General features: G+C 35.9%; 6 protein-coding genes and 1 long non-coding RNA gene across 30 annotated transcripts; 5 read left to right on the forward strand and 2 right to left on the reverse strand.

Moving 5' to 3' along the window:
* The first annotated feature begins 546 nt into the window (after window positions 1-546).
* LOC5569975 (GPI ethanolamine phosphate transferase 1) lies at window positions 547-45546 on the forward strand. The gene is made up of 15 exons (XM_001658809.2): window positions 547-631; window positions 791-821; window positions 19718-19884; window positions 26221-26578; window positions 26640-26870; window positions 28433-28580; window positions 28645-28836; window positions 28904-29129; window positions 29197-29348; window positions 32435-32622; window positions 32682-32875; window positions 35005-35195; window positions 35255-35335; window positions 35396-35587; window positions 45254-45546. The coding sequence occupies exons 4-15, from the start codon at window positions 26355-26357 to the stop codon at window positions 45515-45517; spliced, it is 2283 nt and encodes a 760-aa protein (XP_001658859.2). The 5' UTR covers window positions 547-631; window positions 791-821; window positions 19718-19884; window positions 26221-26354; the 3' UTR covers window positions 45518-45546.
* Window positions 45547-55434: 9888 nt separating this feature from the next.
* On the reverse strand, window positions 55435-90179 carry LOC5569974 (cartilage oligomeric matrix protein). 2 transcript variants are annotated; one of them, XM_021844350.1, is made up of 18 exons: window positions 90002-90179; window positions 73804-73888; window positions 73684-73747; window positions 73517-73620; window positions 73242-73453; window positions 73001-73154; window positions 72253-72399; window positions 72014-72193; window positions 68511-68628; window positions 64202-64323; window positions 63130-63230; window positions 62692-63053; window positions 62412-62631; window positions 62061-62348; window positions 61764-61998; window positions 56266-56494; window positions 55701-56209; window positions 55435-55639 (listed from the first exon to the last, which is right to left on the reverse strand). In XM_021844350.1, exons 2-18 carry the CDS (start codon window positions 73874-73876, stop codon window positions 55563-55565), a joined length of 3195 nt encoding a protein of 1064 aa, XP_021700042.1. In that variant the 5' UTR covers window positions 73877-73888; window positions 90002-90179; the 3' UTR covers window positions 55435-55562. The 2 variants fall into 2 exon arrangements, with proteins under 2 accessions (XP_021700042.1, XP_021700043.1); XM_021844351.1 differs by lacking the exon at window positions 90002-90179 and adding an exon at window positions 89699-89830.
* Window positions 90180-111200: 21021 nt separating this feature from the next.
* Window positions 111201-146339, forward strand: LOC5574685 (gonadotropin-releasing hormone II receptor). Of its 11 annotated transcripts, none has more exons than XM_021844355.1 (11): window positions 111201-111517; window positions 125972-126291; window positions 126351-126474; window positions 133173-133321; window positions 133375-133474; window positions 140052-140259; window positions 140327-140450; window positions 140521-140662; window positions 142766-142831; window positions 142988-143075; window positions 146145-146339. In XM_021844355.1, the coding sequence occupies exons 2-11, from the start codon at window positions 126053-126055 to the stop codon at window positions 146168-146170; spliced, it is 1266 nt and encodes a 421-aa protein (XP_021700047.1). In that variant the 5' UTR covers window positions 111201-111517; window positions 125972-126052; the 3' UTR covers window positions 146171-146339. The 11 variants fall into 11 exon arrangements, with proteins under 11 accessions (XP_021700047.1, XP_021700048.1, XP_021700049.1 ...); XM_021844356.1 differs by having other exon boundaries at window positions 146155-146339; XM_021844357.1 differs by having other exon boundaries at window positions 146166-146339.
* Window positions 146340-153812: 7473 nt separating this feature from the next.
* Window positions 153813-210966, reverse strand: LOC5574683 (hepatocyte nuclear factor 4-gamma). Of its 5 annotated transcripts, none has more exons than XM_021844373.1 (8): window positions 210874-210966; window positions 210741-210801; window positions 173314-173551; window positions 173153-173247; window positions 169917-170456; window positions 154775-154874; window positions 154524-154660; window positions 153813-154460 (listed from the first exon to the last, which is right to left on the reverse strand). In XM_021844373.1, the coding sequence occupies exons 2-8, from the start codon at window positions 210757-210759 to the stop codon at window positions 153973-153975; spliced, it is 1617 nt and encodes a 538-aa protein (XP_021700065.1). In that variant the 5' UTR covers window positions 210760-210801; window positions 210874-210966; the 3' UTR covers window positions 153813-153972. The 5 variants fall into 5 exon arrangements, with proteins under 5 accessions (XP_021700065.1, XP_021700062.1, XP_021700066.1 ...); XM_021844370.1 differs by lacking the exons at window positions 210741-210801; window positions 210874-210966 and adding exons at window positions 193542-193702; window positions 194327-194477; XM_021844374.1 differs by having other exon boundaries at window positions 154527-154660; window positions 210741-210959.
* Window positions 210967-211111: 145 nt separating this feature from the next.
* LOC5564083 lies at window positions 211112-236980 on the forward strand. Of its 6 annotated transcripts, none has more exons than XM_021844365.1 (10): window positions 211112-211130; window positions 212926-213189; window positions 216070-216176; window positions 216384-216513; window positions 216586-216820; window positions 218741-218955; window positions 219016-219180; window positions 220116-220495; window positions 224461-225146; window positions 236325-236980. In XM_021844365.1, the coding sequence occupies exons 2-10, from the start codon at window positions 213071-213073 to the stop codon at window positions 236463-236465; spliced, it is 2178 nt and encodes a 725-aa protein (XP_021700057.1). In that variant the 5' UTR covers window positions 211112-211130; window positions 212926-213070; the 3' UTR covers window positions 236466-236980. The 6 variants fall into 6 exon arrangements, with proteins under 6 accessions (XP_021700057.1, XP_021700060.1, XP_021700058.1 ...); XM_021844366.1 differs by lacking the exon at window positions 211112-211130 and adding an exon at window positions 212168-212451; XM_021844367.1 differs by lacking the exon at window positions 211112-211130 and adding an exon at window positions 212505-212639 and having other exon boundaries at window positions 216070-216325.
* A 10822-nt stretch (window positions 236981-247802) lies between these two features.
* LOC5564084 (putative fatty acyl-CoA reductase CG5065) lies at window positions 247803-286015 on the forward strand. Of its 4 annotated transcripts, none has more exons than XM_001648359.2 (8): window positions 247803-247933; window positions 273051-273134; window positions 273196-273312; window positions 273831-274121; window positions 274194-274407; window positions 284976-285174; window positions 285240-285479; window positions 285536-286015. In XM_001648359.2, exons 2-8 carry the CDS (start codon window positions 273057-273059, stop codon window positions 285903-285905), a joined length of 1509 nt encoding a protein of 502 aa, XP_001648409.2. In that variant the 5' UTR covers window positions 247803-247933; window positions 273051-273056; the 3' UTR covers window positions 285906-286015. The 4 variants fall into 4 exon arrangements, with proteins under 4 accessions (XP_001648409.2, XP_021700067.1, XP_021700068.1 ...); XM_021844375.1 differs by lacking the exon at window positions 247803-247933 and adding an exon at window positions 263688-263756; XM_021844376.1 differs by lacking the exon at window positions 247803-247933 and adding an exon at window positions 272136-272213.
* LOC5579523 lies at window positions 269468-270447 on the forward strand. The gene is made up of 2 exons (XR_002500402.1): window positions 269468-269934; window positions 270005-270447. It is a non-coding gene; the product is annotated as an uncharacterized LOC5579523 (long non-coding RNA).
* Window positions 286016-288358: the final 2343 nt, after the last annotated feature.

Genomic DNA, 288358 nt, shown 5'->3' on the forward strand with positions numbered 1-288358 from the left:
TCTCATACAAACATTTTGAAAATACAATACGATATATTGTTCATGTAAGCAATTCGTGTATTGTTGTACAATACAAAAACAATTCAACGAACTGTATCATGGTTGCATTCATCGTTGCAGCTAATGTCAAGTGACTTCTAAAAAACTACTTATTTTTACTTTTTGAATATTTTTCACCCAACATTTCTTGCTTTCTGAACTTGTTTTGTTTATTTCTTTCAGCAAAGCTACATAGAAAAAAGCAACAGTTGTTTTACGCGGAAATAGGAATTTGACCAAAATTGTAAGGTATAAAACCAATTAAAAACAATATTTACAAAGTTCTGTTACAATATATTATATTGTTTTTGAATTGTATATCCAAACAAGAATAATATTGCTTCGACATTCAATTACAATACGCAGTATTGTGTCCAATACGTTATATTGTACATTATTGGGTTATTCCATTCACTGAATGATACGTTTTTATCCGGGTGGGACCGACTTGCCACTCACGTGCTTTTCTGTGTTAACTATCTAGTAGCCTGGCAGCACTGAGAGCGTCACGATAAGTGCGGCCCTGGCAGAAAATTGACAATTGAAGTTCAACTGATAAACAACAAAGCAAATGAGCGTAATTTTGAACCGGGTAGACACTGTGAATACGATTTAAAATAACAGTGTTCTTAGTTTCTAGATAAAAATATGCTACGTTTTATCGTAATTGCAGTTTTTATTCATGTGCTATTTCTGCTTTCAATTTTTTACATCTATTTCCAATCGCCAATCCTACACAACCTTCCAATAGGAACCGACTCCGACAATGCACCGGCTGATAGGTAAGTAAAAGCAAAATATGTTTTCGTTTTTCTAACAAATTTTGTTGGAATGTGCAGCTACATTGTTGGACAAAAATGAATAATATTTATTGGATCATTGGATTGGGGACATGAAGGACATATTAAGCGAATGTTCAAGTTAGGACCATTAAATGGTAATACCTAGAGTGCCTGTAAACAAGAGTGACGTCATGTTCCAGTTTTGACAGGTCTCCTGCTCGATTGGAACGCGGATTTGTATGGAAATGACAGTTCGCCGCTGTTCCAATTTTGACATTGACGCCACTCTTATCTAGATCCACTCTGGTAATACCTTTCAATTAGGTACTCTCGCCTAGTTTTCAAGATTTATGTACAGTGACTCAAACTAATATTTGAACAACGCACTGTTCTCACATTAACCCGTATAGGCCTGATTGAAAGCAAAAATACTAAAACCCTCACAACTCAGCGAGTACTAAACGGATTTGAATTATTTTTATCGGTATACTGGCACACATATCAGAATGGCAACGGTCTAGTATCCAAAAATCGATAGCTCTATAGGGCATTAGGTCCGAGTGGCCACATACAGTACATTTTAAACGGTATTAACCTCTTCATTTATGATATTTAATATCAGATCTTTATGATTAATGCAAATTAAAATGATTTCCATTGCAAATAAATGAAGATAACTTGGCGTGTCCCAAAAAATAGCTCTTTCATACCCGACCTGACCCAATAACCCACCTGAACAATTCCGGACACAGGAACATTTCCGAGATCCTTTGGCTACTTTTGGACACTAGATATGTGTGCCAGTATACTAACAAAAAATAATTCAAATCCGTTTAGTACTCCCAGAGCGGTGAAAGATTTTTATTTTTCTAACACTCAGGCCTGTACGGGTTAAGTTGGTAAACTACCATTACATGATATATAAACTTCGATACACTTATCCATAATGAAACTCATATGTGTCTTCTATTGTTCGACAATCATAAACTATTATCATTTACTCCCATCTATACAATTGTAAAGTATTGAATTTATGTGTAAAATTGAACAAATTCTTACATGTTCGTACATTCGTACACTTATCAAAAATTCAAACATACAACTTTCAAAAGGACCTTTACTGTGCTATATGATTGCTGAAATTATTCATTGTGCTGTTCAAATTTAGAAGAGTACATTTGGTCAATTTACAAGCGAATATATTCGAAGGCTGAGAAAATTTAGAGAAAAATTCCGCTTTTTTTCAATATATTTTGGTATAAAAACCAGTTATTCAATCAGTAATGTACATTTTTTAACTATGTATCACTTCGTTAAGAATAATAACTGCAAATACTAAATAAGCTAGGAGCGGATTATTATTTATAACAATTCTTAACCAAAAATTTCAGTCAGTTTCATTTAGTTTGATTTTTGAATGGCATATATAACCAGGTAACCACAGACAAACAGACGTAAAACTTAGAACAAATTTCTTCAAAATCCATCGCCCAGTTTACACTATCATCATCTGGTGAACATGTTGCACGAAAAGGTGTTTCGTGCAACAAGATCGGCAGATGGCGGTAGTGTGAAACGTCAAACGCGAAGAAAAACGATGCGCGCGCCTCTGATTGTCAGATATGTAATATAGCGAATTTGAAATGATCGTTAAATGAGTGGTCGATGGAAATTTCGTCAGTGTTACGTCTGTTTGTCTGTGAGGTAACATTGGTAGCCGAAAAACAGTTTTTTTAAATTAAAAAAAGGCAGTTTGTTTAGAACAAACAGTTGGTTTACATTGATTTAAAATAACATTCGAGAAGATTTTTAAAGTTATGACAAACATTTTCGTTGAAAGCATTGAATGCAATTTGTTGAAGTTCGGAGATACTGTTTGTGCTGTTATTATTTTATGGAAATTTCTAAAGAAATCCTCGGAGAAATTATTTGCAGGAATTCCAAAATAGCCTTTGAAATGAATTCATTTTGAAATATCCATTGGCAAGGGTAATTGAATTGAATCCTGCAGATTTTTTTTTGACAGATTTATCGGAATATCATAAGAAAAACCGCTGCGTACAATCTAGAATAGATCTCCGTGTTAATTATTCCATGAATAGATGGAATCTAGTTGAAATTGATGCAGAATATTAGAGTTCAGCTGGACAGTTTATAAATGCCTGTTACTAGAACATAAACATGTACAAAAAAACCTTTTTTTGTTATGTTTGCTATAAACTCCAAGAACTGTAAGAATAACATCTAGGTATATATTGAAGATTATATTCAAATTTGCAATAATTTGAAGCAGTAGCGCAACCAGGATTTGGCTCTAGAAGGGGGTGGTTGTGAATTTGAAGACAATTTGTTTTTGGGAAAGTAAAACGGGTGTAAAGCATTTCGAGCAGAAAAATTAAAAAACATTGCTAGATTAACATTAAAGGAAAAGCATGATACCATATGCAAACTTAAGTTTTTTTCGTCCACCCTGGGCATGCATTTTCATATAAGATTACAGCTCTACTCAAAGGAAATCTTTTGTACCTGGTGAAATTTTCCAAATGTACGTTTGTAGGGTATGAAAAAACCTGCGGGTTTTAAAAAACATTTTATTATTTACAAGCATTGTCTTAAGGCCCAAACGCAATGATAGCGGAACGGCAACGGAATGCGGAACCGGTTCGCCAGCATGAACTACAACAAGCTTGTCAACTCAGTATTGGTTCAATTTCATTCGTTGTCAGCTCAGTCAGATGGTGTGATTCATGCTGGCGAACCGGTTCCGCATTCCGTTGCCGTTCCGCTATCATTGCGTTTGGGCCTTTAGATTCTACGTTTTAAATATGAATGGTTAAACGGGATTACAATATTCTGATATCGTTGAAATCTACATTTAAACATTTCGTAGTTTGTTCGAAAGTTTATCCAAGTTACATTTGAATGTAAATTTCTGCGGGGGGTAAAGGGGGGGAGGGGTGTTTGACCCCTAAAACCCCCCCTTGGTTGCGCCACTGGTTTGAGGTGATATTGTGAAGGACTGCAATTACGACCATGGCTACACATTACATAAGGGTAGTCAGGGTAAAACCGATCACACGGATTACAATTACAATTGGGTAAAACCGATCACACGGATTACAAATTACAATTGGCGCTACCAATAAACTACCAAAATAAACAAATAAATCATGTTGGACAACATAGAAGACTGCCATTCTTTAACTATTTCATCTGTAATTTTTTTCAAGTGTCATTATTTGTTGTGCGTTAGCTCATCATTTATCGTAGTTTTGTAGATACAACTTGAATGAGACAGTAGTTTTTGGCAGAGACGAAAATACTCAATCTACCCTCGCCTATAGTGACACTTGCTTCGTTGTTTTTTATTTGTTTTATCCTTACCTTTACAACACAACAAGATTGCAAAGCACTTTCCGCAAGATTGTCAGTTTTAACGTACTGATACCACAGAGAACAGACATGGAGGCTCGAACAAAATTTCATTTAAATCATGTGTAAAGTTCGAATCAACCATCAGCGCCGCCAACGCAGACAGCCCGACATACAAACTCGTTTCGACAACACGATGTCACTAGTGAACATCAAAATGCATTAGTACACAAAGCAACGCTAGCGACAAGTGGCAATTTTTGATATCGACACTAGCGCCAAAGCGTAAAAAGCGGCAAATTTGTAGCGTTCTCAATATGACGACAGCGCCGCGTAACAGGAGCATAACGACAAACTTTGAAATGACCAGTACAATGGTTTACACACGCTGACAAGAAAAGATGAACGTCTGTTCTCTGTGCTGATACTCAACCGCTTTGTGATAATCGGAAACAAAATATGATATTCAGTGCGCATCGTACCTTCGTGCTGTGCGTACACGAATTCTCTCTGCTCTTGGAAGTTTTCTTGAAAACTACCTAAAGCAATAAATCAGTACTTTTCAGTGCTACATAAACAGTACTTTTCAGTGCTAAAATTAAAAACGGTACTTTTCAGTGCTACTAAAACAGTACTTTTCAGTACCGTAAAACGGGGTAACTTTGATAGTTTTTTCGAAGAAAACTTCAATATTTATGCATGCTGTTTCAAAGAATTACCATTCATATTTTTAAAACAAGTACTGACATTCCTGCTATCGATTGCGCTTGATAGATTGCCAAAAGATTTTTTCTAAATGGAGATATTATTTTTCATATAATCGAAAGTCGGTTTTCTGTTTTGGGGTAACTTTGATAATGGAGTATAATTCGAACAAAATAGAATGAAATACGGAACATTTATAGGGCGTTGCATACCTTAAGGCGTTTAACGCTATATGGAAATTTCTGACTTAGATTACAAAAATGGTCCCAGTTTGTAAAAATGGTTTTCGCTAAAAGATTTGAGACCAAATTCATGTTCTACTATAACTAGGCTGTCAAGGATAAGTGACGAACTCATTATGTTTTTATTAAATAGTGATCGTAGAACAGATTGTTTGTAAGCGTTGCATAATTACTAAAATCTTGTTTTTTTTACTATTTGCATAAACATCCTCAAATGCACTTGATTTCAACGAAAATAGCTTTGACATGAAGTGTCACAGTAATACTCTTTACTTTTGCATTCGTTTTGCTTAACTGATTAACAGAAACTTCGTTATTTCGTTTGACATGTTGTGGGTCTCACACTATCAAAGTTACCCGCATTATCAAAGTTACCCCGTTTTACGGTACTATTTTTTCTACTATTGATCCCTTTACGATCCTTGTTTGGACCCGTGCCTTCGATTTTTTGTTGGACCCGTTGGCGAAAGCTAGCGGTGGTAATCCTTCTTGGACACCGTCTTGGGAAAAAAACCTCTCGAAGGTCACGTTTCCTTTCGTTTATTAACTAAACATGGTATCAACAACCAACAAAAGGAAGGGTGAATCTCTGAATTCACTACTTCCTTCCAAAAAAGTGGGTTTTAAAACTGTCACTACAAGTGGCAAGAATGGAAGAAAGGACGCTTCCCCGGAATGCGAAGTTTCTTCCAAGGGTGAAATGAATAATTGTATCGAAATGAGCAATCAGTTCGATGCTTTAGACAAATTTTCCGAACACCAAATCGAAGCAGCCTCTTGCCCAGGCTCTTTGATTCAAGTGAGGAAGCAAAGAGTGTCGCCTATCGTGGTCAGTTGTTCCGAATTTGGGGGATTTAGGTAGGAGATCTTGAACTCCATTAGGGGAATCAAGGTTTCCTTCCAAATCGCAAAGAAAGGAGACTGTCGCGTTTTGCCGGAAACTCTTAAAGATCGTGAACTTCTTCTCAGACATCTTGAAGAGAAGAAGCACAAATTTTTTACTTATGACGACAAAACTGAACGTTTGTTCAAAGTTGTCTTGAAAGGTCTCTCAAGTGACTATAAGTCACCTGAAGAGATCAAAAATGGAATAAATGATTTACTTGGATTTTCCCCAGTCCAAGTAATCATTATGAAAAAGAGAACCCAATCTGGCATTGTTCGGAAAGGGCTTTCTCAAGAATATTATTTAGTTCACTTTAACAAAAAAGAACTAAATAATATTAAAACTTTAGAAAAAGCAAAACTTATGTTCGATGTCCGTGTGACATGGGAACATTTCCAGAAACCTGGAGGAAATTACCAGAACCCCACTCAGTGCCGTCGGTGCCAAAAGTGGGGTCATGGTACAAAAAATTGTCGCATGGATGCTAAATGCATGATTTGCGGAGGTTCTTCTCACGCTAAGGACGTCTGTCCTGTGAAAGAAGATACCAGAAAGTTTGAATGCACCAATTGCAAGGGCCCTCATAAAGCTATCTTTTGGGAATGCCCTTCACGCAAAAGGGTCATTGAGGCTCGTGCCAGGCAGATGAAAGATAATATCCGTTACGATAACGGTCGTTTCCGCAATTTGCCTGGTAGAGTATCGAACAATGCTCATTTTTCAGTTAACGATCGCTTGATCATGAATCATACCCACCAGGAAGATCATAATCATGCCCATTCACAAACTAATTTTAATCCGTCGGGTAGCCGTTCGAATCTTTCAATTTCGAATGTATCTACCCACGGTAAATCCTTTGCCGATATCGTAGCAGGAAATTTGAACTCCTCCCCTGTTCGATCCATGGGTACCCCTTCTACTTGTTTCAAATCAAATGGAAAAAACCCTACCGCCTCAGGTAATTCCGCTTCTTCGTCTACCGGAAATTCTAATGGGAAATCACATGACATGTCTGCCTCTGATTTTAATTTTCTAACTGATTGATTGAATCTAATGATTGATGCAATGTTCAAAGCCACCACTATGACTGAAGCAGTCCAAGTAGGTGTAAAATTTACAAATCAAATTGTTATTGGATTACGTTTTTCTAATGGATCCAAATAATAATTTAAATATTTTAAATTGGAATGCTCGTTCTCTGAATGGTAAAGAGGACGAGCTGTTTAATTTTCTTACGGTTTTTTTTTTTTTTTTACTTTCTTTATTAGTATTATTCCAAACATTACATTCATTTCTTATATCTAGGTGTTCTGTGTTATTAGAAAACACTATCATCCTAATTTGGTAAAACAAATTTAAGATTTAATTAACATTTTGTTAACAACATATTACATTGCATTTGCCGTAGCAGTTCAGATTTTTTACAGGTGAGTTGATTTCACCTGTTTATAAGAGAAAAAAAAAACGCTTTGAATATACTTAACCTAAACATATAATGCATTAATCGCGGCAATAGAAGATTGCAACGATTTTTGCCTGAAATTATTTATTATTTTATTTGACATTTGTTCCAATGTTTCAACATTGGATATTCTATGTAACTCATTGGTACTATACCAGGGAGGAAGTCTCAGAACCATTTTCAAAATTTTATTTTGAATTCTCTGCAGAGCTTCCTTCCTGGTACTACAACAGCTAGTCCATATTGGTACAGCATACAACATGGCTGGCCTGAAAATTTGTTTGAATATCAAAAGCTTGTTCTTAAGACAAAGTTTTGATTTTCTATTAATAAGGGGATAGAGACATTTTACATATTTATTACATTTGGCTTGAATGCCCTCAATGTGATTTTTGAAAGTTAAATTCTTATCTAGCATGAGCCCTAGATACTTAACTTCATCTGACCAATTTATTGGAACCCCTCTCATCGTGACAACATGTCTACTTGAAGGTTTCAAATAAAGAGCTTTTGGTTTATGTGAGAATATTATTAGTTGAGTTTTGGAAGCATTAGGAGAAATCTTCCATTTTTGCAAGTATGAAGAAAAAATATCCAAACTTTTTTGCAATCGACTACAGATGACACGCAGGCTTCGTCCTTTGGCGGAGAGGCCTGTGTCATCCGCAAACAAGGATTTTTGACATCCCTGAGGTAACTCAGGTAAGTCAGATGTGAAAATATTGTATAATATTGGTCCCAAAATGCTGCCTTGAGGAACACCAGCTCTTACAGGAAGTCTTTCAGATCTGGAGTTCTGATAATTAACCTGAAGTGTACGTTTTGACAGATAACTTTGAATTATTCTAACAATGTATGTTGGAAAATTAAAGTTTTTCAATTTTACAATTACAAACCTTCATGCCAAACACTGTCGAATGCTTTTTCTATGTCTAGAAGAGCAAGACCAGTAGAGTAGCCTTCAGATTTGTTGGAACGGATCAAATTTGTTACACGTAAAAGTTGATGAGTGGTCGAATGTCCATGGCGGAATCCGAACTGTTCATTGGCAAAAATTGAATTTTCGTTGATGTGGGCCATCATTCTGTTCAAAATAACCTTTTCAAAAAGTTTACTGATGGAGGAAAGCAAACTGATTGGACGATAGCTAGAAGCTTCTGCAGGATTTTTGTCTGGTTTTAAAATTGGAACAACCTTAGCATTTTTCCATTTGTCAGGAAAATATGCTAATTGAAAACATTTGTTAAATATATCAACTAAAAATGATAAGCTACTTTCTGGAAGTTTCTTGATGAGGATGTAGAAAATTCCATCATCGCCAGGAGCTTTCATGTTTTTGAATTTTTTAATAATAGTTCTCACTTCTTCCAAATCAGTCTCCCAGGCATTTTCGAAAACGTTCTCTTGATTGAGAATATTTTCGAACTCCTGAGTGACTTGATTTTCAATTGGACTAGTGAGTCCTAAATTAAAATTGTGCGCACTTTCAAACTGCATAGCAAGTTTTTGAGCTTTTTCGCAATTAGTTAGTAATAATTTGTTTTCCTCTTTCAATGCCGGTATTGGCTTCTGAGGTTTTTTCAAGATTTTAGATAATTTCCAAAAAGGCTTAGAGCCAGGGTCCAATTGAGAAATTTTATTTTCAAAATTTTTGTTTCTTAATTGAGCAAAACGTTTCTTGATTTCTTTCTGCAAATCCTGCCATATAATTTTCATAGCAGGATCGCGAGTGCGTTGAAATTGCCTTCTCCTCACGTTTTTAAGACGGATCAAGAGTTTAAGATCATCGTCTATAATCACGGATTCAAATTTTACTTCACATTTTGGAATTGCAATGCTTCTGGCTTCAACAATGGAATTTGTTAAAGTTTCAAGAGCATTGTCAATATCAAGTTTAGTTTCTAAAGAAATGTTAACATCAAGATTAGAGTCAACATACGTTTTATATATATATATTCCAGTCGGCTCGTAAATAATTGAAAGTGGAGCTGATAGGATTTAGAATCGCTTCTTGGGATATTTGAAATGTAACAGGGACATGATCAGAATCAAAATCAGCATGAGTAATCAGTTGGCTACAAAGATGACTAGAGTCGGTTAAGACCAAATCAATCGTAGATGGATTTCTAGAAGAGGAAAAACATGTGGGGCTATCAGGGTATTTAATTGAGAAATATCCTGAAGAGCACTCATCAAATAAAATTCTGCCGTTGGAATTACTTTGAGAATTATTCCATGACCGATGTTTGGCATTAAAGTCACCAATGACAAAAAATTTTGACTTATTGCGAGTCAATTTACGCAAGTCAGTTTGGAGCAAATTAACTTGCTGTCCAGAACATTGAAAAGGCAAATAGGCAGTTATGAAAGTATATTTACCAAATTGTGTTTCAACAGAAACACCTAAAGTTTCAAAAACTTTAGTTTCAAATGACGAAAACAGTTGATGTTTGATACGCCTATGAATGATGATTGCAACTCCCCCACATGCCCCATCAAGTCGATCGTTACGATAAACAAAAAAGTTAGGATCTCTTTTGAGTTTAGATCCAGGTTTTAAATACGTTTCGGTAATAACTGCTATATGCACGTTATTAACCGTAAGAAAATTAAACAGCTCCTCCTCTGTACCATTCAGAGAACGAGCATTCCAATTTAAAATATTTAAATTATTATTTGGATCCATTAGAAAAACGTAATCCAATATCAATTTGATTTGTAAATTTTACACCTACTTGGACTGCTTCAGTCATAGTGGTGGCTTTGAACATTGCATCAATCATTAGATTCAATTGTTCAGTTAGAAAATTAAAATCAGAGGCAGACATGTCATGTGATTTCCCATTAGAATTTCCGGTAGACGAAGATGCGGAGTTACCTGTGGCGGTAGGGTTTTTTCCATTTGATTTGAAACAAGTAGAATGGGTACCCATGGATCGAACAGGGGAGGAGTTCGAATTTCCTGCTACGATATCGGCAAAGGATTTACCGTGGGTAGATACATTCGAAATTGAAAGATTCGAACGGCTACCCGACGGATTAAAATTAGTTTGTGAATGAGCATGATTATGATCTTCCTGGTGGGTATGATTCATGATCAAGCGATCGTTAACTGAAAAATGAGCATTGTTCGATACTCTACCAGGCAAATTCCGGAAACGACCGTTATCGTAACGGATATTATCTTTCATCTGCCTGGCACGAGCCTCAATGACCCTTTTGCGTGAAGGACAATTCCAAAAATTGGACTTATGGTTAGCCCCGCAATTACTGCATATGAATTTGGTGGTATCTTCCTTCACTGGACATACGTCTTTGGCGTGAGAAGAACCTCCGCAAATCATGCATTTAGCATCCATGCGACAATTTTTTGTACCATGACCCCACTTTTGGCACCGACGGCACTGAGTGGGGTTCTGGTAATTTCCTCCAGGTTTCTGGAAATGTTCCCATGTCACACGGACATCGAACATAAGTTTTGCTTTTTCTAAAGTTTTAATATTATTTAGTTCTTTTTTGTTAAAGTGAACTAAATAATATTCTTGAGAAAGCCCTTTCCGAACAATGCCAGATTGGGTTCTCTTTTTCATAATGATTACTTGAACTGGGGAAAATCCAAGTAAATCATTTATTCCATTTTTGATCTCTTCAGGTGACTTATAGTCACTTGAGAGACCTTTCAAGACAACTTTGAACAAACGTTCAGTTTTGTCGTCATAAGTAAAAAATTTGTGCTTCTTCTCTTCAAGATGTTTGAGAAGAAGTTCGCGATCTTTAAGAGTTTCCGGCAAAACGCGACAGTCTCCTTTCTTTGCGATTTGGAAGGAAACCTTGATTCCCCTAATGGAGTTCAAGATCTCCTGCCTAAATCCCGCAAATTCGGAACAACTGACCACGATAGGCGGCACTCTTTGCTTCCTCACTTGAATCAAAGAGCCTGGGCTAGAGGCTGCTTCGATTTGGTGTTCGGAAAATTTGTCTAGTGCATCGAACTGATTGCTCATTTCAATACAATTATTCATTTCACCCTTGGAAGAAAGTTCGCATTCCGGAGAAACGTCCTTTCTTCCATTCTTGCCACGTTTAGTGACAATTTTAAATCCCACTTTTTTGGAAGGAAGTTGTGAATTCAGAGATTCACCCTTCCTTTTATTTGTTGTTGCAACCATGTTTAGTGAATAAGAAGACGTGACCTTCGAGAGGTTTTTTCCCAAGACGGTGTCCAAGAAGGATTACCACCGTTAGCTTTCGCCAACGGGTCCAACGAAAAATCGAAGGCACGGGTCCAAACAAGGATCGTAAAGGGATCAATAGTAGAAAAATAGTACTGAAAAGTACTGTTTTAGTAGCACTGAAAAGTACTGTTTTGAATTTTAGCACTGAAAAGTACTGTTTTTGTAGCACTGAAAAGTACTGTTTTATTGTTTTAGGTAGTTTTTAAGAAAACTTCCAAGAGCAGAGAGAATTCGTGTACGCACAGCACGAAGGTACGATGCGCACTGATTCTTACGGTTAATAACGTGCATATAGCAGTTATTACCGAAACGTATTTAAAACCTGGATCTAAACTCAAAAGAGATCCTAACTTTTTTGTTTATCGTAATGATCGACTTGATGGGGCATGTGGAGGAGTTGCAATCATCATTCATAGGCGTATAAAACATCAACTGTTTTCATCATTTGAAACTAAAGTTTTTGAAACTTTAGGTGTTTCTGTTGAAACACAGTTTAGTAAATATACTTTCATAGCTGCCTATTTGCCTTTTCAATTCTCTGGACAGCAAGTTAATTTGCTCCAAACTGACTTGCGAAAATTGACTCGCAATAAGTCAAATTTTTTTTGTCATTGGTGACTTTAATGCCAAACATCGGTCATGGAATAATTCTCAAAGTAATTCCAACGGCAGAATTTTATTTGATGAGTGCTCTTCAGGATATTTCTCAATTCAATACCCTGATAGCCCTACATGTTTTTCCTCTTCTAGAAATCCATCTACGATTGACTTGGTCTTAACCGACTCAGTCATCTTTGTAGCCAATTAGTTACTCATGCTGATTTTGATTCTGATCATGTCCCTGTTACATTTCAAATATCCCAAGAAGCGATTCTAAATCCTATCAGCTCCACTTTCAATTATTTACGAGCCGACTGGAATATATATATATAAAACGTATGTTGACTCTAATCTTGATGTTAACATTTCTTTAGAAACTAAACTTGATATTGACAATGCTCTTGAAACTTTAACAAATTCCATTGTTGAAGCCAGAAGCATTGCAATTCCAAAATGTGAAGTAAAATTTGAATCCGTGATTATAGACGATGATCTTAAACTCTTGATCCGTCTTAAAAACGTGAGGAGAAGGCAATTTCAACGCACTCGCGATCCTGCTATGAAAATTATATGGCAGGATTTGCAAAAAGAAATCAAAAAACGTTTTGCTCAATTAAGAAACAAAAATTTTGAAAATAAAATTTCTCAATTGGACCCTGGCTCTAAGCCCTTTTGGAAATTATCTAAAATCTTGAAAAAACCTCAGAAGCCTATTCCGGCATTGAAAGAGGAAAACAAATTATTACTAACTAATTGCGAAAAAGCTCAAAAACTTGCTATGCAGTTTGAAAGTGCGCACAATTTAAATTTAGGACTTACTAGTCCAATTGAAAATGAAGTTACTCAGGAGTTCGAAAATATTCTTAATCAAGAGAACGTTTTCGAAAATGTCTGGGAGACTGATTTGGAAGAAGTGAGAACTATTATTAAAAAATTCAAAAATATGAAAGCTCCTGGCGATGATGGAATTTTCTACATCCTCATCAAGAAACTTCCAGAAAGTAGCTTATCATTTCTAGTTGATATATTTAACAAATGTTTTCAATTAGCATATTTTCCCGACAAATGGAAAAATGCAAAGGTTGTGATAAATATGTAAAATGTCTTTATCCCCTTATTAATAGAAAATCAAAACTTTGTCTTAAGAACAAGCTTTTGATATTCAAACAAATTTTTAGGCCAGCCATGTTGTATGCTGTACCAATATGGACTAGCTGTTGTAATACCAGGAAGAAAGCTCTGCAGAGAATTCAAAATAAAATTTTGAAAATGATTCTGAGGCTTCCTCCCTGGTATAGTACCAATGAGTTACATAGAATATCCAATGTTGAAACATTGGAACAAATGTCAAATAAAATAATAAATAATTTCAGGCAAAAATCGTTACAGTCTTCTATTGCCACGATTAATGCGTTATATGTTTAGGTTAAGTTAGGTTAAGTATATTTAAAGCGTTTTTTTTTTCTCTTATAAGCAGGTGAAATCAAATCACCTGTAAAAAATCTGAACTGCTACGGCAAATGAAATGTTATATGTTGTTAACAAAATGTTAATAAAATCTTAAATTTGTTTTACCAAATTAGGATGATAGTGTTGTCTAATAACACAGAACACCTAGATATAAGAAATGAATGTAATGTTTAGAATAATACTAATAAAGAAACAAAAAAAAAAATATGATATTCATTCGAATCAGCTTGACTTTTTTACATTTCGCTTCAGGAAGTTCTAATTTTTCCACGAAGCACGCTAAAGACGCGTCAATATCATGGATTCCGTTCATCAGATCGTTCATTACCCGTACAGCAGCTCATTTTTTAATTATTGTGAACCTCAATCAAAAACACCAACGACATACGGGCATCATTGTTTGTTTTCTTCAGCTACTTTTGTGCCATCTTCATTGGTACAACAGGGTACAACCATATTGGCGGTGGTGCGGTTACTTTGATGGTGGCATAAATGTCAGTGAATTGAGTATAGTGAGCACACAGAGAAATATGTTTACCTAATTTTTGAGTTTACTTTACCCAAAATTAAGTATATCGATTATAGTTTCAACCCAAAATCTCTCGGTTTTCTCTTTCTCCCACACGAATGTTGTCAAAAATAGAGAGAGCTGCATCTACCCAATGGGGGTACTTTGGCCCAATAAGCCAAATTTGGGTAAATGCAACTTTTCTTATGTTTGGGTCGAAAGAACTCAATTTTGCGTTAAATCAACCCAAAATTGAGTATATTTTTCTAATGGAATTAAAGCCAAACTACCTAGTGGGGACCTTGGAAATTTAGCCAAAATTGAGTTATTGGGCTCAACTACGGAATTGCGTTGAAACAACCCAAAATTGAGTTGAATTCCGTCTCCGTGCATGATTATTTTTCGTCCCTGGTTTCTGGCTTTTCGACAGCTGAAAACGCTATTGAAAAAATCTGGACGAACATTTCGAAAGGGCACATCGACATTGGTAAACATTGGCTTTGCAAGACGCTGTTGAGCCCAATTCAAGTCTAACACGCTCACCAATACCACTCTCAGGAAGAGCTAACACTAATCTTTCTGATAGTGGTGTTAGTTTGCGTGGGCGGGCTAAAAGGGCTCAACAGCAATGTTTCTAAAAAAAGGCTCAAGACCTCTTGGGCCCTTTTCAAATGTAAGATCTCATGGTAAGATCAAATCTCATCTCATGGTAAGATCGACACTTTCATTTTGGGTAAAATCGCCAGCCTTCTTTGCTTCATAGAGTAAAGTGGGGCAAAAGTTGGAGTGGGGTAAGAGTTTCTAAGATTTCTAGCTCAATACAAAGCTAATGATATGAATGTCATAGTGGTTTGAATGCTATTCAAGTAAGAGAGTTTTACTGGTGTAAGACGTGAAAATTGTAATTTTCGATTAAACTTCCGTAGCATGGAGAAAAAAATAAATCAAATTTTATTTATTTTCTATGTAAGGGCGTACCTAGGTACAGTCGACTCTCTACATCTCGATATCTCTCCCTGTGTCGATGATTTTTTCGGTCTCTTCAATCTGCATACATTTTCATTCTCCATATCTCAATATCCTCCTTATCTCGATGTGATTCTCATTTCGATCTCCGTTTGTCGATATGCCCCTACCTCAAAGGTTACTAGACTAGATTTTAGTGGTACAAAACAATTTTCAAGCACGAAATGAGGTCTGTTTGTTTTTAATTTCCTTGGTATTCATGGTGTTCATTAAAAAAAAAGTTCTTTGTCTCGATCTCACTCTATCTCGATGGTCCCTTCGATATCGAGATGTGGACAGTCGACTGTCCTTGGCAAAACGTCTCGTAGAACAGGGGTTAAATAGCAAAGTTGCCCGGAAGCGCCCATTTATCAGCAAGGCAAACAAAGCCAAAAGGCTTAAGTTTGCTAAGGAGCATGCTGATAAGCCCCTTGAGTTCTGGAAAACGGTTCTCTGGACGGACGAGTCAAAATTCGAGCTGTTTAACCGAAAGCGGTGGGCTCGTGTGTGGTGCGGATCGGGTGAGGAGCTTCAGGAGCGACACATCCAAGGAACGGTGAAGCATGGAGGAGGAAATGTGATGGTCTGGGGGTGTTTTTCATGAGGTGGAATAGGATGCCTCGTGAAAATCGACGGGATAATGACGGCAGATTCCTACATCAACATCTTGCGGGAAAATCTGGAGGTTTCGCTGATCCAGGCGGGCCTTGAAGAGAACCTCATATTTAAGCAGGACAACCAACCGAAGCATACTGCCAAGAAGACCAAGTCTTTTTTCCGGTCTTGTCGGATTAAACCGCTGGAATGGCCTCCACAAAGTCCAGACCTCAACCCCATCGAGAATTTGTGGGCGATTCTCGATGCCAGGGTTGACAAAACTGGTGTTACCAACAAAAATAATTATTTTGAAGCCTTAGAGCGCGCTTGGGATGAACTAGATCCACAGCACCTACAAAACCTGGTGAAAAGCATGCCAAAGCGCCTTCAGTTAGGCCTTAAGGCCAAAGGAGGACACATTAACTATTAAATTGCTTTTTATTTTTCTTTAATTCATCTTTTCTGGGGCCAAGGAGGAAGTGGCACTTTTTTGTCACTATTTTTTTTTTTTCAATACAAATTGATTTTCTTTTTCTTTGAGTAAAACTTTTTTTTCATCAAAATTTCGTGAGTGCAATTTTAAAAGAATAATCAAAAATAAAATATCAAAAAAGACTTGAGACTTTGAACCAAATCAATGAGAGAAATTCGAAAACTGGCACTTTATTTTGCCTTATCAGTGTAAATGTCAGTGAATTGAGTATAGTGAGCATGTTTTTCTTCGTCCCTGGTTTCTGGCTTTTCGACAGCTGAAAACGCTATTGAAAAAATGTTGCCCACTCATGGTAAAATCGACAGCCTTCTTTGCTTCATAGAGTAAAGTGGGGCAAAAGTTCGCGTGGGGTAAGAGTTTCTAAGATTTTCGGCTCAATACAAAGCTAATGGTATGAATGTTATAGTGGTTTGGATGCTATTCAAGTAAGATAGTTTCACTCTTGTAAAACGTGAAAATTGTAATTTCCTTTTAAACTTCCATAACATGGAGAAAAAAATAAATCAAATTTTATTTATTTTCTATGTAAGGGCGTACCTAGGTACAGTCGACTCTCTACATCTCGATAATTCTCCCTATGTCGATGATTTTTTCAATCCCTTCAATTTGCATACATTTTCATTCTCCATATCTCGATGTGATTTCATTCATCTCCGTTTGTCGATATGCCCCTTTATCATAGGTTACTAGACTAGATTTTAGTGGTTCAAAACAAATTTCAAACACGAAATAAGGTCTGTTTGTTTTTAATTTTCTTGGAGTTCATTAAAAAATTGTTCTTTGTCTCGATTTTACTCTATCTCGATGGTCCCTTCGATATCGAGATGAGGACAGTCGACTGTATATCGTAAATATGCCTGGAGGTGTATTAGTTTTTGTATAAATGCTTCGAAACCATTTTTTGCCCATATTGGGACAAACGTTTGAATCAGCGGGGCATAATTTCGAGCCATATATTATATTGCGGAGACAATAGAAAATTGCTTAAAATCCATATATTTTTTACTTTTAGTTTTAGCGAAATATGTCTGTAATTATTATATTTCTGTTTTTTTTTTTTTTTTTTTTTTTTTTTTTTTTTTTTTTATGAGGTTTCCAGCTGGAGCTGTATGACAGCTTCTTTGTCTGTGCTGGACCTCGTAGTGCAAATTTTACCTCTACTTTTGCCAATATTTAGACGGAATAGGCTATGTTGCCCGCTTTAACACTATTTTGTTTGAATATTGTGCAGAAGTAGTTTTATTAAATTGTTTTTGCTTCAGTTTCCCTCCCGTAGTCATGTTTGTATAGTCAGCCTTTAGTCCTGGGCAATTTGGATTCTTGTTTACGCATGGATAAGCGACATGAAAATATATGTTATTAATTAATGCATTTCTTGGAAATAACATACAGAGCTATGTTGTAGTAGTCTATGTTGACAAATTATAGCACAGATGTCATCTCCAAGCATCTTTTGACAATGATAGACACAAAATGTTAATTATACAGAATGCGGTCTTATATCAAACGATAGCGATAGGGAGATCTTTTTTCCGAATGAAGGTTATTGAAGTAAAAAACATGAAATGTGCTTCCATCTGTACGCGAACAAAAACTATCTGAAGTGCCTCGTCATTGTACGTCATGTATTATCTAGTATTTTAGTCGTTTATGCTACTAGTCTGAAACGTGATGTGTTATACTATATGAATAAATTTCAAAATATGAATCAAGTGTTTGGTTTTAAATAGTCATACAAATCTAATGTATTGTAAATGTGTTTGGTTTGGTCATCGATGTGCTTTATGTTCGTCTTATTGTCATTGTTCTGAGGTCTTCTCAAAATGAGAATTCAGTTGAATAATGTCTCAAGTTAGTTTACAGTTTGGATAGACATAGCTATTGGTACGGTATTATCGGGCGGGTGAATATGTAGGGGGCTGAAATGGTATACAATATGCGTTCGCTAAAAGTTAAAAATGTTACTTACCCCTTTCTTAGTATACCCACCAACGCTTATGGATCGTTTTTACCTCAGTTCGATGTTAATTCCAGGGAGAGGTATACGCAACGAGGTGCGCCTACCGTTCATGTTTTGTGGAAGTGTTCGTGTGGCTCACAAGGCTGCTAGACATCCTGCTGTTTGAGTGTTGAGAAGCATCAGCATTTGCTGCCTGGCGTGGCCCGCGTTTTCGACCTGTGCTGTTTGGGTCGGCCCGCGTGAGAGATGATGCTGTTTGGGTCGGCCCGCGTTAGAGATGATTGTTAGGCGAGCTTTGTTTGTAGTTGACAGCCGTACACCCACCCTGATTAATTCGATCCGTGTCCGTGCTGATCTATGTGGTTCGGCTCCAAACACGACGTTTTATACATACGACAGACCACTTGCTCCCTCGTGATGGTGTTGTTGTTAGTTGTTATACATGAAAAGAAAGAAAGAAAGAAAGAAAGCTATTAGTATTAGGAATAAACAGGATTTAGTGAGTTTTCATTGAATTACGTTTGACTACATCGCTGATTATAGTCAACGACATCGGAAACTATATGTGTTGACTGTTGATCTAGTTTTTCCTCAGTCCCGTTGGTCAGTATTGCTAAAGATCCATTTTAACATGTTTATTAGTACTTGGACAAGTTGAATATTTTAAGTTCACTACTTTTGTCATGTTGGTCAATAATGATTTTGATCAGTTTGTTTTATACATCTATTCATATTCAAATCTGGTCTCGTCTGTTTTGATTTAGAATCGTCGTAAATACTTTTCTATGTGTCAGAAACTATACTAGAAATAATAAAGAAATAGAAAGTAATTTTTTTATTGTCCGGATCCACTTTTCGGTGACAAAATAAAGCTTCATCGCGCCTAAGCCCTATCTATTTATTAAAATTTTGCGAGAATGAAGTTGTTGTAGTTTTATGATACCAACATAATAAATGTGGTTTTTTATTATGATTCTAATGAGAGAAGCATAACAAATTAACATTTGTGTCACATTCTACTCGATGGATCCTTAGTCATTCTCCTCATTAGTCAATATTATAACCATTTAAACAAAATCTAACCTATCTGCATCAAAGCGTGGCTACGGCTCCTGTTACCCCGATGCCTGGTAACAGGATAACCGTTGGATCACATCCGTAAGATTGATGCATCTATGCCAGATGATTGATGACGCGGCATTAAACAAATATTTCCTGATGTGATACCACCACGACTGGACATGTCTTTGGTTCCCATATAAGTGCTAATGGGGTAAGCCCACCCATCGCGGCAAGATTACACGTCCTAGGGGAGGGTATTATTATATTTCTGTTTTCTTTTCATGATTCAATATTTTCAGGGTTGTTGTATTTATTGCCGATGGATTAAGAGCGGAATCATTTCTTCAGCATGAAGCAAACAGGACAGGCTATTTGCAAAAAACCATCGTTTCGAACGGTGCATTTGGAATATCGCACACCCGAGTTCCAACGGAGTCCAGACCAGGACATGTAGCGTTATTTGCAGGTTTGTGTGAGCAAAATAAAAAGCTTGAATTAAATGTTCATGGCACGTCAATTCTGAACCATCAGATTATAAAAATAGTATATTTTCTTGCAAATTTGATGTCCAGGGAAGTCAAGGAAGTTTCCATTATAAAAAGGACCGCGGATCGAACCCTGACATTTTCAGCATATGTTTGCTTTGCAGCCGCGAATATTACCACTAGGCTAAGAAAGGCCCTTACTTTACACACCAGAAAACTCTTAGGTTTCAACATTTTTCTTGAAATAAATGCTAAGAACGCTTAGCCCTTGAAAAAAATCGTCGAAGAAATTTGTACAATATTGGAGATATACAACCAAATAACAAATCTCAGCAACTTATGGAAATATTCTCGTAAAAAATTTAGAAGAAATTCTCACATAATTATTAAACAGAAGGAATTAATAGAGTAGGAAATATTTTAAGAAATTTCTTGAGGATTTTTTCAAAATTTTATAACTTTCTGGGAAGAAAAAATCATGGAAGAAATTGGAAAAATCCTTGCTAGAAAATTTGAAGGAATACTCCCAGAAATTAGTACAGAATTCCTGAATGTATTTGTGAAAAAAAATCGTTCAGCTTCTATGGAGAAATTTAAGAATATATGGAGAAATCTCCACAAGAATTGAGGTACCTAATTCCAAAGATTTTCGAAAACTCATGGGTAACTCTTGTAATAAATACTGGAAGTTTATCTAAAGGAGTCCTGGAATGACTTCTAAGAGCTAGCATTAGAAAAAAAATGGTATTGTAGGAGATTTTGTTTTTGTTTTTGAAAAATTCTTGGAGGAACGCATAGAGTAATTTCTGTATGAGTTCCTGGAGAAACCCCTTAACAAATATACCAGGGGAAGTGATTGGAGAAATGCGCATAGAATGAAAAAAAAAAAACTTCGAGTAGTTCCTAAATATGTATGAGTAATAATGTAAATGAGTAATTCCTGAACCTCTCAAGCGAATTGTGGTCAGCTCTGGGTATTTTTTTTCTATTGAAAAGCATTGACGATACTTTTCTAATGCATTTGGAAAGTGATGGTATGCCTGACGAAATTGATGGAGGGATCCTAAAAATATCTTGTGGAGCCCTACGAGGGATTCCCATAAGAATTCATAGTTGAATCTTTAACCCGTATAGGCCTGAGTGAAAGCAAAAATACTAGAACCTTCACCGCTCAGCGAATTCTTAACGGATTCAAATGATTATTTGTCAGTTTACTGGCCCACATACATCCATTCCATGAAAAAACGATCTAGTTGGTCACCGAATTCCGTGAAAATTTGCTATTTTGTTCCTTACCCAAAATAAGGATACACGTGTTTTTGGATTTTTTGATTAGGGTGACCATTTCCGAAATAGGGTGACCCGAAAAAACGCAATTTTGCTTAATTTTTAATTTAAAAAAAAAAATATAACTTTTGAACCGTTCGACCGATTTTCAATCTTTTTGGACGAAAAGAAAGCTAAAGATTTTAACTTTTCAGAAAAAATATGAAACTTCACAAAAAATATTTTTTTACATGAAAAAAAATCAATATTTTCCGTTTTTTTGTGTTTTGAAGGCCTTGGGACCAAAGGGGCTATTGCTGTTCTCATTTTTTCTTGAAAGTTCAGAAAATTTTACGTTTACTGTCAAATTTTCAGCGATGTATATTTTTTAGTTTTTGAGATATATTTTTTTGAAAATAATAAATCAGTCATTTTTCATCGGCACACACTGTAGGTCTCAGCGCATTAGATTTTATTATTTTTCAAAAAATCATAACTTTTGAACTGGTAAGCCGATTTTCAATATTTTTTTTCTATTAGCTTAAGATTTCAACTTTTCAGACAAAATTTAAAAAACTAAAATATCTGAAAAAAATGTTTACATGAAAAAATATAAAAATTTCAAGTTCTTTTAGAAATTTTCATTTTTTTTTATGTTTAAAATTTTTTTTTTCAAAGTTTTATATGTTTTCCTAAAAATCTTGAGCTTTCATTCCATAAGAAAAGATTGGAAATCGGTTGAACTGTTCAAAAGTTATGATTACTTAAAAAATAAAAAATCTAATGCGCTGAGACCTACAGTATGTGCCGATGAAAAATGACTGATTTTTTATTTTCAAAAAAATATATCTCAAAAACTAAAAAATATACATCGCTGAAAATTTGACAGTAAACGTAAAATTTCCTGAACTTTCAAGAAAAAATGAGAACAGCAATAGCCCCTTTGGTCCCGAGGCCTTCAAAACACGAAAAAACGGAAATTTTTTATTGTTTTTTCATGTAAAAAAATAATTTTTGTGAAGTTTCATATTTTTTCTGAAAAGTTAAAATCTTTAGCTTTCATTTCGTCTTAAAAGATTGAAAATCGGTCGAACGGTTCAAAAGTTATTATATTTTTAAAAATAAAAATTATGCAAAATCGCGATTTTTCTGGTCATCCTATTTCGGAAATGTATCCTTATTTCGGGTAAGGAACAAAATAGCAAATTTCCACGGAATTCGGTGACCCACTAGATCGTTTTTTCATGGAATGGCTGCATATCTAGTTTCTAGAAGTGGACAGAGGAACGCGGTAATATTCCTGTGGCCGGAGTTATTCCGGTGGGTCACTGGGTCAGGTCGGGTGAACAGGCACTGTGCGTTTGTGCCCCTGGAAGTAGGCAAATTTCAAGTCACAGATAATTTCCAGAATCGGCTATAATGTGGCCACTATATGACGGAATTTTAAGAAAATTACATCATTGTAAACCTTTTGAGAAACGATTGAATTTGATAACTATGAGTTTTGCATTTGATTGATGCTACAAATGACCATTTTCGGGTCCCGGGACGCCTCAAACTTACGATAAAGTGCCCAATTTGTATCTGAACATCTGTGCCAAGCTTATGGGAACGCATTTTAGTGCACAATTATGGTTGAGATCCACTTTTCGAGAATTGAAACGGTTTAGTATCCAACAAATTTATAGCCGGTTCTTCCGGGCATTACATCCGAATTGCCACATCCGGTTTATTTTAAACTATGCAAAACTCTTCATTTATAATGCTGAATATCAAATCCTAATGATTTATGCAAATTAAAATGATTCTCATTGCAAATAAATAAAGGTAACTAGGCATGTCCCAAAAAATAGCCTTTTTTACCCGACTTGACCCAGTGACCCACCGGAATAACTCCGACCACAGGAATATTTCCGAGTTCCTCTGTCCACTTCTAGAAACTAGATATGTGGGCCAATAAACTGACAAAAAATCATTTGAATCCGTTAAGAATTCGTTGAGCGGTGAGGGTTTTAGTATTTTTGCTTTCACTCAGGCCTATACGGGTTAAAAATCTGATAATTGTCTTTTCAAAAAATTCCAGCATAAATTTCTGGGAAAATATTCAAACGTATTTTTAAGGGAATTCACGAAAAACCTAAAACTTCGAAGAATAGAAAACAAACCTGAAATTCCTGAATACCTAATTGTTTGTAAAATAAAATAAAATTGTATTGGGTGGGATTGTAAAATAATGCTTCTGTATAAGTACTCTACGAATTTCTTGATGGAAACAATTAGGAAATTTTAAACATTCCTGGAAAAATCCTGGAAGAATCCGGCAAAAGATAACTTTTTGAAGAAATATGTACCTACTCCAGTAGATTAACGCCATTGTCCCCTCTACCGACAGCTTCATTTTTCACCACAAAAATATTCAAATCCCGGTAACCTTTCTGTTTCACAATATTTTTACACCTTATTTTTTACAGATTTTCTCAAGAACTTCTCCTATTGTTAGCATCTCTATTAGTTTTGATCATTGAATTCGAAGGTATTCCAAAATTCGTAGGGAAACCGACTCTTCGTCATAACCCTCGTAATTATATCAGGTTTCAGATTTCCTCTCATATTCGGTTCGGTTATTTCGCTTTTGGTTTTGGTACCACTCCGAGCGTAACAAGATCTTGAGAACTGAAAAAAAAACATATTTTAATTTTGAGATTTCCTGGAGAAAACTTAACCGATTTGCATTTTTTCAGAGAAACTCCTTATTACTTGATATTATATGGCCCACATTTTATTTTTCGGATAAATTGAGTAAAAACAAAATGGCGACCAAAGAAATTTTATATGGAAAGTGTTGGTTCCCCAAGGAATACCGGAATATCTTCAAAACCAGATGACTAATGGTCAATACTAGAAGAATTAGTTTCTGGAGAATTTGTGAAAAAAATGGTACAAGCATATTGAGAAACAGAAAAGTTATTATGATTTGAAGACTTTTTTGTGGTGAAAAAATGAAACTGCCGGTAAAAGGGTTAAGCGTGCGTTCAGTTCGCGCTCTAGTAGGAAGAAACTTAAATTTCTTCATTGAATTACTGGGTTTTTCGTGTTTATATTTGAAGATAAATCCTTGATTTTTTTTCTTTCATCATAAAATACTTAAAAAATTAAGTTGAGTCTGCAATAACTAGCATGAATGTAAGGAGAAAATTCCGCAGATGTCTTTGTAGGAATTTCTGGATGAGACTCCCGCTAGAAGCTCTGAAAGAAAACCTAGGGAAACTTTTGACACAGTAAATGAAGGTAAAAGCATCCAAGGAAGGATTCCTATAAGAAACTTTTGGAATAATTCTTACTAGAACGTATGGGAGAATCTTTGAAAGAGTTCTTTGAGTTGGTCAAGAGTAAACCAAAGAGAAATTCCTGCAAAAAAAACTAAACAATTTTTTTATAATTTCTGAAGCTTTCAAGAACAATTTTTGGTTTGGTATAGTTGGTCAAGAGTAAACCAAAGAGAAATTCCTGCTAAGACCGCTGGAATATTAATGAAAAAACCTTGGAATAGTTCAGGAAGTGATCTCTGAAAAAAACTTTCGCAGGAATCCCTGAATCAATGCCTTGAATAAAAAGGAGAATCCTTTTAACATTGAGGATCGTCCTTTTTCCTAAATTATCATCGAAGGATCAGAGGAATTCTAAGCTATATTTGTGAAGAAATCGCGCGATATAAAAAAGGGAAATCTATGAAGATAATTCCTTATAACAGTTCCTTGGTATTAACTGGCGTGATTTCTTTAGGAAACCGATTTGACAATACTTGAATTTGATACAAATGAAGTTCCTATGGGTATTCATGAGGAAATCTGGAGGATTTTTTTAAGGCTAGATAGCCCGTCATTCGTTTTGGCAACAATGATGACTTTTGAGCTTGCATTTCAAAGTGATAAAACTCAGTCTTGATAGTTTATATTGACTTGAAAAAGTATCACTGTACGCGCTAACATGCATAAAGAACGCTGATACTTTTTCAGCTGAGCCAGTGCAAAACCAACTGAATTTCTTTGATTCGAAATCGTAAGATTAATTAACAACAATCATCAACGACGCGTACAAATCTCAATGACGGCCTACTTCGCCTTAAAGAATTAATGAAAAAATCTTAAAAAAAATCCTATTGAATCTCTGAAATCATTTATGAAAGAATTCTTAGAAGTTTGTTCTAGCTGAAATTCTAGAATTATATCTAATACGTCGTTACTGGATTTTCTGGAGGGGACCTTAAAAAAATTTTTCATTGATTACCTTGGTCGAATACTTAGAGGTATTGCTTGAAAGAATGCCTGGAGCAACCAATGAAGGAATTCTTATGCAATTTCTGAAATAATTTTAGCAGGAAACTCTGGAGATGTTCTCAGAGGAACATTTGTAGGAATTTCAAGATAAATATCCTAGTAGAAAATATCTAAAAAAGCCCCGTAGAAATTTCAAGAGGCATCAGCGGATGAATCTTTGGACGGATTCTCGGTGGAATCATTAATCGATCAAAAAAAAAATCGCGTCTAAAGGTCAAGGACATGATTTATTAGGTGGTAATTTTCAACTCGACAAATGCATGATAATTCCATGAAATGCATCATAATTCCATGAAATCAGACAAACAATTTGTTCCCCCATGAGGGAAAAAAATAATTTGACTAATCCCACATTTGCTTCCCAATTCAGCTTTCAGATTTCAATTCAAATGGCATGTTCAATCGATTTTTGATACTTTTGAGGTTTTCTCTACCTTCGCATATTAATCACTGTGCGATTCAGTTTTAAGCTCAACAATTTTCATTTTATATAAGCGAATATAAAAATATTTATCCACATTTTCATGCTTAAAAGATAATCTTTAATTCAAACGTGATGTTGTCATTATCATAACACATATTTCCATTTTCATTTTAACTCCTACACATTTAAATCTATCGATAATAATCATCTAACCTAACCTAAACTAACCCCAGGATTGGCAGAAAGAAATGTAAAAATGTTCATTCGTAGTACGATATTATGAATTACAGGTCTTTATGAAGATCCAAGCGCCATATTCAAAGGATGGAAGGAAAACCCCGTTGAATTTGATTCTGTTTTCAACCGAAGCCAAACAACATATAGTTGGGGGAGTCCCGATATTTTGTCAATTTTCTCAAACGAAATGAACTCCGAAAAAATTTTTGCTGACAGTTATCCAGCTGAAGTAGAACAATTTTCGAAAAGTTCAAATACCAGTGTCCTTGATATGTGGGTATTTGAGAAAGTGAAACATTTTTTTGAGAAAACTGAAAATATCGAAATCCTCACATCGAAGAAAAAAGTAATACTTTTCCTACATTTATTGGGAATGGACACATCAGGTCATGTACATAAACCATATTCAAGGTGAGGCATCCAAAGAATTATTTTCCAATGTCAACAAATTCAATGTGCAGTTCCAATGAAGTCTTTTCACAGATAACCTTATCATCGTCGACCATGGTATTGAGACGATTGTCCAGTTAATTGATCGTGTAACTAACCATGATCAAAAAACAACATACATCTTCACATCAGATCATGGAATGACAGATAAAGGATCACATGGATCTGGACATCCGGTTGAAACTGAAACACCATTCGTGGCTTGGGGAGCGGGTATTCGACATTGGAAGAATGCTTGGATTGAAGATACTGCGTAAGTATTTACAAGAGAAAAAATATAGACCACAATCTTGAGTTTCAAATAGTTTTCAAAATCAGTTATGTTATTGCGCATTTGTCAACAAATGAAAATTATGGGTTAGGAAAAGGGTTGCTCAGTGTCATTTTTCAGCATTCTTCACATTTGTTCATGACATGCATAATTTTATCAGGTGAGGAGCATGTAGCTGAGATTTTTACGTCACTAGCCTGACCTATAGGCGCAAAAGTCATAAGCCTTAATGACACAAGTCTGAAATTGTCATAAGCCTCAAGCTTTCTTTCTTAAATATTTTGTTTTTCATTGAATTTCCTTGTTTGATCATCGAATCAATTGTATATTTATAAAATATGTCTTTCCTTTTTTGAAAACAAACTGTTCTTTCATGTTATTTTAACGCTGGCTATTGTTTCTGCTTCCAAAATTGTTCTAAACACGTTTTGGACAATGAGGCATTTATATTCACTAATTTATGAATTTTGGTTTTTGATTTTTATATATTTTGTTTACCTTTCCTATCCTTTTACATTTTTTAACCCTTCTGATTACTGATTTTTAGCAATAATAAAAATTCAAGCTTTTCCAATAATTTAGAAAATATAAGTTTTTTTTTTTTGCTGTAGATTTTTTATTTGTTTTATGTTCCGGAAAAACAGGTTTGAAATTATTTTAATACCACCGGTTTTTCTTCTGTGATAGGTTGATTATAGAAAAATATAAAAGGTACACATAAAAAACTGTGCTAAAAACCACCATTTTAGCTGATTACGCCCATTCTTAAAACTACCATGGAATTTCAGAACAAATTATTATGTTTATGGGACCATCCACCACCATTTTCATCAATTTGATTTCATCTAAAGACATAATAAAATCAAGTGCATATCTGGTCTGCTGAAAATTGCCGGTGCGAGCGCTTAAGTGAACCCCTTAAGGTGATTATGAAACGAAGCCAAACTTTAAATTTTCAAGAGCACAAGACTGGAGAATCTGACAACAGTTCGCGTTGAAAATCAATCAAATTACTTGCTTGCTGGTGGTGACCAATGGGATAAATTTTCAACGCGGAATGCTGTTTGCTTCTCCAGTCTTGTGCTCTTGAAAATTTGAATTGTGGCTTCGTTCTATAATCACCTTAAAATGGTAGTTTTAACCGCACAATTGTTTTGCTTGTGCGATTTTTTATATGACAAATTAACTGAAAAGATATTGCGGTTATTTTGAAAATTTTCAGTGCTGCGGTAACCGCCAAGTTCTACCGCAGCTGTCAAAGTTCTACCGCAGGTTTAAAAATCATTATATCATTGAACGAAACCATCTAATCAAAGTATGTTAGTACAGTCCAAAGCATTGAAAAATAGCCTATCGATAATGCTTTGTGAAAAACAGTACTGTGATAGCTGCGGTAGCTTTCTGTTCAACCATAGAACGAAAAGTTATCTTTAAAATTTCAACACACAAAATTCCAAAGTGTACCCCGTCTAAAGTCGGGGTTGGGTATTAGAGGGTTAAAACAAAATACTACTATTTATTAAACATATGATTTTTATTAACAGCAAAAACGCGATCATTGACGGTGTAATCGTTCCAAGGTGGGATATGAATCAAGCCGATGTTGCGCCCTTGTTATCGTCTCTTCTTGGCCAAGCTATTCCTAAGAACAGTTGTGGTAAACTACCTAAGCAGTATTTGAATGCTAGTGATGTAAATATTCGATTATTTTGATAATTTCATTCCAACCAAATAGAAATATATGACAAATTTTCAGATGTACGTAGCAGAGTTCATGCGGAAAAATTTTGAGCAACTTTATCAACAGTATGATCATTACAAATATCAATCTAGTCAGAAACTATTTCAGTGGAATATTCCCAAAAAAGAGTCGGATTATGCTACGATAATCAGCAAATTGAAAAATGACATGGAATCAGTTTATCGGGCAAAAAACTTCAAACAAGTGGTATAATTTGTGAATATAGTAAATTTATTTTGCATTGAATTTCTATAACAGTTTTGTATATTTACAGATAGCACTATGCGATGTCCTCATAGATGTTACATTGGAAGCGATTGAGTTCTATCAAACATATTATAAACACGAACTACTGTTAATGCTAACGATCGCAATGATTGGTTGGATTTTGATAGTACTGAGCAAAGTTTTCGTTTTTGAACCGGTGTTTTCTAAGATCAGTCGTAAACTGATTTGGGGAGGATTTGTTTGTGTTATTTTAATAATTGGGTATAATATTCGTGAGTATTCTTTTTTTTTTGTCGTATATTTGGGAACCTCATTTAAAACATTTTTTTTTCATTTTAGTGCAAAGAACTCCAAAAACAGTTATATTCTACTTTGTGCTACCAGTATTTCTTTGGATTCCTGTGCTGGCTTCGTGGAAAACCTACATCAGAGTCATCAACATGAAAGTAATTGGACAATCTGTGATATTTGTTGGATGTGCAGAAATATGTGTAAGTATTTCAAGATTGAGTCAATATACTACCATCAGTGCACCAGTACCCGCTCATATTCCAGTAGCCCGCTCACACTGATGAAAGATAAGTTTAAACAAAGTAAATTTGAAAACTACTTACTAGACGATCGACAAATTGAATCATATTGTGGACAATTTTTTATGTACGTATTTAAATTACCTTACTTTTTAAACGTGTGAGCGGGCTAAAGACACGAACACGTTAATGCTTCCAGTGGGCTACTGGAACATGAGCGGGTACTGGTACGTTGACGGTATGTACTGTTGCATCTTTCATGATTATTCAACGTCTTTCATAATTATTTAACATTAAACAAATTTTCTTTTTTAACACAACAATTACACACCCAAAAACTCTGAAATGTACACGACACGTAAACTTTCCAAATTAAGCTTATAATCTTGAGTGAAACTGAAAGTAGAGATGTACCGAACTGCCCATAAATGCATGTCAGTCCCATGTTTGCTGGGTTTCCTATGTACATGGGACAATTATGCGTTTATGGGCAGCGAATATTTGGCCGATTATGTCGATTTTTACAAATATTCGCTCGAATAAACGAAATAGTAACCGAATAATAACAAAATACCGTAATGTGCCGTAATTCAGCACACCCTGAATCCGCGCGTTTTTATATATTTCTTAAAATTTGGAAATAATTGTTAATGATACTTTAAAGTGTAATTGTGATATACAGTTATGTTCAGAATAATAGTAGTGAAAGCCGATTTTCATACAAAATGCTCAACTTTGGCATGCTGTAACTTTGTTTCCATATGAGCAATCGGCATGAAATTTTGGCAGTGAACTACAAATATACTCAATTTTATTATCACAAGATTTGAAAATTGTCACACTACCGGCTAAAAAGTTAAGCACCAGGTGAAATCGCTCAAAAAATAGTAGTTATAATAATTTAAATATCTGCTGTATTTTGAGTTTTTGAATTTTCCTTTAGTCACCATTTCAACCATTTCCACCCAAGCTATGAATGTATAAACGAGCCAATTTTTTACAAAATTGTTGCTGAACAAAAATTTACAAAAAAAAAACTACTATTATTTTGAGCGATTTCACCTGATGCTTAACTTTTTAGCCGGTAGTGTGAAAATTTTCAAATCTTGTAATAATAAAATTGAGTATATTTGTAGTTCACTGCCAAAATTTCATGCCGATTGCTCATATGGAAACAAAGTTACAGCATGCTAAAGTTGAGCATTTTGTATGAAAATCGGCTTTCACTACTATTATTCTGAACACAACTGTACCTTCACTACCCATAACTGCATATTTGTAACATCCGACAAAAGTAGGCATTGAGTAAATGAAATACCAAGTGTGCATTTTTGGCAGTATGGGAAGAAACTAGAATTTAAATTAAGTCACGCTAAATTTCAACTTTTTTGACCAATGGTAAATTAAAAAAATCAAATGATGTATTGAAGTGATGATGCATTTATTTATATGGAGTTTGATACCAAATATGTAAAAAAAAGTGAGCATTTCTCCGTTCTACGACATCGGCTGCTTAAAACACGAGCGATTTTGTGCAAATCATACCTTTCATTAATCTTGCAGAGGCAGAAATGTATCGCTTGACTAGTTTGAAGCGTTTGGAAGTTAGAAGTGGACTTTCCATTTCATTCGATATTGCGATACATGCGATTCAGCGGTCTGCGGTATATTTGCTCCAACTTTTTAAGCTCCCTAACTTCAAATAATAGAAGTCATCAGAACTTACGATTTTTGTAATTTGCTCAATCGGTTCCAAAATTGCAAACGAGGATGCTCTATTTATATGATTATACGTTGAAAAATCTGTGATGCAGCTCAGTCTGAACACGGGTGAGAATTTTTAGTGTTAAAGCATGTAAATGGAGTCGTTTCGCTTGCAATATTCTATATATGTTATGTTCAATTGTAAGGATTTTGTTTGCTGTGTTGGAGATGGCATTGTTTGTACGATTTATCATTGAATAATACTTTACATAATGAATTTACATTCGTTTTGGCAGCCATAGTGACATTGCAGTTCACAATTTAAGGCGAAGTAGACCGTCATTGAAATGTGTACGCATCGTTGATGATTGTTGGTATATCATGTCACAATTTAGAATTAATGAAAATCAGTTGGTAACGCAACTGAAAAAATATCAGCATACTTTCTGCTTGTCAACGCATATGGTGATACTTTTTCGGATCAATATAAACTATGAGGACTGAATTACTTAGAGCGCCACTGACGATTCCAGGATTCCAGTATAATTTTGTTATTTGAACGACAAAAAACGAATGCTTTAAAAAAAATTTCCACGCGGGTATCTTGATGAGGGTTAGATCAAACGCCCTATAGATATGAAATCATATGTTTGCAATCATTCGCTGAATAACGTAGTTCAGAGGTTCCCAAACTTTTAAAGATTGTATTTTTTCTGGGTATAACGCGGCGCACTGGAACAAAAACTGAAGGAAGCTGTCTCATGCATATTTTTTAGTATTTTTCTATGCTTTATTCTAACAAGCACAATGTTTCCAACCGTTAACTTGGAGATTCGTGTAACTAGGAACGAAAAATTTTATACAATGCTGTCTTTCTTGGCAGAACACAACTTTATGGGTTCCGACACATAATTTAGAAAAAATGTTATATTTTTCGCTGCATTTCTCGCATTTACAGCCTGCAATGACACTAGTGATTTAAAAATATCATGCACCCAAAATTGACTACTTGATGAGATTCATGTTTTTGAACTACTGTAGAGAGGAGTGCCACGTGAGTTTTGCGAAATTCAGGCCTACTTCCAGTTCCATTCCCAGCCCTGGTTTTAACTTGTTTTAACACCAAGTAACTTTCATTACTTCGCATAAATCGTGAGTTGAATAAGGAACAGTCATCGATAAACTTCAATGAAGGCCTACTTCGCCTTAGAATAGACGGATTAATATTGAATCAGCAATATTTTCAACCTCATCAACATTGCCAAGAGTGTAGTTAATTTAACACTAACATGTGTATTTATTGTAAACAACATGATTTTACTTTAATATGATTCTCATTTCAGGTTATAGCGTTTTTCCAACGCAGCGTTCTCAGCTTGTTTTTGTTAGGCAATACAATATATCTCAGCTACCATCTAAAGCGGAACAACTCAGGCAGTTTACTTTTATCGATTATTGCTAGTAATATTGCGTTGGCAATTTTCCCCATTTTACCAGTCGTGGAAAAAGATTCAAATCATCCTTGGTTATTGTAAGTCTTATCATTGGTTCAAAATTTTAATGGATTAATTCATATATTCTTTTTTATAGAGTTTTTGGCGTTTTATTGTGGTCTGTCGCTAACACAATGGTAAACATCAAATATACGGAAAACTATATGTTCCGTTGTATGCAGTGCGTTGTATGTTGGAGTTTCGCTGTAAATTTGTTGATATCAATTTACATGATTGAGACAGGAATCGACTTAAGTTGGATGAATCGAACATTATCGTGGCTATTTTTAGGCAAGTAAAATATGTGTAAAAATATCAGTGATATAATTGATCACAAACATATTCTCATCTATTGAGAAAAACCGATTCGGAGAAATAGCCAACAGTATTGCTCAAAAGCTCATCTCGTGATAGTTGTTTGTTTGAGAGTTGGTTGAATACCATGCTGGATCGAAATCCGTACACCTCAGAAATGAATCTGAATCCGTCCACTACAAACAAAACGCCTACTATTTGTATGAAGTGTACGGATATTCTTCTCAAGCAACGCGGAGTCTAGATTAACCCTTTCTTTCCCACAGCTTTGTTCGACAATTTAGCTATCAAAATGGCGTTTCTAAAAAAAGTGCTTGAACAAAAGTTGTTCCAAATAAGCTATATTATTCAAAACCAAAATAAAAAAAAAGATTGTTTTTCAATAGTTAGTTGATTGTTTTTCAATAGTTTGACCCTTAGGTCGCTTATTTCGATGTTTGATAAGACAAATGAGCGTATAAATTTATTTCAATTATTATTGAGCTACTCGTACCAATTCGGTTTAGTCCGCGTTCGTTGAAAATCGGTGGATCACCTGTGCTACCATGGGAAAGAGAGGGTTAACCTTTGTGTTTCTTCAGTATTCAGTGATATAAAAGTTTTGTGTAATAATAGATAATTTATTTGATAATAAATCTTCGAGCTGTTTAGTGGAATACCTATAAATAAATAGGTGAGAGACCGACTAGGTATTAGGTATAAGGTATACAATGTAATTCCAGTAGTTTGACAGATACGCGTATTTCGACCTAAGAGTCATATGACACTGAAGACGGCCTTACGATTACGTTTAAATACGCGTATCTGCCTATAAACTCTAGCGGAATTAAATGGTATAGTACTGAATTCCGTTTTCAATTCTGTTTTAATTACCTACTTTATTTTAGTTGACGCCAAATGCCACACGAATGCCGGCCTTTAACCTATACTCTATAAGCCAACCTTGGCCAAATAAATTTTACTGTTTTAATTTCTGAGAATCTTCGAGGACAACCAAGAATTTAATGGAAGCTTGAAATAGCACATCTTTGTGTAGATGCATAGAGCATATAGATTAACTAGCGAGATTGGTCATGCCTTTAAATTCATTGGCTTATTATAACAAACTAAAAAAAAAACAAGCAAACTAAAAAATCCAAGAGTCTCAAATTCCCTTGAAAATTGGAAGTTCAAAACATGAACGTAGAAAGAACCATTGTTCTTGTTTACATTTCCTACACGGGAAAAAAATCTGTGGTAAAAATAACTATTTTAGCAGACTACGCCCATTCTTAAAACTACCATGGAATTTCAGACCAATTTACTATGTTTACGATAAACTCCACCGCATTACTGGTACATTTGACAGAAATAATTTACAACAATCTGATTCCAACTACAGACATGGTAAAATCAAGCGCATTTCTGGTCTGCTGAAAATTGCCGGTGCGAGCGCTTAAGTTAACCCCCTAAAATGGTAGTTTCTACCGAACAATTTTTTTGCGTGTATAAGCAACCTAAATAGAAATAGTACGAACGAAACGTATTTGGTTGACAATAATAAACACATTTGCACGGATTCCGAAAACAGCACGGTTTTTGCCTGCTGCTGAGCTTAGTGTTCTTATGACACTTCCACAGTTATTAACTGAGAGCTTTCTTTGCCAAAGTTGCCATTTTCGCATTCGTATATCGTGTGGCAGATACGATAATACTCTATGCCCAGGGAGGTCAAGGAAATTTCCTTTACGAAATGATCCTGGACCGACCGGGAATCGAACCCAGACACCTTCAGCATGGCTGTGCTTTGTAGCCGCGTACTCTAACCACTCGGCTAAGGAAGGCCACACCTTACTCTACCTGTCAAATGATACAAACTCTAGTGGAAATAAATGGTATATATAGCACAAAAATCGATTATCATTTATTTATAGATATTCCTCTAAATAGCTTAAAGATTTATTGAATTATTGGGTTCCCGGAATTAAAAAAAAAACCTAGCAATGATATTGAGATAAAGCTTTTGGGCATTTCTGTAATCGCTGTTTTCAAAAAAAAAAATAGTATTAGATTCAGTAAAAATTTAATTTCTTAAGATTTATTTTATCTTATTTTATACATTCCAGTTATATCTTTCGTAATTCCATTTACCACATCCACCACCATCGTAATTCGACTTATGGCCATTACTATTAATTATGCTGTGCCATTCATGATCTTGTCACTGTCCTACGAGCCATTATTTTTGTTTGCATTTTCCGTAAGTATGTTCAGCTGGCTGCTGGCAGAAAATGAGATTGCTACATATAGCCAAAAGGTAACATTAAACATAAATAGACAGCCTCAATGTATATCAAACACCAATTTATTTTTTAGATAACGAAGCTGTCCTTTCTTTATGAAATAACACAGAACAAACCAGTTGATTTCGGAGATTTTCGCCGCGCATTAACCTTTGTATGTATAATCTCGTACTTCCACATTTTTTTTCTTTTTAATAACTAGCATCTATTCTAGGTACTTTACATTCTTGTTTCGTTTTTTGGAACTGGAAATATGGCCACTGTTAGTTCTTTCGATCCAAACTGGGTGAGGCTGCTGGTATCGACATTCTCTCCTTTTTTAATGGCCAGTCTCATTATCATGAAGCTGCTGATACCGATATTGGTGGCCGTTTGCTGTTTAAAGTCTTTGCAGATCATTACGAAGGTAATTTATGAACGTATTGAGTTTATGTTTATTATTGGTATTTAAAACCGAGGAAATCGGGGTCCACACACGGTAACACTTTACCGAAAACCATTACCCCGATGCAACATTTATTCGAATGAAACATCACTTCGTGCCATTATCCCGAATAAAATTACCCCGAAAACCAGTTCCCAGAATGCCACACTTCCTTGAAAGTCAGTGGTGCACTATAAAAAATATTGCATCAAGCATTCACAATTTTATGCTTACCGTGTACGCACCAAACTTTGCGCAGTTAAGAAATTATCATCCTATTTTTGCTTCAAATAAGGCTAAAATATGTATTTTTTTATTCAAACTACTTCCAACGATAGACTTTTAACCCTTCAGTAGAACACATGATTTAAAAAGAATAAAAATAATTCATAAAAAAATAAAAAATGCAAAAGGTGATACAATGATACACAAAGCCTAACATTGCGCACAAAATCTGAATTGTTCCTAACTTTGCGCATGCTTTAAAATGCTCGTTAGCTCCAAATAATGTTACTTTTTTACTGGTTTTGTATTAAATAAAAAGGGTACAACTAATATGAGTTTCATCAGTTTTTCCGCGAATTTCAATATAATTTGTTTATCCACCCCAAACATAGAGTGGCCACGAATAGTGATTTACTCTGTGCTTCATTTTTTATTAGAGTCTTTAGCAGTGATGTGCTTCAACTGAAGCTCAGGCGAGCTATGCTCGATAGTTTTCTCGTTTGCAGTACTGTCCATTAGGCGGCATCCACAAATTACGTAACGCTCTAGGGAGAGGGGGGGAGTAGGCCCAAGCGTTACGGCTCATACGAAAATTTGAAATTTTTCATACAAAAAGCGTTACGGAGGGGGGGGGGGTAGGGTGTAAAAAAATTCAAATTTTAGCGTTACGTAATAAATGGATGCTGCCTTAGTATTTCATGCTGCAGGTTGCTTAGGGGCTGTCTCTTAATGGACGGACCCTTTTTTTCCACTCGAATCCATAGGGAGCATCAATTAGTTCGGGAGATGTATCGTTGATCATTAGCCATTCATTATTTTATATTGCCATACGTACCGGATATTCCATAATTGAACGGGCTCATTGTTCGTCGTGAATCATTGTTCGTCAACTGGGAAGCCAACCGCTATCCATGTTCCATGTTTACAGTAAAAGTCTCCTTCTGCGTCAATACAGTGGGTTTTCCGAGATTTTTCGATGCACACCTTGCCTTCAGCTTCATACAAAAGGTGCTTTAAGGAATATTATATATAGCCGCTGCCTTATAGATTGAGTGACCATTCCTGGTAAGATCGACAGTTTTTATCATTTGCAATAACGTACATGTATTTACGTGTCATTTTGAATTGCTAGAAGTGCGCAAAAATTAAGACCCTCATGTAAAAAATGGGTCCTAACATTGCGCATCGCTTTTTTTTTCAAATAAAAATTCGACATATTGTATGGAAAATTAATGAAATTACTAGAATATTACCTTTTTCGCAAATACACCGCAAATATACTTCTCACAACACAGTTTTGTTCAGAAAAATGTTGATTTTTGGCAGAGCCACTCCTTAGCGCTTGTGTTAAGACGGTGTAAAAGTTTAGGTTTATACGTGTGACGATAAGATTTTTTGGTTATTTACTAACATTAACAAGGGTTTCTTAGTAAACAAATGTATGTCAAATACTTATTTCACATAAACGAACATGTTGCTGAAACAGAATTGTTGAAAAAATCATTGATTAATTATTATTTCTTCATGCTTGTTAAAAATGCGCAAAGTTTGGAGCTGCGCAAAGTTAGGTGCGTACACGGTAGTTACGGCTGCAGTCACTAAATTAATAGTCTCACTAATGGAAAATCCCAAGAACTGGCAATGTAAAAGCACATTAAACTCGCTAGAAACACTCAGGAAAATGGATTATAGAAGTATATAGAAACCCCTTATAAAAATTCGCCACAATAAATCAGGTTGAAACGTATAAATATGAAACCAAAATTTGGAAACAAAAATAACATTCGGGGAAACCTGGATTCAAACCAAGGACCTTGCTATCGATAGGCCCTGTGCACATAACATAAGTGGAACTCGAGCTCAAAAAGTGGCACCCACTTTAATATTTGCATGCTGGTATAAGGACATCGAAATGTCAAAACAGTTACACCACCAATACATAAATCGGCGTAGTATTGAAGCGAACCAAAGATAACATATATCCAGAGCGGCAACAAAGGAAATGGAAATAAGTATTTTTGAACCAAATTTGGAATTAAATTCATGCCACCCGACATAGTTGGGTCAATGTATCTATGTTTTTACTAGCATAAGTTTATTTTTATGTGAATGGAAGGATTTTGGAAAATATAATCTTTTTCACGTAATGAAAGAGGAACTTTCAAAATAGGAAATACGATTTTCGAAAAATCACATTCTGTGGTTATGTAACATGAATATTGGAAAGGATGACAGAAAACATTTACATTTTATGAAAAAAATAAATGAGTTTTGTTTTCAGACATTGATTCTCAACGTTGTCGAAGTTCACCGATCTCAATGTCTGCAATCTTTGCAGCAACTGGTCTACTCCTCGAGTCATACGGTTTTTGTTTACCATTGGCAATGACAGTTCGGTGTCTTTTATACTGGATATACCACTTGCCGGCAGCTGGAAGTGGGTACAGTATTTCACTCGCTTTCACTTGTAAGTTCCACATATGTTATGTGCCCTGTGTATACCATATACGCCTGCCTTGAAATGGGCACAGTAAAAAATCAGCACGTTCGATTGAATAGATTGATCACTTGACTCAATTCAAAACACCAATCACCATGATTTGAAGAGTTTCAACTTTGGATTTGCTCTACTATCTCTAGAACTAGACTCTGAAGTGAAAAGTCGTTGATTTTGAACATCATGTCTTTTGTATGAGAGCAATCATTGACAGCTCGTTGTAGAAAGTGATTGAGATCAATTCAATCCCTTTCAACAGATGCAAGTTGGTGTCGAGGTAAGACACTAGATTTGCACTCCGAAGGTTGGTGGTTCAAATCTGGGTCAGGCGGAAATGTTTATTTTAACTTTTTTTTATTTCAAATCAAAACATGCAACGTTGAATTCAAGTGCTGTTACTTTGATTTTGTCAAGATTCAACAGTAGTGCAAATCCAAGTGCAGAACTATGCATAGCATGGTGCCTATTTTTTACCGTGGGGTGATGCTAAAACGATACGTTTTTTGAAATCAGTTTTATGTGTGGCGATTCTGCATTCTTACGATGTTTATGAACACAGCGCACTATTCAAATATTAGTAGCGACACTTGGATATTAAAAAAAAATGTAAAAGATGTTTGTCTTTATTTCTGCCGTATCCATAATACTTGGGGGTCACTTGACATTAACATTCAATCCGTTCACGGGCCGCACAAAATGCTCTCGAAGGCCGCATGCGGCCCGCGGGCCGCAGTTTGGTGATCACTGCTATAATCGATCCATCGTTCATAAGGCAAAAATATATGAACTTCGATAGCCCATTTCGCTGTGTGAATACAGTCAAATCTCAATGAGTCAATGTTCTATGACTCGATATCGACTCAAGTAACTAACAAAAATCAAAATTTCATGGTTACTATGATTACCTCTTCAAACTGCTTTCCAAGACATTTCTGTTCCATTACTCGATATTGGTCCATTCAGATATCGACTCATGGAAGTTTGACTGTATAGCAAAAAGCTCCATCCAAAAATATAACAAAAAGTTCCATTCCAAAAGTACTCTTATTTTTTGCACAATGAAAAATATCATTTTTTTCTCAAATAATAAACAAAATTTCAATAAGTCCAAACTTCGTCGTATATTTTTGAACTACAATTCATCAATTTTAATAGCAATAGATTTTGGTTGATTTTTCCTATATATTTTCCGTAGGGCAAGTGGGTAGAGAAAATCGTGTAGTTGAGGTTCTTCAAATTCTAAAGTGGTGCTGAAATTATTTTTTAACTGAAGCAAGAAATACAGAAAAAGATTTTGAAAATATACATCATGGAACAGCAATTGCATTTCTGTGTTGTATAATTCCTACCACTCGTAATTTGTTGTCAAAAAAGTCGTATAAATCCCAGGGGTGAAATGAGCCAATTATTAGCTACCCAACATTGATTAAACATGGCGTCCAGTGTCTTTGTTTTGATTCTCTTTGGGCTGCAAAAACATATGATTTTTTTGGATAGAAGACATCAATGATAATCACTGATGCGTAAAACATTCAACGAAATGTTGAAAAGAGGAAAAGCGTCATCAAATACGACGATTTAGACGGATTTCACGCCAACTCGACAAAGGGATTGGCAGCACCCCTTCAGAATTCAATGAAACTTTCTGGGTGTGAAGACTATGTGAAACTAAGATACTTTACATACTTTGTTTTTTCAAAATCGATCTAGACTAACATTTGGAAAGGATCAAAGTTTTTTTTACTTTTTTTTATAAACCCGTATAACTCGAAAACGGTAAGACCTACAAAAAAGTGTTGTATGGGGGACTGTCGTGCTATTTCCTGAAGTTTTAGAGAAAAATATTGAAAAAATAAAAACACATTTTCTACACTGAAAAAAAATTATTGAAAACTTTAAAGTCGATTTAAAAAAAACGGCCACTTCAGATTTTGATCATCCTTAAGCAAAAAGTTTCGTAATTAAATTTACTAAAAGTCGTCCATACATTGCAAATTGGGCATATTTTAGGGAAAAAAGTTTTTCTAACATGGAATTTTTTAAGTGTCAAAGTTTTATTTTTACTTTTTTTATAATCCCGTATAACTCGAAAACGGTAAGACCTAAAAAAAAGTGTTGTATGGGGGACTGTCGTGAAATTTCCTGAAGTTTTAGAAAAAAAATATTGAAAAAATAAAAACACATTTTCTACACTAAAAAAAAAATATTCAAGACTTTAAAGTCGACTTTAAAAAATCGGCCATTTCAGATTTTGATCATCCTTAAGCAAAAAGTTTGGTAATTAAATTTACTAAAAGTCGTCCATACATTGCAAATTGGGCATATTTTAGAGAAAAAAGTTTTTCTAACTTCGAATTTTTTAAGTCCAAAAAGATTTTTTATTTTATTTTTATTTCGCTTTAAATAGTCTAGTATGATCATATTTTCAAGTGATAAATGAGTTTTAATCACAAAATAGATTTTATTTGTTTTATTGGGAGTAGTTAAAAGAAATAAAACGGAATTATACAGTTTTTTTTTAAATTCAATTCAATTGATCTTAAATCGACTTTAAAGTTTTGAATATTTTTTTTCAGTGTAGAAAATGTGTTTTTATTTTTTAAATATTTTTTTCTAAAACTTCAGGAAATTTCACGATAGCCCCCCATACAACACTTTTTTGTAGGTCTTACCCTTTTTTTGAATTCTTCTTCTTCTTTCTGGCGTTACGTCCCAACTGGGACAAAGCCTGCTTCTCAGAGTCAGTGTTCTTATGAGCACTTCCACAGTTATTAACTGAGAGCTTTCTTTGCCGATTGACCATTTTTGCATGTGTATATCGTGTGGCAGGTACGATGATACTCTATGCCCTTGGAATCGAGAAAATTTCCTTTACGAAAAGATCCTCGACCAGCGGGATTCGAACCCACGACCCTCAGCATGGTCATGCTGAATAGCTGCGCGTTTACCGCTACGGCTATCTGGGCCCCTCTTTTTTTTTGAGTTATACGGGTTTATAAAAAAGTAAAAAAAAAACTTTGGGACTTAAAAAAATCGATGTTAGAAAAACTTTTTTCTCTAAAATATGCCCAATTTGCAATGTATGGACGACTTTTAGTAAATTTAATTACCAAACTTTTTGCTTAAGGATGATCAAAATCTGAAATGGCCGTTTTTTTTAAATCGACTTTAAAGTTTTGAATATTTTTTTTTTTTTCAGTGTAGAAAATGTGTTTTTATTTTTTCAATATTTTTCTCTAAAACTTCATGAAATTTCACGACAGTTCCCCATACAACACTTTTTTGTAGGTCTTACCGTTTTCGAGTTATTCGGGTCTATAAAAAAAGTAAAAAAAAACTTTGGGACTTAAAAAATTCGATGTTAGAAAAACTTTTTTCTCTAAAATATGCCCAATTTGCAATGTATGGACGACTTTTAGTAAATTTAACTACTCCCAATAAAACAAATAAAATCTATTTTGTGATTAAAACTCATTTATCACTTGAAAATATGATCATACTAGACTATTTAAAGCGAAATAAAAATAAAATAAAAAAACTTTGGGACTTAAAAAATTCGATGTTAGAAAAACTTTTTTCTCTAAAATATGCCCAATTTGCAATGTATGGACGACTTTTAGTAAATTTAATTACCAAACTTTTTGCTTAAGGATGATCAAAATCTGAAGTGGCCGTTTTTTTTAAATCGACTTTAAAGTTTTGAATAATTTTTTTTTTCAGTGTAGAAAATGTGTTTTTATTTTTTCAATATTTTTCTCTAAAACTTCAGGAAATTTCACGACAGTTCCCCATACAACACTTTTTTGTAGGTTTTCGAGTTATACAGGTTTATAAAAAAAAGTAAAAAAAACTTTGACCCTTTCCAAATGTTAGTCTAGATCGATTTTGAAAAAACAAAATATGCAAAGTATCTTAGTTTTACATACTTTTGACATCCAGAAAGTTTTATTGAATTCTGAAGGGGTGCTGCCAATCGCGTGTCGAGTTGGCGTGAAATCCGTCTTTAACGTAATATATTTAATTGCCAGAAACTAGCACTAGCAGCACATGAGCCGACTACTCGAAAATCAGGAGCAGGTTAGGGCAAATCGGCCAGAAAGTGGGTACCAAAACGCAAAGCACCAAAAACGATGTGAGGAAGAGCCGAAATGAATGCAGGATGACAGTCGTGTCAGTCCTCTGATTAATCCTCATGGGAACGGAGGCTTCAATAAAGTATTTAAGATCCTTCCTGGGGTGGACAGACCTATACCTCATTTTTTATGTTCAAAACTAGCTTTACATCGACATTCCACGGGAATTCCGTGCGCTTTTTTGTATTGAAACTTTTCAACCCACGTCTTTCGGGTGGTCCATTAATTACGTAAGGGGTTATAGGAGGAGGGGGTATTGAGATTTCTTACGCGTCATACAGAACATATTAATTTTTCATACAAAAAATCTTATCGTGGGGGGCGGGGGGATCTGAAAATTGCCAAAATTGTCTTACGTGATTAATGGATCGCCCCTTTCTTTAAATCGGACGTTCGAAATAGACACAACCGCAATGCTCTTTCATCAAAAATATCAAAATAGGATTGCACGCCATCAAATGGTTACGGAGTAATAGTTGACAGGCTAACAATCTTTCGCTCTATTATGCAATATGGTTTTAAAATCTCAGGACTTTGTTACCTATCGAAATGTCCTAAACGGCCTCAAAGGTTTAAGCGTGGGTTTGAAAAGCCCATTCACAAATTTCATAACGCTAAAGAAGGTGGATGAGTGTCCAGATGTTACAGCTCAAGCGTACAAAAAGTGTTACGAGGGCCATGGCCATTTTTAGCGTTATGAAATTTTTGACTAATAAAGGCTAACTTGCACATTCAGTAAAAAATAGGGTAAATTTTCCAATAGTGGAGGTACTAAGCACGATGCAACTTCATTTCTTGCATAACTTGTGTTCTCGCCCTAAAAGCCATTGGCAACCAAGCGTGTAGCTTGTTGTTGTTGAACAAACGATATGTTATTCAACAACTTCACGATGAAGAGAAGGTCCTCCTCTATCTCTAAGTGATAATAGTTTTGGTCTTGGTCCATTCATTTGCTTAGAAACAAAGAGCTACACAGAGCTGATTACCAATTACTTTTAGGACAAAACCACAAGGTTTGCGAGATTTCATCGCTAAAAACTCAAGAAAGGCAATTGATGTAAATATTTTGATGTTTCGGGAGGTAACGGCCATTTACTTAAAGAGGAAAATAATTTCATCGCGGTAACCATCAGCATGGCAGTGAAAAATAATACCTCCACTATTGGTACATTGTTCCTTTAGTTGTGCTACTTTTTTAATTTGTTCCTATAGTTGCCATTGTTTTCTTATGTGATCCTCTATTATAGGAACACTTTAGGGATGGTACGCAAATTATGTCACGCTAAACTTTGACTTTTTCGACAAACCTAGCCTCCCCCCGGGGGCTTTTTGTATGAGTCCTCTAAAAATGTGTAAGGCTTGTTAAGCTATACCTAACCCACTTCCCACAGTATGTATGAGTCCTTTAAAAAATGTGTAAGGCTTGTTAAGCTATACCTAACCCACTTCCCACAGCTTGGAGCGTGGCATAATTTGTGTATGACCCCTAACCGCAGCTATTGCTACAAATGAGAAGAGTTTTAGCAGTTTTGGTTATATTTCGTCAATTTTCAAGCAATTTAAACCATGTTTTCAAATATTTCATGTATAAACTACGTCGGTTAGCAGTGTCGGCTCTGTAGCTAATTCAATGAATTCAGTATAAATGACACTAACGCAACTATAGGAACACTCACAATTAACGGATCACTTATCCTACAAGTTATTTTCACTCATTCCATTTCTCACTTGCCCTGCGGTACCTTAATGCGATTTATTTCTAATTTTTCGTTGATTTTAATATCGCTACGACTATAATACCGATCCATTCAAGCACTCTCAAACTGTTTTGTTCGATTGGCAGAAACAAAATGTACAAATGATGTAGTGTTTTATGCATACATCAAATGATTTTATCAACCGTGTAGTACGGAAGTGATGCAATTTGTGTAAATAAACTACTTTTAACGTAAATTGTTATGTGACATCTGATTGTCTGGTTCGGACACGTGGCATTCGGGTAATGGTGCATTCGAGCTACTTTTATTCGGGATAGTACCATCAGCGCACCAGATTCCGCTCATTTAAGGGAAGTTATGTGTTCACATGTTTAGTATAAAATAACTATTGTGTCGATCAATACTATTTTTATGCCACAATGTAGCTCCAAGTATAGGTAATCAGCGGCAAAATAAAAAGAATATGAAAAACTTATATAAAAAAATGATTTAATTGTATTTGTTACTGCTTCTAAGTGTTCCTATTTCCGCTCACGGTAAACAGATTTCATGACGAACTTACTAAAAAATCCATTATTTTGAATTTTGTTATTTATCCTGATATTTTTATGGTCAAACCATAGCTACTACTGCAATAAAGAAGGCTGTATACTAAAATCGACATTTCTTTAAAATTTTGTTTATTTTTTTGCATGAGCGGTTATTGGAACACACAAAAACACCTAGTGATCCAATAAACGCCCATTAGGTCTTGTGTTCTTAATATAAAGAATTATTTTATCACATGAAAGTGATGTCAGACGACTTCATTTGAAAGTTGTTAATATTGTTAGAATATATCCGTGCGAAAAATATTGGTTTTTGACACGAAAAATCAATGTTTACACAAGTGAGCGGAAATAGGGGCATGAGCGGATACTGGTGCACTGATGGTAATATAGATTCACTTTGTTCAGCTTTTTTTATAATACTCATTTTTTTTGATTATTTTTGTTTTATTTAACTATAAACTAATTCAATACTTAAAAAAAAACAGTCTTAGGTCGAAGTACTCATATATCATTATTTTTTTCAGGTGAAGGCGCAAACACTTTTCCTGCTTATATTCGTCGTATGTGACTTGATGTGTCTGCATTTCTTCTATTTGATCAAAAACAAAGGTTCATGGCTTGAAATAGGTTCTTCAATTTCACATTTTGTTATCATGGAATGTACAACGATTGTGCTGATAATTTTATATGGATGTGCGACGCTCATGACAGAATTTTCATTTGTCGGAAACAAGAACAACCAAAAATACGCTACTTATGAATTACCATATGACAGCAAAAACCAATAAAGACTGAGAAATGATGTTCAACTAATAAACATTTTGCTTTGCACCATAGATTTGAAGATTTTGCTCAGTATTTTGAAACTAATAGTTTTGATTTGTAACAAATCTATTGTAGCCTCAACTTTTCCTTTTCATCCTCCGCAGGACACATTTCAACGATCAGCCACGTCATGATCACATACAACCCTACTCCGAATATTTAACTACATCCAATAACTTATTACCAAAAATAGGTAATCAACCCTACTTTTATTTGATGAGTGCTCTTCAGTTTATTTCTCAATTCAATATCCTGATAGACCAAATAGGCTTATGAACTTTTTTACATCCACCGAAAATTACATTCTTCAAAGAAAAAATATAAAAGTTGATTTATATTTTTATTTGTGTTTTGCCTATGCCGTGAAACTAGTCCTACTTAAAACAGAAATTAGAAACAGTGCTATCATAGGTCCACATATTCCTTACTGGCAAAAGCACATAAAATATTGATATTTCATAGTTTTCATATTTTCCCCAAAAAACACGCTCAAAAGCGTGAATGACGAAAAAATAGTGCCGCTGGCTTCATTGTTGGAGTTTAAACGAATATTTATTCGAAGTTGTGAGACTATTGATACACCGACCTTAGATAAATGTACAATTGATACTGGTCCAGAAAAAAAAACATTTTGGTTGTTTGTAATCTTTAGTTATATCATAATTGTGCGTAAGAAAAAGGTTTTATGCATGGGCGCAAATAGCCATCAAATTTAGAGGAGCCCACTAGAGTGATGCAAATTTTGAAATTTTGGCTCCCCTATGCTTAAACAACTTATATTATGGTAAATAGCATCCACCGAAAGTTTGAAATGAATCGGAAGAAATTTGACTGTGCACAGGCCATTTGAAGTTTATATGGAGATTACTATGGAAAACGCCATCCTTTTGTGTTCAGCCCTCTATCTTTTTGTCATAATATTTTATGGTAAAGTGAACACAATCTTCTCATGTGGAATCCTTTCAGCTACAGCTTTGCCGAAGACCCCATTTTGATTGGACGTCAGGATAAATTGCTATTCATAATCATAAACTGGGAATGCATTTTACATGCTTAACCAACTGCCCGGCAGGCAACAATGCTGCTCCTGTAGGGTAGAATAGATCGATCAAAGTAGTCCAGGCTACTATGTTCTACAGCAAAAAAGCAGTGTTGCTCTGAAAGTAATTGAATGATCATCTCAGCATGGTTTAGACTTTGTTATCAATAATAACAAATTATCCTTACGTCCCACCAGAACATGGTCTTCGGCAGAGTTGTAGCTGGGAAGATTTCACATGAAAGGGTATGTTCACTTCACCATAGATTGTTAATACGAGCAGTTAGAGGACTGAACACAAAAGGTTTGCCTTTTTCATAGTAATTTCCATGTAAACTTCAAATGGCGTGTGCACAAGCAAATTTGTTCCAAATCGCTTCAAATTTTGGGAGAATGATTTTTAGTATATTTGACATCGTTTAAGCATAGGGGAGCACAAATTTCAAAATTTGCATCTGTCTAGTGCCCACGGCCCTTTCGCATTGCATTAGGTTAATCGTTCAGGATTTGCATAGCTTTTCGATGCTTGTGTCGATAATTATAATGTTAATTGCTTTGTTATTAATGTTGGATGTTCTTTTCAGTACGTTGGCTTTACATACTCAGCTTACTATTTAATGCTGATGAAGTTTTTATTTTTGCTGTCGGGACGTCAAATTTACTTATTTTTCTACTAGAAATCGACAATCAAAATAATACATCGTATTTCCTTCGATGAAAACAGCTTTGTACGGCTAACAAGCGGCATTCGCTCACTAAAATGTTGCCTTAGCTACAGTGGCCCAATTTCATATTCGTACAGGATACTGTTTTCACATCAAGTTACTAAAAAACTATTAAATGATGTATTGAGTTTAAAATACTTTATCCACATTGAAGGTAATAGGTGTCATCTATTATTTGCCAATCACAAAATGTTTCCATTTACATTTATCTTTGGTTTCATGGAAAAGTATTGAATGTATGTCTAAAATTCACCCAATTCCATTTTCGTACACCTACCAAAATTCAAACGTACAACATTCAAAACTAAATTTAAAAGCTCTGTTTGATTGCTGAAGTGCTTTATTATGATGTTCAGATGTAGTGAAGTACATTTGGATAATTTTTTAGCTGACATATTTGAAATTTAGGTAAAATTATGAGAAATGGCAGTTTTCCAATGATTTTCGATATAAAATCTAATAATTCGAACAATAACGTTCATTTTTGTCATTGGATCCAATCTATTATTTATATTCGTGAGCTCTGATACAAATTTAGTTGAAATGTATTCAGTTTACAGAAATCATAAACAGATTATATCCCTTTTGGGTTCAGAAAATTGTTGTACTATAACTTCAAAACTCTTCTAAAATGATATGTTTAATCAATGTGAACCAAATTTTCATTCTAAACAACAGATAAAGGTTAATTTTGACCTTTTCTGTAAAAATAATTTGAACTACAAACTTCGTTTTATAGAAAAGTACCCTAAACTACGCTGTACATACCTCCACATAATTGATGTTATCGCAATTTTCAATTAACTTTGAATTAATATTTTAATTATATTGAAAATAGGACCCTATTTTACAATTTATTGATTTTTATGAAAAATACAAAATAACTTGAATGAGCAGAGAGCATTTTTATATATTTTACTAGAAAATATCCTGTTGTTTTCATCATTTTTAAAAACGTTAGTGTTGCGGTTACGGCAATAATATTTATTCTATAAATCTCTATAATAATGTTTGGTAGTAAAATGTAAATTAAAAATAATAATTACGCAATATTTTGATAGGAACATTAACTATAGATTCTGTATATCGATTTAGAAGAAAAACTGAGAGAAATTGGCTAAAACTTTTGGTCTTGGATTTGTTATAAACGTTATATTACCTAAGATCCAAAAGTATAAGTTGTCGATATTCACTCTTAGCTACTCTAAAGCTGATTAAAATTTTTTGAAACTTGTGCGATATTTGCAGCAATCATTCTTAAGGAAGTGATGTTGAAAAATATATAAGTAATTGTTCGACTTACCGAATATTTTAGCAAATAAAACATGGGAAAAGTGGTATTTTTCCTAAATTTACTTAAGTTTCAAATATGTCCGCTTATAAATTTTCAAAATGTACTCTACTGACACATTCCACGCACATCTACGCCAAGATATCAAAAAATCAAACTCTGAAATATTTCCAAAGCTATGCAGAACATGAAAGACAATGTATTGAATTGTATAAAAAACATAAATTTGATTGAAAATACAGTGAAAAACATACCTGAAAAGTTATATAAAGTTTATACAATTTATTGGTGAGAAATTGAGACATTAAACAACTTTTTTATAAAAGCCCTGTATCATAGTTTATCAAGTGTAATATGATTGTCATATCCGTGAACTAGAAGGGTATTAGATGACATTGTTATGTGCGGGTTTAATTTTTTCAAACGAATTATTGGTTCTTTGAAAACATATTTTTTCAAATAGTCACATTATTATGGTGTCGCGTTACGAAAATTGCCTTATTTTTGACATTGAAAAATAAATACTTCTTATAGAACTCTTATATTTTGGATTCTCTTCCTACTCGGCAAGATACGTGTTTCCATAAAAAAAGATTTAAAATCGGACCATTCTTCGAAAAGTTACACTAGGTGCAAAGTTTTGGTGTCGCGTTACGTTAATTTTAACCGTAAATTTTCAGGATGAAACTACAAATTTCAAAATGCTCGTTCTCAGCAATGCTACAACCGATTTTCGAAATTTTTGATTTTTAGTAGATAGAAATAGTTATACTAGCTTTCAGCGTTGGTGCCACCCCACTAAAACCCTCCCCGTTTTTGTAAAATGCGGGTATGTCTGTTTTCTCTTGTTTTTCACTCAAATCTGATCAAGTAGCTCTGGTTTTTAAGGAACTCGTTGGCTAGTGACCCAAATCTTATCAGACAGGTGCCGTTTAGTGCAGGAATAGTCTCTTACATGTTTTGGAATACTTGGCTTCGATAGTAAACAACGTGGCTCTCCAGCGAATAATCCGGAATATCCGTAAAAATGGTCAATTCATGAAAATAATCCTAGACAGTTTTTTTTGCAAACTCATCAGAACTTCTTATAATAAAACGCAATAGATTATTTCAACTGTTCATGGTCCTATTTGGTCACAATAATGGCCTCTGGAAGGCCTTTTTTTCAAAACATATCAGAAATCAATTACTAAACATAACGGATGATTAGGATTGTTCTTGGATATAGGTGGCCACTATAAAGCTCTTAAGCAACCGTAAAAAAATGGCCATCTCGTAAAAATCAACTTAGACACGTAGTTTTTTTTTTAATCTTCTGGATGTCTTGTCAAGACATTTATCTATGTTGACATCTATTCCTTTACGTTGTATAATAATGAATTTGATTAATTTTGCAATAAACTTCGATGATCAATACTTCTTCTTCTTTTTCCTGGCGTTACGTCCTCACTGGGACAAAACCTGCTTCTCAGTTTAGTGTTCTTATTGTGGCAGGTACGATTATAGTCTATGCCCGGGGAAGTCAAGGAAATTTCCTTTACGAAAAGATCCTGGACCGATCGGGAATCGAACCCAGACACCTTCAGCATGACTTTGCTTTGTAGCCGCGGACTCTAACCACTCGGCTAAGAAAGGCCCTCAATTATACGTGTATTACAAATTTTATATGTTCTATAATTATGATTTTTACGTGTTCAAAAAACGCACAGTGGTCTAGGATGATTTTTACGACCAGTTTTGCGGATCTTCCAAAGGAAGTTGTAGTGCTCCATGGGCAGTCCTGATTGGATGATTTTATAAATTGATAATTTTTATGAATATTGCGGATTTTCCAGCGATCCAGGTTGTTTACCATTGAAGCCAAGCAGTCCCCAACATGTGTGAGGCTATCTTTTCACTGACTGGCACCTTTCTGATAAGATTTGGGTCGCTTCTTAAAACCACATCTGAAACCAGAGCTATTTGATTAGCTTTGTGCAAAAAAGAAAAATAGAAACATAGGGAAAGTGTACTAGTTATGGCCATAGTGGTTCCCTATTTGGCCATATGTAAAATTTGAATAACTTTCACATTTTTAATCTTTTTGAATGTTTTTACATCAACATATATGTTGAATCTAACTACTACTACACACAAACATTTTCAAAATTTGAAGACATTAAAGTAATCACGTATGGCGAAATAGGGAACCACTATGTCCATAACCCTTTTTATCTCTCACAAAAACGTGGAAGGTTTCAGAAGAATTGCGTCAACGCTTAAATCTGGTACAACTATTTCCTTTCAATGAAAGCTCAAACAATCGGTTGAATAACACTGTTCGACAAAAAAAGTCGATCTGAATGCACAGAGACCGGACACCCCGGGCTTGAAAGTATAAAAATAAACAATAATAATGGCGTTTTCAGAATGTTCGTGTCTGCCCCAGGTCATTTTTAAAATATACTTGAATTTTTTGCATTTTTTATTTAAAAATCTAATCCAATCAATAAACCGACACAGTGTTTTATATTCAGGACAGCGGAATTCAAGTGCCATATAATGTTTTCAACTTTAAATACAATATGAAGAGTTGTAATAAGATTTGTAGGGAGCCCTCCCCCTTTTTTGTACCCTCCCCATTTTTAAAGTATCGCAAATGATGGAATATTTGATATACAGGGGGTTGTCAAAATAAGTGGGACTTGCAAAAATTGGGCCAACTTTGGAATGCTGTAACTTTGACAAAAATTGACGGATTTCAAATCTTTAAGAAGTAGTGGACGGGTCAACTAATCTTGTTTTGAGGTGCATCCACGGAGATGAACTATGACCACCGGATACCGGTGATTATCCGGATTTCTGGAAGCATGTCTTATGCAGTAAAATTATGACGTGTTTTTAGCAAAGGTCTCGGCTAAAAAATCGAAATTTTACTACACATGAAGATAGAATATCAAATTCTGAGGCGATTGGTGCGCCAAGTATCAAGATCGGTCCAGAAACAACCAAGATATAGCCATTTATTTAAATTAACTGTTTTTAGCCGGAATCGGTGCCGGTAGTGGATCCGAATTGGGATCAAACAATTTATTCACTCAAAATATGTCGCGTAATATTGTTTTCTCCCTAGCTTAACATAAAATACCATATTACAAATTGAAAATGAGTCTTGTACAGATTTGGCCACTCATGGCGCCGCCAAGTGCCCTGGGGGAACCTTGCATAGGGGACATTTCGATTTTGACACCAAAGCATATCATGCGACGGCTCATTCTTCATGTCTTGTCGTAAATAGGGCAACTGTAGACTCAAAATGGATAGTTGACTACAGTGACTACTTCCGGGACCACCGGATGTTCCAGAGGGAACCGATAATTAGGGACAATTGAAATTGAACTCCAATACATATCGTGCGACGGTTCATTTTTCATGTCTCGTGCTAAATAGGGCTATTGTAGACCTAAAGTGGATATTTGACTACAGTGGCCACTTTTGTGACCACCGGATATCCCTGAGGGAGGCTGTGATGTCCCCAATGACAGATTCCTCCGGGAAATTCCGGTGGTCCGAAAAGTGGCCACTGTAGTCAAATATCCACTCAAGGTCTACAATAGCCCTATTTAGCACGAGACATGAAAAATTAACTGAGCCGTTGCACGATGAGTATTGGAGCTCAATTCCAATTGTCCCCAATCATAGGTTCCCTAGGGGACACCCGGTGGTCCCAAAAGTGACCAATTCAATTAAATTCCCATTTTGAGTCTACAGTTACTTTATTTACGACAAGGCATGAAGAAAGAGCCGTCGCATGATATGTTTTGGTGTAAAAACAGAAATGTCTCCAACGACAGGTTCCTCCGGGAAATTCTGGTGGTCCCAAAAGTGGCCACTGTAGTCAATTATCCATTTTAGGTCTACAATAGCCTTATTTAGCACGAGACATGAAAAATGAGCCATCGCACGATATGTATTGGAGTTCAATTTCAATTGTCCCTAATTATCGGTTCCCTCTGGAACATCCGGTGGTCCCGGAAGTAGTCACTGTAGTCAACTATCCATTTTGAGTCTACAGTTGCCCTATTTACGACAAGACATGAAGAATGAGCCGTCGCATGATATGCTTTGGTGTCAAAATCGAAATGTCCCCTATGCAAGGTTCCCCCGGGGCACTTGGCGGCGCCATGATAGCCAAATCTGTACAAGACTCATTTTCAATTTGTAATAGGGTATTTTATGTTAAGCTAGGGAGAAAACAATATTGTGCGACATATTTTGAGTGAATAAATTGTTTGATCCCAATTCGGATCCACTACCGGCACCGATTCCGGGGAAATGGCCATATCTTGGTTGTTCCTGGACCGATCCTAATACTTGGCGTATTAATCGCTTCAGAATTTGATCTTCTATCTTCATGTGTAGTAAAATTTCGATTTTTTAGCCGAGACCTTTGCTAAAAACACGTCATAATTTTACTGCATAAGACATGCTTCCAGAAATCCGGATAATCACCGGTATCCGGTGGTCATAGTTCATCTCCGTGGATGCACCTCAAAACAAGATTAGTTGACCCATCCATTACTTCTTAAAGATTTGAAATCGGTCAATTTTTGTCAAAGTTACAGCATTCCAAAGTTGGCCCAATTTTTGCAAGTCCCACTTATTTTGACAACCCCCTGTATATCAAATATTCCATCATTTGCGATACTTTAAAAATGGGGAGGGTACAAAAAAGGGGGGAGGGCTCCCTACAAATCTTATTACAACTCTTCATATTGTATTTAAAGTTGAAAACATTATATGGCACATGAATTCCGCTGTCCTGAATATAAAACACTGTGTCGGTTAATTGATTAGATTAGATTTTGAAATAAAAAAATGCAAAAAGTTCATGTATATTTTAAAAATGACCTGGGGCAGACACGAACATTCTGAAAACGCCATTATTTTTGTTTATTTTTATACTTTCAAGCCCGGGGTGTCCGGTCTCTGTGCATTCAGATCGACTTTTTTTGTCGAACAGTGTAATTGAGGAACTGAATTTTATGAGTTAAAATGTATTCACAGTTTCGCCTAATAATCTGATTTAATAACTCTTCTGTGCGGCAGAATTCCATGATATTCAGATCACAATTTTGAGACCATAAACGTCCTTAACAATTTTTCTAAAACATGATCCTGAAAATAATCCATGGCTACGTTAAAATTTTATTGGCCCAATATCTGGTTCAATTACACCCCTGTGCCACAAAATTCTGTATCCTTCAGACCACCATTAGTAAATCATAAACACCTGCACACGCTATGTCTTAACCAGCAGATTATAAAAATCGATTATACATCGGATATTTTCATCATCTTCAAAAAAGATCACAGGAACGGTTAAAAAATTAACCCAATTAATTCGTCCTATCATTAGGAAGCTTTTATGGTCGTCTATTTCTGAAACAATATTCTTAAAATAATTTATTGAATCTTTTTAATAATTTTACCCATTTATCAGATCCATTAACTCCACTGTGTTATTGAATTTCGGGTAGTTCCGACAACCATAAACGTCTGCTTGTCGACTTTGCCGAAAGCATACTTTTAAAAGTACATCGTTGAAAGGTTTACATAATTTTATTTTACAATCAAATTCAATCATTCTAACATGTATCAAAGCTCATGATTATTCGTACCGCCATCCGAAAGCACTGTATCGGAAACATTCTTAAAAAATCACAGAAATATCTAAATATTATTGCAAAGAATTTAGTCAAATTTATATGGTGACCACAAGCGCCATCTACGCTTTTACAAACCACGATATTCTCAAAAGGTTTCACAGAAACATTAAATTGATTTTAACCAGTGTCGGATCAAATTACCCCACTGTGAGGCAGAATGTCGAATGTATTAAACAAATAACAATACTAGATATACATTTTTTCTGAAACCTGAATGCAACATTACCGATTTTATCAATAAAAATAAAAAATGCTTTTTGCGTAACGCGACACCATTTGCAGAACCCTGTTGGAAGATAAACGTAACGCGGCGCTCATAAAATGAAATCAATGATTTCTGCAATTATTCAATATTTCCTTCCAGTTTGAAGTCACACTCTGATTCTTATCAATATATAGAAGGATTGCCTAGAACAAACCCGGATTGTAAAAATTATAGCAGAGCAGATATAGGCGATTATAGAGTGATGTTTAAAAAAGTGCATTTCAGCGATGGTGTCGCGTTACGAAATGCAACTGCTTTTAGTTACCATATATACAGTGTTATGTTTCAAAATGAATATCACAACATCAAGTACATTTAATATGCAAGATATAAAACCTGTTTAATCACATAGTCACAAGGCATATTTCCGAGAACAGGCCTAATTTGATAATGAAAGTCGGTTCCTCGTGGTGTCGCGTTACGCTGGAATGTGTCTACTACATCTTAACAACACAACGAAGAACTCGAGCAGTTATCTAGTTCAATAAAAAATAGTTTTGTGTGATGTATATTTCTTTTTTGTTAGGTGTACGAATATGGAATTGGGTCAATAACAGACACAAACTCAATACATTTTCATTATTCCAAAGACTTAAGCAAATGAACACAGTTTGTCATTGCCAAACAATAGATGACACCTATGCCCTTCGTTATTGATAAAGTATACCGAAGTCCAATCACCATTTAATTGTTTTATACCAACTTGATATGAAAACAGTGTCCCGTACGAATATGAAATTGAGCCACTGTACGTTATCGAGCGAAAGCCCTATTCACACTCGCAAACATTACCTTCTCGTAGCAATCGTTCTCCTGAGCCCCATTACAATATAATACAAATAAAAAACAATATTCAATCAAAGGTATGAACATTTATTAACGGCACATTCATTATTCTCTCTAGCTTATCTTTTTTATCGTAAGATTAATTATTGATTTGAATTATGCAAATTCTTATTCATTATCTATCAATTATCCTATCACGTTTTGTAGTCAATCTGAACTTCTTTCTGGAGACGTGGAGGCAATTCTCTGTAAATCGCTTCAGGAACATTATCTAGAATGAAAGAAAAAATATAGTTACATTTCAGTTTTTTACAATTAAACCAATATCATACCATTGCACCTATACACCAAATCAGACCAAATGATCATTTCTTGAGAGAAACAAAACACTCCTAGACGGCCACCTTTCAACGTTGAATCATAGATGTTACCAGAGTCAGCCACCATTTTTTCGCCATCAAACACTCTTAGGCGAATCAAACCTATTTTTGGACGATGTAGCAGTAACCAACGGTAAGCTGTGCGTTCTTTCCAGCCAACATTCCGCGGATCTTTCCATAATAGTTTTACTTGATCCTTAGTATCACCCGTGTGCCACAAACTATTTCTTAACATTTGACCGGGACCTGTATTGCTATCTATCAGCTTCAATTGGATTCCAGGTTCAGCAGAAGCACGGAAAGGTGTCGCTTGCCAATAGGTTTGTATATTTTTCTTCCACATAACAGCGTAAAATTTATGATTGTCTTGATAACTGAATATAAATCCAACGTAATCATCATCTATTTCCGTATCAATGAAAAATGTGCCCTCGAAATCAACACCGCCAAAAGCATCATAACTATAAACGAGAGTTTGATGTAAAATGAGTCCAAACATGATATAATAGGCACTTACCCCACTGCTAATCCTGGATCGCTGTTCTGCGTTTGTACTATTTCGGCTCCTTTATTATAAATCACCCAGTTGGGATCGATCTGTGAATCGCCTTCTGGATCGAGTACAACGGTCTGATAGGTTCTGAAGTCAGTTGAAAAAATTTTCGAGTTGTTCGGACAGTTGTCTAAATAGTTTGGTATTTTGTCCAAGTCAAAATCTTCCTCGCAGATATCACCCACGCCATCATCTGAAAAAGTATAGGAGTTTGTTGTTTATAGTACCCACAATTAACGTTTAAATGAAGTCCAGTGAAATATGAAACATGTTTGTGGATTTTATTATTTTTTTCACGTATCATGTCAACTTTAAATTTCTATCGAATAATTAAAGATTAATAATTGACATTAACATTTTGGTGAGTGATGATTAAAATACTCTTCATGACTTTTAATGAATGCCAAACAATATTATACTTTATATGTATATAATTCAAGAGTATGATTATTGATAAAAATTAAAATTGATTAGAAATGATTAATAATATATCAACCATCATATTAGAGATGAATCCGCCCAGGGATCAAAGTCGTTCAAATGAAGACAACAATATTAACAATCCGAAAATAAATTATCGATTGAAACAAAAATGAGTGGGAATTTTATATATTTTAGCATTACATATATATCATATCCTAATTCCATTGTTGTTAGTTTCATCATTGGTTTTCATTCTGATTTTATTGGTTTCGATAGCATGATTTTAACTGTTGTGGCCAACCTTTAAATAAGGGAAGATGCAAATATGACGTCCACCGTTTTTCAGGATTTTTAGAACCCCTCCCATCATCTGTCTCGCTTTTTCCAATAGCTAATGCATGCACTGTTACATTTTTGTAGACCCCCTCTCCAAAATGGTGGACGCCATTTTTGAATGACTCCTAACCGGTACCTTCCTAATTCGATGGTCCCTTCAACATCAAGTAGGGGAAGGGGTGGTAAAATGAACACCTTAAGGAAATCCTCTTGATTCTGATAGAAAAACGAGGAATTTGTATAGTTCTATCGCACAACATCAAAAATAGGGATGTAATCTATAGCAGCGACTTGAATTCAGATTAAAATAACTAAATATTCACATATATTCATCGCTGTCTAAAAACGATGCAAATGTTCATTTTACCTGCACTATGTGGGTAAAATGAACAGCTGTTGGTGGTAAAATGAACATCATGCAAAAAACGTGAGCAAAACAAATATTTCTGATTTTTTTTATTGCCTTACCGAAAATGCATCTATTAATGATTGTAGCCCATTCAAAAAGAATTCTAATGATATCAGGTTTGACATCATATCATAACGATATTTACCTCACTGAAAAACCTCAAGTCTTCCTAGCTAAAAGTTACGTCAGATCTAACGTTTAAACGTGATTTTCTAAAATATTAATTTTCGTTGATGTTTTCACTTCAATTGACCTACGTATCGACTCGAACACTCCGCTTTATGCTCTAAATCGTCCGTGCATGATAAAAATTCATCGAAATTTGTTTTTTTCTCGGTAAAAGGCACGGTGTTCATTTTACCACTCCTGTTCATTTTACCACCACTTCCCCAAGTATATACTTCCAAAAAAAATGATCTATTATCAGCTCAATGGCCCATAATTATGAAACTGCAAACAAAAATTTACCTTACACTTGATCACTAGGGCTTAAGGTGAAACATCTCGGAATCCAAAGATGGCCGTCACAATGGCCGACTTGTGCCCCTACTCACGTTTTAAAGGCACTAAACTGGAGAAATAGTTAGCAAACGTTACTGATCTTCTTACATTAAGCTTTCTACTAGTGCACAAAGCCAAAATCCTGTTGTTGGATGCGTTCTTCGCGAGATTTGTGCCTTCGAAGTTTCAGTGCATTCTTTGAAGTTGTTTCACCTTAAATATCACCCCAGAAGCTATAGTGCGGTCGCGGATTCCAATCCTGGTCGCGGGTTCAAAATATTTGGAAATATTCGTAACTGCAGACTAACAGTCTAAACAATAAACTACACCCGAAATCCGAAAATTGACACAGAATTATTGTGGCTCAAAATATAGTGCTTTACCCCTAGTTTAGCTAGCAGTTTTGCCGCTACGTGATACCAGAGAATGTCTGAAAACTCAGTGCAGTGCCAAAAACATGCGTGCCACTCAGAAATTGATTGTGCGTCTCCCATTATTTGCGAGTAAACTCAAAGCAAGGCGCAGGAGACAAATTGTTTTTGTGCGAGACAATGCAAAGCTCAATCTCTACTCTTTCAGTCTCTTTCTTGAAAGCCCAAAATCCACTCTAGAATATTTTCAACAAAGTATGCTTTGAAAGCGGGCAAGCTTAATATGTGCTTTGCAAAAATTTATAGTTGTGGATCTTGACATATTTGGCAAAGTCAGAAACATAATGTGGTGACGAATTATGTACAACGTGTTTAAGGGTTTTGACAGGCACATATTCATTAAATGAATTCAAGTGAATTTGTTTACGCGTGTAGGGAACGCAAAGAGTGAAAATGAGACAACTCGATACCATGCATCCCAAAACACATTGCGAGTCAGCACTGCCAGGGTGCAGTCCAGAAAAAAATACTCCAGCACGTCTCTTTCGAATTTTGGGTGCTATCTCGCAGCAGCGCGTGTATCACCGAAAGAGATTTGAGTAGCACCCCATCCCTGCGTGATACTAATGTGTATGTACGTTTAGTCATATTCCAGTAGACTCTAGCTCATGATCCCGACCAATTTTTGTAAATTTTTTATTGCTTTTCAAGCTGCTTTTTTATTATGATCCTTACCACCTAGACTAAAGTGACCAGACGTCCCGCGTTTCGCGGGACAGCGCAATTTTCAAATTAATATTACAACGTCAAATCTATTAATTTGACTGAGAAAAGCATTGAGATCATGTTTTAGACCTATAATGATTGTACAATACATATCAAACACGGAAAATGTTTGATTGGGAACGAGATCTGACAGGGCGTGATACTAATGTGTATGTACGTTTAGTCATATTCCAGTAGACTCTAGCTCATGATCCCGACCAATTTTTGTAAATTTTTTATTGCTTTTCAAGCTGCTTTTTTATTATGATCCTTACCACCTAGACTAAAGTGACCAGACGTCCCGCGTTTCGCGGGACAGCGCAATTTTCAAATTAATATTACAACGTCAAATCTATTAATTTGACTGAGAAAAGCATTGAGATCATGTTTTAGACCTATAATGATTGTACAATACATATCAAACACGGAAAATGTTTGATTGGGAACGAGATCTGACAGGGCGTCCCGCGTTTCGCGGGACATATATGGTCACTTTAACCTAGACCTACACAATAGTGTCTGCATCATGATTGCTCAGAATACCGATAGAAAACCAAAGTTGCTCGATTGGTTTTAAAATTACATTACTGGCAAGAATAAAGTAACCTATAGCTGATTTCCGTACAAAACTGTCAAGTTTGGAGACATGTATCACAGCTTCTTGATTTATAGTTTTAGCTGCATGTCAAAGATTACTAGAAGTTTAATCTATGAAAAACTGATGAAATCCTATTCAACAATTTTTAAGTTGTTGAAAAATATAATTTTAAGAGAAAATATTAAAAATATTCGAACAGAAATATTTTTGAAGTACGAATATTTAGAAGGTATGTTTCTACAAACTTGAACACTCAGAAAAAAAATCAAACTTTGATGGAATACAATATACAGTCAACTCTCCCTTACACGATGGCCATCGAGTGAGGGAGGTATCGAGATACAGAACACATATTTTTCAAATTTTAAAGTTTTCATTACTTTGACGAAATACTTTCAAAAAAGTAATTTTACCATGAAAAGTAATTCAAAGAGCCTGCTAAAATATGACCAAATTTACACAAACACACACTAGCGTAACGTAGCAATCAAACTGATAATCGAACAGTGCTGCCTCAAATTGATTTCAAATTTCTGAACAACTTTGCTGGAGACACGAACTTTCAAGGTGGCTTTGACCATGACTCAGAGTTTGCTGGAATATGACCAAATTATAGCAGCAAAATCGCTAAGCAAACAACTGCCTCAAATTGTTTCCAAGCTTTTGAACATCTTTGCTGAAGACACCAATTTTCTGAGCTAGAGTCTGCTAGAACATGACCTTGTTCCATTTTATCATGGCAAAAGTTCCGCGGATCGTTTTTTCGTATTTGTCGATTACGGAATGTGTACCAAACATTTCATTTCGGAATTCATTTTAATTCAGTTTACGCGTTTTGGCTGGACGGTTAGAAAAAATTCGGCGGTGGGTAGTGTCATTCGATTATGTTGCTTGCTCTTACGGGAAGGCGAGAGCCGGAATCGTGATCAATCGTGGTCGTTTTTTTTATCGCGTTGTACGGTTACGAAAAAGCATCACGAAGTGTGTTGTAATGTTTTTCATTTGATTCTGTTGCTTGCTCCTACGGGGACGGGAGACGGAATCAATCAGTAGTTTTTGTCGCAAAATGCCACTAGGTTTTTTTTTGTATTGCTTGGTATATGCGTTATGGACAGCCGCTCGTTTCGTGTGATTTAGACAATTTTTTTTTATTTGTAAGTATCAATCCGATGACCTTGGAGGGATCGGTTCTGTTTTTTTTTTCTGAGCAGAATGACACTTCCGTCGAACCGTCGGGTAACAATATTGTTCATATAGTAAATAAAGCATTGTTTCTCTCTTTTGCTTGCCGGCATTCAAAAGATTAAATTTAAAACAATTAAACATCAAATGCTCTGCGTCTATCGCCAGCTTTTCAGGCGAATCCTGATCTAATACCTTTCCCAACCCCGAACTCCGTAGCACTTATGAGGGCGTCGCTGAGTCGGTGGCCTCTCATTAAGTAAGTGCTACATCAACATTTCCTCTCCCTTTCCCAAGTTACGGTAAAGATGGGCGTGGCCGGGAATAGCGACATTCATGGTTTTGGTATTCTTGTTAAGGATTGGATCAAGGTTCACTCCCTAGCCCTGCTCCTAAAAGCAATCTAGATGAGATTATCAAAATAAAAAAAAGAATGTTGCTAGTATCCAATCTACGAAGTATACCGTAACTACACTAACGCTAGAGTCTGCTAGAACATGACCAAATTACATGCATGCTATCGCCACGTAGCGGCAAAATTACGCAATAATAATTTCACTTAATGAACGCCATAAGGCTTCTGAACAACTTTGCTGAAGAGCGCAACTTTGTAGAAAGCAAGGATTCTGAGATATTACATCATCAATATTATAGTTTTAGGTAATGTTAAACTTTCTATGGGGTGCTGCAATATTCAACTGGGATGTTGCAATACTAGATGATGCGATTCCATACTTATTTTGGTATTGTATATATTTTATGAACATCAATAATTATAAATTTAGAAAATTATGATAAGGCAAAACAAAATGATCAAATAAATATTCTTATTCGAAGATAAGAGAAAAAAAGTAGTTTTTTATGTAATAATACATACTATTAGCATCCATTTGATCGGGATTGTAAACAATTGGGCAGTTATCTTCGGCATTGAGGATCCCATCATTGTCAGCATCTGGATCGCACAAATCTCCCCTTCCATCACCATCGGTATCTAATTGATCCGAATTTGCCAACTTTGGGCAATTATCCCTACTGTCTTGTACACCGTCTCGATCTCTGTCAATATCGCTGTCACACGCATCGCCTATTAAATCGTTGTCAGAGTCCATCTATATAATCAAAATTAAAAATTAACATTTTACTATATTGTGTCATAGTAATCCGGATATACCTGGTTAACGTTAGAAACTGCAGGACAGTTATCACAGACATCACCTATTCCATCACCATCGCTGTCTAACTGGTTAGAGTTTGCCTTTTTCGGACAGTTATCCCGTTCGTTCAGAATTCCATCATTATCGATATCTGGATCGCATGCATCACCAATTCCATCTCCATCTACGTCGTGTTGATCGATATTTGCAATGGTTGGGCAGTTATCACAAGCATCACCCTGCTTATCTCCTCCATCTTTATCAGTATCCAGTTGATCCGGGTTATGTACTAATGGACAATTATCCTACAGATTGCATAAGACATTAATGAATTTTAAACAACGATTTACGTGAAGTCTGAACCATACAGGACTATTCATCACACCATCGTTGTCGGCGTCTTGATCACAGGCATCTCCTATACCATCCTTATCGGCATCTTCTTGGCCTGAATTCGGAACATACACACAATTGTCCTGCCGACATCTACTGTCAGCACATCCTAGATCGAAATCTGCCCATCCGTCTAAATCTCTATCTGGACCACAGTGAAATCCATCACCTGCCCATCCAACCTTACATTTACATCTAGTAAATATATGAAACGCTATTAGTTTTAAATTGTATATACTTGGCAAACAAACTCACTTATATGTGTTGCTACCGGCATGACGGCATACGGCATTTTTGTCGCAAACTGTACCATCTAAACACATTCCTTCTACAGCGAAACAACCGTAGGTAGAGTTACGAACGTAACCCCTATTGCACTGACATTCGAATGCACCTTCAGTATTAATACATACTGAGTTTGGACCACAACGCGCGGATCCGTCGGCGCATTCATCAATATCGTTGCATCTTTGTCTTTGGAGAGCGTATTCAAAAGTTGCCGCGTGTAAACCACCGCTGTGTAATCCAGTAAAACCCGGTGGGCAAGGTTCACATCGGAAGCCTGGAACTAAGTTTGTACAGCGTACCCGCACATCGCATGGTTCAATAAGATCGCACTATAATAGGAAAAATGAATAATATATTGATCAATATTCGCATATGGCTCTAATATATTTCCTTGAACGACGTTACCTCATCGATATCATGACACACAGTTCCATTTCCTTTGAATCCAACAGGGCACGCTCCACACTTGTAATATGGTGCATGTTCAATCATAGTGCATTGTACACCTATAATAAAGTATGGTCAGTTGAAACCAATTTCCAAAATGCATTTTAAATAAATAAGTTGAGAATTTTATTTAAATAAATGATTTAAATACACAAATATCGAAAATGATGTAAATAAATAATACAAATCAATCAGTTGGTTCATGTAGGTAAATTTCATATTTTGAAAGTCCCTATCACAGAATTTAGCAATTATGCAGAACACATTTTACCTACATGAACCATATATATTTGCTGCTGCTGTATCACAATCAGTTATAATCTGTTTAAGTATATCTATATCTATATTCCGGTTCGTAGAAAACGTAATGTCTACCATATTCCTAGAAGCGTTTATTCATAACTTGGGGCATACCACAATTACAGGATTGGACAAAGCATTTGCAACTTTTTGATTTTCCATACAGAACGGTCAACTTTGGAACCTTGGAATTTAAATTTTCATTGAATAACTGAAATCTAGCTTACCAAAGTTGATAATTTTGTATGGAAAATCGGAAAAGTTGCAAATGTATTGTCCAATATTGTATGAATCAAAGATAAGACAATTCCGCAAGTATGCTTCCACTTTATTGTCCACATAAATTGATTAATAATAAGGATCCTTTTATCCCACTGGTCCACACCTATAGGATGGATAATGTTTGAAATTTCTATAGAAACTGATTCTTTTTTCGTTAATGATCGCGAATGTTTAGGTGTATTCTCGAAAACAATGATATTTTGCAGTGCCAGAGAAATAATTTTGCTTTTTGTAAAGCGTAACCATGATTTTTAATCATATTTCATTCTGAAAAATGACCCTTAATTGATCCATAACTGTAAAGTGACTGTACATGATATAATGCATACCTTGCACAGTTTTCCACAGTTTGCACAGTTATGTTTGTGTATCATAAGTTAGAGTTATTATCAAAGATTCCCATAATCTGATGTAAAACATACTTAAGTAATAATATTTCATTGATTACCTGCAGCACAGAGATGATCGTCACAAGGGTTTCTCATTCGACAGGTTTTGCCATCTCCTTCAAAACGATCTGGACAGGGTCCACATTGTGCGCCTTCAGTAGTATCGTAACACTGGACTCCGCTGAAATAAAGTATTATTTTATTAGTTTTTTCATGGTCCAAACCCTATACCGGCAGCATCATTTTTTGTCACAAAAAAAAGGTGATAGCTTTTTCGTTTTTTGATATTTTTGCACTATTTTTTTTTACAAACTACCAAAAAAAAAAATCTATGTTAAGCGTCGATTCAAATATGACGTCCATCGTTTTTTGCGGAATTTCTGGAACCCTCTTCTGTCACGCTTTTTCCAATACCTTATACACGTAATGTCACAATTTCGTATACTCCTCCCTAAATGATGGATGTCATTTTTTAATTACCCCTAAGAATCTGTGTTGATTTTGATCGTTGGTCACCTGATTTTGAAAATATTCCGATGTTCCTTGAGGGACCGACACTTCTCATATAAAATGGATGTAAAACATAAATGCTCATCAGTCAAAAATATTGCAACAAATGGCTTCAGTTTACCATAGTAGATTTCTATCAAAGTATCGCTTTGAAAAGCGAAAAATCGAAAATGAGAAAAATTCTTTAGGCCGAGATATTTAATTGCGCCATGGCTACGTGTCGGCCCCCAAAGAAATTTCGGAAAAATTCCGGACCTAGATGACCAATTAGCACTCTCAGGCACCACTCAGGCAAACGGACTCGAAATACATAGAAACTTCACCACAAGAAATCGGGTTGAAAAGCATAGATTTGCTTTATGAAACCAAAATATGATAACGAAAAAAAATCGCGGCAACCTGGAATTGAACTAAGAACCTCGCGATCAATAGTCCTGTGCGCCCATCACTCGCCTATCGACGCCTTGATGTGTCCTGATACTAAAACGATAGATAAAGCGAGCGTATTATAATCGTTCCATTTTTCATAAGGCAAAATGTATGATTTTCGATAGTCCAGTTCGCTGCGTGAATGATTAATGTAATGACCAATTATAAAATCAAAAATAAATGAGATTTAGAAAACTCTTAAAAAATATTCAAAAATATCTAACGAAAAAGCTAAGACTTTTTGAGGAAAAAAATGCTGTTGGTAGATGTGTTATTTTTTATCAATGTTCGTATATTAAAGTACAAATGTGTCATAATCAATAAATTGAATCCAACTTTCTCTCAAAGATGTTTTCTACTGGTTTCCACCCGATCAATGGATCAACTATATGGTAATGATTTTCGACCGTTCAATTTTATACAGGTCTGAATAATTTTATAATTGATAATATGCAAACAAATCTCTTTAATGTAGGATTATTTATGAACAACGAGGGAATATGACTTCAACTTTTTTATCATGAACTTTATATGGATCATATTCAAATATTACATATACAAGAGCTAAATTTGCTACGGGCTAAAGTGTTGTGGGCCTCGTTAAAGGTTTGTTTGAATATTATTTGATGCAAACACTTAGTTCTATGGTAACGTCCTCAGTTACGGAACAAAGCCATGCTAAATATTTTTGGATTAAATTCTTGATCGATCCATGATGCACTTAGGGTTTATTTGGAGAACAAAGGTGACGAAATGGCAACCCTTACAATATTTTCATGGCCCCAAAACAAAAACTAGCATAGTTGAGTAGGGTGTTGGAATGTGTTTTACATTTTTTTATGCTAATTTCAAAATCTTGCCATTATTCATTAATATATGTCGAAAACTTCGACTGACAGAGACGTATCGAGTGGTTTTTTGGTGGACTCGACTTATAAAATAGGTTCGTTTGTTATTTAACCAACATTTCTGCCAAAAAATCTCAAAACTAATAAAGAAAAACCCCAAAAGTTTGATAGAAGAAATAACTGTTATTTAAAAACATATTCAAAGCCCCTAGCGGCGATTAGGGATTTTTGATATATTCTCTTCGAGAAACTTCTTAATAGGTAAAGCAATAACACGCATGTCAGAAGCATTGTGATAACTATCGATGAAATGCTTTATTTTTTAAAATTTTATTGAAAAATTAAGTCTTTCATAGTGTGAAACGAAAATTTATACGAATATTAAGTTTTCCCCACCAACGTATCGCTGAAGATGAGTCAGCCTGGTGGTATTTTTTAAAATATTGGAAGAGCGTTAATAAACTTATAAAGACACAACACAAGAAAAATCGAAACTGAATCATTTAGTGGACTTACTCTTAAAATGCAAGCCTCATTTATCCCTTTTGAGTATAATATATTTTGTTATGGAATGTTTGTAAATATTTACAAAAAAAAAAGTTTATCATTGAACAATATGATCCTTCGATGGAAACGCTAATTAAATAATCAATTATTAATTTTTACTTGAAATTTCTATTTAATTTTTTAGATTTTATATCATATTTGTTTTCCAATCAGCTGTCATTTTTTTTCTCTTTGGCTACCTCTATATTGGATGAATTGACATTTACGTTCTTTGTAGATATATTATTAATGATTATTATGATACAAATGGTTCAATATAACACTCGGCATTTTAAATTGTAATTGTCTCAATAGGCAGTCAATTGCGTAATAAAATTGGTCAACTAAATATGAAGAATTATTGCAAACGGGATGATTGTATTAAGATGTAGAAGCTGAATGCCATGCACGGTACTTACCATTTACATTCACGAGCCATTGGTTAATTTACATTCACGAGCCGCCCTTGTTCACTTGGGTTTACTTTGCACAAGTCTAGTTTTGTATAGTTTGTGAGCTCGCTTGATTACTCTCGATTATCATGCTGAAGTAGCGATCAGTCCAGTTTGAGCACATTTCTTTCATGTCTGAAACTTTAATCTTTCCTACAGGGTATTTTTAGATATCTTGAGCTAGTAGCATGCGAATTTCCAACATGATAAGCAGCAATAGTTAATGTGAATCTCGATTGATTATAATTTTATTAACTAGGACAAGTTATGTTGTCAGTTACACATCAGTTTATCTAAGATTAATAGGACAATTTAGGTAGTGTTAGGAACATAGCACATGAAGATTACTGTAAGGATTAGTTGGAGCTGATTAATTATTGAACCGTTATTACATTTTAAAATGTAAATTTGAATTTTGGATGAAACGAACTTACAAGCACCTTCAAGCCAAAGAACCTTTCAAGACATTTTTGTTACTATCATTGGATTACAAGAAAGTGTCTGATTCATTCAAAGTGTTCTTATTCTTGTAGATACAAAAAATTCGAAAATTTTATAAGTTTTAATGTATCAAACCTAACAACAATATTTGTATCTATAAAACAGAATACGCAAAAAAAAAGCAATTTGGAATAGAAAAAAAAACAAATGTTTCATTACCCGAAAACAATTTGAATACATTTTGCAGGTGCATACGGCGCGACTGATAGACGATATAGTCTTAAAATAATATTGCTAATCTGCTCTTTTCATGAACTTGCATAAGGCTTCAATATATTAGAATTGCGCGTTAAATCGCTCTCCTCTACTATTTTGGATTTCATAAATTCTATGCCCAACGAGCCTCAATTTAAATTGTCTCCTTGCAGGTAAAGTAGTTTTTTCACGCTATTGGTTTGCCATGACACCATTATATACAGGATAAATCAATCGAATTTATTCAGATGTTCAACGATGTGAATTATAATCACCAACATCAAATTTGTTCAGACAAATTACTGTATAACATTGTCTGAAAGAATAGGATATCAACCTGAGAAACTTCATTAATAGTAATAAACACAGCCACCACACATAAAAAGTATTTCCGCAACTGAGAATCAAATTATTGAGAATTTTGCGCGTTAAATTATAAATTATATTAGAGAACAAGAAGATGTTAACATTCACTTTGTCTACTATACTGATAGGTACAGCTCCGTTGTTAGATTTTTTTTCTACATTTATATGAACTATGATATTTGTGTGGCTGTATAAAACAAAAGTCTTATGTGTAAAATATTGTTTTATTAAATTCATGTTTTAATATTTGCAATTACCTTTGTGCCTCCAAAATGTGCATATTACATAATATAGGTCATGTGTATAAATATTTTAATACTTAATTACCTTGGGTCACAAATCGAAATCCCCAAATCAAAAAAATCTCATAAATGACTTTGCTAACCATTCGAAACTGTTTGGCTAGCGATTATTTTCGTTGTTTAAAAATACTTAGCAATTTCACAGGCATATTAATGTTGTAGTCCATTGAATTTTTAATATCTGACATTGGCAAGTAATAAGAATTGATGGATAATTACGAGAAACAAGGTCTTTCAGCACAAGTTACTCCCGGTTTGCAGGTAATGCCATCTCCTACATATCCTCGAGGACAGTGTCCACACCTCATACCGGATTGAGTATCGTAGCAATGTACACCTGTAGAACAGAAAAGTTATTAAAATGTTTACCTTGAATATAGTTCATTTCACACTAGCTTACCAAAAAACTACAAACGCGTAATTTACTATCACGGATTCTGACCAAATTTTGGCCAAACTTCAATTTACATGATATATGCGAAAGACCTATTTTTATGCCAATCGGACTACTTCTCGGCCCATGGTATCACTCTTCCTAATGACTTTTCCGAAAACCGTTTTCGAAAAGAAAAGAGTGAAAAAAATTTGGATGTAGTATTGTTACTTTTAAGTTCAAAAACATGAAACCTGAAATTATAAAAAAATGCGAACAAAAAGACAACTTTTTTTCGTACTGTGCTGCCATTTTCTATTTAAAAAAAATTAAACTTAAACTTCATCCAACAAGATTTATTTTGGCTTTAATATTTTTATTGATCAGACATTTCCCTATAAAAAATACTTGACTTTCCAAGGACCTGAAAAATTGCATTTTATCGTTGAAAAGTCAAAATTTTTAATATTGCCTTCTGACGAAAACTTTATGACTCAATTCAAAGTTAAAGTATTCTGGGCTGTTTAGGAGCTTAACAAGTATAGACATTAAGTCAGCATTATTTTGTAATCGACTTATTATTAAAATAGCCAAATAATCTAAATTAACTTGAGACAGCAGTGTTTTCTGATATGATAGTTTTAATAAAGTATGATATGTATCAATAATTGAATCGTGTCTAAAAATTAATATTATTTGTTTCATTGTACCGTAAGGACGCCATTCACCGCTCATTTAACAGCATTTCAACACATTAAATGCTGTCAAAAATTGGTTTTTCGATATTTTTTGCAACTTTTTGCGCTTGACGCAAGATAAAACATTTGTTTTTGTAGGAAAGAAGTTGTAATGTGAACAACGTATAATGGTACCGATTAACTTGTATGCCAATGATACATGTGTAGGGCGCCATTCACCGCTCATCCTAAGTATGAGGCTCTATGTACACAACTAGTTGGAATTAATTTACTTTCATTAGCTGGTTGTTATCTTTGTACTATAGTACAACAACATATTAAAGCGTGGCAGCTTAGAAGCATTTTTCGATCTGCCATAATAAAATCATTGTTCAACTCATGTTTACCGCCTTAAACAGCCTAAAATTTTGTTTTATTAATAGTATATAAAATTAAATCATATGAATTTCATTCTGATACAATCCTTTCTGGTATACTAATACATGTTGATGACTTTTATTGCGAAAATTTGTTCAGATTTTTCAAAATAATACAATGAGCGGTGAATGGAGCATGAGCGGTGAATGGCGTCCTTACGGTATAGTCGTATTTCGCGTTTTTTTTTTGTAATAGTGGATCTCAAAACTTAATCCATTCAAACCAGGGGGGGTATACGCAACGAGGTACGCCTACTGTTCATGTTTTATGAGTGTATTAGTGTAGGTCATAACGCTGTTAGACATCCCATTTGTTGAGAGTTGAAAAGCATCAGCGTTCGTTGCCTAGCTTGGCCCGTGAGAGATGTTTGTTAGGCGAACTTTGTTCGCAATTGACACCCGTACACTAGGGTGCGGCTTATTTTTCAAAAGTTCTCAAAACCAAACATTCGTGTGCTCCACTGAATTCAAATCACATTAAAAGAGAAACCTCAAAATCTGAGCCAAAAATATTAACATTTAGAGGTGGCGCAAGCGTGTTGAAGGTGAATTTTCAAGTTATAAAAAATGACCTGCAGTGAAGTAAACATAACTTTGTTATTTTTCAACCGATTTCAAAAGTTTTAGCGCCATTTTCTTTCAAATTAAATTTATAAAAATTTTGTAGAACATCGAATTTGTCTAAAATCTAATCTTGTCTTAATTAAAAATACTTTTATCCAAATTTTCCCTCATTTCACTAAAAAAATCATTTTTGTTTGACCATAACTTCATTAAAACTCAATCGATTCCGATTCTTTTTACATGCTTTTGAAGCAAATTTAGTTGTTTTCAAACTGTACATACAACACTTTTTTCTAAAAAATAATTTTGACTTAGGTATTCAACAAAAACTACCCAAAAACATGATTTTTCAATGAAAAAATCAAATTTCTTTGGATTATTTAAGTTTTTTTGCCGGAAATAGCATTTTTTCTATAAAACCTAAATATATAAAGCATTTTGCCTTAATTACGAGTTGAATAGTGCATATATTTTTTAACATATGCAAACATAATTTTGTTTCAAAATTATTTAAAAATTGTTGCAAAGTCCTTCCCAAAGGTTTACCAAATGAGAAAAATCAGTTTCAGCTCAAGAGACAATATTTAACTGCCAAAGATTTGACAAAACTGGCATTTTTCGTTGAAAAATCATGTTTTTGTGCAGTTTTTACTGAATAACTTGGTCAAGACATTTTTTTAGTGAAATGTGATGTATGAAAAGTTTGAAAATAATTGAATTTGCTTCAAAAGCATGTAAAAAGATTTGGAATCGGTTGAGTAATCAAGAAGTTATGGTCAAACAAAGTTGAAATTTTTAGTAAAATGAGGAAAAATTTGGAATAAATTACTTTTAACTAAAACTTGTTTTGATTTTAGACAAAATTGGTGTTCAACAAAGTTTTTACAAATTTAATTTTGAAGGTATTGATGCTAAAAGTTTTAAAATCGGTTGAAAAATAACAAAGTTATGTGTACTTCACTGAAGGTCATTTTTTATAACCTGAAAATTCAACTGCAAGACGCTTGCGCCACCTCTAAATGTTAATATTTTTGGCTCAGCTTTTGAGGTTTCTTTTTTAATGTGATTTGAATTCAGTAGAGCACACGAATTTTTGGTTTTGAGAACTTTTGAAAAATAAGCCGCACCCTACCGTACACCCACCCTGATTCAAACACATGTTAAAGTTACAGTCGCTCTTAATTTGACTTGAAGTTTTCTAAGTTTATTATTTTCTTAATATTGATAAAAATGGTAAATTGGCACCACTGTGAAATGCTTGGTACTGTTTGTTTATAAAATAATACAAAAGCAGTTCTAAAAATACGATTGAATTTTCATTTCTGAGATAAATAATTACTCATGTGATGAAAAATCTGATTAAATTGGAATTGAAGTAAATCTATCGACAACACTGTATCCATACAGTTATATGTGTTTCTGATTTTCCCAAACGATTTTCTTCAAAAATGCTGAAGGGCACTTTTCTATACGTTGATTTGTTTCGCAGATATAAATTTAAGGAAGTAGACAAAATTATGGATTGCCAAATTTTCAATCATGTGTGATAATTGTATGGGCCGAGGGGTAGTCCGATTGGCATAAAAATTGGCCTTTAACCATGATGGCCGATTACACGTGCTATAGACAGTTGGCATGAAATGACTCACATTTTTATTCAATTGATAATACCTGGGAAACATGGATTGTTGTGTTGGCAACTTTCTCGCATAGGTTCTGGAGCTTTTTGGCAACTCGCGCAGTTCTCAATCAAACTTCTAAGCTGCTGAATTTCTTCCCGTTGTCTTCTGACCTCCTCACGCAGTTCCCGGACCATTTGAATTAGTTCATTGAGTGACCTGGCAAGATTTTCTGTGGAGAAACCATTAAGATCCTGCAATGTCATTGTCTATCTGTATCACTATACGTACCATCACAGTCGCCATGCATGATCGGTATGTCTCCTCTTGTATTGGTATTTCTTACATCGAAGCGTTCCTCTCGATATTTGTCATTTCCCCGATACCAATTTCGCACATCTCGTTTTTTATTCCGTTCATAGGATACGCCGTCTTCCACTAAAATTAAAATTATGCTGTTATGAGAATATTGGTAGGTAGATAACAGTTAACCGACAACATTTATTAGTTGATTTGCGTAGTACAAATTGCATAGAAATTGAGGAACAATCTCATAGTTAGTATATTCCAGAATATTGAATAATATGTTCCGCAATATTTAAATTGCAAGACGAAAAAAGGAATATTAGAAGAAAAAAAAAATAAAGTAGAGCGATTATTAGAACACAAGAAGAATAGTACTATGTGATTTTTTTCAAAATGCTTTTTTAAGCATAACTGTCCCATTTATAGAAATTTGGATTTTCTATATAACAGCCTAAAATTTGTAAAATGGTTCAAATAGCTTGGCTCATATGCCGTTTTCATTGCAATATTTCGAATATATTATTGTTCATTATTACAATATATATTTCACTGTTTATTAGTGATAAATTGATTAGATTTTGTTTTTTTTTTCCAAATAATAGACGATAAATCTTGCAATTTGTTTTTAGAAGAGTCATTCCGTCTGAATTACATACAGACAGAATGACTAATAGTCACGATTATTGCTAATAGTGACCCATGAACACGACATGAGTCATCATAAATAGCTTACCTTGTTCGTAGACCGATTTCTTGTTTTTAAGAAGTTTTTCAGCAGATCCGGTTTTTTTGGTATGCTTTCGTTTAAGCAAATTCTGACAACTTGTCCTAGAGAGTGCATTTTCAACAGATGAATCCAAATGTAGTGGGTATTTGCGTTCCCTAAACTGTATAAGCGTAGAATTAATTCAACATTGTTATACAAATGAGAATGTAAATTTCGTTTATTCGTAGCGTCACGATGTAGCACTTACTAGTTTCACATTAGGATCATCCTGGTTCAGGTACAGTTTCGATATATCGATGTCTAAATCTAATCTCGCTCCTTCTTTGCAGTCTATGAAGAGTACCAACGAGTTGTGACTAAACAAGATAGCCAATGATCGAATAGTAGTTGTCTCATTCATTCCAGGAATTTCAAGGTACTTAGAATATGTATTGGCATTTGAGTTAATATCCACAGTTACTGTATCGAATTATAAAGCATGAGTATTTTTTTTACATAGACGATTGAACTGAAATAATTTACCTCGTTTGCCTTTGCGGTCTAAATAGAATGAAAACTTGTTCTTTGCTGTGGGGAAATCGATCATAAACAGTGCCTCTATCGATAAACGAAACTTTCTTCGAGGCCTTCAAAAACAAATTCCAATAAATTATATTCTAATTATTATGTAGTTTTCATTAATTAGTTACCTGATATGCCTGAGAGAAATGATGAAATCATTTTTTATATGCGTTTCAAGTTCGTTGGAAGCAACTAGAAAATATAAAATCACTTAGTGTAAAACAATTTATATCTACATTCATGCTTACCTGGATCGAGTGATAATGATAATCCTTCATTTGAAAACCATGCTATGCAAAACAATAGTAAAATTTTCCTCATGTTGTTCGATTGCTGAAATTACAAAGCAGAAAGCCAACTTATTATAGATATAGTATCCAAAGGTATTTTATTCTATATCAACAAAACTCTCACTGATCAATATAATTAAAAAATATTGGCTATTGGTAATAAAGATTTCGCTTATTTTACATTTAGTACAATATTAATTCACCCCAAATTGGACAATCACGCAAGTTGTAGAGTGCAGGAAAAATGTGATAAAAGTGCACGTTTTCGTCGGATCATCTCGACGTATTCGGTGGCCTTGTTCCTTGAACTAAGGCAGTGTTCCTCAACCTAACTAACTAGGCGGGCCACTCCAATGCATTCAAATCACGATGCGGGGCGCAAGTTATGTGTTGATATATTTTAACGACTTAAAAAATATAAACACGATAAAAGATGAATGTTGAAGTTACTGCGAAGTGGAGAAATATTTAGAAATGAGAAGAAATTACGAAGCTCGTAGCCTGCTGCCTTTTTGGAAAAGTTACAAGATTTAATGAACCTTGAAATGTTAGAAAGAGTTCGAACTATTTCTGAGCTGATAAATATAGTCGATGCCGCATTATTTCATGATACATTGAATGTGAATGTTGTAAATGTAGATAAGCAAACAAATAGGACGTGATTTTCATAATCGTTTTCAGGAACGGAATCTCTTAGAAAAAAATACACAAAATCGGGCTTTTCTGGACCACCACATACGTGAGTAAGTTTCGATTTTGTGCATTTTTATGCTTCATTTTAACAAATTATGCTTGTCACATTGAGATACCTCATATTGCGAATAAGGGATGGTACACAAATTATGTCACGCTAAATTTCAACTTTTTAGACCCCCTCCCCCCCCCCTTTGTCACGTTTTTTGTATGAGCCCTCTGAAATTTTTGTAAGGCTTGTCACGCTTGGGTTGACCCCCTCCCCCCCTTGGAGCGTGACGTAATTTGTGCATGACCCCTAATCTTCCTGTGTCATATACTTTGCGGAAAAGCAAAATAAATTAACAAAGGAGAAGGTTTTTTTCAGAATTTTTTGATTTACACACATGATGTGTAATTGAGAAAAGCTCAATTTTGTGCGAATCGTACTTAATTTTGTGTAACTTCGTTCAAGCGTGGAAAAATTAAAATAGTGTCATCAAGAATTTACTATTGTCGCGCCACCACCGAACCGGATCGTGCCAGTGTGACTCGCGTCGCGCCTCACCCGCCGTTTTTTGAAATCAGTTTTATGTGTGGCGATTCTGCATTCTTACGATGTTTAAGAACACAGCGCACTATTCAAATATTAGTAGCGACACTTGGATATTAAAAAAAAAATGTAAAAGATGTTTGTCTTTATTTCTGCCGTATCCATAATACTTGGGGGTCACTTGACATTAACATTCGATCCGTTCACGGGCCGCACAAAATGCTCTCGAGGGCCGCAGTTTGGTGACCACTGAACTAAGGACTGTTCATTTTATAAAGTGGACACTTTGTTTATGCTATATCTTTTTTATTTTTATTGATAAAATCGAAATCGGTTTTCTGTGCATCGTTCAACTATTATTCTACAATGCTATAAAAATATAAGATTTTAGAAAATGCTTTTGGTTGAAGAGCTAAATAGTTTTTCCAAAAACTCCTAAGAAAAGCTGTTTGTCAAAGTTTAACATTATTTTTCGCAATACAAAAATCCTAATTTTTATGAACAGATTGTATATTTGTATTCTTTACTATTATACTGAAGGCATAGCTTAAAAAAAAAAAAATCAATTATATTCCACCATTTTCTGACATTAGGTAACTTTAGTGATTTACCCATTTATGACCAAATTTGCTGATACACCATCCTTTTACTCCCAGCAAAAAAAAAGTAAAAAGCGTATTCAAAACTGGTTTGGTTTACTAAAGAAACTGTATTTGTGTATTTGTACAAACGAGAGCTAAATCGTGCGTTTAACCATAGTCTTAAGCGCAAATTTTACTGTGTATGTTAGTTAAAAAGTCTCATACTTTAAAAATCGTGTACGCATATATATATATATATATATATATATATATATATATATATATATATATATATATATATATATATATACATATATATATGGATCTACAGCAAATAAAATCGATTTTATTACAGCAGTGTTGCCAATTTTGCGCTTTAAATGTCACCTGGGGATTTAATAAGTAACTCTATGAAGGCGTAAGTTATTTTTCATATCAATACTATATTATCACTTCCGTCAGGACGTACTTTCAATCAAAAAATTCTGCTCATATCAGTTCCCTTCAAATTTTAAACAGTTTTCTCTAAAAAATACAGGGGAAAATTATTTTATCATATTTGTAAAACTGTTGTTCCAAAAACAATTTGATTTTTTCCATCAGGCTTCTGATTGATGACGCTTTCGAAAAACAAGCCTTTTTTGAAAATAAAAAATATAAATTGTAGAATTTTCCAGCCAATTTCTAACAATTATTGATTTTGATAACCTCCAAAAATCGACCGTTCTATTCGTTGTTCCATATTCGTGTGAAATTTAATTATTTGGGAGAATTTTTATTATCACAAAAATGTACAATACTATTCGAATGATGTACAGAAAACCGATTGAAATTTCATTGATAAATTAAAAAGATACAGCATGCACAAAGTGTCCACTTTATAAAATGAACAGTCCTTACAAGGAATAAGTGCACCGAAGATACCAGCATAATTCGCTCTGAGCTCCTATCACACTTTGAACGAGCTTGCACACTTTCGTGACGGCCCAACTTTGGGTGAAAACAGCAATATGTCATCTACTTTTTTTGTGTTTGTCGTATAATTGATAATGCGAGTAATTTTGATAGTGGCAGACTCACAACATACTAAACAAAATAACATAATTTCTGGAAATCAGTTAAGAAAAACGAGTAATAGTATGGCATTTCTTGTCATAATTTACAAATAACCAAATAAGCAAACTTTGAATAAAACATTAATGGTATATTTCCTCTGATAATCACGGCAAATAAAAACCTGTTTAAATAGCCCAGAATTCCTTTGATTTTTTGGACTTAAACAATCAAAAGGGCGTAACTTCAAAACGGGCCCTACGATTTTTTGAAATTTTGCCCAGACATGCAGCATAGCTATAAAAAACGACTGGTGAGCACAGATTTGATGGAGATTTTTTTCTGATAATAACGGTCAGGGGAGCACCGTGGGTCCAATTTTGCGGATCATTCGGAAGGAACTGTAGTGGCTACTTAAGTCCATGCTAGGAACGAGCGTTTTAAAAATTGTAGGATCATCCTGACATTTTATGGGTCAAAACGTATTCACAGTTTCCCCTAATAATCTGATCTAATAACTCACCTGTGCGACACAATTTCATGATATTTAGATCACTATTTTGAGACCATAAACGTCCTTAACAATTTTGCTAAAACATAATCTTCAAAATACTATTGGGTTAATTCTACGAGTGGCGTGAGGTGACAATTGTCGGTGTCGTATAGCGAGGTGACAATTCTCGACTCGAGTGAAGTGACTCGGCGTGTAAATCAAATGAAGAGTCACTTCACTCGAGTCGAGAATTGTCACCTCGCTATACGACACCGACAATGGTCACCTCACGCCACTCGTAGAATAAGCACAACCATATGTATACGTTGAAATATTATTGCCCTAATATCAGGTTCGATAACACCCCAGTGCGACATCCTTCAGTCCGTATCCTTCAGAGCACCATTAGTAAATCCTAAACACCTACACCCTAAACGCAACCCTAAATTGAATTTCGGCTAGTTCTGACAACCATAAACGTCTGCTTATCTACTTCGCTGAGAGCATACTTTTCAAAGAACATCGTTGAAAGGTTTACATAATTTTATTTAACATACAAATTCAATCACTCTACCATGTGTGAGAATTCAAGATTATTCGCTCTGCTATTCGAAGGTATTGTACGGGAAACATTTTAAAAAAAAACACAGAAACATCTAAATAGTATTTCAAAGAATGAAGTCAAATTTACATGGTGATCCCAAGTGCCATCCACGCTTTTACTAAGCATGACATCCTCAAAAAGCTTCACAGAAACAGTTAAATAATTTTGGCCGATATCGGATCAAATTACTCCACTTCTTCTTCTTTCTTGGCATTACGTCCCCACTGGGACAGAGCCTGCTTCTCAGCTTAGTGTTCTTATAAGCACTTCCACAGTTATTAACTGAGAGCTTTCTTTGCCAAAGTTGCCATTTTCGCATTTCGAATTGAATAAGAAAATTATTTTCAGAAAAATCATGCAGAACGCATTATGCCCAAAATATAGTGTTAACTTTGAAAATGAATGTAACAACATCAAGTACATTTAGTATGCAAAATATAACACATTTCCGAGAACAGGCCTCATTTGTTAATGAAAGTCGGCTTCTCGTGGTGTCGCGTTACGCTGGAATGTGTTCTTTACCCATTATGTGCTGTTGAAGTGCTGATTGCACTCCACACATTCCTGCCTGAAAAACGGTGCAGTGTGTACCAAGTGAATGAAACTGATTCAGCCTTAGCTCACGAGCATCAACTCTTCCTTCAAGAAGGGAGCTATTAGTGTAACATATTATATTGTTTGACAAACTTCTTTCCAAATAGCCAGGCGTCAACTCTTCCCGTGAAGGTAATTGTGTGGTAAATGTCCAGTAAGGAAAGTGACAAGCAATTAAGAGATTAAGAGCAAGGACAGTTTTGTCCCAATTCACCAAAAGTGGAAACAACGAAATGTATGTAGATCTATGACTCACTGAATTTTACCCCCGTAGTTCCAGTACCCATAAACGGTAAGAGCAAGAAAATGCTTCTTGTTTAAGATGTATGTGTAGTGGCTCAAAGACAAAAAGAGCCTCGAGCGCTGCTGTGGGAGTCGTAGAGAACACACATGACATCGCCGTCAAGCACATCCTTTGGAGATGGCCCAATTTTAGTTGGATTGTTCACACTTCGGCTTTTTGTCACCACACAAGACATCCATACGCCAATATCGGTCAAACAACTGTTGTGTAAATCTATTTGAAATAATGAATACGACTACCTGAAAGCACTTTGTATCAGGTCGAATAGGGTGCCTATTCCGGGACAAAAAGCGCCGCCTGGAAGAAGCGGAATGTAAAGAAATGGAACAGCTGCATCGTTCACAAGAAACGCGAAAGTTCTACGAGAAGCTTAACGCATCCCGAAAAGGCTTCGTGCCGCGAGCCGAAATGTGTAGGGATAAGGACGGAAGCATCTTGACGGACGGACGTGAGGTGATTGAAAGGTGGAAGCAGCACTACGATGAACACCTGAATGGCACGGAGAACACAGGCGCCGACGGTCACGACAGCGGAGGAAGTGACTACGTCAGCACGGCGGATGAAGGAAACCAACCTGCCCCCACATTGAGGGAAGTTAAGGATGTCATCAACCAGCTCAAGAATAACAAGGCCGCTGGTAAGGATGGTATTGGAGCTGAACTCATCAAAATGGGCCCGGAGAGGTTGGCCGCCTGTCTGCACCGGCTGATTGCCAGAATCTGGGAAACGGAACAGCTGCCGGAGGAGTGGAAGCAAGGGGTCATATACCCCATCTACAAGAAGGGCGACAAACTGGAATGTGAAAACTATCGTGCGATCACTATCCTGAATGCCGCCTACAAAGTGCTATCCCAGATTATCTTCCGTCGTCTATCACCAATAACAAATGAGTTTGTGGGAAGTTATCAAGCTGGTTTCATCAACGGCCGCTCGACAACGGACCAAATCTTCACTGTACGGCAAATCCTTCAGAAATGCCGTGAATACCAAGTCCCAACGCATCACCTGTTCATCGATTTCAAGGCGGCTTATAGCATCGACCGCGAAGAGCTATGGAAAATCATGGACGAGTACAGTTTTCCCGGGAAGCTCACAAGACTAATAAGAGCAACGATGGACGGTGTGCAGAATAGCGTGAAGATTTCGGGCGAACATTCCAGTTCGTTCGAATCCCGCCGGGGACTTCGACAGGGTGATGGACTTTCGTGCCTGCTGTTCAACATCGCGCTAGAAGGTGTCATGCGAAGACCCGGGTTCAATAACCGAGGTACGATTTTCGCAATATCCAGCCAATTTGTTTGCTTCGCGGATGATATGGATATTGTCGGCAGAACATTTGAAACGGTGGCAGACCTGTACACCCGCCTGAAACGTGAAGCGACAAAAGTCGGCCTGGTGGTGAATGCGTCAAAAACAAAGTACATGCTGATAGGCGGAACCGAGCGTGACAGAGCCCGCCTGGGAAGCATTGTTACGATAGACGGGGATACTTTTGAGGTGGTTGATGATTTCGTCTACCTCGGATCCTTGTTAACGGCTGATAACAACGTTAGTCGTGAAATACGGAGACGCATCATCAGTGGAAGTCGCGCCTACAATGGGCTCCAGAAGAAGCTGCGGTCGAGAAAGATTCACCCCCGCACCAAATGTACCATGTACAAAACGCTTATAAGACCGGTGGTCCTCTATGGACATGAAGCATGGACTATGCTGGAAGAGGACCTGCAAGCACTTGGAGTGTTCGAACGAAGGGTGCTTAGGACGATCTTTGGCGGAGAGCAGGAGAACGGTGTGTGGCGGCGGAGAATGAACCACGAGCTCGCTAGACTCTACGGCGAACCCAGTATCCAGAAGGTTGCGAAAGCCGGAAGGGTGCGCTGGGCAGAGCATGTTGCAAGACTACCGGACAACAATCCTGCAAAGATGGTGTTCGCGTCGAATCCGGTTGGCACAAGAAGGCGGGGAGCACAGCGAGCGAGGTGGCTTGATCAGGTGCAACAAGATCTGGAGAACGTGGGCCAAAATCGAAGTTGGAGAGACACAGCCACGGACCGAGTAAATTGGCGTAACATCGTTAACGAGGTTTTATCAAATTAATTGATGTAACACCAACTAAATAAATAATAGGGTGCTTCTGTACATACCAACTATCAAAGCTAGATAGTCGTCGGCAAATCCATAAGTTGGAAAACCGCAATTATTGAGTTGCCTCAATAGCGTATCTGGTACGAGATTCCACAAAAGTGGTGATAAGATTTCCCTTGGGGCATCCGAAAATACCCAATTTTTGAATCGCAGGTCGACAACTCGTTTGAAATCATCATGTGGTAAATAAACCGAACTATAGACGTATTTCCCATTGATGTTACCAACAGAAACATCAATTGTGACAGCACATACATCTCTGATTTTTAACTCAGAAATGAGTGCAGCAACAATTGCTTTATTACGAGCACGCATGCACGAGAGTTCCCCATTTCATGTTTACTGGAAGTAGCAAAAACAAAAATTACGAGAGTAAGGTTTTTGAACTAGCGCCACTTGGACTGTACCATTTTGCATGAGTCTGCAAAGATTGATCGTTGCTGTTCTGTTATGCTGAAAATAGATCTGAGCTATCCTAACCGTAGTCACAGTGTAAAACGCATAATGCGAATCCATATAGGTGATAATTTAAACTAAATAACAACATATTCATAATCCCACCCTAGCCTCAGTGGTTCTTTTTACAACAATTCTAAGTTTTTTTTTCAATAAAATACTACAGACATTCTTAAAATGTGCTCAGAAATAGTTTACTGACTACATTTAACATTTATTTCTACACATTTTTTAACAACAAAATACAATGGTTCCTATTAACAGTTGACTGAAAAAAAATAACAATGGTCAAAGGTGTTGAATACAGGGATGTGTATCATCTGACTAGATACCGTGTGCCAAAAATTTGGTTTGATCTGATATTCTCAATTATGAAAGTATTAAAAATTATAATGGTGCCATAAAGTTCAATTAATGAGAAGATCTTCCGAGAAAAGACGCGTGATTGCTGAAATGAGATTTGTGATTGCGGCGGAGTTGGGAAAAGTCATTAGATTCAAACTACAGTAGCCAAGCGAAGCAAATCACTGTCATCAAATCCAGTGAAACTCATGCCTATTCACTATGGGCATTTTCCATATAGTCTGGCTTCCAAAAATATGTTTGCCAACTCATGTCATATTCCTGAGTTTTGTGATAAAAATTTGATGTTTTGTTTCCAAAACACAGGTTTTTGAGACAAACTTTCGAGTAGGACCTTTTAGCGAAATAATGAGTTTTGATACAAATGATGCATTAAGGCCAACTTTGCGATTTACGTTGCGAAAATCATAAAATATTAGAACTAACATAATAATGATCTTAGACAGAGACTCGACAACACGTATCTGAAAGTAGGGCCAAGTCGTACCAGTCTCTGATTGGTCCGCCGACCAGCGTTGTCGAAACGGATTATTGTATGGTTACATCAACTTCTTCTGTGCTTCTTTATTCTCTCTTCTTTTCAATTTTCAGCGATGTGCTTAAGATTTCTGCCAACATAAAGATTAGAAGAAGAAGAAGAGGAGGAGCCAGTTCACATTGGTCCACGGAACGAAATTAAGTGGAATAAATTAATAACTTGAAAAATATAAGAGATAGGGTTTTGGTGTCTTCTGAACATTTGTTTGTCTGGTCAAGGCGCGTTATATGCAAAAGTGTCCTAAGCGCCAAATTTCATAGCTTTCAAAATTCGCTCTCAAACTTTTTTATTTCAAAATATAGCGCAACAAAATGTTCTACAATATTGAAGATTATAGAAAATATGAAAACTTTGTAGAACATCATTTTTTTCTATATCTGATAGTTTTAGAGATATAGGTAACTTTAGTACTTTATGGTCAAAAATCGGTTTTTCCCCAATACTAACGAAAATATCAATTTTTCAGGCCTACTATGTTCTGAAGAGTTTTAGATATGAGTAAAATACACATTTTCTCTGAAGACGTCATACCTCTAAAATTTTCATATGAAAAGATATAAGCGTTTTTGTAGTTTTTTCACCCACTTTTCCAAGCGTAACATTTCAAAATGGCGCAAGTGAAATCAAAAACTTTTCCCGTTACTTGAATAAGCATATCTTAAAGTGCATTTTAAGAAAATTTGGTGATAGGTTTTTTTGATTTTCTCTAATGAATGTGTTTTGAATTATCCCTTAATTTTACTTAGAAAACATTTTTTTTTTCGACGTCTGGAGATACTTATGCAATTACAGTCGAATATTTTATTATATATTCATAAAAAATGAATGATTTTTAGCGTGAACAAGAATATTGTAGATGTTTATCATGCCAATTTTTTATAAATATCGGTAATAATTTAACTTTACAAAAAAGTTCGGCCTTTTAATTACCTTGACTTTTCATTAAAGAATTCTGTTTACACTAAGTTTCATGGTAACGCCACAAATGCGGTCCAAATTATACATATTGCATATGCACGCTCCTTCAAAGTGTGATAGCATAAGGGTCATCCAAAAATGACGTCCATCAATTGCGGTATTGAAAAAAGTGTGTCAGAGGAGGGAGGGTGGTCCGGAAATCCCGAAAAACGATGGACGTCATATTTAAATCGTCCCATACCGTGTGTGTCATCTAACCCTTATGGTGTATTCGGTGCATCTGATGCGGACGTGTAAATTAATGATCTGATGCGGACGTGTAATTTTATCATTTGTATATAAAATTAAAAATTTAATAAATAATTTGTACATTCACGATCATTTATCAATAAATTACTGATTCGATTTTGGCTGAATGGTGTAAAAATTGTATATATGAGAAAATACATTGCTATTTTGATCCTGTCCCACTTCTCTAATACATATGAGTGGAACTATAAATAAAATTGCTTCTTTTAATGTCGGTTAAATACAGTTTATACAATAAACGACATTATCCCGCACTTAAATTCGCAAACATGCACTTCAACCACACTTATGATGTCACGTTTTATAAATTATTTATTAGTAATGAAAAGTGAGTTTTGAAAATTTCATTGCACTTTTTGATCATATAAGCTCAAAAATATTCAAACTCTATCATTATTTGCTTGTAACGGTCATATTAGAAAGAAATATTGAAAATGATAATAAATATTCGAACTGTTCAGTGGAATACCTATAAATAGATAGAAAACCAAATTTAGTACTGCTCCATTTAATTCGACTAGTCGAGTCTAGTACACGACACTGAAGACGGCAGTTGAGGTCAAAATATGTGTATCTGTCAAAGGATACAAACGCTAGTGGAATACTATAGTACAATACCATTTAACTCAATTTGGTTTTTTATCTACTTATTAAAAATGAGTTCAAAGCTACAAAAAATATATATGTATGCCCCGCTTAAGGTGATTATAAAACGAAACCAAACTTCGAATTTTCAAGAGCACAAGACAGGAGAATCTGACAACAGTTCGCGTTGAAAATCAATCAAATTACTTCCTTGCTGATGGTGACCAGCAATGGGATACATTTTCAACGTGGAGCGCTGTTTGGCTCTCAACTCTTGTGCTCTTGAAAATTTGAGGTGTGGCTTCGTTCTATAATCACCTTAAATGAGGGATTAGTAAAGGTTATATTTAAACGTAAAATTAATAAGAAATTAAATAAGTAATTTTTAATATGTTTGAGATTTTGATCAAAGGTTTATTTTCCAATGTTCTATTCATACGGAGGCCGAGTGTATGTAATTGACATAAATAAGTATTGTCTAGTTCAAAAAAACACTTATACAAACTTAAAAAGGGAATGTAACTGCATTTGCATTGTCCAATCTAGTGAAAGCTTCAGCTTATATTGGCAGGACTTCATTTAAATTTGTCGATTTTTCCTTCCATTGACGATATTTTATGGCAAAGAACGAATATTTCTGTAACTATTAACGATATGAATAAAAATAGGCATGATAAACATCTACAAACTTCTTGTTCATGCTAAGAATGATTCAGTATTTATGAATGTATTACAAAATATTCGACTGTAATTGAATAAGAATCTCAAGAAGTTGAAAAAATCTGTTTTCTAAGTAAAATTAAGGGATAATTCAAAACACATTTATTAGAGAAAATTAAAAAAACCTATCACCAAATTTTCTTAAAATGCACTTTAAGATATGCTTATTCAAGTAACGGGAAAAGTTTTTGATTTCACTTGCGCCATTTTGAAATGTTACGCTTGGAAAAGTGGGTGAAAAAACTACAAAAACGCTTATATCTTTTCATATGAAAATTTTAGAGGTATGACGTCTTCAGAGAAAATGTGTATTTTGCTCATATCTAAAACTCTTCAGAACATAGTAGGCCTGATATTTTCGTTAGTATTAAGGAAAAACCGATTTTTGACCATAAAGTTCTAAAGTTACCTATATCTCTAAAACTATCAGATACAGAAAAAAATGATGTTCTACAAAGTTTTCATATTTTCTATAATCTTCAATATTGTAGAATATTTTGTTGCGTTATCTTTTGAAATAAAAAAGTTTGAGAGCGAATTTCGAAAGCTATGAAATTTGGCGCTTAGGACACTTTTGCATATAACGCGCCTTGACCAGACAAACAAATGTTCAGAAGACACCAAAACCCTATCTCTTATATTTTTCAAGTTATTAATTTATTCCACTTAATTTCGTTCCGTGGACCAATGTGCAGTGGTCACATCTCGTCTCAGGTAATGATGTTATGAACTATTTTGCGATAATTAATTATTAAAGGGATTTGATAAATATAGCATAGCATAGACTGACTGTACATGTCAATGGTTGTTACTCCGTGATTGATCGGAACTGGTAAGAATTGCACTGGGATCCAAATGAATAAGAGATGGGAGTTTCCGCTTACTCTCGAAGTGCAATTTTAGCAGATCTAATATTATTGATCAATAATGGCGCCGGCCAAGTCCTTACAGTCAGTTGGGATGGGGATGGAATGTTAGGGTGTAATGATTGTTGCTTCTAGAGACCGAGAATACCTCTGCATCTCCACAATCACCACGGGAAGGGTGTTTATTAGTGAGGGAGGAAAAGATCTGGGAGTCACCTCTGGTCGGTGATGCGATCCATGGACAAGGGGAGAATATACGACTTATATTTAAAGCTAGTTTTGTATATTCGTCTCGAGAAGTTTTTGATAAAAAATACGTCAACATCCACAATGTCGAACAATTCAAAAGACTAGTTTATCAATGACGAAAACTGAAAATTACATGCATATATTTTAAATTATATGAAACAGGAATAATACCGACATTTGTAGTGACGAACCATACATAGTTTGTTTGAAAATTACATATGATTATTACTGTGCATTTTGTCTCGATATGGTAGAAGTTTTAAAAAATACGTCAACATTCACAATGTCGAACAATTCAAAAGATAATTTTTAATAATGTCAAAAAGAGAAAAATATGTGTATATTGAAATTGTATAAGAAAAAAGCATAATGCCGACACTTATAGTGACGAACCATACAAAGTTTGTTACGCTTTCAAGAAAAAATGTGTTATCATAAGCATGAAACGAACTCACCAGTTGGTAATCCATACTCGACTGAACACAAAACTGACACTGACAGCAAAACTTCTTGGCGTCTCGAAAACAAACCGTCTTGCTTGGGCCTTCCCAAACACCTACCCAGCAAGACGCTCCAAAACAGGAAAAAGAAAAAAAGAAGATCGGCGACGAAACCACGCGCGAAACCGTGAGCAAAATCTATCGGACGACGCAAAACCGAACTGTCCTGCTTGGGCTTCACGAAGCACTACCCAGCAAGACGCTCCAAAACCGGAAAAAAAATCTCCGGCGACGAAAACACGCGCGAAACCGTGAGCAAAATCTATTGGACGACGCAAAACCGAACTGTCCTGCTTGGGCTTCGCGAAGCACTACCCAGCAAGACCCTCCAAAACTGGAAAGAAAAAAAATCTACGGCGACGAAAACACGCGCGAACCCGGGAGCAAAATCTATCGGACGACGCAAAACCGAACTGTCCTGCTTGGGCTTCGTGAAGCACTACCCAGCAAGACGCTCCAAAACAGGAAAAAAAAATTCTCCGGCGACGAAAACACGCGCGAAACCGTGAGCAAAATCTATCGGACGACGCCACATTAAAGGGATTTGATAAATATATTAAAAAAAATCAAAAAGGCCCAAAGGAAAAAGGTGCGAATATGTGTAGCTACATTCTTTACGATCCTTTAGTTCACATACCTACATAAATACTCTTGTTGTTGTTTTGTTAGCCTGTGAGGAAAAAAATATGGGATGTGTAAAGTTTCGGCAAAAATTGAATATCGTAATCGAATTTTTTTTTACAGTGTAGTCCTCACATTTATTCGAAATAAAATATGAATTTGTATTTCATTTTTTTTCTTAGACAACTTTTTGAGCAAGCTTTCGAACTGTGCATGAAAATCTACGATTAATACGATTATGCAGTATATTTCATTCAAAGTATACCTTGCGTGTGCACTGAATTCTTTGTTTTATGTACTTAAAAAATATATATATATTTAACATATCAGTGGAACTACAAAAGATCTTGTTTTTTTTTTATTCAGGAATACTTGTATAGTAGTGTTTATCTTGGAATGATGCACAAAAACATCTATCAGAATAAATCATTTCTACTATTACAGTAAACTCTCTATAACTCAATATTGAAGCGATAATCGAGTTTAAAATATTCTAATATAGAACACAAAACCAGTGCAGCTGTGATCCAAGGGACCATAGAGGTAGCCATTAAAAGCAACTTTTACTATGGTTCTCTAACTCGATATTGAGTGTTGACTATATATAGACAATGGGTTAATATTGGCTATCGCTGCTATAGGCAAAATGACTTGAACATTGCTAAGGGCAACCCAAAATTACTGTGGGAAAATGCTCTATTCTCCTTTGAACATCCCCCATTTACAGCCCACGCTATATCTGAACCAGCAGATTATAAAAATTGAATATAGGTACATCGGATTTTTTCTCGTTAGATAACAGTATTCGGTCCATATTTTCACAATCGGAAGGTTTTAAAATATTCTATCGGTGAATTTTGCATGAGCAGAAAATCGTCACAAAACCCGATCTCCATATATTTTGATATAAAAACTAACTAAAAGTGGAAAAAATCAAAATTTTATCGATAGAATATTTTGAAACCTTCGGATTGTGAAAATATGGACCGAATACTGATTTCTAACGAGAAAAAATCCGATGTAGGGTAACGGTCGTATTTTGGACCCCCTAAGGAAGTGATTTTAGTTTTTTGTCCCAATTAATTAATTGCACAGCGAGAAAAAATCCGATGTATATTCAATTTTTATAATCTGCTGGTTCAGACGTAGAGTGCGCCTCGATTCATATAATCTGCAGATTTTTATAATCTTCTGGTTAAAATACAGCGTGCAGCCTGTGATGACACAACTGATTTAGACAATTCATGCACCCAACATATTTGATTGATTTTCGCGCTTTCAAACTACTGTAGTGGGGAGAGCCACCATTCCCAGTCCTGGATTGCGGTTAGGGGAGCCCAGCTAGCCGTAGCGGTAAATGCGCAGCTATTTAGCAAGATCAAGCTGAGGGTCGTGGGTTCGAGTTGAGAATCTTCTCGTAAAACGAACTCCCAGGGCATAGAGTATCTTCGTACCTAACACGATTTACACATGAAAAAAATGAACAATTGGTTAAGAAAGCTCTCAGTTAATAACTGTGGAAGTGCTCATATCAACAATAAGCTGAGAAGAATGCTCTGTCCCAGTTGGAAAAGAAAGTTTATTTAGCAATGCTCTATTAACTTTTTTGGGTTTAGTCTAAGACTCTAAGAAAATAAAATTCAAATTTATCTGTTTTCAGTTTTCGTTTAAAAAACTATTTGTAATTATTTTTCTCATTTAGGTACGATAAAAAAAAGTTAAACAATATGAGATTGATTATAATTTGTAGATCGTTAGCCGAATGGTTATCGTCCACGGCTGCTGAAGGTTCCCGGTCGGTTCAAGATCTTTTCGTAAATTTTCTTGACTTCGCTGGGCATAGTGTATCATCGTACTTGCCACACGATATGCGAATGCGAAAATGGCAACTTTGACAAAAAAAACTCTTAGTTAATAATAATTGTGGAAGTGCTCTGCTAAGCGGAGAAGCAAGCTTTGTCCCAGTGAGGACGTAATGCCAAGAAAAAGAATATACATGTTAAATTGAAAACTTTACAAAACTTGAAGAAAAAATATGTTTGATATGAGTTGATGCAATAATGTGAGATTTGAGCACTTCATGCCTCTCTTCGGCGCAAATAAAGTCTGATCGTATGATTTTGAATCGGAAATATATTGGGGTCCCAAACAAACGATCGAAGTTTCCCTGTAACATATCAAAAGGTTCGCTCCTGACAAAGCAAAACATTTAAAAAAGATTTTCATCCCAACTATTCACGGAAACCTCTTGGATCGTTATGCTTTCCGGACGATCGACAAATTTACCGCGGCGCGGCATAATTTTATAATTTTGTCAGACGACGCCGTATATCACAATGGATAACCCTGAACATGTTTTTAAGCACTAAGCGCCCGACGATACATAAAACTCGAAAAGAAACTCCAGTTTTATCTCTGTATATTTCCCACATACTGAACCAAATAAAAGAAACCCACCGTTGGTATCACAATATTGAAGAAAGAAGTCGTACAGGTACGAAACGCGTGGGCGCTTAGTTATTTATGTGGGTATTAAAGAATCACGTTGAAAACGGTTTTGATTTTGTTCTCCTTATCCCTCTACTCTTAGGGCTTAGCGCGTATGCAGCCGTTTGAACATCTGAAACTTTTTACGTGTTATACTCACAGACTTTATGGTATTTTCAAATGAAAGCTTCGGTTTTGTAAAAAGACACTGTTTAATAATCCAATTATTACCATATACATACCAAAAACACAATAGTTTAGTTACAACAGTACTGTTGTCATATAGCACTGGCAGATGTTACTCTAGTTCACACCGTTCATGTCACTCACATAAACATATTACCGGAGCAAATAGCCTAAGTAGCTTAATGCTAGAAATGCGCGCATTTATGATCAGGATAACGTTTTATTAATTTCCTATAAGCATAATGTAGAATACTCTATATATACTCCAGTTTTCCAATCCAAAATTGATTTATTTTCAACTATAGTTTACTTCTTCTGCATGCTTTTTGATTACACATATAATATTTCTCGTCACTTACTTTCAACACTTGACAATCGAACTATGCCCTCTCAACTTTCCACCAACAACGTTGAATAGGTATCAAATATTCGGTTTCGCAACTTTTAAATTTGTTCAAACTTCCGTTCGAGCAGCATGAATCAATTAGACCTGACTTAACGCTTTGAAACACAACGGCGCACTGAAATCTCATTCATTTTTTCTCATCTCTTTTCATCTTGGCTTCATCCGTGGGTTGCGTCCATATAAAAGAACGTGTCGCGCGGTCGGAAATGTGTGGTTGTGCCTTAGTTTGAATTTTTACGATAGGCTAAGACAGCAGCATATCGATATTGGTTGATGTGCATAATTTTGCTAATATCTATAATAGTTGACATGGAACACATCAGTTTCTACTTATTCGAATATGTTAAATTTGAATGAAACAACCTGAATCATTTAGGTTTAGCAAAAGAACTTCCATAGTAGGTAATCATAATAATTATTATTTAGAAGGATCTTCCAAATTAAGCAAGATGATTTTAAATATTAAAAAAAAAACTAGATTCAATAAGGAGATATTGATAGATTTGGCTTCTTATTTTTTCTTCATTAGCATAATTTTTAACATAACATTCATTTCATATACCTAGGTGTTATTTGTTTGGAAATACTATGATCCTTATGTGATATAACTGAAGGAAGCTATTTCAACATTTAAACATGTTACATTCCATTTTTGCAGCAGTTTAATATTTTTACAGCGGGTGGAAATCACCTGCTTGTAGGCCAAAAAATATTCTATATATACTTAACATAGCTTACTAACTAATAAAACATAGGGTAAGTCGTCAAATATTGAACTGCCCATGTTTTTCTTTTGATGTGATTAACCTTACGACTTACCGTGAGAATAGAAAATTGCAACGATTTTTGTCTCAAATTTTTGGTTTGACACTGGCTCTTATGTTCATTGCAATTTCCTCATATTCTTCTGCATTAGGTCCTCACTGCGACAGAGCCTGCTTCTCAGCTCCTTATCCAAAGTAGCTATTTTCGCAATCGTATATAGGGTAAAAGCACCGGTTTTAGCTAGCCTAAGAGAGAATGTCAATAAAAAATATGTGGGATGCCGTATTTATACTACAAATATGTCAAAGGCAAGCTTCCAATCAACTGAGGCAAACCCATGTTTTTGCTTTGAAAATCTCGTTGGTCAATATAGGCCACCAGAACCAGTTTTGGCCAGAGATTTAAATTCGGTTCCTAAATTGGCCAATCACATTGATTTCTTATGAGAGTGGCCTAAATTGGAGTATGGGAGTTAAAATTATAAGGAAAATGAATTGCTTTCCTTATGTTTTGAATCCATTTGGACGTGTAAATGATTATAGCTTACTTACTTTACTTTTGCTGGCTCTACGTCCTTCAAGACATGACCTGCGCCACAATGTTACGCCAACTAACTCGGTCCATGGCTGCTATCCTCCAATTTCTTGATCGCCCCAACATTCCAAAATCCTGCTCCACTTGGTCAAACCACCTAGCTCGTTGCGCTCCCCTTCGTCTTGTACCGGCCGGATTTGAGGTGAACACCATTTTTGCGGGATTATTGTCCGGCATTCTCACAACGTGTCCCGCCCATCGTACCCTTCCAGCTTTGGTGACTTTCTGGATACTGGGTTCATCGTAGAGTTGCGCAAGCTCGTGGTTCATTCTTCTCCTTCATACGCCGTTCTCACATACTCCGCCGAAGATCGTCCTAAGCACACGTCGTTCAAAAACTCCTAGCGCTTGCAGGTTCTCTTCGAGCATTGTCCACGTTTCATGCCCGTAGAGGACTACCGGTCTTATCAGCGTCTTGTACATGGTACACTTAGTACGGAAGTGAAGTTTAGAAGACCGCAAGGTCTTGTGGAGTCCGTAGTAAGCACGACTTCCGGAAATGATACGTCTTCGAATTTCCTTGCTGCAGTTGTTATCCGACGTTATCAATGATCCGAGGTAGACAAATTCGTCCACCACCTCGAACTTATCCCCGTCGATCATCACGCGTCTGCCAATGCGAGCTCTATCGCGCTCGGTTCCTCCAGCCAGCAGATATTTCGTCTTCGACGTATTTACCTTCAATCCAACCCGATCTGCTTCACGTTTCAGCCTGGTATACTGTTCAGAAACCACCTGGAACGTTCTTCCGAAAATGTCCACGTCGTCAGCAAAGCAGATGAACTGGCTGGATTTATTGAAGATCGTGCCCCGCATGTTGAAGCCCGCCCGTTTCATAACACCTTCTAGCGCAATATTGAATAGGAGGCAGGAAAGACCATTGCCTTGTCGAAGCCCTTTGCGTGTTTCAAACGGGTCCGATAATGCACCCGATATCTTCGCACAGCACTGTACACTACCTATCCATCGTTGCTTTGATCAGTCTACTCAGTTTCCATGGAAAATCATTCTCGTCCATAATCTTCCATAGCTCTTCGCGGTCGATGGTATCATAGGCCGCTTTGAAATCGATGAATAGGTGGTGCGTAGGGACTTGATATTCGCGACACTTTTGGAGGATCTGCCGCAACATAAAGATTTGTTCTGTCGTCGATCGCCCGTCCACAAAACCGGCTTGATAACTTCCCTCAAATCTGCTTGCCAGTGGCGATAGACGGCGGAAGATGATCTGGGAATGCTCTTTATGGGCTGCGTTAAGAATGGTGATCGCTCTATAATGTGAATGAGATCTACTGAACACAAAAGGTTTCATGTTTATTGGCTACGTAAACCGGTGTATAATCCACTACGGCTACAACTGGCGTATGGCCAAAACCGGTGCTTCTACCCTACTGCTTCGCGACTAAAAATGGGTGAACCATCGTGCGAAGTTTGAGTTTTGACCATCTTTGCTGCGTCGCGCATCTTTTCACTATGGTGCGCATCTATGCTCTCCGCCATGTGCATTATACGCACTATTGAGAATTGAGTTGCGACGTGGCGAAGTTGGTCAAAAATCGAATTTTGCACGTTGGTTAACCCATTTTTCAACGCGAAACAGTATATCGTGTGTCAAGTGATTGTGCGATATTTGCCAGAAAACCATTCGCCAGAATGTACTTTTCGCCAGAAAACCATTCCCCAGAATGGGTTAGCCTCTAGATTTTTTAATTTTTTTTAGAAAAATAAAGTTTGCAGTTGTAGGAGGAATAGTCAAGTCTGAGCGTTAACAAATTTGCGAGATTATGGTCTCTCGGAGACTATCTCCAGTTGGCTTAGTAAGCAAGCTTCGAATATCAGTTTTGGGTAGTGTAGTTCTAGAATTATAATTCTTGGACTAGGTGCAAATGACTTCCATGGGGTTAAAAAAAATCGACTTCTCGGACATTCAATGCTAAACATCTACCTTTGTATTTTTATCAATATGAATTGAACAGACAGTGGAGGGAGCGTAGAACTAGAAGGAAAAAAGTACACAATAGAATAGCAATTTCCTTCATTAAAAGCTGCTCCACTATGTATGAGAGATACTGTTTACTGATGTAAAGATGTGATATTCAGCATGACGGATAAAAAATGTTTTTAATATAAGTTGTACAGGGAAATATGAAAAAATGGGGCCCAGATAGCCGTAGCGGTAAACGCGCAGCTATTCAGCATTGAACAAGCTGAGGGTCGTGGGTTCGAATCCCACCGATCGAGGATCTTTTCGGGTTGGAAATTTTCTCGACTTCCCAGGGCATAAGAGTATCTTCGTACCTGCCACACGATGTCCACGTGCAAAAATGGTCATTGGCATAGTAAGCTCTCAGTGAATAACTATGGAAGTGCTCATAAGAACACTAAGCTGAGAAGCAGGCTCTGTCCCAGTGGGGACGTAACGCCAGAAAGAAGAAGAAGAAGAAGGGAAATATGGTTTGGAAGACTTCACAATAGATTCTCCCTTCATTTCATCATGAACTGTTCTTTGAAATTTTGTTGCTTCTCAAGGACTAGATCATGAGATATTTACGGAAAGGAATAATCCTGAGGGTGCCCGTGGAAACGTACAACTTTATTTTTCTCCCAAACTAAGCTGGGCCAGTTTAATACCTAATATATAATCTCATGCTATAATATCTTATCAATAATAATTGCAACGTATATTTGATTATTACACAGCGTAACAAAAATGACATTTTTGCGTGTCTCAAGGATCAAATTATGTGTCTCTAGTAGATTTGGGGTTGCTGAATCTGGTGCCATGCTCAGAAATGTTCCAGCACGTCACAATTTTTAGCTACAGGTCGTCAAAGTTGTATAAAATACTGGTTTTATTATTGTTTACATGAAATTTAAAGTACAATTTATTAAACTTTTTTGTAATCTAATCCACCAAACATGCAAAATAGAATTTGAACCTTCATTTTAGACATAATTTGATTGAAATTGCGCGATTAAATTTCGATTAAACCGATTTTTCTAACCTGCTTGCAGTCTCCATACAAAATTCTTCGTTTCTTCTATATGGCAAAATACAACAATTCTGTAAACCATCAAAAAATAACTTTTCCGCATCGAAAGTATTACAATATTTGATGATAAGTATTGTTGTACACATAAAGTTTGAATTCTGTGGCAAATTAAGCCAATATATTACCTTACAAGCTGGCAAACTTGCATGCAAGTTGGCTAAAATAGTCATGTTTTGCATTTTCAACAGCAAATATCTAAAAAACTAGACGTGCTAAGATATTTCTGAAAACAGCAATGGATTCAGCAACCCTTAATTAAGTGAATAGCGGTATTTTGGTGCTGGAGACAAAAACGTGTTCCGCAGTGTTATTGATAATCTAAAAAATTGAGTTCATTTGGTCGTTCCATGAGCTGGCGCATTTGAATTGCAGTTGATATAGAATTTTCAGCTCAAACATATGAAAAACAGCACATCATCTACTGTTTGGTTCAGAAAAATTGTTGATCGCGTTCAATTGGACCCAGAATGTTAAAATCACTGCTTGTTACCATAGCGAACAGTATTGTAGAAGGTTGTATCATGATTAAAATTCAGAAAGTTAATGTTTTAACTATCTGAAGTAGATCATGCAATACTGCTTTGTATTTGTTCGACATAGCTTGGTGGTAGCAACTCAGCGCATCATAGCCACCTATGACACAGGGCTGCTGTCCAAGGCGCATGCATACGCAGGCTTGATAATTCTCCTCAACATCATCAGAGTTCGGTGACATACTCTAGAGCAGCGTGCTGCCTTTGCCTCTTTGCGAGGGAGCGAAAAAATGGTAAGCAGAGAGGCAAAGAAAAATGAGCGAGAAAAATGCAGCACAAAACACAACAGAGTAAAATTCCATCAAAAAAGGGTGCTCTCACAACTCCCCGAGGACTGTCTGTTAGGGCGGCAGACTCAAGAGTTCGTTTTGAAGTGTGAGTGATGGTGAGCATCGCAACAAGGGAGAGCGAGTACCTGAAAAAATCCTCGCATTTTTTTGCACTCTCACTCGAACCGCTTGAGGATCTGTGTTGAAAATTTTGAGTTTATTTTTTTCTCCTCAGAAAAACGGCAAAATCACCTCCTCTATGCATCGCAGAGGAGTTTCTATCAAGCCTGCATACAAGTGATTGTACGGTAGAGCTGATCTAACAAGGGAAGGTCACGATGGTGTTACACGGGGTTTTCAACCGGACTATTTTTGTTAGATTCTACATGTCGAAATATGAAAAACCCCAAAGCCTTTCGGGTGATGGACCAGTGTTGTAGCCAGGAGGGGCTCTGAAAGGGTCGATTTTGTACGAATATAATATTATTGAGCTAATTGATTTTTTTTTTTCAGTATTTATTGTGATAGTAGAGAACAGAATTGACATTAATGTATGTTTGAGATGTATTTTTTCCATGCCATAGGCGCAATCGGGATGGGTTTCTTCTTAGTATACTATTCTTATAAAACCCAATTTGTTTTGGAGTCCATATTCCATGCTAGTTACGCCTATGGCATAAAAATACATTTTGAACATATGTTAATGTCAATTATGTTCATTAGTATCATAATAAATACTCAAAAAATCTTTTTTTCAAATTTTCAAATTACTCAATAATATTATATTCGTACAAAATCGACCCTTTCAGAGCCCCTTCTGGCTACAGCACTGGTCCATCACCCGAAAGGCTTTGGGGTTTTTCATATTTCGACATGTAGATTCTAACAAGGAGATATTTACGAAATTTTGATATACGTTGCAACTATTTGCGCCATCTGTTCAATAAAGTCATTAATGCCTCCACGTTTAAGGCAAACAAGACAGTTGTAGAATTTATAAGAATATAACTTTTTTTGAATACTTTTCCATGTACCTTAAAATAGGGTAACTTTGATAATGCGAATAACTTTCATAGTAGGGGACTCACAACGTACTAAACGAAACAACATAATTTCTGCTAATCAGTTAAGCAAAACGAATGCAAAAGTAAAGAGCATAAATAAATATAAAAAATCAGCATTTTTGAAACCCCTACAAACAATCTGTTCTACGATCACTATTTGATGAAATTTAATAGAATTCGTCGACTTTTTCTGACATCCCAGTTATAGTAGAACAAGAATACAGTCTCAAATCTCTTAGCGATAATCATTTCTTCAAATTAGGGCCATTTTTGCAATCGAAGTCAGAGATTTCCATAAAATGTTAAACGCCTAGATGTATGCAACGTCCTATTTGCTCTAAGCAATTCTTTTGGTTTTGTTCGAAATATACATTTTTATATTCCAAAAACGTTTGCTTTATGTTGAATTCAATGTCAAAACGTAAACATCAATCAATATTTTTTCAAAAAATATATACCAATTCATACATACTTATAATGGTATTTTGGTGTAAATTATCCTATAAATTCAGTTATTTTACGAACGAAATCTAATCCACGTTCTCTATTTACATTCCCCAATCAAGTTCTAACTGCAATGGCGCCAAACAGTAGTTTGGTTGTCGATTTTTATGTGTTTCCATAACCATTATCAAAGTTATTCCAAAACCGAAAATAGACTTTTGATTATATGAAAAATTGTCGGTTCATTCAAAATTAATCGTTCTGCAATCTTTCACCTGCAATTGATAACTGAAATACCAGTACTTGTTTTAAAAGTATAAAATAAAAATCTTTAAGACAGAATGCAGAAATATTCAAATATCCAAAAACCTATCAAAGTTACCCTGTTTTACGGTACCGTAAAACGGGGTAACTTTGATAGTTTTTTCAAAGAAAACTTGAATATTTTTGCATGCTGTTTCAAAGATTTACAATTTATATTTTTTAAAACAAGTACTGGCATCTTAGCTATCGATTGTAGTCGATAAATTGGCAAAAGATTTATTTTGAATGGATACATAATTTTTCATATAATCGAAAGTTGGTTTTCTGTTTTGGGGTAACTTTGATAATGGAGTATGATTCGAACAAAATTGAATGAATAACGAACATTTCTCGCATAACTTATGATCTCGCCCTAAAAGCCATTGGTAACCATGTGTGTAGCTCGTTATTTCTGAGTATTTGAATGGATTTATACGTTATTTAACAACTCTATGATGAAGAAAGGATAATTCTCTACCTGCCAGTGGTGTTGGTTTGGATGCTTATTCATTCATTTACTCAGAAACAACGAGCTACACAGGTGGTTACCAATGGCTTTTAGGGCGTTATCTCAGATTATGCGAGTTTTGTAGGGCATTGCATACCTCTAGGCGTTTAACGTTATATGGAAATTTCTGACTTAGATTACAAAAATGGTCCCAGTTTGTGAAAATGCTTTTCGCTAAGAGATTTGAGACCGTATTCAAGTTCTATGATAATTAGGTTGTCAAAGATAAGTGGCCAACTATTCAAAACTACATCACATAGTGATCGTAGAACAGATTGTTTGTAAACGTTTCGAAAATGCTAAAATTGGGTAAATTTTTTAAATTCGTATAAAAAGCCTAAAATGTTCTTGATTCAAATGAAAACCGCTCTTACATGAAGTGTCATACTGATATTCTTTAGTTTTGCATTCGTTTTGCTTAACTGATTAACAGAAATTATGATATTTCGTTTAGTATGTGGTGGGTTACGCACTATCAAAGTTACCCGCATTATCAAAGTTACCCAGTTTTACGGTACTACAATTTAAGTAACTCAAATATGTAAAAACTGATTGTGCTACTTTTATCCAAATGTCGCTCCTTCAAATGTAATTTCCACGAACGCCAGCTACCCGAATGACACTTTTCCCCGCAATCCATTCCCCAGAATGACCCGTACGGGTCGTAGTCTTTGGACAGAAACATCCCCCCCTCTATCCCTTCAATCGACCACGTGGTTAATGGACGGCCTCAAAATAGATGCAGTTCAAAATGGATAAAATACAATCTTCAGTGACAGAGTGGTGAACTAGAAAGAACAATAAAGAAAACAAAAATGCTGAGTTCGGTGAATCTTTAAAGAACAGCTGATGAAAAACGAAGGGTGCATATCATATGAATCATCATAAAGTTATGACAATTATGAGTACCAAAAACTTTTCGGGGAAATAAACCCCCTGCGAAAACGGGATAATCAGTGCCCTGGCATTCGCAGAATTGGTGTTTGGGGAATGGTACTTTCTGGCGAATGGAATAGTTTTCTGGAAAACTACACAATGGTGTCACAATGGAAAAATCGCACAATGGTGTCAAGTACAATGATACTCTTATGCCCTGTGAAGGAATATTCTGGACCGACCTGAAATCGAACCCAGACACCTTCAGCATGGCTTTGCTTTGTAGCCGCGAACTATAACCACTCGGCTAAGGAAGGCCCCCAAAATCCTCATATTATTTCCTCATATGTTGAAGACGGATTAAAAGTTTACTATTATCGCCTATAACAAGAGATTCGAATTTTGCTACACTTTTACATATTGCAATTTCTGTGGTTTCTATGTCTTCAAATTGACTAAAGTCAAAAAAATGAAAAATATCACATTGGATTAAAGTACATTATTCTCTACTCACGCAAGTGCGGTTGAACACATTGCGAACATCTCGTCCAAAACGGATATCATTCTTTCGCTTGGTGACTTCAACCTCCTCAATCTGCGTTGGAAATTGGATGACGCTATGAACAGGTACATTTCATCAAACATTTCCTCTGAACCTGGGACTGGCCATGTTTGCAATCGGTCTTCAACAAGTTAACAATCTCGTAAACATCAACGACAGGTTGCTAGACTTGGCATTTGTTAGTCTGCCGGAATATCTTGACCTCATTCCTCCACCTATCCCACTTTTAACCATTGACAACCATCATATGCCCTTTTTTTTAATCTATGACGAATGTGAGGAGTTGATATCTGAACCTGAAGACTTTATTTGGAATTTCCATTTTAATGCTTGTGATTACGACCAGCTGAACGAAGCACTTGCCGCCATTGACTGGAATGCTGTTTTACAGTGCGGCAGTGTGGATGAAACCCTAATCAGCTTCTACGTCAAACTGTATGGGATTTTCAACGACCACGTTCCCCGAAAATGGCGAAAATTCACTTCAACATTCAGCAAGCGCTGGTGGAGTGCTGAATTGAGGAATCTGCGAAACATCTTAAGAAAGGCACAAAAACGGTTCTTCTTGACAAAATTCGAAGGTGAAGCATGATGTGGAGATTGCATACAAAGAACTCTTACTATCTTCTTACGAAAACTATGTCAACACGATCCAGAATAACGTGAAACAAAATCCTTCATTATTCTCGGACTTTGTGAATAAACAAAAAGGCACTACTCGCATCATCAGTACGCTAGTACGCCAGAAGCCGCTGATTTGTTCGCGTCACTTTGAAAGTGTATTCAGCAGAGCAGCACCTGTTCCCCGTCGTGATTGTTTCGCTCACATCCTAACAATCGACATCTCGCTTCCTGTTATCCAGTTTTCCTGCAACGAAGTATTAGAAGCTATCAACGAACTCGATGTTTCGAAAGGCCAAGGCACAGACGCCCCCTCTCTGTTAAGGAATTACTCTACTACGTTAGCTGAGCCTATCACCAAAATATTCAATCGTTCTCTCAGTGAGACGACAATTCCAGCATTGTAGAAACAGGCTTGGATTGTCCCTATTCACAAATCTGGGAATTGTAGTTCTGTCTCTAACTATCGTGGCGTTTCTATTCTGTGCTGCATGAGCAACATATTTTAAAAAATGGTGCATAGCATATTGTACAATGTAGCAGTTCCGATCGTCCCCAACACTCAACATGGCTTCATTAGGCGCAGGTCCACAAATCACATGTCCTACGTTACCACACTATCTCGTGAATAGGAGCAAGCAAGTTGATTCCGTTTATATCGATTTCGCAAAGGCTTTTGACACCGTTCCACATGTTACAATCATCAATAAAATGAAGCATATCGGATTTCCGGATTGGATCATAGAGTGGCTACGTTCGTATTTATCAGACCAATCCGCATACGTGGTGATCAACGCTGCGAGATCTCGATCGTTTGCCATCACATTGGTCGTACCTCAGGATAGCGTTCTTGAACCGTTGCTATTCAACATATTTGTAAACGACTTAAGTCTTCTACTGTCGTCGTTCGTTCTCTCATTTGCTGAAGATGTACCGTACAATATTTTCACAGCAGGACTGTGTAGCACTTTAAGAGGATGTTAATACGCTGCTGACATGGTGCGGTGATAATGGAATGCGCGTCAACGGTACCAGGTGTGAGGTTATTTCCTTCAGTAGGTGCAGCGGCAAAACCGTTTTTGGTTCTTCTGCAAAGGGTGACGTCTATCTGCGACTTGGGCGTTATCATCAACGAAAAGCTTAAATTCAACGAACAAATAGGGGTTATCGCGGCCAACGCCTTATCCGCTCTTGGATTTATTCGTCGGCGAACGAATGATTTCAATGTGTCAAAAAATGTTTTTGTTAATAGGATAAGAAATAGAATTTAAGTAAAGTACATAATATTAAGTTTTCAGTCTGTGTGACGTGTAGTCAAAGACGGTGAATAAATAAATTAATAAAGGTATTAGAATTGAAATATTTCCCTGAACCATCTGAACTTTTATCGAGCATATCTTAAACTACTATTATTTTGAGCGATTTCACCTGGTGCTTAACTTTTTAGCCGGAGTGTGGAAATATTCAAATTTTGTAATAATGAAATTGAGCATATTTGTAGTTCTCTGTCAAAATTTCATGCCGATTGCTCATAGGGTATCAAAGTTACAGCATGCCAAAGTTGAGCATTTTGTATGAAAATCGGCTTTCGCTACTATTATTCTGAACACAACCGTAGGTACTCCTGGGAACTCTTCGATAACCATTGATAACCTCTGGGAACCGCTTAAGAACAACTGACAAACCTCTTGGTGTCTGTTAAAAACGTTCTGTCAAGCCCCAAAAAATCTCAGAAACTCCCCTCAACCTTTTTTGGGTATCGTTGAAAACCGTAAGGAACCAGAGATTTATATTGTTTGTAGAAATCCTTTGAGATACCTTGTGGAATAAAAAACACTAAGAACACTTGGGAGGCAATGACCATGGTTTTCTTTTTTAGGTTTTCTGAAATTTTTAAATTCTGCAGACTCGTGTCAATATTATCACAACACTTTGTTTGCACATGCATAACATTAGTTACAGTTATAAAACAGTTGTACGAAAATTAAAAGTAGGTTACAGGGCGTGGTAATTTTTATATCCTTGAAAGAAAGATTAAAACAATGTGTTAATAAGTCTACAGTCAGAGAAATTTTCCTGTCTGAACCTAGACCATGCAGTATTTATAGCACTGAAAGTGTAATAGGTGCAATCTACTTCAATGCACCAAAATAGGTGAAGATGTATAATACACAATACCAAAAAATATTACAATAATTGCTCAAGAAAGTGAGATTTCATAAAAGTAGATCATAGTTTATTACAAAAGTTTATATTTAAAATCTCCGCATGGTTCTTCTTCTTCTTTCTGGCGTTACGTCCCCACTGGGACAGAGCCTGCTTCTCAGCTTAGTGTTTTTATGAGCACTTCCACAATTATTAACTGAGAGCTTACTATGCCAATGACCATTTTTGCAGGCGTATATCGTGTTGCAGGTACGATGATACTTTATGCCCTGGGAGGTCGAGAAAATTTCCAACCCGAAAAGATCCTCGACCGGTGCCATTCGAACCCACGACCCTCAGCTTGGTCTTGCTGAATAGCTGCGCGTTTACCGCTACGGTTATCTGGGGTCCACTTGGTTCACAGACCCTTATTACTAAGCCAGGACTCACTGCAGAACGGTGGGTTGGGACCGGTTCCACTGAGGTCGATAATGAACTAAAAAAAAATCAAAAGACCATAGCTGGCCCAACTGCCAAATTTAGTTCTCACATAACATTCTTATTTGAAACTATTGAGTTGAGTTGGTGTCAGATTTTCACCAATTAGGTGGGTAAATTCTGATAAAATAGAAGATCGGGTCATTTTTATCCGATCTGACCCAGTGACCTACCGGAATAATTACGAACCGGTAGACATTTGCAACTTGTAAACTTCTAAAGGTTTTCGAAAAACTAGACATCTCAATGATTGAATTGCTACTGTTCTGTTCGAGATGAACCACTGTGACCAGTTTGTGGTATAAATAACTACTAAATTGGAACTAAAACGAAACCAACCCTTCAAAAATGGTCGAAATTGCAGTATTTTGAACTATTTTTCCATTTGCTGGGCAGATACGGGTTAATGCAGTTCAATAATGTCATTACCATGAATTAATACTCAGCATTATATTATATATTGAAAATTCATTACTTAAAGTGTGCGGAAGTCAATATGTCATCAATGTCTATACATACACACTTGGATGTTTCCATACATGCGATGCGGAATCAATGAAACAAAATCTGTTGAAACGATTTAGCAAACAGATGTACGTAGGAATAAATTGAATTGTTCGCAAGATGGGGAAGACTTCAATGCTGCAGATTTAATTATATGTCGAAAATTTGGGGGAGAAATAAACAATGAGAGCCGAAATGCCATGACTCTTGTTCAAGGATATCCAATCATTCGAAATCAAACTCATTATTACCATTCGAATTTGGATTTCATTTGGAACATATCATAGCAAATATAAATACAGATAAGGTTAACGATGATAGTGAAAGAAATGAACATGTTTCAATTGTCGAACCAGAATAAGCTGCATTAATTGGGGCAAAATAGGAATGTTTATATGTACGTAACAAATGGGCCATATTTTGCGGTGAATCTATCAAGAAAAAAATGAATGAGACCTAAGCCGCTAAATTAATAATAAACACATATTGATTTTATGCGATCTTGTAACCCAAACTTGTAAACTGACCAATCCTGCAAGTTGGTCTCCAATACCGGACACAATCTTAAATGTCTCAATTTATGTAAATTTGAAAATCAATGAATGTTTTTATTTTATTGCTAATTCAAAGCATTTGCAACATTTACAAGAGTGGCTAGAGTTATACTTAGTGTGTAAGACGTCCATCAAAAACCTCTTTCATATATAATAACAAATAACACATTTTACGATAATGTTCTGAACGTTCAAAATTCGTATTTTTTATTGCACGTTCGATATCATGAGCAATGTAATGCATGGGAAATAAATATGTTTTGAAACCCTCGTGGCAAAATTACAAATATCAAGCTCTTCGAAACTGAAGGACATGAGGCACTAGAACAAAATTGTTGTTTGTTCTCATTCAGTTCAAATATGGTGCAAAATACATTCATGCTTTCAAATTATGATTGTTTTAGATCATACTTGCGTGATCCAAATTATTTTTGCATATTCAAAATCATTATTATTTAAGTTCCAATTGAAGACGATACGTCATATTTTAATCTTTTTTCAATTCTTTATTAGTATCATTCCAAATATTACATTCATTTCTTATATCTAGGTTTTGTGTGTTAGACAACACTTTTATCCTAATTTGGTAAAACAAATTTATTGCTGTATCAGTTCAGATTTTTAACAGATGACTTGATTTTATCTGCTTATAAGACAAAACCCATTTTCAATTTACTTAACCTCAATTAACCTAAATATATACTGCTTCGCGTTAGAAAATGGGTTAACCAACGTGCGAAGTTAAATTTTTGACCAACTTCGCCGCGTCGCAACTTAATTCTCAATAGTGCGCATAATGAACACAGCGGAGGGCATAGCCCAAGAAACAATTGTAGGCGATTAATAAACTTGCCTGCCTAACTGAAGCTTTACAGCAGCCGTGGTAGTTGAACAAAAGTATAAGTTGTATAAAGTGATGATCAAATGTTGCATATATTCTTAGCAGTGCTTTTGTTCCTCACTTTCATGGCATTTTAATAACAAATAGAACCAAAGATGAAGCAACGTTGGTTGATAATTTAGTTTGGTTGTCTAAGAGCCCCTCTATAATAATTGAAGATGAGCTGTTTCTCTTGATCCAGACTCTGTTGTTCCATATGCGACGCACAATTTAATAACAAGCTTTTACAATTTTTAGCAACACTTGTTTCGTCACTTTTTCAACAATGCTTAAATGGGTCAAAACGGCAATGAAGATATGTTTGCTTTGGAAGCGTTGGATTCAATCAATTCGTAATATAAAAGCGCTTTAACATAGTTGTAGATTGCAGAAGTGTGGTAGTAACCATTATTACCGATTAAGAGTAAAATTCTCAATCACAAGAATTGTTCAACTTCCCAAGAAACAATTACTCCCTTGAGAAATGTTTCTGAGAGCTGTTTTATTCAGCTATTGGTTGGAAAGAAAAACTATTATTTAAGCTTTATTCGCCCAGAAATGGAGAATCTATTCAATAATAAACCATTTGATCAACGTAATATAATACATGTTTATTCAATGACTTCACCTTGACTGTTAAACATTAATAACATTATGAATAAACTCAACAATGTGTATTCAACAAATGAACCACCAGTTATCCATCAAACATTCAAAAATGTTTGTTCAGCGTTTGTCTAACAGGGACTTATAATGAGTAATAACTAAATTGTGGAAGAAAAGTTGAAGAAATCCTTATTACTTATGATCACTGTCATTCCAAAAATAGCTTTTGTACAGTGTTAATTCAACAACATGTTTTCATCATCTATAATTAAACTGTAATAAAGCTGATAGCTTGAATAAGTCTTGCGTTAGAGACCTTTTCACAAGCAATGTTCAACAATGATGCTTACATACACCGCAGACAAGCAAAATACTTAGACAATGTTTAAACAACATATGTACGATAATGTGTTCGATTATTTTATTATATCTTTAAATACTTCTTTTTATCTGCTGATCTATATAACTTTGGTCCGGGTAGGATCCTGGTAGGATCCTGGTAGGATCCGGGTAGGATCCTGGTAGGATCCGGGTAGGATCCTGGTAGGATCCGGGTAGGATCCTGGTAGGATCCGGGTAGGATCCTGGTAGGATCCGGGTAGGATCCTGGTAGGATCCGGGTAGGATCCTGGTAGGATCCGGGTAGGATCCTGGTAGGATCCGGGTAGGATCCTGGTAGGATCCGGGTAGGATCCTGGTAGGATCCGGTAGGATCCTGGTAGGATCCGGGTAGGATCCTGGTAGGATCCGGGTAGGATCCTGGTAGGATCCGGGTAGGATCCTGGTAGGATCCGGTTAGGATCCTGGTAGGATCCGGTAGGATCCTGGTAGGATCCGGGAGGATCCTGGTAGGATCCGGGTAGGATCCTGGTAGGATCCGGGTAGGATCCTGGTAGGATCCGGGTAGGGATCCCTGGTAGGGATCCGGGTAGGATGCCTGGTAGGATCCGGGTAGGATGCCTGGTGAGGATCGCGGGTAGGATCCTGGTAGGGATCCGGGTAGGCGATGCCTGGTAGGATCCGGATAGGATCCTGGTAGGATCCGGGTTAGGATCCTGGTAGGATCCGGGTAGGATCCTGGTAGGATCCCGGGTAGGATCCTGGTAGGATCCGGGTAGGATCCTGGTAGGAATCCGGGTAGGATCCCGAGTAGGATCCGGGTAGGATCCTGGTAGGATCCGGGTAGGATCCTGGTAGGATCCGGGTAGGATCCTGGTAGGATCCGGGTAGGATCCTGGTAGGATCCGGGTAGGATCCTGGTAGGATCCGGGTAGGATCCTGGTAGGATCCGGGTAGGATCTGGTAGGATCCGGGTAGGATCCTGGTAGGATCCGGGTAGGATCCTGGTAGGATCCGGGTAGGATCCTGGTAGGATCCGGGTAGGATCCTGGTAGGATCCGGGTAGGATCCTGGTAGGATCGGGTAGGATCCGGGTAGGATCCTGGTAGGATCCGGGTAGGATCCTGGTAGGATCCGGGTAGGATCCTGGTAGGATCCGGGTAGGATCCTGGTAGGATCCGGGTAGGATCCTGGTAGGATCCGGGTAGGATCCTGGTAGGATCCGGGTAGGATCCTGGTAGGATCCGGGTAGGATCCTGGTAGGATCCGGGTAGGATCCTGGTAGGATCCGGGTAGGATCCTGGTAGGATCCGGGTAGGATCCTGGTAGGATCCGGGTAGATCCTGGTAGGATCCGGGTAGGATCCTGGTAGGATCCGGGTAGGATCCTGGTAGGATCCGGGTAGGATCCTGGTAGGATCCGGGTAGGATCCTGGTAGGATCCGGGTAGGATCCTGGTAGGATCCGGGTAGGATCCTGGTAGGATCCGGGTAGGATCCTGGTAGGATCCGGGTAGGATCCTGGTAGGATCCGGGTAGGATCCTGGTAGGATCCAGGTAATGTTTAAGAAACATCGAACAAACCTCTTTTTGTACGTTTATATAGTTAATTCTATAAATAAATGTGATGTCTACTGCAGTTGAACAAAACACTAGAAAATTAGAACTGCCGTAACTTTTAGCTCGGAAGACTTGAGGTTTTTCAGTGAGGTGAATATCGTTATGATATGAGGTCAAATCTGATACCTTTAGAATTCTCTTTGAATGGGTTACAATCATTAATGGATATATTTTCGGTAAGGCAATAAAAATGTTCAGAAATATTTGTTTTGCTCACGTTTTTTGCATGATGTTCATTTTACCACCAACAGCTGTTTATTTTACCAACATAGTGCAGGTAAAATGAACATTTACATCTTTTTTTGCTAGCGACAAAAATATGTGAAAATTCAGTTATTTTAGTCTGAATTCGTGTCATTGCTATAGATAACATTCCTGTTTTTAATGTTGCGGGATAGAACTATACAAATTCCTCGTTTTTCTATCAGAAACAAGATGAATTCCTTATGGTGTTCATTCTACCACCCCTTCCCCTACCAGGGAGGAAGCTTCAGAATCATTTTATTTTGAATCCTCTGCAGAGCTTTCTTTCTGGTATTACAACGGCTAGTCCGGGTAGGATCCTGTTAGGATCCTGGTAGGATCCGGGTAGGATCCGGGTAGGATCCTGGTAGAATCCGGGTAGGATCCTGGTAGGATCCGGGTAGGATCCTGGTAGGATCCGGGTAGGATCCTGGTAGGATCCGGGTAGGATCCTGGTAGGATCCGGGTAGGATCCTGGTAGGATCCGGGTAGGATCCTGGTAGGATCCGGGTAGGATCCTGGTAGGATCCGGGTAGGATCCTGGTAGGATCCGGGTAGGATCCTGGTAGGATCCGGGTAGGATCCTGGTAGGATCCGGGTAGGATCCTGGTAGGATCCGGGTAGGATCCTGGTAGGATCCGGGTAGGATCCTGGTAGGATCCGGGTAGGATCCTGGTAGGATCCGGGTAGGATCCTGGTAGGATCCGGGTAGGATCCTGGTAGGATCCGGGTAGGATCCTGTAGGATCCGGGTAGGATCCTGGTAGGATCCGGGTAGGATCCTGGTAGGATCCGGGTAGGATCCTGGTAGGATCCGGGTAGGATCCTGGTAGGATCCGGGTAGGATCCTGGTAGGATCCGGGTAGGATCCTGGTAGGATCCGGGTAGGATCCTGGTAGGATCCGGGTAGGATCCTGGTAGGATCCGGGTAGGATCCTGGTAGGATCCGGGTAGGATCCTGGTAGGATCCGGGTAGGATCCTGGTAGGATCCGGGTAGGATCCTGGTAGGATCCGGGTAGGATCCTGGTAGGATCCGGGTAGGATCCTGGTAGGATCCGGGTAGGATCCTGGTAGGATCCGGGTAGGATCCTGGTAGGATCCGGGTAGGATCCTGGTAGGATCCGGGTAGGATCCTGGTAGGATCCGGGTAGGATCCTGGTAGGATCCGGGTAGGATCCTGGTAGGATCCGGGTAGGATCCTGGTAGGATCCGGGTAGGATCCTGGTAGGATCCGGGTAGGATCCTGGTAGGATCCGGGTAGGATCCTGGTAGGATCCGGGTAGGATCCTGGTAGGATCCGGGTAGGATCCTGGTAGGATCCGGGTAGGATCCTGGTAGGATCCGGGTAGGATCCTGGTAGGATCCGGGTAGGATCCTGGTAGGATCCGGGTAGGATCCTGGTAGGATCCGGGTAGGATCCTGGTAGGATCCGGGTAGGATCCTGGTAGGATCCGGGTAGGATCCTGGTAGGATCCGGGTAGGATCCTGGTAGGATCCGGGTAGGATCCTGGTAGGATCCGGGTAGGATCCTGGTAGGATCCGGGTAGGATCCTGGTAGGATCCGGGTAGGATCCGGGTAGGATCCTGGTAGGATCCGGGATCCAGGTAGGATCCTGGTAGGATCCAGGTAATGTTTGGGTTTATTCACAAATTTCATAACGCCAAAAATGGCTATTTTGGACACCCACTCACCCCCTCGTAACGCTTTTTGTAAGAATATTTTACTAATTTTGCATGAGCTGTAACATCATGGGGACACCCACCCACCCCCTACAGCGTTATGAAATTTGTGAATGGGCCCTTTAAGAAACATCGAACAAACCTCTTTTTGTACGTTTATATAGTTAATTCTATAAATAAATGTGATGTCTACTGCAGTTGAACAAAACACTAGAAAATTAGAACTGCCGTAACTTTTAGCTCGGAAGACTTGAGGTTTTTCAGTGAGGTGAATATCGTTATGATATGAGGTCAAATCTGATACCTTTAGAATTCTCTTTGAATGGGTTACAATCATTAATGGATATATTTTCGGTAAGGCAATAAAAATGTTCAGAAATATTTGTTTTGCTCACGTTTTTTGCATGATGTTCATTTTACCACCAACAGCTGTTTATTTTACCAACATAGTGCAGGTAAAATGAACATTTACATCGTTTTTTGCTAGCGACAAAAATATGTGAAAATTCAGTTATTTTAGTCTGAATTCGTGTCATTGCTATAGATAACATTCCTGTTTTTAATGTTGCGGGATAGAACTATACAAATTCCTCGTTTTTCTATCAGAAACAAGATGAATTCCTTATGGTGTTCATTCTACCACCCCTTCCCCTACCAGGGAGGAAGCTTCAGAATCATTTTATTTTGAATCCTCTGCAGAGCTTTCTTTCTGGTATTACAACGGCTAGTCCGGGTAGGATCCTGTTAGGATCCGGGTAGGATCCTGGTAGGATCCGGGTAGGATCCTGGTAGGATCCGGGTAGGATCCTGGTAGGATCCGGGTAGGATCCTGGTAGGATCTGGGTAGGATCCTGGTAGGATCCGGGTAGGATCCTGGTAGGATCCGGGTAGGATCCTGGTAGGATCCGGGTAGGATCCTGGTAGGATCCGGGTAGGATCCTGGTAGGATCCGGGTAGGATCCTGGTAGGATCCGGGTAGGATCCTGGTAGGATCCGGGTAGGATCCTGGTAGGATCCGGGTAGGATCCTGGTAGGATCCGGGTAGGATCCTGGTAGGATCCGGGTAGGATCCTGGTAGGATCCGGGTAGGATCCTGGTAGGATCCGGGTAGGATCCTGGTAGGATCCGGGTAGGATCCTGGTAGGATCCGGGTAGGATCCTGGTAGGATCCGGGTAGGATCCTGGTAGGATCCGGGTAGGATCCTGGTAGGATCCGGGTAGGATCCTGGTAGGATCCGGGTAGGATCCTGGTAGGATCCGGGTAGGATCCTGGTAGGATCCGGGTAGGATCCTGGTAGGATCCGGGTAGGATCCTGGTAGGATCCGGGTAGGATCCTGGTAGGATCCGGGTAGGATCCTGGTAGGATCCGGGTAGGATCCTGGTAGGATCCGGGTAGGATCCTGGTAGGATCCGGGTAGGATCCTGGTAGGATCCGGGTAGGATCCGGGTAGGATTGGTTCTGAAAATATCTCAGGAGTCTGACCACTTAGAAAGATGATGTCTTCGGCAAAATTGTTCAGTCGCTCAAGGGCTACTTGTATTTCAGACAAGAAATTCAAGAATTTGCCACTAGGCGGCGCTAGTGAGCATAAAACTTGTGTTTCTCATATCTCAGGATCCTGACCATTTAGAAAGATGGCGTCTTCGGCAAAGCTGCAAGCCATACATCATTTTGCGAATGATAACAGTTCTAATGATTCATTAATTGCCAATTTTGGTCAATCCAATGCTGTGAAAATTACCCATGTTTTCTAGTGTATTTTTTGAAAAAATTCAAAAAAATACCTCATTGTCTTTCGAATGCGCCATAGAGAGCCTCAATTAGATGTGTAATCACAGAGCTATAGACGAAACACTTTTGTATGTTTTTGAGGGGGTGAATCCAAACTTTTGCACGAGAGTGTATATCATGGCCTGCTATAATTGTGATATGATTGCAGGAATGTTTCTTAGTATTTTTGTTCTTTTATCACCTAAGCAGCTAATACCTATAACATATTCTGTTATTTTAATGTTGATATTCCGTTCTCATAGGCCAATGTGCGCATCGAATGCAACTAAGGATATTCAGCTATATCTTTGCATCCATGCTGTTCGTGTACGTGTCATAATTTAATTAGGGGTCTTCTGATTTCACATGTTTATTTCAGAAGTATTCTTACATCTCAGACATCACCAACGATTTCTTACAACGAAGAGTTGTTACATTCTTACACTATAATCCTACGAACATTGGTAACCCGCTTCTAAATGATTGATTTTCTTAGTAACGGATTCTTGAAATGCATCCGAAAATGTCATTCGTGATTAACATCACTCGGAATCGAACTCTTTCCGTTATATATAGAATCAATAAATATTGTTTTCGCTACATATGGACTACGTTAAGAAACATTATATTCCTGTTACATTTACTAGACCAACAATGTGTGCGTGATAATGGAAGCTTTATCAATGTTTTGAACAGTGTGAAACTCACCGGGTCCAGGCGTTCATGCTCGCTTATTTATATTCCAGCCATCATCAAATCAACAGCTTGCTTCTAGGCTTTGATTTATACGAAAGCATCTCGAAAATCCATGTGATGAAACCAATAATAGTGATAACAGTGAATGTGAACTGAAATTATCAAATCATGCAGTGCCCTAATGTACGGAGATCAAAGTGGTGTGAAACTTGAAAAAATGTCGGATTCTAGCATGCAAATCGCGTACAAGGATGAACACGCAACAGGATACTGATACTGCTTGATAAGTTAAATTGAAGGAGTTCAAAAAAACATATTTCAAAGCTTCCAACAAACAATTAGGTGAGAATATCTTGGTGAAGTGCCCTATGTATTTTGATGGTGATATAATAAGTTTGATTGGTTTGATGTCCACAGTTCGAAATATTTATAAGATATTTAAAGGAAACTAGCGTTCATATGATAAATTTTCATTCCCATACTTGGTAACGATTTGGTTTGACGAGTATTATTTTTTCATAACAATCAAACAAGGAATCAGTGTATTGAAGATTTGTGTGTATAAGCTTGCACAACATGCACAGAAAAAAAAAAACAAAATAGTGTCAATTCACTGCTTTTTCGGGGGAAATTCATAGGTGTTCAATGGGCTTCCCTGAACTGATTTAAATTCCATAATATTCATCGCACACAAGAATGTAAATGTATAGAAATGTTCATTGCAATTGGGTACAATTATTTTCGTTTCAATACTTTTCTCCGTTCCATGGAAGCTGTAATCGATTCAATTTTATTATTATTAGCACCCAAACTACAGTACTGAAAATGTGTCAAGTGTATTTGATTGTCACCAGTGATGTATATTATTAACACCTCGTAGAGTGCATAGTGACCACGTTAGTCCCCATTTTTTTTTTTCAATTAACCTGAAGATACATTCAAAGATTTCACTTACGAGTGAAGCTCTACTGATATTTAGGAAATAATACATGGAAGCTGAAGTCGTAATTGGCTGGAGTGTTCAGTTAAGAGTGTTACAAAATCGATTTTTATTGATGTTCGGTTTCTTAGCCCGATTTTGAGTTTTATTTTTAAACTTATTTGTGGTACCGGTATACTGCCCATGCTTGCAAGGTTGACGTTATTTCAGTATTCTAACTACACTATTCAGCGTATGATTGTAAATAATATGATTTGATATCTATAGGGCGTTTGTTCCATACCTCATTTAGCCACCTACATGGAAAAATCATGTCAAAATTTTGTCGTGTTAAAAAATAGCGAAAACGTCAATGGCGCTTACGTAATCCTTGCGAACATGGGTAGTATACCGATACTAAGATTATCCTTAGTACTAAGTGTTTAAGTACTGGAAGTTTCAGTACTAAAGAATTCCACTTTAACCTCGCATTTTATTGAGGGTTCTATTTTATAAGTCGAGTCGAGCAAAATGACTCGACTGAAGTCACTGTCGACCAAAAAATTTCGCTCGACGCGGTTGTGTCACTCGAGTTTTTCGACAGTTGTCACTATGGACCTATGCACGCGTTTACGAATTTGACGTTCACTCGTTGCCATGGTCACATAAATAATACGGCATCGCTAAAACGCTAAACGAGTCCATATGTGACTGGACTACTATGGAAGTCGACGGGTGACATCAATAGAATTATTAGTAGTAGAACGCTAATGGCGTAGTTGTCACAAAACTGATTTCAATTTTTATTACCTTGAATTATGGTTTTTCATTGTTTGTTCTATACCATGATGTTGTTTTGGTTCTTAAAATTAATCTGACACTTTGAGGCCCGGTACTCACGCTGTCAGTTCGTGGCAAACTAGATGTTGGTAACACGAACAGCAGCGACATTAGCATTCTTAGGTTAATGCTTCTACTGTGACATCTGAAATATGCATGCTTATTTTGATCGACAGTGAATACAGACGAGTCACATGAATGTGCTCGATTTGCAAAATAGACCCCTAAGTTATGATAATGCTCTATTAACGTATGTGGAACGAAAGCCCATTTCTTTACAAAAAGTATTACAATTTAAAAAGTATGAAATGTATGAATTAGTAGATGAAAAAACCGAATTTAGTACTATACCATTTAATTCCACTAGAATTTGTATCTTTTGACAGATACGCGTATTTCGACCTCAACTGTAAGGCCGTCTTCAGTGTCGTGTACTAGACTCGACTTATGATGTATGAATTAGTTTTTTGCATCTTGCATCTAATATACCGTTTTGACTCATATTCCGAACACTTAATGCCAAGAGTAATTTCAAATGCATCTGATAAGCATAAATTAGCAAATATTTGTGAAAATTTTAATTTCTTCGCAAAACCTAACTGTAAGCTGTTGGGTGTGTCGATAAAAATATTTATTTAAGCCTGTTTAGTATTGTTTTTGCCTAAAAGTTTGGAACAACATTTTGATTCAAATGCTGAACACTGTGTTCATTCTGTCTCATATTCCGAACACCTTGATTCAAATTCCGAACAGCACGAATAATTCGTATTCAAATAAAGAATTCCGCAAATAAATAGATCTGAGCTAGTTTTACTCATGTCGAACTAGAGAATCATCACTACTGCAGAGGTATAAAAAAGATTTTATGACGATACAATTGAATTGCAAATGACTGTCATTTCCTTGTAATTTGGTGACATATTTCAGCAAAATCTTTCAACCAAACCGCCATACAAAAACCGAGTATTCGGAATATGAGTCTGTTCGGAATTTGAGACAAAACGATATTCAACTTCACAGTAGCTTTGTAAACAGCGGAGAATGTTGAAAGTTTGTAATATCTTGACAGTCAATGGAGACTCAATTTTCTATGCTTTTGGCAAAGAAGGTAATATAGCAAAATTTCTGGTGAATTTTTTTGGCTGGGTACAAAATCAACATTATTGTCTCTGTACCAATCCAAACAATTTAAACAAAAATTCTTATGCAGGTTCTTAAATAAGTACAATGTACTTGAGCTCATCACATCGGAGGATTAAAAAAAACATTCTTTACTAGTTAAGTACAAACAAAACACAAAAGTAGGGTCTGTGCAAGCTAGATATGAATTAATTTTCTAAAATTAAAAATTTCAATGTAAAAGTTTATTTATTCAAACAAAATTTTCACAGGCCAAACACCCCAAAAAAAAAACATACAAAAATATAAGAATATTTATTTTTTTTTAAATATTCTAATTCTCGTTATCAAAGTCGTGCCCATACGTTCTAAGACACTCTATATGGGAAAGAATTCACATTTAGCCACTCAAAAGCTCTTACTTTGGAGGTTCGTTTTATTGAGAATTTTCCATAGACATCTATAAAAATTTATAATGCCCAACTGCCTCAGACGTTTTTTAGTGGTTTGATGATTTCAATTGATGATTTCCCGACCAGTGGATTACAACAAAATTATATCAAGATTTGTTACGAATAACAAATTTTGTTTCATTTTTGTCAGAAGCACTTTGAATTTATGATGGAAGGTACAACACAATCAAAACAACATCAGTAATACAGTAATACTCCCTTACTAAATATTTCGTATCTCGATATCGAGTTAGAGAACCATCGTAAAAGTTGGTTTTCATGGCTAACTCGATGGTCCCTTCGATCGCAGTTGCACTGGTTTTGTGTTCTGTAACTCGATACCTCCCTAACTCGTTGGTCCCTTCAATATCGAATTATGGAGAATTGACTGTAATAACAAAAGCTGTTTCAAATTTGTTTCAATTTAAAACTAAATTATAACACAATTTGTTATAAAAATATCTAAAAACAAAGAAAATAACAAATATTGTTAAAATTTAGTTTTAGAAAATAACAAAATAGGTTATATTTTTGTTTGAATTATCATATATTTCGTTTAAATTTTGTTTAATGTAGAAGAAATTGTGTTATAATTTTTGTTATTTTAACTACTAATCATCCAAAATTATAACATATTTTGGTAGAGAAAATGCGCTGACTGAGTAACAAAATCTGTTACAACTCTGTTGTAATCCACTGGTCGGGTTGACTCTTTTATGTATGATTTTATTGAGCTATCCGAAGTTCAAAGTGTCTGGAATTTGAGGTAAAATTAAAGACGCTTCAAGAATCATGAAAAGTCCACACATTTCTATATATTTGAAATAATTCATGTTGCTGAATCAAAATCTTTACTCATCATTCGAATATTAAGTGTTTAGAAGGCTTGATAAAGCGGAGGAATCATGCAGAATTATTTATTTTATATGCTTTTTGACGACTTGTACTTCACTGAGGCCTTAAGTGTCCGTAATATGAATCAGAACAACAAAAAAGCGTATAAACTTATTCCAATATTTTTCGTGCAAATTGTGCAAATTCGTTTAAGATAGAGTTCCTGTACCTGTACTATCATGGGAAAGTAAAGGTTAAATGTGAATTGCCTAGCAATTCAATATAGCGTGGCTCTCTTACATTTGTAATTTAGGAACAATTGAAGGTCATCGCTAGTCCTAGTAATTTCCATGCCCACTTTTGCCAAATTAAGCCTGGTACACAAAAAAAGCTCTTGCTGCCGGTTCCATGACTAGAGAACGTAAACCTCTTATACATCTTTACCAGATGGAAGCAGAAGTCACATGCTGCGAATGAAACTAACCAAGTGTATAGAAAAACCGTTTAGCGGCTTTCTCTTCGACACCAAAGTCAATGCTATCCTTAGTACAGACAAATGCGAGGAAAGTGGAAAAACAGTCTATTACATGTTATCCTGTTGTCACATAAAGCACGTTGGATGATTGTACTTTAAAAGCGTCCGGTATATAAAGATGTAGAGGTGTAAGTGTGGATAGACGCTTCATTATCAATGTTTTGTGCTGCGCAAAACATCACCGTAATCCAAAACTTATGTGTTCGCTTATTTATAAATCAACCGCCTTCAAATTCACATCTCACCGCCAAACAAGATTGATGTGAGAAAAGTGAGCCATTCCTTGTAATCGGAAACCACGAGTGATAACGTAAAGGTGAAAATATAATAGTTAAACGTTTGATCAGCACCCAAACATAATCCACCAAAGCGAGTGGGCCATGGATTGGATATTGAATTGAAGTATCGTCAAGAACCGTATATCATAGTGCTTGGTTATAGAATGCAGATTTCATAAAGTGTTCAGAAATTCGCATTATGCAACAGTGGTTATGTGAAAAATATCGTTACATTAGTAAGAAATCATTCAATTAGGAATAACACATTGGAACTATCTGTTAAATTTAATGAATTGGGATACTTTAGATGTGAGTGCAAATAGTTTGGGGGCACATATGTATATATCATTTCATCTAAGCAGTGAAGCTGTTGATCGTAAGTAGCTTAAAGTGATGTGAATAGTTAACTTGAAAGTGTGTTCAAAATTAAAACCTTAATACAAAAAACTATCTTTATTCTTTGGTCGCAACCTAGAGACTAGCAAAAATGTATGTATCACCAATAGAGGTTAGTAATTTTCATTTGAATATAAATACAATTTTGAATATTTAAGTTTTCAAAATGAAAATGAATGTCGACTAGTAGTTGACCGTTGTAGATCAATTTTCTGCTTTTAGTCTTCGTGTTTTGAAAATGTATTGTTAAAGTTTGATGTAAAAAAAAAACATAATTGTTACATTTGCAAATTTTTCCTACCATTTGCATTTCAAAAGAGCCAATAATGTTTTATAGAATTTGAATGGATATCATAAGTTGAAAATGAGGAAATTCATACCTATTATAATTTCATAAAAACAGCCGTAATCAAATACGATTATGTCATTCTGAGGCTGCTTCGAATATACAAGGGCTCAAATCTAGAGAACTATAAAGGTCTTTGCACTGAAATTATAATCGATTGGATACTGGGGCGATTCAAAATGTAAAAATGTAACTCCAACCTCCCAGGTCTTTATTACCATCTTTACCATAAAAATAGTGTCTGTGAAATGTTCAGCTTTTTCGGTGGTGATTTAAAGGAGGCCCAGAGACAAAATTGGTTTATATAGAAATCGCAATGAAGAAATTTTGAAAAATGTTCCAAACACAAACTTACTATCTCATATTGAAAACTCATTCTCCAAACCATGAAGTATGTTGCTGAAGGAACAAATCCAGCTATATTTGTTTGAGATTTTTGCAGAGGCATAATACTGTGCATTGCGCGATTATTTATCGCGACGGTGATCTTGAAAACTTCTAAAAATGCGTGTAGATCACCACAGGTACATGTGTATTTCAAATCGTGTTGATGTATTCTGCGCGATTATTCATGATTGTCCAAGGCATGATCGCGCAGAAGACACCAACACGATTTGAAGTACCTGCGGCGATCTACAAGCGTTTTTTAAGATAGTCGGCGCGAGAATTTTTCGCGCCACGCATAATACCATATGCTAAATAATGACAAACAAATTCATGAATATCTCTCCCTCTCATTGATATGATTTTTTCTCTTCAGTGATTTCTTTATTAAGGGTGGAAGCAGGGCTGGGAACGGTAATAGTAGTAGGTCTGAATTTCGCGAAAATCATCAACAGTATGCGAAGCCGACATCTTTTCGATTCCAACATGTTCTGAGCAACCATTGGACCATTTTTGTTCTCTCACTACAGTAGTTTAATATCGTGAATCTCATCAAGTAGCCTATGGACCAATGCACGAGTTTACTATTTGACGTTTGAGCGGTGCGGTGTTATTTATGCGATCATGGTAACTGGCGAATTTGGCACCGCTCAAACGTCAAATTCGTGAACTCGTGCATTGGTCCATGTTGGCTACATGATTTTTCTAAATCAGTAGTGTCATTGAAGGCTGTAAATGCGGGAATTGCAGCGGGAAATAGAGCACTTTTATACAGTAGTTTTGGGTTTCCCTTAGCAACGAGTGTTGTGCTATTTTCAAAGCATTTTGCCTACAGCAGCGATATTCGTGAGTTTGCTACGCTTGCCTACTGTAGTGTGAATCAGAGAATATAATTAATATATAATTATACTATTATAATCACGTATATGGCAACCTCAATCCCACCTATTGGATTTGACAGTAGCCAAGATCAATTGAGTATCCGCATCACAATGCATTTGAGTATCCAATGGTTGCTTAGAACATGTTGGAATCGAAAAGATGTCGGCTTCGCATACTGTTGATTATAATATATAAATTTTAACATATTATAAACAAATTCTCTAATTTTAATAATATAAACAAATTCTCTGGTGTGAATCTCTGATTTTTTCTCTGGTTATAAGAATGATGTTTTGCTATGAGATGATAAGTTTGTACCGTCGATGGGGGTGACAATGGGTCTAGAGGGTGAGATTGGGTCAAAACGGAAAATTATGATTTATAAAATATTTCAGCTAATAACGCTGATATTACTAAAATTAATAATTCATATGTTAGGGAACATAGTATTACACGTAATTCATCACAATATACATTTTTAGAAATAGTAGTTTTCGTTTACTTTACCAATAAACTTGTATGTTGAAACTAGATGAAATTTACCACATTAAATTTCTCCTGTGCAAAGTATCACGCATGTACTTTAACCCCTATCGTTATTTTAGTAGAAGGTTGAAAGTCTTTTCATTGCACTTCATACGTATTTTCAGGAATCTATTTGATTTTTCCACAAAAATTATTTTTTTTCGGTACGGTGTCTTAAACATCAAAAATGGGGGTGACATTGGGTCAAGCAAGAACGATAGTAAATGAAATTGCAAGTCCACTTTTTTTACATTTTACGGTGCCGGGGGTTCTCTTTTTTCATTAAGAAGTGTTTATTCTTTCTAAATACAGCATCTCTGAAACATCAAACAAGTCTACATGAGTATTCCGTGCGTTGAATAACAATGCAACGCATTTTGACAACTTCTCAAACCAGCAACTGTGTTTCGTGCGCAGCAACATCGTAAAATTTTATCAAGTGGATTTTTTTTCGAAATTTAATTATTTATCAGTGTTTTCATATTATAGAAACATCTCACGGAAGTACAAATGAGTTGGATCGCTGAAATACTGGGATAATGACGTCAACATCTGCCTGAAATGCATTGATCGTGGAATGTCGCACCGAAATTTAACTATTTGTGATGGTTTAAAATAATAACAATAGTACACCTTTGGGGAAACTGAATAGGCTTTATGGTAATGGGGAAGAGACTTTGAAGAAAATTTGAGGGAAAAAACAAGAAAATTTATGTAAACTTGACGATAAATGTTAGATTTACATATTTTTCTCATAGCTCTGCAATTTTTTGGTATAATCGTTCTTTTAAGTGGGTTTATCATATCTGTGAAACATATTAGATATCTTCTCGTCTTGTTTGCATCGTATTTCATCAATACCTTTCAGCTGTGAACGGTTTTGCAATAATATTCTCAAAAACAAGTTATTTCAATTACAGTGACCCAATGTCACCCCCATCTATGGGGTGAGATTGGGTCATTTTTCATTCACTTGTGGTGCCGCTGTGAATAAATATTATTCTTTAATATTTTGAACAGTTGTTAATGTACCATCAAAGTATATACACACCAAATTTGAAGTTTATTGGAGTTAAATTGCGATAGTTATTCAATAAATAAATCGTACATATCCCTTTTTGACCCATTGTCACCCCCAACGACGGTACTTACATTCCAGTAGTAACGTGTTTGGGACATTTTTCAAAAAGGACAGAAACTGGGTCATGTAGAAGTTTACTGCTTCATGGTTTCTTTTAAGATACTCCGGGCAAGTGGGACCTAAAAATAAATATAGTTCAATAGAACTATTTTTTTTAGGTTCCACTTGCCCCCGGAAAAAATGTTCGATATAATTTCCAAATGTTAATATTTTGCAAGTCTAAAAACACGATCACATCGTTGCTAGTGTGTGCATGAATTTGATCAAATAATTATGAATTTATGAAAACCATAGAAGAAAATTGTAAAATGAGCCATTAGACGCAATTACCACGCTAAACGGAGCAAGTGAGACCCATCCAGTTTCATGCGGTAATCAGTAAGTCAACCATTGGAATAAAAGGATTGATAAATCATAGATTTTCAATTTTGAGTACATGATTGATGTACATAAGGGATCAACCATAAAATACGTAAAGCTTTAGCAAGAAAACTTTCATTTAATGGTATGTCCCATCGTACTTATTATTAACTGAAAATTACCAACTAAAAGCGTAAAGAGAAATAAAACAAATTCAAAACATATGATTTATAAGTAATTAATTTATAAGTAGCACGTAAACTTTCAAAAATTGGCGAAATTGTAAATATGTTCTGTTATTATTGTTATGCATGGCAAAAATTCGCTTAATAGGATAGAATGGTTTTTCACAGCTACTTAATTTGATATAAATAACAAATAAAATTGAATAAAAATAGAAAAGTTATCGTTCTTACGATGCATTTTAAATTTCATCTATTTTTGTTCAATTTTGAATTCGTATTTCAAAAATAAAAGAAATAAAAAATATATATAAAAGGATTAGAATGACGGATTTAAGATTTTTATTGTCCAAGTTTCGATTTTATTGACCTGGGTGTGAAGATATTTTAAGGTAAGTTAGACCATTGAAATTTTTATTTGAAATTAAAACAAAATATCGGTTTATCGTAAGCAGCTTGTTATAGTACATAAAATTGTAGCTTACTAGAATTATAACACAATTAATTGTTGAGATCCGATGCAAGACGTGAAACGTGTCACATTTTAACATGCAGGTTGAATATCGCGATTAATTGACAACTGTTACATGGAGCACATGGTATTCAACTTTTTAGAAGAATACCCTCTTAAAGAACTTTTTCTAGATGAGCTATGACGGAATGTCCCACTTCTCATTTGCCTCTGGAGTACCTTATACCAATCTGACACATTTGGTTATAGGCGATGGGTCCATCTACCTTTAGTGGAGTTATCCTTCTGTCAAGCGTTGTCTCTTTACACGCTCTACGGATCCCTCTTAGGTTGAAGCATTGAGCATCTTCCTTGATAATAAGCCCGATATGCGTCAACCCTGCTATGATGCACAAGTCCTCTTTAAAAATCTTTAGGTATGCACTTGCAACTCAACCGCTTTAGGTTTCTGCTCGTTCTAAGCACTTTGTTAAAGGCGATACCTGATAGGGTTATTTGTATAATGCGCCCCAACCGGGCAATACACCCCAATTCATTTTCAAGGGATTGAGGCTTCTTTAACACATAAATATGATTACATATCTTAAATATCCCCGGAAAAATGATGTTGCGCATATAAGATCTTCGGGAAGTATAAACAACCAATAGAAAAATATCGAAAATCAGCTTTTGGCGTAAAATTTTGGATCCGATAGGCAAGCCTCGTTGTAAATGAAGCCCATCCTTTACTATTGTACTTATTACAAAAACTTTTACCGGAAGACGACTGCTAATGGACCCCTAATACGCCCCCCCCCCCCCTAAGGAAAAACTGCTTTATCGCAGTGGCATGCATTTGCTATATAGTTTTTGATGTCAAAGTGTTATTTACTCAGTTAATCATGCTCTGCATGCAACTTTCTCTTGTCAGGTAGCTTCTAAAGCGAGTGCAAGACGTTTTCTGCAAACGGTCCTAATCTTGACGTTTCAAAACAAACCGGGCAATAAGCCCCACTTGTAGAAAAAGTTCCGCAGCGTTGCAGAAATGCTTCCAAGGAGAATTCCACCACTTGCTAAGCTTAAAAGGGTCCATTAGCAGTCGTCTTCCGGTAAAAGTTTTTGTTATAAGTAAAATAATAGATGATGGGCTTTATTTACAACGAGGCTTGCCCATCGGACCCAAAATTTTTGGCATTTCTATTGATTGTTTATACTTCTCAAAGATCTTATATGCGCAACTTCTTTTTTTGCGGATATTTAGGATATGTAATCATATTTACGTGTTAAAGAAGCCTCAATCCCTAGAAAATGAAGTGGGCGTATTACCCGGTTGGGGCGCATTATACCTATTTACCCTAGGTATCATTCCAAACGTTACATTCATTTCTTATTTCTAGGTGTTCTGTGTTAGACAACACTTCTTCTTCTTGGCATTAGGTCCCCACTGGGACAGAGCCTGCTTCTCAGATTAGTCTTATGAGCACTTCCACAGTTATTAACTGAGAGCTTACTTTGCCAAAGTTGCCATTTTCGCATTCGTATATCGTGTGGCAGGTACAATGATACTCTATGCCCAGGGAAGTCAAGGAAATTTCTAATACGAAAACATCCTGGACCGACCGGGAATCGAACCCAGACACCTTCAGCATGGCTTTGCTTGGTAGCCGCGGACTCTAACCACACGGCTAAGGAAGGCCCCTTAGACAACACTATCATAGCTATTTGGTATAACAATATTAAACTTTTATTAACATTTTGTTAACAACATATTATTTTTCATTTGACGTAGCAGTTACGATTTTTTACAGGTGAGTTGATTTCACCTGCTTATAAGAAAATAAAACGCTTTCAATTTACTTAACCTAACTTAACCTAAATGCTGTTTACATCGGTGTAAAGTACAGACCACAACCTTTCGAACAGTCAGTTTCTCTCACTTGCCGCCGATCGGCGACACTGATGTTTGTATTCCACTAATTGATTGTGCTCCCTCGGTTCTCAAATTTCTCAAACTTCCAACACAAACTTATTGACGAGTAGTAGTCGAGTACTGTCAAAACATATGGAAAATAATTAAAAACTCAAATAATTTGCAATTATCGAAAAAAAGTGATTAGAAATCGAGCGAAATGTATAATATAACTTTTTGTGAATAGTTAACTTTCCACGCTTCTTTGCTTCAGGATTTCGTTTTTACTACCTGTGAAAAAGAGCCATCCCTATATATTTCAGTTTTGAATATCGCCGTGTTTTGATAAGATGTAAAGATTAGATTTAACAAATAGTAGTACGCCAGGTGGCTTCTTAATACTAAGAATATACTTACGATAAGTTTTCATTCATCTTGAAAAGAGCTCGTTGAATTATAGGAGTATTGTCGTTGATGTGGAATCGCGATTGGCATGAAATGGCCAATTCAATAATTTTAAAAATATATTTGCTTAAACTTTAAATAATAATATTATAAGCCACTTTTAGAGAAATAATCATGATCACTATTAGGGCTGAGGATATTTTCAAAATTCATATTTTATTATCTAAACGATTTCATCGAAAACCAACAAACTTTTTAAAAGTCACTCTTGAGTTAAAATGATCGCTTCTTTTTCTTTCTGGCGTTACGTCCTCACTGGGACAGAGCCTGCTTCTTAGCTTAGTGTTCTCATGAGACAGTGGAGAACTGTCAAAACGTATGGAAAATAATGAATAACGTAAATTACTAGCAATTAGAAAACTGAATCAAAAAGTAGTGATTAGAAATCAAGCGCAGTGTAAATATATAACTTTTTGTGTTTAGTTCATCTTCCGTGGTGCTTTCTTTGCTTCAGTATTTCGTTTTTACTACCACTGAAAAAGAGCTTTCTATTGCTTTTTTAGTTTTGAATATCGCTCTATTAGTTATTGATTTATATCCAATCGGAAATTCTTCAACAGTGCTCATTTCTTTTCTGAATAGCCAACATTACTGTATCCGGCGCAAAAGACAGCACACATAAATCATGGCTATACTATGTTTTACTGCATATTTTAAGTGAAGCCTGCCTCATTTATTATAGCCAGGGATGAGAAATGTACTGTAGCAAACATTTATTGCAATTTTAGGGAAAACTTTCCGTCTTACGGTTCAACGAAAAGCTACCGCAAATGTCACATCACTGATATGCACTGGTAATCATCAGTAGGCTTTAATGATACCTTGGATACCGTCTTGTTGATTGCTGTTTGTTGCTATTTTTCATAGCGTTTTCTCTTTCAAGCATACTATGATTCATTTGATTGCTTCAATGATTAAATGATTTCAAAGGCTGCGGTAGAACTTTGACAGCTGCGGTAGAACTCTGCGGCTACCGCAAACGGGAAAATTTTCTTAACAACCGTAATACCACCACGACATTCACATTTTTCTACACGACCATCAAAATTCAAAGCAATCCATGACCGTTCAAAACAAAAAAAAATGTCGCGGCTCTTCAAAACTGTAATCTTCTTCTTCGCAACGTTTTTTCAAACTTGAATGCGAAATGACTCGAGCACAGTGGATGACGCGATTTTTCCGGTTTTCGGGGTTTTGCATTTTTGCTCGATAAAGGCAGCATGAAATTGAACTTGTTTATATGTATCGCAACGGAATGATTGTGCTCTTGCTGTTGAAGCTAATAGATTTCAATTAGTTGAAAACACAAGCGAAATATTAGCGATTGAATTATTTAACATTTTTTTCAATCATTCACCTCGAGATGGCTGCCCGAAAACGGTCATAGTTGAGAGACAAAAACAGTCAAGCAGTGTGTGAACCGTTGGCAGCGCAACACTTGATGGTATTGATGCTGCTGATGCTTTGTGTTTTGGTTGACTGGCAGAATCGATGAACTGTGGCAAATTGTGATCACAGTTCTCAAGCCTGATTATAGCCAAGATGTTCAACTCATACATAAACAAACAATAACTAAATACTGAGACGTCCGATATGAAAATCGCATTCGGTAAAGTTTAAGCTGATGAATGTAGCCAACAGTATCAGTATAGGTCTAACCCTTAAGAGCACATGGGCAAGCACTATGAACAATTGAATGAATTGATTGCTTTGCCCATACTTATTCCCATACAAATATTGTAGGACTTATGCAGTCTCAGTTTTCATCCAAATTAGCTCAAATTTTGAGAGCAGTCTCATAATTTGATCTAGAATCGAATAAGCGTCATTTATTTAGTTAACATCTAAACAAATAACACTGAATCAACAATTTCACGTCACCATACTCGGTTCGTAGCCTCATCTATCCATCCTCGGTTCTGCCCACCTAGCTCGCTGCGCTCCATGCCTTCTTGTACCAACCGGATCCGAAGCGAACACTATCTTTGCAGGGTTGCTGTCCGGCATTCTTGCAACATGCCCCACCCAACGCATTCTTCCAGCTTTGGCCACCTTTTGGATACTGGGTTTGCCGTAGAGTTGGGCGAGCTCGTGGTTCATCCTTCGCCGCCACACACCGTTTTCCTGCACACTGCCAAAGATCGTCCTAAGCACCCGACGTTCGAACACTCCAAGTGCTTGCAAGTCCTCCTCGAGCATCGTCCACGTTTCATGCCCGTAGAGGACTACCGGTTTTATGAGCGTTTCGTACATGGTACATTTGGGGCGGGTGTGAATCTTTTTTGACCGCAGCTTCTTGTGGAGGCCATAGCAGGCCCGACTTCCTCTGATGATGCATCTCCGTACTTCACGGCTAACGTTATTGTCAGCCGTCAGCAAGGATCCAAGGTAGACGAACTCGTCGACCACCTCGAACGTATCCCCGTCTATCGTAACACTGCTACCTAGGTGAGCCCAGTCGCGCTCGGCGCCACCAGCTAGCATGTACTTTGTCGCATTCACCACCAGTCCAACTTTTGCTGCTCCGCGTTTCAGGCGGGTGTATAAATTTGCCACCTTTTTAAATGTTCGGCCGACAATGTACATATCATCCGCGAAGCATACAAATTAATCGAATAAGCAGTGTGGAGCAAAAACGGTTTTCTGAACCACCCTAAAGCTTACTCCACAATTTTGTTAATTTATATTAAAAACAACTATGATCTGATAAATCAATGCAAGGTCAAACACTACATGTACTAATGGCAATCTAATTTTCATTTCAAATTTTCTTTCAAGGTAACAACAGCTGAAAACACCTAAGATTCAAATTCGATTTCCACGGAACCATCCACTTTGGCTTTTTAACTTTGAACTAAAATGTCAAATGCAATTTTGAAAACAGAACGCGGCGAAGTGTTGAATTATAGTCACAGCTATGGAGAGAATTACAATAACGATGTGAACACTATGCCATACGTACTTTCGAGCTCTACGAGTAAAACCGGAGTTTTTGATAATGAAACATGGTACGGTACTAATAGTAGTAATTGGAATGAACCCTTGCCCATTGATATGCAATTCAACGATGGACACAAGTTGCAGATTGTTGTTTACAGGTACATATTTTACGGAATTTGCAAAAATGGATAATGATGGTGTTGAACTCAACTTACAGCGTACTGATGGTCATTTCTGCCATAGGAAACATAACAGTGTTGGCACTTCTTATCAAACGGCGGCTCAAATCTCATTCCCGAATAGATATGATGTTAACCCATTTAGCTATAGCGGATTTATTGGTAAGTAATAAGTCAATCCATGCAATCCCCTTTATTCTCAATCATTTCAATTATCATGCTTATCCACCTACTAATTCATTGTCAAAATCCTTTTTGTTTAATTGAAATTAACTTATTTTTACAAAGAACTAAATATATAAAAAAATGAAACAATCTCACGCGTCTGTGGGTAGATTGAGTCAAAGGAGCTAAAATTATTTTATTTCTAATCTCTTTATTGGTATCATTTTAAAATATATAGGTGCTCTGTGTTGTGCAATATAATATTGTCCTTCTATTAAAATAAAACTAAATAAAGCTATTTTCTGTCCATTTTTTAAAACATATTATATTTAATTTGCCGTAGCAGTTCAGATTTTAATCAGGCGAATTGTATTTAGCTGCTTGTAAAATAAGACATGTATTTAATGGCCTTAACCAAATTCAATCAAACAAAAATTTTATCGTGGCAATACAGGATTGCAAAGGCTATGTAACTTTGAGTGAAGAACTTTTATTTATTTGTTAATATTCACATAATGCTAAAAAAAGGTAATGATTTTTTCATGCGTGTGATATTTGAGTATGTGAATGAAGCTTGGAATTTTATTCAAACATTTCAATCTACACGTTTCGGCAGAGGCTTCGCGTCCACATGTGCAACATGTGCACTGCACAGGTGGCAACTTGTTCATCCTAACCACCTACAATATGTACTTCCTTTGAAGTACAATTCTCTTAATAATATTGAATTTTGCCCATTTCGTTATCTCTATTATTGATATTATTGAATTTTCATCTGGCAAAATATATGTTGGTAATTTTTTGCTATGCAAATTAAATTCAAAAGCTGTTTGGTGCGACGCGCGATTTGTGACCACATTTTCTCTACGTGCTTAGCATGCTGCATCCTACCCAACAATTTGATCTACGCTACACTTCGCTGCTGTGACGATGAAGACCAACGCGTGCACTCTCATCGGGAAACGCGCTGCCTTGTATCGTACACGCCATTCTGTATATGTGGTAGAAAGCTTTCTGAACTACAAATGCGAGTGTGTTAGTAGCCAAAGCGTCAACTCTGGCCGGTGCACAGTTTTGCTACATTACCAATAGGCTAGGAGAAGTGGATGAACAAGGATGAATATGTCATTCAAATACTTGCCAAATTCCATACAAAATCTACTTTTTCTCAGCGATAAGTTCATCCCTCATTCATGCTAGGTGAACCACTTCCTATTCGATCGGTGCTAGCGTGCGAATGGGAGAGATAAGAGAGAAATCAGTCTACGGGAGAGATCTATTTTGCTTGCTCTCTTTTGACATTGGCGCCTTCAGCATCACCAAGCTTGTGGTGTGAAGTCAGGTGGATTTTTCGGGCGGCTGACGGTAGGAACTTCCTACTAGGATGTTTCTTCTCGTTTGGCACTCGCGCAGCTGTTTTTTGAACAATAATGGTTCAAAATCTCGCTTTTCACATACAGCGCGGGGGTACTTGCAATGATCAGTTAGATGAAAATAAACACAAGAGCGGTCGGGTCCTCCGTCATTGTCAACATTTTGACGCTTGTAGTGTATTTCAAAAGCGGACCTTTTTTCAAAGGTGTGCAGTACACAATTCTATCGATCTTGAATTAATTATATGTAAAGAAGCTAATATTGCAATACTACACAATATTAGCTAGAATCCAGTGTTTTATAAATCGTCACTGATGACCCACATAATTATAATATTCAATTTTACAATTTGCCCATAATAATGACTAATCATTAAAATTGAGAAAGTGTTGGTTGAGTTGATAAATCAAACTAAATAACCCGATTAGCATATAAAATCTTGAATATTTTGAATCTTCTGAGAGATCGGAAGAAAATTATATTTGAAAACGAAGGTTAGTAGCCAATGGATACACATTTTTATTAACTTAAAAAAAAATGGTTTGAACCCAATAATGCAAAAAAATAATATGACACTAAATTTTAAGTGCACAGGTTGATAATTAGACCACGCGACGCCTCTGCGTTTCGGCAACTAATTAAGTTATTTACTAGGGCTGTTAAATTTTTGTTGCTACTAGAAATCAAGGTTACCCCGGCATCTTTTTTTTTTACTCATGCATCTGTACAAAGTCATACGTACATAGATTGCCTCCGTTGTGATTTAGCAGGACATGTCCTGATTTCGGAATTGATTTGAAGCGTTCTGGTTGGTTTTAGATACTTTAGGATATTTAGGATATCCTGATTTTCGTTATATTTTCTTCTAACACTATGTCTCAATAAACTTTTTTTTTCTTAACTTCTTGCAGTTATGAATATTATTCATATTCAGCAGAACATTTAGCTGAACATATCTTTAATTTAAATTTCATGATGCTTCCTATAACAAGATGCTACATGGCAATATTATCATGTTTAATAATTTCTTCTATTTTTATTATAACGAAGCGCTAAACTCGTCACCCAATAGAACTCAAGAACATGTTTTGATTTCCCTCGGAAAGGAAATTTCTACATAGATTTCCTATGTAGAAATTTCCTTTCCGAAGGAAATCAAAACATGTTCTTGACAAACCAAAAGTAGGGAAAGTATACCAGTTATGGCAATATTGGTTCCCTATTTGACCATATGTGTTTTCTCGAAAACTTTCACGTTTTGAATTATGTTGAATGTTTTAACATCAAGATTCATTTGATATCAAACTACTAAAACTCACAGAATGATTAAAAATTTAAAAATAATGAAATAGTAACGTATGGCGAAATAAGGAATTAAGGCCGTTTTCATTCGTAAGCTGGAGAGCACTTAACTGCCCTATAATAATCTGACTTCCTCCTCCTGGCCAACCTGAGCGTTGAGATTTCCAATAGCGATTTTAACGTCATGACTTGGGCAGCTGTCGTATTCACGTTTCTTGTGCACTTTAATTAAGCTGATATTGAAGAAATTACCTTTGATCCTCAACTTTCACATTCTGTTGTCAATTCGCCACCACCCAATCACGCTCTTCTGCATTTCGCCCATCTCGATAAAAGCTGTACCCAACTCAATTCTGGTAGATGATATAACCACATATGACAGACGTTAAAGTCTGATTGCAAAACTGTGTTAGACAATTAACGATCATTTTAAATGGCAACACAAAAACCAACATCGCGGTGGCGCTGTTATCGTTAAGCTTCCATGACGATGCCAACCGCGAATTTGAAATATTTCAAGATACTGATATTCACCACTGATTGACGCAATACGCTGTGTGCTGGTGCGAACTTACATTACATGCTTCCTGTAGGCGAATTCCGGCGCGTATTTTCTTCTAAGAAAAGAAAATTTTCTTGCTGGTGCGTAATGGAAGAAAATTTCTTCTCTTCGAAGAAATTGTTCGCCGGAATTCACCTACTGTACTGATGATTTTCACGGCTGGCTTGTAAGGCCTGCACCAAACTTCTGTCTCGTCGAAGGACCATTGCATAGCACTGTTTAGAGTTTCACGTTGGCACTAAGACGATGAACAGTCGATGCTAACAAGGAGAACAGACGCTCTGATGAACTACACCATTAGAAGAGAGTAGCTCCCTTCCCTATCGGTATACGACCCGATCTTTACTATGGTTACTCGTACTCCAGGCAGCACTGCGGGGAGGTAGGGATAGAAGGGGATTTTTTTTTATTATCGTACAAATTGGGCCGAAGGGTCTCAGATTTTCATGAAACTTTTTTCACAGGCAGGGCTCATGGATATATGAATAAAAAAAATTGAGAAAAATTCAGGGTCGCCTATTTTTCCGGAAAACTCAGGTGGAAATTTTTTGTTTTCCCTTGATACTACTTACTTTGAAAAATCATAACTCAAGAACGAAGCATCGTAGAAACAAAGTTTTTATATGAAAATTTAAGCAAATATGAACTGGAAAAAGTTTTCCACAAAATTTTCCACCGTTGGGAAAATTCGTAAAGAAAAGCCGGAAAAACTATGCCCGAACTCGTGGAAAATTTTCAAAAAAATATTTTCGAGAAGGTAATTTTATAAGCTTTAATCACTGAAATTTTTGGAATGCACTTTTTTTCGTTTTTGAGTTATGGCCAAGTATGTGAAAAATGTCCAGATGTGCCATATAAGACTTTTCTTTGAAAAATCATAACTCAAGAACGAAACATTGTAGAAACAAAGTTTTTATATGAAAATTTAAGCAAATTTTCTCAGAAATCCAAAAAAAATATGAACTGGAAAAAGTTTTCCACAAAATTTTCCATCGTTAGGGAAATTCATAAAGAAAAGCTGGAAAATCTATGCCCGAACTCGCGGAAAATTTGTATTAAAATATTTTTGAGAAGGAAACTTTATAAACTTCAATTCTAGTTACTTTTAGGATGTACTTTTTTTGTTCCTGAGTTATGGTCAATTTTGTGAAAAATGCAAAGATTTGCCATACATGCCTTTTCGTTTAAAAATCATGACTCAAGACTCATCATGACTTGTCGAACCGGATTCAAATTATCTCAAAAATATGAAATTTTTGAAATGGAATCAGTTTTCCAGGACGTTTTTCACTGTTTATGAAAACAAATAATGAAAACCCGATTAGCTATTCCAGCTTTCAAACAAAGTATTTTTGAAAAGAGCGATCAATAAGATCCAATCCAACAATATTTTTTAATACGCTCATTTTTCGTTCCTAAAACATGATCAAATATTGCTAGGATGAGCTGTTTGAACCATATATTTACTCACCGCATCAAAACAAAGGCGCCACTGTATATGGGATTTAACATTGTGACAGCATTGCTGTTCTGTCAAACACACGCTACGGTGGCGCTATCTATACTTTCCATAGCGGCCGTTTTGGTTATTTCAATGATCCATTGGGTTCGAAATCCATCGTAAAGCCTGATTTGCTACTGAAAAGGAATCGCTAAAGAAATTTCTCGCCTATTCCTTGCAGAAATTTTCTACAGCGATTCCAATTTGAACTGACATTTCTTTGAACTGCGTACTGCGTTTAGAAAAAAGCGCATTCTTGATCGATTTCTTGCAGAAATTTTCAATGCATAAAGATAGGCAGAGAAATTACTTGTCAGCAGCGAATCAGGCTTAAACATGAAAATAAATGTGTCAAGGAGCATGTTAGCAAAGTAAGCGAGTCCCAAGTAATGGGACTGATACGCGGGTATATTTGTGTTAAACGAATGAAATACTTGGATAACGAGTCCTATTTGCAAGTATCTTGGGCATAAAAAAACCACCGCTTCAACTTTATTTCAGTAGTTAAGGATTTATGTGTACTACGGTCATAATGTGTTGAGTAATTCTACCAGGATTTACTACTACCAACATTGGCGAAACGAAAAAATTTTCAATTATGTTTAGACGCATTTTTTTTTCGACATGATGATTTACCTAATGTGACTGTATTGCGAGTATGGGCAGTGTAGGTCTCAGCGCATTAGATTTTTTATTTTTAAAAAATCATAACTTTTGAACAGCTCAACCGATTTCCAATCTTTGTTTATGGAATGAAAGCTTAAGATTTCAACTTTTCAGAAAAAATACAAAACTCTGAAAAAAAAAATTACTTGAAAAATTAAAAAAAAATCTAGTTTTTTAGTTTTTTGTTTTTTTTTTGGTTCTGAGCCCAAAGAGGGCATTTTGTCTAGAATTTTCAGCGATGTATGTTTTTTAGTTTTTGAGATATATATTTTTGAAATTCAAAAATCAGGTATCCCGCAGTCAGACAGTAAAATTTTCTGAACTTTCAAAAAAATGAGAACAACAATAGTCCCTTTGATCCCGAGGCCTTCAAAACACAACAAAACGTATTTTTCTATTATTTTTCACGTAAAAAAAAACAATTTCTGTGATTTTTTATATTTTTCTTGAAAAGTCAAAATCTTTAGCTTTCATTTAGTCCAAGAAAATTTAAAATCGGCCAAGCGGTTCAAAAGTTATAATTAAAATAAATAAAAATTTTGCAAAGTCGCGATTTTTCTGGTCATTCTATTTCGGAAATGGTCACTCTAATCAAAAAATCCAATCTTTATTTCGGATAAGGAACAAAATAGCAAATTTTCACGGAATTCGGTGACCCACTAGATCGGTTTTTCATGGAATAGCTGCAATGCAAGCTAACATTATTTAAACTCAACTATTTTGCAGGGAATGAAATTTATTTATTTGTTCGGATTTTCAGGTCAAACTTTTTTAAGTCTGGTAAACAATGGCATAGATAGATATTTCTTATTAAATTTGATTCATGGAAAAACAACTTAAATAGATCTACATTTAGAACTTTTGCTTCTTTACAATAGTAATATTTATTTTTAATAGATATGCAAAACTAATAACTAAATTTTATATGGTATGGTAATAGGACTAAGATGAAACTCATAATTTCCTGCTCAGCTAGCAGAAGATGTCAAAAACCAAACAAATTAAAACCGCATTTATTTAATTCGAAATAATTACGTTGAAATATCACATATCCAAATTTATGAAGATTTACCAATAGCATGAACTTCAAACACATGCTTTAATATCAGCCTTGATTTTGTACTTTCGTTAGCATGAAAAGAATCCCGTTATCCCTGATATCATCCATCAATCAAGAGTAAATCCTTTCAATGTCACGTTGTTTGTTCAACTGTCGCTTTCATATTTCCTGCTCTTGTGCTACGCGTTTTACGACAGTTTTCTCACCCCATTCTTTGGAATCACCAATAGGTAACATTTCTAATGATGCCACTAGAGATTGGGTGGGCGGCAACTGTCCAATGGAGGGCGGGCGATATCATGTGTCGTGTGATGGCATTCTTCCGCACATTTGGATTACATCTATCAAGCTTCGTACTGGTCTGCATATCCGTAGATAGGTAAATAAATTTGTTGTATGTATCACATGTTATAAGATGTTTTCTTGAAACAGGTATTATGCTGTATTGCAGCCACTAAATCTTTCCAAAAGCAGAGGCAAAATAATGATATTGATTGCATGGGCAATGGCCACTCTCTGCAGTGCACCACAGGTAAGATTTTTCTTATGTCTTGATAAGTTTCCAATCAAATTTATTCCACACATTGAAATACAATTCATCTGTTGTCCACATGTCAAAAATTATCAGAACATGATTGTAAGATAATATTCTAGATTAGAATATCTTAAACTTTGAATCCCTCGTAACATTGCGCAATGTTGTCTATAAGTTTGATTCTCTTCAGTAACTTCGATGGAAATTAATTCAGACACTTGTCCAAAACAACTCTTCAGTTATTACTCCGAAACTAGCTTAAGGAATTCTTTGATTGTATTCTCTACGAATTTCTCTTTTGCTTAAGATATTCACCAGGCCTTTTCTAAGGATATCTTCAGAAACATTGTAGAGATTCTTCCAATGACCTCCGATTTCCTAAGGTTTTTTTCAATATTTCTTCAATCTACAAGGTTTGATTTTGATGTTGCTTCAAGGATTTTGTTGAGGGATTCTTCGGTTTCTTTCAGAAATTCCTCTCGAATTTTCTTGGCGAATCCTCCTCGGTTGTTTTCCTCAATCTACATAAATTCCGTCAGATTCTTTCACTACAAGTTCCTAGCAATTCTCTAGGAATTAATTCAGGGAATTGTCAAGTATCATACATTGTAAAGAAATTAAATGAGAAATTTACACAAGAAACTTTGCTGTAGTATTGAAATTCTAGGGGAAATCATTAAAAGAGTTTCTGGAAAATAATTCTGGAGAAACTTTATGAGGACTCTCTGAAAGAATGTTGAGAAATTCCTTAAGGAATCCAAGGAGTACTAACGTAATTAATGGCTGCAGAAATTCCCTGGGAGAATTTCTGGAGGATTTACATGTATAAACCCTGATGGAACTTCTAGAGTAATTCCTGGAAAAATCCGTTGAAAATTTACGAAAAACTCCCTGCGTAGTGTGAAATGTGGACATTTTTTTTTTAATTTGCTATTGCTGCACGATTTTCATTGGGGATTTCTGTAGGTAATAGACCGTGGAAGATTTACCGGAAGAATCATTAAGTTCAGAGTCCTGGAGGAATTCTCGGAGCAGTTCTTGTGTAAAATTTTTGATGCAGAAGCGATAGACTACTAAGGGTATGAACCGTTTCACCGATTTGTTTAACTTTTAGTAAAAATTTGACAGCTCGATAGTTATTTCCCCTCCGGTTAAAAATAACTCAGCTCTGGAGCATGGTTAAACTTGACAGTTCGGAATTTATTTTCTGCTCCCGTGAATTTGAGAATAACTAAACATCTGTCAACTCTGTTCTGAAATAACTACTCGACTGTCAAAGCTGAAATGGGTCGACCGCGATGTTCAGTTTAACCATTCGAGGGGAAAATAACTATCGAAATGTCAAATTTTAACTGATAGTTAAACGAATTGGTGAAACGGTTCACAGCCTAAGGGTTGCCCAGAACGAAATTTCAAACATTTCACACTAAAAAAAACTTATATTACATGTGACGCGATTTTCATGGCAAGCAAAATACTCGATGTAAAAAATGAAATTACGTAAATTTGTTGATATTTGAATTTAAAAATATGTCATTCTTGCAAGTTACGTACAATGTGACTGATTTTTTTTCTGCTCCGAACAATATTCAGTTCAATGTGATGGATCATGGACATCATGTTTCACTTAAAATTATATCATTTAACTTGATTAATGTGTAGGGCGCATGTGACTTAAGGTGAAACATCTCGGAATCCAAAGATGGCCGTCACAATGGCCGACTTGTACCCCTACTCACGTTTTCAAAGGCACAAAACTGGAGAACTAGTTGGCAAACGTTTCTGATCTTCTTATTTTAAGCTTTCTGCTAGTGCACAAAGCCAAAATAAAAAGCTCACTGTTGTTGAATGCTTTCTTCGCGTGATCCATGCCTTTGAAGTTTCAGTGTAATCTTAGAAGTTGATTCCAAACTGTTTCACCTTAAATTTCAATTATTTCATCTAAGTGTGTTGCTCTCAGCATGTTTGTTTCTAATTGCCATAAACAAACTTCTAAAAGAATATTGCGAAAATGCTTTATTAGCTGAGTCCTAAAATGTTTAATGAATTCTTGTTTTTATTTAATAATATGAAAGAGAATGTCCTTGCAATCTTGCAACTGCTTTAGCATTTTTTCAAGCTCAAACAACGGCTATAACATATTCAAACTTTAATTTTAAAAATGGTTCCAAATATGAACCTTGACACTTTTGATCATGTTTGACGTTCACTTTGTCGACAAAAATGCCACAGTAAAAGCCCTGTTTGAACACTGGGGTTGTTCCTATCTGACATTTCGGAAGGGACACGGGAAACAAAATATACCCAAAATTTGAGTTTAAGCCAAGTGGTGTGAAAAAATCTCAAAAACCGTAAAAAAAATGTTTTCGGACTTATACCAACGGAATCCCGGGAAACAGGAAACTAGAATCCCGGGAAATTCTGCCCGGGATTGGAAGCTCTAGTGTCAAATGTAGAAATTGAAATTGAAACTGCGAGAAGAAACCACGTGCTCCGGTGGGAATCGAACCCTCGACTCCCTATTCGCCAGATGAGCGCTTCAACCTACAGACTGCGGACCCCGACGCTCGGAGGCGAACTGAACTTGCTAACCCCAAAGCACATGGTATCATCATTTCGCAGTCTAAACCTCCTTCGGATGTATGAGATGTACATTTGGCACATAGGGGGACATGGGGCAAGAAGGACACCCGGGGCAATAGTGCCACCTCTAATTTCACGTAGTTCAAATCATTTTTTTTATGTTTAACGCAGGATAAGAATAAATTGAGTACTAATTGAGGGTTGTGTAAATATTACATTTAAAAATGTTTAGTACAAAAAAATTAGAAAAATGTATTTAACTCACCAACGCAAAAAATGCGAAATATTATAAGAATGTAAGACTAAAAAACAAGGTTTGACTCCCAATAAATACAAAACATATTCATTTTCCCGCACAGTATTGATGATTTTCAATTGTTTAATATAGCTGTGAGGAATTTTTTTTGAAAAAGTTCTTTTAAGATTAAGTTTTACATATATAAAAACAGTATGTCTTATGGGGCAAGAGGGACACCGCAATTTTCTCATATAAAATCAAATGAACTTTTATTTTTCTTGTTTAATATTGCATTAAATCAATGTTTCCTACTAAATAAAATCAAAACAAAACCATCTTGGACATTCAAAATGGTTTCTGAATTTTTTTACTATTATTGTTACAGTCATATAAGATGAGAACTAAATTAATTTCGTAAAATTACTTTTTAACTATAAGTCAACTTTTATCCCTCAGTTTTTATCTTTACTTACTCTAGAATTTATCGTTTAGGCAGGGAAATAATAATATACAAAATTTGTGGCATTTTGCTCTGGTGGTCTTCTTGCCCCATACGTGTGGCACTCTTGCCCCGTGCCTCGTTGAAAAACCTCATAAGAAGGGACATTTTCAAAAATCTCAAATCATCATGTGTTTCTTATATTTTTGAAATCTATCGATAACATCATTTAGAACAAGAGGTGAGCTTGCCCCTACACTGGAATAATCTTCAAAAATTGTGATAATCAACCATGATTTGAACCTATATATCATAAGGTGTCCTTCTTGCCCCCAGCCCCCCTACTTCATCGAGCGTTCGATCCCCACCGGAGCACGTGGTTTCTTTTCGCAATCTCAATTTCAATTTGTACATTTGACACATGTAAACTTCAAAACCTTACAACAGCAAAATTATTTAGGCTGGAGTTGCCTAGAACTTGACAACTTAACTGTGCAATTTACACGGTGTGTTTCGTAGAGCAATTTCAAAACAAAAAATTCGGCATGTCTGAAATTTTCACACAAGAAAGCCATGATTGTCCCCTTTCATTTGCAACTAAAACGAAAATAATCGGTCGGGGGGTCTGGAGCAATTTTTTTTTTTTTCAATATTTTTTACGGAGTTTGGGTTATAAGTTTACCTTAGTAAGCACCTAGGGTCTTTTTCGACGCATTTAAAAATTCAAATCATTGTAACTTTTGATTGAAACAACTTATTATTTTTTGTGGGATTTTATTTTTGCGGATACAAAAGTTTTGAATGACCCCTAGGGAAGCTTCTATAAAAAAGTACAAACTGTGACTTAGGGTCGTTTTCGACACGGAAATTTAAACAGCTTGAAAAAATCAGTGTTTTGACCGAATTTAGTTCGGTTGAGCTAATATGAAAGGTACACATGTCTAGTTTCAGAAACCCTTCCAGAGATCCGGAAATGGGTCGCTTTGGCCACCGGAAACCTGATACATCTGAAAAAAGTCCCTTAAGAAACCCTTACTTTGACGACCTGTAGTTTCGTAACTAAAGAAGTAATCTGAACCGTCCCCATATTGTTGAATAGGTATTCACGTGAACTATGATTAAAGATTCTCAAATCATTTACTTATTCATACCCGGTTCTGGAAACCCGGAACATCCGAAAAGTAAGTTTCCATCTCAGTTTTGTATATGTAATTCATATCTGTACTATTCGGTTGATGGACATTTTGGCATAAAATAAGGAATTAATTACCGGCACACATCCCTTGAAAATTTCGGTCCCGTCTGGTTCATGCGGAACCGGTTCCTGGAGTCCCGGAAGGTAGTAAATCTGGACAATTCGATGAAATTACTCGCACTAAAACCAAATAAATTGTGTCCAATTCATAACGATTTATTATGTTTGGATGTATTTTGCCAAAAGAATGAATGGATGGTTATTCCTTTTGCTCCTTTTGGAGCACTGGAATGACCACCGGAAACTCCGTAATATGCAACCACTAAGTTTTAGCACCAAAACTGCATGCGACGGCTCAAACTTCATGATTTTGAATTCTGTGACTCTTCTACTTCAATTATAGCACCAACTCGAACGTCTTTTGATGGAACATTAGCATCAAAAGTCGTTCGAGTTGGCGCTTTCATTAGTTTTGTACACAACATATATACGAAACATAGTACTTGAGATCTGCTGGATATAAATGGCAAACAAGTTTGTATGCACTAAAGATCACGGTTTTTGGCTCGTTTTTGGAGTAATCGGATAGCGGATCCTATTCTTGGTACTTTTGATTCACTTGGACAGTGGGGTTTTGAAAGCTACAGAGCTCATATTTGGTCACCACATGCGTTGTACTGAAGCGCTTCTTACTGCAAAGTTTCAGACAATTCGGCCGAAAAAAACCCCCATGCCAAAGTGAATCATGGAAGTGCCCAAATGGTTCTGCACCCTACTTTTATGATTTGCCTGAGATTTTTGTTAAAGCTTCGTATGATTTCGTTATTAAGCTAGCAAAATCGTAAAGTTACTAAGTAACATTTTCAAAGCTGATTGAATTTATTTGTTATATGTATTACTATAGAATTCCGTACAACTCTAATAAAACAATGCTAAAACTGAACATTACAGCATCTTATTGAGATCTCTATGCAAAATGCCACGAACACACCATCAATTTTTCACAGGTAGATTTGTTATGAATTAAACCTATCGATGTTTGTTTGAATTCATTAGCACTTTTCTACCATCAATTTAACAAGGAAGTGTATATTTGCCAGCATTATTATTAATATTCTTATCTTTATTTAACAGATTTTCAGCCCTAGACTGGCTAATCTTTAAATATTTGTCAGCAATCCTGTTTGTTTTTCCATCGCAAACAAAAGAAATGTTCTGTCAATCATCATAACCAGCACATGGACAATAGTGTCAACATTGTACTGCTATTGCATTTGGGTTGGAATATTGGAGTTATTCAGTGTTATATTACGTCTGTCATTGGCACAAATGTGAACTTGTCAATATTCTGGAATCTAAGGTCGAAAGGGCAAAAGATCGAAGAGGAATAAAGAGGGGATAAAAGGTCGAAGATCTTCATTCAAAGATGATTTAATTTTGCATTATGCAAATCACTTTCAACTTTTTGTCCTTTTGAGCTTTTGCGTTTTCGACCTTGTCTTCCAACCTTTTGTTTTTCGACTTTTTGTCCTTTCGACCTTTTGTCTTTCGATCGTTTGTTCCTAAAACAAGTCAGAAAGATGAATATTGCTCTTGAGTTACAAATTAAAATTGAAAAAAGGTTGTTTGTCATACTTAGTTGAAAAAGCAATGCAAATTTCAACAATGAATGAAGCAAAGAAGAGGAAACTCGGACCCATGCCTGTAAATGTTTAGGTGTAGAGCTGTCTAGAATATAATCTACAAGATATTGATACTAGATTTTTGCACCATTTTCATCTAAATCCGTTACAACAGTTCACCTCATCAAAATTTATTAATTTACGGTGTAAAATGATATTACAAACAACAAAACTTCAAAAAAAAAAAAAGGTGCACTAGACCCCCCGATGGATTATTTTGATTTTAGCAGCAAATGAAAGAGGAAGGTCTTGCCTTTCATCGGTCCAAATTTGAGACATGCCGATTTTTTTGTTATAAAGTTACATGAAAAAGACACCGTGATTTAATTTTGGACCTATTGTTGGCATTACTTCGACTTTAGAGTGCAACTTCCTGATTTTAAGATTGCCTAACATAATGTATTGTAATTTTTATTTGCTTTTATAATTTCATACAGCCCTTCATCTTCCATGTCGAAATACACCCGAACCACACCTGGTATGAGCAATGTGTGACGTATAATACTTTCTCGAATGACAACTACCATACGGTCTACAATATACTAGTAATGATGTTTATGTATGCATTGCCTTTGTTGACTATCATTTGTTCGTATGCGTCAATCTACATGGAAATCTTCAGACATAGTCGGATGCCAAACTCAGGTGTAAAAGTGAATTAGAATTATTGCGTGAAATTTTAACCATCAATACACTCCATTGGTTATTCCAGAGGGCTTTCGACGATCAAGCATTGATGTCCTAGGTCGCGCAAAGCGAAGAACATTGAAGATGACCATCACCATAGTTATGGCGTTTGTCATATGTTGGACCCCATATTATGTCATGTCTGTATGGTAAGTTCACTGTTTGAGACCAGAACAAAAAAGTTAGTCTGCTGTGTTTAACACTTTATTTTTTTTTCAGGTATTGGCTGGATCAAAAATCAGCGGAAAACGTTGATCAACGTGTGCAAAAGGGTTTGTTTCTTTTTGCCTGTACCAACAGCTGCATGAACCCAATAGTGTACGGCATCTATAATGTGAAGCTTCGGAAAAAGAAAAAACCTGTAAGTTTGACAAATTTCATAGAAGAATTTTGATATAAGAAAGGCTTGAATTATCTATCTTGAAAAGAAACTTTATTTTCTGTTCTAAAAGGTAAACCATCCACTACATAGTTAGTTTTTCTTCCGAGCTCGACTGTGAAAACCTCGGATTTTTTTTAGAATTTTTACCTGGGTTCAGCTAACAAACTGTCAGGTTGCTTAGCAACTAAGCACAGTTTATTGATACCGTAAAACGGGGTAACTTTGAAAGTTATTTTGTAAGAAAATCTGAATATTTCTGCATTTAATTTAAATCATTCTTATTTTATATTTTTAAAACAAGTACTGCTATCTCAGTTATCGATTGCAGTTGAACGATTGCATAACGATGCATTTTGAATGGACCGATAATTTTGCATATAATTAAAAGTCAATTTTCGATTTTTGGGTAACTTTTATAATGGGTATGAAAACACATGAAAATCGACAACCAAACTACTAGTTCAAACATGCATGGAAAACACCATTACAAGTCTGTATGAAATGGTATAAAAAATATTTCTGAAAAGATGTATCGATCGACATCTTTTCAGAAATATTTAGCTCTGCATCTCCTCTGCACATTTAATGCCGATACTCACAGTGACGGACCATTCACAGTTTTTTGAATAATCATAGTAAAATTACCCCGCGGTACTTTATGTTTCACATTATGACATTGAATTAGAGATGAATCAAACGTTTTTGGAATATTTTAGAGTATATTTCTAACAAAACCGAATGAATTACTAAACGCCTACATTATATGGAAATTTCTGACTTCGATCACAAAAAAAAGCAAAATTACAAAATGGCCTTAATTTATAAAAAAAATATTTTCGTTAAAAAGATTTAAGACCGGTTTCATGCTCTACTATAACTAAACTATCAGGGAAAAGTGAGGAATTTTACAAATCTCCTAGAATAATAAATTTTGTAAGAATTTCAAAAATGCTAAAATTAACAGATTATCAGAAACTATTTTATGGGTCCCTTACTATCAAAGTTACCCGCATTATCAAAGATACCCTGTTTCACGGTACTCGGCTTTTGTTTACTGAGATTTCGTAAAATTTATCTGCCGAATACTCGGTTGTGCAAATATCGGTTAAAATAATCTGAGATTCGGCATTCTAAATTTTATTGTGTAGTTTAGGTTTTAACTATAGCTGATTAAGCAGGACATATGCTGAATTTGTAATGAGTTTCGCATATTTTTCCGAAAATACATTAATATTCTTGATATTCTCAACTGATCAGATCTCTAAGCTGCAATTTTAAGTGTGTAGGGGAAAGCTTCATAGCTATGCGATTAGTGTCAACAGGCAAATGGGCGTATTGTTTTATGAAGTGTACGCCGTGAGGATTCTCTTATGATATATTTCAAGCGTGTGCTAGAATAAAAGCGAATGTAAAGATGGAGATTCTCTCTTCTGCAAATAAAAGTGACAAGATGCAAATTTCTTAGCACTTTTTCACTTCAGAACGCTAGTCAGCGAAGCGATTTTGCATGCTGAGTTGGAAAAACGCCAGCAAGGTATTTGTCACCTTTATTAATCGATCATATTACATTCGTCCTAATTCTAACATACACTTGAACTGGGCGTTGCATGAATTGTCCAGTGTGGTGCTTATTTCAAAACGCGGAACGTGTACTGGAAGCATTAATGTATCGATATGTTTTTGTATGAAGAAATGTTTGACATAGCTTCACAAAAGTGTCATTTTCAGCCTTTTTGTTGACAATCTGAGATCGAAGAGGTCGAACTCCTATACCAAAGTGTATCATGGTTCTGCACCCTATCGTTTATCTTCTTTTATGGAAATAAGATATAACATAAACTTGGGTTAAAGCCTGTTGCCCATTTTTATATCAGGATGCATTTGCAAACGCGGTAGAATTTTTTAATAGACTTTATAATTTGCTGAATTTTATGTTTTGGTTGTAAGACAAGTAATTTTCTCAGTAGAAAAAATAAGCCATTATTAACATGGAGAATTTTTTAAAAAGTTACTGTGCTTATTAATTTGTACAAATCATCTGCAATTCGTTGGAACTCATATATTATTTAATTCTCCATTCAGCATTCACGCATTCAAATGGTCAAGCTAGAGATCATTCACAGAAGAAACAGCTGCATCCAGAGCATGGTAAACAGGGTTGTAGTAGAATCTAAGTAAATAGTTTAGTAACAGTTTGAGACTGTAAATAGTGCATTAAAATATGTTTTGAAAAATAAACGAATGTTTGAAACATGACGCAATATATTTCCTTGTATAAATTGATGTTGTATTTTTCGTTTTCAGGACGGTGTTAAGTCAGGCCAATCTTCCGTTATTCTAAGAAACTCTGCAAAATATACCAGGCACTCAGAATCCATCCGATCTTCATCAGGTAAAATCCGTGGCTACAGAGATCTTGATATACCGTCATGTGCAATCAAACCAGTCTGAAACCAAAGTTGAAATGTTGAAGCTGCTTACAAAATCGTAGTAGATAAACATGTGTAATGAAGTATATATTAAGAATCAAGTGTTGGTATTTCAATAAAATTGCTTTTGCAATATTACGCATAACTCATTTGTAATACACCTTTTGACTTGAAGCTTCGCATTGTTTGCTATCTTTGACAATCTTCACCTCTTCTTCAACTTCCTGGCCTTACGTCTTCACTGGAGCAGAGCCTGTTTCTCAGCTTTGTGTTCGTATGAGCACCTCCTCAGTTATTAACTCAGAGCTTATCGTGTGGCAGGTACGACGATACTCTATGCCTCTAAAGAAGTCGAGTAAATTTCCAACCCAATTTTTGAACGGTGGGTTCAAACCCATGACCATCAGCTTTGTCTGAAAAAAAAAAAATACATAATTTGAAGAAGAGGCTTATTTTTTGGCTCCCACACAATTTGTATGGGATGAAAAATTACTGAAAAAAAAAAACTCAAAGTCGATGCTGTCGCAAAGTCGCATACAGCCCCTCATGATTTTTATTTCGGACAATTCCTCATTATTGCTTCATATTGCAAACACTTTGTATCGAATTCAAAGCAGCGAAAAGAATAGTAAAATCATTAAGTTTCCCTAGCCATGAGAGTGTCGCCTTAGCTAGTTAGGCATTCTTAATTATCATATATATGCTGGGGTCTCCCTTAGCCGAGTGGTTATAGCTTAGAGTCCGCGGCTAGCAAAACCATGCTGAAGGTGTCTGGGTTCGATTCCCGGTCGGCCCAGGCTCTTTTCGTAATGGCAATTTCTTTTACTTCCCTGGGCATAGAGTATCATCGTACCTGCCACACGATGTGCGAATGCGAAAATGGCAATTTTGGCAAAAAAAAAACTCTCAGATAAAAACTACAAATACAATACAATACAATACAATACTAAGCTGAGAAGCAGGCTCTGTCCCAGTGAGGACAAAATGCCAAAAATAAGAAGATTTGCTTGGAAAATGCTTATTAAAGCGAGCTTCTAATGTAAGATCATTTGTGAACGATAATTTTCAAAATATATCAGAACGGTAATCAACTTCGTTATTTATAATTTGATGAAAGCTATGAAAAAATCTCATATTTTGTCTTTATTCACATTATTTGTTATAGATCTTTAACTTTATTAGTAAATTGTTTCTAATATTATTTGTTAGATTATGCTGGATCCGAAAGGATGTTGGAATTCCTAAAACTAGCCAATTATGTCATTTTATTGCATACGAATCGTATACATATTCAATATGCAAATATCAAAAAATCGTAACGGATCTCATCGCTAAGTAACATGAAGTCTAATATAGTCCAACCAATGCAAGGTTAGAATGTGGAAACAACAATGAGAGTGCAAACTGTATCGTATTAGTAATATTGATATCGTTGAGAGTAACAATACCGAGAAGCTGTAGTTCACTCCATGGTTGATTAATTTTCAGTTCATAAGCCAAGGCTTGCCTTCTTCTCTTTGGCATTACGTCCCAACTGAGACAGACCCTACTTCTCAGCTTACTGTTCTTAAGCATGAGTACCTCTACAATTATTAACTGAGAGCTTCTTTTGCCAATGCTGCCATTTTCGCATTCATATATCGTGTGGCAGATACAAAGACACTTTATGCCCTGAGAAGACAAGGAAATTTCCATTACGAATAGATCTTGGACCGACCGGGAATCGAATCCAGACAGCATGGCTTTGCTTTGTACCTGCCACACCATATACGAATGCAAAAATGGCAACTTTGGCAAAGAAAATTCTCTATTCTATTCTATTCTATTTCAAGTACTTGCAAAGCCAATATTGGAATGCATTCTGAAAATACTTAAATTTCTTCCAGTTTATTCTTGTCAGCATTAATATTTGCAGCATATCAATGATTTGATAAAAACTAAATAGGCCAGGCCCACTGTGCAGACTTGGGGTTTTGAAGTAATTCTAAAATTTCCGGCGATCAGATTATTCACGATTGAATAACATGATAGACAGAAAATTTTGAAATTTTGTGAGGGGAGAAACTGGGTCAACCGTTCCATTTAGGGAGATAGGCAAAATCGTTAGGAGTGGCGTTTCTAAGAAAGTTAATGCGCTCTCCATTGTAGTTTGTCCTTTTCCTAGGATGGGACACAGGTATTTCTCAGGTATGTTATGGTTCTAAAGCCTGGGCTTAAGCGCCCTTGCTCGCTCTCTGAAACGAAAAGAAAAGCTACTCTGATTCTTCTCCCGTAAAACAGCAATTTATGTATGTAAATTGGAAGTGAATCACAACGAACACACGCGAAAATGCCACAAATCCTGAAAGTGGCATTTTGGACCACTTTCCCCTTTTTGTTTTCATATGTAAATTAAACTTGTAATAATAATAATCAGGACAATCTCACTTAGTTAATCGAAGGCCAAGGTGGAGCTGTCAACGTCATGTAAGCTTCCATCCTCTCTTTCACTCATGTCAGAAAACGCTCACGACCGATCACACGCCAGGTGCACATTTATGCCACTTTTGCCGATTCATATTTTTTTCACTAATTTAGCTTTTTAACTACTGATTTTTATTTCTTCAAATTTTACTACGCAAAGCTTCGTTTCGGAAAGAATTGTTTCAAGCCACAAGCAGAATTCCGAAAAATTCCATAACGCGGGACCGAGGTGAACGTGACAGAAAATTTAAAACGCAGCCGCCCGCGCGCATGGCTTGCTGCGATTCGCAACTTTGGCAAAGAAAACTCTCAGTTAAAAACTGTGAAAGTGCTCGTTGAACTCTAAGTTGAGAAGCAGGCTTAATGCCAAGAATTCAACGGTGATATCAATCGACGGTGATTAAACCCAAAAAAATTAATGCCAAAAAGAAGAAGAACATTTTTCAACAACGAAGATTTCATGACTGTTATACTGATTGCACTCCTAAAACTTTTGTTGAATCTTTATAAACATATCAAGATCTCTATGCAACGATGTGGCATTTTAGAAAACAATATAATGAAAGCAGATGTTTCAAGTGTGGTTTTAGATTAGTTTGGATGGTGGAAGCTGTGGTTATAAATTTTGTCAAGGATGGATCGTGCATTTTGTGGGAAATTGAAAGAAAAACCTCAACTAGCTGTGCGAAAAATTGTTTGTGAAAAACGTATTGAAAAATAGAACTGCAACATGTATTCCTCTCAATAAAAGATGAAGAAGCTCAGCTCATAAATTATTTTAAGCTATCACAAACCCTTCCAAAGTTTCAAGACGGTAGTGTAAGTACAACATGTAACTTTGGTATTCCTGGCATAACATGTGCGTAACGTACACAAATAGAATTTGGGTGGAAGACCAAACATTTCTCTTTGGCATGCTTATGAAACACTTGTATAATTATTAGTGAGGAATTACTGATATTTTTTTTCGTTCGAGTTAGCCTCGGAATAATCGTGTTGTTAATTTTTATCAAGATTTATATACCATGCAATCCAAGCTATCAAAAACAATTGGAAACTTGCGAGTTAAATTCGCGTTATTTAAAAAAACGACGTAAAAACATCTTGTCAGACGACATTCATTTCACAGTTTTTGTGTTTATTGTCGTTCATTCTACCGCTTATGCTGTGTGTAGCAGACGAATGCAAAAATGTCAAAATGACTGTTGAACATCACGCGAAATGTTGAATGTTTACAACACTGCCAGTAACATAGGCCCCGTCCATAAATCACGTCTGATGGAGGGAAATCCATGTATGATGAAAGGAAGGGGGGGGGGGTCTGACCATGGTCCATGCAATTTTTTTTTGAGGACAAATAAATCATGAGAAGAAAGGGGAGAGGAAACTGACTGACTAAGTGATTTATGGAACCCACACGGTGTCAAAATTTCGATTATTATTTTAGTTGTATGTACCTCTGATTTATTTCGACAAAGACAAGCATCCTGTCAAAACATTCATGAAAATTCAAAAATATTCTTCTCTCTTTTCAGGCATATTGTTACCCCAACTTAAATTGGCTAACATATGGTCGGCGTTAAGTCAGAGGGAAACTGCGCGAGATATGTAACAAATTTACTTTGGATGATCAATAAAAATCGATAAAAGTGTGCAGTCAGAGTGGACCAAGTGCTTATTACCATAATAGCGAAATTGATCAGCACGCTGAGGAATGCGACGAAATGAGAAACATTTCAAGAAATTTGTCAAATTTTTCGACATCGAATGATTCTTCTACTTATTCATCAATAGAAATTTATGAATATTACCTAATTCGATGCATTTGATTTTGATTTTTGACCATTTACCATATTTGGATGGGTGGTCAGAAAATGCAACAATTTCTGTGCAGACAGAGCGAACCAAGTGTTGAAAAGCAATAAACTGATTGATTATTGCATTTTTTGAGTCAATTTCAGAGTCCAATAGAAGTTTATGGTAGTTCTATGGTGTATGTATGGAATGTGCTAGAACCCGCTTATTGGACCAGTGTATTTTGGTCTGTACTCAAGATTTTCACTTGGTCCACTCTGACTGAACACATATTTGAATATTCCTGGTCTTCAATGTGCTTACCCTGCAAAACCATAAGTTTCAAGCCATCGTAATGCCACTGATTTAGGTATTGACGAATGGATTATTGAAGAATTTACGATATTGGTGTCGAAGGGTCTTGATAATCTACTTATCTTAGAGATATGCACCAAGGTTGACCATGCAAGCATTAAATTGTTATTTTCCTAGAAATTGTTCAGTCAGAGTAAACCAACTCACTGAACGGTGGTTTTTAGTTCAGTCAGAGTGGACCAAGTACACATAGTCCACCAAAAAATCATTCTATCAGAGGTTTGGGTTATGATTTTTCATGATTATCACTTCACATTATATTGTTCGGAGTTAACACAAAGATGTGTAGAAATATAGAACCAAAATTCAAACGACATAAAAACTTACAGAGCGTTTGACTTAAAACCCATTTTTCTCAAAATATGAAAAATGTCACATGGTCCACTCTGACTTAACGCCGACCATATATGTATCTGCCGATATTGATTAAAAATTTAAAAATATTCTGTCGGAGAAAATTGGATTTCTTCATCTCTATGGGCTATTTCCTACACTAAATTCAAAAGAAGCTACTAAAACTATCCCATAGAAAATGTATGAGAAAATATTCGACGATAGATTTTTTTTATCCTTCGAATTACGAAATCTTAGCACAAATGCTGAATCATTATCGTAAAAATCTCCGAGGTACATTAAAGTTCAATAAGAGCACGTTACCTCTACGCCACGAGAGGGCCCATGAACTTAGAAGATAACCTGAATGCGATTTCTACTATTCTTTCGGATGAATTAGATGATCATCCATACACAACGCTTTCTATTGTAAGGTACCGTGATGCAATTTCCATTTCGATTTCCATTACTCAAGCGTATAGTTGAGATTTTTCAAATTCTGAAGGTTTTAAATTGAAATAAATGAGGCCGTGTATATTTTTAAATTTACTCCCACTAAATATAAGCAGTATGCTGAAATTGATTTTTATGTAAAATCGAAGAAAATAATGCAGAAAAAGTTTTTGAAAAATATATCCCAACATGCCCTTCTAACGGTTATATTTACAATTTCTAATAACTTTAACATTTGTTAAGGCATCCCAATGGACTATAACATAAATAATATGTAAAAAAGAAAATGCTTGTCAATTCATTGTTTTCTGTTCAGTTATGATTTTTTTTTCAAATGATACGACAACACCATAACTTTGTAAAACGTTGTAAAATCAACTATGGCTACAACTGGCGTATGGCCAAAATCGGTGCTTCTAGGCTATATAGTTTTCAAACTAACTAATTTTGTATAGCTCACTAAATTTCAGTAACATTTCAACTATGAATCGGATTTATATATTTCTACTGGAGCCTTCCTTAGTCGAGTGGTTAGAGTTCGCGGCTACAATACAAAGCCATGCTGAAGGTGTCTGGGTGCAATTCCCGGTCGGCCCAGGATCTTTTCGTAATGGAAATTTCTTCGACTTCCCAGGGCATAGAGTATCGTCGTACCTGCCACACGATATACGAATGCGAAAATGACATGTTTGAAAAATAAAGTACTCATAAGAACACTAAGCTGAGAAGCAGGCTCTGTCACAGTAGGGATGTCAATGCCAATAAGAAGAAGAAGATATTTCTACTGATGGAGGGAGATTACTAACATTACCGTTACATTACATGTAACAAGTAGAAGGCTCATTCACAAATCATAGGCCCTAAAGAGCAATTATTTCGTTGCATCATTTTTAGGAGCAATGGAAATTCGCGGCAAAATTCTTGAAATTTCGCGGATGTCTCAGGCGATAAAACGAAGATTTCGCGGCTTTGTCGCGGTCTCAAACTTTTGATCAAATTTCATACTAAAATGCATGTTTCAGTGAAAGTATTTTTTTAATATGTAGACTTAGCTGTGCTTTAGTAATTTTAATTTTACAGATTAAGATAATAAGTTTATTATCAGAGTGACAATTTAGAAAAAAAAAACAAGCAAACCTGAAGAAGTCCAAGTTAAAGCCATGCATGATTTTCTTCCTTGCTGCACATATTTACCGTGTACCATCTTTGCCATGAAACTTCTCTGCTCAATGCATCCCCAAAATCTCATTAGGAATAAACTTTAAATTCCTTCCAACTGCTAAAGCGATATTTGAAGGCACGAAACCATAGCTTCGGCTCTCCTTGTAAGCATTCATATACTGCTTCAATTCGTTCATCATCGTTCAGCTCTCGTTTCTCGCCAAGCAGGTGATCGAAGCGTTTCAAAAATTCAGCAGCAGTGAAATACACACAACGACCATCGAACCGTGGTTTTGTGACGTTATTTGTTTGAGGACCAGTTGGATTAGTCTCGACCACCATGGGCTGTGGCTATGTAGCACAACGTTCATCTCTGTTGCTTGGTTGTTTTCGTTGTAGGCTTTTGCCTCCAATTGTTTTTTCTGCTCGTTGCTAGTCTGAGCAATATTAGCTGCAGTCGGTATCGTTTTTTGCTCTTTTGTTTCCTCCATAAGGTTGCTGTTGAAGATAGCGGTGAAAATGCGTTCTAATCTCTTGATGCTACTTTCGATGTCCAGTAAACGACGTTCTATGGTTGAATAGTCCATTCCGAGTATAAAAGGATCGGCTAATCCCGGTTGAGCCCCCACGTTGTAACAAACTGAGTTACTTAATATTTGTTTATTAAGCAAAAGAGTACAAATTATATTTGATTTTTATCTAATATGCTTATAAAAAGGTGATCGGACAAGCGACGGTTCAGACCCACACTGAATCATTGTTGAGCCAATGATCGTGCGGTCCATCCTACTTGCGATGATCAAGTCATTCTGCTACAATATAGTTATTTGTAATTTCTGGGAAGAATTTTGAATGAGAAGATAGACGAAATTTGGAGTTACGTCCTTTTGGAAGCGTAACCATTGAAATCACTTATTTCCAATAGATTAATTAGGCATTCTTATACCTTTGAGCATATTCAAATGTTTTCAATGGCACATTGCACTTATATGCCGCCAAAGTATTTCACAATCAACTGATTTTCCATAGGCTCAAGTGTTTTAAGGCATTACGGAGCTAATTTCATCATGAAACCAAATTAGTTCTTGTAGCACAATATTCTGGCTAGCTTAGTGAACCCATGTACTCACGATTCAGTTTATTTTACATGCAATTGATTGTTACCTGTTGTACATCGAAGCGAATTATACATCAAGGAATACATTACGAGTTAAGTTTTCGGTTATGGATAGCAGTGTATGGAATAAAATAAAATTAACAACTTGGAAAGCAGCGATACAAAATGGAAGGAAACAATGCAAAGTTTAGAACATCCGTTGTTATTTTGTTTAATGGAGTTCAAAAATGTAGCATTTACAGAGCTTAATTTTGCATGTTTGTATTTGTCAATTTAGAAAACTTTGTGAGGCTCCCAAAGTATGATTTTTTTTCGTTTGTGATGAGTCATAGCAGCTGGTGAGTCTTTACTTCACAAGCACAGTCTGCGATCGAAAACAAATAAAAGTTTACATGGAAATCTTCAGATTGTGTAGGATTGAAACCATATTCTGGTATGTAGACCAGCAGGTTATCAACAGGGCCACAGAACAATTTACGATTTTCCGGTAATCAAAACTGGAATTTACGTAAAACCCATGAACAACTCTGTTTTATGCATATTTTATATATTTTCAAAATTATAGCCCTTGACTTTGAATTCTATTACCCTGAATACCCGAAGACCATCTCCGCAAGTTCCAGTTTCTAGAATGGCATTACTTCGAATTCCATTATCACGGGACAATGTCATACAAGGTAATTATATATTCGGGACAATAGCATTCAGTGTAATAGTGCGTTCAGGGTGATGACACTCGGGTTAATGAAATTCGGTATTAAGGTATAGAATCTTCTCAAGAGAGTTTGATTTTCAAGGGAAACATGTAACATAAAGCTCTGAAAGTGTTATGATTTTAAATTCAATGAAACCAAATAATAACGAATGTTTCTTACTTTTCTTAAGGCTAAGTAGCCCATCATTCGTTTTGGCAACAATGATGACTTTTCAGCTTGCATTTCAAAGTGATAAAACTCAGTGTTGATAGTTTATATTGACTTGAAAAAGTATCACTGTACGCGCTTACATGCATAAAGTGCGCTGATACTTTTACAGCTGTGTCAGTGCAAAACCAACTGATTTTCTTTGATTCGAAATCGTGAGATGAATTAGCAACAATCATCAACGACACGTACAAATCCCAATGACTGCCTACTTCGCCTTAAGCATATTTCAAGTACTGAGGCTTTCTCTTCACGAGTTACCATGAGAATGGATTGATTGATCTATACAATTCTTTCACTATTGTATTTATACAGAGCTCTTACGTGTTTGTGTAATCGAAAAGACCGAGAAACCCAATGGTAAAATTGTAGATTTTTGAATAACACTACGGAACACGTTTTTGTCTCAAGCATCAAAATACCACTATTTACTCAATTATGGTTTACTGAATCCATTGCCGTTTTCAAAAATATCATAGTACGTCTAGTTTTTGAGATAATGACTATAAAAATACTAAATTTGGCGATTTCAGCCAACTTGCATACAAGTTTTCCAACTTATATGGCAATTTTGCTCAATTTGTCACAAAATTCAAACTTCACGTGTTGAACAATACTTTTCAACAAAGTTCATAATTCTTCCGCTGGTAAAATGTTATTCTTTGGTGGTTCTGAAAAGTATTGTCTTGTGCCATATAAGAGAAAAGAAGAATTTTATATGGAGACTGCAAACATGTTGAAAAAATCGATTCAAACTGAATATAATGGTAAAATTTACAATCAAATTATATCTAAATTGAAAGTTCAAGTCCTATTTTGCATGATTAGTTGATTTAATCACAAAAAAGTTTGTTAAATTATACCTTGAATTTTATGTAAACATTAATAAAACCTGCGTTTTGTACAACTTTGGCGACCTGTAGCTGAAAATTGTGACGTGCTGGAACATTTCTGAGAACGGCATCAAATTCAGCGACCCAAAATCTACTAGAGACACATAATTTGATCCTTGAGACACGCAAAAATGTCATTTTTGTTACGCTGTGTAATATAAATGTAGTAATGTATGCTACAAATGATCACAAAAGTATTTACAGTGGTCTAGAGTTCTATAGTTTGGCCAATTGTGCATTACTCAGCATTTGAAGTTTATGTTCTGAGGCAGTACAAAATTAGCCGCAATAACCGGTAGATTCTGCTTCTTCCTATTGGGATTACGGCCCAACTGGGACAGAGCCTGCTTATCTACTTAGTGTTCAATGAGCACTTCCACAATTATTAACTGAGAGCTTTCTTTGTCAAAGTTGTCATTGTTGCATCGTATATCGTGTGGCAGGTACGAACATACTCTATGCCCAGGGAAGTCAAGGAAATTGTCATTACGAAAATATCCTGGACCGACCGGGAATTGAACCCAATTACCTCCAGTATGGCTTTGCTTTGTGGCCACGGACTCTAACCATTCGGCTAAGGAAGGCCCAAGGTAGCCTTAACAAAATTTTATGAATAATAATAATGACATGAAAATTGCTCCGTAATGCCTTACAGCGCTTGAGTCTTTGAAAAAAATAATCAATTGTGAAAGACTTTGGCGACATATAAGTGCAATGTGTCTTTGAAAACATTTGAACATGCTTAACGGAATGCCTGCTTAAAAGAATGCCTAATTAATCTTTTGGAAATCAGTGTTTTCAATGGATACCTTCCAAAAGGACGTAACTCCAAATTTCGTCTATCTTCTCATTCAAAACTCCTCCTAGAAGTTACAAATAACTATTTAAACCAACTTTGATTCAAATTTTAATATTAATATCTATTCTGATAATCACGGCCAATGAAAACTCGTTTGAATATCTAAGATTTCCTTAGAATTAGTGGACTTACACATTCAAAAAGGCGTAACTTCAAAACGGGCCCTACGATTTTTTTTTTAATTTTGCACAGGCATGCAGCTTAGCTATAGAAATCGACTGGTGAGCACAGATTTGATGGAGATTTTTTTCTGATAATAACGGTCAGGGGAGCACCGTGTTTTGCTTTGTTCTGGATATATTTATATAATTGAATTAAACAACAATAAATTGGATAAAAATAACAACTATTTTATTGCGCAAGCCACCTCTGAAAAGAGATTTTACTAAATTCCAACATGTCCATTACCTTAATCCTAATAACAACAATTAATGTGCATCCTTCGCTTCTTATTAATTTGGAAAGAAAAATCACAAAATATTTAACAGTTCAATATCCGTTTGCTTCAGGTTCACGTTTAAGTTCACGCTCAAGCTTTAGGTAATCTTCGCGACTTAACTGATTAACAGGTAATAAAACATTTGTTTGTTGATGCCGATTGGCCGATGCATGTACAGGGTGCATTCCGGAAGACGCTGGTGAAATGTATTGATTGCTGTAGACATCATCATTTGATGGATGTATATAATTTTGAACATTTTCATCTCGTTGAAAGCTATTCGTTGTTTGCGGTATATTGTAGTTACTAATGTCTTCAATTATTGCTGGAGCCATCATATCATTTGCTCCATCGATGCTTTCTGAATCGATTGCGTCACAATTTGAGGAAGTTGTTGTAGGATTACTTCGCGATATCTCCATTGCATTAGATGGTCGTTGGGTCGTATCGCAGGACATCATGTGTGGCGGACTGTTACTGCTATTTGGGAAGCTATTCAACGGAGGTGTTGGAGGTGCTGTATTTTCGATCGTTTCGCCTGAAAAAAAAAACGGGAAATAATCAAAATTTCTATATCTATGTGAACTTAGTTTCATCATACCACCTAGTAGCATTTCTTGTAGCAAACTATCGATATGTGCCACCCCGAACATTTTGGCTAACTCTATTTGCTGGATCATTTGCCAGGTAATTGACTGTAGCACTGGTAATAAAAGTAAAATTTCTCCAAATCGACCTCTGCGAAAGAAAAACAAATCAAAAGAGCTATCATAAAAAATGCAACTTTTTGTTTGATATTACAATTATGAAATGTATCATATTATATGGAACTTTTTAAGGAAAATAACCCACCTTGAATCATACTGTTTGTCGGATACATAATCTTCCAAATTATTCAAAACTTGATGTCGAAGCGCTTTTATTTTTTGTGGTTGATTGAGGCCCCTGACAGCTGAAAAGAAAACAAGAAATCAATAAAAACAAATAAATGGACTTCGAAGAGCTTTGAAGTTTAAATTGAAAATTACGGAATATGTGATTTTTGAAAATCCCTATAAATTGTAAGTAAATATGAGATTATTTCGAACCCAAAACGTCTGAGGATTGTAAGTGTTTGTTATGAAATACAAATCTGAGTTATTTATTAGAAAAATAGTATGATTACACAATACAATTAAAGAACGATCAAAGCCGAAACTCAATTTATTTAAATATTTGAATCACTGACTAACAGACGTGACACTCGATTTATTTTCATAGTACAGCAAAATAGCGCTCATTTCCAAGTTTTGGTGATTGGTTGACGGCTCACTCGTGGGGTTCGCTTCGCTTTTGTTCATTTTTGAAGTTTGCGCACTACCGATACCTAGTTACCGGTTGGCCAAACACAGCATTTTTGGCACTGGGCGTTAAAATAAGCTTCTGTATGTGTCATAAATTCTTTTGACTTTTACTGTGACACGGCGCAGGTGCTCTCTCTAACGGGTAACTTGGAAATAAGGCGTACAGTAAAATTCAATTCTTCAGTGCTTCCCAAACTTTTTTCAACTTTCGCCCCCTTGAGGCCAACATTTATCTGGAATCGCCCCCCTGATATATGATTTCAATATTTTATGTAATTAAGTGCTGTACGTCAAAAAATGTCTTTGACTCGCATATCCACTGAATCATGATACAATAACTATTAATGGTGATTACATACTGATTTATATTTTATTTATAAAAGTACTGCAATAATTTTCAGAAATTGTGAATAATAAATGTTTGAAGATTCTCGGAACGATTTTTTTTTTTCAACCCAAAGACACTGAACAGACGTATGAAAATCAAGAATGTTTTTTAACTCATATATCAATGCAATATATTAAAAGGGTATTTTTTCTAAAACCAAGAAAAAAAAATGTCTTTAAAATAATTTTTATCATAAGAAATGATAAGAAAGAGTGCAACCGATTTTTTTTCTATAAAAAAGCTGGATGCAAACGAAAGAAATTTTAGCTTCCTAACCTCAAAGTTCCCACATAAAAAATCCTTACATAGAATATTGGGCATTTGAAAAAAGTTCTAAAAATTCTCAGATACATGTTTTGTACATCCAAAATATGTTGTGTGTTAAATGTTATTTGTGACTAATCATCCAACCTTGTGAAAATCTCCAATACCGATCATTCTTAAAACTCACATCATATTAAAAAACCTGAATACATGTGTTTGACGATCATAAAGTGTAGTCGATCATAATTTTAAAATGACCCTGATTGAAGATATATCGATCCAAGATAAAATATTCCTGGAATTAGTTAAGTTTGGAATTGATTAACCTTCAGATGTGTGTCCTAAAAAAATATGAGTAACTATTTTCAAATGCTCCCTTGTTAGCCTTTTCGCCCCCTTTCTGAATTTTTCGCCCCCCAAATTCTATTTTACAAATTTTCGCCCCCTTGAGCCTGAAAATCGCCCACAGGGGGGCGAATTTGCCCACTTTGGGAATCACTGATTTATAGCATGCATAGACCTATTCGCGTGGCTATGTTTTGAATGCTGATATTTTAGCTGTTACGACTATTTGTCTGTGCTTGAATGTAATTTCACAGAATTTGTGTAATATCAGTACTTTTGTGGAATCTCTTAGTAGATCTGATACGCTCTTGGAGTAGGTAACTCGAAAAGAGCGGTTTACCATCTCATGCACACGATGATGACAGAGGATAGGCAAAATGCTTATAACTTTATGAAAAATGGATAAATTTAAATACATCCCGAAACAATCGACGGCAAACAGTTTCAGTAACTTGTTTGGTCTTGCATATTGGCCACCGGACACCGAATTTTCCGAGGTCATGTCCATTTTTTTTTCTCTCGCTTATATTTTTGTGCGATGTCAAACTTTAAAATGATGCTTCCAGCAGCACATTCAGAACCATTAGATAACCTACCCTGGGGAATGTGGCCAATTAGGAACATGTCCGGAACCATTTCAATATAGCTATCAAACTTCAAGATTTTCGAAGGTGATGCTCCCGGGAGCATTTCCAAAACCACCGGCTGCCAGACCACTGTATAGCAGGTTCCAAGTGCCCCAGAAGTTATGGTCATGTTCCGAATTGGCCACTTCTCTAGAATCTACTATAGAGTGGATATCTTATGATACATCTTATGATTCTGCAAATGCCCCACAACCTCCAAGGCACATGGAACTGAAACTGCTTCCGGAAGCATGAATTTTAAAAATAATTAAGTCCGTTATCCATATTGACATGATTTCCTACATGTGTGAAAATGACCAGTTCCATCGGGGTACCTCGAACCTACTATACAGTGGTAATGGCAGCCCGTGGTTCTGGAAGTGCTTTCGGAAGCATCACCTTCTAAAATCTATGAAAATTTGATACACATATTGATGTTTTTCCGATCCTGTTTTCAATTGGCCACATCCCCTGGGGCACCTGGAACCAACTATAGAGTGACCATGGCAGTTGGTTCTGGAAATGCTTCCGGAATTATCACCTTCAAGAATCTTGAAGTTTGATGTCCATATTGATATGGTTCCGAATATGGTCCTAATTGGCCACTTCTCCCACCTAGAATCTACTATAGTGGTCAGTGCGTCTAATAGTTCTGAATATGCTGCAGGAAGCATCATCTTGAAGTTTGATGCTCACTTGGATATAGCTCCTGATAATACAGTAATTTCTCGATTATATCACGGATCCAATTTTGTTTGGCGTGATATACCGAAGCGTGATTAAATGAAAATGTATTTTTCTGCTGTATACTGCCGTGAATCGCAAGTCAGTCCCATCTGCATTTTCGTCAAAATTGAGTAGAGTTCAGTTTTCAACATATCTTTCAATGTTCTTTCAGCTGCCCTAATGAGATAATAAGATTTGTTCGGAAAAAGTAGGAAAAAAACAGCAAGTCAAATTGACCCATCATGAAAAGTAACCGCAAATCAGTACCACTACAGATTTCCGCACCATGTAACACAAAAATGAACAGTTTTTTGATTATTTTTATATTTTTCTCAGAAAGATATCGTAGTGAAAAGCATATGGTGAAAGTTTCATTAAGTTTTGAACATGTTCCAATCCTCTGGATTTTTTTTGAATATTCGTATATAAAACGAGTTTGGAAACTTCACACTCCATTTTCTCAAAGCCTACTTTTTACAGATGGGACTGACTTGCGATTCACGGCAGTATAATTTCCGTCAAATTTTGAGATGTATGTTGCAGAAATTGATCAGATAAAATGAAAAGCACGTAGGAGGAGGGTCAAATGGATATATGTTAATTGTTTAGGGTTATTTTTCAATGTAAAATGTATGAACTTCATACAATTTTTGTGGCGTGATTAAATCGAACAGAAAACCGTGCTAAAATCGAGAGTGATATAATGAAGTGATATTAAAAGAGCAGTGATAAAATCGAGAAACTACTGTATACACATGATTAGAAACATGACTGACCATATATTCTGAAATTTGTTTTACGGAAATTTTCATATTTATAAAGATTATCAACGAATCTCAATGTGTCCGCCGGTATTCAACTTCTTATTAGTTCTAGTTTTTAGGAAAATTGTAAAGATCTATGCAACTCCGCACAAAAATTCAAGCGACAAAAAAAAATGCCATTTGGGCATGACCTCGAAAACTCCGAAACATCTCCGATGTCCGGTGGCCAATCCGTTTATATGTATAAATTGAAGCTTGAGCAGTAGTTGGCATGTGCATAAGCACCCTGTTCGACGTGATTCAAAGTGGTTTTCAGGTATGTATCCGAGGAATGATGTTGCCCATTAAACAACTGGGGAGTTAGACATTTGCGTTTGTTTGACTCTTAGAACAATGCGACTGATCAGATAAAGGCTTATGAGGCCTTTAGTCAATGACAACGAACCTTTGGTAAAACTTGAGGACAAAAGCTTACACAGCCAATTCAGATTACCGACCCCAGTAAATTTTTACTGGGTTTTGGAACTACGGATTTTTCGGTAATTTGTGCGATTACCGAATAAACTCAGTAAATCAAAATAAGTTTTGATTGATGGAGTCAGTAATGACTTAGTCAGTAAAATTGTAAGGCGTTTTTACTGGCTTTTCAGTTTCCCATGCTTCACGCTTTGCTCCTCTGGATTCTGTTTTTCTTTTTCTTCAAAAATCAATACAAATAAAAACCAACATGGAAATGTCCCTTACTAAGCATTTTTCTTGAATAAACATCTGCAGTACGTTCATATTTCAATGGAAGTAATCGAAAAATGTGTGACAAAATCAATATTATTTGGTTTGCATACAAGAGGCAAACTCAATGATGAGATGAATTATCCTTTTGTATGGAAACCAACCGAATTTACCAACGTTAGCAGTTAAAATCTGCTAAAAAAATCAAAATAAAATCAAATAGAAGCAAAGATGATGTAAATAATTCAACAGAAGTTTTCTACAACTGTTTGTTCAATATAATATTAGAAGAAGTACCAATCATTAAAAGAAGGTGTAATGGTTTTTCAAAACATCCTGTTTGCTTCAATAAATAAATAATAAATTTGAAGAATCGTAAACAGAAACTACATTAAATTTACAAAAAGCATAAAAGTCAAGAGAATTTACAAGTATATTTGAATATGAGCATACAGCTCAACTCAGCAATGCGATTGGCATATGAAAGCTACAACTCCAAAACTGAGCAAGAAATCAAAAACTGTCCAAAGAATTTCTTCAACTATGTTAAATCTAAACTAAAATCCAATAACTTTCCTTTTACAATGTATTTTAATGAAAAGGTTGGCCATACCTCACAAGATACATGAAACTTATTTTCAATTTTTTTTTCAAGAAGTATACACAACATACTCTGAAGCTGATCGTGATTATGAATATTTCGATTTCCATCCTGAATTTCCTAACGATGTTGGTATCAGTAATATAAATGTGCATGAAATATTGAATGGTTTGAAAAACTTGGATGCAACCAAAGGAAATGGACCGGATGGAGTTCCACCAATCTTCATGAAGACTTTAGCAATTGAATTAACTACTCCCTTATTTTGTCTCTTTAATATGTCACTGGAGTCTGGAGTATTTCCAAAGATGTGGAAAAGCTCATACCTTGTTCCCATTTTCAAATCTGGCAAAAAATCTGATATTATTAACTATTGTGACATTGCCCTTATTTCGTGCATCCCGAAGCTCTTTGAGGCCATCATAAATGAAAAAGTATTCATCCAAATCAAAAACAGAATAACTACAGCGCAGCACGGCTTTTTTAAAGGGCGATCGACAGCCACTAATTTGCTCGAATTTGTAAACTATTCATTGAGTGCTATGGAAAATGGAAGTCATGTAGAAGCTTTATACACATATTTTAGTAAAGCATTTGACCGTGTTGATATACCCATGCTTATATTTAAACTGCAAAAAATTGGTATTGAAGCCAAATTGCTGAAATGGATTGAATCATATTTAACCACTCGCGAGCTAATAGTGAAATTCAAAGGAAAAAAGTCAACTCCAATACATGCCACTTCAGGGGTTCCACAAGGCTCTCATTTAGGTCCGCTTTTGTTTATACTGTTTGTGAACGATTTGCCCTTTATTCTTGACAAAATAAAAGTATTAATCTATGCTGACGATATGAAACTTTATTTGGAAATAAAAACTGCACAGGACATACATAGGGGAAGTGGTGGTAAAATGAACAGGGGTGGTAAAATGAACCGCCTTTTACCGAGAAAAAAAAACTAATTTCGATGATTTTTTATCACGCACAGACTATTTAGAGCATAAATCTGAGTGTTCGAGTTGATACGTAGGTCAATTGAAGTGAAAATATCAACGAAAACTAAGATTTTAGAAAACCACGTTTGAAAATTAGAACTGACGTAACTTTTAGCTCGGAAGACTTGAGGTTTTTCAGTGATGTGAGTATCGTTATGATATGATGTCAAATCTGATACCTTTAGAATTCTCTTTGAATGGGTTACAATCATTGATGGATGTATTTTCGGTGGGGCAATGGAAATTTTCAGAAATATTTGTTTTGCTCACGTTTTTTGCATGGTGTTCGTTTTACCACCAACCGCTGTTCATTTTACCCACATAGTGCAGGTAAAATGAACATTTGCATCGCTTTTTGATAGCGATGAAAATATGTAAAAATGTATCTATTTTAGTCTGAATCCATGTCGCTGCTATAGATTACAACCCTATTTTGGATGTTGTGCGATAGAACTTTACAAATTTCTCGTTTTTCTATCAGAAACAAGATGATTTCCTTAAGGTGTTCATTTTACCACCCCTTCCCCTACTTTTAAACACGAAGTACAAATCTTCCACACGTGGTGTCAGAAAAGCCTACTACAACTGAATGTAAAAAAATGTAACCTGATATCTTTTAACAGGAAAAGAGACATTCCTAATGTAACAATAACTTTAGGCAATCAAAATGTTGAAAAATGTAATAGAATCAGAGACTTAGGCATAATTTTAGACTCAAAACTTACTTTCATTGATCACTATAACACCATGATAAATAAAGCTAATAATATGTTAGGCTTCATTAAACGCTTCGCTTATAACTTCAATGATCCATACACAATAAAAACATTGTTCATTGCCTATGTTAGATCAATACTTGAATATTGCAGCATAATTTGGTCACCTTTTTCAACAGTACATGATGAAAGGATAGAGTCGGTGCAAAAACAATTTTTATTATATGCTCTTCGCAAATTAGGTTGGACAGAATTTCCATCACCATCTTACAAAGCTAGATGTATGTTGATTAATATTCAAACACTAAGACAGCGTCGTGAATATGCAATGATTTCATTTATAAACGATACACCATAAAGTTGATTCACCAGAATTATTATCTAAATTAAACTTTTATGTACCATCCAGACGTTTACGCCATCGAGAGCTATTTGCAATCAACTATCACCGTACTAATTATGCAAAATTTGGGCCAATGAACCAAATGATGACTACTTATAATAAACATTACAATTACAATCGACTTAACTTGGTCCAAAGCGAAGCTAAAACAATACTTCCGCACATTATCTTAAGAAGAAAAATTAGGTAATTGAATGTAGAAGTGTAACTAGCGCATAAGAAACTCTCTGTAACGGTCTACAAACATGATTGACGACAATAAATAAATAAAATCGTGCTGAGCCTTTTTGGTTGCTTAAAATAGTTGAGTTTGTCACTAAATTTCGACTACTTGCCACGAGAAAGCGCAAAATAGGTGCAGGAAACGACGTGTCTCCTGGCGCTGAATGATTCTACAATCTACAGCATCAGGAGATTCTCATTTGACACATTCCCGCAGTTTGTTTTGATTTGATTTTGACGACAGGTCTGTAAAAAACATCAACTACTGAATAGTCGGAAACTGTTTTTACTGACCTTTCGACCTGTTCGGTAAAGTTGCAAATTTGGGTCTGACAGCTACCGTAGTTCATTAAAAAGTAAAAATTATTACTGAACCTCAGATGTTTTCAATCAAAAAGCTGAAAGTTCGGTAATTTCTTATTCGTATCCGGTATAAAAATTACCGAACTAGCAGATCGTGTTTGAGTGTGTAAGCATAGCTTATTTTCGCAATTGTTGTTCGACCGATACTGGTATAAATGAGGGGCTTAAATGCAAAGGTTCGTTAGAAACATGTTTGTCAGTTTTGAGATGAATATACTAAAAATGTACTGTTTTCAAGCTTTGCAACAGTATTTCGGACTATTTTTAGGTCAAATAGGAAAAATATCATAATTTGTTGATGATTTGCTTCTTTTTTATGGCTCCCATATATCTAATTTATGTGGAGTAAAAGATTGATTCATAGACAAATAAAAAAAAATTGAGACGTCTTTCTGAAAAGTAGTTATTTGTCTTTTACACCCCTTTGCCTCGACCACTATGTTGCATATTTTCTTATCCCATCAGGTGATAGCACAAAACTTTCTTTTGGATGAGAAGTGGTATTTCGAAACCTGATATATGTACTACTTCTCTAAAGACCACACCACACTTTTCTTAGGGTCAACATTAGAAATATTAGTAGTAGAACGCTAGTGGCGCTGTTCTCACAAAATTGATTTAACTAATTATTACCTTTAATTGTTATTTTTCATTAATTGATCGATCCCACGCAACAGAGAATGTTTTGTTTTGGCCTTTAACACTTTGAGGCCCGGTACTCATGCTGTCACATCGCAGCAAACTAGAGCTGTGATGTTAAAGTCACCAAAATAGCTTTGGTGAGCGAATTTGACGGATAGCGCCGACAATTTTTGTCGCATAGCATTCATCGAATGTAGCGCGGTTGTTGCACCATGGCCAGATTCATTTCCCGAGCGCGTGCACGGAAAGAAATAACAATTGTGATTTAAAAAAAACAGTAGTGGAAAATCAACTGATGATCATTGTCGTTCTACTATTATCAAACATTTTAATAAAAATAAAATGCTTTTAGAAGTGCGCAGCAATGCTAAATCGGTCTGATGTATTCTGCGCAGTTCATATGTATTTTCCACACGTTCTCCTATAATTGTTTTTAATTCACTTCGATACCGTCAATCCGCCCCCAAACTGGATGACGTACACTCAGCTTAAGGTGATTATAAAACGAAGCCAAACAAGGGCACAAGACTGGAGAATCTGACAACAGTTTGCGTTGAAAACCAATCAATCTGCTTGCTTGCTGGTGGTGACTAATGGGATAAATTTTCAACGGTGAGAGCTGTTTGGTTTTCAAGTCTTGTGCTTTTGAAAATTTGAGGTGTGGCTTTGTTCTATAATCACCTTAACGCAATTTATAATTAAGTATTGAGTTGTAAATATTAGTATATATTAGTTGTGTTGCTAGAGGACATCTTGAAAATTCACTGAGATTCTTTCAGAAACCCTTCTGAAATTATTATATGTAGTTATTTCTTTGATCGCTCTGATTTTTCCAATAACCTCCTTGGGACTTCCTATTGGACTATCCCAGAAACCCATCTTGGGTTATTATGGAAATCCTTTCAGGATTCTGCTGTAAAATTCTGGAATTCTGCCGTAAAATTCTGGAATTCTGCCGAAAATGATTTAATGATTGCTTTCCAGTGTAATGGAATCTATTTTAAAAATCTGGGTTCGGGGATTCTCACAAAATTTCTCAGGATTTCTTCTGGAAATCCAATCGAAATTATTATTTAAATTCTGATATTTTCCTCGTAATTCTTCAGTATTTCTTCCGTGAAACTCTTTGAAAGTTCTTCAAAATCCCTTTGAGATTCTTTCCGAAAAATGTCTTAGATTATACCTATTATTCTAGAATACTCTCGGAAAGACGCCTGAGACTATAATCAAAAAAATCTATTATTTCACTTCACTTTCTTCCGTGCAAATTCTTGGGATTCTTTCGGAAATTCCTCTGGAATTCTTTTGTAAATCCCAATGGAATTCTCCCAGAAATCCCTGTGGAATACTTCCGAAAATCCTGCTAAGAATCTTCCAGATGACGGGGATTTTTTTAAATCTCTATTTATGGAAATCATCCGAAAATTCCTCTGTAATTGTTTGTAAATCCTCCTTATATTCTTACAGAAATCCTTCTTATATTCTTACAGATTTATTGCTATTGATTTTATTGTTTCTGCCTGAGATAATTTTGTATATCCAGAATTATTCCGAAAATTCCTTCGTGATTCTTTAGAATTTTTTTCTAAGATTTTTTGAGAAAAAAAAACTCTGTGATTCTTCTGGAAATTCATAAGGAAGTGTTTTTGATTTTTTTTCGTGATTCATCATTGATTTTCCTTGAAAAAGAATCCTTGGCAGAATTTTCTGAAAATCCCTCTTGACTTCAAATGGAAATCCTCCAAAAAAACTACCGGACAGTCACTGGGACTTTAAAAAAATACCTATGAGATTCTTTGATTACTGTTTTCTTTTTCTGAGCATCTTTTGAAAGTGACTTTTAAATGGTTCTGGAAATTCCATTTGAAATTATTCCGTAAATCTTTCTGGAGCTCTTCTGGACATCGTAATTATTCTGGAAAGTATTCATGAAATCGTCTGGATGTCTGTGACCTTTCATTGAATCTTCAGGGGTTCTTGCGAAATAACTTCTGGGATTCTTTTGGATATCACTGTAAAAAAACATTCAAAATCCATTCGAAATTCTCCTGAGATTGTTTCAGGAATTTACGAGAATCCTTAAAATAATTCTTTTAGAAATCTCCCTGATAATATTTTAGTGATTTCTCTGTGGTTCTTCTGTAAATCGACCTGGGATTCTTCCGGAAATCCTCCTTTAATTCCAAAGCAATTTCCAGAAGAATTTTCAGAAGGATATTTTTAAGAATCCTGTATATTTTTCCCTAAGAATCTCAATGTATTTAAACAAAATACCAGGACAATTTACGGTTGAATCCCACAAAAACTTCCGGTGGAATTCTTGAATGCTTATCATTCAAGCAGAATTCCAGTCGTATTTCCGGATGAATTTCGGCAGGTTTTACGGAAGAATCCCAGCAGAATTTCTTGAAAAATTCCAGTAATATTTCTGGAAGAATCTTTGAAAGATGTTTTGAAGTCCTCCAGCAGGATAACAGAAAGAAATCTGGGCGTATTGTAGAATAATTTCCGAAAGAATCCTAGAGAGATAGTCGAAATAATAACAGTTTTCTTGAAAAATTCAGGAAACTCCCAGAGTCTAGAGGTAATTCGGGAAGAATTTCTGCAAGAATCCTTAACAGAAGGATTTGAAGGATCCTCAGAAAGATTTTCGAAAGAATCCCAGAAGGCTTCCCGAAAGAATGCTAGAAAGATATCTGGAAGATTTCCTACAGGATTTTTGGAAGAGTCCCAATTTCAAGAATATGGACGTAAAAATCTCAGTGGCATTTCTAGAATAATTTCAGAAACATTTTCGGAAGCATCCTCGAAAGTATTCTAAAGGGATTCCGAAAGCATCTTAGGTGATTTCCGGAAGAATACCAGAGGCATTCTCATAATAATCCCAGAAGTATTTCCGGAAAAAGGCCAGAGTTATTTTCGGAGGAATTCTCGACGAATTTGTAGTAGAGTCGTAGTACATTTTTTAGCAAAATCCTCTAAAAATATCCAGAAGAATTGCATCAGGATTTTTGTTAGAATCTTCCATTGAATTTCCGAAAGAATCTTCGAGAATTTCGATTCGAATTTGATTTCCAGGATTTCAAAAGTAATCCTTAAGGAGATAAACGCAAACTCACATACAGATTTATGCAAATATTCCAATAAGATTCTTCTATAGGGTTTAAGTCACCGTCGATTGTTATATTTGAAGATTGTTGATATTTTTCGGTGATTACTACACACTGAAACACGATTATAACGTTTCGGCTTACTGATTTTCAGCCATCATCAGATTTGTTCAAATCGATCGTTCACCACCAGTGTGGTTTTATTATTAGTAATAAAACCACGCTGGTGGTGAACGATCGATTTGAACAAATCTGATGATGGCTGAAAATCAGTAAGCCGAAACGTTATAATCGTGTTTCAGTGTGTAGTAATCACCGAAAAATATCAACAATCTTCAAATATATTCCAATAAGATGTCCAGAAGAATCACAAAGGATATCCGAAAGAATCTCAGATATAGTACCGGAATGCTAAAGATGTTTTTTAGATGAGTTCAAAAGCGATATCTGTAAGTATTCTGTGATTTCCAGAAAAACTTAGAGAAAAATCAGAAATAATCTTTAGTTTTCCAGAACAATCCCAGAGAGGTTTTGAAGGATTCATAAGTGATTTAAGGAAGAATCTCAGGAGGGAAATTCCATAGAATTCTGGAGTAATTTCTGGACCAATGTCTTTTTATATGCTGTATCAATATTTACAAGTAATTATAATAAACAAGTATTTATGGAACAATAACAATTTTAATTTATCGCCATAATTGAACGACAATTTTAATTAGAACCACATCATCCCTCTCAGAAGGATTGTGATTCTAAATATTTTTTTTTGCGGTGATTCAGAATTGCAATCACATACTAGTTTAATTGTATGTGGTGTCATTCAATATTTAAAATAAGATTCGTTAAGCCGAACATGTTGATCCTTCGACATGAACCAACGAGCATTGCTTGAAATAATGAGATTTTTTCGATTACTTTGATTACTGATTTCTTTTTCTGAGGATCTTCTAAAAGTTACTTTCAAATGATTCCGAAAATCCCGTTTGAAATTATTCCGTGAATCTTTCTGCAGTTCATCTGGACATCGGAATTATTCTGGAAAATATTCATGAAATCTTCTGGATGTCTGTGAATATCCTTTAAATCTTTCAGGGATTCTGGCGAAATAACTTCTGGGATTCTTTTGAATATCACTGTAATTTGGATTTTGAATTCTCATGGGATTATTTCAGATATTAACGATAATCCTTCATACAGAAGTGATGTTTCTGTGAATCGCCTTGGAATTCTTCTGGAAATCCTTCTATAATCCCAAAACAATTCTCAGAAAATTTTTCAGAAGGATATTTTTAAGAATCTCAATGGAATTTCTGAAAAATACCAGAACGATTTACGGTTGAATCTCACGAAAACTTCCGGTGTAATTCTTGAATGATATCCGGAAGAATGACAGTCGTATTTTTGGATGAATCTTAGCAGGTTTTACAGCACAATCCCAGCAAAATTTATTGAAAAATTTAGAATAGAAAGATATCCGAAAAAAAAACTCCAACAGGATTTTTGTAAGAGTCCCAGGAGTATATCAAAGATATTGGCGTAAAAATCTCAGTGGAATTTCTTGAAGAATTTCAGAAAGATTTCCGAAAGCATCTCAAGTCATTTTTGGAAGAATACCAGAGGCATTCTCATAAGAATACCAGAAGTATTTCCGGATAAAAATCTAGAGTTATTTTCGGAGGAATTCTCGAAGAATTTCTAGTAGAGTCGTACATTTTTTGATAAAATCCTCTTTAAATATCCATATGGATTGCATCAGGATTTATGGTAAAATCTTCCATAGTATTTCGAAAACAATTTTCAAGAATTTCAAAGAATTTAATTTCCTGGATTTCAAAAGTAATCCTTAAGGAGATACACGCAAAATCACATACAGAGTTCTGCAAAAAAATCCAAAAAGATGTCCAGAAGAATCGCAATGGGATATCCGAAAGAATCTCAGAAGTAATACCGGAATGGTAACGTTTTTTTTGGATGAATCCCAAAGCGATATCTGGAAGAAAATTCAGAAATAATCTCAAGATTTTCAGCAGAACAATCCCAGAGAGGATTTGAAGGATTCATGAATGATTTAAGGAAGAATCCCGGGAGACGCTCCCAAAGAATTCTAGAGTACTTTCTGGAACATTTTTTTTCATATGATTTATATATAAAAATACTTTGATTCAAATATATTTCTTGTGTAGCATTAAGTTTAACTACAGACATAGCTCGTAACATCAATAATGAATTAAATTTATAAATCTTTCAAACACATCCAAATTAAATAACAGTTCAAAGAGTAAAATACCATTCTCATGAGTTTTTGAGAATCATATGGTCGGTGTTTAGACAGACCAGACTAGATGAATTTTGGAGCTCTAAGGATACGTAAAGAACTCCATCAATTTTAAATCTTCCATGTTATTTTGATACAAATGTATCATCAAATAGATAAGTTCCATTATTACAGTAATGTATAATATTTTGATGTTTCACATGTTTGGGGTACATTTTTCTTACTCGATTGAAAAAAAAACACTTGGTTTAGTCTGTCTGAACACCGACCATATCTATGTTTGCTATTTGATATTTAAATACTTGAATTGTGCTGTATCAATATTTACAGGTAATTATAATAAATAAGTATGTATAGAACAATAACAATTTTAATTTATCCCCATAATTGAACGACAATATTAATTAGAATGAGCCTCCCCCACATCATCCCTCTCAGGAGAATTTTGATTCCCAATATTTTTTTTTTGCGTAGGTTCAGAATTGAAAATATCAAAAGTCTATTGCAATCACATCCTTTTTGTTCAATTGCATGTGGTGTTATTCGATATTTAAAATAAGATTCGTTAAGCCGAACATGTTGATCCTTCCACAAGAACCAACAACAAGCATTGCTTATGTTAAGAGTTTTTATCGTAATGCACAACCAGCCTAAACGTTCTTCCCCTTTTGTATATGTACTAATTATAATTTCAAATTATTTTAATTAAATTAGTTGTGTTGTCTACTATTGTACACGGCAATATGTTTCAAAATAAGTGGAGCTGCTTTTAAAACAAACTTTAACATCGATCAACCAAACCATAGAATATCCAATAGCGAAAAAATAATAATAATAACCGATCATTGCAAATCGAGCCGAACTGGCGCTCTTTCCGTGCGCACGCGCTCTGTCCGTGCGCACGCGCTTTCTGCAGAGCTGTCAAACAGACTTTTGTGCCTTCCTTCTTTCGCTCTCCTTCAACTCAACAACTCAGCACGATCCACCTCGCGGTGGATTGGTGAGCTGTCTGGTTGTTGCAGATGAACACTTATCGTGTAGCGTGACATCATCATTGACAGTAAGCGTGCAACTCACCAGACAAACGATAGGTGTAATTAACAACTGGACTTAGATGTTAGTCACACGAACAGCAGCGACATTAGCATTCTTAGGTTAATGCTTCTACTGGGTCAACCCTAAGTATAAACTTTTATATTTAAGCAAAACTCAAATGATGAGTAACATCAATAGTGTCTTCAGAAAAACTTCTATAAACAACATTTTACACGTTTTCTGAATCAATGCAACTTCAAACAAAACAGTGCTATAAAAAATAGGCTTATATAAGGACTACACATCCAACTTCCTAATAGAATAATGCAGAATTCAATTACGAACAACTTTTTCCATGGCATCATACGAGAAAAAAAATATTCGCACAATTAAAGCAACTTGTCTTATTAACACATTCTAATCCAAAATTAAGAACTGAATACTTACTTGGGTCGAAGAACACTAAAGCTTTGATACAAGCCAGCTCTGAGTCGTCAAGTTTTATATCTTTTATGGCACTAACGAGTTCATCTATGATTCTTGCCCCTATTCTAGATATGTCGAGATTCGGTGCCATCTTTGAATCCGGACTCTGCTTTGTTATAATGCAATTGTTCCCAAGCAATAGCATTTCTTCCAGGTGCATTGATCGTCTCGATAATCCTAGCAGCAGATGTTCTCCTGCGTGGGCTCTCAGTAGGGCAACTTGATCGTCTAGCTGTAACTCGGCGAATGCGGGAATTGATTTGGCCCATTCAACCAAGATTAATAACTGTTGCTTCATAGAATCACAAACATCGTTAATGCTTGCAAATCGCTTATTCGATAAATCGCCATCACCATCATATGCATCGTCAAGCGCAGCACCAAAATGACGACTACGGTTTTCAGCAAGAAGTAAAAATTTCACCGACAATCCATTTGACGTATCAATATCCTCCATGCTGGGACGTCTACAGCTGATTCGGTCCCTTTCATTTTGAACAGCTGCAACAATAAAATAAATTCATTAAAATACATTTAGCATAAACTTCTTCTTCTTCTTCTTTCTGGCGCTACGTCCCAACTGGGACAGAGCCTGCTTCTCAGCAGTTATTAACTGAGAGCTTACTATGCCAATTGACCATTTTTGCATTCGTATATCGTGTGGCAGGTACGAAGATACTCTATGCCCTGGGAAGTCGAGAAAACTTCAAACCCGAAAAGATCCTCGACCGGTGGGATTCGAACCCACGACCCTCAGCTTGGTCTTGCTGAATAGCTGCGCGTTTACCGCTACGGCTATCTGGGCCCCATAAACAGTACTTAAAAAAATGAATTAGGGTCGATTTCTTTACCTTCGCTTAAGCCGTAAAGCTTGTTTACCCATACGATTAAACCAGGTTTAAGGCCTCAGCGGTGGTGAAGAAACCACTTATTAGAGATATAAGCTTAAAATATCTAAGCCTCGAGCGACTACTTCAACCTATTTAAGCTGAAAATGTTGGAAATGTTTAGAAATATATAAAATTAACTTAATATCACTTTAAAACGAGATTCATGATTCAATACAACTTTTTCTTTTGATGGCGTATTACACAGCGTCCATTGCTGCCGTAATTTAACGGGGTGACGTAAGCGCTATTTCAATGTTCGGCTTATTGTGCAATTTATCTACAGAAGAAAACATTTGGGTATTTATCATTCTAGAAATACTCGCTTTGCAAAAGAGGATCACGCCATTATTGAGTTGAAGTCGAATTCAGCTAAACTTCTGCTTCCATGGCGTGGCATCCTCTTGTGGCGTGGCGTTCGCCCTATCTAGCGAACATGGAGTCGTGAATTCGATTCTCACCGAGAAAACATGTGACTTTTTTGCAAATTTCACTTCAATTTGTCCATATAATTTTCGCGTTTAGTATCATACAGGCACAGGCGTATCTACAAAGATCAATTTCTCTTCGTTGATTTTCTTTTTCGTTCGATACACTATATTTAATAGATTTTCATAACTTTTTCGGTGCAGTATTACGAGAGACATAGTAGTTAAAAACAGTCACCCGGACAAGTATTTAACTTAAGAGAATGTTGAGAAATCGATCACTGCAGACATGCCCTTATGAGACTAAACTCGAGAATTACAAAGTATATGTGATGATTACTTTTTCGGTTATGTGACGATAATTATCACCTAAAGGAATAACTATAATAGAAAAATTTGCACATTATAAAAATTAAACGACTGGCGCTCCGATCGAGCTGAAATTTTGCACAAATGTTATGCGAACAAAATGAGACTTGAAAACGACCAAAAATGAGTCTTAAAACGGGACTGGGGAAACGGAACTGCATTTTGTCGCACATATATACAGTTGACCCTTCACATACTGTTAGGGGTCATGCACAAATTACGTCACTCTCCAAGGGGGGGAGGGGGTCAAGTTAAGTGTGACAAGCCTTACAAAAATTTCGGACGACTCATACAAAAAAATGTAACAAAGGGGGGAGGGGGTCAAATAAGGTGAAATTTTGCGTGACATAATGTGTGTACCATCCCTTACTGAAGCGATCATCGAGATCAAGAAATAGAACATGAACATAAATCAGATCGTTTTCAGCCATTTTAAGTCGTCTCTACTCATTTTATGCCGTTTGTAGCCGTTTCAAGTAGTTTTAAGCCATTTTAGGCCGTTTCAAGCCGTTTCTAGCCATTTTAATCCGTTTCTAGCCATTTTAAGCCTTTTTAGTTGTTTTAAGCCGTTTTCAGTCGTTTTCAGCCGTATTAAGCCGTTTTCAGCCGTTAAGCCTTTTTAAGCCGTTTAAGCCATTTTAAGCCGTATATAGCCATTTTCAGCCGTTTTTAGCTGTTTTAAGCCGTTTTAAGCCATTTTAAGTCGTTAATAGCTGTTTTAAACCGTTTTAATCCGCTTTAAGCCGTTTAAAGCCGTTTAAAGCCGTTTTTTGCCATTTTAAGCCTTTTATTTTTGCAATTCGAGCCGTTTTTAGCCGTTTGAAGCCATTTAAGTCGTATAAGCCATTTTAATCCATTTTAAGCTGTTTTAGCCGTTTTTAGCAGTTTCAAGCCATTTTAAGCCTTCTTAATCTGTTTTAGCTATTTTAAGCCGTTTTTAGCCATTTTAAGCCGTTTTTAGCCATTTTAAGCCGTTTCAAGCCGTTGTTAGCTGTTTTAAGCCGTTTGAAGCAATTTTAAGCCGTTTTAAGCCATTTTAAGCCGTCTTTAGCCGTTTTAAAACGTTTTTAGCCAATTTAAGCAGTTTTAGGTCGTTTTAGCCATTTTAAGCCGTTTGATGCATTTTTTAACCGTTTTAAGCCGTTTTAGGCCATTTTTAGCCATTTTAAGCCGTTTGAAGCCTTTTTAAGCCGTTTTAAGCCATTTTAGGCCGTCTTTAGCCGTTTTAAAACGTTTTTAGCCGTTATAAGCCGTATTTAGCCAATTTAAGCAGTTTTAAGTCGTTTTAGCCATTTTAAGCCGTTTGAAGCATTTTTTAACCGTATTAAGCCGTTTTCAGCCGTTTAAGCCATTTTTAGCCATTTGAAACCGTTTGAAGCCGTTTTAAGTTGTTGAAAAAACTCATAAAGTTAATGGAAACCAACTTTTACAATTGTACTAACCATGCCGACTTGTCGAGGTTTTGAATATCGGGATGTAAAAATATTGAACATGTTATTAAATTTTCACTTACCTTCCTTTTTCATACCAGCTTTGAAGCACTTCCTTAACCTACAATATCTACACTGATTACGTTTGTCTTTATCCACAACACATTGGCGGGAAAATCTAAAAGCAAAAGAAGAAGAACAATCTATCCGAAGCAACATCCGAATTAAACTTCCATATAATTACCTGCATGTGTATGAATGGTTTTTTCGCACGCTGCGCCGAAAGAAACCTTTACAGCCATCACAAGACGCAGCACCATAATGTTTGCCTGTGGCCCTATCGCTACATATGGTACACAGGTTATTTGCACTACTTTGGCAATTGTCTAAAGTATAGTTCTTATTACTATCCACGGACTGCTCCGGGGTGAATCTGGATTCACTTGTATGGGTAGGGGATAAGGAGTCGTTTGCGTCATGATCTGAAAAAAATAAAAAAAATACTTGCGGTTAAATTAAATACGGCATAAAACACTACTACTAAATCGCACTTAAAAGTATACTGTATTGTACTGAAATACTGGATTTTTATAAGAAAATCTAAAGAGCTTTTTCATATTGTACACGCAAACCAGAAACAGAGTCAACTTTCATGACCATAATTTGATGTTGAAGTAGCTTTCAAGCTGTACAAAATATGCTTTTAGACAATAGAAGTAATAAACCATAGAAGAAGAATGTCGCTGCACTATGGGCGGTTTCCATACAGACTGGCGGCCAAAAATATTTTTTCCATCTCATGTCGTATTAATGAGTTTTGTGCTACAAATTTGATGTTTTATTTTCAAAAACAAGTTTTCGAGACTAACTTTTGAATAGGGCCTATAGCGAAATAATAAGTTTTGTTACTAATGATGCATATAAGCCATTTATGCGATTAACGTTGTGCAAACCATTATGAATGTTAGAACTTACATAGAAATGATTATATGAATGATTTAGCGATGTTCATTTATTCTCTGAATTGTTTTTTGTCTGTTTTTATTAGGAAATGGTTAAAAATATTGAAAAAAATTCAAAAAGCCATAAAATAAAAAAGTGCAAATTTGTGCAGCTAAATTCTTCACTATCCTTTAGTTAACATCTCAAAGTATCCTTGGAAATAAATTTTAGCCTGGGACAACTTGGGACAAAAAAGTATGGGATGTGTAAAGTTTATATATAAAATCAAATATATTTTTTTCAGTGCATTCCCCCCATTTTTTCGACCTAAAGTACGAATTTTTATTTCATTTTATTTTTCTTAGATAGCTTTTTGAATAAGCTTTCGGATAGTGTATAAAGATCTGTATAACATATTGTGATTATGCAGTATATTGTATTCAACGTGTACCTTGTATTTGTACTGAATTCTTCATTTTTCTTGAAAACTCTAACTTTGACATACTGTATCAATTAAAATATAAAAGATCTTGCCCTGATATTCCAGGAATAACTTAATAGAAATGTTTACTATGTAATGATGTACAACAAAAACCTATCAGAACAAGTCAATTTTTCGATTATTGGCCACCTGATTGCCCATAGTGCGCTGTCGTCGCTGTCGGAACATCTTTTGCTGGGGGAGATAGGCGGGGCTATAAATGTCAACGCGAAAATGTATGCAGTTTGACAGTTATGTACCCAACATGTTTCTGAGCGAGAACAAAGGGAACAGCAGCGACATTATTCTTCTATGGTTTATTATTTCTATTTTTTAGACATACTCAAGATCCGTCAAACAGGTTAAGGCTGTTAACCATTTCACCACACACTCAATAACGATTTGCTTGTTCGGTAATTTTTTATACTGGGTACGAATTGTAAATCATAAAAAATACCGAACTTTCAGCTTTTTGATTCAAAACTTCTGATGTTCAGTAATAATTTTTACTTTTTACTGAACTACGGTAGCTGTCAGACCCAATTTTGCAACATTACCGAACAGGCCGAAAAGTCAGTAAAAACAATTACCGACTATTCAGTAGTTGATGTTTTTTACTGACTTGTCGTCAAAACCAAATCAAAACAAACCGATGCGCATGCGGGAATGTGTCAAATGAGAATCTCCTGCTGTAGAATCGTCCGGCCGGCGCCAGGAGCAACCAAACTTTTTCTGCACCTATTTTGCGCTTTCTCGTGGTAAGTAATCGACATTTAGTGACAAACTCAACTATTTGAAGCAACGGCGCAGCATGATTTAAACTGCTCTTACGTTGGTAAATTCGGTTGGTTTCCATGAAAGAGGTAAATTCATCTGCATCATTGAGTTTGCCTCTTGTATGCAAACCAACCAAATAATAATGATTTTGTCACACATTTTTTGATTACTTCCACTGAGATACGAGCGTACCGTAGATGTTTATTCACACGAAAAATGCTTAATAAGGGACATGTCTATGTCGCTTGGGTTTTAATTTGTATTGTTTTTGGAGAAAAAGAAACGGAATCCGGGGAGCAAAGCGTGAAGCATGGCAAACTGGAAAGCCAGTAAAAACGCTCTACAATTTTACTGACTAGGTCAGTAATTTCCATCAATCAAAACATGTTTTAGTTTACTGGGTTTTTTCGGTAATCGTAAAAATTACCGAAAAATCCGTAGTTCCAAAACCCAGTAAAATCTTACTGGGGTCGGTAATCTGAATTGGTTGTGCAATTCGTTTAACTATCAGTTACAATTTAACATTTCGAAAGTTATTTTCCCCTCGCTTTGATGTCTACATGTACACGACTACCCGACCAGACGGAAGAAACAAGATTATAACAGAATGTGTTCCCCTGATATGATTTTTTTGTATCACCAGTTGTTATAAAACATGTACCGTTAGTAGTTAAAATAACAAAAATTCTAACAAAATTTGCATCAAATTAAACAAAAATATAACAAACCCTGTTATAACTATACCAAAATTATTACAGAATGTGTTACAAGGATGTTACAAACTAACAAAATTTCTTCAAACTATGTTACTGTTTATGACATCGGATGTTATTGGCAAAAAACTTATAAATACGATGTCAAAAATATAACAAATGTTGTTATAAATGTGTTATTTAAAATATAACAAGTTGAGAACAAAGCCATCTTGATAACAAAATTATATCAACTTCTGTTTATTATAACTGCTGCTGATAGGAATGTGTTATAATCTTGTTATGTGGTTCTGGTCGGGTATGCATGTGTCAAATGTACATCTCATATATCCGAAGGAAATTTAGACTGCGAAATGATGATACCGTAATCCGGGGTAACATTGATCATTTTTTTGAATATTTCTTAAATATTTCGTTTGAAAATGCAAATGCTGCCAATTTTAAATTTAAAAAAACAAGTACTGCCATCTATAGCTCGTGACTGTATAGTGTATTTTGTTTTTTTTTTTTGAAAGATTAGGCATGTTTAAAAAATGTTTTGAGTGGCTTTTTGATTTAGCTGATAAGGGGTAACATTGATCACCTATGTAAACAACGTTCGGTAATATCGAAAATGTCGTAACTTACTGAAATCATGGCCTCTGAAGCCGGATATGAAGGCCAAACGCTTACAAGTCATTTAATTTTTGAATTATTTTAAAATTAAAACACCCCGAACTACGAGATACGCCTAAATGTAGGCAATTTCCTAAGGGAATTCTACATTCTTAACAGTAATTCGTTAATGTGGCTTAATACAGTGGGCTAGTATAAGTGCAACATCATTTCCTCCCCCTTCCCCACATTGGTCTGCATTCTGACGTGGCAGGCGCCATTGTTGCCTAAAAATAGAAGATCACCAGCACTAATACACTGAGGGTGTCTGTTAATCCCAAGCAGTCATTCGGTTGGTTCCTTGTGTAAGTGCAGCTGATCTGGCGATACTGGAGTAGCATCCACGGGCGGCCAATCAAGCTCAAGCTCAAGCAATGTGGCTTAATTGAGCATACCTATGAAAGTTTTGACAAAGGAATCGTTTTTGGCGATGCCATTTTTAGAGAACCACATTTTTCTTGTTCTTATCATTTGCAGAATTTATGTGAGACATGAATCTTCGGTAGTGTCATCCTTAACGCTTGAAATCATTGTTTCGAAAAGTTGACAAATTTACGCATAAGGTAAACGCAATTTTTGCGAAAATCTTCACTTTCATGAATATGAGAAAGCGAAGCACCATTAATGATTTGGAAATGTTCTACCAATAAATGATAATATGAACTTTTTACGAGATGAGTCATTCCGATCAATGTTACCCCGCTGATCAATGATACTTCGGATTACGGTACTTTTGCTTTGAAGTAATCGAGTTCAGTTCGCCTCCGAGCGCCTGGGTCACTCAAGGTGCTCCACAGCTTGTAGGTTGAAGTGCCTATCTAGCGAATGGGGAGTCGTGGGTTCGATCCCCACCGGAACACGTGATTTATTTTCGCAGGTTCAAATTCAATTTGTACATTTGACACGTATTTCGTCGTGTACATGTAAACTTCAAAACCTTACAACAGCAATTCATTGTTTCATGAAGGGTGCAACTTTATTTTTGGGTCTATTCTACGAGTGGCGTGATTTGCCAATTGTCGGTCTTGTTCTATATCCAAAGTTCTGTCCTGGCGTTTGCAAGACATAACTGAAAGATTTTTTCTAGATAGTATAGTCATCATCATTATCATCATCACAAGAATTAATTTACCTCACAACTCTTGATCCTAAGTTCAATATTCACTAAAGATACTTTTTTTTTTCTTATTATTCATTGTTATTAAGTATTTCAAATGTACTAAAACTTTGAATTCAATGTCATGCTGACAATACTAACTAAAAACTAGTTTTATTTTATTTTAGTGAACTCTTTATAATGTTGATACCGTCGTTGGTAGTGTAGACTCACACTCAAATCTCAACCAGTAAGTTCTCCTGGTAGAGCAAACTCATTTGAGATCTGCTTCACAAAACTTACGCATGAGGTTTTGATGCAAGTTCACTTGCTCACGCTTATGCCGTCAATAATGATTCAATCATAAACCCATCGGAAATTTGTCAAAACTCAATGTTATTGTTTACTAGCAGAAAAACAAAGAACAAGAGCTATTTGCGTCTGCGAAGGTAATTACCACAGTTGACCCTATGCGTGAAGCTCCGATTATTTTACATGGCAAAGCAAAGGAAGTCAATTTTAAAATGCTTTAAAAAAATTCAAAACACTTTTTAATTAAATTCTGTTAAGTGTACGGGGTTAGACTATTGATCAACTATAGAATCAGCAGCATATTGAGAAAAAATATAAAACTCAAAATTATATGCCTATAATGTAGTCCATCAAAAGTATACCAACATATACCGAAAAGATTTTGAATAACTATTGTAATTAATTTTATATGAGCATTTGAAATTTCGCTTCCTATACCTTGCCGGGTAAAATTTTTGACGCTTCACGCATCGAGCAAACTTTTCCCAGATGGCAGCACCGTACCTTCGTACACGCAAATGCGTGGAAAAAATGTGAGAATACTAGCCAATGAATCATACGAATGACTTAACTCATACATGATGTTTTGGGTAATGAGTTGTGTTAGCTACAATTCAAACGTGAAGAATTTGAGCATGTGATATAAGAATTCGAGATTATCACAACGCTTGTCCATACAGAGTATATATACAGAGAGTTGCACGAAGAGAAAGAATTTTCTTCTTCGTCTTCGAAAATAGTCCCAAACTGTTTTGCTGGTCTACTCGAGGTGGACGGTTTGACAGTGTTATATGTAGATTTGGTTTCACTCTTTATAGACTCTGCGCTGGTCGTCGGAAGTAATAATGGGTGAAAAACGCGTATGTGCAAGTTGATTGTTGGATAACTATCGTAATTTGGTTTGAAATAGGAGGCGGTATTGGATCAAAGAAACTGAAATTAGCTCATAATAAGAACAAATCAGAAGAATCATTCTCCATTCATTTCCATACGTATTAGAACCTTCTGAGCACAACCTCAATAAAGAGAATCAATAATAAGAAAGATTTGAGTATTGCTTGTTTCGCCCAAATTGCTAATCTTTTGACAGATACGCCTGGTTCCTTTTTTAAGGCCCAAACGCAATGATAGCGGAACGGTAACTGAAATGAAACCGATTCGTCCGTATGGACTATCACATGCTTGTCGACTCAGTGTTGGTTTATTTTCATTCCTTATCAGCCCATTCGTGATGGTGTAATTCATTTTGGCCGAACAGGTTCTGTTTCCATTCTGCATTCATTGCGTTCGGGCCTTTACTGCACATCGTATTTTTGAGCATGTTTTGTCATACGTGATTTAATTTTACTTCAAAATTTTATTTTTAGTTCATTTTACTTCAAAAATTATTTTTTAGATGGAGTGCTGATTTTTTAAATACTATATAGAAATTCTTAAGGTCCAAACTCAATGGTGGTATTAACGGGATCGATTTGACCAGAATGAATCACACCTTCTCGACTGAGCTATAAACGAATGAAAGTGAACAAACACTAAGTCGACACGCATGTTCCCAGACAACCAGAAATCGCATGAAAGTTCACGTTACAACTCGTTTATTCATACTAATTACATCAAACTCGCAAAACACTGTGAATAAACTCGTCAGATTGATGAGTTTCCTCGCATAAAACACTTCTTTTCTGAGTTCATTTGTACATTTTGTTTCGTTTCGTACACTCGTACAAAGTAAGTCGAATCAATCCGTAGCAGCTGTCAAATCAACATTTGTTATCATAAGTTAAGTCGCATAAGATCACACGTTAGTTCGGTAGAATATTTATAAACTCGCATTGTATGTTATTATTTATCACATAATATATGTACGCATATCGCCTCCACTTTTGTACGTAGAAGGCCTTTTCGCAACATCTTATAAGTGAAATGTTGCACATACAAAGCCTCCAGGTGATTTCTTTATACGTACATTTTGGTTGTCTGGGTTAAGGACTGTTCATTTTATAAAGTGGACACTTTGTTTATGCTATATCTTTTTTATTTATTGATAAAATCGTAATTTTTTTTTTCTATCTTTATTAACGAGATTTTTAGCCCTGGGCTAGTTCATCTCGGGACCAACGGCTTTACTTCCCTTCCGACGGAAGTCGTCACTATAACTTTTTTGTCATAAGTGACTATCTCGGGGATGGGATTCGATCCCAGGTCCTCGGCGTGAGAGTCGTGCGTTCTAACCACTACACCAGGTCCGTCCCCACAAATCGTAATTGATTTTCTGTGTATCGTTGACCTATTATTGTAAAATGCTATGAAAAAATAAAATCTTTGAAAATGCTTTTGGTTGAAGAGCTAAAAACTTTTTCTAAAGACTCCTAAAAAAAAGCTGTCCGTCAAAGTTTAACATTATTTTTCGCATAACAAAAATCCTTATTTTTATGAACAAATTGTATGTTTGTATCCTTTACTATTCTACTAAAGATAAAGCTTTAAAAAAAATCAATTATATTCCACCATTCTCTGACATTAGGTAACTTTAGTGATTTACCCATTTATGGCCAAATTTGCTGATACACCATCCTTTCACTCCCAGCAAAAGAGAAAAGTAAAAAGCGTGTTCAAAACTAGTTTGGATTACTAAAGAACTAAATTAGTATAAACGAAAGCTAAATCGTGAGATTAAACCACAGTCTTAAGTATAAATTTTACTGTTTATGGTAGTTTTACTAAAAAGTCTCATACTTTTAAAATCATGTACGCATATTTATCGATCTACAGCAAATTGTAAACAGTTCTCTCCGAATTTTTCAATTGGTAATCTCAGAATAACATATTATGAAAATAATATGTGGAAAATAAAATCGATTTTATTACAGCAGTGTTGCCAATTTTGATGATTGTCAATGTACTTTGATAGGTCTTCTAAGAATAAAGCAATTGTGTTTCTGTTGTGCTTTGAATGTGACGTGGGGACTAACTAAGTAACTCTATGAAGGCGTAAGTTATTTTTCATATTAATACTATATTAGGACTTCCGTCAGGACGTACTTTTACACAAAAAATTCTACTCATATCAATTCCCATCAAATTAAAAAAAAAATCTTTAAAAATATACGGGAAAATTGATTTTATTTTATCTGTAAAATTGTTGCTCCAAAAATAACTTGATTTTTTCCATTAGGCTTCTGATTGATGATGCTTTCGAAGAACAAGCCTTTTTTGAAAATAGAAAATATAAATTATCGAATTTTCCAGCCAATTTCTTACAATCATTGATTTTGATAACCTCAAAAAATCGACCGTTCTAATCGGTGTTCCATATTCGTGTGAAATTTAATTATTTTTATTATCACAACATTGTACAATACTAGTCGAACGATGTGCAAAAAACCGATTGAAATTTAATTGATTAATAAGAAAGATACAGCATGCACAAGGTGTCCACTTTATAAAATGAACAGTCCTTACTGTTCATGCTGGCGAACCAGTTCCGCTTTTCGTTGTGGTTGCGGCATCATTGCGTTTGAGCCTTTAAGAATAATAGACCAAGACGTTGTATTTTTTTTATCAATTTAACGTACACATTGTAAACATCGTAATTATAATAAACATTTCAAAGATTTTTATTTTTTTTTACTGAAATTATTTTGGCATATGCATATAAATATTAACCCTAACCGTGATTAGTTATCAACTCAGCCAATACTTGAAAAAATGGGTGGGGGTCTTATAATGCGATAATAAGCGAGTATTTTGCAAAGAGTCATAAATCTCGCAGAAGTAAACAGTCGAATCAGTTCGCACACTTGATAAGACCAATCTGAGCAAGGTGTAAATTAAAAGAAAAATAAATAAAATAAAACATCGCCACGTCGTCTGAGTGGATGAGCTTGCAGATTTTTTTTACCTTCACCGCATGTGCATGCCTTAAGAGGAATTGATACGAATGAGGCAGAAGCACTTCGATGGGAATGATCATAATGCTGAACGAAAATAGATTTGAATGCGGCGAGGTGACAAAACCGGTAATATGTACAAATGCAGCGAAGCCTTTTGCAGGTTTTATTGGTCTCATTATCTACCCAAGCAGTAAATACTTTTTAATCTACTAGCATTGCAGCAGAGAGGGAATGAAGCGGCAGAATAATCCACATAGATTATTTGATACCTGAAGATCGTGTAAAGCGTATCATTCAGCGAACTTGAAAATAAACTAAAGAAATCGAAAATTGCACTACATCCCTGAGGCAACAGGAAAAATAATGTCATGCCCTAAGAAAAACATGACCATCACTAGTTTATCAAAAAGTAATAAATATAATATAATAAAATTGGGTGATAATGACGTTTACAATAGCAATTAAAAAATCCAGGATAGCTTCTTCTTCTTCTTTCTGGCGTTACGTCCCCACTGGGACAGAGCCTGCTCCTCAGCTTATTGTTCTTATGAGCACTTCCACAGTTATTAACTGAGAGCTTACTTTGCCAATGACCATTTTTGCATGCGTATATCGTGTGGCAGGTACGAAGATACTCTATGCCCTGGGAATCGAGAAAATTTCCTTTACGAAAAGATCCTCGACCAGCGGGATTCGAACCCACGACCCTCCAGGATAGCATTAAAACATATTTTTCACCGATAAAAATAGGAGTAAAAGTGAAATTTTTAATTTAGGAACTATATATTTTGGGAAAAAAATGAGCACTATTAGCACATATAAGAAATTTCCTGAATAACAATAAAAAATAACACGATAATAATAAATTTATTTTTTAAATCATCTTCTTTTGGTATCACATATATTATCTAGCCAGCAAACACACAATAGTATATTTAAGGATATAAAAGTACAAAGATGGAGGCGATATACGCACATTTTGCAGGTAGCCTTATGGTGCATGAAGGTAGCCTTATGGTGCATATTGCCTCCACTTTTGTACTCATATGGGCTATCGTTTACGAGTTTGTGTTCACTTTGCTGTGCTTAGTTTTTATTACCGTTTTTTCTTTTTAAGTGCCGCTGTAATTTTTCGTCCACATTGAATTGTTTTTTATTAGTGCTTATTAAAATTGTTTGAATTTTTTATAGTAAATTATGTTTAAACTATTGCTTGTTCCTAATTATTATATTGGCTACTTAAAAAAAAATAACGCAAAATATTTGTCTAAGTTTGTTAATTTGGCTGCCCTGAGACAACCCGGTGCAGAAGAGGTCGATGATTTGGACGCTCTCCATACGGTATGGGAATAGGTGTCCCTACTCATTAGAGCGATAGACCCTTAAAATGAATTACCTAAAAAAATGAATTACTTAAAATCAAATGAATTATTAAACATGAAGTAAAAATGAAAAAAATGTAGCGTATATTGTTGTGAAAAGGTTACCACAATAGATAAGAAAAGGTTTTATTTTTAAGCAACAATGGCGCCTGTCATGTCAGAATGCGAACCAACATGCTGAAGGGGGTGGAATTGATGTTACATTATAAATGGCCCACTGTAGACTTGGAGTCCGCTGCATCTACGCCAGTTCATGCGAAGTGTATTGGTTGGGGGTAGGGTGGCAGACTTGCTTTGGGCATAGTGGCTATGTATCAGGCTTAAGCAAAGGCATGCTATAATGATGGGAGAATTGAAGCTCAGGGAAACCAAGGTGTGTGCATTTTATTCTGTAGCCAGAGTAAGGTGTAATCACTTGGCGAAGGTAGCTAGGAGGCCATCTTTAACATGCTGGCCGTTTTGTTTACAACCATTACTGTCAGGCCTGGATGATGCTGAAACTGAAACTAACTGTGCTGCCATCATTGTGGACGAAATTGTCAAAAAAGAAAGAAATGAGTAGAGCACACAAGGAGCAGGGGCGACCAGATTAGAATAATTCTTGACAACACTGTTTCTCCAACCAATCAGGAGTCAGTCTCTCGTCTGTCAGTCTCAGATGTTTGTAAACAAAACGGCCAGCCCTTCCTCACCTACCCTGTCTGGTTTTCTCCACAAAGTGAACATAATGGAACACCTTAGAGAAATGAACCCGCCTTGAGGGAAACGGGGTATTTTGTCCGTCACTGGTTCTAGCTAATGCGATGAACAAATACATCAGGTGAGATAGGATTAAGAGTGGAAGCTAGAAGCAAGTGAAATATACAACTGCAAACTACGAGGAAAGGAACGGAACTGGGATTGAACACATAACCATCTGCTTATGAAGCAGAAGCGATAGTATTCGGACCACCAATCCGGTCAGATTGCTTGTAAGCGTTTCGAAAATGCTAAGTATGTGGTGGGTAACGCACTATTAAAGTTACCCGCATTATCAAAGATACTCCGTTTTACAGTAGCTCTTTCCGTTTGGGAGTTGTTTTTCCTTGCAAAACCACGTCTACTTCGTTTTGAATATCTCTGATTAACCCGTATAGGCCGCTGTAGGTAGGCAAATTTCAAGTCACAGATAGTTTTCGGAATCGGCTCTAATGTGGCCACTTTATCAAAGAAGTTTAAGAAATACGTATCAAGGTGTTTCGAAATGAATTTGATAATCATGTTTCCTGTATTTAATTGATTCTACAAATACTTATTTTCGGGTTCTACGGGACACTTCAAATTCACTATAAGTGAATTTTTTTTTAGTGCTGGTTAATATTTTTGTATCTAAATATCTGTACCAACCTTATGGGAATACTTCTCGAGAATTAAAACGGTTTAGTTTCCAATAAATCTATAGCCGGTTCATTCGGGCATTAAGTCCATAAACGGTCCTTAGCTCTTCATTTAAAATGTTGAATATAAGAGCTTTCCCGGGAAGCTCAGAAGATTGATCAGAGCAACGATGGACGGTGTGCAAAACTGCGTGAAGATCTCGGGCGAACACTCCAGTTCGTTCGAGTCTCGGCGGGGACTACGACAGGGCGCCGGACTTTCGTGCCTGTTGTTCAATATTGCGCTTGAAGGTGTCATGCGGAGAGCCGGACTTAACAGTCGAGGCACGATTTTCACGAGATCCGGACAATTTGTTTGCTTCGCGGTCGACATGGATATTATTGGGAGAAAATTTGAAACGGTGGCTGATTTGTTCACCCGCCTGAAACGCGAAGCAACAAGAGTCGGGCTAATGGTGAATGCGTCGAAAACAAAGTACATGCTGGTTGGCGGAACTGAGCGTGACAGGGTCCGCCTAGGAAGCTGTGTTAGGATAGACGGGGATACCTTCGAGGTGGTGGACGAGTACGTCTACCTCGGATCCTTGTTGACGGCTGACAACAATGTTAGTCGGGAAATACGAAGGCGCATCATCAGCGGAAGTCGTGCCTACTATGGGCTCCAGAAGAAACTGCGGTCAAGAAAGATTCACCCCCGCACCAAATGCACGATGTACAAAACGCTCATAAGACCGGTAGTCCTCTATGGGCATGAGGCGTGGACTATGCTCGAGGAGGACTTACAAGCTCTTGGGGTTTTCGAACGCCGAGTGCTAAGGACGATCTTCGGCGGCGTGCAGGAGAACGGCATGTGGCGGTGAAGGATGGACCATGAGCTCGCTCAACTCTACGGCGAACCCAGTATCGTGAAGATAGCTAAAGCTGGAAGGATACGCTGGGCAGGGCATGTTGCAAGAATGCCGGACAACAACCCTGTAAAGATGGTGTTCGCTACGAATCCGGTCGGAACAAGAAGGCGTGGGGCGCAGCGAGGACCTGGAGAGCGTGGGTCACAGTCGAGGATGGAGAGAAGCGGCCATGAACCGAGTGAATTGGCGAAATATTGTTAGCGAGGCTTTATCAAGATAATTGATGTAAAGCTAAATAAGTAAGTAAGTAAGATCTTAAATTTATGCATATTGAAATGATTTTCATAGCAAATAAATGAAGAATACTTGGCATGTCCCAAAAAATATCCTAAAATTTTGCGACCGTCACGAAATTATGTTAGGTTTTGAACGCTAATAACTCACCCATCTATCGATAGATTTTCAATATTTTCCCACCAAGCGGTCGGAAATATATACATTTTTTTCAAATGGAGAAAACTATTGATTATCGACAATAAACTGTTGAAAATTGTGAAAATTTCGACCCCTTTCTAACGCAACCAATCACGTTCAAGCAGTTTTTCATCCTTCTTTTGCGTTCCGCTTCTCACTATTGCTGCTTCTTCGCTCATTCTTCTTTTTACCGTCGGACTGTGAACACGGTCGGTGAGTAAGACTCGAGTGCTTTTTGCATTCTTAGCTCAGTTTTCAATGGGACGCGAATGGAACAACACGCATATCGGAGCCGCCACGATTAAAGCCGCTTCACACAACGCGAGTAAAGCCACTTGTTGAAGCGCCCATTGTCATCGCCACCGCAAAGCTCATCGGGCGAGGAGGATTTCAACCTGTGCGCCGTCAAAATGTGTCCGTGTTACTCGAATCTCACAGTTCTATCGGCCCTTTTCAGGGCAACAAATGTGTACTAAAGAGTTGATTGTGTCATATTTCCTAATGTGTATACCACACACTTGCTATAATCACCTAATTCTTCTCGTAGCATCATACAATATGTGATTCGTTATGAATAATAGATAATTGCCAATAGGGGCCTTCCTTAGCCGAGTGGTTAGAGTCCGCGGCTACAAAGCAAAGCCATGCTGAAGGTGTCTGGGTTCAATTCCCGGTCGGTCCAGGATCTTTTCGTAATGGAAATTTCCTTGACTTCCCTGGGCATAAAGTCTCATCGTACCTGTCACACGATGTACGAATGCGAAAATGGCAGCTTTGACAAAGAAAGCTCTCAGTTAATAACTGTGGAAGGACTCATTTAACATTAAGCTGAGAAGCAGGCTCTGTGCGTTATTGCAAGAAGAAGAAGAAGAATTGACAATACGGCAAATTTAAATTTACGGTGGCGATGACGATATCGATGACTGGGACACTTCTCAGAACAGAGAGCACCTCACTGTTCCTTAATTCACAAACCATTACATTCTGAATTATAACTAAAGGAAGGTTGCAATTATGTCATGCGGCCGTGCCTGGTACACAACCACCACTAATTTTTGACCCAACCTGGCTCATTAGAATAACTCCAGCCAGAGGAACTTTCCAGAGTTCCTGTGACCACTTTTAGAAACTATATATATGTACCAGTATACTAACAAAATATTATTGGAATAGGTTTAGGATGCGCTGAGCGATGAGAATTTTAGTATTGTTTTGCTTTCACTCAGACTTATACGGGTCAAGGCAAACATAAAAATATCTTTTGGCGGCAACCATATTTTTAAATTGTATCAAAAAATTACAGATGTTTCATATTTTAATTATAGTGAAATGCATTGAAAAACTGCAATTTCATCACTTCATACACTTTTTAATTAAAGTAAATACCAAAGATCTTTGTTTCGGCCAGGATGTCTTTCCTACGTTGTGTCTTACTTAATCAAACGAACGAAGAATCAAACGATCGACTTTCACACGCTACTGATTTATTGCCACCGAGAGGCAGCGTGCCTACTCGGTGGGGAAACGATATAAACTACAATCTTACAGGCTAAATGGGTGCGCCTTATATAGGCGCACAGTACGTTCAGATACAATCATTTATTTGGCGCGCACGCTGCCTTCAATAGATTGGCGCCCGTATGGATTGGCGCCAACTAGTGAAGCTGCACGCTGTATGGTAGTAAAATCTTCCACTATTGTGAATGGCACAATAGGTAGCGTTGTCCTTCTCTGCATACGCTTCAATTGAGCGGCAACTAGCAATGCCGCGTCTGATATGAGCGCGAACATACTCCCGCCCGAAAACGAATGTTTTCAAATTTGTTGCTGAGCGGCTTGCTGTTGGTTGGGCAGGGGAGAATGATGATGATGGTAACGACGATCGATGCTCACTGTAGGTAGTGTTCTGGATGGTGTGCAGTTTGGTTTTGGTTTGCTTGCTTGGCGATGATGCGATGCTTGCTTTGATGGTTGGCTGTATTTCGTAGGTACAGCAGGATGGAAACGATGCTATCGCCGATCGGTGCTGGCAATTCTAGGTAGTCCACGGAGTGCTTGGTTCGATCGCTCGCTTCAATGGATTGATGGCTTGCTCTGATTGATCATCGTCGCCCGGTTGAATGGATGATCGGTTTGACCGTTGTTTGCCTTGATTCGATGCGGTTTGCTTGGATGATGCGATTTGATGATTCGAGGATGCACTTTTCTACGGATGGGCGCTACGGCCCGGACGATGGACGCTTTGGTCCGACGGGTGGACGCTTCGGTCCGGATGGACGGCGAGGTCCGGCAGGTGGACGCTAGGGTCTTACAATTGGACGCTGGGGTCCTACAATTGGACGCTGGGGTCCGGTTGGACGGCAGTGGTCCGGGATTGGACGCTATGGTCCCTCGGGTGGACGCTACGGTCCGGATAGACGCCAATGGTCTGACAGGTGGACGCAGGGGTCCGGTTGGACGGCAGGGGTCCGGGGCATGGACGGCAATGGTCCGGCGGGTGGACGCTGGGTCCCACAGGTGGACGGCGAGGTCCGGCAAATGGACGCAGGGGTCCGACGGGTGAACGCTACGGTTCGGATGGACGGCTTGGTCCGACGGGTGGACGGCGGGGGTCCGGAAACGGTATTGGCATCCTCTCTCCTCTTCTGATTCGATGTATCCTGGTCACGGCACCAATGTTTCGGCCAGGATGTCTTTCCTACGTTGTGTCTTACTTAATCAAACGAACGAAGAATCAAACGATCGACTTTCACACGCTACTGATTTATTGCCACCGAGAGGCAGCGTGCCTACTCGGTGGGGAAACGATATAAACTACAATCTTACAGGCTAAATGGGTGCGCCTTATATAGGCGCACAGTACGTTCAGATACAATCACGCTGCCTTCAATAGATTGGCGCCCGTATGGATTGGCGCCAACTAGTGAAGCTGCACGCTGTATGGTAGTAAAATCTTCCACTATTGTGAATGGCACAATAGGTAGCGTTGTCCTTCTCTGCATACGCTTCAATTGAGCGGCAACTAGCAATGCCGCGTCTGATATGAGCGCGAACAATCTTTTTATATGCAAAATAGTCTATGAACGACTTTTAGAACTCAAATATAGGCAAATTTCCATTCTGACAAAAATTTGATTTTTTTTCCAATGCATTTTGTAAGAGCAACCAAAATTTATAATTTGTAATTGCAATTTATTGCTATATACCGTAATTTCGGGTGAAATCGATCATTTTTCATGGTTTTTCTAGTCTGTTAAATGTTGAAAATGCCAAACAACTGAATGCAGGAAAACAAGTACGACGACCAGCCTCTTTCTAACAAATGTGTTTTTAATGTTAAAAATCATTCCTTAAATAAAAAATCGGGGAATCCCATTTCAGGGTGAAATTGTTCACTTGTCAATGGCGATTATTGTTATTTTTTGAAACGACTCTGCATAATGAATATGAGCTCCTTGAATCCGAATGCTAAATGGTTAATAATGCAATATTTAAAGAAATAATGAATAGTTAATTTTAAGAATTTCAATGAAAACGCCTAAATGTAGGCAATTTCCTAAGAATATCTAACAGAAATTCATATCTGATATCTGATATCTAACATAAATTTAATTATTCCAACCGTATGCGCTAATTGGTACGAGTTTAGAAGATGAAATCTTTCAGGTTGATACCATGATTAAATCCTTGTTTAGAACTAGAAGTTTTTGGATGTTTGTCAATGTCAACTACACCGTACTTGATATTCAAATTACACATTATTTTCATAGAAATAAACATTCTTTAACACAAAAAAACTTCATAACACAAAATTCGACAATGGTTACAACAAACACCGTTGATTTCCTGCAGGTTGCATAAATATTTGTGCTCCATTAGGAAGAATCGTATGACATGGTGATCAATTTCACCCTACTGATCAATTTCACCCGAATTTACGGTACCTATTGTGTACTTTTTTTTAATATATTATGTAATATGCTATAATGTTCACCTCTCGAATACGTTCAAAAGATATTTTTTTACGTTTGCTACAATCAGAGATATTCACAATCGAAGTAGGTGTGTTTTTGCAGGAAAAACAATAATAATTCCAAACGGAGAGAGATATTGAATTCCTGCACTCACTAAATAATTAGTTTTTTTTTTATGTTCCAAAAGTAATTCATAGATTACTTTGATGAGATAATAGAGTTGAAAATGCTGAAGAAAAAAAAAACAGTTCTTTATGGACTATGTCAACAAAAGAAAACCCGTTCTAGATCGTTCAGTTTAAGAGTCACAAAATAGTAGTTTACGCAACAAGTTCCAGAATGAAGATTTTTACAGCACGAGTAATTATTTGAATGATTACGACGAGTGCTGTAAAAATCGAGTTCTGTAACGAGTTGTGTGCAATATTTTTTGTAATTTCGTAGAAGACCACTCGAGGGTATCAGGAACCATATCGGCATGCCTTTTATCACACAGAAATTCAGTGCAGAAAAGTAGGCTGTTTCATGACAGATTGGCGTGATAAAAAACAGCCTTTTACAACGAGAAATTGTAAATAAAAACTTATTTTTGACAGAATTGATAGAAATCGAAACTTTCATGAAGCGTCTATACTAAAATTTCCACAAATAAGAAAGATGGCTATTTAATTTCTATGGTGGTCCTAATTTTGAATAACAAATTTTGTTTTAACAAAGGGCCAATACGAATAACTTCGTAGAAAACAGTAACAGTAATACAAAAACGAAGTTTCTTATTAATTTTTGAATTTTCCCTGCTGAGCATCGATTTAAAGCTTTCGCTTAATGTATTGACAGTAATCTAAGGTATTTTGATTTATGCACAAACAATATTTTTCCTTAAGTTGGCCAAAACTGGTACACCTCCCCTATAACGCTGAAAAATAGAAAAAAATCTGTCCGCTACCTTACTTTATACGGAGCAATACATCTAGTTGTTTGAACCAAGTCATAAAATTAAGCAAGTTTTTAAATATTATTTATATATATATTATAAGCTTAACAAATGAAAACCGAATCAAGTTCTTCTCCTTTTAATACCACGAGAGTTTGTATTCTTTTGCAGATACTCGTATTTCAGCTGTCTCGAATCTAGTGCAATACAATGAAGACGGCCTTACAGTTAAGGTAGAAACTCGTGAATCTGTCAAAGGATACAAATTCTAGTGGGATTAAATGTTTTTTTTTAGCTCGAAGCTTTATTATCTTAAGTATACCTTTTTTTTAAATGGAAAAAATATTATCATGTCCATGGATAGGGGAACCTGGTCCAATTCCAACCCTGTTCTTATTCGGACCATCAAGCATTTCTCAACACTGACGCTACTGTAAAAATCTTGTGTAAGGTACTCCGGGGCAAGTGAGAATCCGGGGTTTGAGACTTTCCGTCATAGCTCACTTGGGAAAAAAAAAATTACAAGTGGGTACTCTTCTTGAAAGTTGAAGTACAATGATACAAGATGTATTTAGTTGTTCGGCGGTATACTTAATACTTAATACGAAACTGACGAACGGCCGGCGGATTTTTTTCTGAAGATGACCGAAATAAAAAAGTAGGTTGAAACGTAAAATTTCTATATCGAAAATCATTAACCGTCACCGAAAAATACCAATAAATTTGAAACAACCATACCATTAAATGTACGTTTTCTTCCTAAAGCGTTACATATGTTATAATTGATCCCTTATGTACATCAAATATGTACTCAAAATTAAAATTCTATGATTTATTATCGTATTATCACAAAGGTTGAGAAGCACTCAAAAAAAAAAAAGAAATTTTGGCGACGACGGATAAAACGAACTTTCGGCTAGGGTTTTAACGAAAAACTACCCAGCAGAACATGTGCAAACTGAAAAAAGGCTACTACGCGAGAAAATCAGCTTTCTGTTTGGGCTTCAACGAAGGCACTGCCCAGCAGAACACGTACAAACTCTTTTAGTCTTGCATTTACAAAAAAATATGTCAATAAATATGATACCAAACAAATCCGAGTTATATTTTATTACTAGCATAGCAAAAACGAGTAATAAAATATGGGGTGGTCCGAATTGGAACAGGATCGGTCCTATTCCGACGTTCTCAAGAATTTAGTTCAAACATGTCTAATCATGTTCCGGTAAGAGATAGAAATAAACTCTCTGAGAAAAAAATGTTCGCGGTAAATCAGGCTTTCACGAAATCATAGAACTTTTCATGTCGTTTATCGTGTTTCAAAGATATGAGCTAATAGCTGTTACTAGGTCCAAATTGGACCGTGTTTCTCTAACCTTTACTAGTTTAAAAACAGCCAGTAAAAGAATTCGAAACAATCAATAATTAGGTATAAATTAGTAATTAAATGGGTCAAAAAAGAATAATGCAAGATAATATTCGCCAAAATATCGCAAATTCCAAAAAAAGAAATACAAAATTGAGAATTGGCATTCCCAAGAATAAAAAAGAAAGTAAACGCTACAATATAAGAAATTTTCCAAATAAAAATCTAAAATTGCGCCTAAAAATTATAAAATTCTACATCAATAGTTTTGGCATTTTTAGTGCCTATTTCTATTACCGTTTTTCTAATTTGAACTCTTAAGTGTTTAGATTCAATTTTTCATTGGCAATATCTTGGATTTAGTCAATTATTTTTATTATCATTATTTTTTTGGAATATTTTGTTTTTCACTGGTTATTTCAAACTGTTCAATGCTAAGTTTTGATTTTATTCTATTGCTCATTATATTCAAACTATTGCAAAAGTCAATTTTTTTGGCTACTTTTTGATAAAATACATAGTTTTCCTCTTTTCAAAACTCTAGGTAATGTCTGGTTGATAATATCAAAAATTCTAATCATGAAGATGAACTAGCCGTGGGCTGAAAATCTCCCTAATAAAGATAATAATAACAGTAATTATTGTTAATGTGATAGCCATTTTTAAATATTTCGCTTCAAGTCCGAACTAATCGAATTTTACCCATGCCTAAAATGCTCAAATAATATGATTTACTTTTAGAATTATTGCCACTGCTTAGCTTCATGAACATAAGGTTACATAAAGCTAGCTACACAGAGTTCAAATTTGAAGACTGCTACTTGACCTCTTATTTACTGTTGTGGATGTGAACGGAAAATATATTAGCATCCAAAATTAATATATGAAACTGAAAAGAAATCGAATGTTTGACCTGTGCAAAACCCTTTTCGGGCTTGTTGCGCGTATGTTCGCCATAAAGGCACCCGGTTCTGCGACAAACAATTCCATGCACACACCACATAGGTATGTGAATAAAAAAAAAGCTTAAGCGGAGGCAATTCTAACAAAACGTTGGAAATCATACACCAACTATAGAGCTCAGCATCTGATCCACATTTATTTTTCAATTTATTCGTAATGATGGATAATATGGTGTTGATGAAAATTTTATGAGGTCTGAAACATGGAACATAAGAAGTGTCTTAACTAGATGCGGGATGGCACATAATAGTATTATTTATGATTTTTTGTGACAAACGTAAACGTACCTAGGATGTGTTGGAATAACGTATCTTCTATATTCAAAGAGGTCCCCAACGAAAAATCACTCCTATCATAATCACAAAAAACTTCCACAATACTCTTCATATTCCAGGTAACACCGATTCAGGGCTGTGTATACTGATTAGCGATTGCTTTGGTACTGCATCTGAGGACATTAGTGATGTATTGTATTGCCGTATTGAGCGAGCGAAACTGCGCGAGGATTAGCGTATCGGGAATATTAAATGATAGCTTTTATCAAGGAGCATGTTTTGACCGAATCACAGAAATATACACATGCTCTGTAGCTATTTGAGACGCCATGATAAGATATAATTGTGTTCGCGAAGGTATGTAGCCACAGATTTTGACAAATGAAATAAGTTGAACAAGATAACCGCTCTAGATGCTCAACAGTCGACAATGTACCGTTTAAATTTAAATTGTTTGACTAATTTTCGCTGTATGGTCACATTGGTGTTGACTTTTTTGTCTCTGACAAACATGTGTTATGCCTTTGTTAGCTACAGATCCATTTATGATCCAAATATTCACATTGAATGGTTGCAGAAATATTGTAGAAGACTATCACTGATGTAAATATTAGAGCGACGGCTGCTCAGTCCTTCAACAATTTACAACACTATATTGAAAAGCATCTGTAGCACTCGAAACAAGTTCAACTTAATTACTGCACTTTGAACGATCGGTAGCAATTAATATGAGTCACATCGTAATACAAGTTCGCTCCAGAGAACCAAAGAGAACACGGCGAAAGCAGAACACTCACTGATTTTTCCACAATGAAAATTCGTTTAACAACAGCACATCAGTTCTGTATGGTGCAATGGCTAGTAATGATTTTTTTTTCGCGTCCAGTTATCAACAGATTATTACCCCACCCTGCATGGAACCGTAGAACACGGCGCCCGGGTGAAGTGTTATCAATGTACTGCCTTTACAATTGATAGCAGTGAGTAGCCGTCTTGCTCATGCATACTTCTTGTAGAACTAAGTTCCGTGAGTAAGCAGTTTTAAACAAATACAAAATAGTGTTTCCGCAAACAAATAGATGTCAATGATTAAATCAAATCCGGTTGTTTTGTTTTTGCCCCCGCACAACAAAATTTAACGGTAACACCGGTACTGGTTTTATGTTTACTCTCTTTGTTACCGATTTTTTCTTGTTTTTTCTGGCGTTACGCTCCAACTGTGACAAAACCTACTACTCAGCTTAATGTTCTTATGTGGTTCCACATCGGGTTACCAAATGTACTCTTTTTAGAGTAAATGTACTCTTTTTTGGCCAAACAAATTGTGTACTATTCTTTTTGCTGAATGGGATCAAGTGTACTCTTGTTCAGCATATCATTCATAATTTCTGATCAAATCAGAAATTTTTGAGAGCAGATAAACTTACAAAATTTAGTTAAACAGCTTTCATCTGTTATACTTTTTTTTCGGAATCTATGACAAAAGGTCGAAAGGACAAAAGGTCGAAAGGACAAAAGGTCGAAGAACAAAAAAGAAGGGACAAAAGGTCGAAAATCTTTTTTCAAAGAAGGAAAAAATTCCCACCATGCAAATCGTTTTCGACCTTTTGTCCTTTCGACCTTTTGTCTTTCGACCTTTTGTCCATAAACCGGAACAAAACTCATGTGCATTTTTAGTCGAATACACTGGATGATATTCTTATCAGAAACAAGATTTTAAATAGGAGTCTCTTCTCAACCTCCTTAGTTTTTCTGTATTCTTTTACAAACGCATATTTTTATACATGCATGCTACATGATAAAACTTTTGTTTTGAAAATTAATTGAATTTTAGGGGCCTATTTTGTAAATCGAACAGATTAATGTGACTCGTCAGTATTCATTGTCGATCAAAGCAAGCATGCATATTTCAGATGTCACCCGTCAACTCCCATAGTAATCCAGTCACATAGAGTGACCACTGTCGATAAACTCGAGTGACAGAGCTGAGTCGAGCGATTTTTTCGATCGATAGTGACTCCAGTCGAGTCATTTTGATCGACTCGACTTATAAAATAGACCCCTTAATTTTAGAAATTTATTCACCTCGAGTCAATTTTGGCTGCAGTAGGAAGGAAAATTGCAAAATTTCCATGAATCGGTGTCAGTTAGACAAGCGTCTAAAATAAATATTTAAATGTAAAATTGGTTATGGTTATAAGTTTGACGAAATTTCGCATAATTTGGCCGATTGCATTTCTAGATTAGCTTATTTATTTAACCCGTAGGCTACGGGGCTGACATACAAAATTCAAATTGCTCGTATTTGGGCAAAACTCCATATTTTTTAATGGAATTTTGAGGATTGCTTCACTATTAGTTGTAGTTTCATAAGTGATGGTATGGTATAGCTCCGGAGTATAGTGGACAAAGTTATTCCAGAACATCTCTGGGCCAGGTAGGGCAAAAATCACATAAACTTCCTTTTAGAACTCATTCATCATTTGCAAACGAAATGTTTTCGTAAAAAATGTGTACAGACCCGTTATTTGTAATAAGTTACGACGGCTCAAGATATTTTAAGGTGAAGATGCATCGATGCCAAACCTCAAAATTTCAAGAGCACAAATCTAGAGAACCAGAACCCCAGCATGTGACCAATCGATTAAGTTTTCAGCTCAAACCGCTGTCTGGTTCTCTAGATTTGTGCTCTTGAAAATTTGAGGTTTGGCTTCGATGCATCTTCACGCTAAAAATTTATAATTAACCTTGAGTAAGACTAAGGTCTCCAAAATGTTCTGAAATTTTACCACAATCAACACAGGTTCATAAATTAGTTAATTTTTAGCGATTGATGTCTACGTTTGTTGGTTTACAGCACTCACTAAGCCTTAACAGACGTGTCCAAAAATTTTGACAAGAAATTGGATATTGGAAGTCATCCAAATCGTCCTGGAATATAGGTCCTTATGATCTACCATATTTACCACAGTCTATACTAACCCCAATCTCTTGAATCATTCTCGTTCCTATCCATAAAGTTTCATATGGCTCGAAAAGTGTAATAAAAATATCGAAAAGTGTAATAAAATATCTTGATGCGTCGTAACTTATTACAAATAACGGGTCTGTTCACATTTTGTATGAAAACATTTCGTTTCCAAATGATACATGAGTTCTAAAAGGAATTTTATGTGATAGGGTAACCTGACCCAGAGATGTTCTGGAATAACTTTGTCCACAATACTCCGGAGCTATACCTTCCCATCACTTATGAAACTACAACTAATAATGAAGCAATCCTCAAAGTTTCATAAAAAATATTAAGTTATGCACAAATAAGAGAAATTTGAATTTTATGTGTCAGCCCCGTAGCCTATGGGTTAAATTGAATTAAAATTTCAGCACAGAATTAAAACTTAAAAAGCGTTAATATGATTAGCAATTTGATGAAAAAAAAAATGTGCGGCTGTTTATGTGGCAAATTAATCCTGCCGATTTGTCGTATATTTTTGAATTTTACATGAGTATCAAAAAAACGAATTTAGTACTATACCATTTAATTCCACTAAATAGAGTTTGTATCCTTCAGTGTGCATCGTACCTTCGTGCTGTGCGTACACGAACTCTCTCTGCTCTTGGAAGTTTTCTTAAAAACTACCTAAAGCAATAAAACAGTACTTTTCAGTGCTACAAAAACAGTACTTTTCAGTGCTAAAATTCAAAACAGTACTTTTCAGTACTATTTTTTCTACTATTGATCCCTTTACGATCCTTGTTTGGACCCGTGCCTTCGATTTTTCGTTGGACCCGTTGGCGAAAGCTAGCGGTGGTAATCCTTCTTGGACACCGTCTTGGGAAAAAACCTTTCGAAGGTCACGTCTTCTTTCGTTTATTAATTAAACATGGTATCAACAACTAACAAAAGGAAGGGTGAATCTCTGAATTCACTACTTCCTTCCAAAAAAGTGGGTTTTAAAACTGTCACTACACGTGGCAAGAATGGAAGAAAGGACGTTTCCCCGGAATGCGAACTTTCTTCCAAGGGTGAAATGAATAATTGTATCGAAATGAGCAATCAGTTCGATGCTCTAGACAAATTTTCCGAACACCAAATCGAAGCAGCCTCTAGCCCAGGCTCTTTGATTCAAGTGAGGAAGCAAAGAGTGCCGCCAATCGTGGTCAGTTGTTCCGAATTTGGGGGATTTAGGCAAGAGATCTTGAACTCCATTAGGGGAATCAAGGTTTCCTTCCAAATCGCAAAGAAAGGAGACTGTCGCGTTTTGCCGGAAACTCTTAAAGATCGTGAGCTTCTTCTCAAACATCTTGAAGAGAAGAAGCACAAATTTTTTACTTATGACGACAAAACTGAACGTTTGTTCAAGGTTGTCTTGAAAGGTCTCTCAAGTGACTATAAATCACCTGAAGAGATCAAAAATGGAATAAATGATATACTTGGATTTTCCCCAGTCCAAGTAATCATTATGAAAAAGAGAACCCAATCTGGCATTGTTCGGAAAGGGCTTTCTCAAGAATTTTATTTAGTTCACTTTAACAAAAAAGAACTAAATAACACTAAAGCTTTAGAAAAAGCAAAACTTTTGTTTGATGTCCGTGTGACATGGGAACATTTCCAGAAACCTGGAGGAAATTACCAGAACCCCACTCAGTGCCGTCGGTGCCAAAAGTGGGGTCATGGTACAAAAAATTGTCGCATGGATGCTAAATGCATGATTTGCGGAGGTTCTTCTCACGCCAAAGACGTCTGTCCAGTGAAGGAAGATACCACCAAATTCATATGTTGTAATTGCGGGGCCAACCATAAGTCCAATTTTTGGAATTGTCCTTCACGCAAAAAGGTCATTGAGGCTCGTGCCAGGCAGATGAAAGATAATATCCGTTACGATAACGGTCGTTTCCGGAATTTGCCTGGTAGAGTATCGAACAATGCTCATTTTTCAGTTAACGATCGCTTGATCATGAATCATACCCATCAGGAAGATCATAATCATGCTCATTCACAAACTAATTTTAATCCGTCGAGTAGCCGTTCGAATCTTTCTATTTCGAATGTATCTACCCACGGTAAATCCTTTGCCGATATCGTAGCAGGAAATTCGAACTCCTCCCCTGTTCGATCCATGGGTACCCATTCTACTTGTTTCAAATCAAATGGAAAAAACCCTACCGCCACAGGTAACTCCGCTTCTTCGTCTACCGGAAATTCCAATGGGAAATCACATGACATGTCTGCCTCTGATTTTAATTTTCTAACTGAACAATTGAATCTAATGATTGATGCAATGTTCAAAGCCACCACTATGACTGAAGCAGTCCAAGTAGGTGTAAAATTTACAAATCAAATTGTTATTGGATTACGTTTTTCTAATGGATCCAAATAATAATTTAAATATATTAAATTGGAATGCTCGTTCTCTGAATGGTAAAGAGGACGAGCTGTTTAATTTTCTTACGGTTAATAACGTGCATATAGCAGTTATTACCGAAACGTATTTGAAACCTGGATCTAAACTCAAAAGAGATCCTAACTTTTTTGTTTATCGTAATGATCGACTTGATGGGGCATGTGGGGGAGTTGCAATCATCATTCATAGGCGTATAAAACATCAACTGTTTTCATCATTTGAAACTAAAGTTTTTGAAACTTTAGGTGTTTCTGTTGAAACACAGCTTGGTAAATATACTTTCATAGCTGCCTATTTGCCTTTTCAATGCTCTGGGCAGCAAGTTAATTTGCTCCAAACTGACTTGCGTAAATTGACTCGCAATAAGTCAAAATTTTTTGTCATTGGTGACTTTAATGCCAAACATCGGTCATGGAATAATTCTCAAAGTAATTCCAACGGCAGAATTTTATTTGATGAGTGCTCTTCAGGATATTTCTCAATTCAATACCCTGATAGCCCCACATGTTTTTCCTCTTCTAGAAATCCATCTACGATTGATTTGGTCTTAACCGACTCTAGTCATCTTTGTAGCCAATTAGTTACTCATGCTGATTTTGATTCTGATCATGTCCCTGTTACATTTCAAATATCCCAAGAAGCGATTCTCAATCCTATCAGCTCCACTTTCAATTATTTACGAGCCGACTGGAATATATATAAAACGTATGTTGACTCCAATCTTGATGTTAACATTTCTTTAGAAACTAAACTTGATATTGACAATGCTCTTGAAACTTTAACAAATTCTATTGTTGAAGCCCGGAGCATTGCAATTCCAAAATGTGAAGTTAAATTTGAATCCGTGATTATAGACGATGATCTTAAACTCTTGATCCGTCTTAAAAACGTGAGGAGAAGGCAATTTCAACGCACTCGCGATCCTGTTATGAAAATTATATGGCAGGATTTGCAGAAAGAAATCAAGAAACGTTTTGCTCAATTAAGAAACAAAAATTTTGAAAATAAAATTTCTCAATTGGACCCTGGCTCTAAGCCCTTTTGGAAATTATCGAAAATCTTGAAAAAACCTCAGAAGCCAATACCGGCATTGAAAGAGGAAAACAAATTATTACTAACTAATTGCGAAAAAGCTCAAAAACTTGTTATGCAGTTTGAAAGTGCGCACAATTTTAATTTAGGACTTACTAGTCCAATTGAAAATCAAGTTACTCAGGAGTTCGAAAATATTCTCAATCAAGAGAACGTTTTCGAAAATGCCTGGGAGACTGATTTGGAAGAAGTGAGAACTATTATTAAAAAATTCAAAAATATGAAAGCTCCTGGCGATGATGGAATTTTCTACATCCTCATCAAGAAACTTCCAGAAAGTAGCTTATCATTTTTAGTTGATATATTTAACAAATGTTTTCAATTAGCATATTTTCCTGACAAATGGAAAAATGCTAAGGTTGTTCCAATTTTAAAACCAGACAAAAATCCTGCAGAAGCTTCTAGCTATCGTCCAATCAGTTTGCTTTCCTCCATCAGTAAACTTTTTGAAAAGGTTATTTTGAACAGAATGATGGCCCACATCAACGAAAATTCAATTTTTGCCAATGAACAGTTCGGATTCCGCCATGGACATTCGACCACTCATCAACTTTTACGTGTAACAAATTTGATCCGTTCCAACAAATCTGAAGGCTATTCTACTGGTCTTGCTCTTCTAGACATAGAAAAAGCATTCGACAGTGTTTGGCATGAAGGTTTGATTGTAAAATTAAAAAACTTTAATTTCCCAACATACATTGTTAGAATAATTCAAAGTTATCTGTCAAATCGTACAATTCAGGTTAATTATCTGAACTCCAGATCTGAAAGACTTCCTGTAAGAGCTGGTGTTCCTCAAGGCAGCATTTTGGGACCAATATTATACAATATTTTCACATCTGACTTACCTGAGCTACCTCAGGGATGTCAAAAATCTTTGTTTGCGGATGACACAGGCCTCTCCGCCAAAGGACGAAGCCTGCGTGTCATCTGTAGTCGATTGCAAAAAAGTTTGGACATTTTTTCTTCATACTTGCAAAAATGGAAGATTTCTCCTAATGCTTCCAAAACTCAACTAATAATATTCCCACATAAACCAAAAGCTCTTTATTTGAAACCTTCAAGTAGACATGTTGTCACGATGAGAGGGGTTCCAATAAATTGGTCAGATGAAGTTAAGTATCTAGGGCTCATGCTAGATAAGAATTTAACTTTCAAAAATCACATTGAGGGCATTCAAGCCAAATGTAATAAATATGTAAAATGTCTCTATCCCCTTATTAATAGAAAATCAAAACTTTGTCTTAAGAACAAGCTGTTGATATTCAAACAAATTTTCAGGCCAGCCATGTTGTATGCTGTACCAATATGGACTAGCTGTTGTAATACCAGGAAGAAAGCTCTGCAGAGAATTCAAAATAAAATTTTGAAAATGATTCTGAGGCTTCCTCCCTGGTATAGTACCAATGAGTTGCATAGAATATCCAATGTAGAAACATTGGAACAAATGTCAAATACAATCATTAATAATTTCAGGCAAAAATCGTTACAATCTTCTATTGCCACGATTAATGCGTTATATGTTTAGGTTAAGTTAGGTTAAGTATATTAAAAACGTTTTTTTTTCTCTTATAAGCAGGTGAAATCAACTCACCTGTAAAAAAACTGAACTGCTACGGCAAATGAAATGTAATATGTTGTTAACAAAATGTTAATTAAATCTTCAATTTGTTTTACCAAATTAGGATGATAGTGTTGTCTAATAACACAGAACACCTAGATATAAGAAATGAATGTAATGTTTGGAATGATACTAATAAAGAATTTAAAAAAAAAAAAAAAAAAAAAAAAAAAAAAAAAAAAAAAAAAAAAAAAAAAAAAAAAAAAAAAGAGTTTGTATCCTTTGACTCTAATGGAATTAAATGGTATAGTACTAAATTCGGTTTTTTCATCTACTTATAGGTATTCTACTAAACAGCTCGAAGATTTATTATGAGTATCAAATTTTTAAGTTTTCCGAAGCATGGTCTACATTTCACCAAAATTAAATCCGATCAAATGTAAGAACGTAAGATGCAATTTCTTCAGCAATATTCGACAAATCGACACACAGGACTTCCTAATTATTCAAATAAACAGCTCTACATTTTGTCTAGTTAAATACCTATAAATAAATAAAAAACGAATTCAGTACTATACCATTTAATTCCACAAGATTTCGTATCCTTTATTTCAACATTTTTATATTCAACAACGGTTTGAAAATGTTTAAGAAAAAACTGAAAATGGTAAACATAACAAAAAATAAAATTTTACGGATTTTTGAGGATAGGCTTAATTTACCCGTTTGTACTTTTCTAGAAAGTTGACAAAAATGTACTCGTTTTGGTTAGAGAAAATATTATTCCAATACAGTCCATTGGAAATAAGTTGAAAACATATTTAAGGAAAAGTCCCAAAAAAGTTGATTTAATCTTAATGCAGCTTATTGATTTCAAGTGTGCACAATGACTTTAGGATATTTGGTCGAATGACTTTCGGTCGAAAGTATATTTGGTCGATAGGACATTTGGTCAAATGGCTTTAGAACATTTCATTCAAAAAGTATTTTGTAATGGTTGATTCCAAAATCGTTAGGCTCAACAGATATAAAACCGAGCTAGAATTTTTGCACTACGAATGAATATTAGATCTTTATTTTGAGCAAACCGACATTTTATCTAAAAGTAATAACAAATCTATCCACATGATAATTGGTGGGCCTAAACGCCCCAGTGACATTTTAGTCAATTTTGAGTTAAACACACTGAAAAATTCTGCAGTTTTCAAGCTTTGCAATGGTATTTTTAGGTGTTTTTTTCAGTCCAACTACAAAAACATAATTCGTAGAACATTGGTCTGTTCTTCTGCCTCCCATACAATTTGAATGGAATGAAAAATCTCCAGAAGTTATTTTCTCAAAACTAGTTTTTTTTGTCATTTACAAACCTTTGCTTCTAACCCCCTCAATTATTACCTACGCTTTACATCGCGTTTAGTATATATACTAGATAGGATAAAGTATGTCTATTCTTCACCGGTTTTAGATTGGAATATGAGCATTTATTTAACCTAATTTAGATAATTATGCCAAATACTGTATAATTATTTATTCCATGTTTATCGTAATATTTGGGCATTTCGAGTGTTCTGCGAAATAGTATTCAATTTATTGCTTAACGTTGGAAACATAATGATCTGTTGAATCTATCATTTTTTTTTTCAAAGGATCATCATTCTTTGGAATAATGCCTATTAAATATTTTCGTTGCTCAGTTATTGAAAGAACAAGCATTGTTGAATTTATTATTCTTTCAAAATGTCATCGTTCTTTGTATTTATCTGCTGATCATCATTCAAGTATCAAGTTTTACAACGTATGATCGTGGTTAAAAATTTAGAGTGCAAGAACCAGCCTAATATGGTTGTTCATAGAGCTACTTGGTCAAATAGGAATGCAGACAAAAAAAGGCATAGTAATAGTAAATTGTGACATGAGTATCTAAATCATCTAACTTGAATAACATTTGTATTTGATATTAAGCTAATAATAAGTTGACAATTGGCTTGTTTAGGGATATCCTGTTTTTTACATATTCTGATTCTACGTAAAAAACTGAGTCAGAATCCAAATTTTCGTAATTTTCTGTGCCCTGGAACTATTTTTAAAACACGTTTGAATTTAGTATGGAAATCGCGTTTGAATCACCCCTCGGCAAATTTGACTTCGGGGCGAGCTGTCATTATGCAAATTGAAATGTCATCAGTCGCCGGAATTAAATCTTATTTAATCATTTACTATATCAAAATTAGTATATCAAAGCGCAATAAAATCGTGTTACACTTAGAAAAATGTACTCTTTTGATCAAGCTACAAAAAACTGTAAATTTTTCATCACTACACAACCCAATTATTTCAATCGAGAATAAACAAACAACAAAAATTGTGTTTATATGCATGTTGTCAGAGCAAATATCCTTTACATGTGTAATATAATATTGTCAATTGAAACTTTAAAGCAATACCAGCAAGTCAAAAAGACCAACTTGAAACAAAACTATTAACCGTCCAGTCGTCGCGTGGTTGACCACCGTCAGAACCACCAGGCTGGTGTTGTGAACGAAAAGCGAAACTTTTTCATCAGTGTTGTATAAAATACAACAGCGCGACGGCTAAAGTGTTAAAATATTTATGATGGTACTTCGACTCAAAAGTAAATAAACCATTTCCATAAGAATAAAAAACCCAAAATTTACTATGATTGTCATATAAATCCTTCAAATTTAACTGATTTCTGTGAGTGATATGCTATAAAGTTCGCATTGAATGCCAAATTTCACGAATTTCGGTTGTCCCTAGACATAATATCAACCAAACACAAAAAGGGCTCTTTTATATTGACTACCAATTAAAAAAATTGTTTTTTTTTTCAGTGTATCTGTTTAGTAGTTTTATTCAAAAATTTAGACAATCATCTACAAATCAATAAAACAACATTTTTTGTACGAGTTTTCATTTTTGATTACAACGCACACATATGTAGTTGCTAAAAGTGGCCAAAGAACCTCGGGAATGTTCCTGCGACCTGAGTTATTCCGGGGTCACGGGGTCAGGTCGGCTGAAAATGGTGCAGCACTTCTGTGCCCCTGTTGGTAGGCAAATTTCATGTCACAGATAATTTTCCAAATCGGCTATAATGTGGCCACAATATCACGGAATTTTAACCTTTTGAGAAACGATTGAATTGAAAAACCATGTGATTTATCCTACAAATGACCAATTTCGGGTACCTGGAATACTTTCAAATTTTCGATAAAGTGGCCAATGTATATCTAAACAGCTGTACCAAGCTCATGGCATTTAGTGAATTATTATGTTTGATATCTACTTTTCGAGAATACTTGACCCAGTGACCCACCAAAATAACTCCGGCCACTGGAGTATACTTTAGTTCCTTTGGTCACTTATAGAAACTTTATATGTGTACCAGTATACTAACAATAAATATTTGAATCCGTAAAGTATTTGCTGAGCAGTGAGGGTTTTAGTAGTTTTGCTTTCACTCAGGACTATACGGGTTAACATTGTCGTTGTGTGGCATCCGATTATTTTTTTTTTTGCGATTACAAAGTAATGCATCCTGATACCTGCCATCAAAAGCAAACTATATTTTGTTTACCAATCAAATCGAAACGTAAACTGTTTACAAATAAGCATCTTGAAATATTAAGCATGATTTTGTTGATCGCTCATGATCACTCCTGATAATTCAAATTTTTGTATATCATGGAGAACTGAAAATCCATTTTTTCCAATATCTTCTTCTTCTACTTCTTGGTATTACGTTCCCACAGGGACATAACCGGCTCCTCAGCTTAGTGTTCTTATGAGCACTTTCTAGTTATTAACTGAGAGCTTTCTTTACCAATGTTGCCATTTTTACATTCGTATATCATGTGGCAGGTACGATGATACTATATGCCCAGCGAACTCAAAGCAATTTCCATCACGAAAAGATCCTGGATCGACCAGGAATCGAACCCAGACTCTGCATGACTTTACTTTGGCAGCATCCATTTATTACGTAACGCTAAAATTTTAAATTTTCGTCCACCTCCCCCGCTCGTAACGCTTCTTGAATGAACAATTTTGAATATTTGTATGAGCCGTAACGCTTGAGCCTACTCCCCCTCCCCCTAGAGCGTTACGTAATTTGTGGATGCCGCCTTTGTAGCCGCGGACTCTAACCACTCGGCTAAGGAAGGCCCCTTTCTTCCAATATACGGATGTCAATTATGTTTATTATTAGGGACAATAGAAATTCGCGATTTTGCGGAAGTCACGAAGTATAGAAAATCCCGCGAAATTAGTTGAATTTAGAGAATTTATATGACCATCGCAGTAAATTTCAGATTTTTTTTTTAAGAAAATTGTTTATTCAAGTGGAATTGAGGTTCCATCGAAAATGTTCTAATCGTTCAATTCCAAGTTGGACGTTTTTCTGGCCTGCATTTTTTAAATTTTGCATTGACAATATAATATGAAACGTAACATTTCAATTGGTAGAATAAATGGAAATATTTAATTAAATTCTGTACAAAGCGCATCGTGTCAAGGGGTGTGGGTTCGATTCCCGCTTCAGCCGTTGAAACTTTTCGTCAGAAATGTTTCGCGGCTAAGCCACTGGTGCATGCTTGTCCGTTGTCTAGTGTTTAGTTACAGTCTGTGCAGCTAAATTGCTGAAGACGGTGTCCGTGTCTTTTTTTTACAATTTACACATTCACTCCCGTGCAAAAGTTTGGATTCACCTTCTAAAAAACATACAAAGGTGTTTTGTCCATATCTCTGTGATTACACGTACAATTGTAACTCTCTGTGGCGCATTCGTAAGGCAATGAGTTATTCTTAGTTCGTAGGTATTTTTCAAAAACATTTTTGATTTTTGTATACCAATGTTTTACATAAAGTTGAGACATTAAAAAAATACTGGAAAACATGACTAGTTTCCTCAGCATTGGATCAACCGAAATAAAAAAATCAATGTGTCATTAGCCGAGCTGGGAATGGTAATACTGTTTTGATTCATATTCCGAACACTTAAGCCCAACATTGACGTAAAACCCATCTGATGACTATAAATAAGCCGATATTTGTGAAAAATTTTGCTTTCTACGCGAAGTACACTGTTAGCTGTTGGGAGTATTGATAAAAATGTTCAAAATGTTTATGGAAAATATGGAACAACTTTTAATTCAAATGCCGAACTGAATCGTATTGGAATGAAAAATTCCACAAATAACTTTATCTGAGCTAGTTTTACTGCTCTCGAACTAGGGAATCATTCCAACTCCCAAAGTATTAAATAGATTAAAAGACATTAAAATTTAAATCCAAATTACTCATATCTTGGTAATTTTATGACATATTAAATTTGAAATTATGAAATTTTCAGCGAAACTTTTCAACCAAGTCGAACAGAGATATTATGACATGAGATTTTTATCTACATTTTTCAATTTCTATGAACAGTAACTTTCCAGAAAGCTGTGACAGTTTGATGTATATTAACCCGAGAAGTTTTTTTAAAGTTTTTGAATTAACCTTGATCATTTTCTTTAGTACATAGAAGGGTTAATTACTAGATAAAATGATCAAGGTTATATCAAAAACTTTAAAAATCTTCTCGGATTAATCGACAACAAACTGTCCCAGCTTTCTGAAGCGAGTTACTGTCATTGGCGTAAATCCCCCCGGCTAGGAAGGGTCTTAGCCCCTTTTAGAAAAGTTCAGTTTGGGATATATCCAAAAAATTTCATTTGAAAACGCAAATTTCGTAAGTTTTATATTTTTAAAACAAGTACTGGCACCCACCGATCGTGACAATATACTGTATTTTGGTTTTCAAAAGATTTGTATATTTGAAAAAATGTTTTAAGTGATTTAGCTGATACGGGGTAACATTGATCACCCATGTGAAAAACGATCGGTAGTATTGAAAATGTTGTTGCTTACTTAAATCATGGCCCCTGAAGCCGAAAATGAAGACCAAACTCTTTAAGGAAATTCTTCATTACTAATAGTAGTTCGCTATTGTTACATAATTTAATAAACTTATGGAAGATTTGACGACAGAATCGTTTTTGGTGATGCCATTTTGAGTAACAACCGCATTTTCCTTTCTTATACCTTTTACAGAACACATGTGAGACATGAATCTTTGGTAGTGTCATCAATAATGATAAAAATCATTGATTCCAAAAGTTGAGCAATTTTCGCAAAAACCTCAAGTTTTATTAGGTTACATTCATAATGTAAGAAAGAGAGGCACCATTCATACTTTGAAAGTTTTCCATCGATAAATGATTATTTGAACTTTTTATGAGAAGGGTCATCCATGTTACCCCGGATTACGGTACATGAATTTTCTAAATCAGTAGTGTCATTGAAGGCTGTAAATGCGAGAAATACAGTAATGTCCCGATTTTGTCAGCCCCATGCTGCATTTAGGGTTGACAAAATCGGGAAAGAACTAAAATCGGGAAAAAATTTAGTTTTATGATTTTTTTTTTTTAATAAACAATGTTTTTCTACTTCCATTCTCTATGTACCGTAATCCATGGTAACATTGATGAGTTTCTTGGGTAATTTATGCACCCAATACTGCCAATACAGACGTTTTTACTCGGATTAAAATTAATATAAATTTTAGGCTGACAAAATCGGGAAAAAAGGATGCTAAAATCGGGGGTATATAAAATCGGGGGCTGACAAAATCGGGTCATTACTGTAGAACATTTTTCTACAGTAGTTTTGGGTTGCCCTTAGCAACGGGTTTTGCTATTTTCAAGGCATTTTGCCTACAGCAGCGTTACGCATAAGTTTCACTGGCTCCGCTGACTGTGATTTGCTCCACATGCCTACTGCTATGTGAATTTCAGAAGTCTTTTGGCTGTGGCTAGTCCATATCGTTACAGCATACAACATGGACTTGGAGTTCTGATAATTTACCTGAAGTAGATTTGACATATATCTTTGAATTATTCTAAGCTGTTGTAATACCAGAAAGAGAGCTTTTCAGAGGATTCAAAATAAAATTTTGTAAATGATTCTGAAGCTTCCTCCCTGGTTAGTACTATAAGCTATGGCTAAGGGACGATTCAAATATGACGTCCATCGTTTTTTGAGATTTCTAGACCCCCCTCCCCCCTCTGTCACGCTTTTCCCAATACCTTATACACGTACTGTCACACTTTCGTAGAGCCCCCCTCCCCCTAATGATGGACGTCATTTTTGGATGACCCCTAAGTAGCCCGTCATTCGTTTTGACAGCCATGTTGATTTTGCAGCTTGCAATTTCAAAGTGATAAAACTCAGTCATCATAAGTCACATTGATTCAGAAAAGTATCACTACATGCAATTACATGCAGAAATTATGCTAATACTTTTACTCAGTTATGTCAGTGCAAAACCACGTGTTTTTCTTCAATATGCAATCGTTAGACGAATGCATCCCCAATAATCGATGCCCAGTACAAATTTCAATGACGGCCTACTTCACCTTATGTAGAATATCTAATGTTGAACCATTGGAATAAACGCCGAATAAATTTATAAGTAATTATAGACAAAAACCGTTCTTTTTTCTATTGTCATGATTAATGCGTTATATATATATATGTAGGTTAAGTTAGATTAAGTTTATTGAAACCTTTTCTTTATTATCTCATAAGCAGGTCAAATCAACCTGTAAAATTCTACCGTAAACGAAATGTCAATAAAAGCTTGATTTAGATTTACCAAATTAGGATGATAGTGTCTTACACAGTACACCTAGATATAAGAAATAAATGTAATGTAATGAAGGAATTAACAGAAACAACAATTATCGTACGTTACCGATGATTAATTACATAAAATTTTCTCCAATTCACGCTTTTAAAAATTATGTTTTTATAATGCTTTTCATATTTAAATTTGTTAAACTGAAGACAGAAAATAAATTTGAATCGAATTGAAGAATTTCAGATGATGAAGATTGTACTGCATCTTTCTTCCTTCCTTCTGATGTAACGTTCCTACTGGGGCAGAGCCCCTGCTTCTCAACTTAATGTTCTTATGAGCACATTAACCGAGAGCTTTTCCAACATCACAAACATCTGAATAATATACGAACTTACATTATCAATGCATCGTATTCCGCAGACAAAGTTCTACACATTCCACTTTGAACCTGCTAGGATTTTACTATTTCATTTCCGGATTTACGACCTATGTCGGATTTTCAATTTTCGAAACCGACTCACTACTTTCATCGCTCTGTTATGTGGAAAGACCAAGAGTCTTAACTACGAATCAATACAAAACACTACTTGAATCAATCTTATAAAAACGATGTAAGTAATTGATTGAAACGGCGATGTATACGGCAAAACAAATTTAAAAAGGAGATTGATTTTAAAACTGCTTTAGAACAAAGGTTTTGATTCTTCGCATTTAAATTTCTCAAAACCGAAAGTTACTCACGATTTGAAAAAGTAATCGAGGATTGACCATTTTTGCATGTGTATATCGTGCGACATGAATGAAGATACTCTATGCCCTAGGAGTTCGAGAATATTTTCTTTACACAAGGATCTTCGACTGGCAGGACTCAAACCTACGACCTTCCGTTTGCTCATGGTGATTAGCTGCGCGTTTACCGCAACGGCTAACTGGGTTCCATTACTGCATCTAAAAAATCGATAGTTTAACAAAATATAAAATTTTGTTCCCTTGATATGTTTTGTATTATCAGGGAGCAATCCTCACTCAACTGGAAGGCTCATTTGAGGATATTTTGGAAAGTGCATAACGACAATATGCAAATATATTTGGACTCTTCCATTTGATTTTGCTGTAAATATCCTGATGTAAAACACTGTCTAAAATACTCTAGTTCCGTCCATAACATTCTTCTAACACTCAATGATGTTTAAAAAGAGTTTTCCGTTTTGCATCCTTGCATTAATCGTCATATATATTCTGATTGCCATTTTTGCTTTAACTTACGAATCACATTCCGTGCAGATTAAATTACAGTTTCAATGAACAACAAACAATTAATACGCCTTGTTGATGTAATGTGTCATTTTAGTCATTATATTATGCACAATCAGTAGAATCGGCTCTTTGTTTCAATTAACGTAGACCACTGTAAAGCCACTTACGTTGGCGTTTAAAACGCTAATACTCACTGTTCTGATTGATATCCATCACTACACATTCCAAAAATCAATCACTCCATTGTCAGGATATCTACCAACGTAAACATATTTTGAAAAATACGATTAAAATGAAAACATTTTCAAAACTGAAACATCACGCAACTCCTTTGCCCACTTTCAGAGAAATCCACATACTCGCAAAGACGGATTTGTGAAAAACACATCGAATCGAAGAAGGACGGCATGATAAGCTACATCATTTCTCTTTCGCACTAACCGGTGATGACCGCATATATTCTATATAATGATATCAGTCCAAAAACACTTTAATAGATTTCACTTCTCTAGCCACGTTAAGGCAGATCGTCTTGTCAGACATGCGCAGAAAGAAACAATCAACAAGTCATATAAGTGCGGCAGGTACGTATTAAATTAGCGGTACAATTTTTGAAGATGTTTTCCTAAAAATTTGATTACCTTTATTCAATTTTAAACACCGCTTTTATTTCTTAAAATATACTTATGTGAGATAGTGAAAGAATCCGATATATAAAATCAAAGCAATGTTATTTTAAATTTTAAACTTTGTAACCGCTCTTTTGTAGCTTCTTTTTATATTTTGTACTTATTTTTATAATAAAATTCTTCATTATATGGCTCTTTTTCCGCACCGAAAAATGCTTTATTGTATAAGCTTATAAATGACAAAAAGACGCATTAAACAACGTTTGATTCATACAGTATGCTTGCAGAATTTGATAATTATGACAAATGCTGCAATAATAGAGTTCAAATGAATATATTTTTTTCGCAATTCATGAAAACTTCGCGAAATCGTGAAAATTACGGTGATAAAGCACAATTCGAAATAAATAATAGATCGATTCTGAAACCATTTTTTTAACATCGATTTCAAAATTACTATATGAATAATAATAACATTTCACTTTGAATATAGTCAATTTTCAACTTTCTGCTTTTAAAAGAAATGGTGAATTGTTGTAGCAATATTCTATAAAACACGCTGCTGTCCATTGATGGCAATAAGGTATTACAACAATCCCCAATTTTTCATTATTAAATTAAATTATTAATATTTAGTATGTTATTATTATCTATAAATTTCAACCGATGGATGGTTCGACTCCATCGTTGGGTTTATTAATTATTTGTTAATTATTTTCGTCTATGCAGCAAAAGATGATATACATGAAATATATTTAATTGAAATACATGGCAATCCTGCTGAACTGTCACATTTGCTTTTCGTTTTCTCAATCATTATTACGTTTGACATACAATCTTCGGATTTGGTTGTCTCCATGTATTAAGTGACGTATGGTGTGCCAATCTATACATGTATACTACGCAAAACAGAGGTAGAACATACACACTGGCAGTTTTCGATTCTATGTTCATTAATGTGAGTCAGCAGTCAGCACGTGGATGTTCAATATGGAAAGAACAAAAATCAATGTAGTGGTCATGTTCTGATGAGTTCATTCATATTCTACGTTTACTATATGAAACTGTTTCTTACGTCTTGCAAGCAGTTCCTATAAGATCAAATTCGAAGTGAAAGACATTTTTGCGTTCTTCCTCTGTTAATATCTTCACTGCTGGTGTGAAAGGCGAGATAATTACATCGTATTTCGATATGCTTAAACGATCTTAACTTATTTCCAAATCTTATTAATCACAAATCTATTGTGAGCTAGCACCACAACATTTGAGCTCATGTGTAAGTACGACATTACCCTGATCACGGAATATTTTGGAGCAACCGTAAACGACACATATCAGAAAGTTTATTTACGATGATGACGACGAACCTATAGCAATGGGCAATATAGTAGCTGTGCTTTGCGTGATACTCGTCTGAAAAGTGTATACAACTGTGAGAAATGATTTCATTAATGTGATTGAAGTGTAAGGATTTAAAATAGCTATTAGAAATGCAAAAGCGTTGTTGGATAAATGTTTGAATTTTATTGATTTATTTTACCTTCTACCGGTCATTGACACAATCACACAATGTTCAATTCTGAAGCAGCTGCATATGGTATACCCCCAGCTTGTTAAAAAAAACAATCATAGCATTAGAAGTGCTGTTTAATTTCGTCGCATAGTCAAAAACTCGCCATTAGATTATATCCTTTTGAAGCATTTAAATAATATCAGACAATATACAAAAAGTTTTTTGTTTTGTTTTTAGGTCCTGCATAAGGAAAGAGCCAGAGCGTTGAGCATTACCACATCTTCAATATGTTTTTCCTTTTATTACAATCGGAGGAGGTATACAATGTTTTTCTGGTGTCTACAGGATAAAGAAAAACTCATGAGCAGAAATCCTGGATGGAATGTATGTTTATACCATCGTAATATTATTCCTGCATCTAACGAATCCCGCTGCGATGAGGCCCAGTACACTGAATTTGCAACATCAACACAATCATGACGTATCCAAAAACATATTAAGGTACGTTTGGACCAATCGATATTCGAAAATAAGTGATTCGTCACAGTACAGTTAAATCGATAAACAAACGACCCCGTAAACGGGGTAACATTTTTCGATGAACCATTTTCAACATATGAATCGTGCTTCTCTACTCTATAAAGGTTTGATTATTTGAATTGCTTGGGTGTTCCTACAATCTTTGAAAAGCTTGTGCAATATCCGTTTTCATCTAAATGAACATTCAGAAACTGTTTTTTATCGAATGAGCGATGTGCAGTAATAACGATATTTTGAACTTGCCTGATTAAGATGACTTAATCATGTCGTTCCATTATTGCTACATCTAGATAACTCGAAAATCAAAATTTTGAAATGTGCAACTTTGAAAGTATGACCGTTTTACAAGGTGATGGTTAATTGCAGAGAATATGATTGAAAAATACACTTAAACTTGTGTATTTTGAATCATACGCTTATGAGCTGTGGATATTTTTCAGATTTAATTAAGAATAATGGTTTAACATCTTCTTCTTCTTTCTTCCTGGCGTTACGTCCCAACTTGGACAAAGCCTGCTTCTCAGCTAAGTGTTCTAATGAGCACTTCCACAGTTATTAACTGAGAGCTTTCTTTCACAATTGACCAATTTTGCATTTGTATATCGTTTGGCAAGGGGCCCAGATAGACGTAGCGGTAAACGCGCAGCTATTCAGCATAACCATGCTGAGGTTCGTGGGCTCGAATCCCGCTGGTCGAGGATCTTTTCGTAAAGGAAATTTTCTCGATGCCCAGGGCATAGAGTATCTTCGTACCTGCCGCGCGAAAAATGAATCGGACAGCTTGGGTCTTCGCAAAGCACTGGGCAAACACTCCGAGCGCGCGAAAATGAATCGAACTGCTTGGGTCTTCGCAAAGCACTGGGCAAGCGAACGAAGCCAGCGAAAAACACTCCGAGCGCGCGAAAATGAATCGAACTGCTTGGGTCTTCGCAAAGCACTCATGCTTCCTGAAGCTGAATATGGAGAACAAACTCTTACAAGTCATATACTTTTTGAGTTATTTCAAAATAAAAAACCCTTGAATTGTGGACTACGCTTAGAGGTAGGCAATTTCCTAAGGAAAATCAGCATTCTATAATTTGTGAATGATACTCAACTGAACATATTTATAAAATTTTTGACAACCGAATCGTTTTCTGCGTTGTCATTTTTGATAACAAACGCATTTCTCTTGCTCATATCGTATTCAGAACTCATGACATGATTTCTTTGATCGTGCCATCCATAATCATGAAAATCATTGTTTCTAAAAGTTTAAATATTTGTGCATGAACACAACTCAATTTACGCAAAAACCTTAATGTTTATTGGCTCATGAATAGTAAGGAAGAGAAACGTCATTTATGCATTGAAAATATTCTATCGATAAATGTTGAATCGAACTTTTTACGAGGCGAGTCATTGCGATCAAGGTTACCCCGGATTACGGTATCCAGTTGTAGCATCAAGGGGACGATGTGTTGCTCATATGTTCGACGTTTCGGTTTTTTTTTTATTAAATCTTCATCACAGGGATAGGATTTTGTGTTTTTGTTACTGTGTTTAATGTCTTCCATCATCATATAACGACTATTAGTATTACACTTGCTCCATTTTTATGAGAATTTGTTTCTTTCTTTTGATAATAGGCTGTACTTTCAATAGCAAAGTTTTTCTTATCATTCCAATTAAGTATTATAATATGTTCATCAAGGGAAAGCATAATTGGTTTAGCTGCATCCGATCGATAAGGTGAACACTCACATCAAAGAAGCTCCCTGTTTCTATGTTGTGAAAAGAAGAAGCCTGAACTTCGTGTTAGCAAAAGCTGCATGTGATTGCTAGAACTATGAAATAATTTACGTACTACAATTCTTGAGGGATCGAAGCAAACCAATTTTGCAGAAGGACGAATAAATCGTAAAACATTACTGTCAAAACAAAGATGAAATAAAGATCTCCATGGCGCATGCACTTTCCCAAAATTTTATGGCACATAAGGTAATAGAGCAAAATGTAGAATGCCGTGAAAAGTGTACTGCTGTCTGGGTTCGATTCCCGGTCGATCCAGGATGACTTCACTAGGCATAAAGTATTATCGTACCTGCGACACGATTTACGAATGCGAAAATGATAACTTTGACAAAGAAAGATCTCAGTTGACAGCTGTGGAAGTGCTCATTGAACACTAAGCTGATCGAGATTGGCTAACATAATAATAGTCATTGAAGCTCCTGAAATATCTTCAAAACAAAGGATTCATGTTCACTAGCGCCACCTAGTGGCAACATCTTGAATTAACTGGCTCGAACAATGATAATCCTTGAGTTACTGAATAACATTGCCGAAGATGCCTTCTTTCTAAATGGATAGGCACTTGATATATCTACAAAACAAAAGTAGAAGTTTCATGCCCATTAGTGCCACCTAGCGGTCAAATTCCTAACGAAATGATGCAGATAGCGCTCTATCTCCAGGACAATTTTACCGAAGACCCAAGTTTATAAATTATGTGGATTTTGAGATATACCGATTTCAAAATGTGGTCTACATTTGATGATTTTACCGCATTTTAAATGGTCATACTGGAAACAAACATTGTCGAGTGTTTCTTAAGAAGATTCTTGAGGAATATTTTGGTTTGGTGTAGATAGATATCTCTGTTACCAAATGATACTATACAAATCACAACGGTTGTACAAAGTACAACAGTGCGACAACTCGAAGGTTTACTTACAGTGCACATCAAAATGATATGCCTAATTAATTGTTCAACCAATTTATCATTAAACTCATCGAAATATGTTTTCAGCAATACACTCTATCAATTTATAAACAAATTATTGTTATTATTTCTTACAGGGAAGCTTACAGCTCTTGGAATCAACGATCTGATAATTGTATTGTACCAGAACCTAATATTCAACCACTTTTTCGTGATTTTAAACTGTTTCCAACTTCTGAACAAGGTGTGTACTTTTTGCAATAAATAATTGATAATTTCAAGCTTCATTTGACATTCAACGGTAAAAGGTGACCTGACAGCTAGACGACAAGACGCCATTTTGCATATGACATATTACGACCTCATGGATACACTAGTCATTTTGATTACATTGTTTGATTACTGATTCCCAATGATTGAATTTAACTTGTTAACTCATGGATCTTTTTAGTGCATGACATGTTAAGAACTGCTAGGTTCATTGTGCGTGGTTGCAACAAATGTAATAAGGCGTCCAAACATAAAAATGGATTAACATTCGGAGAATTCTCAGTGCTGTTAACAGATATACGTAAAATAAGGTACGTTAAGAGTGAATCTCAAAAATTTATCTGATTTATAAAGGAATAAATTACCATTGATTTTATTTTCAGGCATACATCCATACTAAATAGTCATGACAATACACAGTCATCTGGGTATAATGTTACAGATTCCTCGCAATCTGTCAAAGCAAGCAATTCGGAGCTCGATGACCAATCTACAGCAAACAATGAAACCACATCAGGACCAGAGGTTTTTTTAGGAGGCTCGTGTAATCCAACAACTTGGAGAGCTGATGTGGCAATACCCACTCTGAAGAAATTAGGAATTACTTTCTACAATCCGGTAACTTGAAAATTATTCGATTCAATAACTTAAAAAAATAACATTTATTTTCTGAAATCAAACAAAAAAAAAAGTAGCAAAAAGTAGTAGCAATAGTACTTTTCCTAAGGAATTCGCAAAACAGAGGAAATCTGAAAACCTCTCGCGTTTAGTATCATAACGGAGTATCCTATTTCTCTTTCGCTACTTGGCAAGGCGAATATGTCTGACAGTCTTTACGGTTTTATTTACTCAAGTATAATACGATATGAAACGTTCTTCTTCGCATCGCTTTGTAAAGTCTAACGAAAAGCGACTGATGTTACAACCTAATAAATCTAATAAAGCGAACATAATTTCATCTAAGCTTAGTTGATATTGAACGAAAAAACTGCTTTGAAAATTTCAGAATTAATTACGGATTCTCCCCCCTTAAATATAGGACATACAAAATTCAAGTTCGAATTTTGTATTCAAGGTCCCCTACTTATCTAATGTACACCGAAATGAAGTCCATGTTGACGCATGGTAGTTCACATTTTAACGAAAGAACATTTGCAAAATATGCATATTTTTACATTTTGGCGCAGTTTAAATGTTACTCGAGGTGCCAGGATTAGGCAGCTAATGCTTTTATTGTTGATATTCGGCTTTCCAATATAACCGATCAAATTAATTTTTAAAGCTCTAAAATAGGAAGAAAAAATGTGTGTTTTCCTGAATTATCAAAATATATAAACTTTTTACGCTAGGATGCAACGAAATAGAAGTTGTAAAATTTGTTGAATTTGCATATATTTCTTTCAAGTTTTGGAATGAATGAATAAGCATGTTCAGGAGCATCAAACATCTATCCAAAATTTCTGAAATGTATATCAACAGTTTCTGAAATATCAAATGATCTAAAATGAGCGAATCTTTATTAGGACCAAGTAAACGATATACAGATACGCTTTGTTGAGTGAAAACTGATTGAAAATCCAGTAATGAACACTAGATAATTTTACTTTTGCAATTGAGGGACCTAAATGCAAATGGTGCAAGTGACATTTGGTGAGTTTTAACTTGAAAATACAAAAACTTCTACTGTTTTTTAAGCTTTCCAAAATCCAAACAATAGAAGTGCTATCACATATGAAATACTCCACCAGTATATTTGATAGTTTGATTAAATTTTGGTATACTAATGATAAGATGTATATCAGAATTAAAATACAGTATTGCGGTTAATTAATACAAAAAATATCAGGGGTACGATTCCAAAGTATAGACTTCAAGAGGGCGAAATCAAAAAAGTTTGAGAAACACTGCTCTTAAAATATTAGCTAAAATCCCATACGCGATTTTTGTCCTACATGGGTAACCATCCAGACAGTACTGAATTGTATATGTTAGGTATATTTGCGGAAAGGGGCTTATTTAATGACAAATTCAACATTAAATTGAAGTACAGGTCGGACTCGATTATCCGGAGTACCGATTTTTTTTTCATTCCGGATAATCAAATCCTCCCGATAATCGAATCACTAAGTAAAAAAATTATATCTTTGATAAAAGAACTTTAACATTATTTTTTCTCGTTATTTTATTTATATGATGCGGTGGCGTAGCCAGATTTTTTTTTCTATGAACATTAGGGCTATTTACAAAAAAAAAAAAATACCAGCATACACAAAAAACCACTTTTTTAAACCCCCATTTTCTTGAATACGTTCTAAACTGCAAAACCATTCATATTGTATATTGCAATGCCAAATTATCTCAGATTTATGCATAAAAATTAAAAAATAAAAACACCAAAAAACAAATTCCGGATAATTGAGTCTAAAATTCCGGATAATCGAATCCCGGATAATCGAGTCCCCGGATAATCGAGTCTCCGAATAATCGAGTCCGACCTGTATACGTTTTGACTATTTATTTTTGTTTTTATAATTGCAGCAAGTTTCAGAATGGACTCCAGATCTGCTAGAATTAGAGCATCGGGCGAAAGAGAAGGCAAAAGTGTTATTTTTTGTCATGGATCCACAAACAAGATCAGCCGCTGGTGCAATTGAAGTGGCTAATATAGCAGGACGTAATTCTAAGCACCTTGTTCTAGTTCTTTTACCATACGCACAACAGCAGAAGATATTAAATGAAACATTGACATTAGAGTAAGTATTCTTATAAATGTATTTTAATAGAGGCTGGGTTAATTTTTTTTTCATCAACAGCGAATACAAGGATCTTTCTCGAAATCAGCAATTATTGAAACAGCTTGTGCGACGAAGAGGATTGCCAGTACTCGATAAAGTGGCTTTGGCCTTGGAACACATAAAAAATATACTGTCTGGAGGACCGTGTCGAGATCAACCGCACAACATTGCAACAAGATTGATGTAAGCGCTCACTGCTACTTTCTAATCCTTGTGTTAAATGAATCTTAAGAGTCAAAGGCGAAGGCAAAGAATAGAGCTATCGTGCGATAGTTCTATTTTTATGGTTGTTATTCACAAAAGGAAAGATGCTCTTTTGAAATGGCTTCAGAATCAGTGAGCACTGATTTACTGGAAAGGCATATTTTGAACTTTGGTACACGCACAAATGTGCTGTATACGATCTGTCCCATAATTATCAAATACTTGCTACAGTATTTTAAAACTTCCTGCGATAAAAGCCTTAAGATGACAGATATTGTTAAACTTATTGATAAACGAAAAAATCAGTTTTTCTCTAATATCTGATTGATTGTTTATTTAAAATAAAAAAAAACTTTTTTCACTAAATTTGAGTAACCAGAAACTAAACGATTGACACCTCTTTTAGTTTTAGTTTATCTAAACTTTTAAAACAAGTAAAATGTGCCATTAAATTGCTTAATACGCATAAAGCGTCACGAAACATCATAAGATAGGCAACTTGCTTTGAAAAAGCACGTTTTCTGGAATAAATGGTTTTATGATAAGAAAAAACAAAGACTAAGTTTTGCACCTCTGTTAACAACTTGTTTGTCAACATTGTTGGTTATACCTGAATAGAGTTATGCAATTTAACCTTCTTGGAAAACAAAAAAAGGTTAACAATCATCATTAGATATCTTCATACTAGAAAACATTGTAAGTTTGTGCTGCGAACCAAGCGTGTATGATCAAAAGTTCACTAACTGATTATAACCAATAGACCAATTCTTCAACTTGAACCACACTTTGATTCTGTTAATTTGTGCTTCTGAAATTTTGAGGTGTGACTTCGATTCATCTTCACCTTAAATTTACCCCAGCCATCAATTTGCCCCCTGAATACAGTACTAATCTGATTGTTCTTCTATTTCTAGATCTGTTCGACGAACTTTTGATAGAGTGGTGAATAATAGTAGTGAAGTAATAAATTTAATCCAATGTCAAACAGCATTGGCCGCACTTGGCTATCCGTCTGGCATAGTTTCGATCAGCGTAATAAAACAAATTTTAGCATATTTTGAAGAAATACGACAACAACGGCCTGCAAGTAGTACACAACCTGGATCAAATTCAACATCAACTAAAACTACCAATGGTTATGCGGACGATAATATCTCGATAACATTCGATAGCTTCTGTGTACTAGAATCATATCTGTCCGTCCTCCAGCAGGAGATTCTGGAAACAAGTTGTGTTTCGCCCATTAAAGGGACTAATTTACAGCAGCCACCAATATATCTCACAGACTTTCAAGGTAAATATAAATCATCTTCTTAAGAGCCAGTTCGCGAGAACCGCAACCCCCTTTCCAAGGGAAGTTGTATTGATGTTCTCCGATCAGGCTGAAATTTTCAGGGATTGTTCTTCTATATAAAAGATGATGTTTTGCAAAATATTAGATTTTTATATTTGGGGGAAGTGGGACAAAATGACCCCCAATGATTTCATGTCACTAAACATGCAAAATCACAAAAACTGATATAACTATAGTAAAAGTGCACGGATTATGTTGAAATTTGGCATGAATACTCTACGTTATATAAAATTTGAGATTGGCATGGTATATGGATTTTGAAAGTACTTCAAATCGAGAAAAATGAGTTTTTCATAAAAAATTTAGTGATTTTCAAATCGATTTTTTTCTTACCAACCGAACTAGGTCAAAAAACTAAATATGACGTTTTGTAGGGTAGCTCATGGGCTTTCATTTGAAGTGTAATCCAGATATGCCGTTTCAAAAATTTACGAAAAAAAATTTTTTTTCGGGGTAGTGTTTGGATTTGAGCCATTTTGCGAGTACCGCAACGGCCTTGTCTAGAGAGGTTGTATTGATGTTCTCCGATCGAGCTGAAATTTACAGGAGTTGTTTTCCTATATAAAAGAAGATATTTTGCAAAATTTCAGATTTTTATATTAGGGAGAAGTGGTACAAAATAACCACTAACGATTTAATATATAAAAAATACAAAATAAATTAAACTGCTATAATAGCGATAGTAGGGGCCCAGATAGCCGTAGCGGTAAACGCGCAGCTATTCAGCAAGACCAAGCTGAGGGTCGTGGATTCGAATCCCACCGGTCGAGGATCTTTTCGGGTTGGAAATTCTCTCGACATCCCAGGGCATAGAGTATCTTCGTACCTGCCACACGATATACATATGCAAAAATGGTCAATCGGCATAGAAAGCTCTCAGTTAATAACTGTGGAAGAGCTCATAAGAACACTAAGCTGAGAAGCAGGTTTTGTCCCAGTTGGGACATAACGCCAGAAAGAAGAAGAAAAATAGCGATAGTAAAAATGCACGAATTTGTATGAAATTTGGCATGTTTACTTAACGTTATATGAATGATCATTTTGGATAAAAAAAATTTCAAAACGAGAAAAACCTGTTATTTTGTAAAATTATTTTTTTTTTCAAATCGACTTATTTTTGTCAACCGAACTAGGTTGAAATTTTGTAGGACAACTCAAGGGCTTTCATTCGCGATGTACCGTGGTAAACCAAAATCCGGGCGGTATGAGCAGCGTATGGAGGCCTCTTGTCGGTAGTTGTAATACCGATTATATCATACCGTGTTGCCGCTACCGTATCTGAAAGAAATGTCACTTTCTTGCAAAAGTGATGATGTGGATAACAATAAGTCATTGCACCAATGTTTTCGTTAGCAGCTTCGGCGGTAGTAAGCGTTGTTTCTTCTCACGCTGTTTGGATGGGTATCAACTACCGCATTTTTTTTTAATTTGGATAATGTTTGATGGGTTTGATTAGGAGGGTCACATGTATGTGTGTATGATGGTATGTTTGCTAGAGATCAATTTGTAAATAATTGAGTTTAGCTTAGTTTAGACTGACTGCACATATGGCTGCTATGAGACACTGTACTGTTTATATCTTGAATGGAATTTTAACTTTTACTAGCCTTGATGTTTGCAAATTTCTCGAAAGAGTAAAAGAGAGACGAAGATTGTTAAAAATTGCATATTTCCTCGGAAAATTGTGCGTTTTTTTACAAAAAAAAAACATATTTTTCAGTACAATCTGTTTAAATGGTACAGTAGTTCTTGGGGTTTTTTTGTGTTTTCCGACACAAAAATATTGGGGGTCATTTTGACCCACTTTTCCCTTATAAAAAGTGTTGTTCTGCCAAATGGGTTTCTTTTTGAATAGTAATGAACACATATTGTGTAAGCAATGTTTGTGATTTAGTTGTTTGGACAGACATGTTGGTGGTTTAAATTGCAATCATCACTGATCGGTTCAATGAACGACGCACAGTATTGTTCTTATTACATATTACTCATGTTTTGATGATGTTCAAAGTATTATTCCAGTTTTATTTGAAAATTGTGTACTTACGGCATCGAAACATACAATTCCAATACAATGTCCAGATTCAAAAACATTGGGCTCCAATTCCTGACAGCCTCTTATTACTTTTTTAAACCATATTTACAGCATATTTTTTCAATGTGGTGTCACTAAACTTTTAAACTATAACTTTGTGTATTATTATGTTACAATCACCACTGCTGTGATGATTGCCTCCATCTAAGCGCCCCTCGAACGCATTGCGGAAATGTCAAGTGGGGGAATGAGAATTGAAAAAAATAACTTCTCATTGTTGATTGATCGATGTGAATGCAAAATCGTTTATTAAGTGAATTATAATTTATATATTATTACTATATGCTAATTAAAACTGAATAATTACAGATAGCGACCTGAATTACCCTATATTAAATTTAAAAATTTGAATTTGTTTGCCTAGTAAGAGACCAAATGTAAGTAATAAAAATATGCTATACGATTATCTCTAACCAATAAATTTATACCTTTGAGCTGATCTCATCGGGGACATTGATCAGTTTGTTGACCTCCGAAAGGCCAATACGTCGTAATAACTACAAAAACAGCTATTTTTTCATTCAATATAGTTGTATAAATGTTGTCAATTTAGCATTTTATTGGTAAATATTATCAGAGTGTCCGGATATTGGTACCGTCCGAATTTTGATTCACTACGGTACACCGCGAATGAAAGCTCCTGAGTTTCCCTACAAAACTTCATATTTAGTTGTTTGAACTAGTTGGATTGACAAAAATATAAGTCGATTTGAAAAAAAAACTAATTTTATTAAAAAAAATAAAACAGATTTTTTTTATCAATTTGAAACACATTTCTAATCCAAATACCATGTTCATTTTGAAGTTCATATAAAGTAACGTTAATTAAACATGCCAAATTTCATGCAAATTCGTTTATTTTTACTATCCCTATTACTTTAATTGATTTTGTATTTTTTATATATTAAATTATTAGTGGTTATTTTGTACCACTTCTCCCTAATATAAAAATCTGAAATTTTGCGGAATATATTCTTTTATATAGGAAAACAACTCCTGTAAATTTCAGCTCGATCGGAGAACATCAATACAACTTCTCTAGACAAGGCCGTTGCGGTACTCGCAAAATGGCTCAAGTTCAAACACAACCCCGAAAAAAAAATTTTTTTCGAAAATTTTTGAAACGGCATATTTGGATTACACCTCAAATGAAAGCCCATGAGTTACCCTACAAAACGTCATATTTAGTTTTTTGACCTAGTTCGGTTGGTAAGAAAAAAAATCGATTTGAAAATCACTAAATTTTTTATGAAAAACTCATTTTTCTCGATTTGAAGTACTTTCAAAATCCATATACCATGCCAATCTCAAAGTTCATATAACGTAGAGTATTCATGCAAAATTTCAACATAATCCGTGCACTTTTACTATAGTTATATCAGTTTTTGTGATTTTGCATGTTTAGTGACATGAAATCATTGGGGGTCATTTTGTCCCACTTCCCCCAAATATAAAGATCTAAAATTTTGCAAAACATCATTTTTTATATAGTAGAACAATCCCTGAAAATTTCAGCCTGATCGGAGAACATCAATACAAGAAGGGGTTGCGGCTCTCGCGAACTGGCTCTTAATAGTGGCCACAATGCCACTATTAATTCTTCTTTCTGACTTTCATGTCCCCACTCGGACAGAGACTGCTTCTCAGCTTAGTGTTCTTATGAGCATTTTCACATATTTTTTTTCGTGAGTTAGATTATTATCAAAATAACGTGTAACTTTTACGCAAATTTCACTTCATCTTCTTGTTCGTTTAATACATTTGCTAAGTAAAGCTAATGTCTATATTAACTAATTCATTCCTTTATTTTCAGGTTGGAGCCGCCGAGCTCTTCCTTCGCCGATCAATACAGGAAAACAGTTCGCAGCGGAATCGAACATTACCAGAAACCATTCAGCACAGCTTTCAATATCTAGTGATTGCAATGACACTTTTGAAAATGTGCACAGAACTAGTGAGGCTGACATAGAAAAAATCAATGCGTCATCATCGAAACATACTGACGACACTTTATCTGGCACACATAAACATATTGAAGAAAATTGTAACACTCAGCTTCAGCAGAGCCAAAACTCTTCTAAATCAGCATCAGATCAAAATAATTCAAATCATTCTTCGAGCAACAGGGAGAATAATGGAATGAAAACGCGTGATCTGTATCTCGGAGGCAGTTGCTGGATGCTGACAAATTGGCGACAAAACTATGCAATACCTTATCTGAAAGCGAAAAATATTACCTTTTTCACATCCACCTTGCATGAAGGACCCGAATGTTCTATCGATTTCAATGAAACGGGAGAAATTAGCATAAAAGGAAATGATGAGCTTATCTTTGATCCAGCAATTTTGGATGCTAGTCGAATACTGCTTTTCGTGATCACCGATAAGACCAGATCGCTGGGTGCAATGACAATGGCGGCACATTACATGGGACTCGGCTATAACATAGTACTGTGTGTACAAATGCTACCAAATGATTGTAAAATCAATGGATTACAGGTAATATCATTGTCTTATAATATACATAAAAATTTACACCAGCACCACACATGTTACAATTATGCAGCAGCAGCTTAGTTATGAGAAAAACTGGTCAAACATCGGTTGCTATGACTGGATTGTAACATTTTTGCAGCTTAGGATAATAATTATGCAGTGTGAAAGAATTATGAGACGATTTACCAAAATGTTTAAAAAACTAAATAACTAAGGAACACAACGATTCCTCCAGAGCGAGCTAGTTTAATAGAAAACAAAAACTTCCTGGGTTCAATGGTGCTTATAACGGTCGTCTGGTCATCCGATTTTTAAGATTTGATTTTAAAGTGTTACATCCATTGTTGTCAGAAACCGAAATCACTTTTGCGTCTGCCCAACTATTAAGGAAACTTATAGATGATGTGATGAAGTATATCCAAAAATTATGTTACTAAATGATTATAAGCAATAATCAAGCTTGGCCAGTTCTTATTATGTATCCGGTAGAAATCAAGACCAACATTTATTTGTAATTATTGTTTTCTAGGGCCCCGTGCGTCGCAGCTAATATGTGAATAGTGCGCTGTGTTCATAAAAATCGTAAGAATGCAGCGCCACACTAAAAAACTGATTTCAAAATCGCGCGAGTTGAGGCGCGTCGCGAGTCTCACTGGCGCGATCCGGTTTGGTGGCGGTGCGACAATAATAAATGTTACCACAAAGCGGTCAAAGTTTGTATTAATCAAAACTATTTTTTTTTCGAATCTGAGACGATTTTTATTATTTCTTCTTCTTCTTGGCATTTACGTCCTCACTGTAACAGAGCCTGCTTCTCAGCGTAGTGTTCTTATGAGCACTTTCACAGTTATTAACTGAGAGCTTTCTTTGCAAAAGTTGCCATTTTCGCATTCGTATATCGTGTCGCAGGAACGATAATACTTTATGCCCAGGGAAGTCAAGGAAATTTTTATCACGAAAAGATCCTGGATTGACCTGGAATCGAACCCAGATACCTTCAGCATGACTTTGCTGTGTAGCCCTGGACTCTAACCACTCGGCTAAGGAAGGCCCCTTTGTTATTTGTGATGTGATTTAATCTACAGCTATACCCCAGTAAACACAAACTCGTATACGATTGCGCATAAGAGTACACAAGTGGAGGCGATATACGTACATGCGCCATAAGGCTGCATGCAAGATGTACGTATATCGCCTCCACCTTTGTACTCTTGTATACCATCATATACGATGGTGTGTTCACTGGGACAAAACTATTTTTAGCAAAGTTGTGTGAAATTAAATGGGCTACAACTTTGCTAAAGCCTGTATACCATAATGCCTACAAAAAAGAATGTTGGCTATTTCATTTATATGAAAATGTGAACCACGCTAATTTTGAATAACATTAAACAATGGGCCTTACTAAAACAAACAACTTTGTAGAAGGCAGTTTTCATTTAAAATTTAAAGTTTAAAGTTCAAAAGTTCTAAATGCATCTTTGCACGTAAATCGGCTTTCTGGACAAAAGTGTGTCGGTGGTGGAAATGTTCGCATCACGAAGCACCTCACAAGAGTAAACCAACGCGAAACAAACATGACAGACTCGCAAACAGTGATAAATAAAAAAAAATAAACGAAATTGGTTGCATCCGAAAGCAGTCGACAGCAAATTTGGTCTAGTTTTAGGAAGTTGATTGGCCATGTTATTGGCCACCGGATACCGGGTGGCATTTTTTTTTGTGCGGTGTGAAGTTGTATACCTAGATGGTTACAATTTTCCTAGAGAATAGAACTACTAGGAAGATGAATGACGTCGGACGCATCAAGATTCGAAAAAAATCTTCAGAAATATGAACATTTACGTGAAACTAATACCGGAAAGTATGATCAGTCATGTTCATTAGACCTGTTCATTTTTGAAAAAATGTCTGGAAATCTACCGGTCAAGCAATATCCTGAATTCTCATATTAAGAACAATGTCTGGTCAAATTTTCAGGTAATTTGATAAAGATTTCAGTATGCTTCAAGTTAAAAATGTGTTTAAGGGCTAATTTCAAGGTTTGAAAAATCATAACTGCATGTGGAAAATCAAAACCACTTGCTTTTACCTCTATTTGAAAGCTAATTCTATTCTGTTCAAGTTTGTCGAACACGCAAATAAGATTAAATTGAGTTTAAACATTGTTTGATCATGATTTGTTCTCCACAGTACCCAAAAATCACAGTTTTCTGAATACATATGGTAGAAAAAACAGACATCGACATTAGTTTTTCAAAACCTAGTCAACAGGAATCGAACGAAATAAATCTATGAATTCATAGACCATTAACAGCTTAAGCCTGATTCGCTGCTGACAAGTAATTTCTCGGCCTATCTTGATGCATGGGAAATTTCTGCAAGGAATCGATCAAGAATGCGCTTTTTTCTGATCGCAGTACGCAGTTGAAAAGAACTGACACTTCAAATGGGAGTCGCTGTAGAAAATTTCTGCAAGGAATCGGCGAGAAATTTCTTGAGCGATTCCTTTTCAGTAGCAAATCAGGCTTTAGGGGAATTAGGGGCATAATGGACACGTTAAGCAAATGTTCGTTTTAAGACCATAAAATGGTAATTTTTTTAATTTACCCCCGGCTAGTTTTCAAGTTTGATGGTAGTGCGACGTGCTACATTCATTCATGATGATAAAAATCATATCATATGTCAGAAAAGCGAGATAGAAAATTGGGTCGAAAACAAGGCTGGTTAAAAGGTATCGGGGCGAGATGAACACCTGCATGAAATTTAATGATTACAATATATTTAATGACTGTCAATCGTTCCGATATGTAAAAGGGCTCTCACTCAATCATAATAGCTAAAAAGAACCTTTCTAGTTTCGATACTTTGTTCAAAAATTAGATTTTTCCACGGCCTTGCTTATGTGCCAATTTGAAATTGAGAAAAACTCTAAGTCAAATTTTGAAGGGCAATTGAAGCAAAAAATAAATTTTTATACCGTCAAACATTTCAAATGCATTACAGGTTTCATACAGTGTATAAACTTTTGATGAAGTATGCATATTCTCAGATATTGAGGGGGTGTCCATTTCGCCCCGTATGTTCATTATGCCCCTAATCCCCCTACATGTTGCTTTAAGCCTGATTCGCTGCTGACAAGTAATTTCTTGGCCTATCTTGATGCATGGAAAATTCCTGCAAGGAATCGATCAAGGAAGCGCTTTTTTCTGATCGCAGTACGCAGTTGAAAAGAGATGTCAGTTCAAACGGGAGTCGCTGTAGAAAATTTCTGCAAGGAATCGGCGAGAAATTTCTTTAGCGATTCCTGTTCAGCAGCAATCAGGCTTTAGGCAATAAATTACAAAAAATGCACAAAGATCGAACACCGCATCGCAACCTGATGATAGTTAATTCACGCATGACACATGTACCAACCAATGAATGAATTGTACAAGTTAGCGTTGCTTTTTCTTTCCGAGTGATGATTGTTTGGATCGCATTTCATTGACGATTAAGAACGATTTGAAAACAATCATTATCATCGACTGAGAAAAAGCAGTGCTAACGTGTTCATTTTTTACACCCGCCAAAGCTCGCGGGGGTGCTCTTGGCTCACCCACAGCGGATTTATAAAAGTGCTTCCTAATTTTCTATTTTTCATAATTTATTTTTGTAAGATAAATTGTAACTTATATCGGGATTGAGTTTTAGATATGTAGAGTCATCATGTTCTGGAAATTAAAAATCCGAAATTTTCATACAGGTGTGTTTTTCAGAGAGAATACTCCCTAAAATTAATGATTTTCAAGAACCTTGAAGCACAAATCTCAACCAAACTTTGTTAAAACTTGCTCCAATCATAAAAGTGTGTTCGACAAAAGTTCGTAAAATTGAATCAACTACTATGTAAAGGTATTTTCGATCATTTTTGATGTTCCGTTCGATAGTTATGAATTTTTAAAGCTTGAAATTAGCTCAGAAACACATAATTGATTTGAAGCACACCTAAATTATCTTCAAATTGACTGAAATTTTGACCAGAAGTTCATTTTGACATAAGAAATCAAAGTATTGGTTGACTGTAAAATTTCCGGACAAATGAATAGGTCTAATGTTCATATTTCCAATAATGTAAATATTATCCGAAGCTACATCCAAGTAGGCATCAAACAATTCACTCGCTGATGTTGCTGCCTCTTCTAGCTCATCGTCATCCGAACAGCGTCGGCCCTCTACATCGCGAGGTCGGTTTCAAGCACCCTCACGCGAAACAAATGCGTCTGGGCCTGTCCTAGCAACGAATCCATCCCCGACAGTGAAGCTTCCTACGTCAGTCTACTATCTAAACGTCAAGGGTCTACGCACCAAGACTGCTAAGCTACGTTTGTCACTATCAAGCTGTGACTACGATATCCTCGCCTTCACCGAAACATGGCTTAGACCGGACATCGGTAACGCTGAGTTTTCATCTGGTTACACCATATTCCGTTGCGACCGCATTGCATTATCCAGTAATTTTCTTCGAGGTGAAAGAGTTCTTATCGCCGTCAAGAAATCATTCCAATGCGAGCTGGTAATGTGCACTGGATGCGTGCATATTGAGCAGGTTACTGTTCGCATAAAACTGCAAGGTTGTTGGCTGCTCATCAGTCATTCAGCAAATTACGGAGTCCATGTCGAAGTCAAATATTTTCCGGTCTCCAGCCAACGGTAATCTACTAGATCTAGTCTTTGTAAATTTACCGGAACATCTCGATCTAGTCGAGCCACCACTCCCACTTTCAGCAGTCGACACACATCATATGCCATTCGTCGTGCTTCTCAGCACAAACTTTCCCGATGTCTTTGACGACCAATCTGAAGACATTGGCTTAAACTTCCAACGATGCAATTTCGACGATTTGAATGCTGATCTGTCCTCTATTAGCTGGGAGATCCATCCAGACAGTTCGGTGGATTACGCTCTCACGACATTCTACAATAAACTAAAGCAGGTAATCTTAGAATATGTTCCTCGTAAGCATCGCGCAACTAATTCCGTCTTCAATAAGCCATGGTGGACCACAGAGCTACGAATCCTTCGCTATGTCCTCCGAAAAAGCAGGACCAGATACTTCTCGTCCAGATCTGTTGCCAACAAAAGTCATCTTTGTGATGTAGAGATCCTTTACAACACGCTGCTTCTTGCCACCCACAATGACTATATCGCTCGAATCCAATCCTACGCAAAACATAACCCCTCGTCCTTCTGGAACTTCATCAAACGCCAGCGCTCTAACAACTGCATTCCTGCAAAGGTAGAGTATTCAGGACATTCAGCCAGCACAAATTCTGAAGCAGCTGACTTGTTTGCAGCGTTCTTTGAAAGCGTCTTTACTCGAGTCTCTCCGGTGCCCCGCCATGACAGATTCCAGAACATACCCTCGTTCGACATTAGCATCCCATTACCTCAATTTTCAATAGAAGAAGTATCGCAGGCCTTGAACGACCTCGGCATCAAAAAGGGTTCTGGAGACGACAATCTTCCCCCGTTGTTGTTTAAACGATGCGCGTCCACACTCGCAGGTCCAATCACGGATGTCTTCAATCGATCTTTTGCCGAGAGGAAATTTCCTTGCGCGTGGAAAAATGCTATTATTGTACCAATCCACAAATCTGGCAGCCGTAACCGTGTTGAAAACTACCGAGGTATCACGCTGTTATGCTGCTTTAGTACACTGAAATGAATTTTATTGTAGAAACTACTGAATCTATGGTAAAATTAAGAACTGCACCAACGATTTTCGACCGATTACATTAATTAATCTGTTAACTCTACCAAAACATAGTCAACATCACTACACAAGAAAATATGTTCGGTTTATTAACCAGAGTTGTAGTATTAATGACTAGACACATTCTTGATTTGACAAGTTTGGTACTATACTTCTGACCACACAGTGTTCTACGGTGGGTGTCACGGATTGGTATACAATGCTTTGTAGTGGATGCTACTATGTTTTATATCCTGCAAATAAAGAATAAAATAATATGTTAATCAGTCCACAGTCCGGGAAGTCTCTCTTCTGTGCCAACTGCAGCCAGTACTTATAGCTCAGAAATACCGTAGGTACGAACAGATAAAAGGTACCAAGTCAAAAGGTAGAATAATTAATATCACTTGAGGTAGACATGACAGTCCTTTCCCCTTTAGAAACTTTCTAATAACTCTTTAAAAGCCACCTACAAGATGCAACAACTCATACAACGATCAATCGAAAATATATCCAAAGAATTCCACGATGTTATCTTAAATACGCAAATTTGCTAATTCCATGACTACAACAAAACATTCAAATCATTGGATTTTACTGCTCAACATTACATTTGACAAATTCGTCAACACTAAAGAACAATTTCGTTCATCTCAATACAGCAATCGCTTCACAAAAGAACAACTATGTTCACAATAAACGATAATTTCGTCAGCTCTGAAGAACAATTTGGTTCAACTCAAATCGGCAATTTCACCACACTTTCAAAAACAGATACAATTGGCAATTCGCCACCCCAAAGAAAATCGATTATCTTCAACACACGTTTCCATGATCCTCGTCGCCACTTTTATATCCTGCAAATAAAGAATAAAATAATATGTTAATCAGTCCACAGTCCGGGAAGTCTCTCTTCTATGCCAACTGCAGCCAGTACTTATAGCTCAGAAATACCGTAGGTACGAACAGATAAAAGGTACCAAGTCAAAAGGTAGAATAATTAATATCACTTGAGATAGGTAGACATGACACTATGGACATGGTCACATTTACTGCACTGCTCAGTGATTTTCACCAGATTATAGTAAACTTAACAGATTTTTGTAGTCGGTTGAAAATCGTTGGTGCAGTTCTTAATTCTACCAGGGATTCGGTAGATAGTACAACAAAATTTGTTTGCGTGTAAGGTGCTTGAGAAGTTCATGTACAACATCCTGTAAAACACCGCATTGCCGATCATATCGAATAGTCAGCACGGGTTCATGAGGAATAGATCGACTACAACGTTATGTAGTCGTTGTTGTGTCACCGCATTATCTCGCGAGGTGGAAGCGAAATAGCAGGTAAATTCAATCTACATAGATTTTGCGAAGGCTTTTGACACTGTACCGCAACTCTTAACCGTCGAAAAGCAATCGAACGGCATACGTGACCGTCAACTGCGCAAGCTCTAGCGCGTCCGAAATAACTTCGGGAGTAACGCAAGGAAGCGTCCTCGGCCCGCTGATCTTCATAATTTTTGTGAACGATCTGTATCAGCTGCTCTCGTCTTGAAATTCATCCTTCGCAGACGATCTTAAGCTATATCGGGACCCAGGTGCAGTAATTTTTTATCGTTGACACCATATATGGCAACCTCGACTGTCCTACTCTTCTCGGTGAAGTCTCTTTCAACGTTCCTCCACGGCGATTCCGTAGTTCCTCTTTCTTGACAATTTCTTATCACAGGACTGCTTATGGTTAAAAAAAACTCTTTTAGTTTGTGTGTTAAAGCTTCAATGACGTTAGTGATCGGTTTAATTTTAATTTGTCGAAAGTGATGTTCTAAACTAGGATTAAAAATTTAAGTTAATCAAATTTTAATTAACTTTTAGGCAGTCTGTACGTCGTAGACGAAGACGGTGGAATATAATAATATAATGATAAACCTCAAAATTATCAACTACCGAAAAGCTAAACATTACATATACTTCGCAATTGAATTAAATTGACAAATTGATGTGAAGTTTTGCGAAAAAGTTACACGTCTTCTCGGTGAGAATCGAACTCACGACTCCCTGATCTCTAGTTAGGGCGCGTTACCCCTACGCCATGAGAGGACTAATGGACGCAGAAGTTAAACTGAATTCAATTTCAGCTCAATTATCACGTTGTCGTTTTTCGCAAAGTGCACCTCTTTCGGAAGAATTAGATGCCCATCCAAACACAACGCTTTCTATTTATATCCAATGCCTAGCCCGAGAGCACATTATATTTGAGAAATAACACACCACAAATAAAAAGATAAGAAAGATTGTTTTTTTTTTTTCAACGGAGGCCTCATAATTCTACTTAAAACCAAGATGGCGTCAAAATCCAAGATGGCCGCCAGATTTTTTTCACTCAAAATAATACTCCTATTCTTCATCTGTCTCAAATAATACACCAACGATTGAAAACTTGTTTCTTTGTTGTACAAAAAATGATGTTTGCATCGATTGCACTCGCCATATGGCTCCATCCTATTACCCCGAATGCCATTACCCCGAACGCCACTACCCCGAATGGGTCACTACCACGAAAGCCATTACCCCGAATGGGTCATTACCCCGAACGCCACTACCCCGAATGAGCCATTACTCCGAATAGTATGAGATACAGTGAAGTATCTTGTTTTGCGGGCAAAAATGCGACTCTAATGAAAACTGGTTATTAATGGCGCATAAAATTCGTCGGTAAAATGTTCGTCATATATTTTCCCTTCTTTTATATGTCAGCTATTCTTTCGAAATATCTTGTTGACAACCGCCACCGGAAAAATTCTAACCCATAACCCTTAATATGATCTTGCCGAACAGCTGCGTAATCACCGGTATTTGGACTTCTTGGTGGTGTTTCAATTTTGTTTTTAAGCAATTAGTTTCCTTCCTAATGTATAAAGGTTGTGCCATAGCATCACGTTGTTACAGTGATCATTCACGTCATAGGTGCAAACATTTCATCATAAATTTTCCCTTCTTTCTTAAATAGGCTGTTCTTTCAAGTTTTCATTGGATAAGCTAACCAATAATATTTCCACATAGATCAACTTATTTTTTAAGGAATATATCCTGAAGGCATTCACTAAAAAGAATCCTGCTACAATTCCAGTCAGACATTTTCCCTTTCTTCTTGTATAAAAACAGACAAGTCTCTTACGGATTTGCTCACCACTTTTCTGCCATCATCATTTCTTCATTGTCTTGAACAAAAAAAAATTTTTTGTGGTTATCTCATCGAAAATCAAATTAAAGATCCCCCAAACCAACGAAAATATTTACTGTAGCGGGAATCAGAGGTCGCCGTTATTCTAACATGTACAAGTGTATTAACATTTCCTGTTGTTGTTGTTGTTTGAGAGAGACTTTAACCCGAAGATCATTCGTCCCTTCCATTAACGTTTCCTTGCTTGCTTGCGGAACGGTTATCTATCAAATTGGTCTTTAAACGGGTTCAATAGAACAACACATGCAGCGACTATCTCAGGATGATCTTCCATTACCATCGTTCACGAAACAAATTTTTTAAGTCTTAATGCTGGTAGCCCGACACCCACAAAAATGAGTAAAGGAAGTGGGTACCTACGTCCAATAAGAAATTTTACTACATCCTAATTTTGTGCATATTATAGCTATTATTTTCATAATAAATTCAACCTTCTTTTCGAAATAGGCTATTCATCAGAGCTTTGCAATGTGGCTGTATGAATCTCATTAAATCAGAGGACAAATCCAAACAAAACTTAGTATGTAAAAATTATTTGCTGAAAATCTAGCTCTTTTTCCATCTCATAATATTTGAAAAAAGGATTGTTGAGCAAAACTCGTTAAATACTCATAAGGAATCGTACAATTATCTCCCCACTCTCTAACTAGAATAAGTCTGAATATGTTATGCATTCGGGGTAATGGCGTTCGGGGTAATGACCCATTCGGGGTAGTGGCGTTCGGGGTAATGCCCCATTCGGGGTAATGGCTTTCGGGGTAATGGCGTTCGGGGTAGTGACATTCGGGGTAGTGGCGTTCGGGGTAGTGTCATAGAATCCGCCATATACGTTGAAATAGTAGAACATGATTTAGAAAATCGTTCATACCATAGGGTAAATACCTTTGCTCACCTAGTTTTTGTAGCCTATCTTACGCAATTTTTCCTCAGCTTTCTGATGGTGATCTCAGAATTCAAAACTAGCGGTGCGCTAATGGCGAAAAAAACGATTTTTCTAACAATATTCAACATGGCGGCCAAATTCAAAATGGCCGCCAAATTTTTTTGCTATATGTTCCAAGCGAAAGATGAGACATATCACGTGAAGAAATACCCAATATTTATCAAAAAATGGGCTTTTTCGCAAACTGTTCAGCTAGCTGGCGTACGAGGGATCCACCAATTTGAGAAAACAGAAAGGACCACCCTTAAGTTTTATCGAAAACTAGCGATCAGTGACATAAAATTGGAATTCTAACGATGGGTGCCGATGGCGGCCTGGTTTCAGCGAGAATTGCTCTTTTTTAAAGTTAAATCACATTTATGGTCATAGCTTTTGCATGTTTGATTTTTCAGTTTTGGTATGTTCTTGGAACTTTTATCTATAGTTAAAATACTCAACTTTTCAGAATACTTTGCTAAATTTTTGAACAAACAAGTTATTGCAGTTTATGTGGTATTTTTAGCGTATTTATCATACTTGTAACTTAACAAGAGACAAAAAGATGCAGATTATATTATACGCATTGAAAGTATAAATTCTTAACTATAAGATGATGTTAAAATGTTCGTACTGTAACTCACAAGTGTTGCTTATTTAATTCTCAAGATAATTTGAAACCAACTCTTGCCATGATAAGATTGAAATAATATAATTTATTTGAATCACATTAAGAAATTTATCCTCCCACACCCCTTACATGATGACGCATTATTGTTTCGACAAAAAAGTAAAAACAATCGATGTGGACATAATTTATGTCATGATTTCAAAATGTTTTATGCGGTTACGTAGTTTATGCACGATTATATTGCATACGTGCACAGAATTTCCTACCATGTTAAAAAAAATACAAGTGTTGTCACTGCATTAAATATGCTCAAAAGAGTTTTCATAGTATTCGATTACAAACGTCGTAATATTATAAAATAAAAAAAAATCACTTGCACATACACACAAAATTTCAACAGGACAATATTGATGAAATCTAGCACTTTGAATTGGTGTGGTAAAAAATGTTTCAATGGTTCAAGTAAATGCTATCCCTGGCAGATTTAGATATTTTTCAAACGTTTGGGCTGGGTGGTGTCAAGTGCAGGCTTTGAAATACATGTCATTTGAAAAACGAAATTTTGAATAACTAGCATCTCTCTTGTATTCATTTTCGAATATCAACTAGCTTATTATTTCTGCTTCATTAATAAATTATTTTCTCTGTTTCAGCTTTCAAGTTCGGCAATCAAAGATTACAACAGAGGTCGTGCGTATTTGATTGATTTGGCCAAACGGCAAAACATCCCTGTGTACAGCAACATAGAAGATGCCCTCAAATCAGCAGTGGAAAAATTAAACTACACCAGATGAGCTATAATGGAAATATCTACAAAATGGATATGCATTCAGTTAGTTTTTATGGATATAAGTTATGCCTCAGTAGAGCAATTGTATAACATTTTTTCATATTTGATCTGAATGGCTCGTGTCGACAAAGCAGTACTTAGTTGAAGCATATGATCATTAAAAAAAGTAAATCTATGGAAATTATTGAATGCATCACACCAGAAAACCTAGCTTTATTGAACATGCTGACTAACCGTTTAGTTATGGTCACAGAGCCAACTATACTCTTACAAACATGACTTACGCTTGTACATAAAATTATTCAATAACATTTAATTGCTAGGAATAATTTACTAATTTAACTATTACTTGCTAAAACTACACCTAATGTCAATAGCATTTGGGTCTCGAAAAAACGTCCTCACTCTTTATTTAGTTTTAATAATGTAGGTACTGCAATATTTGAAAATACAACCCATTATGGCACAGAATATACATCAAGGGCATCCAATAAAGCAAAATTTAATTATTGCAAACCACTCTTATCGTACAGTTTCATTTAAACAGAGTAAGCGTATGTAAATTGGATTCAACCAATAATTTACACTTCTTAAATGAAGATTTCTACCTTTTTTCCTTTTTTATTTGGGTTTAAATGAACAAGACTACCTATTTAGACCTATTCATATTTTCAAATAGGTCTGGAAATTTCCCTGTCAACCAATATTTTGATTATTCATGTCAAAATGAACTTCTGGTCGAAATTTCAGTTATTTTGGAGAAAAGTTAGGTGTGCTTCGAATTACATACGATGAACAGCATGAGAACTCAGAATACTGCTTGACCGGTAGATTTCCTCCCAGTAAACACAAACTTGTATACGTTAGCGCATATGAGTACCGTAATCCGGGGTATCATTGATCAGCGGGGTAACATTGATCGGAATGACTCACCTCATCAAAAGTTCGTATTATCATTTATTGATGAAACATTTCCAAATCATGAATGGTGCTTCTCTTTCTTATATTCATAAGCTAATAAAAGTTAATATTTTTGTGAGAATTGCGTTTACCTTATGCGTAAATCCGTCAACTTTTCGAAATAATGATTTTAATTGTTAAGGATGACACTACCGAAGATTCATGTCTCACATAAGTTCTGCAAACGATATAAGCAAGCAAATTGGTTCTTACTAAAAATGACATCGTCGAAAACGATTCCGTTATCAAAACTTTTATAAGTATGCTCAATTAGGCAAAATTACCGAATTACTGTTAGGAATGTAAAATTCCCCTAGGAAATTGCCTACCTTTAGGCGTATTACGTGGTTCGAAGTGTTTTTAATTTTAAAATAACTCAAAAAGTAAACGACTTGTAATCGTTTGGCCTTCATATTCGGCTTCAGGGGCCATGATTTAAGTAAGTAACGACATTTTCAGTATTACCGAACGTTGTTTATAGAAGTGATCAATGTTACCCCATATCAACTAAATCAAAAAATCACCTAAAACATTGTTTTTAACATGCTTTAATCTTTCAATAAACAAAACACAGTATATGGTCTCGAGCTATGGGTGGCAGTACTTGTTTTAAAAATATAAAACCTGCAACATTTGCATTTTCAAACGAAATATTGAAGAAACATTCAGAAAAATGATCAATGTTACCCCGGATTACGGTACAAAAGTGGAGGCGATATACGTACATGCGCCATTAGGCTGCATGCAAAAGGTACGTATATCGCCATCACATTTGTACTCATATGCGCTATTGTATACGAGTTTGTGTTTACTGGGCAGACATTTGTTCAAATGGAGTCATGTTCCACAAATCATGTTTTTTCACTGATAATCAATATTTTTATTTGTATGTTTTTCTTCTTTCTTTGCTATTTGCAAGTCTTCATTGGCTCTCAAAATTGAAGTACCTATTTCAAGAATTTTGAATTGTAGTTTGTAGTTTTATCGTCAAATTTTTTGTTTTTCAAAACTATCAACCGTCATTTCTTGATTTGTCCGTTTTTATCCGAAAAACCTTTAAATTTAAATATCGGTAGTCAGAACAGGTCAGAACCCAAGACGTCTCACCATATCATAGTGATTGGGAAGCAGATGAAGCGAGTTATTCGGTGGAAACCGGTAAGCGATCAAATTTGTATGTTGAGAAAGAAAGGCAAGTTCTTCAACTCCATGCCTGGGACCGCCAACAAACTATAAGCCCGATGACATGAAGAATTAGTTCTATGAGAGCCTATATAAGGCCCACAGAGAGTATCCAAAACATGATGTCAAGATAGTCATCGGCGACGCAAATGCGCAGATCGGGAGAGAAGATTTCGTCCGACCCGTCATTGGAACAGAAAGCCTCCATTCCGTTACCAAGGATAATGGACTGCGGCTTGTAACTTTCGCTACTGCTAGAGGGATAGCAATCACCTACTTCGCACGAAAGAATATCCGCAAACACACCTGGCCACACCCGAGTGGCGATGCCTGCTCCCTAATAGACCACGTGCTGGTTGATGGGCGACATTTTCTCAGATATCATGGATGTCAGCACCTTCTTCTTCTCTTCTTTCTGGCGTTACGTCCCCACTGGGACAAAGCCTGCTTCTCAGATTAGTGTTCTTATGAGCACTTCCACAGTTATTAACTGAGAGCTTACTATGCCAATGACCATTTTTGCATGCGTATATCGTGTGACAGGTACGAAGATACTCTATGCCCTGGGAAGTCGAGAAAATTTCCAACCCGAAAAGATCCTCGACCGGTGGGATTCGAACCCACGACCCTCAGCTTGGTCTTGCTGAATAGCTGCGCGTTTACCGCTACGGCTATCTGGGCCCCACAGCACCTTCCGAGGCCCTAATATCGACTCGGATCATTATCTCGTCATAGCTGAAATTCTAGCGTCACGAGTTCCAGAACTAACAGGACACTGCGCATGAATATCCAACGCTTGTCGACTGATCAAGTAGCTGCATAGTACCGCCAGCAGCTAGACGAGCACTTGGGAAGAATCAACGGTTCTGGAATGATTGGCACTGGTCAACGACGAAGACGAAACGATTGGTTCGATGAAGAGTGCCAGACATGGATGTCGCCAGCGTTCCCAGTCGATCCACCGAGTACTTTTGAAGGTATGGAAGGACGATTGGTCGGATGGCCTCATACGCCCAATCTGCAAGAAAGGGCACAGACTGGAGTGTGTCAATTACAGAGGAATTATCCTGCACAATTCGGCGTACAAAATGCTGCCATGCGTCCTGTTTAACAGACTGAGACTGCTCGAGGAGTCCTTCGTCGGCGAATACCAAGCTGGTTTTCGTGAGGGCCGCTCGACAAAGGATCAGATGTTTACCTTGCGAATGATCCTAGATAAATTCTGGGAGTATAACTTGTAGACTCACCATCTGGAGAACCGGCGTGCAGCGAAATGGCACTATCATCACACGGAAGCACATGCTCCTTGGCTTTGCGGACGATATCGACCTTATTGGAATCGATCGCAGTTCAGTGGAGGAGGCCTTCGTGCCTCTGAAAAGAGAGACAGCGAGGATAGGCGTGAACATTAATTCTACCAAAACGAAGTACATGGTTGAAGATTGAGATAGAGACAGGCCTGGTTGTTTAAGTGCTAAGGTAATGTGTGATAGGGATGTGTTTGAAGTTGTTGAAGAGTTCGTTTACATTAGGTCCTGAAACTTGCAAACGGAAACAAAATTCGTCCTGTATAAAACATTGATTCTTCCGCTGGCTCTCTACGGGCACGAAGCGTAAGCGTTGAAAGAGGCAGACCGGAAAGCATTCGAAGTTTTGTAGCGTAAAGTGCTACGGACAATACTCGGTGGGAAACTCGAAAATGGTGTGTGGCGCAGACGTATGAATCACGAGTTGTACAGTGTGCAAAGATGCGAATATTATCAAGCGTGTGAAATACGACAGACTTCAGTGGGCTGGTCGCTTAGTGCGAATGTCGGAAGAAAGAATTGCGATAAAAACTTGGTAAAGGTCGGCGACTTTGTGGAAGACCGCGAATACGCTGGCTGTATGCAGTGGAAGAGGACATGGCGACCCTAAATATTCGGGACAGCTGGAGAAGTATCGCCAAAGACCGGTTACTACTCTGCGCACATAGTAAAAATATTTGATCGAAACTTTGGAGAAGAAACAAGACTTTAGTTTTATTATGCCAAAAATGTGATCCAAAGTCGCACAAACTGATAGTATCAGGCAGTATCATAAAGACGTAGGGAACACAATTTTAATATTGTGTGACATTGAATGCATGCTGAATGTAATGAAATATATGTTTTTGGTATATCGTAATAATAGGACGGCACTACCGCAATAATAGAACGAAATACTACAAAAATGTGTCAAAGGTAGAGCTTTAAACTTATGTTGAAAATGTGTCTTATTTTTATTTTATTTTTTTCATTGTGCTCGAGTTAAATAATAGTATGTAAATACAATAATATTTCGTGTCCGGACACAAAAAATACAATTTAAATTTCAACACCATTCCTGGGACCTCCATTATAGGACAAAAACCCTAACATGTTTTATTTGGCCTCATTACTTTCAGAGGTATACTCTGTCTATAATAGTGAATATCGCAAACATTTTTCCTTTGTTCAACGAACTTTACACATACCGTAACATAAACACAACACAACAGATGTCCTTTTTTGGTATTTAGAAAATCTCTTTCCCGTGACAACCATGAAGACGCAGACGGTATTTAGTAACAATGGATGTCATACTATTGTAAGTTCGGCCAATCGTTAGAAAATGCATTTCGCCGAAGTTGGATTTTTCTCGGAATCTATGCAAGATAGGGGAACTGGGGGTAATATGCCCATAGGGGGCAAAACGCGCCACCCTCGATTTGGGCGAACGGTGGGGTTTAGAATACTTTTTTTCACCCTATGTTATAGAAAATGGATAAAAATGCTTTTCCTAATATATTTTTATGTGTTTTTCTCAAGAAAATCGTAAAAAACGTATAAAAACGTTTTTCGCTATTTTCGTTGCAATTTTGTGCGATCTTCAAGGTCAAATTTTAGGTCGATAAATAACCAAATTTCTAAAACTATCGCCGGGAGCCAACTTGTGCACTGTCATAGTTTGTATAACATGCAAAAAATATGTTGAATATGTCCTTAAAAAGCTTATTGAAGGACCTAAACTTTAATCAACTCTGGGGGCAAAACGCCCACCCCTATTTCATAACACCAAAACAGCCGTTTGAATTCAAATACTACCAAACGTAATGCCATATTGAAGTTACGCGTAATTTGGAACCTTACAAATGTACATTTGTCGCATCAGCATGTATACTATTATTGAACAATAACATCTGAACAAACGCCCGGATGTATGCAACCTATAAACAAGCATGATTGTGTGCGTACGTTTACAGCATGGCTAACGCCGAACTGAAGCGGGGCGTTTTACCCCGCAAAACAATACATATGCAGTTAAGCAAGCATTTTTTAAAAAATCATTTATAAAACTCAGAAAAGCTAAAATGGATAGCTGTTTCTACTATTTGATAGAAAAAATGTTTGTTTATCCGACCATCATTAAAACAAGAGCAAAAAATAATGTTTTTACATATAAAATTGCTGTTTTCCTTAACATGGGCAAACTACCCCCAGTCCCCCTACCCTACTTCGGAAGTAGGGCGCATTCGAGCGCATCCAGATGCGAATCGAATGAACCACTTCCGAAGTTAGGTATCTCCCATAGGTTTTGAGAAAAATCCAACTTCGGCGAGGAACCACTTCTAACTTTTTACCGCGCCGACAATAACATTACTTCCCTTTCCCGATGACCATCAGGACGTGGCTGGCGCCGTTATTGACTTTAAATGTTTGGAATTCCTAAAATTGTACCCTGAAGAAGATAAAATACTCCCAAGTTCTGTCTGTTGGTTCTTTGTACAATAATATTGTACAATGATTATTCTGGTTAATCACGGAGTGCTCATGCTCCCCAACGATTAGGGTTTATTCACAAATTTCATAACGCCAAAAATGGCCATTTTCGACACCCACCCACCCCCTTGTAACGCTTTTTGTATGAACGTTTTACAAATTTTGTATGAGCCGTAACAGCACGAAGACACCCACCCACCCCCTTCAGCGTAATGAAATTTGTGGATGGGCCCTTACATTGTATAACATGCTATCGTTCGTATTCGGACGTATTCAGGGGTGCATCAGCAACGTTATTTTGAAATTCTCGAGAATAAACAATCATATTGTGTGGGACCACCCTAATGTCATGCAATGTCGAAATGTAGTCCTAATCGTATGTCAACAATTTTCCCGAAAACCCTTATGCTCTAAAAATCTTTTCCATAGTATTTTTTCCACTTATCGATTCTGGCCCAATGTGTGGTCACATTTTGCAAAATTAAATTGTCCCATTGTGCACACGCTTATGAAACTGGTATAAATGCTATTCATGCAAAAAATTAACCTGCAGTGCCATCTAGTGCGTAAAACAATTATCGCGCTTTAAATTATTTTCTCATAGGAAAACGATAAAAAGGTGGCTTACACTCCCGTGCAAAAGTTTGGGTTCACCCCCTGAAAAACATACAAAAGTGTTCTGTCCATATCTCTGTGATTACACGTCCAAATGAAACTCTTTAAGCCGCATTCGAAAGGCAAAGAGTTATTCTTACTTCGTATGTATTTTTCCAAAAAACATTTTTTGAATTTTGTTTACGGAATTTTTACTTAAAGTTGTTACATTTTTCAAAAAACACACTGAAAAATCATATCTAATTTCCTCAGCATTGGATCGACCAAAATTTTAAATCGAAGTGTCATGAGAATCGTAATCATATATTCTTTGAACAGACCCCACGAAATTTTGGCGGAATTTTTAAAAAATCATTTATAAAACTCAGAAAAGCTAAAATGGATAGCTGTTTCTACTATTTGATAGAAAAAATGTTTGTTTATCCGACCATCATTAAAACAAGAGCAAAAAATAATGTTTTTACATATAAAATTGCTGTTTTCCTTAACATGGGCAAACTACCCCCAGTCCCCCTACCCTACTTCGGAAGTAGGGCGCATTCGAGCGCATCCAGATGCGAATCGAATGAACCACTTCCGAAGTTAGGTATCTCCCATAGGTTTTGAGAAAAATCCAACTTCGGCGAGGAACCACTTCTAACTTTTTACCGCGCCGACAATAACATTACTTCCCTTTCCCGATGACCATCAGGACGTGGCTGGCGCCGTTATTGACTTTAAATGTTTGGAATTCCTAAAATTGTACCCTGAAGAAGATAAAATACTCCCAAGTTCTGTCTGTTGGTTCTTTGTACAATAATATTGTACAATGATTATTCTGGTTAATCACGGAGTGCTCATGCTCCCCAACGATTAGGGTTTATTCACAAATTTCATAACGCCAAAAATGGCCATTTTCGACACCCACCCACCCCCTTGTAACGCTTTTTGTATGAACGTTTTACAAATTTTGTATGAGCCGTAACAGCACGAAGACACCCACCCACCCCCTTCAGCGTAATGAAATTTGTGGATGGGCCCTTACATTGTATAACATGCTATCGTTCGTATTCGGACGTATTCAGGGGTGCATCAGCAACGTTATTTTGAAATTCTCGAGAATAAACAATCATATTGTGTGGGACCACCCTAATGTCATGCAATGTCGAAATGTAGTCCTAATCGTATGTCAACAATTTTCCCGAAAACCCTTATGCTCTAAAAATCTTTTCCATAGTATTTTTTCCACTTATCGATTCTGGCCCAATGTGTGGTCACATTTTGCAAAATTAAATTGTCCCATTGTGCACACGCTTATGAAACTGGTATAAATGCTATTCATGCAAAAAATTAACCTGCAGTGCCATCTAGTGCATAAAACAATTATCGCGCTTTAAATTATTTTCTCATAGGAAAACGATAAAAAGGTGGCTTACACTCCCGTGCAAAAGTTTGGGTTCACCCCCTGAAAAACATACAAAAGTGTTCTGTCCATATCTCTGTGATTACACGTCCAAATGAAACTATTTAAGCCGCATTCGAAAGGCAAAGAGTTATTCTTACTTCGTATGTATTTTTCCAAAAAACATTTTTTGAATTTTGTTTACGGAATTTTTACTTAAAGTTGTTACATTTTTCAAAAAACACACTGAAAAATCATATCTAATTTCCTCAGCATTGGATCGACCAAAATTTTAAATCGAAGTGTCATGAGAATCGTAATCATATATTCTTTGAACAGACCCCACGAAATTTTGGCGGAAAAATCTGAAAAGAATTCAAATTCAATGAAATAGTCAGTCAAGTCATCGTGCAAAAGTTTGGTGAACCAGTATGATGCAAATCGTGCAAAAGTTTGGGTTCACCTGAGCCTCACGCACATCATTTTTGTCAATATCTCTGCCCTTTTCCAACCGTTTTTAATAGTTTAAAGCTTTTTTGAGCGCAAATGATGGCGCGTACATGATTGGTTTGAGATTTCACAGATTTAAGTAAGTTCAGGTGAACCCAAACTTTTGCACGATGACTTGACTGACTGTTTCTTTGATTTTGAATACTTTCCAGATTTTTCCGCCAAAATTTCATGAGCTCTCTTCAAACAATATAAGATAACGATTCTTATGACACTTTGATTTAAAATTTTGGTCGATCCAATGCTGAGGAAATTAGATATGATTTTTCAGTGTGTTTTTTGAAAAATATAACAACTTTAAGTAAAAATTCCGTAAACAAAATTCAAAAAATGTTTTTCGGAAAAATACATACGAAGTAAGAATAACTCTTTGCCTTTAGAATACGGCTTAGAGAGTTTCAATTGGACGTGTGATAACAGAGATATGGACAGAACACTTTTGCATGTTTTTTAGGGGGTGAACCCAAACTTATGCACGGGAGTGTACATACGACCTCGGTATAATGGGCACCATTCTTTTCCTTCTTTGGATAATAAATTCTTGTGGGTTTTCAAAATGCATTTTACTTCTGTGTGGATTAATATTCTGAATAATTGAAACTCGTTTATCGTTCATGAGTATCTGTTTATATTAATATGGACGTCGAAGGTTTGTTCGCACATAACTTCAAAACTTTTTTTTAAATTTCTTTATTAGTATCATTTCAATCATTACATTCATTTCTTACATCTAGGTGTTCTGCGTTATTAGACAAAACTATCATCCTAATTTCGTAAAACAAATTTTAGATTTTATTAACATTTTGTAAACAACATATTACATTTCATTTGCCGTAGCAGTGGAGTTGATTTCACCTGCTAATAAGAGAAAAAAAACACGTTTTCAATTTACTTAACCTAACTTAACGTAAATATACAACGCATTAATCGTGACAATAAAAGATTGTAACGATTTTTGCCTGAAATTATTAATTATTTTATTTGACATTTGTTCCAATGTTTCAACATTGGATATTCTATGTAACTCATTGGTACTATACCAGGGAAGAAGCTTCAGAATAATTTTCAAAATTTTATTTTGGATTCTCTGCAGAGCTTTCTTCTTGGTATTACAACAGCTAGTCCATATTGGTACAGCATACAACATGGCTGGCCTGATTTGTTTGTTTGAATATCAAAAGCTTTGTGGATTTTCTATTAATTAAGGATAGAGATATTTCACATATTCGTAACATTTGGCTAGAATGCCCTCAATGTGATTTGTGAAAGTTAAATTCTAATCTAGCATGAGCCCTAGATACGTTTCTTTAGGTGAGAATAAGATATGTACATTTTTGGTACCTATAACGATTAAAAATGTACACAACAATATGTTTTCGCTGAAATCAGCATATTTTTGCTGGATTTTTCAGCTAGGTATTTATTGCTGAACATTCAAAATGATTATAAATTTATATGATCATGTTCATTTGAACACCAACACCAACACCATAATGCGATTATTTTAATATTAGAATTCGTCCGGTGCCAAAGCGATTTCTTCACCACCGCCTAGGCAATATTGGTAAACGGGATCTGCGGCATAAGGTTTGGGATTTTGGAATTTCGAGATCCCCCCGCCTCTCTTTTCTGTCATATAAAAAAATATAAAAAAATGAAAAAAAAAAAAATAATACATGATACACACACTGTCGTAGACCTCCCCCTCCCCAAATAATGAACGTAATTTTTGAATAATCTTTGAGCGAAGATGAGCGCATTGACGTGTGGTCACATTTTCTAAATCGTCTCCCACTGTGTTCTCGCTTGGAGAGCCGGGTGGCCGTAGCTGGTCTAATTGGAATGTAATTTTGAGCTTTGAACTATCAACCTAAAGTGCCATCTAGTGCGTAAACCATTTATCGCGCTTGAAAGTTCGCATATTGAATTGTTTTCCTATGGGAAAACGATAAAACGTCGTCTTACGGCATAATGAGTGCCATTCTTTTTCTTTTTTGGAAAATAAATTCTTGTGGGGTTTTATAATGTATTTCTTTTTCTGCGTGGATTGATATACTAATTAGAACTCGATTTGCCTCTAAAATGTTGTGTTCTGGAGCATCTTTACTTTAGGAACCCTGAAAATACGAACATGGGAAGACAGACAGACCAAAAATGAATTAGAAATGATTTTTTTCTCAGTTTTAGGATTTTTGGTTGTACGATTAAAAATTTAGCTCACTGTTAAAAAAGTAAAATATGTTATAAAATGTCAATTCAATGTAAAAGATCTATTCTGAGTATTACAAAATATCGGCTTTCAGAAAAAAAATAACCTCTGCCGAAGTGTGCCTACTCATAATATTGCTATAAATAAGATAAAAACCATATTTTGGACAGAGCGTTATGCGTTATGTGGAAATTAACCACAAATTCAAATGGCTATCAGGAAAAACTGTTATATGTTGGAAATTCCAGTGTTCCATTTAAATGGCAAGATAATATAGAATAAGATTGATCCCGTCTATAGAAGCAAAGAAAGGGTAGAAATCTTTCACAGTGAAGGAATTGCATACAATTCTTGGTGTTCTCGAGCATGCCTCATTGACCAAACGATGAAGTTCTTGTATGCGTGCCGCTGGATTATTCCATAATGGATAGCCATAAATAGTGCACTATAATTTCTATGAGTGCTATAAATTAACAGCTCCATCTAAAGTTTATTTCGTTATAACGAAAAAAACTTATACTAGTTGCGGTAAAAGCTTGTTTCGGAGCTTTCCCTATGCATTTTTTGCACTGTTCTTTCGTGAAGCTTACTACTTACGCGTATTGAATTTCATCCCTTTTATGACCCCCACTTTGTACTGCTGCGCACCGTTTCCTTTCCAAACAGATCCAACAAGCATGCTTGCAAGGCTAACCATTTCTATTACAGTTTTTCCGTCTGATCAGTTGAGTCAACGACTTTGCGCTGTTCAGACGCCCAAACGTGGTCGGGTTTCGTGATCGTGACTGGTTTTGCGCGTGTTGTTTAGCTTTGCGTATTTGGCTTAATAAACAAAGGTTTGTATGAGTTCGAGTTCTGTGTTCTACCGATATTGGTGCTTTGTAGTCATTGCTTTTCATGAGTTTTCACAAATGAGAAGTTATATTATATGTAACAATGCAAACAGTGAAAATGTGTGCAACTCAACTTTGTATTGCTAAAACGTGAATACAAATAAGACAATATAGTAATAAGCAAGATTTGAAAAAAAAAACGCTAACAGCAGCTTGTGCTAAGTGTTGAAGCTGTAGTGCATTTGAAAAGTTGATTATTTCGTAATGTGACAGATCCTATACAATCAAAACGCGGAGTACGGTATCCAGTATCCCGAACAGGTTTTTTAAGCGCTCAAAATCATTAGTAAGTTTCAGTTAACTAAATTGAGTTGCATGATTCAAATGGATGTGAGATCGATTTAAGGAAAGAAAAACGAAAGTTCTGCTCTTCATGTGTTATTATACTTCTTGGCTCAAGGTTATAATTGGGCTGTGACAATGGTAATAGAAAAATTAATTTGTGCTAATATGTGACATAATCTGCGCAAAATTCCTGTTCTAGTTGTTGACTTGCTCAATACCTAAACAGGTTTGAAATTGTAAATGGCACAGATTTAGAAAGAAATTGGATGCTCATCTCAGCTTTAGATAATCCACGTGTGTCTAACTTTTTGTGTAATGCCGGAAAACGTGCGATTACGTCCCAACTGAGACAGATCCTGCTTGGTAGCTTTGTGTTCTTATGAGCACTTCCAAAATTATTAACTAAGAGTATTGACCATTCATTGTAGGCTTGACTAACATACGACCCGCGGCTTTGTTTTGTGTACACCGCGAAAAGCTTGAAGACGTTTCGCATATATGGCCCATTTGCTGCTCTACAAACTTGATGTTTAAATATTCTAAGGTTAATTGTTATAACTTAATATTCTTCAATTTGAACATTTATATTCTACATTGATTTTCGATCTTTCTACACTACATTCTGCTGTAAATGTCCTACAAAGTGAAAAAGATGCAGATAGGAAATACTCATAAATTACTAAAGTTTAGTAATTCTTTGGCTATCCGTGTTTTTAAGTGTTGATTTATGTTTCAATCGTTCAAAAGTTTGGATTGAGTACAAGACATCTATTCACATTACTTTTTTATTATATAATTCAAATTAGCAACTCATACAATTCAAGACATTCTCACATAAATTACATTTAAAATATGGTCAGGATTCTCACAAAATTTTGGGCAAAGAGTGTCACAGAACCTGTAGTCAGAATTCTAGTCATCGCTGAATCCGATCCATTATCCTGGGGGGCAAAGTTCTCCCACAATCTTCAATGAATTACAGAATTCTGAGCAGGACATACTTCTCCAGATTCTAGATCAGGCTTTTAGAATGGAACTACAGTCGACTCTCCACATCTCGATGTTCTACATCTCGATATCTCTCTCTATGTCGATGATTTTTTCGGTCCCTTCACCCTGCATACATTTTCACTCTCCATATCTCGATATCCTCCTTATCTCGATATCTCCCTATCTCGATGTGATTTTCGTTCCCAATTTTCTCTCCGTATGTCAATATGCCCATTATCAAAGGTTACTAGACTGGATTTTAGAGATTCAAAACAATTTGCGAAGACGAAATGACATCTGTTTGTTGTTGATTTTCCTGGCAACGGAGTGATTTTCAATCTAGTATTCGTTAAAAATTTGTTCTATGTCTCGATCTCTCCCTATCTCGATGGTCCCTTCGATATCGAGATGTGGAGAGGCGACTGTATAATGACGGAATCCTCAGGATTCTCACAAAATCCGGGACTAACTAAGAAAACCCTGGGCAGGATAATAAAATAAGTTGAGATGCTGACAAAATCGTTGAAAGAATTCTGAGAATGATTTTATAAAATCTCGGACAGTCTAGATTTTGACAAAATTCTGAGCACAATTCTTATAGAATCTTCGGTAAGTCTTTCAGACCAACAAATGTCTATTTTCAATCTCTTCAAAATAAATGTTTATCACTCTCATTTGAATTTACAAAACAAATCTGATATGATCATTGGCCCGCGATTCAAAAAGCAGGCCTAATTAATTGTATGCGTATTGCGAATTTTCATTTTCAACCCGAAAACATCCTGAACCGGCTTTCACGATCCTCAGCATGGTCTTGTCGAATAACGAGGTCGCTAACGGGCCCATTAACACGCCATATACCCTAGTGGCTCACATAAGGAAAAACAGCTAAAATATGATGATGAAATCATGAAAAAATCGATTTTATTGTCGATAGATTTCAAATCCTTCTATCAATCAAATGTTTGAAAATCACGAATTATTCAAAATTACCCCGCAAACACCCTTGTACGAATAGGAACATCGTTCATTCAGTGGAGGTATGTGTTTAGCATGGGACCCTCTACTAAGGGTACTGTTGTACCACCACTATTTACCTAGAGAAGAAGCAAATTTTTTTAGCAGGATAATTCTTTTCAATAGCTCAACGATTAAAGTTTCATGAATATTATTTGATTGCTTATATCATTTTTGCATCGTACATCATAGAAAAATATCACTTAGTCATTTTTTAGTGCGAAACATGTCAAAACTAGGAACATTCCGATATAGTTAAGTACCGATGTTTGAAACGATACGATTATTATCGAATCAAAGTATCAATACCATCGATATATTGATTCAAAATATCTGCATAGGGTAGGTGTACCAGGTTTGGACATATTGATTCCCTATTTCGCCATACGGGATAATTTTATTATCTTCAAATTTTTAATCATAGTGTGTGTTTAAGTAGTTTGATATCAAATATATCTTGATGTTGAAACATTCAAAAATATTCAAAATGTGAAAGTTTTCGAGAAAACACATATGATCAAATAGGGACACAATATCCATAACTGGTACACTTTCCCTATCGGAATATCATATGATATATTTCAATGGAACAAAACTTCTATATCGCTTAGTTTCGTAAAATTTGTAGGAAAGTCTTAGAATACAGCCTTTAGGGTGTGAATGGATAAAAACTCATATATTCAGCTTTATTGTTGGAAAGCTTTGGCAATTTGATTTGAAATATTATTTGCAGTATGGGAATACGTTCATGGGTAGTGCATTTGCAAATGTTGAAATTTTTGTTCGATATTTGTTTATTTTTCACTGGCTATAAAAGTATGAAAACTTTCCAATTGCAATGAATATGATGAACATTAATAAACAACTTTAAAATAGCATTAGTCCTTCTAAAAGTTTGGTGTTCTATGACACTCCAAAATAAGCTATTTTCAGGCTTTTTCCGGCGATTTATTTTAAATTATGTACTTGCACTAGAGATTCATTTTCTTTTGCTAGTATTTTTTTAAGATTGGTATGAAAACATCATGAAAATTGTACACCAATATTTCAAAACGTTGCTGAAATATTTCAAATTACATTTTGACCCATTTTCACTCTTCTGAAATATTGTCACCCCCATCACGGTTATCGGTATCTTCTTGACCAATATTGACATAAATATATTTCTTCAAGATACATTAACATTATATTATAATTCAAACAGGAAATGATATTTTCAAGTACAAACAATAAATTATATTTGGTGAATTCCCTACAATTGTCTTCCAAATACTAGTGTACGATATATCGGAAGGAAATATTGATAAAACCGATATATTAAATAGGAAGTATCAATACAAACATATCTAATATCGACAGCAAAATTACAATATATCAGAAATATCGGAACGTCTATAGGCAAAGCAAACTACCTCCATTTAGGGAGCATTTACCCTAATAGGAAAACAGTGGCAACTAAATGTTACAAATTGACGCTTATATTGAGCTGTTCGGTAATCCAATCCGCATGGTTAATAAATTAATTATAAACTTTTCATAACCCACATACAACTCAGTTATTGGGTCACCAAGTGGCTCGATAGCTTAGTTGGTAAAGCGCTCTTCGTCCTGGGTTCAAATCCCCGCCGAGCACGTGGATTTTTTTCATAATTTCACCCATAATTTGTACATCTTTACCACGCGTAATGAGTTAATTAACTTCAATGTTACAGACAGTTGGTTCTCAGCGAACTGTTAACCGATTTTAGATTTTCTTTCAAATGTTTACTTGGTCTGTGTGAATTTCATGTGTCTAGTGTCGCTTATTTAAATACAAATTAATGTTAAAGGAATGATTACTACCAGTATAAAAGTTTGCATAAAATAGAAATTATTTTGATCATAAATTTACTTAAAGCAAAGTTAATTGTAATTACAGTTCATCTAAAAAATAATTGAATAGTTGAAATTTTGATCAGATTTTGAGCAATTTTGTGTGAGAACATATATGGGTCAAATAGTTTTCCCCGCTGATTCGTACTGTTGCCCTAGTATGGGTACAAAAACAGATTAAAAACTTTCAAATGAAATATACCTTAGAGCATCCTTACGATCTGCCTAGCTACGCCCTCACATAAACAATCAAAGAAGACCTAAAACAACAATTTTCACATCTAGACACCAACAAATAGTCATAACTTTACCAAATCTCAATCAATTTATATAATGTACCACCACGACAATGATAACATTTGTTTTAAATTGCGCTGAAAATTCAAAAAGAAACTTTCCCCCCACCCTACCATATGAAATACAAAAAAATAAAAATTTTATTATTGTATGTTTTGTCATAATAAATCTGTTGATTTGATTTAAAAATTCCAAAGCATTTTTTTAAATAAAAATATTGCTAGAATTCAAAGATGGTCACCATCAAAATTGATATAATATTACATCTACAAAATGCTTCTTTTATTACTTGCTCATTTGCTGCAGACATTGAGTTTAATCGTTAACCAAATTGACAGTTATATTTTTCTGTTTTCCTGGAAATAATAGTTTTGCATTAACTTGTAATACTGTTACAAATATATGAATTTCAAAGGGCAGCATTCATTTATCACGTAACGCCAAAATTGATATGTTTCAAATCATCTCCCTGCTCCGTAACGCTTTTTGTATTAAAAAAAAGTTGTATGAGCCGTATCGCTTTAGCCTCTCCCCATTCCAGCGCTACGTATTTTTTAATTGCAGTGTCATTCAAAACTGTTGTAGTATTTTCGTTTAATTAATTAATTAATTTAAGACAATTCTCATGAACAAAACTCTAAATGTTGTATGAGCCGTATGCTTTAGCCTACTCCTCCTTTCAGCGTTACCTAATTTGTGGATGGTGCCTAGAAGTAAAATTTAAAGCTGTTTTCCCTGTAGTGGGAGTTTCTTCTATTTTTCCCAGAAGTTTCAATATCGTCTTCAATTTAACAAATATGCCGAAAATTTGCCCTAAATCGAGTGCATTGACAATATTCTAGTACAGGGGTTTTCATCCTTTCAGGCTCGCGGAGCACTTTTTGAAATAAAATTGTTGTGCGGAGCACCTGTTCGTCATCATCAGTCCGTTTGATATTTGGACTTTTTTACACGCTTCAATCGACCCTAAATTCCTACGAAAATCGTGAAGTAATATATTTATGTAGACCAATATTTCATTAAGGGAAAGATGAATCGAATCCAAAACAAAAAAAATAAGGACGCAAATTTGGAGAACCAAACATTTGTATAAGCTGAAAACTTGATAGATTGGTCACTTGCTGTTGGTAATTATCGATCAAGTTTTCAACACAAAAAATGTTTAGTACTACAGAATTGTGCTCCAAAAAATTTGAGCTTTAAATTCGATAATAATATTTTAATTCTCCAGGAGTATATGAAGCCGAATCCTATTCCAGGCTCTTTTTGTTAATGTTTTTTTTATTGAGCTCATAATTAGCTATAGTGTATGACAGTGCATCTGCTTACGAACTATCCGACAATATGATCGAGAGTAACTCCCATGTAAAGTTAAATTATGAAGGTGCCCAAGTAGTTCTGTGCCTTACCTGTTGCAAACATAGTCAAACAAAAAAATGTTTGCATAGGTATCAAACAAAGCTCGTTTTACCGGAAATCGGGGAATTTCACCGTAATCTCAACAGCTGAACAGTTCGGTGAAATAAAGCATCGTAACTTCGTCGGAATTTTACGGATTCCGATGAATTTTTACCGAATACTGTAAAAATTTACCGTACTCCTTCAATTTACCGAACCGTTCAGCTGTTGAGATTTCACAGAAATCCGTAAAATAATTGAAGTCACGCTAAATTCCAACTTTTTCGACCCCCCCCCCTTTGTCACATTTTTTGTATGGAGCCTCCGAAAATTTTGTAAGGCTTGTCACGCTTGGCTCGACCCCCCCTTGGAGCGTGACGTAATTTGTGTATGACCCCATATCAATGCATATGAAAAACTAATATGAGAAGATATTGAACCCTGAATATTTGCAATGCTTTTATAAAATTAGTTCAAAATTAATGCGAATCAAAGGATCGTAAATTCGAATTCGATTCAAAATTAACAGTCATATGCTTCCGTCAATCTCGTATAATCCATGAGTTTAGTAAAGATCAAGCAATATTGTCGTTGACTTAAATCTAATTATTATTTTTAATTTATCAATTTTGATTTGCAAAAAGATAGGTGTTGTCATCCATTAACCTTTACGTTACCGGCCTCCGACAAGGCATTTTCAAACAGCTGCCATTTCGTCAGTTTCCATTGGATTTTTTTGAAACTACCCTCAGTTTACTTTAAAAAGGTTTCAGTTATTTGTCATAAATGGACAATTCTGTATTCGGAACCATGCCGGAGATATTCCGGGTTGTACTGGGGTCACGAGGGTGCCAAATTCGGGAAATGTGATTATTTTTTTATTTATTTCAGCTACAACACTAAAGTTTTTATGTAAAACGTGAAATAATGGTCGATTGTCATCATTTCAACATAATTTGAATAAGTGGACCGTTCCGGAACATCGTAGCCGGTTCCGCCAGGGCCAGTTTCGGACATTTCCGTTTCATGTCCAAAACATACCGTGCGACGTCTCAATCTTCATGAATTCGGGAGAACATATCAATAAAGGAAGAATAAACTAAATTTCAATAGATGTGGCCACTCCACAGCACCTGACACAGGTTCCGCCAGGGCCTCTTTAAGGACATTTCCGTTTTTTTGTCGGAAACATACCGTGCGACGTATCAATCTTCGTGAATTCGAGAGAACATGTCAATAAAAGAAGAAAAACTCCGGTACAAACAGATGTGGCCACTCCAGATCCTGGCACAGATTCCACGAGGGCCTCTTTGGGGACATTTCCGTTTTTTGTCGGAAACATACCGTGCGACGTCTCAATCTTCTCTAATTAGAAAGAACATGTCAATAAAGGAAGAATTAACTAAATATCCATAGATGTGGCCACTCCACAGCACCTGGCACAGGTTCCGCCAGGGCCTTTTTGAGGACATTTCCGTTTTTTTTATCGGAAACATACCGTGCGACGTCTCAATCCTCGTGAATTCGGGAGAACATGTCAATAAAAGAAGAAAAACATCGGTACAAACAGATGTGGCCACTCCAGACCTCCTGGCACAGGTTCCACGAGGGCCTCTTTGGGGACATTTTTTTGAAATTTAGTTTATTCTTCCTTTATTGACATGTTCTCCCGAATTCATGAAGATTGAGACGTCGCACGGTATGTTTTGGACATGAAGCGGAAATGTACCCAAACTGGCCCTGGCGGAACCGGCTACTATGTTTCGGAAAGGTCCACTTATTCAAATTATGTTGAAATGATGACAATCGACCATTATTTCACGTTTTACATAAAAACTTTAGTGTTGTAGCTGAAATAAATAAAAAAATTATCTCATTTCCCGAATTTGGCACCCTCGTGACCCCAGTACAACCCGGAATATCTCCGGCATGGTTCCGAATACAGAATTGTCCATTTATGACAAATAACTGAAACCTTTTTAAAGTAAACTGAGGGTAGTTTCAAAAAAATCCAATGGAAACTGACGAAATGGCAGCTGTTTGAAAATGCCTTGTCGGAGGCCGGTAACGTAAAGGTTAATAGCGTAAAGGGTTGTGGGGAAATACTATTTGACGTTTTAGCGATAACGTGTTATTTATGTGACCAAGGAAACCTGTGAATTCGGCACCGCTCAAACCTCAAATTAGTGAACTTGCGCATCGGTCCACTGCAGGCGTATGGACCAAGCACGAGTTCACTAATTTGACGGTTGGGCTATGCCGTATGCACTCGTTACCATGGTCACATAAATAACATGGCACCGCTAAAACGTCAACGAGTGAACGCATGCATTGGTTCATTGTGAATTATGGACCAATACACGAGTTCACTAATTTGACGTTTGGCCGGTGCCGAATTCACTTGTTGCCATGGTCACGTAAATAACACGGCACCGCTCAAACGTCAAATAGTGAACTCGTGCATGAAACGATAAGCTTGTTAGTGGTCTTATCCTCTGACACTAGAGCGGGCCAGAACACGTGGGGAGCATACGGAAGCCATCCCCGCTCAAGTGTCAAATATTTTGGTCCGAGTGAATTTAGTACACCGGTGGATAAGACCATAGCAAGGTTTCCATGGCTAAAATTCAGGAAACGCTGCCTTGAATTACGAAACACTTTGTGGAGAAGTAGGAAGTTATATTGGGCTTTTGAATTTGTTTATCGGCATATCGGTCCATTTTGTTCGAAGTAAGAGGGAGCATGGAGAAGAGAGCAATGAATACTAGATGGATAGGTACCGTAAGGGAACGGCGAGAGAAATTGGATTAGATATTGAAGAGGGCATACCATATGAAACAGTAATACTCGAAACGTCCTTCCTTGTGGCTAACGTCCCCTATGGGAACGGCTTGGGTGTTCTTTGAGAATGACACTACCAAGACAGGCTGTCATAAAAAGTAAATTTTATAACATAGTCAACTTCCATACAATTCTGATAAGATGTAGATCAGAATCTCAACATAGAATAGCGATTCTTGAATACAAAAATATAAATTACATATCTTGGGGGCGATTCTACAATTCTATAAACACTTCTCTGGACTCTTGAGGAATAGGCAGCGCATATATGTTAACAGACAGCCACGTATTTTGTTTGCTTATGTTATAGTAAATTACCAAAAGACACGCGCCATCGGCTTAAACTGCCGAGAATACGAAAATTCTCCTATGTACATTGTCCTATTAGTGCTAAAAAGTTGACTTGCTCACTTAATTTTTGACGATTTTTGTGTATTTACCAATGATGAGTGGAAAAATGGAAAAACAAAAGAGACAAATACAGTACAATCATATTTCTAGATGCTATGAATATGGTTTGGGATGAATTTAAATCAATAAAATTAATTTCATATGGTTGACACCATTTTTAAAACCGGAAAAACTAGATTTTTGGCACAATTTTGTTCCAATGCTCAGTTTTATAGAATTTTGGCAAGTCTGTAAACCCCTATCTTGTAACAAATTTTATAAAGATTATTTGTTCCGAAAAAAATGTTTGCTCAGCTCTCTGACTGTATATTAGACTGGCCCAGCTCAGTATGAGAGAAAAATAAAGTTGTGTAATTTGACGGGGCACCCCCAGGATTATTCCTTAGAGTTAAAGGAAGACTTCCTGAAAATTTCAGCTCATTTGCTCGTTCCATGAGCTGGCGCAATTGAATTGAAGTTGATATGGGATTTTCAGCTCAAACATATGGGAAACATCACATCATCTCCTGTTCGGGTCATAAAAATTGTTTATCTCGTTCAATTAAACCCAGAATGTCAAAAACACTACCTAATACCATAGCGAACAATATTGTAGAAGGTTGTATGATGATTAAAATTGAGCCAGTTGGTGTTTTAACTATCTGAAGTAGATTTGCAATATTGCTTAGTATTTCTTCAACTTAGCTGGGTGGTAGCCACTAAGCGCATCATAGTCACCTATGACGCTGGGCGAGCTGCGGTACAAGGTACATGCATATATGTGATTGTACGGGGGTGCTGATCTAAGCCTAACTTTCAACAACTGAAAGGTTGATGAAAATGAGCATGAATCCAGATACAACCTTCTGCAACTATGTTTATTAGGGTATCAACTAGTGAATTTGTCATTCTGGGTTCAAATGAACGCGATTAACTAGTATACGGAACGAAACAGTGACATAGTGTGAATTTTCAATATATTTGAAACGAATATTCCATACAAACTACGAATCGAAAGCGCCAGCTGGGAGAGCTTTTTTCTTACCTTATGGCACATATCTAGGGGGTGCCCCGTTGAGTTCTACAACTTTTTGGTTTAAGGGCCAGTCTACTGTATAAATGTATTTTGATAAAACTGTAAACAGTGTAAGCGAAAAACAAACAATTTCCAGCACAAAATTATTTGTATGTTATCTGTTTTCAATGAACCCAATGTATGTGGTGCATCAAATAACATTGTAGAACACAACATTGTATCAAAATAGACTTTTTTTGACTTCCGGATTGTTGCAGTTGATTTACTACCCGTTAACCAGTCAATGATTTTCGAAAGCGAGCGATACCGATTCGTTTTGAATCACTAGCAATCGCCGTCGTTGGACAAAGATCTATAAAGAAAATCGAAAGATTGGTTGGTTGGGCATTGGTTGGAGAGTCTTCAAATAAAAAATGAAAGAAATTTATCGACTACAGCGCCACTTATGGTCGAAAATGTAATTGGAACCGTTTTCTTCATATATTTCGTAGATTTTCTTCATACAAACTTCAAGCTCATTTGGCGTCCCCTTAGAGTTGACAGATTCCGCTATTTTTTTTTAGAAAATCTTTGGGATTTCAGCGATTTCTAATATGTTCGTAGAAATTGATAACCACGAATTTCATACCATCTTACGGTTATGCACCCAAAACCTACCTCCTTCAGCATATGAATTGCTTAGCGGTACGACTATTTGAACCCTTCTTTAATCTAGTGTTAACGTCCGTGGCTATAAGAAAAGCCAAACTGAATGTGTCTGATATCAATACCCGTATGATCTAGCATTTTTTTCTCTACTTTAAACACGATCTTGAACTTACTTTACAATCATGCTTGTCATTACAAATACGAATGTAAAATGGGCAGCTTTAACCAAGAATGCTCCCAATTCAAAACTGTAGAAGTGCCTTAGAACACAACACTGAGAAGAATACTCTATTTTGAATGCTTTCCCAACCGACGAGACTGTCTTACGACGATTGTCATTATTATATTATTCACATTGGTATCTGTTCTTTGGAAGCCATTAATTATAATACTTACTAAACATCCTCATGTTGCATCCACCATTCGGTACTACCAGATGATCTTGAACAGGGTAGTTAATTTAAATTCGAAATAGGCTGTGGTTTCCAGTAATATGTAAAATAGATCGATGGTCCGTAGATGCAACTATCAAGCATACGATATAAAGGCTATGGCATGATTGCTAAACAGATGCAGATAAAATATGTAAAAGAGCTGCTAATACAAGATTGTGGATTATTGCATTTCTTTACGATTGAACAATGTAAGTTAATACTTTGCCGCTGTTGTGCATTAATCTCATTAACCGGATCTTTAGCATTTATCAGTTCGGGGTAGGCTTCCCAACGCGCCGAATCGATGAATTTGTTACTTTCACTTGCAAGCCTCGGTCCGAAAATATAGCCATACGAAATCCATAATAAGAGGGCTCTAGCTAGACCTTCTACGGCTTTCGGTTAACTGAACAATTGCCACTCACATTGGGCTCAAGTGTTGTGCTCAAGGCAAATGCAAAAGAAAAAAAAGAAGTAAAGAGTTATGCTTGCGTCATAGAACAGTGAACCACAAAGAAAAATATGTCTACGATCATCAGAAACGACTTACAATGTGATGCATTCGTTGCTCTCAGAGGTGATGCGACCTTGACATAATGGCCTTGCATTCGCTTTTTCTCACACAAGAAGTGGCAAGCCAAAGAAAATATTAAATATTTCAAGCAATGAAGATCGATGGATGCAGGATCGTATAAAATTAAATTGACCGATTCAAGTCGACATCAAAACACATATAAGCTGACGCATTGCGGCTACTTCAATTAGGTGGTAATCTGCAATACACTGTCTAAGTAAACAAAAAGTAAAGTCTTTGATCAATCAACAGCTTATACATGCACGATGCTCAGATTGATGCAGTTATGAATGGCACGTGTTGTGCCACCGAAGAAGGTCAATAAGCAGCAGCAAAATTGAATACTTCGAGTATATTTCGTGAGCGCCATAAGATGCAGAGGCAAACTCTTCACTCCCGCCGAGACAAATTACTTGAAGTTGTTGCACAATGAAATCAAGTTGCGCATTTTGCAGAGATTGAAGATCGGCTTTCCAGCAAATGTGCCATTTTCTTATGCAACTCTCAGTATATCGAATACACCAAAAGGTTTACTAGTAGATGCTCAACATCCGACCGTTGATAATTGCATTCATTAAATTGACGCTTTTCACGGAAGCGTAAATTGCTTTATTGTGGCATCTGAATGCCGTACAGATATATGTACTTTGAAGTAACGTGACTGTGATTTTAGGCCGATAAATCCATAGTTTTAGCATTCTTACTTCTTGAAAATTTATTTTTGAACGGTTTAATCTGAGACAATACAGACACGAGTCTTTTTCCTAATGCTATTAATGCGAAGTAGGCCGTCATTGAAATTTGTACGCGTCGTTGATGATTGTTGCTAATTCATCTCACGATTTCGAATCAAAGAAAATCAGTTGGTTTTGCACTGACACACTGACAAGTATCAGCATACTTTATGCATGTTAGTGCGTACGGTGATACTTTTTCAAGTCAATATAAACTATTAAGACTGAGTTTTATCACTTTGAAATGCAAGCTGAAAAGTCATCATTGTTGCCAAAACTTAGACGGGCTACTTAGCCTTAAAGTATATGAAATTATTAACGTGCCAATGACTGGTATAAGGGCCTGTTCACAAATTTCATAACGCTGAAGGGGGTGGGTGGGTGTCCTCGAAATGTTACGGCTCATACAAAATTCGTAGAATATTCATCCAAAAAGCGTTACGAGGGGGTGGGTGGGTGTCAAAAATGGTCATTTTTGGCGTTATGAAATTTGTGAATGAACCCTAAAGGCCATCGAATTTACAAATCGTGTAGTGCTCAAGTTTCTCATCATAAAAAAGGCTAAATCGTCAATCATTCAGAGGATGCGCACCGCAATTGTCTTGAACTACATTAAAAAACACTATGAAATAAAAAATATATATATAATATATATATATATATATATATATATATATATATATATATATATATATATATATATATATATATATATATATATATATATATATATATATATATATATATATATATATATATATTATATATATATATATATATATATATATATATTATATATAATATATATATATATATATATATATGATAATAGATCCCAAATGTATGCCCAATCCTTCTCTTCCGTGGATTACTCCAAAATTTATGGGAGCTTCGTTAAAATAGGATGCCTTAAGGACTGTTCATTAAAGAAAGTGGACACCTGATTGTTAACATTTTGGTGTGAAAATTCCAAGGAAAAAATTCAAATTTTGTTTCAGTGTGTACTCGAGTGTTTATTTTGACAGCAGAAGAAAGTTGACATCAAAACAGTTGAAATTCCAAGCGATAGGTCGGTTTAACATGGCGACACGCAGATTTATTCTGCACAAATGGTGTTCAAAAAAGCTGTCGTTCCGAGATTTGGCTTAAATCGCGAAGTGTCCAAATTCCAATTTTTCAACAATGTATCGAAAACAGATGCTTATGACGACGTGCAATACATCCGAACAGAAAAATTTGGGAAAAAAAGTTTTTTATGGCAAGCAATTTGCTCCTGCGGTATGAAAAGTACTACATTTTTCACAACGGGTTCAATCAACGGCGAAAATTACAGAACTGAATGCATTTAAAAACGTCTTCTGCCCATCTACCGAAAGTATAACAAGCCTCCATTGTTTTGGCCAGGCCTGGCATCGACTCACTATGCTTCAGCTACTTTGGAGATGATAAAGAATGAAAAAGTCGAATTTGTTGAAACATGGCAGATTCTATCGAATTGTCCATAACTACGCCCCATTTGGAAATATTGGGCAATAATCAAACGACATCTTAAGAAGGATGGAAGATAAGCAAGTTCCATGGATTTTTTCAAGAAAATTTGGTAAGTAACATAAAGAAAAGTTACGAAGAAAGTTGTGCAAAATCCGATGGGAGGCATCAAGAGAAAAGTCAGAGCATTATCCAGGAATGCTCAATAAATCTTCAAAATTATGTGAATCTGGTCGAGATTACTTTGATTTCCATGTATTTCAAGAGAACTCATGAATTTGTTCGAAAATAAACAGTTTGCTTTAAAAAATATGTGTCCACTTTCTTAAATGAACAGTCCTTAATGGAGCTTTGTTAAAATAGGATAATTTAGTGTTAATTTTACTTCGAAACAACTAATTGTTCGTAAGTAAGAGTAATTAACAAGATAGTAATCTCAAAATAAAGAAATTCTTCTGCGTGCACTTATCAATAGAAAATCAAATCTTTGTCTTCAGAACGAGCTAATATTCAGGCCAGCCATGTTGGATGCTGTACCAATATGGACTAGCTGTTGTAATACCAGAATTAAAGCTCTATAGAGTATAGAGGATCCAAAAAAAATTGAAAATGATTCTGAAGCTTCCTCCCTGGTATAGTACTAATGAATTACATAGAATATTCAACGGTGAAGCATTGGAACAAATGTTGAATAAAATTATTAATAATTTTAGAGAAAAATCATTGCAATCTTCCATTATCACGATAAAGGCGTGAAGTATTTAGGTTAAGTTCATTAAAAGCGTTTTTTTTTTCTCTTAAAGGCAGGTGAAATTTACTCAACTATAAAAATTCTGAACTGCAACGGCAAATGAAATGTAATGTTTTGTTAACAAAATGTTTATAAAAGCTTAATTTAGTTGAACCAAATTAAAATGGTAGTGTTGCCTTTCATAGAACACCTATACATCAAGCTAGAATAAGGGCGTAAGTCGCATGATCGATTTCTCTTCATCGATCCTCTCTTCTGTTAATAAAGGTGACAAGATGCGGGTTTGTCGCTTGGCAGTGATGCAATCTTGCGTCCTGAGGTGAAAAAATGCTGACAAACTTGCATCTTGTCACCTTTATTCACAGAAGAGAGGATCGATGAAGAGAAATCGATCATGCGACTTACGCCCTTATTCTAGCACACGCTTGACATAAGAAATAAATGTAATGTTTGAAATAATACTAATGAAAAAAAATCCTGGAAAAAATGTATTGTGCTCTGCAAGATAAATCCACGTAATGCGATTATCTGAAAATGTTGATATACCGTCGCAGTGATAATGAAAATCACAAAATGTTTCAGATTTAGCAAATTTGAAACACTTGTGTCCTTGAAGGACGAAAAAATCCAAGCCTACTTGAATTTTGACGTTGCGTTTGAATTGCGCGCATATCTTCTGCGCGTTACCGCCGCCGCTGGATGTGGATTTAATATAAGCGCCGCAATATAATATGTCATAATTGAGCGCAACTTGCTAAAAACATCAAATCCACTGGGAAACAAGTAGGAACAGAATACTCCACTGATTATTTCGGCTTCATGCTTAGTGTCACGTGTGGTTAAAATTGATTTCATGCCGGTATTTGTAGCTTAACGAGGCATGTAAACTGTGGCAGTACAATGTACAGTGTACATGGTAGCCAATGAGCTGAGCAGCAAAACACCTTTATAAATCTAATGATCATTACTGTTTTATCGCATCATCAATTTAAGCAGCAGATAAGTAAACAGGTACGTCACAATTTGCAGCTGACTTGTTAGGCTTTATCGTATTCATCAGAAAAATTGATTGATTGTTTCATCTAATTGTTCCGCAGCAGATGACCAAATATAGTTGCCAAAAATTCAAATAAACCCAAATTTTAAAAATTTCAATCTATCTTCCCTAGAGCGTTATAGTATTTTTGACGATAAACCTTTAGGGCTATATTAGGAGTATACTAGAATAGTATCACTATGACAAAAATGTTACAAGATCGAAGTTTTAGTGTTCTGTAGTAGAGAAAATGCTACCAAACTTGTAGATTGTCACTTCTATTTACGAATTAGAGGGTCGGTGAAGAAAAACTTATCATACTACCTTATTCGAACACACGCTTATTTGGCACCTCTAAGTTACTGTGCATGTTGAACTATTATTCTTCGTCAGTTAAGGTGAAGATGAATTGAAGCCAAACTTCAAATTTTCAAAAGCACAAATCTGGAGAATCGAGCACCCTTTTGAGCTGAAAACTTAATTGATTGGTCACCACCAGCTAGTGACCAAGCGAATCAATTTTCAGCTTGAACAAATGTTTGGTTCTCCAGATATGTGCTCTTGCAAATTTGAGGTTTGGCTTCGTTCCATCTTAATATCACCTTAAAAATGCAGCACATTGATTAGGTCTCCAAGTTGCCTAGTGAGCCTTAACATTCCAGAGGCGGTGGCTTCCAATTTTCTGGAAATCTCATGAACGTCGTAACACACCGGTCAACTATTAATCTGCTCTCCAAGCAGGATTATATTCGATATTTGTTTTATGTCAAATTTCAACTTAATTCACTATTAGCAACACAGCCTAAGTTGAAGAGGTAGGTAATTTTCCAATGGTAACGTAAAGCAGAAGAATACATTATACATGGAACGTTTTCCTTTGATATTCATCACCATGGAAAAACTTCGCGGTATTTTTTTTTGCTGCAGTATGCCACCCCGCCGGCTGATGTGACCTTCATTTATTTTCTTCGTCTGCGATCATGCATGCCCACTTCACATCGATAGTGCCCCATGCAAACGCAAACGTTGGGAAATTTTTCTTTTTTTTTTGCGAAGGTAACGTAGCTTCACTTTGATTTTCAGACACGGTAGACCTTCATGGAAGGGGTTGAATTTGATGGACAGAACAGAAGAGTTATTAAGAAGCTGCTTTACCTCCGTGATCTTCACAATAATAGACACAATATGAGCAATGCAATAAGCTCAGAGTGTCATTAGTACCTACCGGCATCCGGGGGCAAATTGATCTGCGGTAATTCCTTTCAATGATGCTGATGTTTCGTTTTTTTTTTATTTTTTATTAGCATCATTTTAAACATTACATTCATTTCTTAAATCTAGGTGTTCTGTGTTATTAGACAACACTATCATCCTAATTTGGTAAAACAAATCTAAGATTTTATTAACATTTTGTTAACAACATATTACATTTCATTTACAGGTGAGTTGATTTCACCTGCTTATAAGAGAAAAAAAAACACTTTTTAAATTACTTAACCCAATTTTACCTAAATATATAACGCATTAATCGTGGCAATAGAAGATTGTAACGATTTTTGCCTGAAATTGTTAATTCTTTTATTTGACATTTGTTTCCATGTTTCAACATTGGATATTCTATGTAACTCATTAGTACTATACCAGGGAGGAAGCTTCAAAATCATTTTCAAAATTTGATTTTGTATTCTCTGCAGAGCTTTCTTTCTGGTTTTACAACAGCTATAGTCCATATTGGTACAGCATACAACATGGCAGGCCAGGAAATTTGCTTGAATATCAAAAGCTTGTTTTTAACCTTTCGGTCGTCGCGCAAAGTTTTGTAACGCGAGTAGTCACGCGTTGTACTTTGTACAACACCCTTGGTTTTGCGAATATCCCAGGAGTCTGACCACTTAGAAAGATGACGTCTTCGACAAAATTGTTCAGTAGCTCAAGGGCTATCATTATTTTAGACAAGAAATTCGGGATTTTGCCATTAGGCGGCGCTAGTGAGCATGAAACTTTTGTTTCACAGATCTCAGGATCCTGACTACTTAGAAAGATGGCATCTTCGGCAAAGTTGTTCGGTAGCTCAAGGACTATCATTGTTTGAGCTAGTTGATTCAAAATTTTGCCACTAGGCTGCGCTAGTGAGCATAAAACATTTGTTTCGCGAATATCTCAGGAGCCTGATCACTTAGAAAGATGGCGATTGTTCAGTAGCTCAAATTCTTTCTTTGTTCAATCCTTAAAGTTCGAGATTTTGTAAAATAATGATAGCCTCTGAGCTTCTGAACAACTTTGCCGAAGGTGCATATCTAAGAAATCAAGATCCTGCTGTATTGCAAAACAAAAATATCATTTTTTCATTAGCGCCGCTATGTTATCTTTCTAAAGGGTCAGGCTCCTGAGATATCCGCAAACAAAAGTTTCATGCTCACTAGCGCCGCCTAGTGGCAAAATTTCGAATCAACTAGCTCGAACAATGATTGTCCTTAACTAACTGAACAACTTTGCCGAAGACGCCATCTTTCTAAATGGTCAGGATACTGAATTATCTGCAAAACAAATGTAAAACTTCCATGCTCACTAGTGCCACCTAGCGGTCAAATTCCGAATTCAATGAGGTACCATAAGATAGCGCTTCATCTCCAGAACAACTTTACTGAAGACCCCAAGTTTCTAAATTATCTAGATTTTGAGATATACCGATTTCAAATTGTGGTTTACTCGAACCGTTCAGTGCGTTCATTTTTATGCGACTTCCATGTACATTCGTTGATTTTACCGCAATATAAGGGTCATACTGTAAATAAAAACTGTCGAGTATTGTTCTTAAGAAGATTCTTGAGGAATACATTTTGGTTTGGTGTCGATAGATATCTTTGTTGCGAAATGATAGCATATAAATCACAGCTGTTGTACAAAGTACAACAGCGCGACAGCTCGAAGGTTAATACTATGTTTTGATTTTCTATTAATAAGTGGATAGAGACATTTTACATATTTATTACATTTGGCTTGAATGCCCTCAATGTGATTTTTGAAAGTTAAATTCTTATCTAGCATGAGCCCCAGATACTTAACTTCATCTGACCAATTTATCGGAACCCCTCTCATCGTTACAACATGTGTACTTCTTCTTCTTCTTCTTCTTTCTGGCATTACGTCCCCACTAGGACAGAGCCTGCTTCTCAGCTTAGTGTTCTTGTGAGCACTTCCACAGTTATTAACTGAGAGCTTACTATGCCAATGACCATTTTTGCATGCGTATATCGTGTGGCAGGTACGAAGATACTCTATGCCCTGGGAAGTCGAGAAAATTTCCAACCCGAACAGATCCTCGACCGGTGGGATTCGAACCCACGACCCTCAGCTTGGTCTTGCTGAATAGCTGCGCGTTTACCGCTACGGCTATCTGGGCCCCAACATGTGTACTTGAAGGTTTCAAATAAAGAGCTGTTGGTTTTTCTGGGAATATTATTAGTTGAGTTTTGGAAGCATTGGGAGAAATCTTCCATTTTTGCAAGTATGAAGAAAAAACATCCAAACTTTTTTGCAATCGACTACAGACGACACGCAGACTTCGTCCTTTGGGGGAGAGGCCTGTGTCATCCGCAAACAAGGATTTTTGACATCCCTGAGGAAACTCAGGTTGGTCAGATGTGAAAATATTGTATAATATTGGTCCCAAAATGCTGCCTTGAGGAACACCAGCTCTTACAGGAAGTCTTTCAGACCTGGAGTTCTGATAATTGACCTGGAGTGTACGATTTGACAGATAACTTTGAATTATTCTAACAATGTATGTTGGAAAATTGAAGTTTTTTTTTAAATTTTACAATTGAGCAATTCTCGCTGAAACCAGGCCGCCATCGGCACCCATCGTTAGAATTCCAATTTTATGTCACTGATCGCTAGTTTTCGATAAAACTTAAGGGTGGTCCTTTTTGTTTTCTCAAATTGATGGACCCCTCGTACGTCAGCTAGCTAAACAGTTTGCGAAAAAGCCCATATTTTGATAAATATAGGGTATTTCTTCACGTGATATGTCTCCTATTTCGCCTGGAACACATAGCAAACTTAGTGGCATCGTATAGAGAAAGGATATAGCTTGCTTTCAAAGTTAAAAAAATTTTGGCGGCCATTTTGAATTTGGCCGCCATATTGAATTTTGTTAGAAAAATCGTTTTTTCACCATTAGCGCACCGCTCGTTTTGAATTCTGAGATCACCATCAGAAAGCTGAGGAAAAATTGCGTAAGATAGGCTACAGAAACTAGGTGAGCAATGGTATTTACCCTATGAAATGAACGATTTTCTAAATCATGTTCTACGATTTTGACGTATATGGCGAGTGCAATCAATGTAAACATTATTGTTTGAACAACAAAGAAACAAGTTTTCAATCATTGGTGTTTCATTCGAGTCGAGTGAAGAATAAGAGTATTATTTTGAGTGAAAAAATCTGGCGGCCATCTTGGATTTAAGTAGTAGAATGAGTTTTAACCTTGATAGCACTCAACATGTTGAATTTCAATGCTACCGTTACACTTACTCTTCTTCTTGTTCTTTTTTTTCCTGACATTACGTCCCTACTGGAACAGAGCCAGCCCCTCAGCTTAACTAGCTTCAAAAACAAATTATCAAGTAGGATTTTTTAACGCTTATTTGCTATCTGAATGATTATTCTGCATATCTTCGATTTGAAGAACAGCATTAATTCTTTCATTTATTTTGTCTTAAACCTATGAAATAAAAAATCTGTTTTTTTTTTAACGGATGTCTTATAATTTAATTAATTGAGATGGTAAAAATCATTCAACTGCTAAAAACTAAGATGGCGTCTAAATCCAAGATGGCCACCATATTTCCCAACCTCAAGATGATACTACATGGTTCAGAAAATCAAGGTTTTTTTTGCTTAAAAATTTAAGATTTCTTTTCTTAATTAATGCACTTTTGGCAATGTTTTACGTTAAAACTACAGATATTACCATAAAACCTGCGTACCCGTAACGCGGGTAGATCACCTTTTCGTGGTGCATTACGGGGTAAGATCTACCAATTTGAATCCTAGTCTCATCTTGTTTATCGGGCTAGGGTAATATGTTCTGGTAATTCAAGGATTCGCGGTACAAAGTCCTTGTTACTGGCAACAGTTTCTGAAAAAAATCTATTTTACCTAGCAGATGGTTAAAGACTCGGAGTTGGTCAGTCCCGAGACTACACTTGAAGCCAGGATAACAATCATGAGTATTAACCAACAAGGACTGTTAAGTACTGGTAATTCAAGGACTCACGTGAATTCTGATTACTGAACAAATTTTCTAGCTTGATTCGGTTTGCTGCTAGCACAAAGCCCCTTTTTTCTAGTATTTTTCTGGGACTAAACTAAAAGCGAAACAAGGATGTGACTAGAGTTCCGTTGCATGGTCAAATATCAGTAGTACCGATTTGGTTCCTCAGAAATTAAATCTATTATGTTTGCTAAGGGGCGCTTTCGCTGAGATGTAAATTTCTATGAAGGGTATAAATAGCGGGACCTTTACATCATAGTCGATTTTCATCAATATCTGATGAATCAAAACAAGAACTGTACAGAAATCGATGCTTCATTACCTATCAATGGAAATGGAGTAATGCGACATGCACTATACACTAAGGATACGGGTAATGCCACAATAGATCTAAATACTGGTCGCAGTGGCGCATCCGAACAGAGAAAAAAAAACCTGCTAATGTCCAAACCAGGGTTGTTAACGTTAATCAACGATCAACGCCGTTAACGTTAAATTGTTTGTTGGTCAACGTTAACACCGTTGCGTTGATTTCCACTGTAGTTAGCGTCAACGTCAACGGGTTGCGTTTAATTAACGTTAACGGGTATCGCTAATCGAACGTTGATTATCAGCTGGAGCTGCGGGGAATTTTTTTGTTATTTCCGTAAACAAATCGTTTCTATGCATGTCCGTTTCTAAGGAAAATTCATCATTCTGCATTCAACAGTCAGCTTGATTGTACCGATCTGTCATACGTTTTCGCTGTATTTCCAATCAGAAGGTGGCTTCCGTCGTCTCAATCCAGTACTCAAGTGGCTCCAAGTCACGACACGCGCCGATCCGTAAAATTTCAGCACTAGGATATTGGAACGGGATCGTTGAGTGGTCATCAAGTAAGAATTCGGATTCCACCATAAAAAGGAGACTTCTAGCCCTTAATCCATTTTGTTACCCGTTCTATAGCAAGACCGATAATGGTATACCTATAAACCGAGTTCTCGATTGGATAAACGACGACGCCGATCTCAAGTGTGCCGCTTACGTCTTCCAGATGGTGTCTCCTGTTGACCGACAGAAATTGATCTGGTAGAAAGTATCCAAAAATCAGTATGAACATGAAACGAAAAACTCCCTGATCACGCTGCTTCATCAAGGATCAATTCATGTACCTACCTAAGTACTGTATGAACCAGGAATAACTTTCAGTTTGTTTTAATTCAAGGCCATGTTTTCAACAACACTTCGTATTGCAGGCAGTTCTTGTCTGTAAAAGTATATTACTCTTAAAAGACAACGATGGATGAGGCACCCACTTTCTATGGCACTTGTTGAGCACTTCGAAATACATACATCAGCTTTTTATAATGTATTATATAATAAATAAATATTTATTGAGGTTACATTGACCAAACTGTTTTATTCTATGCTTTTTCTCATGTACTCAGTTGAGGGGGCAAAAATTTACTTCTGAGAAAATTTGAGTTTTCCAGCATACAAAACATATGAAAGTAAAAAGAAACAAGCTAATCTCCTACAAATTATTCTAAAAGAAATATTCAAGGAAAAAATCATTTCGAAATATTGTTGTATAGCTTGAAAACATGAGAACATTTCAGTATATTTAACTAAAAATCGTTCAAACTGTCACTTAGATTCCTTTGCATTAAAAAAAAAGATTTTCAATCCTGTTTAAGCTAGGTATCACAATATCCAGATACCATATAGTTAACGTTAAAAATAACGAAGCCGTTGACGTTAAATCAACGCTAAACGTTAACGTTACCGTTATTCAACAATTTGAAACGAGTCAACGGAAGATTCGTTAAGCGTTACAATCAACGTTAACGAATTAACGAAACGGCGTTAATCGTTAATTAACGTTAACAACCCTGGTCCAAACGCGCAATTTATAAACTACATTCAATGACAAAAATGCATATGAGATAAAAATGTTTGTTCATTTCAATCAATTTTTGGGACGGTTTTTATTCAATACATTTATTTATTAATAATTACTGAATTAAAAAAAAAAGGTTTGTCGAAGAATTATTCTGATATTAAAAATCGCATTATAAAAGAAAATTCCTATTTAATAACCTGTATTTATAATTAATCAAGCTTAGTATCAGGCTCGGTTCCGGTAGGGACGTAACGTCAAGAAAATAAAGAGTAATAATAAGAAGAGTATACGTAACCTTGTTTTTATTGGTAGCCTCTGAATTCGACATGCTACTTGTGCTATCAAGGTGAAAAATTCATTCTTTTAATTAAAACCAAGATGGCGTCAAAATCCAAGATGGCCGCTAGATTTTTTCACTCAAAATAATACTCTTGTTCTTCACTCTAATCAAATGAAACACCAACGATTGAAAACTTGTTTCTTTGTTGTACAAAAAATAATGTTTTCATTGATTGCACTCGCCATATACGTCAAAATCGTAGAACATGATTTAGAAAATCGTTCATTTCATAGGGTAAATACCATTGCTCACCTAGTTTCTGTAGCCTATCTTACGCAATTTTTTCTCAGCTTTCTGATGGTGATCTCAGAATTCAAAACGAGCGGTGCGCTAATGGTGAAAAAACGATTTTTCTAACAAAATTTAAAATGGCGGCCAAATTCAAAATGGCCGCCAACATGTTTTTAACTTTAAATGAAAGCTATATGCTTTGTCTATACGATGCCACTAAGTTTGCTATGTGTTCCAAGCGAAATAGGAGACTTATCACGTGAAGAAATACCCTATATTTATTAAAAAATGGGCTTTTTCGCAAACTGTTTAGCTAGCTTGCGTACGAGGGGTCCACCAATTTGAGAAAACAAAAAGGACCACCCTTAAGTTTTATCGAAAACTAGCGATCAGTGACATAAAATTGGAATTCTAACGATGGGTGCCGATGGCGGCCTGGTTTCAGCGAGAATTGCTCAATTAAGCCTTTATGCCAAACACTGTCGAATGCTTCTTCTATGTCTTGAAGAGCAAGACCAGTAGAATAGCTTTCAGAGTTGTTGGAACGGATCAAATTTGTTACACGTAAAAGTTGAGAATGTTTTTCATCATAATTGACATTGAACGGTAGGGCATAAGGGAGCAACAACTTTAGAATTTGCATTAGTCTAATAGGTCACTAAGTCGGGTGAAGAGGGTGCTATGCCTTTGTGTCCCTGAAGGTAGGAAAATTTCAAGATTCTTATGATTTTCGAAATGAGGTGTAATGTGGCCAATACGATTGAATTAGATAACCATGTTTCGTATATTTGATTCATCCTACAGATGTCCATTTTCGGGTCCCGGGACGCCTCAAATTTACGATAATGTGACCAATTTGCACCTAAACATTTGCGACAAGCTTATGAGAACACATTTAAGTGAACTAAGTCAGTATGGCCAGCTTCGGTACAGTGACCCAGTGACCTGCCGGAATAACTTCATCCACAGGAATATTCCCGAGTTCCTCTTATATTAAGGTGGAAATAAATTGAAGCCAAACGTAAAATTTTCAAGAACACAAATCTGGAGAACCAGACATCCGTTTAATTTGAAAACCGACAAAGTCGATCACTTGCTGATGGCGACCAATCGATTAAGTTTTCAGCTCAAACGGATGTTCGTTTCTTCAATATTTTAGTTTTGGCTTCGATTCATCTTCACCTTAAAGAACAAACACTTCGGAAATTGCAATTGCGATATATTTGGCAAACTTTTTCTCTGATCTAAATTCACAACTTTTCTGAAATCAAGTAATTTCTTAAATTTCTTGAGTTTTGCCATTAATATTTTTTTCTATTTGAAGGTTTCCTTTATTTAGAAGTACCCACTCTAAAGCTTCATCAGTCAAAATTTAATCCTTTGAAGAAGAGTCAACACTGTAATTTTAAAAAAGAGAAGTAATATGAAAATCAGTGATGCCACAATAAAATTTAAAATATAAATATAATCTGATTCATTCTCTTTAGTGTTCATTTGAATTTTTATACTAACAAAAAAAATCACATTTCGTTCTACAGGTCATAATGTCGCTCACTCCAGTTCAAAAATGGTACGCTGGAAAGACAATATTTGTCACAGGTGGATCCGGATTCATGGGAAAGGTAATAATATTTAGAATATTTTGCAGAATTTTAAACTCATTAAATATCGTTTATGAACTAGGTACTTCTGGAAAAGCTGTTGTATGCCTGTTCCGAAATACGCACGATTTACGTACTGATTCGTCCGAAGCGTGGAAAGGTCCCTCAAGCACGCCTTGACGAGTGGTTCAAGCTACCGGTAAGTACGGATTGTTTTTTTTTTCATAATTAAGTTGCCATAGCCTGAACATGCTTTCATTAGTCATGATTGAAGGGCAACCTTGCAAGGTGAGACTGTTTGAAAACTTGATCCGTGCGGTGTCTATCTGCATTAATCTATAACCATACCTCAACAGAAACTGGAAGTGTTTATGGATGATGTTTTATAAATTTACATTCTGATAAGTATTTCTATCGAACATACTAGAAAATATTTTCAATTTTCTTTACACACTGAACTCGTTTTCCAGATTATGATAAATTCATATTACAAAATGTAAAATAGGGGAAAAGGTATTACTTGTTAGCTTACTCCTATTGTGTTAGTTGTTAGCTTACTCCTGTTCGAATTTATAATCGTATGAACACATTTCAATTTAATATACAGCGTCTCCTAGAAAAAAGTTACTCATAGGTTGTCGTGAAAAAGATGTGTTAATTAATTGTCTAGCAATCAATAGCAAAACAGATTCAATCCACGAAAGTTTTCAATTTTAGTTATTTCAACGTATTAAAAACCAAAAACCCGAAGTGTTCAAAAAACTGGTTCCTATACAAGGTGATATCACATTCGATGGATTGGGCATTTCAAAAGACGACGTTGACAGGCTCGCCAACGAAGCTGAAATAGTTTTTCATTGCGCTGCGACGCTCAAGCTGGAAGCAAACCTGAAGGATGCCATAGAAATGAACACAGTTGGCACGAAGCGAGTACTGGATTTGTGCAAACAGATGAAGAAACTGCAAGTTTTGCTACATCTGTCAACGGCCTTTTGCTATTGCGATAAGGTAAGTACTAATATTGAATAATGCATTTCGCATGCAGTGATCAATGATGCAATTTATGTATTTACTCTTTAGGAAGTATTGAATGAACGTGTGTATGACTTCCACCATAGCCCGTATGATCTAATGCGAGCAATTGAATGGATGGATGAGAAGACACTCGATCTCATAACACCTAATTTACTGAAGCCGCATCCCAACACATATACGTACTCTAAACGACTGACTGAATGTCTTGTCAGGGACAACTATCCGCAACTGCCCGTTTGTATAGTGCGGCCAAGTATCGGTAAGTATTTTGAGCCAATAGAGTAAAATAGGATACGTAGCGGGGGAGCTTTCAGTGCCGGACAGCACCCTATGAACCAATGCATGAGTTCACTAGTTGACTTTTGAGCGATGCCGTGTTATTTATGTGGCTATGGCAACGAGTGAATTCGGCACCGCTCAAACGTCAAATAAGTGAACTCGTGCATCGGTCCATACCGGACTTTGTTTAAAAATGGATGAATCATGGTCCAAGTTGGTGTATCGGAAGTAAAAATAGCTATTACAGTGAGCAATATTTGCATAGTATAACACATTCTTGCAATACGAATGCTTCCTTGATAAAGTGTTTGAAACCGATAAAAAATTAAATAAACTTAATTAAGAACCTAATTAAGAACGATTTAATATTGCGATTTTAGAGATAACTTTCCGTTCTATGGTTGAAGAGCTACCACAGGGAACCACGGAAATGACTGTTGTTCTCTGCTGTTTTTCAATGCTGTGGACTAGCATACTTTAATTAGATGGTTTCGTTCAATGATATAATGATTTTCATGCCTGCGGTAGAACTTTGACAGCTGTGGTAGAACTTGGCGGCTACCGCAGAACGGGATATTTTCAAAATACCCGCAATATACGATATAAATATTATATCGAATACAATCATAAGCCGAATAATTAAATTTATTTTGCACCATGTTTGAACGTCCACATTTTTAGTCCAGCATCTAATTTATGCACCATGTATTTTGATACATTTATTTTTGATGAGTTTTGTCGATTATGGTATCAAACATACAATAAAAACAAGAGGAATGAATATTCTTCTTCTCCAATATTGTAAAAGGTGTTAACGTATTTTCGGTAGTTTATGCCGATGCATCGCTTCTTTTGTGATTTGCTCGGACATCAGCAGACAAATTACGTGTTTGTCTGTTTACGTTTATGCGCTGCTAAATCCTTCATCGATTTACATCGACAGACTTGTTCAAAGTTTTTGGAAACGTTTTACAACGCTTTGAACATCTCATATTAGTGTTACTATTGTTAGCAGCCTCGTTTTCTTCGGCAGCTTTCCCATAAGAATAGCAGGCAAATCTCTTCGGCAGCTCAAAATCAGCCACATTTGGAGGCGTATTTATTTGAATTGATGACATCTCTGGCGAAATTGTTTGTTCAGTCTCGGAAATCTAGTCAGCAAGGAGCTGACAAAACAAAGAATCATCTGAATGTTTTCATTGGTGTGTTTTGATACAAAAAGACTGTTTATTTGACATTTGGAATTTGATTGCCGATAATAGTCGAATGATGCCGAAACCGTAAATTACCCTATGCAAAAGTTTTTAGATGGACGCCTTGACGGCTGAATAGGACTCAAAGTTCTGATGTGAATATTGCAAATGCTATGAATTGGCATTGAATTACTTTTCCTGGAGTGAAAACATTCAATAATGTACACATTCCAAGATTTTGAGACGAGACTAGATTGTGTCCGGTATTGGAGGGCATGGCGAAATAAGGTGCAAAAGGGCACAAATTTTACAGAAATTAATTTATTTCTATTACATTTTCCGCAAATGCTGGGGTTTTTGAGAACGTTGTTTAAAATAATTTAATGAACACCAAACCAGTTATGCCTGTTTTGTTGTTGTTCGCTGGACTTAGTTATTCAAATATTTGAATGAGTAGTGTTTGATCCATATTGCTTGCTCCTGCGGAGGCGAGCGATGAGGGCAGGATCAAACATGTCGCGCGTCGTTCGCGTTATAGTGAAAAAGTGCCGTGAGTGTCAGTAGTGTTTGATCTATTGATCGTGTCGCTTGCTCTTGCGGGGGCGAGTGATAAACACTTGTTCGGCGTACAATGCGATTATAATAACGCGAATTCGGTTAGGGGTCGTCCACAAACCACGTTGACATTTATGGGGGAGGAGAGGTCTGGTCAATGACCACGGTCCACACAAATTTTATTTTTTTGTATGGCCAAATGACCACGAGGGAGAGGGGGAGGGGTTGTTTGAAAATTCAAAAAATGACAACGTGATTAATGGACAGTCCCTTAGGCGTGATTATATCATGGACTCACAGATCTCTACCTCATCCCACCAACCCAATATCCTCTACATGACAACTGTTGAGTTGCAGAGGTGATCTCGGTCTCTAGTAACAACGGTTGTCTAACTGACATTCCTTCCCTTCCCCGATGACCGTAAGGACGTGGCCGGAGCCGACTTTTAGATTTTGAGCTCTCGATTTGTGCACATTGAGAATGGTAAGCTAATCTTAATCATTTAATCTCTGTGCAACTTCGATTGTTCTGGTCAATCACGGAGTAGCAACTACGAATTGTGCGGTCATCTATGCTTATGCATTAGAGTGATGCAAATTTTGAAATGTTGGCTCCCCTATGCCTAAACGCTTATATTATGGTAAATAGCATCCTCCCAAAGTTTGAAATGATTCGGAAGAAATTTGACTGTGCACAAGCCATTTGAAGTTAATATGGGGATTACTATGGAAAACGCCAACTTTTTGTGCTCACACCTCTATCTCTTCGACATAATATTTTATGAAAAAGTGAACAACCTCTGCTCATGTGAAACTCTTTCAGCTACAACTTTGCTGAATACCACATTTTGATAGGACTGAAGGATAAATTGCTATTCCTAATCATAAACTAGGTTTGCATTTTCCATGCTTAACCAACTGCTCGGCAGGCAACAGTGGTGCTCCTGGCGGGTAGAATAGATCAAAGTAATCCAGGTTACTATGTTCTACAGCAAAACAGCAGTGTTGCTCTGAAAGTAGTTGAATGATCATCTCAGCATGATTTACACTTTTTTATCAATAATAACAAATTATCCTTAAGGCCCACCAAAATGTAGTCTTCGGCAAAGTTGTAGCTGAGCAATTCCACCGAACATGACGAATTATTTTTTAAATTTAATTTTTGTATTTTTTGAATCGCCTGAAAATTTGCATACAGATTCTTTATGACCAAAAATGCCATTTTGCACTTTCAGACCGCCATTTTGAACCTCGCCTTATTTTTGAGAAGGGCGTATCGGAAAATGCATAGCAAATCTTTAAAAAACTGTAACTCGAAAACGGTTTGTCCGATCGATTTGAGATCTTGTACAAAGTTGTAGGTATTGATTAGGACTATATGGAGAAAAATATGCACGGTAAAAAAAGTTACAGATTATTTTTTATTTCAAAAACAAAATTTTAAAATCGATTTTCTCCAGAAACGCATTTTTGATATTTTTTATTTTTGAATATGTTTTAGGGGACAACTTATGTGATTTATTGCACAATGTTTCAAAATGGACAAAAAATGGACAAAAAAGTTATGATTTTTTAAAAAATTACAGATTTTGAAAAAAAATCGAAATAGAGAAAAACAATAATTTTTTATGTGATTATTTGAAAGTACAGAAAAATTGCAAACGAAAAGTACTTAAGTAAATTTTTTCTAGGTTGCATCAATTTCGAGATATACTCATATTTATATAAAATTTTCAAATAAAAAAAGTAAAATAGGCCCTTTTCAAACATATTTCGTGTTTCTCCATTCCAGAAATATTTTATTTTGATTGAGTGAATCGTAGCTGAATTGTTTATTGTTTGATCAAAACCTATATACTAAAGTATTTAAAAAAGTATGCACGCTAAAAAATATACCGTCGTTGGGGGTGACAATGGGTCAAAAAGGGATATGTACAGTTTATTTATTGAATAACCATCGCAATTTAACTCCAATAAACTTCAAATTTGGTGTGTATGTACTTTGATAGTTCATTAACAACTGTTCGAAAAATTAGAGAAAAATATTTATTCACAGCGGCACCACAAGTGAATGAAAAATGACCCAATCTCACCCCATAGAGGGGGTGACATTGGGTCACTGTAGTTAAAATAACTTGTTTTTGAGAATATGATTGCAAAACCATTCACAACTGAAAAATATTGATAAAATACGATGCAAACAAGACGAAAATATATCTAAGATGTTTCACATTAGCATACATGCCTCTTAAAAGAACGATTATACCAACCAATTGAAGAGCTATGAGAAAAAATATGTAAACCCAACATTTATCGTCAAGTTTACATAAATTTTCTTGCTTTTTCCCTCAAATTGTCTTCAAAGCCTCATCTCCATTGCCATACAGCCTATTCAGTTTCCCCAAAGGTGTACTGAAACAGTGATTATTTTAAACCTTCGCAAATAGTTAAATTTTGGTGCGAAATTCCACGACCAATACATTTCAGGCAGATTTTGACGTCATAATCCCGGTATTTCAGCGATCCAACTCATTTGTGCTTCCGTGAGATGTTTCTATGATATGAAAACACTGATACATATTTAAATTCCCCAAAAAAAATGCATTTGATAAAATTATACGATGTTGCCACGAACGAAACACAGTTGCTGGTTTGAGAAGTTGTCAAAATGCGTTCCATTGTTATTCAATGCATGAAATCCTCAAGTAGATTTGTTTGATGTTTCAGAGATGCTGTATTTAGGAAGAATAAACACATCTTAATGAAAAAAGAGATCACCAGGCACCGTAAAATGTCAAAAAAGTGGACTTGCAATTTCATTTACTATCGTTCTTGCTTGACCCAATCTCACCCCCATTTTTAATGTTTTAGACACCGTACCGAAAAAAATGATTTTTTTGTGGAAAAATCAAACAGATTCCGGAAAATACGTGTGAAATGTAATGAAAAGACTTTCAACCTTTCACTAATATAACGATAAAGGTTAAAGTTCATGCGTGACACTTTGCCCAGGAGAATTTAAATGTTGTAAATTTTATCTAGTTTCAACACACGAGTTTATTGATATAGTAATCAAAAACTACTATTTCTAAAAATGGATGTTGCGATGAATTATGCGTAGTAATATGTTCCCTAACATATAAATTATAAATGTTAGTAATATCAGCGTTATTAGCTGAAATATTTCATAAAACATATTTTTCCATTTTGACCCAATCTCACCCCCTAGACCCATTGTCACCCCCATCGACGGTAAACGAAATTATCAAATGAAAATCTGAAGTTCATTGTTCTTAAAAACCGCAAAATTGATGTTTTCAATTTTTGCAGCATATTGTTTGTAATTTCTTGCACAATGCCTCGAAACGGAAAATTTTTGGATAAAAAAAAAAATATTAAAAAAAAATAAAACGAATTTATGTAAAACGATATTTTTGGTGCGTTTTTTTGAGTACAGAAAAATAACTATATATTTTTAAATATGAAAAATTTGTATCGTAAAATACTCAAGTAAAATTTAGCTGAGATGCATCATTTCCGAGATATACACGGTAAATCTAAACGTGGCATTAAAAATGTGATTTTATCACAACGGTGTACCTTTGGTCTCCAGGGCTAAGCCCGGCTAATGGGTAAAGCCCTCTCATCGCGGCAAGATCGTACAACCATAGAGAAGGTGTTTTTTTTTTGTTTTTTTTTTAAAAGCATCGTTTTTCTTTTATTCATTTACCATGTCCAAATGTATGGGTATGGGAAAAACGTGTTTGTTCATCATACCTACTAACACAGGCAAAAGTGATGAAAACCCTTGTGGAGCCTGTTTAGTAGAATGCCTGTAAATATACAAAAAGATGAGTAGTACTGTTCCTTTCAATTCTACTATTTCAACCTCAACTGTAAAGCCGTCTTCAGTGTTGTGTACTTGACTTGACTTGGTTTGTGTTGTTGAAATCAAAATAAAATTTTCCGGAATGGAGAAACACGAAATATGTTTGAAAAGGGCCTATTTTTCTTTTTTTTATTTGAAAATTTTATATATTAGGGGGGTCTGTAGCCTTGAGGTTACGCTTCCGCTTCATAAGCGGAAGGTCATGGGTTCGATTCCCAGCCCCTCCACAAAAAACCCGTCCAGCCACCAGAAGACGCCTCACGGAGGACCGTGCTTTGGGGAGCACCTCCATCCTCCGTCAGTATCAGATGGTGACTGAGACAAACTGACCCTCTTCGTAGGCTGCTAGCCTCACTAACAGCAGAGCTCTCTCCTACCTGCTCGGTGTGAGAGTAAAAGAGTAGGAGAGAGTGAAAGTAAGATGTAAATATAGATAAGTTGAAAATAGATCTGTATCGATAAAGAAGAAGCTACAGATCAACTGATTCTGGCACAGTAGTGGCCACAAGCACAGAGTGCCTTAAAAAAAAAAAAAATTATATAAGTATGAGTATATCTCGAAATTGATGCAACCTAGAAAAATTTTACTTAAGTACTCTTCCAATGCATTTTCTGTACTATCAAATAAACACATAAAAAAAATATTGTTTTCCTTTATTCCGATTTTTTCAAAATTTGTAAAATTTTATAAAATTATAACTTTTTTGTCCATAATTCTTCCATTATGAAACATTGTGCAATGAATCACATAAGCTGTCACCTAAAACATGTCCAAAAATAATAAAAATCACAGATGCATTTTCATAGAAAATCGATTTTATTTTTCTTTATTAAAAAAATCTGTCATTATTTTTTACCGTGCATATTTTCTTCCAAATAGTCCTAAACAATACCTACAACAACCGCAAAATATATCCAAAAATTAAAAACATCAATGTTGCGGTTTTTAAGAACTATTAGCTTCAAATTTACATTTGAAAATATCGTTTATATTTTTTACCGTGCACTCTTTTTTCAATACTTAAGCATAAATGTTTTGATCAAACGATAAACGATTCAGCTACGATTCGCTCAATCAAAATATTTTTTTCTGGAATGAAGAAACACGAAATTGATGCAACCTAGAAAAAATTCACTTAAGTACTTTTCGATTGCAAGTTTTCTGTACTTTCAAATAATCACATAAAAATTATTGTTTTCCTCTATTTAGATTTTTTTTCAAAATCTGTAATTTTTTAAAAAATCATAACTTTTTTGTCCATTTTTTGTCCATTTTGAAACATTGTGCAATAAATCACATAAGTTGTCCCCTAAAACATATCCAAAAATAAAAAATATCAAAAATGCGTTTCTGGAGAAAATCGATTTTAAAATTTTGTTTTTGAAATAAAAAATAATCTGTAACTTTTTTTTACCGTGCATATTTTTCTCCATATAGTCCTAAGCAATACCTACAACTTTGTAGAAGATCTCAAATCGATCGGACAAACCGTTCTCGAGTTGTTTTTTAAAGATTTGCCATGCATTTTCCGATACGCCCGTCTCAAAAATAATGCGAGGTTCAAAATGGCGGTCTGAAAGTGCATAATGGCATTTTTGGTCATAAATAATCTGTATGCAAATTTTCTGGCGATTCAAAATATACAAAAATAATCGGGTTTGCGAAACGGCGTGGAACCGCTCAGCTGGGAAGATTTCACAGTTTGCTTTCCCATAAATTATTATTACGAGCGGTTAGAGGACTGAACACAAAAGGTTGGTCTTTTCCATAGTAATTTCCATAGAAACTTCAAATGGCCTGTGCACAACCAAATTTCTTCCAAATCACTTCAAATTTTGGGAGAATGATTTTCATCATAATTGACACCGTTTAAGCATAGGGGAGCAAAAATTTCAAAATTTGCATCAGTCTATTATGCATTGTTATTCAAATATTCGAATATTTCAACACAGGATGGACGTTTCACATGAATGACCTCTTCAAAATGTAAAAATGTCGAATTAAACTGTTTCATGTTATGAATAACTTATTTATAAGAACTTATTTACTGTAAAATGGGGTGTTAATGACTCGTGGGGTTTTAAGGGATTGAACAACTCCATCATGTTTGACACGTCACAAAAACGTCGAAAGTCAATATATCAGTCATCTGAAATGCTAAGTATAAAGTATTGTGGAATCTAGATACATATTGAAAACGTTTCATAACATTTTTGTTCGAATTTTATAGGCTAAATACATTGAACTATGAAACAATATTAAGAAAAATATGTGAGAAACTTAAAAGAGAAGTATATTTAATTAAGATCCTAACGCAGACAAAAACTTTTGAAAATTTTATCTAGATTTCAACTTTTAATAATTTTTATGGAAAAAGTTTATTTTTGAAAACAAGTACTTTTTCCAAGTTACTAAACTCATTCGTTTTATGCCATAATTTGTTCTAATATATTTTTGGCTTATTCCGTGAAGTAAAACTGCATTGTAAAAGTTAAGGGGTTTATTTTGTTTGGTACTAAATATCACCAAAATTTTCTAATCTCGAAAATCGTTAAAACCGGTAGTAAAATCTTGATAACAACATATTAAAAAAATATAGGATTTTTTTTGATACTAGAGTTAACACTCCCTAACTCGATAATGAAGGGACCATCGAATTAGGGAGGTATCGCGTTACAGAACACAACCCCAGTGCAACTGCGATCCAAGGAACCATCGAGTTAGCCATGAAAATCAACTTTAACTATGGTTCTCTAACTCGATATCGAGATACGGAATATCGAGTAAGGAAGAGTTGACTGTATTTTCAAAACGTGTTTGATCACACTGGTAAAATGTTTGGAAAGTTGAAATGATTATTTTATTCGGAAATGGGTTTGAAGTCATTGATCCTTTTAGTGGTCTTATGAAGTGGTAAATAATAATAATATTTTGTCATTTCTGAGCTCTTTTTGAGATACTTCGTGGCCATTGTGTTATAGAGTGTGCGTTAGATGTCCGCTCCATACTGGAACACTTTTCTTCAGTATTTTTCGATCATGCCACTGGATGTTGCATGCAAATACCGTAATCCGGGGTAACATTGATAAGCGGGGTAACATTGATCGCAATGACCCTCAGCTCGTAAAAAGTTCGAACCAACATTTATCGATGAAATATTTTCAATGCATGAATGGTGATTCTCTTCCTTCTATTCAAGAGCTAATAAACATTGAGGTTTTTGCGAAAATTAAGATGCGTTCATGAGTAAATTTTTCAACTTTTGGAAACAAGGGTTCTCATGATTAGGGATGACACGATCAAAGAACCATGTCTCACATGAGTTCTAAAAACGATATGAGCAAGTGAAGTATGGTTGTTACTAAAAATCACATCGCTGAAAACGATTCCGCTGTCGAAACTTGCATAAATATGTTCAGTTAAACATAATTCACAAATTATTGTTTAGAATGCAGAATTTCCTTAACAGATTGCCTAAATTTAGGCGTATTTCACAATTCGAGCTGTTTTTTTTTAAATAACTCAAAAAGCAAATGACTTGAAAGAGATCGGCCTTCATATTCGGCTTCAGGGACCATGATTTTAGTATGTATTGATATTTTTAATATTTCCGAACGTTGTTTTCATGGCTGATCAATGTTATCCCATATCAGCTAAATAAAAAAATAACACTTAAAACATTTTTTTTAAACATGCTTTAAACATTCAGAAAATAAAATGCAGTATAAAGACAAGAGCAATGGGTATCAGTACTTGTTTTAAAAATATAAAACTTGCACCATATGTATTTTACAATGAAATTTTCAAGAAATACCTAAAAAATGACCAATGTTACCTCGGATTACGCTACGTTATTTAGTGTAGTGTTCTATTTACAGGGCAAATTGGCCATTCCTCCTATTAAAACTAAAAGCTTGTTAAAATTGTCCTTATGTCATGGATTATTTACGAAGTTGCTCTGTATAGCTTATACGTTTCGTAAACTGCAAATGTATAGATTATGATCCTGTTGCATAAAGTATAAAAATCATTGAAAGACAATTTTACGATTTATTGATAGTTCCCAAAAAGGGTTAATAAATATGAAATATTTAACAGCTAAAATAAAACGGTTTGCGTTTGCAGGAGTTTCAAGTTCAATAAAAATAATGTATTATCTGATTAAGGTTGAACATAAAATATGAAATTGAATGTAGACATCAAAGTTATTGATTAAAAAGATTTTGTTTTGTTGTTGACAATATATGGTTTATTTACGAAACTCAAACACCCCATCAAAAATCACACATTTTCACGATAATCGCAAAAAATCTGGCTTAGGATCCTCATAATTGTAGTTGTCATTTGATATACTCGATGAGAAAATGGTAGGGCTGTCCTTTGTTCAATTATTGACATAGTAGAAGTTACTTGAAATTCGAGTTGAATTTTGTTTTTATCCCTTAACACCCCATTTTACGGTATACGAAACGGCCTGTATGTAAAAACACCCCAGTTAACTTAAATACAATCAAACTTGAAACAGGAAGAAAATTTGTGGGATTTTTTGTGTGGTTATCACAAAAAAAAATCAAAATAAAAAATAGGTGTGATACTTTGGATCCCAGATCACGTCTTCCTTCGGAAGGGGAGTACAGCCTTTAAAGGGTTTCGATATGTAGGGTCCCAGGTGTTTGTGGCAGTCTGTCTAGGCGATTTTAAACAAACTAGACCCAGTCGACGTTAAACAAACAACTGGCGCCGAATAGCAGCGTTGGCCAAAAAAGAAGAAAAAGAAGCGGAAAGGGGATCAAAAATTTTATATTTTTGCCGCTAAAATTAGCGTAACGTAGTAAATGCTTCTTAAGACTAAGCTAAGTATTAGAATCAACACATACATAGATGTCACTAACATCATTTTCTTTATACAGTATGTCCTGCTGACAAGGAACCCGTGGAAGGATGGGTGGATAATTTGAATGGTCCTGTTGGAATCATGGTTGCCGGAGGCAAGGGTGTTATGCGATCAATGTTGTGCAATGGCGAATACAATGCAGAGGTCATCCCAGTGGACTTGGCCATCAACGGTTTGATAACAATCGCGTTCACTATTGGACAAATGAAAGAAATGTAATAACTTCCTAAATTGTTCGTAGTTATTCGGGTAATGATCTCGTTTTATTTGATTTTTTCAGGCCACCAGAAATTCCGGTATACAATGTAACATGCCGAGAAACCAAACGAACGACTTGGAAGGAAGTGTTGGAAATGGGGAAAGCAACCGCTTATGAATATCCGTTTGAAGCTGGCGTATGGTATCCTGATGGTGGAATCACTACAAACAAATTTTACCACACATTTTGTGTAATTTTCTTCCACTGGCTCCCAGCATATTTCATAGATTTCTTAATGCTCTGCTTCGGGCAAAAACGATTGTGAGTGACAATTATAAAATTTCAATATCCATCAATGACATTTGTATAAATTTCAGCATGTGCCGCTTCCAGACTATGATTTCACAAGGGCTCGAATTACTTCAATTTTTCACGACGCGCCAATGGGACTTCAAATCGCATCAATACCAATCCATAGCTAAAAACCTTACACCAGAGGACTTTGCATTATTTGATATGGATATCGACAAAATCGACACGAAGGAATATCTCAAACGCATCATTCTCGGTGGAAGGCAATATTGCTTGAAGGAACCCCTATCCACACTGCCGAAAGCACGAATGCAGCTGAAAGCTTTGTGGGTTTTAGATAAAGTAGCAAAAGCTTTGATGCTTTGGCTTCTGGTTTGGGGATTACTGAAAATAACAGGATTTAGTGAAATTTTCGGAACAGTGGATGTCAACTGATTGTTACTGTTTAAAAGCAGATATTTTAGTTATTTTGTGTCCTTTGATTTCAACTCAGTTATGTATCGGGGTGTTGTTGGTCTGAATATAAAATATAAAATTGACATCAATCCTTGTTTTGTTACCTAGATTTCAATTTTACACCAGTTTATAATCTTCGAAAGATCTGTATTTAATATCTGAAAAACGAATATAGCATGAGCATGAGCATGAGCATAGATGACCGTACAATTCGTAGTTGCTACTCCGTGATTGACCAGAACAATTGAAGCTTTAATGAATGGGGCTTAGCTTACCATTCTCAATGTGCACAAATCGAGAGCTCAAAATCTAAAAGTCAATAACGGCGCCGGCCACTTCCTTACGGTCACCGGGGAAGGGAAGGAACATTAGTGTGACTACCGTTACTAGTTACTAGAGACCGAGATCACCTCTGCATCTCCACGGTTGTCATGGAAAGGATATTGGGTTGGTGGGATAAGGTAGAGATGTTTGGTGATGCGATCCATGATATAATCACGCCTAACCAGATTCGTGATATTATTCGATACTCGCATGTACGCCAAACAAGTGTTCATCACTCGCCCCCGCGAGAGCAAGCGACGCGATCAATAGATCAAACACTAAATACTAACGATCCGCGACGCTTTTTATATTTCCCTACCCGAACGACGCGCGGCATGTTCGATTCTGCCCTCATCGCCCGCCCTCACAGGAGCAAGCGTCAAGGTCGAAGGATCAAAACACCGGAAAATAGGAGAGAAGGTGTAGTAAACCAAGGTGTGTGCATTGAACTTTGTAGCCAGTAGTGAACTCGTCTTGTAGTAAACAAATTCAGGCTTCCCCTTGTCACGCTTTTTGTATAAGTCCTCTTAACTTTGTGTACGGCTTGTCACGTTATGGCTGACCTTCTGCCACTCTTGTAGCGTGACGTAATTTGTGCATGACTCTTTACGTATACTGCACACTATACACAATGAAGGGACGCTACGATAAATGTTATACCGATTTGATTCATATTTCGGACACTTAAGGACTCATTGAAGTATAACTTCTCAAAAAGCATGTAAAATAAACCATTCCATAATGTTCCTCTGTGTTATCGAAGCATCCAAACACTTAACTTTGGAATTGTGAGTGAAGATTTCCATTCCGCAACATGGAAATTTTTAAATAAATAGAAATATGTGGACTCATCATGATTCTTATTCGCGACGCTCTCTCCCTTTTGCCCCATATTCCGGACACTTTGATTCGAATTCCGGACAGGTCAAACAAATGACAAATATAAAAGTCAAATCATCAATTGAAATCGCCAAACCACTTGAGAGACACCTAAAATAGTTGGGCATTATAAATTTTCATAGATATCTATGGAAATTGCTTATGTACCCCTCTACCGGCAGCTTCATGTTTTACCGCAAAAAAAAATGTTCAAATCGCGATAACTTTTTTGCTTCTTGGTGTTTTTGCACCATTTTTTCTCAAAAGTTCTCAAAAAACTCTTCTAGTTTAAGAATCCATGTCGATATTAATCATTGGTGCTCTCATGGTTTTGAAAATATTCCAATGTTCCTTGGGGAACCGACATTCTCCATACAAAATGTCTTTGGCGGCCATTTTGTTTCTGGTCAATTTATCAAAAAAATAAAATGTGGGCTATACATTGCCAGATAATAAGGAGCTACTCTGAAAAAATCGTGCAAATCGGTTAAGTATTCTTGGAGAAATCTGAAAATTACGGTATAAGGTTTTTTGAAGTTTTCAAGATCTCTATTTGGCCAGCGCGGTAGCAAAAACATAAATGCTCATTACTCAAAGACGACTGCACCAAATTACTACATTTTTTCACAACATACTCTCATTAATGTATTGTTCCACGGAGTGAATATCCGAATGCGATAAAAATTCTGTAATCTTAGATATTCACGTGGGTTATGGCTACGCGTAATGGAGCAAAAATATTGAGAAACGAAAAAGTTATCGCGATTTGAATACATTTTTAGCGATAAAAAATGAAGCTGCCGGTAGAAGGGTTAAGGTGAAGATGCATCTAAACCAAGCCTCGAATTTTTAAGAGCACAACACAGAACTTTGTCAGGTTTGCGCTGAAAATTTGATCGATTAGTCGCCATCAGTAAGTGACTAGTGAGTTAAATTTCCAGCACATACGATTGTCTGATTCTTTAGATTTGTGCTCATGAAAATTCGAGATTTCCAGTACAGCTTGACCATATCCCGGTCATAGTTAGAAATAGAATCAGATCCCAAGATATTTAGAAAATATGAGTTTTGTGTAACGTAAGTTTTTATGTATGGTAGTGCCATCATTCCATGCCTCGGGAAAGTTGAAAAGATTGAGCAAAGGTCGATGTTTCGGAGAGTCGCGGAAAGCCTTCTCTCTAGTACAAGATGAAGGCTTATGAGTTCCATTTGAAATTTACACTATTTGA

Source organism: Aedes aegypti, chromosome 2, assembly GCF_002204515.2.
Source record: "Aedes aegypti strain LVP_AGWG chromosome 2, AaegL5.0 Primary Assembly, whole genome shotgun sequence".
NCBI classification, from domain to species: domain Eukaryota; kingdom Metazoa; phylum Arthropoda; class Insecta; order Diptera; family Culicidae; genus Aedes; species Aedes aegypti.

What these genes read in the sequence shown, in the direction of transcription:
- LOC5569975 (XM_001658809.2), top strand. Translation starts at nt 26,355, where the DNA reads ATGAACTCCGAAAAAATTTTTGCTGACAGTTATCCAGCTGAAGTAGAA. An exon ending in GCTTGGATTGAAGATACTGC is followed by an intron (nt 26,871 to 28,432) that starts GTAAGTATTTAC and finishes TTTTATTAACAG; the next exon opens with CAAAAACGCGATCATTGACG. An exon ending in TTGCTACATATAGCCAAAAG is followed by an intron (nt 35,196 to 35,254) that starts GTAACATTAAAC and finishes TTTATTTTTTAG; the next exon opens with ATAACGAAGCTGTCCTTTCT.
- LOC5569974 (XM_021844350.1), bottom strand. Translation starts at nt 73,876, where the DNA reads ATGAGGAAAATTTTACTATTGTTTTGCATAGCATGGTTTTCAAATGAA. An exon ending in ATGGTGTGATGAATAGTCCT is followed by an intron (nt 62,349 to 62,411) that starts GTATGGTTCAGA and finishes TGCAATCTGTAG; the next exon opens with GATAATTGTCCATTAGTACA. An exon ending in CGATCAAATGGATGCTAATA is followed by an intron (nt 56,495 to 61,763) that starts GTATGTATTATT and finishes ATACTTTTTCAG; the next exon opens with ATGATGGCGTGGGTGATATC.
- LOC5574685 (XM_021844352.1), top strand. Translation starts at nt 126,053, where the DNA reads ATGTCAAATGCAATTTTGAAAACAGAACGCGGCGAAGTGTTGAATTAT. An exon ending in TTGCAGATTGTTGTTTACAG is followed by an intron (nt 126,292 to 126,350) that starts GTACATATTTTA and finishes CTCAACTTACAG; the next exon opens with CGTACTGATGGTCATTTCTG. An exon ending in TAGTCGGATGCCAAACTCAG is followed by an intron (nt 140,260 to 140,326) that starts GTGTAAAAGTGA and finishes TGGTTATTCCAG; the next exon opens with AGGGCTTTCGACGATCAAGC.
- LOC5574683 (XM_021844370.1), bottom strand. Translation starts at nt 193,641, where the DNA reads ATGAAGAGTATTGTGGAAGTTTTTTGTGATTATGATAGGAGTGATTTT. An exon ending in AACCATTCATACACATGCAG is followed by an intron (nt 173,248 to 173,313) that starts GTAATTATATGG and finishes TTTTGCTTTTAG; the next exon opens with ATTTTCCCGCCAATGTGTTG. An exon ending in AGCTGGTATGAAAAAGGAAG is followed by an intron (nt 170,457 to 173,152) that starts GTAAGTGAAAAT and finishes TTATTGTTGCAG; the next exon opens with CTGTTCAAAATGAAAGGGAC.
- LOC5564083 (XM_021844365.1), top strand. Translation starts at nt 213,071, where the DNA reads ATGTATGTTTATACCATCGTAATATTATTCCTGCATCTAACGAATCCC. An exon ending in GTATCCAAAAACATATTAAG is followed by an intron (nt 213,190 to 216,069) that starts GTACGTTTGGAC and finishes TATTTCTTACAG; the next exon opens with GGAAGCTTACAGCTCTTGGA. An exon ending in GTAAAATCAATGGATTACAG is followed by an intron (nt 225,147 to 236,324) that starts GTAATATCATTG and finishes TCTCTGTTTCAG; the next exon opens with CTTTCAAGTTCGGCAATCAA.
- LOC5564084 (XM_021844375.1), top strand. Translation starts at nt 263,703, where the DNA reads ATGATCATTACTGTTTTATCGCATCATCAATTTAAGCAGCAGATAAGT. An exon ending in AGCAGCAGATAAGTAAACAG is followed by an intron (nt 263,757 to 273,050) that starts GTACGTCACAAT and finishes TTCGTTCTACAG; the next exon opens with GTCATAATGTCGCTCACTCC. An exon ending in ATTGGACAAATGAAAGAAAT is followed by an intron (nt 285,175 to 285,239) that starts GTAATAACTTCC and finishes TGATTTTTTCAG; the next exon opens with GCCACCAGAAATTCCGGTAT.